The 288,358-nt window shown below is 43.0% G+C and overlaps 2 protein-coding genes and 1 long non-coding RNA gene across 9 annotated transcripts in view; 1 reads left to right on the top strand and 2 right to left on the bottom strand.

Moving 5' to 3' along the window:
• The window catches only part of SERAC1 (serine active site containing 1), a 106,809-nt gene extending 5,762 nt beyond the window's left edge, over window positions 1–101,047 (bottom strand). The window contains exons 1-16 of one of the 3 annotated variants that reach the window (XM_056567098.1): window positions 100,485–101,046; window positions 81,906–82,000; window positions 77,341–77,377; window positions 68,207–68,343; window positions 59,892–59,984; window positions 53,657–53,788; window positions 40,052–40,173; window positions 36,159–36,287; window positions 27,833–27,946; window positions 26,909–27,071; window positions 26,386–26,536; window positions 15,689–15,827; window positions 15,257–15,357; window positions 7,131–7,228; window positions 4,800–4,982; window positions 910–1,053 (exon numbers count right to left, since the gene is read on the bottom strand). In XM_056567098.1, the coding sequence (XP_056423073.1) occupies window positions 910–1,053; window positions 4,800–4,982; window positions 7,131–7,228; window positions 15,257–15,357; window positions 15,689–15,827; window positions 26,386–26,536; window positions 26,909–27,071; window positions 27,833–27,946; window positions 36,159–36,287; window positions 40,052–40,173; window positions 53,657–53,788; window positions 59,892–59,984; window positions 68,207–68,343; window positions 77,341–77,377; window positions 81,906–81,993 (1,831 nt within the window). In that variant the 5' untranslated portion in view covers window positions 81,994–82,000; window positions 100,485–101,046. Of the gene's footprint in view, window positions 1–909; window positions 1,054–4,799; window positions 4,983–7,130; window positions 7,229–15,256; window positions 15,358–15,688; window positions 15,828–26,385; window positions 26,537–26,908; window positions 27,072–27,832; window positions 27,947–36,158; window positions 36,288–40,051; window positions 40,174–53,656; window positions 53,789–59,891; window positions 59,985–68,206; window positions 68,344–77,340; window positions 77,378–81,905; window positions 82,001–100,484 lie in introns of all 3 variants that reach the window. The other 2 variants (XM_056567099.1, XM_056567100.1) reach the window with 2 other exon arrangements.
• A 14,968-nt stretch (window positions 101,048–116,015) lies between these two features.
• On the bottom strand, window positions 116,016–269,368 carry SYNJ2 (synaptojanin 2). 4 transcript variants are annotated; one of them, XM_056567091.1, is made up of 27 exons: window positions 268,673–269,367; window positions 230,797–230,883; window positions 210,245–210,518; window positions 204,664–204,889; window positions 197,360–197,443; window positions 181,827–181,888; window positions 177,735–177,831; window positions 176,142–176,314; window positions 172,811–172,892; window positions 172,218–172,370; window positions 170,062–170,227; window positions 167,658–167,849; window positions 163,963–164,047; window positions 161,944–162,084; window positions 161,427–161,619; window positions 161,087–161,245; window positions 156,337–156,493; window positions 151,626–151,737; window positions 149,772–149,990; window positions 149,085–149,163; window positions 143,764–143,932; window positions 134,016–134,183; window positions 132,607–132,738; window positions 129,986–130,050; window positions 128,676–128,784; window positions 119,038–119,234; window positions 116,016–117,772 (listed from the first exon to the last, which is right to left on the bottom strand). In XM_056567091.1, exons 1-27 carry the CDS (start codon window positions 268,794–268,796, stop codon window positions 116,792–116,794), a joined length of 4,686 nt encoding a protein of 1,561 aa, XP_056423066.1. In that variant the 5' UTR covers window positions 268,797–269,367; the 3' UTR covers window positions 116,016–116,791. The 4 variants fall into 4 exon arrangements, with proteins under 4 accessions (XP_056423066.1, XP_056423067.1, XP_056423068.1 ...); XM_056567092.1 differs by lacking the exon at window positions 268,673–269,367 and having other exon boundaries at window positions 210,490–210,518; window positions 230,797–230,875; XM_056567094.1 differs by lacking the exon at window positions 116,016–117,772 and having other exon boundaries at window positions 119,045–119,236; window positions 128,677–128,784; window positions 268,673–269,368.
• On the top strand, window positions 144,353–151,501 carry LOC130362500 (uncharacterized). 2 transcript variants are annotated; one of them, XR_008891448.1, is made up of 3 exons: window positions 144,353–144,716; window positions 149,780–149,988; window positions 150,830–151,501. It is a non-coding gene; the product is annotated as an uncharacterized LOC130362500 (long non-coding RNA). The 2 variants fall into 2 exon arrangements; XR_008891447.1 differs by having other exon boundaries at window positions 149,857–149,988; window positions 150,830–151,494.
• Window positions 269,369–288,358: the final 18,990 nt, after the last annotated feature.

Below are 288,358 nucleotides of genomic sequence, written 5' to 3'. Positions count from 1 at the left end.
CAAGAGGGATCTTCGGCTGTGATAGCCAAAGCGCTGCAGCTGCAATGTTTTTGATCCCCCGCTATGGGGACCGTGCGCCCACGGGGGGATCTGGATGAGACGCCAGCCGCTGCGCGGTCCCCATACCGGGGAATGAATGTCATGTCAGCCGCAGCGCTGAGATTCCCCCCGCGGGCGCACGGTCCCCATAGCAGGGAATCAATAACAGCCGCAGCATGAATAACATTGCAGGCGCAGTGCTTTGGCTATCACAGCAGGAGACATCCACTTGATGTGGCAGCTGAACTCACACTAAAGGTAACAGTGTTTGAGACAGCATATTTGTGGTCATGTGATATGCGCCCCCCCCCCAGGAACCAATGATAGGGGGCGGGTGTGCGCGTGTCAGCCAATGGAGCTGTCTTAGTCCAGCACTGGAAAGCACTGAGTCATGTAACACAATCCACGGCAAAACACATTCCACGGCAAAACCAAAACACAGACGCTACACGAGTGTTAGGTTAGAGACCCACTCTGACTAGTTGACCTTGACGTGGCGAGTGGGCTTGTACTTTTTGATCAAAATGTATACTAACAACCTGTTAGTTTTTGAAATTATGCTGAGAAGCACATAGATCAATATACAAATTGTGGATGTGCGGCTATGTTTCTGTTTCTTTATTTTTGTTTTACTTATGTGTGGTTACTTTATGGTACAGTGAACCGGCTTGGCAAATGTTTGGTTTTAGTGGCAGCAGCTTGTAAAGATACATCATACATACTGGTGGAATTATAACTGATTTTAAAATGAATAATTGGAATAATTAGAAATATATTGTAGTTGCATCACTTTATTCCAGCAAAATCTCCTACACAATGATTAAAATAATATAGTTCCTTTCAATGCAACAGCAGTGCAAATGTACTTACCTGCTGATTCTGCTGGCACCACATGTAATCTCAACATGCTGCCTACTCGTGTTGGCAATGTTTCTGCAAAGCTGACAACTTTGATGTCCTTGTTTTTGGCAAATTCTAAGAACTCTTCATTTAGCTCTTTCAGTGCAGGAGAATCTTTGACAAAATGTATTAGTTAATATACTGTACATCTGTAAGAATATTCTAAAATCTGAAGAATTTGAAGCAAAAACTAGAAAAGCAAAAAATAAAAGTTGCTTACAAATACAAGATAAAATAAATATGATTTACAGTATTGCATATGTTCTTGCTATCTGCGACTGGTAATTTTATGTTATCCACTATGCATAAATATATACAGTGAGTCAATTGCAAAATCTTTTTATATAATGTAGATAATAACATTATGGCCCTCATTTACAAAGACTGGAGTGTCGGTTAGGTTTTTTTGTACTCATCTTTTTTTTCCTTGTGATTTACTAATCTGTTGCCCAATTTCCCTTTCTTTCTGTCGCAGTTTTTTTTTTTGTCGCACAAAATGTATTCTGTGCGACAGAAAAAAGTCTCTGCAAATTCTGACTACATTAGTGCTTGTACTACTACCACCATCATGGAACAGGGTCTGTTCCATGTTGGGGGTAGTAGTACAGGGGCTGAGGGACTGATCGCACCGGGTCTCACGTCTGAGACCCGATCCGATCAAAAGTTATTAAGCAGGGGAGCGGGCGGCATGTTCCGATAACCTGCAATGTACTGTAAACTTTCATTTTTAAATTCCCCACCAGAAGCCCTGAATGGCCGGGACCGAGAAGCCAATCAGGGCTCCTGGCATGGTTTTAATATAGAAGCGCTGTGGTGGGCAAAGATGTATAGAATCACTGGGGGGGTTATATATCTGGCCCCTCCAGCGTTTCTATATATATTACCCCCTGCTGCACTATATCAAACTTAGTGGCCGCTGCGCTTGAATAAATGTTCTGCCCCCCCCAGTGATATTATATATCTATACTGACCCCCGCTGCACATATTTATATATACACTGCCCCCCCCCCCAAGCTGCGCATATTAATCTTCATCTTCTCCCTCCCCTGGCTGCCAATGAATGAAAACTCTATTAGCGGGGGAGCGTTGGGTTGTTGCCTGTGCCTGTTCTTTGCACCAACAATTTTACTTTGTAATATCATTAATAATTTCACTACAAAATCTACAGTGAAACCAGAAAACATTTGTGGGTCAAAATAAAATAAAAAAGCCATTTTGTAATATTTATCGGCTTCCATTTCTATGCAGTGCAGTTTTCGAAAATTGCACCTTATATTTATTCTGTAGGTCCATACGGTGGCAAGGATACCCAATTTATATAGGTTTGGTTTATTTTGCTACAATAAAAAAAAATTATAACTACATGCACCAAAATTAATACCTTGCAAAATGTCCTCTTCTGACCCCCTATAACTTTTTTATTTTTCCATATAAGGGGCGGTATGAGGGTTCATTTTTTTGCGCCGTGATCTTAATTTTTATCGGTACCATTTTTGTTTTGATCTGACTTTGTGATCACTTTTTATTCATTTTTTTATGGTATAAAAAGTCACCATAAATACGCTATTTTGGACTTTGGAATTCTTTTACGTGTTCGCCATTGACCGTGGGGTTTAATTAACGATATTTTTTTTATAGTTCGGACATTTACGCATGCGGCGATACCACATATAGGTTTATTTTTATTTACACAGGTTTTTTTCTTTAAATAGGAAAAGGAAAGTGACTCAAGCTTTTATTAGGGAAGGGGTTAAATCACATTTATTAACACTTTATTTCCCCATAGGGGACTATAACATTGCACACACTGATTTCCTACACTGATCACTGCCATGCAATAGCTCGACTGCTCCTGCCTGGATCTCAGGCACGGAGCAGTTATTCGGCGATCTGGCAGCGAGGAGGCAGGTAGGGATCCTCCTTGCATCCTGCAAGCTGTTCGGGATGCCGCAATTTCACCGCGATGGTCCCCAACAGTACCACTGAGCTAACCGGCAATGTTTACTTTCGTTTAGACGTGGCGATCAAGTTTGATCACCGCGTCTAAAGGGTTAAGGCTGGACATCAGCCTGATCAGCCTGATTTCCTATAGCAACCGGGACCCACCGGGTATGATGCGTCATACCTCGGGAGCCGTAGATGGACATTAATGAACGTCCATTTGCGGCAAGGGGTTAAAGGTGTTCTCCGCCCCTAGACATCTTATCCCCTATCCAAAGGATAGGAGATAAGATGTCTGATCACAGCCGCGTCTGATCGCGGCAGCCATGACGTCACGATCCTCCGGCCCTTGCATCGTGAGCCATCAGGCACTGAGCGAACTTTGCTCCATGCAGCTGATGACAGGGAGGCTGCAGGAGAGATCGCGGGGGTCCCCAGTGGCAGAACCCCCACAATCAGACATCTTCCTTTGGATAGGGGATAAGATGTCTAGGGGTGGAGTACCCCTATAAAGGACTCTTTCACTGCCAAAACCTCCCCTAAATTGAAGTATTTAGTAAATAGATATTCATTCAAAATGTGTTATCTTTATCTTTTTACTGATTTATTTTCCCCTACTGTAAGCCTGCAAATGGGGCATGCTGATGCATAGAGATGACTAACTGGCTCACAAATATAATGGAGAGGACTACTTAGACTCCTATATTTGCTGGCTTACAGTGGGGAAATGCTAGTGGGTATAAATATAAAAATTACAGATTTGGTATCAGCATCACTAATCTATTTACTGATGACTTTAGTCTAAGTGGGATTGAAGGTGACAGAGTCACTTTACGAAATTAAACTAGATGCCAGAGATCATTACTCACCTGTTAAACCCCCCACTGCTGCCAGTCTTTGCTTATTTTTCTGGTGTTATGTTCACACCAGAAGCCAGTTGAAGCAAATTATGGTCACATGTCATGCAATCCCCCACCCTGCTGTTCTGATCAAAACCATGTTCCATCTGTGCACACTTCCTGATGCCCATCTTAAATAGAAAAGGCAAAAAAAGGCGCTCCTTGTGGAGTAACGTAGTTGGTATGGGCAAAGCAAAAGGAAGATTCAGTACCGCTTACCAGAGGAGGTTGTGCAACAACATACACAACAATGGTAAAGGTGTGTAGTTGGATAAGAACCGTCTGCAGCCTTTCTGGACATGTGTAGAATATATTCAAAGAAAAGCTTCGTTATAACTAGGATTTGTGGTGCTGAGGGGAGCAAGGAGTCACAGAGCCAGGATACAATCCATCCGGTTTAATTCCAATAATGCAATGCGTTTCGCTGCGCATGCGCAGCTTCATCATGCGCAGCGAAACGAGTTGCATTATTGGAATTAAATTGGATGGATTGTATCCTGGCTCTGTGACTCCTTGCTCCGCTCAGCGCCACAAATCCTGGTTATTACGAAGTTTTTCTTTGAATATATGATGCCCATCTTGACATACAGGAAATGCCCACTCAGCCAATTACTGGTTTGAGGGGTGAACAGCCATTGATTGGCTGAGCAAGTACTTCATGCGTGGCGACTAAGAAGTAGTGAAAACTGCAGTGGTAAAGACTTTGGCAGGTAACATGCTTTTTTTGTTTAACCCCACTTACACCCCAAAACACCTATTAGCCAGACAATTCCTTTAAGAGAGTTCTAGTCTTAGAGTAAAGAAGCCTTTACTCTAAGACTAACATAAAAAAAAAGAATGAATATGACAGGTGACCAATAGAAAAAAATCTAGCCTTTAGCACGGGGGTATTATCTGGTCATAAAACAACAACTGGTAATAATGATCACTATTTGGCCATCAGATTTGTTATATTAGATATTCATTTTTCCAAGGGCTTAGAGATTTCTTATACAGTATGCTCAGTAACTGGTGTCTCACCTTTGCTAAGCTCCTTCACTTCTACAGATGGAAAAAGTAGCAGTCTTGCATTGATTGAATATTCAGCCAGTTGAGAACCATGGTGGGGAACACTGTAAAAGGCAATCCCTCTTGTGTTCTTTACCAAATCTTGCATTTCTTTATTCCTTGAGGCATTAACCAACATCTTTTTTACTAATAGTCCTATAGGAAAATGGTTAAATTGATGAGGGATCCTTTCGAATAAATAAGCTAAGCGAGAAAGTGTCCATAAAGTTAAATGACAGGAAGCCAATAACTTTTCATGCTGCCTATGCACATTATAGTCTTCCCACTATACTTGTCATGTGCAGTTTTTTACCATTCACATAACAAGTAAGTGACCCCACTACCCTACATTTAAAGCTGTGTTCAGTCAATTAGTTTACATTGAACTCTGTAGTATAAAATCTGCAGCTTCAAATCATCAAATATATTGTACGTGTGAATACACCCTAAAGGGGTTTTCAGGGACTGTTTTATATTGAAAACATATCCTCAAGAATTGATATCTGGTCAGTGTAGCATAAACATCTGGGACCCCGAGAATCAGCTGTTTGCCAGGGCCATAGCACCTGTAACACACAGTTTATGGAGCCAGAAGCAGACAGCGATGTACATTGTGTAGCGGGGTAACTGCAGCTCAGCTACCATTGAAGTATTCAGAGCTGAGCTGCAATATATAAGAAATATCTACGAAAAGAGATGTTGGGTGGGTACGTCTTGAGTGCTAACATGGATGTCAGGTGAGTATGGGGGGGGGGGGGTTTATATGCACTAGTCCCCTCCCAGAAATACAATTAATTAATTTAATTAATTTACACTCATCAATGTTATCAAATGTTATCAAACTTTTAAACAAAGGACAGTTGCTGCATACATGCAATTTTTAATGCAATATATGCTTAAATTCACTGTAATGCAAAATTACATGAGGGCTGTTGCCAATATCAATGAACAAAGCAAACACTGATGTTAGTTCTTTAATGCTGAGAAACAAAATATAAAGTACATGATGTGGATATGCGGCCATGTCTGTTTTTCTATATTTGAGGTAAGTTTTTTTTTTTTTTGACCTTGGCCAGCACTTCCCTCCCCCCCCCCCCCCACCTGAGCCCAGATGAATTTTATTAGCAGGAGACTGCATAAGGGTCTACTCCCAACAGTTTCCAAGCACTCTGGCAGGGAGCACATGGGGAGTAAGCTTTGTCATCTGTTCACACTGGTTTGGTGCCGTAGGGTGGCTATTGTTGCTGTGGCGTGGACCCAGAGCCAGGGGCTGTGTTGGGCGGCAGTAGTGGAACTGTTTGACCACTGTGTCTATGTGTATTGGTGTCACTGTGGTGGTGGTCGCGTCCACCGCTACGCCATTTTAGGTTAGGGACCCACTCAGGTAGTCTTGACATGGTTTGTGGGGTTGCACATATTGATCAAAACATACAGAGTTATTGTAAAACTAATTAGTTTTATAATAACTCTGAGAAGCAAAAGATCATTGTGCAGGATGTGGATGTGCAGCCATGTCTGTTTTCTATATTTAGGTAATTTTATTGATCGCGCGCTGCATGCTTTCTAAAAAGAGATTTTTGTATGACCATCCTGAAAACAATGTTTTAATTCACAGAAGGAATTTGCCTCTGCATACTAGGTACAGAACTGTAGATCCCGGCAGATAGGTGCTAAAGGGATAAATGTACAGGGCTTCCAGACCTATATGTCAATTAGTCACAGCAGGGTGGGAGAGGGAGGGAGGAGGGGTGCTGTTGCATCTCAGCACCACCAGTTTGACTCAAATGAGTAAAACAGGTATGGTTAAAGGGGTACTCCACCCCTAGACATCTTATGCCCTTATGCAAAGCATAGGGGATAAGATGATCGCGGGGGTCCCGCGCGTTCTCAGTAGTGCACACCACCATCATCACAGCACAGAGGAAAATCTCTGTGCGTGGTGATGGGGCGATACTGGGTCTGGAACACCATGACGTCACGGCTCCGGTCCCTCGTCCCGCCCCCTCAATACAAGTCTATGGGAGTGAGCGTGGCGGCCATCACACCCCCTTCCCATAGACTTACATTAAGGGGGCGGGGCTCCAGCCCCTCCTAATGTCACGATTCTCTGGCCCCTGTATCACCCCTTCATCACGCACAGAGATCAGACATCTTGGATAGGGGATGGGTGTCTAGGGGCGGAGTACCCCTTTAAATCATCCCCATAGCACCTATCTGCTGAGGTCCGCTACTTCATACCTGGAACAGAGCTGAGAGATTTCCTTTAAAAGAAGTTACGTCATAAAGTTATACGCAGGTACCTACCTCCCATGCTATGTGATACCCATATAATAGGCCGTTCTCCAACACCAGCCAACTTTAGTTTATTGAGGAGTTCAGAACTTCTGTAAGCCATGGATTTCCTGTGACAGAAATAAACACTTGCTCTGCCATCAAATTGGTTTTCATGCTAATAAGTGTCACCACTGTATAATGAAAAGCTATTGTGCTAACATACTTTTTTCTAGATCTCTGTTGGTGAGTTAAAACATTGTTCATTACAAGCTGAAAACCCATACAGCAGGGGTTGCAGGGGATGAAGACGTCACTCATGTGATGAAACATTAGGGGGGGTTCTGTGAGATGTTTTTAATACAGCACCATACCCTGTGTTTTCTGCATGAACTTAGTATATCCCATATGTATGCAGTACGCTCTTGCAGCGACCATGACTTAACAGACAGTGGCATAGTGGATGTGCTGGGTGTTTAACCCTTTGTTTTTGGCTCCATTTAAATTTCACAATACAAGTTTTGTTTTATTTCATTTCAATGAGGGTTGTAAAGTGGATAATTTACTCTGTCTTTGACAAGGTTGTGTATTACATCAACTAGTGTTATATCTACCCCTCCTAATGAGGTGGACTATATTGTATAGGGACACAGAGGGGCCTACTACTATTGGGGGAGTGGGCAGAGGGGGCTAATAACTATATGGGGACACAGAAATAGTAGTAGGCCAAATAGACAGGAACATATCAGTGCACAGGGTTTGTTTGTACAAAGGGTCTGTACAGAAGCTGCATACACAAAATAAAGGAAAATTTTTAATCAAGCCTATTTGCAAAGTTGCTTAAAGAGGACCTGCTTTTATATTATCATCTGATAGCTTAGAATGCCCTCAGTCTAAAGGTGATAATACTTTATTAATATGTCGCAGACCCCCATCATGCCCCCTCCCATAGACATGAATTGAGAGGGCGTGGCGTGATGTTACGAACACAGCTGCCCGAAGCCAGGCCGGAGATCGCAGGAGGTCCCAGCGGCCGGACCTTCGCAATCAGACATCAAACATCTTATCATTTGGATAGGTGATGTCTAGAGATGTAGTACCCCTTTAAAATGTTACCCTCCCCTCTCCTGGATGTGTCGAGGATATGATGTATTGCAGCCTCCAGGGACCACCTCCCTAGAGCCTGCAGGACATAGATAGGATCAGGGAGGGGTGAGTATTAAGACTATGGCCTCACATTGCACAAACACAGACTAACACTCACCCCACTCCTAGCAGTGACATGCCCTCCCTTGCCCTGCAGTATCTAGTCATCACCGAGGAGCAGGCCACCCAGTTTTTTAACATGTATTCTGCTACTCTACAGTAAGCAGCGTTCAGCATAGCGAGTGTGGGGTAGGGGTGGGGGTGGGGGGGGGCTTTTGTTGTTAAGCAACGATCTATATTGATGCGTAGTGTCTGATCCCAAAAGAGTTAAGTTGCAATACACAGAATTACCACTTAAGTTCTTCCTGGCTAACTGGGCAGGAGGTGTATAGTCTATTCTTTGCTCAGACCAAGCTGGGCCAGCAGCTGCCATGGGCTTACTACTAGAGCAGATGTGCCAAATCTGGCACACCTTGTGGTCTTAAGGTGGAAACAGAGCAGGGAATTTTTGACATGGGTCCAGGCTCCTGTATGATACAGCAGTTTGCTATGAATCACTGTTTACTGTATGAACTGCAGAGGTAAGTGGTGTTGGTTTGAGTTAGCTGAGGTAAATCCACTGCGTGAAATCTGCAGTGAACTTGGTACATCTGAAAGTACCCTCATATGGGTTTATTTTAACAAATATGTTGGATAAACCAAAATATTCTATTTAGAAGTCCATCACTGATTTTTTTACTCCATGAACTGGGCAACTATCGCATCCTGAAAATGGTCACTAATGAAGGGGCATGTGACCAAATACACAAAACAACCCAAAAACATAGCACACATGCTGGTTTCCCATACAGAGGTTTTTTCAGTGAATGTTACTAATCTTTGTTGTCTGGTCACAATTAACCATCTCTTATAGCAACATTAGGTGGAAAAACATGTCAGATGTTTAAAATACATGGAGTTCAGCAGCTACCATTCTGTTACAGCAAAAGAAGATTCTGTCATGTAGAATAGTACACCTGTCATCTAAAACAGAACCCAGGCTCAATAAACTGAACAGTTAAAATTTTAAAGTGTACCTGTCGTTAACAAAACTTTTGATAATGTAGATAATACTACTATATGTATATTTGTAATATACATTGATTAAAAAATGTGTATATTTTTGTGTGAAAAATGCTGTCCCTGCAGCTATTGCCTGTGTGTCTCTATGAGGAGTCCAAATACAGGAAGTGAGGGCAGGACAAGCAGGGCTCTGTGCAGGCTCCTGGCTTGTCAATAGTTCTGATGTGTGAGCCAGGGGCATGTCATAGAGCCTCACTGCACAGAGCCCTACTTGTCATGTCCTCACTTCCTGTATTTGGTCTCCTCACAGAGACACACATGCAATAGCTGTAGGGACAAAAATATACACATTTTTAACCAATGTATATTACAAATATACATATATTGGTATTATCTACATTATATAAAAAGTTTTTGTTAACGACAGGTACACTTTAACATTATCATTTTGACTTTTGGGTGAGAAATTATTTTAAAAAACAACAAAAATACACATTAATTAATAGATGTATTCTGAATTGTTCATTTGTTAAATGGTGTGTGAACAAAATCTTCTTAGCACACAGTACCAAATGCTACAGCTAAGTTTTGTTTTACAGTATTTTACATCAGTGCAGAGGCACACTGGGGAGCTGTGATAACCCGCCAGGCTTGCTGTGACACTCGATAGAAACAAAAATCTTTACAACCTAGCAGACATGCTGCACCTTAAATATGAATCCAGCGCTTTGAAAACAACTTCAGGCTTTATTGGAAACATCAACACAGAAAAAAGCATGCAGGCATCTTGGAGCTAGATTCACACCAGACGCATTTCTGGCGCATGCGTGCCATTGGTCAGTGATGTCACCGCTCACACATCTTGCCTCCTTAAAACGCTTCATATGCAGAACCCAGGCCACTATAATGAGGAGTAAAACAACAATCCTAAATTTCAGGTGGCAGATGTGGAGCAAGCGTTACAAATACATACATATGAGGGAAATGAATAGATCAGCTCACCAGCTAGATGTCCCGTCCACAGCGCGGCAGGTGCTTGGCAACACCAACATCCAAGACAAAGAGAGTATGCCAGCGTGGAAATGATCAAATTCCCATTTATTGAGAACAGAATCAGCAACACAGGTAGGTGAACAGGATGATGATGCGTTTCAGACATGTAACGCCCTTAGTCATATAACAACTTTAGTGAATATCTCTATCTTATATGTGGGGGAAATGGTCAGGAAGAGGTGGAGCACACCTGTACCGGAACATTTAACCCCTAACATACCGCAACATAGAAAGTGTCAATGCATATATAAAAAAGAGATAGACATATCATAACATCATAGATGGGATGGTTGGGTAAATAACTTAAGTATCCAATGCAGAATTAAATATTATACAACATACCAACCATAAACTCAAAAATGTATGAAAAGTAATAATGAAGATAGGAACAAATGGACATCAGGATAATAGACAAATGTCAGCAAGAGAATGGAAAAAAAGAGCATGAAAAACGAGATTTCTCATGACCAACATATATCATGCATTGAGACTCGGAACCCCACTTTTTATCCTGTTATGTCACATACTCCTACCGAATTGCTTGCATTGTCTAGACAAACATGTCATTTACATAACAATCTATCTAAATCAGAACGCAATGCTTTACAGGAACTGTGAGATATGGGGGACTTAACCATCAGACAGGCTGATAAGGGGAGGGCGGTTGTCTTGCTAGACAAGGGCCTGTACCTCATGCTCAATTTATCACTTTTGTCAGATACTGATACATACAGACCCCTGTCTGCTAATCCAACTGCTATTTACCATTCAGTACTTAGCGATTTAGTCCAACATGGTATTCAACACCCAGAAGGAGGCCGATTTTATACTGGTATCCCATCCCACCATGGCCATATTTCATTCGTACCCAAAGTACATAAATGCATTCTCCCCCCCCCCCCCCCCCCCCCAATGCAACCTATTGTCCCTGGTATAGGGTCCCTAACCCCTTAAGGACCCGAGGTTTTTCCGTTTTTGCATTTTCATTTTTTTCCTCCTTAACTTTAAAAAATCATAACTCTTTAAATTTTGCACCTAAAAATCTTTGTAATGACATCAGTCATTTTACCCAAACATCTACAACGAAATGGAAAAAAAAAAATAATTGTGTGACAAAATTGAAGATAAAACGCTATTTTGTAACTTTTAGGGGCTTCTGTTTCTACACAGAATATGTCTGCATGGGTGGATGGCTTACTCCAATCCCTCATTTCCACCACCCCTTGATACATCCAGGATACTAAACACTTGTTACATTTTGTTGATAACATCAAGTGGTGTGATGGTTATTCCTGGGTAACAGCTGATGTCATGATTTCCCATGATAAGGCTCTGGTTGCCCTTGAATGGTTTCTCTACACATACTCATCTTATCCCCATGATCTGCAGGACTACATCATCAAGGTTATAGATTATCTTCTTTCTTACAATTATTTTATGTTTGATGGAATGTATTACCTGCAGATCACGGGGCAGCTATGTGGGCGAAATTCTCCCCATCACTAGCAAATATTTATATGAGCTGGTGGGAGATGAGATTTCTATTTTCAGACAATAAGCCGTTCAAACAGTAAATTTTATATTATGGTCGATATATAGATGACCTGCTGTTTGTCTGCTTTGCAGACGAACAGCAGGTGTCATCTTTGTCATCATATCTAAACTCGAATTCAGACAACTTGCGTTTTACGGTCAAATATCACGCTTCTTCTGTTGCCTTTCTTGATTTAACTCTTAGAGGTGATCCTAATACTAACAAAATCATATCTACTACTTATAGAAAGGAGACCTCAGTTAATTTCACTATCCATGCTGGTTCTTGTCATTCATTTCATGTTATAAAAAATTGGCCTATTGGCAAAGCTATTCGTGCTCGTCGTAATTGTTCAGATTTCAGTGATTTTTCAAGAGAAATGGATGACATAAACAGCAGATTTACCACTTGAGGATATCCAGCGTGGACCCTTAAACAGGCTTCAGACATTGCTAGCAGTAAAGACAGGAATCAATTGATTTCACCTTCCAAGATCACCAAGACCTTCCAGACGGGACAGATCCGTTAATAATCGTAAAAAATGGTAATATTCTGCACTCTGTATAGTACAAATTTTGGACAAATTAGTAAAATTGCTCATAAGTTTATGCCATTGTAACTTACTGATCCGGCCTTTATGGCTCCCATGTCTGGAGGTTACAGATGCATTGCCAGACGTGCCCCTACCCTGGGACAATTATTATCTCCCAGTTTGGCTTCTATTTCTAGCAAATCAACATCTACCAGAATGTAAATGGGAAATAGTTTTATTTCTTATGCCACTGGAACCACATATAGCATAAAACAATATATCAATTGCAATACTTCGTATGTGGTGTGTAGAGTGCAGACTACAATACGTAGGATGCACAACTACTCCTCTCAAAGTCAGGGTTAGGAAGCATTTATCTGATATTCCCCATTTCAATACACGTCACATTTCAGCCCACTGCGCCCAGCAACATGCAGGGAGCACTTCTACTCTGCAATTTCAAGGCATAGAACGGGCCACATTTTCATAGAGGGGTGGTGACCTCAAACAGAAATTATTGTCGCGAGAAGTCTTTTGGATCATGACCCTTGTTACCCAGATCCCCAGGGTTCTGAATAAAAGACAGGATGTTTTACTTCATTATTAGTTATACACATTATCAACTATTTTTCATTAATCCTTCTCCACCCCCCTCCTCTTTTTTTTTTCCTTTCTCTTGCTGACATTTGTCTATTATCCTGATGTCCATTTGTTCCTCTTTTCATTATTACTTTTCATAATTTTTTGAGTTTATGGTTGGTATGTTCTATAATATTTTATTCTGCATTGGATACTTATGTTATTTACCCAACCATCTCCTCTATGATGTTATTATATGTCTATCTCTTTTTTATATATGCATTGACACTTTCTATGTTGTGGTATGTTAGGGGTTAAATGTTCCGGTACAGGTGTTCTCCACCTCTTCCTGACCATTTCCCCCCACATATAAGACAGAGATGTTCACTAAAGTTGTTATATGACTAAGAGTGTTACACGCCTGAAACGCGTCATCATCCTGTTCACCTACCTGTGTTGCTGATTTTATTCTCAATAAATGGGACTTTGATCATTTCTACGCTGGCATACTCTCTTTAAATACATACATATAAAACAAAAATATTTTATAATTTGTACATGTAATTATTTTTAACACTTGCTCCACATCTGCCACCTGAAATTTTGGAGCATTGTTTCACTCCTCATTATACATCACCTGTGTATGAAGCGTTTTAAGGAGGCAAGATGTGTGAGCGGTGACCTCGCTGACAAATGGCGTGCATGCTTTTATTTGTGTTGATGTTTCAATAAAGCCTGAAGTTGTTTTCCAAGAGCTGGATTCATCCTTCTTGCATTTCCATGTGGTGCGCTGGCTGAGCGCAGAATCCGAGCGCAGGTGATTTGGGGTGGAGGTGAGCTGGTGTGCCTCAGTATATTATGCACCTTAAGTATGGCCAGCAGAGAAGCCATTGTACTGATTTAACTGATCAGTAGATGTAGTACTGCTGGGAACTGTAAATCCTGGGGGAAGAGGAGATGTGAGCCCTAAAAGTAAATACTGCTTGGGGAGGATAAGATGTGAGGCCAGTAATGTAAATACTGTATTACTGCTGGTGGAGGATGAGATGGGATTACTGCTGAGGGGAGGGGGGCAACACTTGGAAGCCCTGAATGTCATCACTGCTGAAGGGAAATAGCTGGGAACCCTAAAAGTGAATACTGAAAGTGGAGGGGTGAGATATGAGCAAGGAAAGTGACTAGTGTTGGTGTATGAGATGTGAGCTCTAAATGTGATTAATGCTAGGGGTATGAGATTACTGCTAAGGGGGGAATAGGTTGTGAGCTACAGCCTTGCATTGGGATTGGGATCTCGCTGGACCAAGTAGAAATGGCAAAAGGGGGTGATAAAATTGCACGGTGGTACTATCTCTAAGATCTCTAACAAAATGTTTGCAGGAACAGGCAGGATTGGACACATGTTGCGGGAGGGAACACACACCTTGTGGGAGTGGGCGGTATTGGTCAGAAATCCAGCAGGAGCAGGATCTTAAAAAACAGTTCAGCGCAGGGCTGGAAAACATTTTAAATCAACTGATGCCAGAAAGTTAAACAGATTTGTAAATTACTTCTATTTAAAAATCTTTTTTACTTATCAGCTGCTGTATGCTGCAGAGGAAGTTCTTTTATTTTTGAATTTCCTTTCTGTCTGACCACAGTGCTCTCTGCTGACACCTCTGTCCATTTCAGGAACTGTCCAGAGCAGAATAGGTTTTCTCTGGGATTTGCTCCTACTCTAGACAGTTCCTAAAATGGACAGAGGTGTCAGCAGGGAGCACTGTGGTCAGACATAAAGGAAATCCCAAAAGAAAAGAACTTCCTGTGGAGCATACAGCATCTGATAAGTCCTGGAATGATTAAGATTTTTAAATAGAAGTAATTTACAATTACAAATCTGCTTAACTTTCTGGCACCAGTTGAATTAAAAAAATGTTTTCCAGCGGAGTACTCCTTTAAATATGATTAATGATGAAGGGATGTGCATAGTTTAGTATTCAAATTTCTTTAAATGATACATTAACTAAATTGTTCCCTTAGTTCATGTATTCATGTTCGCTTTTCTAATGATAGATGGCAGATATGCCCTGAATTTCTAAATGTGATCTAGACTAACATTCGAGTAGCTGCAAGAAAGGTGAGTACTACTAATGTTGATTTCCATAGAAACTAGGTATAGGACACAACATCTTAAGGTGAATTTAGGAACACACAAAGAAATAGCTTTTAATTAAGATAATTGGATTTATGAGAATATCAGGGTGAATCCACAATTACCTGTGATTGTCTGCAGGGCATTTTACTTTCCAGTCACTTAAATGAGTATCGTATTCCACAGAAATAATTCTTAAAGCAGGAAAGTCTTCTGCCAGCCAGTCCTAAATAATAAGAAAGACATAAAATGGGTATTCTGGAATTCTCAGGCAGTAATCGGCTGAGCGGGAAGGTCATGCTCTGAAGTTCTTGTTTTGGAAGCAGGAAGAAGACAGGGGAACAGAGGGAGCCAAACAGGAGCTGTGGGAAACAAGCATGGAACCGGGGGAAGGTAGGTAAAACTTACCAAAATATCCCCTATAAGAATGAGTATGCATCAAGGCAAATATTTTACCTTTGAAGCAGCTTTTTGACTATGGCAATCATTTTAATCACTTCTGTGTATATAAATTTTGTCCCTATGAATTTTGTAAATCTAGGTAGTGATGAAACTACCTTTGGCCAACATTCTGTATAGTCATCTTCTTGAGGAGCAGTTTCATCCAATGGTTGATCACGGTCTTGCTGGCGCCACGTTTTAAAGGCTGCTCCCAACAGACCATGGACAAAAAGAACATCGGCTTTTATGACCTGGCTAAAGTTGGATTAAAAAAAAAAAGAAACACAGATATTCTTAAGATAAATTACCTCATAAAAAGACACACAATGACCTGAATACAAATGAGGGTACGTGTATAAAAATTGGCTGATAATAAATACCTAGAAATGTTATGGTTTTCATTAGGATACTATGTTATCTCTAGGGTTTGCACTTCAATTATTCATACCTTTAACAGTTTCAAAAAGAATAAAGTTAAGGGATATTATATATTGCTCTTGATAGGAATACCAATTGGGAACAAATGCTGCCGCAGATGTCACCTTGAAATGCTATGTGCTTCTTAGCAATTACTGTTGCTGAATGTTTAGAAGTGAGCATGGACTGTGAATGTAATCTGACTGTGTAATCAGAATAGGCCCGGGTGATTACAATGATAACATGCCACTCAGGCTTTTCATCAGACTCATACAAATAAATGTTAATGTTACCTCCCGCACACGACCTTTTAAATAGGCACAGTCAAAATCAAAAACTTTTTATATGTTGTACATCTTGGCAAAACATTTGCCTTTCTAATATACTTGATAAAATCTCTACTTTTTATAGAAATCATGGCCAGGGCCAGATTAAGGCTGCCTGGAAGACTGAGCATTTCATTATGATGCCCCCCCCCAACAGTTCCCCCACATTAGGTGCAGTATAGTCCCCCGCATTAGGTTGTAGTTCCCCCACATTAGGTGCAGTATAAGTCCCCGCACATTAGGGATGCAGTACAGTTCCCGCACATTAGGGGTGCAGTACAGTTCTCCCACATTAGGGGTGCAGTACAGTTCCCCCACATTAGGGGTGCAGTATAGTTCCCCCACATTAGGGGTGCAGTATAAGTCCCCGCACATTAGGGATGCAGTACAGTTCCCCCACATTAGGGATGCAGTACAGTTCCCCCACATTAGGGGTGCAGTACAGTTCCCCCACATTAGGGATGCAGTACAGTTCCCCCACATTAGGGGTGCAGTACAGTTCCCCCACATTAGGTGCAGTACAGTTCCCCCACATTAGGTGCAGTACAGTTCCCCAACATTAGGTGTAGTACAGTTCCCCCCATTAGGTGCAGTATAGTTCCCCACATTAGGTGCAGTATAGTTCCCCACATTAGGTGCAGTACAGTTCCCCCCCATTAGGTGCAGTACAGTTCCCCCCCATTAGGTGCAGTACAGTTCCCCACATTAGGTGCAGTATAGTTCCCCCCCCCATTAGGTGCAGTATAGTTCCCCACATTACGTGCAATATAGTTCCCCACATTAGGTGCAGTATAGTTCCCCCACATTAGGTGCAGTATAGTTCCCCCACATTAGGTGCAGTACAGTTCACCATATTAGGTGCAGTATAGTTCCCCACATTAGGTGCAGTACAGTTCCCCCACATTAGGTTGGCAGTATACTTCCCCACATTAGGTTGACAGTATAGTTCCCCAATATTAGGTGCAGTAAAGTTCACCCCACATTAGGTGCAGCATAGTTCCCCATTAGGTGCAGTATAGTTCCCCACATTAGGTCCCCCACAGACATACAGCCTTCAGCCATATACAGTGTATGGCTGGAGGCTGTATGCCTGTTTACTGCCCCAGTGTTCCGACCACCACTCCTCCAGAGAGGAACGGTGGTCGGAACACTGAAGATGACGTGCTGGTGAGTGGTGACTTACCATGCGCGCATCCTCCTCACTGCTCTGCTCTTCTATGGGCGCACGCACGGGATGTCAGTGACGTCCCTGCGTGTGCTACCTCCTGGCGGCCCCTGCATTTTTTAAGTTAAGGCAGGGCTGCAGAGAGATAACAAGGACATCTTTGTGTCCTGAAAAGATTTTTTGGGACACAGGGATGTCCCGGATGTGACGGGGGCCCCCTGCGGGCACGGGGCCCGGAGCAGGCGCTCCATGAGCGCCAATGATGATCTGGCCCTGATCATGGCTTATAAAAAAGACCATTAGGGCTCCCTACACCATGCAGAACATGGTCCTTTTCGGCTGCAGCATTATCTTTATACCAGCTGAAGCACAAGCTTAGACAAAGTCTAGGAAGTGAAGGTGTGACTAGCATTCCTCTGTGTTCACTCCTGTCTTGTCTATCAGACTCAGACTTCTGTTTGAAAACAGAGAGGAAGAGGTTACAGAGCTGCCTGCCATGATTGGATGAAGAAACCCAGCACCGCAGATTCAGTGAAAAAGTGAATGCATGGTGAGTAAGGGCAAGCTCAGTGCTTGTCTCAGACATGCCCCTTCCTGAGCAATGGATGTAAGAATGAGGGAACGGCAGAACTGTGGTATTTGTGAGCTAAATACAAAAGCTAGGTGCCTCCCCTCCTTCAGTACAAGCAGAAAAATAACCCAACGTGAACAGGGATGGAAAAAAAAAAAAAAAAAAAATAATAAGTCAAAATCAAATGTTGCCTTAAATTCTAACCTTTGGGTTCCCTAGTATCCAATAGGAACATCCAAAAGGATTCCCTGTTCAAAAGAAGTCTCCTAATATCTCCTCCTCTAATAGGTTTCCTAATTTTCTCTATGCCCATAATACGTAAAGTATCCACACTCCCTGCATGTACATCCCTAATGTGCTTTGACAATGCAGAGATGTTGAAGGATCTCGGATTCTTTGCATCCGATATAGGTCTTCGGATTCTAGTTTTAACACTGTTGGATGTGCAGCCTACGTATTAGCAACGGAAGGTTTCACAGGATGCCATATACACCACATTACAGGTGTTACAATTTATGTAGTCCCTGAAAACCTTGCCGTTGCCATATGAACTGAACTCCTTGGTTATGAGCATATGTTTCAGGAAGTTATATTTCTGTTTTCGGATGCAAAAACTGCACGGATGAAGAAGAACTCACCACAGCAGAAAAAGTGAATGCATGGTGAGTAATGGCAAGCTCAGTGCTTGTCTCAGACTATACTATCATTGAATGTTTAATGTAGGTAGGAAGCTTGTCAGTACGTGTGTATAGGCACAAAAGAAGACCCCCAAGGCACTACTTAATCAGCCTCTGATAGTGTTGGAATGGTGACTGGTGTTATGTACCTAATCAAAGACATGGCCAAAGAGGCAGGATATGTGGTACCTGCTGAGATTGTGTCCCAGCCTCCATTCAAGGCAACATTAACTTTTAAGGCAGTGACCTGCTTCGGTCACAGACAAAGCTGACCTGCATGGCCTCCACCAAACTGCGCATGAGAGTGCCCAGGTAATCTGTCAGTATTTTTGTTGCAATTTTGATGTCTTGGTCTATCAATGAAATGGGTCTTTGTGGTGCTTAAGCAGCAGTTTTATGTATGCTAGTTTGGATTGAGATGGAATCTTGCCTGTGTGGAGAACATGGTTGTAATATTTTGGCAGGGTCGGAGTAATCTGGTCAAGTCGAGCTTCTAAGAATTCTCTGGAATTCCCATTGTGTCCCGGGACCTTATTATTTTTAAATTGTTTGATGGCAAATTAAAATTTAGCTCTGCATAGTCAGCATTTAAAAATTTCTGCTGATCTGGAATGAGGGCGGGGAGCATTTAAATGAGGCAGGTAGTTGTGACCCAAACCAGGAAAGATGGTGACGGAACTGTATAAGGTTAAAAAAGTATGGAGGATCCTGAGATCCCATTTGGTTTGTTTGTATGTTCCCCTTCTATCCCCAAGGACCACAATGTGTTAGAGCATGTAAATAGTTGGAGAACTCCTTTGAGTCAGGATGTGTGAGCGTCCAGGTGTCCTGTAAGCCCAACAATTCGAGACATGGCTGCAATACTCTGTCTCTAGCCCTTGGCAGACCCCTGGTAGCTGCCCCTCCTTTTTTATCCTCCACTATAAACACAGTAGTGTTCATATCCCCTTTAACTTTGTAAAGGATTAAATAGCCCTTTCAGAGGAGTAAAGAAGGCTTTCTAATCACCATTTAGAGCATAATTTTTGAAAATGCTATAGTCCAAGTTCTCATAAAAACACTACAAGGTGTACCCATCTACCTAAGGAGAAAGGGGGGGGGGGGATGATGAGAGAAAATTATGGAGGTAAGAATGCACATCAAGGGAAAAGGATCCAAAAGAAAAACGAGGGAGAATAGAAGAGAAAAAAAGGTAAATCAGTGAACCTCAAGGGCATCACTGAAGAACAAAAAGTGAGCTATGTGAGCCTTCCTACACATACAACTGATCCCCATTTAAGTGGCAACTTACCCAGGGACAACTCCCATATGGACTCATAAAAATTTAAGCTATGGTAAATACTTCATATCTGATGGGGAAAGTAAGTGGGTGGCCCAGGCTACCTCAGAGATGGTGACTTATAACATAAATGTCTCAGTAGGAAAATAACTTTTTTGCACCCAGCAACCTGATACCCCAGTTGTAGAAAACTGTCCAAAGGCAGAACTAACATGTCAACCAAATAGCTAGATCAAGATTGTATTGGGGTCTTTTTGGCATTATTGTCCATTTATAACAACTTGTGTGGAGTACAGATGGCCTCAGAGTTCCAAGATATCAAATGGATGCAGTAATGCACATCCCATGTCTTGGAGAAGCCAAACAATAGCCCTTGATTTCCTATGGTTTGTTTCACTGATAAAAGTATAAAAATCACACCAGATATCTGAAAGCAGATAAAAAGGAGAGAAGTTCACTTAGTCTTTGCATTTCTGTGTGTGCCACACTAAGCATGGACAACAGAAAGAGGAGAAATATCAACAATCTCAAGGTTACAAGTCCATCTCCAGAGATCTAGATTTGCCTTTGTCTACAGTGCGCAGACATAAAAAAGCAAGACTACATTTTGCCAAAATGAACTTGAGTAAGCCAAAATCTTTCTGGGAAAACGTCTTGTGGACAGATGAGACCAAGATAGAGCTTTTTGGTAAAGCACTTAGTTCTATTGTTTACCGAAAATGGAATGAGGCCTACAAAGAAAAGAACACAGTACCTACAGTGAAATATGGTGGAGGTTCAATGATGATTTGGGGTTGTTTTGCTGCCTCTGGCACTGGGTGCCTTGCATGTGTGCAAGGCATCATGAAATCTGAGGATTACCAATGGATTTTTGGTCTGTACAGCCCTGTGTCAGAAAGCTGGGTTTGCGTCCGAGATCTCTGGTCTTCCAGCAGGACAATGACCCCAAACATACGTCAAAAAGCACCCAGAAATAGATGGCAACAAAGCACTGGAGAGTTCTGAAGTGGCCAGCAATGAGTCCAGATCTAAATCCCATTGAACATCTGTGGAGAGATCATAAAATTGCTGTTGGAAAAAGGCTCCCTTCCAATAAGAGAGACCTGGAGCAGTTTGCAAAGAAGAGTGGTCCAACATTCCGGCTGAGAGGTGTAAGAAGCTTATTGATTGTTATAGGAAGTGACTGATTTCATTTTTTTTCCCCAAAGGGTATGCAACCAAATATGAAGTTAAGGGTGCCAATAATTTTTTCCAGCCCTTTTTTGGAGTTTGGTGTGACATTATGTCCAATTTGCTTTTTTTTCTCCTTTTTTGGTTTAGGTCCAATACACACAAAGGGAATAAACATGTGTATAGCAAAACATATGTTACTGCAATACTTTTCTGTGAGAAATACTAAATTTTCTTGAATAATTTCAGGGGTGCCAGCATTTACGGCCTTGACTGTATGTATCGCTGGGAAGAGGCTTTTGCTACTATAATTTCTCTCCCTAAGTGGTGAATAATTTGGGAGTGTGCATCTAAGGCATCTATTTGTACAGCCTATAAGTAGACTCAATTTAAAATGATAATGGGGTGGTACCATACCCCGGAGTTGCTAAATAAATTGAACTCTACTATCCTCCCCCCTCCCAATGCTGGCATTGTGGGGTGGGTTTAGGCTCTGTGTTTCACATTTTCTGGTCATGTCCACTTATATTGGACTATTGGAAATTGGTGCAGCCTTTGCTTTTAGATGTCTTGGATGTACTTATTCCCCTAGATCCTTTGACCTATCTTCTGCATTTATCTTGCAGGACCTTGTCCAAGGAGCCATTTAAGCTTTTATGCACATTGTCCTTGCTGCTAAGACACCCTCATTGCTAAATTCTTGAAGAGGCCTCTCAATCTGTCAGAGACAGACTTGGTCGCTGCTATACGAGAGATTCGTTCTCTTGAACAGCTTACGGCCTCCGTGAATAACTCTATTCCCGTTCCTTTCAGTTTGGGAACCACAGGACCGCTTCTCCGATCGACAACCTCCATGATCCTGTTCTGTCTATACCTTCTTTCTCTCCTCCTTTTCTCCCCCTTTGTCCTTCATCTTCTCTTGTCCTGTTTTGTTTATGTGTAATGTTTGTGGTTCTTTTGTATGTCGCCCTTTGGGCATTTATGTTTACCCTTGGTTGGTTGCTTGCTGTTCCCCTCATGACCTGCTTATGTGGATTGCTGTCCTGGTACAGTTCATCTCTATTCCTTACAAGAGGAGATTGTATTTAGCTGTTTATACTTCTGATGTTTCTATGAAGCCTTTGTTATTGTATTATAGGTGTGTCTTCTGGTGCTTTCTGGGCCTTTCCGGTCCCTTGTTCTGCTATTTTACCCTTTTATTTTGTATTACAAAATGCATTCAATAAAAATTTACAGTAAAAAAAAAAAAAAAAAAAAAAAAGAAATAACATGAGTTGTTACGGATGCAGCAATACCAATTATGTGTACTATTTTTATTTTTGTACATAATTATTTATACTGAGGGAAAGAGTTTGTATGTGCTTTTTAAATGATTGAAAACATTTTATTAAACTGGTTTAAACTTTTTTTTTTGTCCCTCCAGCGAACTTGAACATACAATCAACTTAACTGGTATAATTAACCGCTATACTACTGGTTTAGACATTACACAATTTATGTAACTCCCACTGACTTCAATGTGAGGTGCGCAAACAGCGTAGCCCTGAGAACTACTTTGTAACTCCCAAGTTACTTAAACAGTTCCTTGAGCTAAGCTGTTTGTGCAATTCCCATTAACGTCAATAGGAGATATACACAAATTGCTTAATTTACCCACTTTCGCCATTTTTGGCTTTCTTATAACCTACAGATTGTTTGCAAACCAGCCAGAATGAGTCTAGAAGCCATAAGGGGAGATGGAAATACCCTTTTGAACGTCCAGGAATGGAGTTATCAATGTCTTTTTGTAGGTGAGGTCTCTAGAACTAAACACAGTATTCCAGATATGGCCTCATACAGTATATTAACCCCTTGGGGATTCAGGGTTTTTCCACTTTCGTTTAGTCCTCCTTACGTTTTAAAAATCATAACCCTTTCAATTTCACAACTACAGACTCACATGATGGCTTATTTTTTGTGCCACCAATTCTACTTTGTAATGACATTAGTCATTTTACCCAAAAATCTACAGCGAAACAAAAAAAAAAATCATTGTGCGATGAAATTGAAGAAAAACTCAATTTTGTAACTTTTGGGGACTTCTGTTTCTACGCAGGGAATTTTTCAGTAAAAATCACACCTTATTTATTCTGTAGGTCCATAGGATTAAAATGATACCCTACTTATATAAGTTTGATTTTATATTACTTGTGAAAAAAATCATAACTACATGCAGGAGAATTTATACATTTAAAATTGTCATCTTCTGACCCCTATAACTTTTTTATTTTTCTGCGTACGGCCTGGTATGAGGGCTCATTTTTTTGCACAGTAATCTGAAGTTTTTATTGGTACCATTTTTGTTTTGATCAGACCTTTTGATGGCTTTTAAAAAAAAAAATTTATGGTATAAAAAAAGGGGAAAAAATACGCTATTTTGGACTTTGGAATTTTTTTTTTACGCGTAGGCCATTGAATGTGCGGTTTAATTAACGATATATTTTTATTGTTCGGACATTTACACACGCGGCGATACCACATATATTTATATTAAATTAATTAAATTTTTTTTGCAATGTTATGTATAGTACATTGATTGCCAGCACTGTTCAATGCTATGCCACCTATCGGCGGTCGATTGCTCAAGCCTAGATCTCATGCTTGGAGCAATCAATCGCCGATTGGACACGCCAAAGGCAGGAAAGCGACCCTCCTGCTGCGTCCTAGCTGATCGGGACACAGCAGTTTCACTGCAGTGGTCCCGATCAGCCCAACTGAGCTGCCGCGAATGCTTTTTTATTTTTTACATTTTAGACGCGGCGTTAGCTGCCGGGACCGACCAGATATGGCGTTATATCAGGAGAGCGGGCGCAGGACGTCCAGGTACACCCTGCGTCCCCAAGAGGTTAAGATCACAATCTCCCTCTTCCTACTGGTTATACTTCTAACTGTGCAGCCAAGCATTTGACTTGCCTTCCCTACTACCTTGTCATACTACTGAATCATTTTTTCGGTTTCTTCTAATGACTTATGGGGCGATTTATCAAAACCCTCCAGAGGTAAAGTTGCTGAGTTGCCCATAGCAACCAGATTGTTTCTTTCATTTTTGAAAAGGCCTCTGAAAAATCCCCCTTAAGGTGTACCTGTCATTATAACAAAAAAAAAATCCCCCTTAAGGTGTACTTGTCATTACAACAAAAAAATCCCCCTTAAGGTGTACCTGTCATTATCACAAAAAAAAAAAAAAAATTCTGATATGTCCTAGGGACAAGCGTGACAGGTTTATGAGCACTAAGTGTGCACTTCTTCTGGATCATTCCACTTATTAGTTGGGGGTCTGAACAATCGGACATCAGCTGTTAAAAACATTTATATGTCTCTATGACATATTAAAAGTTTTCTATTATGACAGTGTCCAGAACTGTTGATACAATACAAAGACGATTCCTTCTCCCCATGAGGATTATTTTACATTTGCAATCACTAGAGAAGGGGTTAAATGATCTTTATTAACTTTTTTTTTCACTTTTTTTTGCAATGTTATAGCCCCCATGGGAGACTATAACATGCAGTACATTGATCTCTCATACTGTTCAATGCTATGCCATACCATAGCATTGATCAGTGTTTCTGCTGCTTGAATGCTCATGCCTGGATCTCAGGCACTGAGCAGTCATTCGGTGATCAGACACAGAGGAGGAAGGTATGGCATCTCCTCGTGTCCTCCATCTGTTCGTTGCTAAGTGCCGGGCCCGACCCGCTATGATGCGGGAAAGGACCTGGGTCGGGAAGGGGTTAAAACAAGTCAAAATGAGGCTCAGTAGTGTGTGTGGCCTCTACGTGCCCGTATGACCTCATAACAATGGCTGGGCATGCTCCTGATGAGGTGGCGGATGGTCTCCTGAGGGATGTCCTCCTAGACCTGTACTAAAGCATCCGCCAACTCCTGGACAGTGGTGTTGGTGGATGAAGCCAGACATGATGTCCCAGATGTGCTCAATCGGATTCAGGTCTGGGGAATGGACGGGCCAGTCCATAGCATCATTGCCTTCCTCTTGCAGGAACTGTTGACACACTCCAGCCACATGGGGTCTAGCATTATGTTACATTAGGAGGAACCCAGGGTCAACCGCACCAGTATATGGTCTCACAAGGGGTCTGAGGATCTCATCTCGATACCTAATGGCAGTCAGGGTACCTCTGGCAAGCACATGAAGGGCTGTGCGGCCTCCCCAAAGAAATGCCAACCCACACCATTACTGACCCATCACCGATGGAGTCTGTTTCTGTCCGTTTGAGTGGACACATGCATATTTGTGGCCTGCTGGAGGTCATTTTGCAGGTCTCTGGCAGTGCTCCTCCTTGCACAAAGGCAGAGTTAAGGGTCCTGCTGCTGGGTTGTTGCCCTCCTTCGGCCTTCTCCATGTTTCCTCATGTACTGGCCTGTCTCCTGGTGTGGGTTGTAGACTCGGTCTCATGCTACCACAAGAGTGAAAGCACCGCCAGCATTTAAAAGTGACCAAAACATCAGTCACAGAAAGAAACAAAAAAGAAAGGGATTCGTGCCCCTAGTGTAATATGTCAATGAAAAAAATGCAGGTGATAGGTGAAGTTTCACTCACCAAGTCGGGTTGTGCTAAGAGCACAACATCTCAGAGGGTGTCAAATGTGATGGTAGCTTGGATCTGCAGCCATGGCTTATCCGGTGTCCAGCAATAGAAATGGTGCGGACACACAATTATTGTTATCAGATTTATTCGCACTATAGCAATGCGTTTCTGGTCCGTAAAGGACCCTTCGTCAGGCAAGGTGCATCAGCCAGGAAGCATAGGAACTGAGAAGTGGTCTGTCATCACCACCTGCAGAACCACTCCTTTATTTGGGGTGTCTTGCGAATTGCCTATCATTTCCACCTGTTGTCTGTTCCATTTGCACAACAGCATGTGAAATTGATTGTCAATCAGTGTTGCTTCCTGAGTGAACAGTGTAATTTCACAGAAGTGTGATTGACTTGGAGTTACATTGTGTTGTTTAAGTGTTCCCTTTATTTTTTTGAGCAGTGTATGTCTGCCTACAACAGTTTGTCACCACGAGGTACAGGAGACAGATCCACAGCAACTTTGTCACCCCTCAGGCTATTTGAGAATTTGTCTTTGTGACAATTGCACCTCCAAATTTTTAAGGGAATCTAATAGACTAACTATATCAAACTAGCATATTCCGTCTTACCTAGTTCTGTGATGTGGGTGAAGCACATAAACTCCATCAGGGTATTTTTCACTAACTGTATCCCGGTCCAGATTAGCCAATACTCTGGCAGCATGCGACTTCTGAATGACATATGGAGATTTCATTGCTTCTGCTAGCAAAGAAATCCAGCCTTGAGAAACAAAGAAATATGACATAAAGGGTTTTGTTTCCACAGGTGGGACTCTGTAGATCCTGTAGATATGCCATAAATGTTTGAGATGGTAATTCTGCTTTAAGCTCTGCCACTCCCTCTCTCCGCTCCCTTGGAGCTGTGCTGCAGTACCCTGCATAGCAAGACAACTAAGTCTGGCAGTATTTTAAAAACAGTGCTATGTGTTTATTAGGTGCTCAACAATTTGTAACAATACAAGGGACCTCTTGTGGGAGCAAATGTATTTTCGTTAAACCAGAGATTCATAGGATAAACCAATATTGTAACAAAAATTACCTGACACCATTATAAAATATACACCTAATTTCCAGGAACGCCAGCTGTCATTACCTGAATCAACAATGCTTGAGTGCAGATGCTCATGTAAAGCCAGGTTTCCAATTACACGCATTATACTCCGTTGCATTTTCTGAGAATCCTTGCGGAGCAGATATATTCTCTGCAGCAGCTGCAGCCCTCCATTTGACACTATACTGTCAACATGGGTAGATATCTATATCAAAAATAGGCAAATTATGAGCAAAGTAAGTCAGATGGGAAGGTTTAAGAAGGCAGTATATAATTCCTTGTGCTTCGAAGCTGCAGTTACACAAAATAGAATATAATTCTGCACATCTTATAGTTTTAGTTTTTCAGTAATTGTAAAAACTTTGCAAGTTCGGGAGAATTATCAAAAGTTAATTTAGGATTTCAACATGGTTCATTTTGCATTGAGCTCTCACACAGGGGGAGATTTCTCAAAACCTGCCCTGAGAAAAAGTTGCTGAGTTGCCCATAGCAACCAATCAGATCGCTTTTATTTTTCAGAGGCCTTTTCAAAAATGAAAGAAGCGATCTGATTCAGCAACTTTTTTTCTGGACAGATTTTGATGAATCTCCCCTATAGTATTTTTTTCATTTTAAGCCAAAATCAGGAGTGGGTCAAAAACACAGAAAAAGATGCAAATCTTTCCATTATAGTTTTCTCTGTGTTACTTCCACTCCTGGTATTGGCTAAAAATACCGACCACAATACTGTATGTGAACCTAGCTTTACTCTTATTACTAATTAGGTACAACTCTCTTCCTTATGCCAACTTCTGCCTGGCAAAGCCACATGCCCAGCGCCTGTATGGCAACACACAGAGCACCTGCAGTTCCGAAATACTCTACAATGTAATTTTGTAAGAACAATAATAAAAGAAAAAAAAATGCTCAACCAGTACAATTTTACTGTGAACTTAGAGAAAGAAGAAAAAAATATGTGTACATTACCCTAGAGTGTTTCAGTAAAGCCTGTAAGCTGTATACTTCAAGTTTTTCTGATGGAACAGAACTGAGACTTTCAGCATATGGTAGCCCGTTCCCACCAAAGCACCACAATCCTCTCTGAAATAGGAATAATGGTTTACATTCAAAGCTGGTATTGGACCAGAACACAAAGATGGAGCCTCATGTGACATATCTGTGCTCTTCCAATAACTTTATGCTATGTTGTCAAATATCCTCTTTTTTTGTTTTGTTACTGCTTCAAATGTGATATTAACTGGCCTGTAGTAGCTAGCTTCTTCATTACTACCCTTCTTGTGGATAGGTACAACATTGGCAACTCATTAATGGTTTGGTTATGTTTGGCAGGTTCACAGAGAATGAATAGAGTGGTGGCTGAGCACGAGGGGCTGTCACTCACATCAAGGAATAGGTGGCCTCTATTTTCATACAGGTCGACCAGCAGTCAAAACCTAGGTGATGACTTAATATTGGGATAACCCCATTAATAATCTGTTTTTCCTTTTCTGTGTTGCAAAATGTATACACTTCTGTCAGCTACACTTGCACTCTCCTTAAAGGAGTAGTCCGGTGCACACTTTTTTCATTTTATCCCGTCCGGGCTGCAAAATAAAAGAAAATACACTTTATCTTACCTGCCAACGAGCCCCAGGAGCTCCGGTACAGGTGTTCGGTCCCCGGGCTGTATTCTTCTTACTTCCTGTTGCCCGGCACGTCACACGGAGCTTCAGCCTATCATTGGCTGCAGCGATGTCCCGCCTCGGCCAGTGATAGGCTGAATCTCCGTGTGACGTGCCGGGCTAACAGGAAGTAAGAAGAATACAGCCTGGGGACCGAACACCTGTACCGGAGCTCCGGGAGCTCGTTGGCAGGTAAGATAAAGTGTGTTTTCTTTAATTTTGCAGCCCGGACGGGATAAAATGAAAAAAGTGTGCCCCGGAGTACTCCTTTAATACCTCTAATACTGCAGATATATCAGTAAATTACAAATGTAAAAGCTGAAATGCCAAATGCAAGATTAATAAATAAAGCTAAAAAACAGAGGATAATCTTAATTATATTTAGAACAAAGGTTAGAATATTTTAGAGGTCCGTACAATTTAATAATAATACTGTATTGAGGAAAGAGATATAGTTAAACCAGTGGATTTAGTTAATTTGTTATTGGCCCCAGGCTGCCTACAAAAATAATAAACACCTTCTGGGGCTCCCTGAAAGCTCCGGGATCAGGGTACCCCATCTCCGGTCAGCCTCAGTTGAAAGTCTGCTTCATTTCAACAACCACTACAATAGCAGTGATTGGCAAGCCGTACTGTCAGTTCCCCCGGCTGTAGACCCTATGCTCTAAATGTGAACAGAGTCCAGCTTATCTCCACAGATTCCTGTGCACGGATCCACACTCAGGCTCATGGTGTCCAATCATGAAATAAAGAAAAACGGTGATCAAGCACTTTGGAAAAATATGCGGCTTTATTGTTATCCTCACAAATAAGAGTACATTCACGTCACATCACTGATTCAAATCTTGACATGTTTCCAGTGCATGCACTCTTTGTCAAAAGATACCGAGACCAGCATGAAATGCTCTTAAATGCTCAAACTTTCAGGTGCATCTGATTAAAACTAGCCATTCAATATAGAATGCCGAAAATACAGAGCAAGTTCCAATGAACTGATCAAAGCAAGCCTACAGTTAATGTGTGGTGCAGCCACGGTGGTTCAAATGTGAACAAATAGCACAAATACCACAAAGTCTAAGTGTCCGACAGAAAAAGGAAAAAGAAAATGCTTAATGAAAACAGGACCTGGATGTCTCATTGTGTAACATATCAAGACAAAGTGTAACAATTACAGAAATGGTAAATGACTAAATGAGATATACCGTACATCAAAATGATAAAAAAAAAGCAAAAAATGAAATTAAAAGAATAATAGCAGAGCAACAAATGTACCAGACTTCCAAAGTGAGACAAATCAACTCACTACTAGGTTGCAAATGCGAGGATATAAGAAAAAAGATTTACAGCAGGCATACACATCAGTAACCAAGAAAGATCGTAACAAGCTTTTAACTAAAAAATCTGAGACCAAATCATGCAGAAAAAAGAAAGATGTTTCTCAAGCCCCAATTCTAAGCATAAGGTATACACTACAATTTAACATGATCAAACAAATAATCAAATGTAACTTACATCTATTGACGGATGATGAATGAATGTCCTCCATTTTGCAAGGATGTAGAATAGTTCCAAAGAGAGATCAAACTCGAAATGACTTGTTGTCACCTTTTATAATCACATCCAATGCCACTAAAAAAATCTACTTGGCTTAAAAACGCACTTGCAAATTTGCCAAACCTTGCAAGGATTTTACCAAAACCTACACCATCAGGGATTATTTGAATTTTAACACTACAAATTGTATTTATGTCACTGAATGCAGAGAATGTTGCAAAAATATGTGGGATGCACCACTAGAAAACTTAAGACAAGCTTTTTCGAGCATGTTAATGACATTATTATACCAACATCAGAAATCGACTTTACTTTGGATTCTAGAATGTTGAACGAGATAAATCTGCGCAAAGAGTTTCTCTTTCATTATTAGTTATTGCATCGCAACTAGGCTATTTTATCAAGTTTTTACATAGGCAGATTTTCTACATTTTGCTGTTTTGTTGCTCTGCTATTATTCTTTTGCTTTTTTTTTTTTTTTAAATCATTTTGATGTATACCTCATTTAGTCATTCATTCACCATTTCTGTGATTGATACACCTTGTCTTAATGTCCATACAGGTTATTTTTTTGCTCTTGATACGTTATACAATGAGACCTCCAGGTCCTATTTTCATTAAAGGGGTATTCCGGGCAAAAGTATTTTATCCCCTACGGTGAGACCCCCACGATCTCCCTGCAGCACCCGCATTCTATGCGGGTGCTGAATCTCCAGTTTCGGAAACCTCCAGGTTTCCGATACTGGGGACGAGACGTCACGCCACGCCCCAGACATGAATGGAGTTGGTGTGGCGTGATGTCACGTCCCCAGTCCTGGAAACCCGGAGGTTTCCGAAACTAGAGACGCGGTCCCCTGCAGGGAGATCGCGGGGGGTCTCAGCAGCGGGCCCCCTGCGATCAGACATCTTATCCCCTATCCTTTGCATAGGGGATAAAATGTTTTTGCCCGGAATACCCCTTTAAGTATTTTCTTTTTGCTTTTTCTGTCGGGCACTTAGACATTGTGGTATTTGTGGTACCGCAGGGATACGTTCACATTCGAACCACTGTGGCCGTACCCCAGATTAACTGCAGGCTTGCGTTTATCAGTTCATTGTTTTTACTTGCTCTGTATTTTCGGCATTCTACATTGAAAGGTTAGTTTAAATTAGATGCACCTGAAAGTTTGAGCATTTAAGAGCATTGCATGCGCTCAAAACATGTCAAGATTGGAATCAGTGATGTGAAGTGAATGTACTTTTATTTGTGAGGATAACAATAAAGCCGAATATTTTTCCAAACTGCTGGATCAGCGTTCTTCTTTGTTTCAAGACCCTATGCCCTGCAGGACAGGGGAAAGCAGAGTCATCCACCGTGGACTGGACGCCCCGATACCGGAGCTATGAGGAGCGGCGGAAGGTGAGTTAAACAGAGCATATTCCAAGTGAACCTTTTAAAACATTACTTTTATTGTATTTACTCTTAAAATATTGCACACTTGGTAATAAATCACTAAAATATTACAACGGCCAGTACCATGTATACACAGTCTATATATTCTGCCACAAGACTGTATCACTTCACACTTTGACTCACTGAAATGTGATTCTTCATACTCAATGTTCAGATTGAATGTGCCACATATTCCGTAATTAATTGTATGTATATTCGCCTGCTAACGGTACAGTATGCAGTCTCCCAATACCATGGGTATTTTTTCCTGGTGCATATATAACAGCAATTGCAAAGTGTCCCAATGACGCACCTACTTGGTAAGTTTGGTTGCTGCCAGTGACGCTTTTCCAAAGGTACATATATTATCAATGATTGCACTGTGTCCCATTCATTGCACCAGATTATCTGCAGACATTATTGCAGAAAATCCCCGGTATTGCACAAGTCCAATAGTAAGCATGTGGTCACTCAATTCCATTCATACATTATTTCTAAACATGATAGTCTTTAAAAAGTAGAGGAGGTCAGCTCTCAGGACACCCAACACGGCTGCAGACTCCAGCATAGGCAATAGAACAGAAATAGGTAGCCAGTGGTACGATGAAAAAACTGTTTATTCGGATCCCATAAAACCGCATGCAAGCGGGACTCAGCCAGGCAACCAACAACCAATAATCAGCGTGGACGCGTTTCGGGTATACACCCTTTGTCTCAGCACAGTGCTTGGTTTTATGGGATCCGAATAAACAGTTTTTTCATCGTACCACTGGCTACCTATTTCTGTTCTATAGGATAGTCTTTAAGTTTCATTTCAAAGTTGTATTGCTTCATCTGTGCAGTGAGCTATATCCTCGTTACTCCCCCCAGTGCAGAGTGTGAGTATGCGGTTATTGTAGTTACAAGAGTATTGTTCACTTAGCTGCATCTTGAGGTCAATATAGATGGCTCTGTGAGTTAAAGTGTTTATTATTTTAGTAGCCAGCCTGAGGATGATGACAAATTAACTAAATCCACTGGATTACCCCTTTAAAAATATAGCCCCAGATTTATTAAACTGTGTGAGAGAAAAAATAGAGAGTGATTTTCCCACAGCAACCAATCACAGCTCAGCTAATGAGCTCTGGTAAAGTGAAAGCTGAGCTGTGATTGGTTGGTGTGGGAAAACACTCTGAGGGAGTTATCAAACATGTCCAGAGGGGAAGTTGCTGAGTTGCCCATAGCAACCAATCAGATTGCTTGTTTCATTTTTCAGAGGCCTTTTCTAAAATGAAAGAAGGAAGCTGATTGGTTGCTATGGGCAACTCAGCAACTTTTCCTCTGGACAGGTTTATTAAATCTCCCCCTCTATTTTTTCTCTCACACAGTTTGATAAATCTAGACCATAGTCTTCCCCATGGACATGTATGAGACGAGTGGAGTAGCAATGAAATAATAAAGACCATTTCAAGTAATAAAAAGAATATTTTTATAAAGATTTCAAAAGCCATTGATTCAAGCATATCTTTTAAGCATATAAACAATCAACAAGCAAACATTCACTTCGTGCCATACTGGGAAATTGTTTTTCCAATGGGTTTGGTGCTCAAGTTTCCTGCTTTCAGTGAAGCAATTCAGCTCCCAAACATTTATGAAGATTTACAAAAAATATTTTATTTAATAACCAGGTATTGGAATACAATAGATTAATCTTCTAAAGAAGTTAATAATTGTAGAGCAATGGGGTTTCCTTAAAGGGGTACTCCCATGGAAAACTTTTTTTTTTTAAACAACTGGTGCTAGAAACAGATTTATAAATTACTTCTATTAAAAAAATCTTAATCCTTCCAGTACTTTTTAGGGGCTGTATACTACAGAGGAAATGCTTTTCTTTTTGGATTTCTCTTCTGTCATGACCACAGTGCTCTCTGCTGACCTCTGCTGTCCATTTTAGGAACTGTCCAGAGCAGGAGAAAATCCCCATAGCAAACATATGCTGCTCTGGACAGTTCCTAAAATGGACAGGAGAGGTCAGAAGAGAGCACTGTGGCCGTGACAGAAGAGAAATCCAAAACGAAAAGCATTTCTTCTGTAGTATACAGCCCCTAAAAAGTACTGGAAGGATTAAGATTTTTTTAATAGAAGTAATTTACAAATCTGTTTAACTTTCTGGCACCAGCTGATTTAAAAAAAATAAATAAATAAATAAAGTTTTCCACGGGAGTACCCCTTTAAAAGACCATTACAACAAAATTGTAGAACACTGTTCTATTATATAAGCCTAAATGGTGTCATCCTCACATGACAAGCTTTACCCACTTGTTTTGCAGTTTGAACGATTGCCTGGGGGGGTAATGTGTCTCCTAAAAGGCATACACAAAAACATATTTCCCTACATATTGAAGTGTCATGGAAAATATATTGCATCTGCAGTTACCACTACAAAAAAATAAAATAAAACATTTGAAGCTTGACAAAAGCAGATTGGTCTGAAGGGTTTAAGAAAAAAAACACAGGATTTTGACTAAACAAATGTGATTATGTTTACAGGGGTATTCTGGGTCTTTCTTTTTATGTAAATAAGTATGTGATGCCAAGTTATAACTGTGTAACATACTTTTATTATCTTTCTGTACCGCATTGTCCTCTTTTTATGTTGTGTTTCTGCTCCCGTAAGTTCTGTTTTAGTTGCTATCTAAATTAGTATTGTTTTGTGTCTTTCCTGGTTTCCTATGCAGGAGACTTGGCTGCTTCTTGTCTCACCTTGTCTCGTCTTCTGAGTTCACATGACATCGGGGGACGGATTCAGGGCTGTCGCAGTGGCACGTACAGATACGCCACACAGGAGGAAAGCTGAAACGACAGGCTTGTCAGGTGAGAAAAGAAGCAGCCAAGCTCCCTGTGAGTTATAATGCAATGTAAAAAAAAAAAAGGCCTAAAAGTACACTAATCTAGAAAGCCGCAGACTACAGAATTTCCATTGGGCAGACACACAACAAGAAAAGGGGAATATGCGGCACAGAAAGGTAGTAAAATGATAGTACACAGTCCTAGAACTTGGCATCACAGGCTCATACCTACATAAAAGTATAAACCCAGAATATCCCTTTAACTATTCACATACTGACATTACCAGAGTGGTATGGTTTATTGTCTAGCAGCATATCCTCATCAAACTTAAACTTATAAAATTATTATCAGGACATATTAACCTTAAGAATATACTTTTCTGATTTGTAATTGTACTCTTTGACTGTCTTGCTTCTTATCTCCAAATCCATTTTTGTAATGTTTTCCTGAGCGCTTATAACACACTGTGGCTGAGGTAGGACATATGCGCCTTTAAAGCATTGCTCTCATACTTACAAACTTCTGACAAGTTATCCAGAGATGTCAAAAGTTTAGATCACACTGGGTTTCAGTTCTGATACCCACAGTGATCGTAAGATATCAGTGTGATTGGGCAGCCACCTGGGAAGTGATGCGTGCTGCCACTTGCTTCATCTGGCTTTAACACACGATTGCAGCAGATCTCAGGACTGATGTAAACTAAACTTTTGACATGTCTGGACAACATATCAGGATTTTGCAAAAATTATAGTAACACTTTTAGGGTGCATTCCCATCTGGCGTATACGCAGCGTATTTCACGCTGCGCAAAATTTGCGGCAGCAGTGGGAAATATGTTGCCTATTCTTCGCTCACTATACACACAGGGCTTTCCGGCGGCAGCCCTATGTGTGTAGTGAGTTTTAGAGGCGGGGCCGTGTGCCGGTGTGACTGTGATGCGTGGCTCCACCTCCAAAACTCACTGCACACATAGGGCTGCCGCCGGTAAGCCGTGTGTATAGTGAGCAAGGAATATGGAGCGTATTTCCTGCTGCTGCCGCAAATTTTGCGCAGCGGGAAATACGCTGCGTATACGCCAAGTGGGAACGCACCCTAAACGGGTTATCCAACTAAATATAACATTTGGATAGTTTGCTTTGACCCACAGCTTTTGGTGTGAGATTATCTAGTCCCCTGTTCGCCGCTCTGCTTCCCTACTTACAATGCAGACTTATCTTGGCAGTGACGGCATGTTCCACCTATCACTGCTCCAGAAACAATTGACTGAGTGGGCCATCACTGCCAAGACAAGCCGGGAGTAGGAAACAGAGCGACCTGTGGGGAACCAGATAATATCACATCGGGAGGTACGGGGGACTGAGATAATTGCCAGACCCCTAGAAATCAGACACTTATCCCCTACCCTGTAGATAGGGGATAAGACTTAATGTAATGGAATATCCCTTTAAGAAATAAGGACATATTTGTCAGTTATTTTATCCTAGGTTTTGTAGTCATGTGTTTACACATCTAGCAAAATGGTTTGTCTTACTTATAGATAGGTTACCAAAAGACACACTTACGATAGACCAAACATATACATGCAGGGGGACTGTGTTCCCAATACTCCTCGACAGCAATTCCCAAGTAATATGAAAAATAGCACTGGATTAGCATATTATGACCAAACTAATCAGAAAATCATAGTGGCAAGTAGTGGCATAGTGGCAAGGCCAACATTGTTCTTTACTGGCTTTTTAATGGCTTAGTGGCCAGTTTTAAATGTGCAAGGTTTAAGGAAAAGAAAAAAGATAAACACGTAGATGTCCTCACTTACCCTTTGGGCTACTAGAGACTGACTGCTCTCTCTCAATGCCAATGACGTAAAATACTTTATGCACTGGTCAAATTCTGTCTGTGGAAGAGAGGACAGCAACTGGCGTATCTCATCCTCCATTGAATGGTTCTGCAACCCAAATAATAAAATAGGCTGATGCAGAATAAAAGAATATAGAATCAAGAACCTAAGGGTACATTAGTTTTATATGGGTAAAAGGAATCTGACAGCTGCAAATCCTGTTCAATACTGCGGACAGTCTTAGTTAGCAGTTCGGACAAAAAGAAACATTCATATATCTGTCTGTGCTTTTATGTAAAAGAGGCTAAACCAAGCCCCAGAAGTTCTGAGGCGTGTTTTATAACATTTTGTTATTGCGTGAACTTCAGTAGAATAAAAAAATCCCCTATCATTCTGCACTTAATACCTCATAATGAAAAGTTAAAACAATCTCTGTTAAATTACTGAAAAGGGAAAACAAAATTATTGCACTCACATGAGTATTCAGATTTGCAAAATTTGTAAAATTTTTTACATTCTTATTATGGGGTATTGACTGCAGACTGATGGGAAAAAAATATAATGTACGGTATATATTTAATTTTTTTTATTTTAGCACAAGGCCACAACATAACAAAATATGGAAAAAGTGACAGGGTTTTAAAGCTTTCAATTATTTAAATCTCAACACAAGGAAAAAAATGTAACAAAAATAATTTTTAAACAAAGGCCTTTTATTTAAAGGGTTACTCTGGCATAGAACTTTCTAAACATAGTCCCCAAACTGCTGGCATCATACTGTCTTTCGGCTAATCACTGGCAGCCACAATATCCTGCCTCTGCGGGTGATTAGCTGAGCTGCGGTGTGCAGTATTAAGCCCCTGCACCAGAAAAAGACCAGCGTTGGAGCTCAATACTTCACACTTCCATTCAGCCTATCACTGGTCCGGATGGGACATCACAGTGGCCAGTGATTAGCTGAGCTGCAATGTGACGCGTCAACCACTGACAACCATAAAGAGGACCACAGCGGAGGATGGGAGTTGGGTTATCATATATCATCATTGCACACAATTAACAGAAATGATACATGAAAAGACTGTCCTTTTTTGTCTTTTAAAACATTAATAATTAAATACATACAAGAGCAAAAACTGTCTAGATTTCACAAGGTTCCTAAATATAGGATTTAAAGGAGTTGTCCTACAATTAAAAGGAGATTTTTATACTTACCGAAAAACCTCTTTCTCAAAGGATCCATTGGGGGACACAGACCATGGGTATATGCTGCTGCCTCTAGGAGGCTTGACATTATGGCAACAGAAAAGTCGGGTCCTCCCAGCAGGATATACCCACCTCCAGGCAACTGAGCTAATCAGTTTTAGTCCCAGAGCAATAGGAGAGAAAGAAAAATAAGAGAAAGACCACGAACTGTCCGAGAAACCAGAAGAAAAAGTAACTGAACACACCCTCGGACAGACAACTGAAATAGGAACACCTGAAAAAGGGTGGGAGCTGTGTCCCCCAATGGATCCTTCGAGAAAGAGATTTTATGGTAAGTATAAAAATCTCCTTTTCTCTATCGGCTCCACTGGGGGACACAGACCATGGGACATACCAAAGCCGTCCCTTGGGTGGGCAAGGAAATCAGTCAGGTGGACGGCTGGACCACCGCCGCCTGCAACACCTTACAGCCCAGACTAGCATCAGCTGATGCAAAGTAGAACTGAAGTGAATCTGGTAGAACCTTGCGAAAGTGTGCAAAGACGACCAAGTGGCCACTTTACAGATCTGCGAGGCCGAAGCCTTGTTGCGGAGGGCCCAGGATGCCCCGATAGAACAGGTGGAATGAGCCAAAACCCTGAAGGGTAGGATCTTCTCCTTGCAGCGGTAAGCTTCTGAAATAGCAGATCGGATCCACCGAGAAATGGTGGCCTCAGAAGCAGGTTGTCTCTTACAATCACCGTCCGTAAGAACAAAAAAAGGAGTCAGGCATCCCTGAAACTTTTTGTCAGGGTTCCTCCAGGCGGACTCCAGCAAGGAGTCAAATTCAGCGTGAGAGCTGAAAATCTTGGGTGCCGGTCAGGCACGATGAAAGGAAACTTCTGGAGCTACGTCCAAAATTCCTGGGTCTTCTAGGTGAAAGGTGTCCCTTATGGCCGAAACCAATGAGTCCACCGTGTCAGACACATCTGTGTGGTCCTCTGAGTCAGAGGCCGAATCAGAAGCCTCATCTACAAGTTCTCCAGGTGAGTGAGAACGAGTGGAGGCAGCCCTGGAAGAGGGATATACTGACCTGGGGAGCCAGAGTGGCGACCAGGGGAGCATCCTCTGAGGGGAGCGCCTGTGTCTGCTAGAAGATTCAGCAGATGAGTCGGATGATACACCCCTATTATGCTTCGAGAGCGGTTAATATAGGGAGAGGGAGAGTGGGTCTCTCTGAAGTGTTGGCATATGGAGGACCTTTCCAAGGCAGTCACCACAGAACGGGAGACCTGAGCCAAGTCGGAAATAGACTGGGAGAGGGAGGATATCCAGACTGGAGGTGTAGCAGAGCCTACAGGGTCTGGAGGAGCATCCTGAGTAGAAACACCAGGGGAGTCAGGGGGTGCAGTGGTGCAGGCGGAACAAGTGGGTTCAGCAGAACCAGACATTTTTGTATTACAGTCCTTGCAGGTATAATAGGTGACCAGGGTCCCAGTTAACTGCTTAGAGGGAGGAACAGGTCTGGGCTCGGACATAGTAAAATGAAACAGTCTCACCTGGAGTCTGTGTCCTCAGCAACGTAGCTACTGTGAGGAGAACTTCAGTGCAGTTAAGAGAGAGAGAGAGAGAGAGGGGAGGAGGGGCTGAGAATGTATGGCCAATGAACAGAGGGGCTGTGAAGAAACAAAAGCGCCTCGGATTGGGCCAGAGAAACTTCTCTGAGCGCACACAGTGCTTATTGGAGAAGGATTCGCACGCTAGGAACAATCCTAGCTGGCCGCGGGTGGGCGGAGCTAAAGTCTGTGCAGAGCCCGCGGCCACATGGGGATAATGTCGCCTGCTCCCAGCGCTGAGCGCATATTCTCATACCTGCTGTATCTTGCTTTGTTCATTAGGCTGTTGTCTACACACTATATACTTGTGGCTATGTTTTTCTCATATCTGTTTACTTCTTTGCATTCCTGCTGTTTTTTAGTTTGCCCCTGCACTTTAGTCAGTGGAGGGACTGGCTCCAAGTTGTAGAGCCACTACTTAGGGCGGCTATGCACGTAAGCAGGGAAAGAGTTGCTGGGATTAAACACAGGGTGCACTATTCCTATGTGATGTGAACGTAAAAGTCCCTCAGCAGTCTTCCTGTCCAGGAATGGTATGTAGAAACATGGAAAGAGCACTTCTAAAGAATATTACAGGATTACACTGGCGCTGAACAGCCCTTTACGACAGGATGCAGATAAACTTTTTTGTTAACAGTGCAATGCGTTTCGGCCACTGTTTTGTGCAGGGGTCGACACGCCTTGTTCCCGGGGAGAGCAGGGGTCGTGTGCAGAAGACCGCGGGGATAACATCAGTCGGACACTCACAATCTAAAATGTATCCGGTATCCTTTAAATAGGGAATACGTTTTTCTACATGATAAGTCTCTTTTAATGGCCACTTTGTTAGGCATGTCCCTGAAGACGCAGTCATTGAGCAGAGAAACACATTGCATGTGGATTATTGAGAAGTTTGTCTGCATCCTATGGTGAAGGTCCATTCAGCACCTGGGTAATCCTGCTATTTCTTTAGAAATGCTCTTTACCTGTTTCTTTTTATTTTCATAGCACCCTCAGCTTTATATAGCATTTTACTTCCCAGAAAATCCATATGCATTTGTTCATTCTCACTTATAAATTTGTTTGGTCACTCACATGATCAACTTTTGGCAGTGCTGGAGGTGGAAGGAAGAATCGCATATCAACATCTTTAGTCCTAGCTAACCCAACTGTTGTTCGTCTGTCACATGCTTGTGCCACTGTCCGATACTGGTAATCTGCAAAAATACAAAGTTTGGTGCTTGTTTGAGAAGAATATAGCCACAATGATCCCCTTTGGGAGCCAGGGATCACTATATAATCTGAATTACAAAAACCCAGGGCACAAAGCCCGGGGCACAAGATCCCTTTAGGGACAACCCCCTTAAAATTTAACTTTTATTAGATATATAAATTATAAAATCTTCAATATACACCACGTGACATTAGTTAAAACTTCAGTGTCACAGATCTGTTGTAAACATTACTGGGGATAAACCCCTAGTCATTAGTATCTGCAGTCTCCCCTATCCCTGGATAACTGTGACACACATTAAACCACCGAATCTGCCCCCCTCTACTAGTTTCGGTTCTTCAGCACCGTCCTCAGGAGGATATGTGGGAAAACATCCCTCCACGTGGACCTCACGTCCTTATATAAGATAGGTGTCAGGTTGCCATCAACCTGCGCCTATCTCCTACCGATCACCCCCTCTCTTATAGTCAAATCAATGTCCTGCTTTTATTTTACCTGTCAGAGAAACGGAAATGAGGATGACTCTATCTTCATGCACCGCACTTCCGTCTGCTGGCCGGTCACAAGACTGGACCGTAGCCTCGTCTTCGCTCGCGCATGCGCGCAAACTTATACTCAGTCGGTATGGAAAATCATTTGCTCACACATGCGCGCATACTTTAGTTTTAAACAGTATATTAGAACTCATTGTGCGCTTGTGCATATACCTGTGTTACTTCTACTTGTCACTATGTTGTACAATTACAATAAAACATCCTTTTATCAGAGACCTGGTATCTTTTGATATTAGTTATAAGTACGGAATATCATCACATTTTAGATGTTTATAATATTTGGGCGAATCTAAGGAGCAAAAAATGTTTATCATATATTATCATATTTGTATTTTGTTTTACTGGACATACTAATCATGTCCCATGTCCTTACAGTTTTTACTGTTATTAAAGGGGTATTCCAGTAAAAACTTTTTTTTATATATCAACTGGCTCCAGAAAGTTAAACAGATTTGTAAACTACTTCCAATAAAAAATCTTAATCCTTTCAATAAATATCAGCTGCTGAAGTTGAGTTGTTGTTTTCTGTCTGGCAACAGTGCTCTCTGCTGACATCTCTGCTTGTCTCGGGAACTGCACAGAGTAGGTTTGCTATGGGGATTTGCTTCTAAACTGGGTTCCCGAGACAGGTGTCATCAGAGAGTACTTAGACAGAAATAACTCAACTTCAGCAGCTCATAACTACTGAAAGGATTAAGATTTTTTAATAGAAGTAATTTACAAATCTGTTTAAAGGGGTATTCCAGGCAAAACATTTTTTATATATATATATCAACTGCCTCCAGAAAGTTAAACAGATTTGTAAATTACTTCTATTAAAAAATCTTAATCCTTCCAATAGTTATTAGCTTCTAAAGTTTTCTGTCTAACTGCTCTATGATGATGTCACGTCCCGGGAGCTGTGCATGATGGGAAAATTTCCCTATAGGAACTGCACAGCTCCCGGGACGTGAGTCATCATAGAGCAGTTAGACAGAAAACAACAACTCAACTTCAGAAGCTAATAACTATTGGAAAGATTACGATTTTTTAATAGAAGTAATTTACAAATCTGTTTAACTTTCCGGAGCCAGTTGATATATAAAAAAAAGTTTTTGCCTGGAATACCCCTTTAACTTCCTGGAGCCAGTTGATATATAAAAAAAAGTTTTTTCCTGGATAACCCCTTTAATATATCTTAATTATGACTTACTGATCAGAGTATTGCTGTTATTTTATTGTTTTTATAAATATTCCAATTGCATCCAATGTTCTTAGTCATAGTATTTATTCATGTGTGCCCAATTAATTACAAATTACATTTCAAAGTATTTTATTAAAGGATTTAACAGGAATTAATTACAAATTAATCGTGGGTATTCAGGCGTCTCTTTTTTAACATAAACAGTACCTAAGGTCTGTAAAATAATTTGTTACAACAAAATATGACAAAATGATGAAATATCATCATTATGAATGATCTTACTTAAGATAGAGGTCAGGCTTATAAGCAGAACTTGATTGGGGATCCTTCTTACTATCAGGTGGAAATGGAGAGGATGGTATACTTTTTATTCTTATATAAGGAGGCATCTGTTGGAGAGAATATTACAGTCACATAACAGGAACTATATAAGATAATAATAACATATATTAATTCTCGTTACGCTTATTCTAGAAAGGCAGCATTAGAGAAACCCTCATTCAGGCCCAAGGGTGTCATACTTTTAAGTCGGTGAATCCCCCTTGCCTCCTCTTGTAACAGTTTCCTGTCTATGTCTCCCCGTCTCGGACCTAGACATAATTGACATACTCCTATGAATTTAATCTCAGCCAGATTGTTATTATGTTGCAATTGCATGTGCCGAGCTAAAGGAGTGTCCTTATTGGTTCGGACACAACTCAAATGTTGGGAGACCCGTCTTTTTAGCTAGTGTCGTTTTTGCCCACATACATCCTCGGACACGTGCACTGTGCTATGTATATCATGTTTTTACTACTGCAGTTATTAAACTGCCTAATTTCATATGTCCGAGAATCTATGGGGTTAATAAAATTTTTAGTTTACGTCATGAAAGAGAAAAAGGAGCAGTGTCCACACTGAAAAGACCCAATTGTTCTATTTTTTAGCCAGGTGTCTCTCATTTCTTGTACCGCCAAATGGCTTCGCACTAACTGGTCACGTAAGTTAGGTCCCCTCCTGAAAGTAATGCTAGGGCCATTACCAACAAAGGGCCCTAAGATCTCTGTCCCTACAGACGAGATGCCAATGCTTATGTAAAATTCAAATAATCTGATTGTTGTTACCATCAAAATTCCCTATGCAACGTATACGGTCTGGGTTATCCCTAATATTGGATTCTGAGAGCATGGCACTTCTCTCTGTAGTTTGAGCAAGCTGATAGGCTTTTTTGAGGTGTTTTCTCGGGTACCCTCTTTGCCTAAATCTCTGATATAACTTCTGACTCTCTTCTTCAAATGTATTTTCTTTGGAGCAGTTGCGTCGTGCACGCAGATACTGCCCGTTAGGTATGCTGTACTTAAGCTTGTCTGGATGCCAACTGTTCCAATGTAATAATGTATTAGCGGAGGTAGGTTTACGGTATATTTTGGTTTGAATTTTGAGATCTGGATCCATATAGATGTGAAGATCCAAGAAATTAATGAATGATCCCCCTACCTCACTGGTGAATACAATCCCTATTTCATTGCAGTTTAACTGATGAACAAAATCCAGAAAAAGTGAAGTATCTCCGTCCTCTTTGTCTACTGTGGCATGTATTTTGAGGTACGTGGATGGCTTAGATGAGGATAGTGGCTTATATATTGGTATCAGTAGAGTTTTATATCAAGCCCGCAAGCTGATTGCTCAGCATTGGTTGAGAGCCTCTCCACCCACGGTCTCAGAACTCATAACTAAACGAAACCACATTATTCGGCTGGAAAAGGGAGTGTATCTTAAATGTAAAACAATTGCCGTCCATCTATCTACGGAGGACTCCTATGGAGGTGTTGTTGAAGGAATCGCGATAGTAAGTCTGTTTGTTTTCCTTTTCCACTATTCTTCCTGTGCTGCCCCTGCCTTGCGTATCCTGTGCTCCTGTGTTTATTTTATCCTATTTATTTTATTCCTATTTTTTATGGAGGTGGCGTTCTTTTTTAAAGGGTAGATCCCACCATCCCTTTTTTTTCCCTCTCTGTCCCTGCCTATTTCCCATCTATTCCTAACCTCCTCCCTGCCTAAATTTTTTTTTTACTATATAAAAAATGCAGTTTTGTCTGCCTGGTAGTGTGCTCACTACCAGGCAGACTTCCCCAGAAGGCGTGACGGCACTGATGCCTGCTGGGGCTGACTTCCGCCCTTAGTTCATCTACACAGGGTGCCTCCAGCTGTTTCACCACTACAACTCCCAGCTTGCCCTGACATCTATTGGCTGTCAGGGCATGCTGGGAGTTGTAGTGGGGAAAAACTGGAGGCACCCTGTGTTTTGTTTTGCTGTTTGTTTGTAAACTACAAAATGTTCATTAAAAACTTTCTGATTTAAAAAAAAAAAGTATCTCCGTCCCAAAGAATAAGGACATCATCGATATAGTGCCCCCAGAAAGTGATGTGATTGGTGTAGAAAAGAAAAGCCTCAGAAAAAACAATAGTGTCCTCCAACCACCCTAAAAACAAATTAGCATAATTTGGTGCACAAGAAGACCCCATAGCCGTACCCTGTGTTTGGTGATAGAAAGTGCCATTAATTAAAAAATAATTGTGAGTTAGGATGAATTTTAATAATTCAATCACAAAAGTATAGTGTTCCGTGAAAAAAGTGCTTTTAGTGTTCAAAAAATGTGAAATCGCGGTCAGACCAAAGTCATGTTGTATATTGCTGTATAGACTTTCCACATCTAGACTGGCAAGAATTGTTGGTTCGGTCACTACAATGTCTTGTAGCTTTAACACTGTGTCTTCTGTGTCCTTCAAATATGAGGGTAAAGTGACCACAAAGGGAGCCAGTACCTTATCCACATAGACACTCGCTCCCTCTGTAAGACAGTTATTGCCTGAGACAATTGGTCGACCACGAATAGGTGTAGTGATTTTGTGTCTTGTCGGTAAAGCATAAAAAGTTTCAATAGTGGGATATGTGTTATAAAGAAATATGAGTTCATCATTGGAAATAAGTAATTGCTCCTTAGCCCTACTCAAAAGTGTTTTGTATTGGTTTAGGTATTCACCAGTGGGGTCGGATCGTAATGGTTCATATTTGGTTCCGTCTGAAAGAAGATCCATTACCATGGAGACATAGTTGGGCCGGTCCATAACCACCACATTGCCCCCTTTATCGGAGGGCTTGATGATTATGGACCGGTCCAATTTCAATGTCTCCAAGGCTTGCTGTTCGGCTGTTGTTAAATTGGAATATATGAAATGACTTTGTGACCAAATTTTTTCAATATCCGCTGTTGTCACCATCACAAAAGATTTGATATTTGCGAACTGTGAGAAGAGTTGAGTCCTCATGGATCTATGTTTCAGATTGGTGTAGGGTGCTTCAAACCTGGCAGCCACTCCTTCATTTTCGAGTAATAACTCGTGGAGTGTATGCCAGTTCTTGTCATCACGTCGCAGTTGTGCTCTAGAATCAGTCTCATTTTGTATGTGCCACTTTCTCATGGCCAATTTACGTGCAAAGAGATTTACATCTTTTATCCAATTAAAACAATCAAACTTTGGAACCGGAGTAAAATTCACCCTAACTCACAATTATTTTTTATTTAATGGCACTTCTATCACCAAATACAGGGTATGGCTATGGGGTCTTCTTGTGCACCAAATTATGCTAATTAGTTTTTAGGGTGGTGGGAGGACACTTGTTTTTTCTGAGGCTTTTCTTTTTTACACCAATCACATCACTTTCTGGGGGCGCTATATCGATGATGTCCTTATTCTTTGGGATGGAGATACTTAACTTTTTCTGGATTTTGTTCATCAGTTAAACTGCAACGAAATAGGGATTGTATTCACCAGTGAGGTAGGGGGATCATTCATTAATTTCTTGGATCTTCACATCTATATAGATCCAGATCTCAAAATTCAAACCAAAATTTACCGTAAACCTACCTCCACTAATACATTATTACATTGGAACAGTTGGCATCCAGACAAGATTAAGTCCAGCATACCTAACGGGCAGTATCTGCGTGCACGACGCAACTGCTCCAAAGAAAATACAATTGAAGAGGAGAGTCAGAAGTTATATCGGAGATTTAGGCAAAGAGGGTACCCGAGAAAACACCTCAAAAAAGCCTATCAGTGTGCTCGAACTACAGAGAGAAGTGCCATGCTTTCAGAATCCAATATAAGGGATAACCCAGACCATATACGTTGCATAGGGAATTTTGATGATTACACCCATCAGATTATTGGAATTTTACATAAGCATCGGCACCTCCTCTGTAGGGACAGAGATCTAGGGCCCCTTGTTGGTAAGGGCCCTAGCATTACTTTTAGGAGTGGACCTAAGTTACGTGATCAGTTAGTGCAAAGCCATTAGGAGGTACAAGAAACGAGAGAAACCTGGCTAAAAAATAGAAAAATTGGGTCTTTTCAGTGTAGACACTGCTCCTTTTGCTCTTTCATGACATAAACAAAAAATTTTATTAACCCCATAGATTCTCGGACATATGAAATTAGGCAGTTTATTAACCACAGTAGTAAAAACGTGATATACATAGCACAGTGCCCGTGTCCAAGGATCTATGACGGCAAAACGACACAAGAGCTAAAAAGACGGGTCTCCCAACATGTGAGTTGTATCCGGACCAGTAAGGACACTCCTGTAGCTCGGCACATGCAATTGCAACATAACAACAATCTGGCTGAGATTAAATTCATAGGAGTATGTCAATTACTAATAGGTCCGAGACGGGGAGGCATAGACAGGAAACGGTTACAAGAGGAGGCAAGGTGGATTCACCGACTTAAAAGTATGACACCATTAGGCCTGAATGAGGGTTTCTCTAATGCTGCCTTTCTAGAATAAGCGTAACGAGAATTAATATATGTTATTATTATCTTATATATTTCCTGTTATGTGACTGTAATATTCTCTCCAACAGATGCCTCCTTATATAAGAATAAAAAGTATACCATCCTCTACATTTTCACCTGATAGTAAGAAGGATCCCCAATCAAGTCCTACTTATAAGCCTGACCTCTATCTTAAGTAAGATCATTCATAATGATGATATTTTGTCATTTTGTCATATTTTGTTGTAACAAATTATTTTACAGACCTTAGGTACTGTTTATGTTAAAAAAGAGACACATGAATACCCACATATGAATAAATACTTTGACTAAGAACATTGGATGCAATTGGTTTATAAAAACAATAAAATAACAGCAATACTCTGATCAGTAAGTCATAATTAAGATATAAGATATATTAATAACAGTAAAAACTATAAGGACATGGGACATGATTAGTATGTCCAGCAAAAAAAAATACAAATATGATAATATATGACAAACATTTTTTGCTCCTTAGATTTGTCCAAATATTATAAACATCTAAAATGTGATGGTATTCCGTACTTATAACTAACATCAAAAGATACCGGGTCTCTGATAAAAGGATGTTTTATTGTAATTGTACAACATAGTGACAAGTAGAAGTAACTCAGGTATATGCGCAAGCGCAGAATGAGTGCTAATATACTGTTTAAAACTAAAGTCTGCGTGCATGCACGAGTGGTTATGCACATAAGCGCAGAATGATTTTCCATACCAACTGAGTATAAGTTTGTGCGTATGCGCGAGCGAAGACGAGGCTACGGTCCGGTCATATATCCACCAACAAAACAGAACCAGACTGTGTTAAATATATAAATACGATTTATTAACATATATGCAAAAAAATGACATACATTTAAAATGGGAAACAATAAAATACAGCACTAGAGTCACAACTGCAGAAGATGGGAGACGGTATCTTAATAGTACAAAACATGTGGGACTGGTTGACAAGGGTAATTAAAGAATAAATAATCTTTACATTTCAAGAAGTGAAACCAATATACCACAAAAGTAATAATATAACCTGTGAAAAAACATGGAAAAGCTAACAAATGTTAGGCAAACCACACAAAAGGTCCTCCTGCCATGCAGACACACACCTGCCAGCTCCTACCCCAACATACGTTTCGCCTGTGCTTCGTCAGGGGGCGTGACTCACGTGACCGGCCAGCAGACGGAAGTGCGGTGCATGAAGATAGAGTCAGCAAACAGGTAATAGACTGACAGGTAAAAGAGAGATCCTCATTGGCCGTTTCTCGGACAGGTAAAATAAAAGCAGGACATTGATTGGGCTATAAGAGAGGAGGGGGTGATGGGTAGGAGGTAGGCGCAGGTTGATGATAATCTGACACCTATATTATATAAGGACATGAGGTCAACGTGGAGGGATGTTTGCCCACATATCCTCCTGAGGATGGTGCTGAAGCACCGAAACTAGTAGAGGGGGGCAGATTCGGTGGTTTTAATGTGTGTCACAGATATTAAGGGATAGGGGAGACTGCAGTTCCCCACATACTAATGACTAGGGGTTTATCCCCAGTAATGTTTACAACAGATCTGTGACACTAAAGTTTTAACTAATGTCATGTGGTGTATATTGAAGATTTTATAATTTATATATCTAATAAAAGTTAAATTTTAACCCCTTAAGGACGCAGCGTTTTTCAGTTTCCGTTTTTTCCTCCTTACCTTTTAAAAATCATAATCTTTTCAATTTTCCACCTAAAAATCCATATTGTGGTTTATTTTTTGCATCATAAATTCTACTTTGCAGTGACATTAGTCATTTTACCCAAAAATCCATGGCGAAATGGGAAAAAAAAAATCATTGTGCGACAAAATCGAAGAAAAAATGCCCTTTTGGGGGCTTCCGTTTCTACGCAGTGCGTATTTCGGTAAAAATGACACCTTATCATTATTCTGTAGGTCCATATGGTTAAAATGATACCCTACTTATATAGGTTTAATTTTGTCATACTTCTGGAAAAAATCATAACTACATGCAGGAAAATGTATATGTTTAAAAATGTCCTCTTCTGACCCCTATAACATTTTTATTTTTCCATGTACAAGGCGATATGAGGGCTCATTTTTTGCCCTGTGATCTGAAGTTTTTATCGGTACCATTTTTGTTTTGATCTCACTTTTTGATCAATTTTTATAAATTTTTTAATGGTATAAAAAGTGACCAAAAATACGCTTTTTTGGACTTTTGAATTTTTTTACGTGTACGTCATTGACCGTGCGGTTTAGTTACCAATATATTTTTATAGTTCGGACATTTATGCATGCGGCGATACCACATATGTTTATTTTTATGTACACTGTTATTTTGTTAATGGGAAAAGGGGGTGATTCAAACTTTTATTAGGAAAGGGGTTAAATGATCTTTATTAACACTTTTTTTTGCAATGTTATAGCCCCCATAGGGGCCTATAACATTACATACACTGATCTTTCACACAGATCACTGGCGTGTATTAACACGCCTGTGATCAGTGTTATCGGCGCTTGACTGCTCCTGCCTGGATCTTGGGCACATAGCAGTCATTCGTCGATCGGACACCGAGGAGGCAGGTAAGGTCCCTCCCGGTGTCCTGTAAGCTGTTCGGGACACCGAGAATTCACCGCGGTGGTCCCGAACAGCCCGACTGAGCCGGGATAGTTTCACGGGGCGGTCGGCTTTGATTGCCGCATCTGAAGGGTTAAGACAGGCCATCACCGCGATCGGTGATGTCCTGTATTAGCCGCCGGGACGGACCCGATATGACTGCGTGACCCCGCGGCATATCGCGGGAGCCGGCGGAGGACGTAAATATACATCCTTCGTCGTTAAGGGGGTTGTCCCTAAAGGGATCCTGTACCCCGGGCTTTGTGCCCTGGGTTTTTGTAATTCTGTTTGAGAAGAATATGTTACTAGTCAAAAACCCAGCCTTATGCACGGGGAGAAAAAACACGGGGAGAAAAAACACGGGGAGAAAAAACAATAAATGTAAAAAAAAGGTCCGGCATACAAAAGTATCTTTAATGATTTCTTAAACTCTGCTAAACACGTTGCGACTCCACCTGAGCCTTTCTTGAAAGCGGTTGAGAAAGGCTCAGGTGTAGTTGCAATGCACTAAGCCATTAAAAATACTGGTGGCGCTGAATAAAGCACTGAACCATTGAAGATTATGGACTTTCTTTTACATTCACCAAAACTTGCAAATAAAACTGTAGATGTTGCCAGTCTACTAGACAAAAATATGGTAGAAATCTACACTAGAATTCTCTAAAGTACATGCTGAAGGCTCTTATAGGGGTACTCCAGTGGAAAACATTTTTTTTTTAATCAACTGGTTCCAGAAAGTTAAACCGATTTGTAAATTACTTCTATTAACATTTTTTTTTATCCTTTCAGTCCTTTTCAGTTGCTGTATGCTCCAGAGGAAGTTGTCTAGTTCTTTTCCCTCTGACCACAATGCCCTCTGCTGACACCTCTGTTTGTGTCAGGAACTGTCCAGAGTAGGAAGAAATCCCCATAGCAAACCTTTCCTGCTCTAGACAGTTCCTGACATGGACAGAGGTGTCAGCAGAGAGCACTGTGGTCAGACAGAAAAGAACAACTCAACTTCCTCTGTAGCATACAGCAGCTGATAAGTACTGGAAGGATTTTTTAACAGAAGTTATTTACAAATCTGATTAACTTTCAGTAACCAGTAGATTAAAAAAAAAAATTTCCACCGGAGTACCCCTTACACAAGAAGGTTGAATGTACGTTGAAAATGATGCATTTCCCACATTCCTTTTTGTATTTAATTGATTGATAAAGAGTGTTCTTTGCACAAATTCTCTTATTTTAGGGAAGCAGAATGCACATTATAGGAATATGCCACAGAAACCAATGCTTATTGCTGGTTTAATGTCAGAAGAGACCCTGTTCTGGGGATGCACATTTTGGAATGTATATGGTACAGTAAACTAATGTATATAAAACTCTCCCACATTATTTGGTATGTGTATCACAAATCCAATAATTACATAGATTTGCAACTGTATCCAATAACAACAAACAGAACTGTGAATACAGCTCTGGTATATAATAAAGGATGTTATCCAGGTAGTAAGACATTTTATCCTACTACGAATGAGTTTATGACAATTTCAGTGACAATTTCCATGTAACAAACTAGAATGATAATCTTATTCTATGAACAACCATTTTTTACCAAAGATAAATGTGTACATTTACACAAGGAGATTATACTGATGCTATACTGATGTAGGTTTAACCCCTTAATGACTCAGCCCATTTTGGCCTTAAGGACTCAGACAATTAAATTTTTACGTTTTCATTTTTTCCTCCTCGCCTTCTAAAAATCATAACTCTTTTATATTTCCATCCACAGACTAGTATGAGGGCTTGTTTTTTGCGCGACCAGTTGTCCTTTGTAATGACATCACTCATTATATCATAAAATGTATGGCGCAACCAAAAAACACTATTTTTGTGGGGAAATTAAAACGTAAAACGCAATTTTGCTAATTTTGGAAGGTTTTGTTTTCACGCCGTACAATTTCTGGTAAAAATGACGTGTGTTCTTTATTCTGAGGGTCAATATGATTAAAATGATACCTATGATTATATACTTTTATATTATTGTTGCGCTTAAAAAAAATCACAAACTTTTTAACCAAATTAGTACGTTTATAATCCCTTTATTTTGATGACCTATAACTTTTTTATTTTTCCGTATAAGCGGCGGTATGGGGGCTCATTTTTTGCGCCATGATCTGTACTTTTTTTTGATACCACATTTGCATATAAAAAACTTTTAATACATTTTTTATAATTTTTTTTTTAATAAAATGTATTAAAAAAGTAGGAATTTTGGACTTTTTAAATTTTTTTTCGTTCACGCCGTTCACCGTACGGGATCATTAACATTTTATTTTAATAGTTCGGACATTTACGCACGCGGCGATACCAAATATGTCTATAAAAAAAGTTTTTTACGCTTTTTGGGGGTAAAATAGGAAAAAACGGACGTTTTACTTTTTTATTGGGGGAGGGGATTTTTCACTTTTTTTTTACTTTTACTTTTACATTTTTTTACATTTTTTTTTACACTTGAATAGTCCCCATAGGGGACTATTCATAGCAATACCATGATTGCTAATACTGATCTGTTCTATGTATAGGACATAGAACAGATCAGTGTTATCGGTCATCTCCTGCTCTGGTCTGCTCGATCACAGACCAGAGCAGGAGACGCCGGGAGCCGCACGGAGGAAGGTGAGGGGACCTCCGTGCGGCGTTATGAATGATCGGATCCCCGCAGCAGCGCTGCGGGCGATCCGATCGTTCATTTTAATCGCGAACTGCCGCAGATGCCGGGATCTGTATTGATCCCGGCACCTGAGGGGTTAATGGCGGACGCCCGCGAGATCGCGGGCGTCGGCCATTGCCGGCGGGTCCCTGGCTGCGATCAGCAGCCGGGATCAGCCGCGCATGACACGGGCATCGCTCCGATGCCCGCGGTTATGCTTAGGACGTAAATGTACGTCCTGGTGCGTTAAGTACCACCTCACCAGGACGTACATTTACGTCCTGCGTCCTTAAGGGGTTAAATAAGCTTTGGCACTCATTGTTTAAATTTCCGTATCACATCTAATCTACTTCTCTACATTAGCAGCATTTAGTTAAAGAAGCACACTTATTTTTTGGGGGGAGGGTAGGTGACCCATATCATACACACTCACCATCACTAATCTCAAAGTATTATTTGTTTCATTAAGTTGCATCTATGCTTTTTATTACCCTAATTTAATCATGTGATCACCAGTATGACCAACCCAGTTGCATGCCTTAATGTGTCAAAAGGAAGTCAGTCCGTGGTCAGCTGACTTCCTGTGATCTACAGGATGACATCATCAACTATTAAATTGCTAATGCTAGCTTGCAACTCGATTAGAATATTTATTAGATATACACCTCTCCTGCTGAGTTCACACACAGTGAGTTTTTGCTGTGATTTTCAAAATCATGTACAAAATGTGCTTATTTACTGCAAGTGTGCAAATCATGGTAAATTGTGTGACTTTTACAGCAACTCTGGAAAAACACAGCAGAAACAGCCATCAGTAAATATAAAATAAATATATATTATCATATACAGTAAAGGCAGCAAAAATTCGATCTGCAAACACAGCCTAAGGGTACAATCAAACATACCTATTTTCTGCTGCAGATTTGCTGTAGCAGATTTTTTTTTTCAAACATCTTTTTATTAGAGATTACAAATTTTCTACCTCCAGACGTGCTGTAGCAGATTTTGCTAACATGTGAATGTAGCCTAAAGACTCAAAATCTTTTTAATAAAGCACATCACTTACAGATAAAATGTATTTTGCCTCGTATATTTCTCTAAAAAACTCACTTTGAAAAAAAAAAAAAAAAAAAAAACGCATCAAAACTGCATGTAGTGGGAACTGTCCTCAACCCACTTCTGAGTCTTATTCCTTTAGTAGATGGATTGCAAACCAACATGGAGTCTATCCCATTGCTGTAACAATAGCTAAACAGGTAACAATGCATACACATACATAACATACATACACCTCTAATAATATTATATGCTGCAATAAATAGAGTGCTTCTTAGTGCAGCCATTTTGACAACGTGGCCTTTGAATCAATACAGATTAAATACCGGTAAATAATTTTCAATACAGATTCAGTGCTGTCCTGTAGACTGTTTTCGTACTATAAACTGGTATTACCTATATGTGTCAACAAGCTACAAGCAGTTTACGCTCATCATTCTATAGTGGTTTATTGTAAATATGACTTAGCTTGTACTTATATAGAAAATAAGTCAGTACCATGCCAATAATGGATTCCCGCCATGTTCTGGACAGCTTCCAATCGGATTCTTCTATCTTCAGACTGTGTGCCCTTCAAGAGAAGCCATAGAGATAGCTCGTGGTCCTCCATGTTTAATTTGCTGTATTTATCTATAAATAAATACATATTATATATCTATAATAAATGTAAAGTATATTTATTAAAAATATCAAAAGTGATGTTTTGAACAAATAATTTTAATAAATACACATTCTAAAAACTCTAGTATACGAACTAACAGGCAGGACAATGATGCAGCCTGGAGAGATGAGGAACTAATGTATACCAGGTATATAGGACCAACCTCTATTCTAATTCAACACTACTCTAGAGCACCAGGAAGACTGACATAAAACCCCCTTTTCTGTCCTAGACCACCAAGGATTTTAACATTGACCCTTTCTCTGCCCTAGACCCCAATGGATAATTAACCTATTCACTGTCTGAGACTGAGTGAATCAGTTATTCAAACATTATCCTTTTTTTCATTGCCCTGGATCACTAGATATACCAAGCCCATTTTCACCTTAAAGGGGTACTCCCGTGGAAAACTTTTTTTTTAAATCAAATTGTGCCAGAAAGTTAAACAGATTTGTAAATCACTTCTATTAAAAAAATCTTAATCCCTCCAGTACTTTTTAGGGGCTGTATACTAAAGAGAAATCCAAAAAAGAAATGCATTTCCTCTGATGTAATGACCACAGTGCTCTCTGCTGACCTCTGCTTTCCATTTTAGGAACTGCCAAGAGCAGGAGAAAACACCCATAGAAAAAATATGCTGCTCTGGACAGTTCCTAAAATGGACAGCAGAGGTCAGCAGAGAGCACTGTGGTCATTACATAAAAAGAAATGCATTTCTTTTTTGGATTTCTCTTTAGTATACAGCCCCTAAAAAAAACTATTTGGTAGTATACAACAATATTTATTTTCTGCTGTTTAGGATCATTTGGTTTAGCAGGAACTAGCACCAAGGGCTTAGAGGGAACACAGCATATCACTCCTCAAGACCTGTGTCTGGTATTACAACAGAGACCCATTCAAGTTGGGTTCCTGGGGAACTAAACCCATAGCCCATCCTTTCCCTCTCACCAACCTATTTATTTGTCTAAATATCATTCATTAGCTTTATAGAACAATTTCCCTCTTTCAGCTGTCACTTACATGCAAGTCATAATCTGATCCTGCTTGTCTTTTTGCAAACCCTTCAATTCAAGCCCCCACCCTCCTGGAAGAAAAACACCACCCTCCCTCTCCATGTGTGAGGATTTTTCCTGCAGAGAAGTCTTCTCAGCACTTAATGCTGCTCTTTTCCTGCAGTAGATCTTATCACTGACTGCTGCCATTAAGAGCATAGCATGATTTATTGCTGGGGGGAAGGATAGTTTGAAATAAAAGACAGTGTGTGCTGCTGACAACTACACAGCATGCACACAGATAGTAAGAGCAATTGGCTGGCAGCCATGACACAGGGCCGATGGAAAAAAGAAATCCTGGCACCAGCGGTTTTGATGCAAGTAAAAGGATTTATTTGTAATACAGCATGTATTATACACCTAACAAGACGCGTTTTGGCTAATGCAGCCTTTCTCAATCTCATACGATTGAGAAAAGCTGCATTAGCCAAAACGCGTCTTGTTACGTGTATTTTACATGCTGTATTACAAATAAATCCTTTTACTTGCATCAAAGCCGCTGGTGCTGGGATTTCTTCTTTTTTCATTGGATTTATATGATCCATGAGCACGGCGCACAATACCCTGGTGCCGTCCTTTCCTATGTAGATTATACAGAGCCGCACTAACTGCTGGGAGTTGTAGTCTGGGCTGCAGGCAAGGAAAATAATTATTTAGGAGACAACAGGGGCTGGTAAAATCACATTGATAACTACAGGGGACACAGAACAGGTATTGTGGTGGCTTTGGGGTATTTTTATTTTTATTAACTTCCCTGGAGCAAACCTTTAAGAATATGTATCTTTCTGAGGAAAGAAATAGGGACTGCTTCCCTTTATTTTTGCTCCCAAAGGTTGGACGTGGTCTCTTCCCTGACCTGGGGGATGAGGAATGGATGGAAGCGCTCTAGTCTCCCTTCTCTGTCTCTCTGGCCATTATCAATCGGCTCATTCTGCTTTACATGTTCCATCAATGCTATTTGACTCCGGTACGCTTGGCTAAAAACGGGAAGATATCCAACGGCGGGCTTTCACAGGTGCAGAGCTCCCCGATCTGATTTCCTCCACATGATGTGGTCCTGCCTTGCAATTCAGGCATTTTGGCAACTTGTTGTACAATTTTTAGGTACCCTGTTGGGTCGCCCGGTACTGCCAAACTCCCGAGGGTTGCCTTTTTCGTATATTCATTGATGGGCAGTGGTCACACCATAAAACTATCATGCTTAGGGAATCCTTATTCCTCACTCGCAAGGCTATTGTGTGGCGATGGATAGATTCTAGGGTTCCCATGCTTACCACTTGGAAGACCCTGGTTAACACGTCTGTTGCATATGAAAACCTGGTATACAAGCACCGTAAATGTCCAGCTAAATTTCACAAAGTCTGGGGAATCTGGTGTGGGTTGTCTAGTACTAATTACTTCGCTTATCGATTTTTGTCTCTCCGCGATTCTTTAATTCCTGTAGGCTCTTAGATCTTTTCGACATGGTGGCTGCGTGCGGTCCAGGCCTCTCGCTCACATCCTCTGCTATGCCCCCTCTGTCCTATTCTCTATGTATGCTCAGTTCTCTCCTTTCTTAGACTACTCCTGCTTTCTGTTACGCCGAGCTCTCCGGGTCCCTGCTCCTCCCCGAAGCGCTCGCGGCGTTCCTCTCTCTGCAGCGCCCCGGTCAGACCCGCTGACCGGGAGCGCTGCACTGACATTGCCGACAGGGATGCGATTCGCATAGCGGGACGTGCCCGTTCGCGAATCGCATCCCAAGTCACTTACCTGTCCCGGCCCCCGGCTGTCATGTCCTGGCGCACGCGGCTCCGCTCCTTAGGGCGCGCGCGCCAGCTCTCTAAGATTTAAAGGGCCAGTGCACCAATGATTGGTGCCTGGCCCAAATAGCCTAATTAGTTTCCACCTGCTCCCTGGCTATATTACCTCACTTCCCCTGCACTTCCTTGCCGGATCTTGTTGCCTTGTGCCAGTGAAAGCGTTTAGTGTTGTCCAAAGCCTGTGTTCCAGATCTTCTGCTATCCACATTGACTACGAACCTTGCCGCCTCCCCCGACCTTCTGCTACGTCTGACCTTGCCTCTGCCTAGTCCTTCTGTCCCACGCCTTCTCAGCAGTCAGCGAGGTTGAGCCGTTGCCGGTGGATACGACCTGGTTGCTACCGCCGCAGCAAGACCATCCCGCTTTGCGGTGGGCTCTGGTGAATACCAGTAGCATCTTAGAACCGATCCACCGACATGGTCCACGCCAATCCCTCGCTGACACAGAGGATCCACATCCAGCTAGCCGAATCGTGACACTTTCCTTACTTCAGTCACCTCATTCATTGAGCATGGAACTTTATGTTTTTCTTTTGTTAAATTTGTCTTTTTTGTATTGATAACGGTTGTTATCGACAGTTCTTACTATTGTGGCTGGTTTCTTTGTCTTTGTTATTTGTACTGTGTTGATGTGATGCAAGTCCTGTAATGTGCTTCTTTATCAATTCTGGCCTGACGTGCCATTCGGGTTGGTGTACTTTCTTTTTTTGTTTTTGTGCATTACTGGTATACAAAGCTGTTTTCATTATACTTGTGTATTCACATCAAAATAAACTCAGTCTAAAAATATATACTGTGTATATACATAAAAAAGGAAAGCAGCACTCCAGGTGTAGATATGTACGGGTGCCTCCCATTGTTGATCTGGGTCAGAGATCCAAACTGGATATAGGAAGTAGAAACAGTGGCACTCCAGATAGGTGAAGAAAGTGGTGTCTTTATTCACTCCAACGAGCGACGTTTCGGCCGGCTCACCCAGCCATTATCAAGCAACAAAATGGTGGAAAAGGAGGGTATTTAAAGGTCACGCAGGACCACCCACAAGTTAACATGATTGACATGTAAACAAACATGAGGCATATAATGAAAGCGGCGATCATGGTGATTTCCAAATTATGCAGTGAACACAAATATCAGGTGCAGCAGTGTGCTGCGCATTACATGTGTAAGAAGTACAGTGTCTTTGGTGTATATACAAAAGAAAAGTGAAAAAGTTCATATAAATCAGTGGGCGGAGGCCTCCGTCACTCACCCGGCAGCCGGTGTAGGTAGGAGGAGAAGATGGAGGGCGCTTCCGGCACGCAGCGAGGCTCAGCCCAGCGTGCGTAAGTGACGTATGAAAACAACACCGCGTGGCTAATCACGCGCACTGTTACCTAGAGACGGGCGTCGTCCTATTAAGCGCATGCGCCATCTTGCATGAGGGATACAGGTCTCCGAGTGGAGCAAAAACATCAAGAGAAGGATCTCAAATTTACCTTACTTGACCATGTACCCCTTCCTAAACGTGGGGGCAATCGCATCACCAAACTCAAGCGCAAAGAGCTTTGGTGGATCTACGAGCTCAACACATTGAAACCTTAAGGGTTAAATGTTGAATTTACAGTCACACATGACATATGCAACGCATAGCCATCCTGCCTCCTTGTCCCCCTCCCTTCCGTGTAGGCTGTGATAATTTGTAAATTTGTATATATGTATTATAACTCTTTAATTGTATATATCTCTCTCTTTTTCCGCAGAAGTGGACCTGTGGCCCTTTACTCACCCTGCGATATTCCATCTGGCAGACCTGGCACCTTCTTCTTAACGCTCATCCTTTCAATACACCAACAGCACGTAAACCTGAGACCGTCCTCCAATCACTCCATACATCCAGACAAGACTCCAAGCCAGGTGATGACACCTCTCCAGTGACAGGTGGCACATTGGTATCCCGGTACGGCTGCCTATGGTGGCTGCCCTGGGACAACCTCGGTAGGCATTCCCGCGGCACTCTGTGATTGCCCCTGTGCCAATTCACCTACCAGGAGATCGCTGAGACACACCGGAGACCTGTTTCCCTCATGCAAGATGGCGCAAGTTGTTCCCTGAACGAGCGTACGCATGCACGAATAGGACGCCGCCTGTCTCTAGGTAACAGTGGGCGTGATTAGCCACGCGGTGTTGTTTTCATATGTCACTTCCGCACGCTGGACTGTGCCTCGCTGCGTGCCGGAAGCCCCCTCCTTCTCCTCCTACCTACGCCGGCTGCCGGGTGAGTGACGGAGGCCTCTGCCCACTGATGTATATGAACTTTTTCACTTTTCTTTTGTATATACACCATATACACTGTACTTCTTACACATGCACATGTAATGCGCAGCACACTGCTGCACCTGATATTTGTGTTCACTGCATAATTTGGAAATCACCATGATCGCCGCTTTCATTATATGCCTCATGCTTTGTTTACATGTCAATCATGTCAATTTGTGCATGGTCCTGCTTGACCTTTAAATACCCTCCTTTTCCACCATTTTATTGCTTGATAATGTCTGGGTGAGCCGGCCGAAACGTCGCTCGTTGGAGTGAATAAAGACACCACTTTCTTCACCTAACTGGAGTGCCACTGTTTCTACTTCCTATATATATATATATATATATATATATATATATATATATATATATATATATATATATATATATATACAGCAACAGGAGAATCCTTTGGTTGTATATTTTTTTTTAGGGGTTTTCCATGATTAAAAACATAGATGCTTTCCTCTAGAAACAGTGCCATTCTTGTGCTCATTTTTTTCTGTGCTATTGAAGCCTGAGTCCATTAAAGAGAATGGAGTCAAGTTTGTAATATTAGACACAACCTGAGAACAGATGTGCCACCACTGTTTTTTGAAAAAAGGCAGCTATATTGACAACAAAAACGAAGGCTTCTTTTTGGGTGCTTGTGGATTGACGCTACCTCATTGAACTAAGGTATCAGTGGCCTTTCACAGGTCACATTCGAGATCTACCAAATGTACCGTATATCATTTGTCTACCCAGGACCTAGACGTTATATTATTTTTGTATTTTTTTGTGTCATACCTTTGTATAAACAGTCAACATCTTTATTTTTTATAACTGAGGTCTTCAAAACAGAGCACAATATCCCAAATATTCTCTAGAACAAAGATGGAATGAAGACATGCCCACACTTATTTACTTACTACTTTACTTTACCTCTCTCATGTTGTTTCCTGAACAGTCTGGTAGAAATTTCCAGAGCTTTTATCGCTGTTTTGTGAAGCTCTTTCCTCAATTTGTTTGTAATGCCTAAAACATAATATGCAAAATAGTGTCTGTTAGATAAGTGAATAATGTGTGAAAATGAGAAAACTTATTATGTTATAGACCAGTACATACAAGATGACCAAATGTATGTGGACGCCTGACTATCACCTACATGAGCTTGTTGGATATTCCATGACAAATCCATGGGTATTTATATGGAGCTGGGTCACCTTTAGCAGATTTAACAGCGTCCACTCTTCTGGGAAGGCTTTCCACAAGATGTTGGGGTCTTACTGTGGGGATCTGTGCCCATTCAGTGAGCATTAGAGGTCAGACACTGATTGACACTGGTACATATCAGGGATCTGTACAGCTCACTTAAGTTCATCCATACTAAACTTGTCAAAACATACCTTTATAGACTTAAAGCGCAACTGGCATGAAATCTGGGCGCAATAACCTGCACACAGCCTTTGCACTGTGTGCATGAGGTGTGTATAGCAATGTTTTTACCTAATATTTGCAGGCTTTCATGACCCCAAAAAATGCTTTTGATCAAAGCCACTGACTGTTGGATTGGTGTGGCGTGAGGTATGCGATGCCCCGCTGCCGCCACGCCCACCCCCTGTACTGTATGTCAGCTCTGAGACCGATGTGCGATTGACACACAGGTCCCAGAACATGCGCCCTTCACATCACTTTTTTGGCTGGTTATTATACTCGTGCCCATTATCTTCTTTCTCCTCTCTGGTGGAGACACGCGCGCAAGCAGGACAGTTCCTGATACTAGGGGTAGAGTGTAAGCAAGATTTTTGCCCCAAGCGCTGCGCAGGCAAACTGAGGAGGAAGACGACGGCAGGAGCGAGTGCTCGCTGGGGGAAGAGCACGTTAGATGAGCTGAAGGGCGCATGCGCTGGGACCTGTGTGTCAATCACACAGCGGTTCGAGCGCTGACATACAGGGAGTGGGCGTGGCAGCGGCGGGGCATTGCGTACCTCGCGTCACGGCTATCCGTCAGTGGCTTCGATCAAAAGCATTTTTTGGGGGTCATGAAAGCCTGCAAATATTAGGTAAAAACATTGCTATACACACCTCCTGCTACAAAGGCTGTGTGCAGGTTATTGCACCCAGATTTCATGACAGTTGCGCTTTAAATATGCATACATGTATAGGTTATTGCAACAAACTTGGAAGCAACCGTTGTCTAAAATGTCCTAATATACTCCAGTACTGTGCACAGGCGGCACTCTGCTTACCCTGCACACCGAGATAATGCCATGACGCACAGTGTGCAGGGTAAGCAAAGCGCTATCTACCGGCTGGCACTAAAAACCTAGCTGCATGCACTACCTACCTATCTGTACTATCTACCTACCTACTTGAGGGTACAATTTACCTACCTATTGGGGGTCATTACTTACCATCCAGGGGGGATTACTTAATGTCTACCATTGGGATTCCCTATTCTGTCTACAAGGGGCATGTACCTAAATAGGAAAGAGGGAAATTAGCTATATACCTACTTACTGGGAGATATCCTACATATCTAATGGGGGCATATTACACTGTATGCACTCCCACTCTCCCAAATTCACAGGCCAGGGAGAGATGCACAATATGACAGTTGTCAGGGGGGTGCATACACACCTTTGTATGTGTATACAAAAATCCTTGCACTGGCTTGTCTGTGGGTGTTTGGGCAGAGCAGAGATGTAGGGACACAGCCCTTTCATCCTAGCAATCTGTGGGAGTCTTAGATCCCAGACCCTCACCAATACAAACTTCTGACATGTCACCAGGGCCGGATCTTCATTGGCGCTCATGGAGCGCCTAGTCCGGGCCCCGTGCCTGCAAGGGGCCCCTGTCACATTAGGGACATCCCTGTGTCCCTAAATGATTTTTCAGGACACAGGGATGTCCTGATTTTTCAGGACACAGTTACCTCTCTGCGGCCCCGCGTTAACTTTAAAAACGCAGGGGCCGCCAGGAGGTAGCACACGCAGGGACGTCACTGACGTTCTGTGCGTGCGCCCATAGTAACAGAGCAGAGCAGAGGACGCGTGTGCATGGTAAGTAACCAGCGGCACGTCATCTTCAGTGTTCCGACCACCCCACCTCCGGTTCCAGGACCTACTGCTATGGCCTATAGGCCATAACAGTAGATCTTGACCCCGGAGTGGTGGTCGAAATACTGAAGTGGGCCAGTACACAGGCATACAGCCTCCAGCCATACACTTTATATGGCTGAAGGCTGTATGTCTGTGGGGAAACTCTACTGCACCTAATGTGGGGAAACTCTACTGCACCTAATGTGGGGAAACTCTACTGCACCTAATGTGGAAAAACTCTACTGCACCTAATGTGGAAAAACTCTACTGCACCTAATGTGGGGAACTATACTGCACCTAATGTGGGGGACTATACTGCACCTAATGTGGGGAAACTCTACTGCCAACCTAATGTGGGGAAACTCTACTGCCAACCTAATGTGGGGGAACTCTACTGCCAACCTAATGTGGGGGAACTCTACTGCCCCAAATGTGGGGGAACTCTACTGCCCCAAATGTGGGGGAACTCTACTGCCCCTAATGTGGGGGAACTCTACTGCCCCTAATGTGGGGCGAACTCTACTGCCCCTAATGTGGGGCGAACTCTACTGCCCCTAATGTGGGGCGAACTCTACTGCCCCTAATGTGGGGCGAACTCTACTGCCCCTAATGTGGGGCGAACTCTACTGCCCCTAATGTGGGGCGAACTCTACTGCCCCTAATGTGGGGCGAACTCTACTGCCCCTAATGTGGGGCGAACTCTACTGCCCCTAATGTGGGGCGAACTCTACTGCCCCTAATGTGGGGCGAACTCTACTGCCCCTAATGTGGGGCGAACTCTACTGCCCCTAATGTGGGGCGAACTCTACTGCCCCTAATGTGGGGCGAACTCTACTGCCCCTAATGTGGGGCGAACTCTACTGCCCCTAATGTGGGGCGAACTCTACTGCCCCTAATGTGGGGCGAACTCTACTGCCCCTAATGTGGGGCGAACTCTACTGCCCCTAATGTGGGGCGAACTCTACTGCCCCTAATGTGGGGCGAACTCTACTGCCCCTAATGTGGGGCGAACTCTACTGCCCCTAATGTGGGGCGAACTCTACTGCCCCTAATGTGGGGCGAACTCTACTGCCCCTAATGTGGGGCGAACTCTACTGCCCCTAATGTGGGGCGAACTCTACTGCCCCTAATGTGGGGCGAACTCTACTGCCCCTAATGTGGGGCGAACTCTACTGCCCCTAATGTGGGGCGAACTCTACTGCCCCTAATGTGGGGCGAACTCTACTGCCCCTAATGTGGGGCGAACTCTACTGCCCCTAATGTGGGGCGAACTCTACTGCCCCTAATGTGGGGCGAACTCTACTGCCCCTAATGTGGGGCGAACTCTACTGCCCCTAATGTGGGGCGAACTCTACTGCCCCTAATGTGGGGGCGAACTCTACTGCCCCTAATGTGGGGCGAACTCTACTGCCCCTAATGTGGGGCGAACTCTACTGCCCCTAATGTGGGGCGAACTCTACTGCCCCTAATGTGGGGCGAACTCTACTGCCCCTAATGTGGGGCGAACTCTACTGCCCCTAATGTGGGGCGAACTCTACTGCCCCTAATGTGGGGCGAACTCTACTGCCCCTAATGTGGGGCGAACTCTACTGCCCCTAATGTGGGGCGAACTCTACTGCCCCTAATGTGGGGCGAACTCTACTGCCCCTAATGTGGGGCGAACTCTACTGCCCCTAATGTGGGGCGAACTCTACTGCCCCTAATGTGGGGCGAACTCTACTGCCCCTAATGTGGGGCGAACTCTACTGCCCCTAATGTGGGGCGAACTCTACTGCCCCTAATGTGGGGCGAACTCTACTGCCCCTAATGTGGGGCGAACTCTACTGCCCCTAATGTGGGGCGAACTCTACTGCCCCTAATGTGGGGCGAACTCTACTGCCCCTAATGTGGGGCGAACTCTACTGCCCCTAATGTGGGGCGAACTCTACTGCCCCTAATGTGGGGCGAACTCTACTGCCCCTAATGTGGGGCGAACTCTACTGCCCCTAATGTGGGGCGAACTCTACTGCCCCTAATGTGGGGCGAACTCTACTGCCCCTAATGTGGGGCGAACTCTACTGCCCCTAATGTGGGGCGAACTCTACTGCCCCTAATGTGGGGCGAACTCTACTGCCCCTAATGTGGGGCGAACTCTACTGCCCCTAATGTGGGGCGAACTCTACTGCCCCTAATGTGGGGCGAACTCTACTGCCCCTAATGTGGGGCGAACTCTACTGCCCCTAATGTGGGGCGAACTCTACTGCCCCTAATGTGGGGCGAACTCTACTGCCCCTAATGTGGGGCGAACTCTACTGCCCCTAATGTGGGGAGAACTCTACTGCCCCTAATGTGGGGAGAACTCTACTGCCCCTAATGTGGGGAGAACTCTACTGCCCCTAATGTGGGGAGAACTCTACTGCCCCTAATGTGGGGAGAACTCTACTGCCCCTAATGTGGGGAGAACTCTACTGCCCCTAATGTGGGGAGAACTCTACTGCCCCTAATGTGGGGAGAACTCTACTGCCCCTAATGTGGGGAAACTCTACTGCCCCTAATGTGGGGAAACTCTACTGCCCCTAATGTGGGGAAACTCTACTGCCCCTAATGTGGGGAAACTCTACTGCCCCTAATGTGGGGAAACTCTACTGCCCCTAATGTGGGGAAACTCTACTGCCCCTAATGTGGGGAAACTCTACTGCCCCTAATGTGGGGAAACTCTACTGCCCCTAATGTGGGGAAACTCTACTGCCCCTAATGTGGGGAAACTCTACTGCCCCTAATGTGGGGAAACTCTACTGCCCCTAATGTGGGGAAACTCTACTGCCCCTAATGTGGGGAAACTCTACTGCCCCTAATGTGGGGAAACTCTACTGCCCCTAATGTGGGGAAACTCTACTGCCCCTAATGTGGGGAAACTCTACTGCCCCTAATGTGGGGAAACTCTACTGCCCCTAATGTGGGGAAACTCTACTGCCCCTAATGTGGGGAAACTCTACTGCCCCTAATGTGGGGAAACTCTACTGCCCCTAATGTGGGGAAACTCTACTGCCCCTAATGTGGGGAAACTCTACTGCCCCTAATGTGGGGAAACTCTACTGCCCCTAATGTGGGGAAACTCTACTGCCCCTAATGTGGGGAAACTCTACTGCCCCTAATGTGGGGAAACTCTACTGCCCCTAATGTGGGGAAACTCTACTGCCCCTAATGTGGGGAAACTCTACTGCCCCTAATGTGGGGAAACTCTACTGCCCCTAATGTGGGGAAACTCTACTGCCCCTAATGTGGGGAAACTCTACTGCCCCTAATGTGGGGAAACTCTACTGCCCCTAATGTGGGGAAACTATACTGCCCCTAATGTGGGGAAACTATACTGCCCCTAATGTGGGGAAACTATACTGCACCTAATGTGGGGGGACTATACTGCACCTAATGTGGGGGGACTATACTGCACCTAATGTGGGGGGACTATACTGCACCTAATGTGGGGGGACTATACTGCACCTAATGTGGGGGGACTATACTGCACCTAATGTGGGGGGACTATACTGCACCTAATGTGGGGGGACTATACTGCCCCTAATGTGGGGGGACTATACTGCCCCTAATGTGGGGGGACTATACTGCCCCTAATGTGGGGGGACTATACTGCCCCTAATGTGGGGGGACTATACTGCCCCTAATGTGGGGAAACTCTACTGCCCCTAATGTGGGGAAACTCTACTGCCCCTAATGTGGGGAAACTCTACTGCTCCTAATGTGGGGGAAACTATACTGCACCTAATGTGGGGAAACTATACTGCACCTAATGTGGGGAAACTATACTGCACCTAATGTTAGGAAACTATACTGCACCTAATGTGGTGGAACTATACTGCCAACCTAATGTGGGGGAACTATACTGCCAACCTAATGTGGGGGACTATACTGCCAACCTAATGTGGGGGACTATACTGCCAACCTAATGTGGGGGACTATACTGCCAACCTAATGTGGGGGACTATACTGCCAACCTAATGTGGGGGACTATACTGCCAACCTAATGTGGGGGACTATACTGCCAACCTAATGTGGGGAACTATACTGCCAACCTAATGTGGGGAACTATACTGCCAACCTAATGTGGGGAACTATACTGCCAACCTAATGTGGGGAACTATACTGCCAACCTAATGTGGGGAACAATACTGACAACCTAATGTGGGGAACTATACTGACAACCTAATGTGGGGGAGCTTTACTGCACCTAATGTGGGGGAGCTATACTGCACCTAATGTGGGGGAGCTATACCGCCAACCTAATGTGGGGGAACTGTACTGCACCTAATGTGGGGGAACTGTACTGCACCTAATGTGGGGAAACTGTACTGCACCTAATGTGGGGGAACTGCACTGCACCTAATGTGGGGGAACTGTACTTCACACGTAATGTGGGGGAACTGTACTGCAAACCTAATGTGGGGGAACTGTACGGCACACCTAATGTGTGGGGACTTGTACTGCCAACCTAATGTGTGGGGACTTGTACTGCCAACCTAATGTGCGGGGACTTGTACTGCCAACCTAATGTGCGGGGACTTGTACTGCCAACCTAATGTGCGGGGACTTGTACTGCCAACCTAATGTGCGGGGACTTGTACTGCCAACCTAATGTGCGGGGACTTGTACTGCCAACCTAATGTGCGGGGACTTGTACTGCCAACCTAATGTGCGGGGACTTGTACTGCCAACCTAATGTGCAGGGACTTGTACTGCACCTAATCTGGGGGAACTACAACCTAATGTGGGGAAACTATACTGCACCTAATGTGGGGGAACTGTCGGGGGGGGGGGGGGGGACCATCATAATGAAGTGCCCAGTCTTCCAGGCAGCCTTAATCTGGCCCTGCATGTCACTATGAATTGCCAGAGGCTTGTTACAATGTTAGGTACAAATGTGTGACCTAAAAACGTTCATAAATAATATATATATATTTCTAATTGGTTAGATAGGTTCAGATTTTTTTCTTTTTTGTTCCTATAGGCAGTTTGACAAATGTGACAATGGGGGTTTCAAGTACAGAAAATCTGCAACAATACTCAAAATCTTATCAGCTGCACAAAATCTGCAGCATATACACTCCTTGTGTACATTTAGCCTTACTTATATCATTAACATGTAGTATGTTCTTGTTTCAGAGCATACACTATTTGTTTCTTTAACTCCTGTACTCCAGAGAAAAGCTATCTCCTCCCTGTAGTCTGGGCTGCGGTAGGCATCTAATCTCTACAGCTTTAACTATAATGAGATCACTTGTAGGCTGGGTAGTAAATACTATCATGTACATGCTTAAAGAAGTGTAATAGCAGTCACTTTAAAGGAGAAATGCAGCACAAAACTTTTACCTCCGCTTGTGCCCGGGCTGCAAATACTATAAAACAAACTTTAACTTACCTTCCTAAATTCCCCTGTTTCGCCATCCTGGTCCTCCAGCTCTGCTCAGCTCCCTGCTTCTTAGGCTCGGAACATCACACTGAGTTCAGCGTATCGCCTGCCGCAGCGATGTCCCGCCTGGGCCAGTGATAGGCTGACTGCGCTGTCATGTAAGGAGCCCGGGCAGCAGGGTGAAAGTGGGGCCCGAGCTCCTTACATGACAGTGCGCTCAGCCTATCACTGGAATAGGAGGGACATCGCTGCGGACGGCTATACGCTGACTGCAGTGTGACGTTCTAAGCCCAAGAAGCAAGGAGCCGAGAAGCGCCGGAGGACCGGGACACCGATATTGGTGCAACAGGGAAATGTAGGAAGGGGAGTTTTTTAAAGTTTTTGCTGCCCAGGCACAGGTAAAAGTTTTGCGCCACATTTCTCCTTTAAACAGTAAAACCCCTCCAAAAGACCACCCCTTAGACATTTTATGTGACATATTATTAATCCATCAAAGAATATAATTAGCCACCATTTTCTTTCGGAAGACCACCCCAATTAAAGACCACTTTCAGGTTATCTTCTTAAAGTGGTTTATAAACAAGGCAAGGAGGTAAGACTAAACGGATAAAGAAATAAACACACTCGGCACAAACTAAACAGTGGAAAATTTCTTATACTAGAATCAATATGCAAGGTCAAAGATCAATAGAGCGGTAAATGGGTAACACAATATGGGGTCCTCAGAATAACTATTTAGTGAAAACATTTCTTACCTTGGAAATCATTTTGATCTGTTGAAGGAGTATGCACATAGATATAAGACTTGAGCTTCTCTTGTTGGACTGCTTGTGTATCAAGCGTAATGGCTTTTCGGAGAGAATGGATTTCATATGTGATAAACACACAACCTCTGGTTGCAAAAAGACATTATGGGAAATCATTGAAAATAAAAATATCATCTGCAGTGTATTCCCTACTAAAATAATTGATAATATGTAATGTTAAGAGCCTCAATTATTACATATGACTGAACTCTATTTAGCTGCAGACAAAAGAAGAATGTTTTTCTGAGCTAGCCATTTGTTCACATTACATGAATAACATTTTCTAAATAACCTTCCAAAAATAACAATTACAAAACCATATAAGGCTAGTTGTGTAGTATTCGAGGCAACTATGCTATTTACTGGCCTTCGGATGAATGGCCATTTCTACATGTAACCCGTTTTCTATTCAAGATTTTTTTTTTTTTATAACTATGTGTCTGTCTGCTCATCCCCCACCAACATTTTGTTCTTTTGGGATCCTATTGCTCCAGGTGCCCAGACTCATCCCCCCCCCCTCCTTCCCCTCTGCCCTGGTTTTGACTGCTTACTCTAGGTTTGCCTTCTGAACTTGCAAAATTGTGAACCCATGGACTTGTGGATTGTCTATTTGGCATGCTTGTGTTTTCCACTGTTATAGCTGAACCTTTCTCTACCCCTTCCCTTCCTTACCCCTCTTTCCCTAAATGCATTATTATGTTATTTGAAAAATGTTTAGTAAAAAAAAAAAGGTGTGTGTGTCAGCTATTCTGAGATGTAGTTAGCAGTATTTTCTGATATTTTCCCTTGATGGCATTCCATTAAATGATTTCATATACATGCCATTATTCAGTCGCTTCCACTTGATTGAGTCTTGGCTTTTGTCTAAATAAAGCTGAAGGCTGGATGTGCAGTGTGACCAATCACATTAGGCCGAGGATGCCATGTGACATACTCAGGACATCTACAGTGTAACTTACTAGATGAAAACCAGTCACATTATGCAGAATATACAAAGAGTAGACATAATATTAAAATAACTGACAGGTTAATAGAATAATATTGATTAATTCTTGATAATAGAACTTGTCAAATGATTGGATATATAAGACACCAAGTAAACAGTCAGTCCTTGAAGTTGATGTGTTGAAAGCAGGAAAAAATTGGCAAATGTAATGACCTAAACGACTCCGACAAGTGCCAAATTGTGATGGTTAGAAGACGGCCACAGCATCTCCAAAATGGGATGTGGGATGTTTCCAATATGTCGTGGTCAATAAGCACTCAAAGTGGTAAAATAAAGGAAATCATGTGACCCAGTAATAGGGTCATAGGCACCCAAGCCAAAGTAGTTGTGCATCAATTACAGTATTAGGGCAAGCGATCCGGAATGCACTAAGGGTAGTGCAGACCAATGAAGGTAGTGCAAGGTTCTGCTAAGAAACCCTGCATCCTGTCATTCACATGGAGGCTTCTTTGATATGTAACAACTGAATAAACATTGTTACAGACATGATATACCGGTATCTGACCTCTGGGACCACCATCAGTCATGAGAATGAAGGTCCTTTTTCCACAAAATTTGAGAGAGTACAGAGATCAGCTATCTTCAAAAATCCCCTTGGCGACTGAATGGAGCATTGGCCATGAGGTGCTGATTTTTGGAAAAACTCCTTAAATAAAATGTGTTTTATATAGTCTAAAATAATGGCATTAAAAATATATTGTGAGTCCTTATTTTTCTATTCAAAAAAAATAAAAGTTATGGGATATACAGCTAAAAAAAAAAAAAAGTGTTGCACAAACATTTGAAGACGTTAAGCACTGAGACCCCAACCGCTCTAACTTTTGACATGTCTATGCGACACTTCAAACATTTAATAAAATGATAGAAACACTTTAAAGCGTACCTGTCAGATCCCACAAAAAAAAAAATGATTATATTACTCAGTACCTAATTTTTATGCCTCTATCACCTATATTTATTATAAAAATCCCTCTTTTCATTAGCTCACAGTGTTAGAAATCCTTTCAGGGAAGGTGGCCGTGTCCCTCCCTTGTGTTGATAGGAGGTGAGTTATGTGTCTGCTCATGCAGCCTTGTCCAAGAGTCATCTCTTAGGCTCCTTTCACACTATGAATTTCTCCGTTTACAAACGTCCGTCACATGTTCCGTCACTACAGCTGCAAAACCCGGCCTTTACAAAACCCCTGACGGCCGTGACTAAATTGCATTTCAGCCTATGGGGTTTTGTAACTGCCCGTTTGCACCCGTATATGCCCGTAATTCATTACTGGCGTTATACAGTGACGGGACATCGTGGCGGAAAAATTACTGTAATTGCAGTAATTTTTCCGCCACGATGTTCCGTCACTGTATAACGCCCGTAATGAATTACGGGCATATACGGGTGCAAACGGGCAATTACAAAACCTCATAGGCTGCAATGCAATTTAGTCACGGCCGTCAGGGGTTTTGTAACGGCCGGGTTTTGCAGCTGTAGTGACGGAACATGTGACGGAAGTTTGTAAACGGAGAAATTCATAGTGTGAAAGGAGCCTTAACCACAGACAAGCCTGATGCTGCTGCAGGACTGATCAGTGTGCCAGTAGGTATGGGGACCCCTAGTGGTGCGATTTCCAGGAGCGTTTTTCTGTATTAAATATTTTAAAAAATGTAATCAACTTTATTACAAAAAATCTTTGAAGGGGTTATCCAGGATAAGAAAAACAGAGCAAATTTCTGTCAGAAACAGCTCCACGTCTGTCTCAAGGTTATGTGTGGTATTACAATTTGGCTCCATTCACTTCAATGGAACTGAGCTGCAGAACCACACCCAACCTGGAGGCAGGCAAGGAGAGACTTTTGAAAGAAATAAGCTCTGTCTTTGTATTCCTGGATAACCCTTTTAACCCTTTAAGGACATAGGGCATATGGGTATGCCCTTGGATCCTGGTACTTAATGATGGATGCAGGGCGAACCTGTACGCCCTGGTCCTGTTACCGGGGTTTGAAATGTGTTCACGAGCTGCACATGCTTCAAACTCCGGTGGGTCCCGACTGCAATCAGCAGCCAGGACCCAGGGTTAATGTCGGACATTGAACGGGAGGATGCCCGGAATTAACCCTTTAGACACCACAATCAAAGTTAACTGCAGTGTCTAAAATGCTGGGTTAATGTGCTCAGCGGAGCTGATCAGGACCATCACGGTGAAACAGTAATGTCCTGATGGACTGAGAGGACGGCGGGAGGACCCTTACCTGCCTCCTTGCCATCCGTTCAGTGTTTTAAAGGTCCCCGCCAGCAATAACACTGATCAATGCTAAGCCAAAGCTCAACATTGAACAGTGATGCAATCCAAAGATAGCATGGTATAGCCCCCTATGGTGCCTTAAATAAAAAAAGGAAAAAGTGTAAAAATAAAAAGTTCATAAATGTGAATAAGCTTCCTCCCCTAATAAAAGTTTGAATCACTCTCCATTTACCATTTTTTAAATAAAATAATGTAATTAATAATAAACATAATCATATGTGGTACCGCCACGTGCGTAAATGTCTAAACTATAAAAATATAAGGTAAGTTAAACTGCACGTTCCATGGCATACACGTAAAAAAATTCCTAAGTCCAAAATTGTGCATTTTTGGTCACTTCATATACCATAAAAAATGTATTAAAAAGCTATCAAAAAGTCCCATCAAAACAAAAATGGTACCATTAAAAACTACGGCGCAAAAAAATTAGCCCTCATTTAGCCCTGTATGCGGAAAAGTAAAAAAGTTATAGGGGTCAGAATATTACAATTTTAAACATACAAATTTTGGTGCATGTAGTTAGGATTTTTTTTAAGTAGGAAAATAAAATAAAATCTACATCAATTGGTTATCTTTGTAAGCATATGGACCTAAAGAATAAAAGATAAGGTGTCATTTTTACTGAAAAGTGCACTGCGTAAAAACGGAAGCCCCAAAAGTGACAACATTTAGTTTTTTAAATTTCACCCCACAAATAAGTTTTTTTTGTTTGGCTGCAGATGTTATAAAATAAGTGATCTCATTACAAAGTACAATTGGGGAAAATGGGCTGAGTCCTTAAGGGGTTAATTATTTATCAGTAACAACTTCTAAAAATGTTTTTGGATCTGACAGTGCCCATTTAAAGAGTACCTGTCATGATTTTGTTACATTTTATAATCCTCCCAGTTCACTGCCCCCATTATGATAAACTACTCCCTGGCTTTATTTTTTAGTTTTCTACCTTGATATTGCTCTGTTTTTCTCAGCTTCTAAGAAAACAAAATGGATAGCGGCACTAGCAACATATATCTTCACTCTCCTATTAGGACCCCCGTCACGGCTGAGAGAGTCTCTGTTCTGACCCGCGGTGGTGCTAGGACAGAGAATCAGGCATCAGTATACAATGTTGAAACAAAAATAAAACATAGCCCGCACTCACCGCACAGTACGGGTCTCACGGCCTCGGACTCTGGACCTCCTCGGTAACGTTACCGAGGAGGTCAGGAGTCTGAGCCTGTGAGACCCGTACTGTGCAGTGAGTGCGGGCTATGTTTTATTTTTGTTTCAGCTCTGTTTTTTCTACTCAGTCTCAGTCAGATTCACAGACTGGAAAAGGGCATTCCTCAGCAGGTGTGACATCATCTGAAGCCATACAGGGGGGAACTTCCCTCCTCACTCTACTACACACAGCCCAGAGCAGTTCAGTATGAGATGAGCTATGATTGGCTAAAGCTGCACCCCCCCCAGCACTCCAGACAGCATTTCCTGATTTTGGACTTCTGCTAGGCCAGCAGGAGTCCAAAGTATGTGTGAGAGATAAGGGGAAATGTGCTCTGGACAAGTATGGAGACACCTAGTGGCAGCTTTTTAAAACAAAAATAAAACAATGAAAACTTAATATTTTTTTTTATACAAAGTATATTAGAAAGATTTTTTATTTACCATAAGGAGTGCAATAGCAAAAATCTGTTTTAATGACAGTGCCCATTTAAGGGTTTAAAGTAGGGTGCAAAAAATAGACAGTGAAAAAAAAAACAATAATAGACTTGATATTATGTAACATTCAAGTAGAAGTGAAATGACGGATCACTTACCGGTTCTAGCAAGTCAGGCAGGATTTTCTTTATTTCAGGTACTGCATAGTGGTACACCAATGCGGGGCGGGTGTGTGTGTGTGTGGGGGGGATTCTCGGGTGAGACGCAGGGGGGATGAGGCAACGCCGTTTCATTCCAGCAAGGAACTTCTTCCGGTCTCACCCGAGAATCCCTCCCTACCCACCCGCTTTTGTGTATCATTATGCAGTACCTGAAATAAAGAAAATCCTGCTTGACATGCTAGAACTGGTGAGTGATCTATCCTTTCACTTCTACTTGAATATTACCTTGCTACCATAAATACTTAGTCGGGATGTAGAGAACCCCGGGAGTGTTACAGGGGAATAAAGACCTGAATACTCCTTCTCTAGAACAGACATGGTCAGCAAATTGCCTCTATACAGCGTGCAGTGCCTGGTGTATTTCTACTGCTATTTATTTAAGACTTGATATTATACTTACTGTTGAAAACCTTTGCACATTTTCTAACCTTCCTAGGTGGAATATTTTAACCCCTTCATGACCCAGCCCATTTTCACCTTCAGGACCTGGGCATTTTTTGAAAATCTGACCACTGTCACTTTAAACATTAATAACTCTGGAATGCTTTTACTTATCATTCTGATTCCGAGATTGTTTTTTTCGTGACATATTCTACTTTATGTTATTGGTAAAATTTCACTGATATTTGCATCCTTTCTTGGTAAAAAATCTAAAAATTTCATGAAAATTTTGAAAATTTACCATTTTTCTAACTTTGAAAGTCTCTTCTTGAAAGGAAAATGGATATTCCAAATAAATTACATATTGATTCACATATACAATATGTCTACTTTGTGTTTGCATAAAACAATTGACAAGTTTTTACTTTTGAAAGACACCAGAGGGCTTTAAAGTTCCGCAGCAATTTTCCAATTTTTCTCAAGATTTTCAAAATCGTAATTTTTCAGGGACCAGTTCACGTTGGAAGTGGATTTTAAGGGTCTTCATATTAGAAATACCCCATAAATGACCCCATTATAAAAACTGCACCCCCAAAGTATTCAAAATGACATTCAGTAAGTGTTTTAACCCTTTAGGTGTTTCACAGGAATAGCAGCAAAGTGAAGGAGAAAATTCTAAATCTTCATTTTTTACACTCGCATTTTCTTGTAGACCCAATTTTTTTATTTTTACAAGGGGTAAAAGGAGAGAAATCACCCTAAAATTTGTAACCCAATTTCTCTCGAGTAAGGAAATACCTCATATGTGTATGTAAATTGTTCGGCGGGCGCAGTAGAGGGCTCAGAAGGGAAGGAGCGACAATGGGATTTTGGAGAGTGAGTTTTTCTGAAAGGGTTTTTGGGGGGCATGTCCCATTTAGGAAGCCCCTATGGTGCCAGAACAGTGGACCCCCCCACATGTGACCCCATTTTGGAAACTATACCCCTCATGGAATTTAATAAGGGGTGCAGTGAGCATTTACACCCCACTGGCGTTTGACAGATATTTGAAACGGTGGATTGTGCAAATCAAAAATTTTATTTTTCATTTTCACAGACCACTGTTCCAAAAATCTGTCATACACCAGTGGGGTGTAAATGCTCACTGCACCCCTTGTTACATTCCGCGAGGGGTGTAGTTTCCAAAATGGGGTCACATATGGATATTTATTGTTTTGCGTTTGTCAGAACTGCTGTAACAATCAGCCACCCCTGTGCAAATCGCCTCAAATGTACATGGCGCACTCTCCCTTCTGGGCCTTGTTGTGCGCCCTCAGAGCACTTTGCACCCACATATGGGGTATCGCCGTACTCGGGAGAAATTGCGTTACAAATTTAGAGGGTCTTTTTTCCGTTTTACCTCTTGTGAAAATGAAAAGTATAGGGCAACACCAGCATGTCAGTGTAAAAAATTTATTTTTTTACACTAACATGCTGGTGTAGACCCCAACTTCACCTTTTCATAAGGGGTTAAAGAAGAAAAAGCCCCCCAAAATTTGTAAGGCAATTTCTCCCGAGTACGGCGATACCCCATATGTGTCCCAAAACTGTTGCCCTGAAATACGACAGGGCTCCAAAGTGAGAGAGCGCCATGCGCATTTGAGGCCTGAATTAGGGATTTGCATAGGGGTGGACATAGGGGTATTCTACGCCAATGATTTTAAACAGGGTGCCTCCAGCTGTTGCAAAACTCCCAGCATGCCTGGACAGTCAATGGCTGTACCAGACGTTTTTCATTTTTTTGGGGGGAGGGGGGGCTGTGTAGGGGTATGTGTATTTGTAGTGTTTTTTATTTTAGGTTAGTGTCAGTGTAGTGTAGTGTTTTTAGGGTACAGTCACATGGGCAGAGGTTCACAGCAAGTTTGCCACTGGAAGTTTGAGCTGCAGCGCAAAATTTGCGCCATCTCAAACTTGCAGCACTCACTGTGAACCTCCGCCCATGTGAGTGTATCCTGTACATTCACCTTGGGGGGAGGGGGCAAACATCCAGCTGTTGCAAACTCCGAGCATGCCCTTTGGCTGTCCGTGCATGCTGGGAGTTGTAGTTTTGCAACAGCTGGAGGAACGCTGGTTTGGAAACACTAAGTTAAGTAATAAACTTTCAAGTGTTTTGCAACCAAACTTAGTGTTTCCAAACCAGTGTGCCTCCAGCTGTTGCAAAACTACAACTCCCAGCATGCATGGTCTGTCAGTGCATGCTGGGAGTTATAGTTTTGCAACAATTGCAACAGCTGGAGGCACTGAGTTAGGAAACGGACAATGTTTCCCAACTAGTGTGCCTCCAGTTGTTGCAAAACTACAACTCCCAGCATGCCCAGACTGCCCAGGCATGCTGGAAGTTGTAGTTCGGCAATATCTGAAGGATCAGATGTTGCCGAACTACAACTTCCAGCATGCTTGGGCAGTCTGGGCATGCTGGGAGTTGTAGTTTTGCAACATCTGGAGGTCCACAGTTTGGAGACCACTGTATAATGGTCTCCAATCTGTGCTCTTCCAGATGTTAGAGAACTACAACTCCCAGCATGCCTGGACAGACTGAGCATGCTGGGAGTTGTAGTTTTGCAACATCTGGAAGAGCACAGATTGGAGACCATTATACAGTGGTCTCCAAACTGAGGACCTCCAGATGTTGCAAAACTACAACTCCCAGCATGCCCAGAAAGCCAAAGGCTGTCTGGGCATGCTGGGAGTTGCAGTTTTGAAACTCCCAGAGGCAGCAGTGAGATCGCTTTACTGCGATCTCACTGCTGCCAATGAAGATGCCGCACTGCTGCCGGAAACTCACCTCCGGGACGCAGCGCCGCCGGGACCGCATGGAGGACGCCGGGACCGCTCGGGACACCGCTCGGACGGGTAAGTGACGCCGGGGGAGGGGTCAGGGACACTTAGCAGAGCGGTGTGTGTCCCGATCCCCGTGATCGGGACTCACACACCGCGCTGCTAAGTATTCTGATAGCGAAACGCTGCTATCAGCTAGTCAGATTTGACCAGCTGATAGCAGCGATCGCTGGTGGGGGGTGGGGGATGAAACCTCCCGTGATCGCACGGTAAGATGGCTGGCTATCAGTGATAGCCACCATCTTACCGGGCGCTGCGGGATGCCGCAAGTAGCGGCAGTAATGTTCATGACGTACCTGTATGTCATGGGTCGGGAACACCTTGCCACCCATGACGTACAGGTATGTCATAGGTCGGGAAGGGGTTAAATGGGTACTCCGGTGGAATTTTTTTTTTTTTTTTAAATCAACTGGTGCCAGAAAGTTAAACGGATTTGTAAATTACTTCTATTTAAAAATCTAAATGCTTCCAGTACTTAGCTGCTATATTCTCCACAGAAAGTTATTTTCTTTTTGAATTTCCTTTCTGCCTGACCACAGTGCTTTCTACTGACACCTTTGTCCATTTTAGGAACTGTTCAGAGCAGGAGAGGTTTTCTATGGGGATTTGCTCCTACCTGTACAACAATTTAATTTGGTTTGCATTTATTTACTAAAATAGATAATTTACTTACCCTAAAAACAGTGCTCTTGCAATCCTTGCAATGCCTCCTAAGTGAAAACAAGGATAAACAGCATAAATTGTTTGAATAATCATATATTAATAGGGAACATGGAGTTCTCCCTCCCCCCCCCCCCAAAAAAAAAAAATCAGCAAATTCAGTTTTAAAGGGTAGCTCCCACTATCATGTTTTTTTTCTGCCCCTGCCTAATGTCCTTCTATCCCTAACAACCTCCCTGCCTTTATTTCTTTTTTTTTACTATTTTAAAAATGGCATTTAGTTTGCCTGGTAGTGTGCTCACTACCAGGCAGACTTCCCCGGCAGGCACCACGTCACTGATGCCTGCTGGGGGCCAACTTCCGCCCTTAGTTCTCCTAACAGGGTGTCTCCAGCTGTTTCACCACTACAACTCCCAGCATGCCCTGACATCTACTGGCTGTCAGGGCATGCTGGGAGTTGTAGTGGGGAAACAACTGGAGGCACACCGTGATGGCCGCACATCCCGCTCCCCGCCGCGCAGCCCGCAACCCCCCTCACCCCCGCCCCATCACGCCGCTCACCTCCCTCCCCCCCCCCTTAGTTCACCTACTCAGTGTCCCTCCAGCTGTTTCCCCACTACAACTCCCAGCTTGCCCTGACATCTATTGGCTGTCAGGGCATGCTGGGAGTTGTAGTGGGGAAACAACTGGAGGCACACCGTGATGGCCCATCCCGCACCCGCCGCGCAGCCCGCAACCCCCGTGGCCCCGCTGCACCGCAAAACCCACTACCCCCCATCCTCTCCCCCCGCAAAAACATTCAGTAACAGACACAACATAGATAATCTTACCTGTCGCCGGGGCCTGCCAGGGAGCCTGCGCGCGTCCTCTTCATTCAAAGTGCTCGCTCCCGCCTGTCTGATTGACAGGCGGGAGCAAGCACCACAGTGAATGAATTCCGACTCGTTGCCAGGCTTCAACGAGTCGAAATTCATTAGTGACGTCACTGCCCAATGCATTCGGCCACTAGGAGGGCGACCCCTAGTGGCTGAATTTAAAAGTGATTTTAAACTATTTTAAAATCACTTTTTTAAATTAAAGTATATTAGAGATATGTTGTAGTATTTAAGTACTACAACATATCAATTTTTTGATTTCATGACAGTGCCCATTTAAGTGATGCAGGAAGATTCTGTCATTATCTCTGAATAGTCTGTTTGATGATATATTGTTGTTATAGTGGCACTTATTTGACAATGTCTGCAGCTCATATCCTAAACATATGCTGACAGATTTCCTTTAAAAGGGTTCTCCAGTCGAAAGCAATTTTTTTCTAATAAACTGGTGGCAGAAAGTTAAACAGATTTGTAAATTACTTCTATTAAAAAAAATCTTAATCCTTCTAGTACTTATCAGTTGCTGTATGCTCCACAGAAAGTTGACTAGTTTTTTTTCAGTGTGACCACAGTGCTCTCTGCTGACACCTCCCTACTGTCAGGAACTGTCCGGAGCAGGAGAGGTTTGCTATGGGGATTTACTTCTACTCTGGGCAGTTCCCAACACGACAGAGGTGTCAGCAGAGAGCACCGTGGTCAGACAGAAAACAACAACTCAATTTCTTCTGGAGCATACAGCAGCTGATAAGTACTGGAAGGATTAAGATTTTTTTTTATAGAAATAATTTACAAATCTGTTTAACTTTCTGGAGCCAGCTGATATAAAAAAAATTGTTTTCCACCCGAGTACCCCTTTAACTACTCTTTTCCAGGACCTTGCTGAGAATTTGTAATCCTTTAAACCCACAAAATAGTTTAGCAGTCATATAATATAGTAGAAAATAAATCCTCAAACACAAAAACATGCAAACATATTGACTTAATTCCATAGTAGTGTGGTCCACCATAGTGCAGCTAGATGAACCACGGAACTGTTTTCTTAGCAAACAATAAAAGCCAAATGTATAGAAACAAAATCATAATGAGTACAGAATAGTGACCCCCTAAAAGAGGCTTCCAAATAGGCAACATCATAAAGACGTTTATAGGTTCTCCCTGAGCTTGCCTGTTTCTCTCCCACCACACAAAAATGTAATTGGGCTTACTGAATAATAAAATTGGCTTAAGCGGAGTTGTTGAGTTTTTAACATGCATTTTTCTTTGGGTTGGAAATATTCCTGGTCTCTCAATGTGATTTAATCACTTAAATACATGTTAAAAATGTAATAAAAATGCACAGTGTAAACCCAACCTTCCAGTGAGATGAAATAAGTTCCACAAAAAAACATAGACTAGTGTGAGTGATTACATACAGCACTGCTGAATGTTAGTGCTATTGGATATAATAAATACAAAAAGTAGATAAATGGTGCACTTACCACATTGCTAAATCCATAATATTCAAACCATTAAAAGTGAAGAAGGTCTACTAAAAGAGCTAGATGCAATTCAGATCTTGAGGATCTTGTTGAATTGCACCTAGCACTTTGTAGGACCAGCTTCATTTCTAGTGGATTAAATAAAACTTCCTTTCTACTTTTTTGGATTTATTAAATGGACTTATGGTTTATTAGCAGAGCGCCACTTCAGCTTCATATTTAAGCAGATAAGAGATTAAAATGAACTGTTGTCAGCATTGACTGCAACTCAATCATTAAAGAAAAGAAAAATAGTTTAGGCACTGCCTGTGCCAGTAACATTTAGATTATGGAGATAAAGTGCACAAACACAACCGCGTGTAACGGACCTGGCAGTGCTAAACGCTGAAATAGCAACAGTCCAAATATTACAATGTAGAAATAAAAGCGTTGCACTCACTGGAATGGTCCTGATAAAGTCTTCTTTATTGTAGAAACATTAAAAACTATACATCTCAAGCATTATGAAAGCAAACAGGGAGAGCTGAAGAGCAGGTGCAGGAGGTGGAGGTAGAGGCGACATTCCGTTTTACATCCTTACGATGCTTCTTCCGGCCTCACTACCTGGCCCTGTTCTAGACACACTTAAATACAGGTGGTAAGAGAGGAAAAATAAAACACATACAAAGACCTGTGTTAATAAATCAATGAAGGCATTTATTAAAGAAATGAGCTAAGATAATTTCTCTCATTGAGCCCTAAGGGACCTAGTGTGTTCAGCCTAATTATTCATCTAGCTTCTTGTTGAAGCAACAGGGTTTCACGATCACTGTTCATGCCAGCAGAATGAATCCGATCAAAGCCTACAAATTGTACTTCAGCGCCATTGCTGTCATGAACATCTTGCATATGCATAATACATTTCATTGCACAAATACCTGTCTTTAAAGAGTATAAGTGTTTGCGGATTCTTTTGAACAGTGCACTTTTTGTTTTCCTTCATTGTATAGTCTGCATGTGCATATCAGACAATATACTAGGTGGGTGCTTTTGCACGTACTAAATTGCTTTACTGAAACATTAAATCAGACTATGTTGAAAAAACGCTTGGCCATGTTGTATTTACAGAAAGAGCAGTTCCAGCATGGGAAGTTCCCTATAGGGACAATTCTCTCTAACCAGTCAGTAGTTTGTAAATCTTTATTAAGTTTTTTGGTTTTTAAAATATCAATAATAGTTTTGGTAAGCAAAGGTTTATTCTTGTCAGTTTCTTTAAAGGGGTACTCCAATGCCTCAGTGTTCGCCACGCCCCCTCCCATAGACTTGCATTGAGGGGGCATGGCGTGACATCACGAGGGGCATAGTCGTGATGTCACGACCCCAGCAGTTCAATGTTCTGAACGCTGGGGCGTGGAGTACCCCTTTAAGTTCACCTTCAATAATAAACACGTTTTTGTAAATAGCTTGACTGATCTTTGAATTCATAGGGGTGTCTATAAAATAAACTTTTTCTCAGTATTTTTAAAATTTGACCTAGTTTTATTACATATTAACAGGGCGGTGCTGTGGTTCATGACAGCAATCCCCGCTGCACTACAATTTGTAGGCAGAATTCTGCTTGTGTGAACAGTGAACCATGTTGCTTCAGCTAGAAGCTAGGTGGATATATAGGCACTAGGTCCCCTAAGGCTAAATGAAAGAAATCTTAGCTCATTTCTTTAATAAATGCATTTCTGTCTTTGTACATTACTTATGTTTTTATTTTAATAGCAATGTATTCATTGTTTTATAATTACACAGGTCTTTGTATGTGTTTTCTTCCACTCTATTTATTTATATTATTATTATTATTCTTATCAGCTGTATATAAGTATGTCTAGAATGGGGCCACGTAGTAAGGCCAGAAGAAGCATCGTTAAGATGTGAAACGGAACGTCGCCTCTACCTCCACCCCCTGCACCTGCTTTTCAGCTCTCCCTGTTTGCTTTCAAACCGCTTATGAGGTATCGTTTTAAATATTTTTACAATAAAGAAGACTTTATCAGGACCATTCCGGTGAGTCCAATGTTATCAGTGCTACACTTTAGCATTGACTTCTACTCCTAGCCTTGTGGTGCTGGCTCTGCTCAAATATGAACTGTTGTCGGTATTGACTACTTTCACCTAACCATGTGGTGCTGGCTGGGTTCTCTACTTCTGAAGTCTCTTACTACTGAATATGATAATAAAGATTATATTGAACTTACTGATATTTTTCCAGTTGTCTTGTGTTGATGCAGTTCCAGAAGTAGTTATTTTTCTACAACAGATAAGACAATACGCTGCTACTGACATATTTTACCTGCAAAGAATTAAAACAAAACAAAAATTACAACCATAAATCAAAACAAGTCAAAGCATTACAACAAATCACATTAAAAAGGTAATCAGATCTATATGAAGTGTTCTCTTTACTGTAAATACAATGTAACAGCATCAAGGTTTCTCTGTGTTGAAGGGGTAAACTAGCAAAAGGCTGTATGCTGGTTAGTCATATTAAACTAAGACTGGTTCCCCCAGCAATATAAAAAATTCCCCTATGAACATACACTGCTCAAAAAAATTAAGGGAACACTAAGATAACACATCATAGATCTAATTGAATGAACTAATCGTATGAAATACTTTCGTCTTTACATAGTTGAGTGTGCTGACAACAAAATCACACAAAAATTATCAATGGAAATCAAATATATCAACCCATATATCAACGCCGTCATCTGTACTTTTTATCGAAACCACATTTGCATATATGAAACTTTTAGATAATTTTTTACAAACATTTTTTTTTATAAAATGTGACAAAAAAAGTTTTTGGACTGTTTTTTATCTTTTACGTTTACACCATTCACTGTACGGGATCATTAACATTATATTCTGACAGTTCGGACATTTACGCACGTGGCGACACCAAATATATTTATTTAAAAAAATTATGCGTTTTGGGTGTAAAATGGGAAAAATTTTCACTTTTATTGGGGGAGGGGATTTTTTTTTTAACTTTTAATTTTTTTACTTTTTATAATTTTTATAATAGGTGACTATAGCAATCCTTTCATTGCTATTACTGTTCAGTGCTATGTATAGGACATGGCACTGATCAGTATTATCGGTCATCTTCTGCTCTGGTCTGCTCGATCTTAGACCAGAGCAGAAGACCCCGGGAGACGGCCGGTGCCAGGTGAGGGGACCTTTGGCCGCCATGCTGGATGATCGGATCACAGCGCTCCATTTAAAGTACCACACTGCCACAGATGCCGTGATCTGTATTGATCACGGCATCTGAGGGGTTAATGGCGGACACACGCGCGATCGCGGTTGTCGGCCATTACCGGTGGGCCGGAAGCTGCCGTGTATGAAGCGAGGACGTAAATGTACGTCTTAGTGCGTGAAGTACAGCCAAACCAGAACGTACATTTATGTCCATGGTCGTTAAGGGGTTAAAACAAGTCAAAATGAGGCTCAGTAGTGTGTGTGTGTGCCCCCTTATGACCTCCCTACAACGCCTCGGCATGCTCCTGATGAGGTGGCGGATGGTCTCCTGAGGGATGTCCAGACCTGGACTAAAGCATCTGCTAACTCCTGCACAGTCTATGGTGCAACGTGGCGTTGGTGGATGGAGCGAGACATGATGTCCCAGATGTGCTCAATCGGATTCAGGTCTGGGGAACGGGTGGGTCAGTCCATAGCATCAATGCCTTCCTCTTGCAGGAACTGCTGACACACTCCAGCCACATGAGGTCTTGCATTAGGAGAAACCCAGGGCCAACCGCACCAGCATATGGTCTCACAAGGGCTCTGAGGATCTCATCTCGGTACCTAATGGCAGTCAGGCTACCTCTGGCAAGCACATGGAGGGCTGTGCGGCCCCCTAAAGAAATGCCACCACACACATTACTGACCCACTGCCAAACCGGTCATGCGGGAGGATGTCGCAGGCAGCAGAACGTTCTCCATGGCGTCTCCAGACTCTCATCTGTGAAGAGCAAAGGGCACCAGTGGTGAATTTGCCAATCTTGGTGCTCTCTGGCAAATGCCAAATGTCCCGCACGGTTTTGGGCTGTAAGCACAACCCCCACCTGTGGATGTCGGGCCCTCATACCACCCTCATGGAGTCTGTTTCTGACCGTTTGAGTAGACACATGCACATTTGTGGCCTGCTGAAGGTCATTTTGCATGGCTCCGGCAGTGCTCCTCATTGCACAAAGGCGGGGGTAGGGGTCCTGCTGCTGGGTTGTTGCCCTCCTACGGCTTCCTCCATGTCTCCTGGTAGTGCCTCCATGCTCTGCACACTATGCTGACAGACACAGCAAACCTTCTTGCCACAGCTTGCATTGATGAGCCATCTTGGATGAGCAGCACTACCTAAGCCACTTGTGTGGGTTGTAGACTCCATTTCATGCTACCACTAGAGTGAAAGCACCGCCAGCATTCAAAAGTGACCAAAACATCAGCCAGGAAGCATAGGAACTGAGAAGTATTCTGTGGTCACGACCTGCAGAACCACTCCTTTATTGGGGGTGTCTTGCTAATTGCCTATAATTTCCACCTGCTGTCTGTTCCATTTGCACAACAGCATGTGAAATTGATTGTCAATCAGTGTTGCTTCCTGATTGGACAGTGTGATTTCACAGAAGTGTGATTGACTTGGAGTTACATTGTGTTGTTTAAGTTTTCCCTTTATTTTTTTGCGCAGTGTACATAAGGCTGGTTTTCCATATAGAGTTTTTTTGTAGAATCTTGTCCTATAGGTTATCTATGTTTTTTTTTGTGTGTGTCTCTGCCAATACACACTGCGGCCAGATATTAAACAGTATTATCTTGGCAAAATAAATATTATATAATGCAATGGGCAGAAGAACTGCCTGACCTGAAATATAAAGCACATCCCAATCTCCAAAGAGGGTTGCCCGCTCCTCATGATCTACTGAAACCACCTCTGTCCACTAAAGCTTGACCCTAATACACTTATTAATGTGATCATATAGTTCTATGTTTACTAATTAAATGATGTTCTTTATTATACAATGCTTATAATTATAACTATAAAATTTGACATCTTCAAAACACTTCACATGGTTTCTTTTACTGTACAGATCGGGAACCAGCTGTGTTTTTTTTTTTTTTTTTTTTTACAGTCAAATAGAAATTGCACTCAAACCACAGTTGTAGTGTTCTTGATAAATCACTTTACTTTAGCCGTATATCTTCATACAAAGATTTCAAATTATGGTAACGTTCAAAGTTGAACGCCGCATCTAGAGTGAAAGTAACTGTTTGCCGGTTAGCTCAGGGGGCTGTTCGGGATCGCCGCGGCGAAATCGCGGCATCCCGAACGGCTGTGACACAGCAGGAGGGTCCCCTACCTGCCTCCTGGTGTCCGATCGCCGAATGACTGCTCAGTGCCCGAGATCCAGGCATGAGCAGTCAAGCGGCAGAATCATCGATCAATGGTTTCCTATGAGAAACCACTGATCAATGTAAAAGTTCAGTGTGTGCAGTGTTATAGCCCCCTAATGGGAGCTATAACATTGCAAAAAAAAAGTGAAAAAAAAAAGTGAATAAAGATCATTTAACCCCTTCCCTAATAAAAGTTCGAATAACCCCCCTTTTCCCATTTAAAAAAAAAAAAAAAACCCAGTGTAAATAAAAATGAACATATGTGGTATCGCCGCATGCGGAAATGTCCGAATTATAAAAATATATCGTTAATTAAACCGCACGGTCAATGGCGTACGGGCAAAAAAATTCAAAATTCCAAAATAGTGTCTTTCTGGTCACTTTTTATATCATGAAAAAAATGAATAAAAAGCCCTCAATAAGTTCTATGAATACAAAAATGGAACGGCTAAAAACATCAGTGCCTTCATACCGCCCCATACGCGGAAAAATTAAAAAGTTATAGGGGTCAGAAGATGACAATTTTAAACGTATACATTTTCCTGCATGTTATTCAGTCAAACCTATATAAGTAGGGTATCATTTTAAACATATGGACCTACAGAATAAAGATAAAGTGTCATTTTTACCGAAAAATGTACTGTGTAGAAACGGAAGCCCCCCTTTGTTTCGCCGTCGATTTTTGGGTTAAATGACTGATTACAAAGTAGAATTGATGGCGCAAAATATAAGCCATCATATGAATTTTTAGGTGCAAAATTTAAAGAGTTATGATTTTTTAAAGGTAAGGAGGAAAAACCCCGGGTCCTTAAGGGGTTAAAGCAAATTTGTTACATATTGCAAATGAGCTGTACTATTCAATAGATTGTAATAGAAGTATACATGCCTGTAACTATGTAACTAGTGACCAGAGCGTTTTTTGCACATCTGACCACTGTCACTTCAAGCATTAATAACTCTGGGATGCTTTTACCTTTCATTCTGATTCCGAGATAGTTTTTTCGTGACATATTCTACTTTATGTTAGTGGTAAAATGTTGTCGATACTTGCATCATCATGAAAAAATTGAAAATTTTGCATTTTTCTAACTTTGAAGCTCTTTATATATTGATTCACATATACAATATGTCTACTTTAGGTTTGCATCATAAAGTTGACATGTTTTTACTTTTGGAAGACATCAGAGGGCTTCAAAGTTCAGCAGCAATTTTCCAATTTTTCACCAAATTTTCAAAATTGGAATTTTTCATGGACCAGTTCAGTTTTGAAATGGATTTGAAGGGCCTTTATATTAGAAATACCACATAAATGACCCCATTATAAAAACTGCACCCCTCAAAGTATTCAAAATGATATTCAGTAAGTTTGTTAACCCTTTAGGTGTTTCACAGGAATAGCAGCAAAGTGAAGTAGAAAATTCAAAATCTTCATTTTTTACACACGCATGTTCTTGTAGGCCCAGTTTTTGAATTTTTACAAGGGGTTAAAGGAGAAAAATCCTCTCATAATTTGTAACCCAATTTCTCTCGAGTAAGGAAATACCTCATATGTGTATGTCAAGTAGAGGGCTCAGAAGGGAAGGAGGCATACCATTTTGGAAACTACACCCCTCAAGGCATGTAACAAGGGGTCCAGTGAGCCTTAACACCCCAATGGTGTTTGACGACTTTTTGTTAAAGTTGGATGTGTAAATGGAAAATCATTTTCACTAAAATGCTGTTTTTTCCCAAATTTTACATTTTTACAAGGGGTAATAGGAGAAATTACCTCCAAAATTTGTAACCCCATTTCTTCTGAGTATGGAAATACCCCATGTGTGGACGTCAAGTGCTCTGCTGGCGCACTATAATGCTCAGAAGAGGATGAGCGCCATTGAGTTTTTGGAAATGGTCAGTCAGGGGAATGAAAGTCGGGGGCCATGTGCATTTACAAAGCCAGCACAGTGGACCCCCCACATGTGAACCCATTTTGGAAACTACACCCCTCACAGAATTTAATAAGGGGTGCAGTGAACATTTACACCCCACTGGCATTTGACAGATCTTTGGAACAGTGGGCTGAGCAAATGAAAAATTAAATTTTTCATTTTCACGGACCACTGTTTCAAAAATCTCTCAGACACCTGTGGGGCGTAAATGCTCACTGTACCCCTTATTACATTCCGTGACGGGTGTAGTTTCCAAAATGGGGTCACATGTGGGGGGGGGGGGGGGGGCATTGTTCTGGCAATATATATAATATCTGGCTTTGTAAACAATTCAATTCCGGACAAATTTTCTCTTCAAAAGCCCAATGGCGCTCCTTCTCTTCATTGTAGTGCACTTGAAGAGCACTTTACATCCACATATGGGGTATGTTCTTACTCAGAAGAAGTGGGGTTACAAATTTTGGGGGGCTTTTTTCCTATTTTCCCTTGTGAAAATTAAAAATTTAGGGTAACACCAGCATTTTAGTGAAAAATTTTTTTTTCTCATTTTCCCATCCAACTTTAACGAAAATGTGTCAAACGCCTGTGGGGTGTTAAGGCTCACTATACCCCTTGTTACCTTCTGTGTGGGGTGCAGTTTCCAAAATGGGGTCACAGGTGGGTATTTATTTTTTTGCGTTTATGTTAGAACCGCTGTAAAATCAGCCACCCCTGTGCAAATCACCAATTTAGGCCTGAATGTACATAGTGCGCTCTCACTCCTAAGCCTTGTTGTGCGTCCGCAGAGCATTTTACGCCCACATATGGGTTATTTCCGTACTCAGGAGAAATTGCGTTACAAATTTTGGGGGTCTTTTTTTCCTTTTACTGCTTGTGAAAATAAAAAGTATGGGGCAACACTAGCATGTTAGTGAAACATTTTTTATTTTTTTATACTAACAGGCTGGCGGGTGTTTACGGGAGCTAGGAGTTTGCTGCAGCTCAAACTTGAAGCAGAAAACTCACTGTAAACTTGCCCGTGTGAATGTACGCTGTACATTCATATGGGGGGGGGGGGGGTACAAACCTCCAGTTGTTGCAAAACTACAACTCCCAGCATGTACTGACAGACCGTGCATGCTGGGAGTTGTAATTTTTCCACAGTGCCACAGCTGGAGGCACACTGGTTGGAAAACCTTCAGTTAGGTTTTGTTACCTAACTCAGTATTTTCCAACCAGTGTGCCTCCAGCTGTTGCAAAACTACAACTCTCAGCATTTACTGATTGCGAAGGGCATGCTGGGAGATGTAGTAGTAACTACAACTCCCAGCATGCAGAGACAGCTGTTTATTGCTTGGGCATGCTGGGATTTGCAGTTTTGCAACATCTGGAGGGCTACAGTTTAGAGACCAATTCACAGTGATCTCCAAACTGTGGCCCTCCTGATGTTGCAAACTACAAATCCCAGTATGCCCAGACAGCAAACTGATGTGAGGGCATAATAAAATAATCACTTCAATCCCAGGAATATTTGCCATTACAGAGCACACAATTCTCAAAGATGGCACCCACCCCAAATCACAGACAGGAGTCAAACAATCAAAGTCATTGTAGTCCATGAGCTCTGATCATCAATTCCCACAAACAGGAGAATGGTGCCCTCTTAACAGCCATCAACTCTATTCAGCACCACTCAGATTCCAGTCACTGGAAAAACCATTGACATAATATTCTAAGCAGAGGACAATCAATGACATTGTCATACAATGCTGTGTTCATGGAAAAGGGTTTTAAAGGCAAAATACTTATAGACTTATGAATTTAATTACTGACCCATCACTAGGTTTCTTTTTAAAGGGAACCTGTCATCAGACTTGACCATATATAACGTTAGGCAATGCATTAAATATGGTAATGTCTTCTTCCTCACCATGAAGTAAGAAAGTTTTCTCCACTGGCACCATAAGTAATTTTCAGGGCGAGTAGCTATACTTACCTAGTCCCGCTGCTCCGGATGTAATCATACCTCTTAGTGGGATTGACAGCTCGGACACAGCCCGTGTCATTGTTCTGCTCCGTCTGCTTAGGAAGTGGAGCGATACCGAGGGCTGTCAATCACGATGAGGGGATGTGATTGCAGTCGGAGCACCTGGACTAGGAGAGTATAGCCTCCAGACCAGGGGACTACTTTTGGGGCTGGCGGGGAACACTTTCTAACTTCATATCCTCACCATCCCTGCTGGCAGGAACGTCCCCCAGGGATGTGAGGAAGAAGACTTTACCATACATAACGGGTTGCTACACTTTATATATAGTAAAACCTACTAACAGATACCCTTGGTAAAATGAAGGAGCATAAGAGAAAATGTGCTTTGGATAAATACATTATTAACAGTACTCTCAATCACATATCTTTAAGCTAGGTAGAGGAGAATAGTGCTACCAGCCAAAGAAAAAACTGACAAAAGGAAATGACAGTAGACCACAATTGAGTATATCTAGGATGCAGGAGAACTGGAGAGTCAAGGAATCACTGTGCAGATATCAAGTGTGCAGCAACTACATTATGGTATCTGGTCAACACTGCCCAGAATCTCTAAAAGCAGTGTTCCACAAACAGGGAGCCTCCAGCTGTTGCTAAACTACAACTCCCAGCATTCCCAGACAACCAAAGGCTGTCCGGGCATACTGGGAGTTGTAGTTTTGTAACAGCTGTGTTTGGTAAACACTGTTATAACGGATGCATTTAGCATATTGCCAGCTCTACGTCATGAACAATACAGACTGTCTTGTAGGAAAATTTAAAAAGGTGGCTATTAATAATGAGACACCTAACCATACACACGAAGGATTAAAACAAATGATCAGTTTTATGTGTTATGTATTTTTTATTGGCATTTTACAGGAAATAAACAAAATATTAACATAACAGAACTCTATGCTGAAGACTTTGTAACTTAAGGAGACGTCAAACACTGTAAACTAAGGTTTCTAAAAACTAAAGCCATGTGAATCCACAAAAGCACTGGTCTATTGTATTTTACAGTCCATAGATTTTACTTCTGTGTGATAGGAAAAGAATTCTGGTCCATCAGCTCTCCAACCTTCTCCTGGAGGACAGCAACCAGTTCAGCTAGGATAAATACATGGGTGTCATCCAAGTCCTGGATGATAAACTTGGTTCCTAAAGCGTTAGTTTCATCCAAGTAAAGAAGGAACTGTTTCATAGCTGGGTCACTGCAAACAAACAAACATCAGAGGGTATATCGGTCATTAAAGCAGCAGAATTTTTTTTTTTTATCTCAAGGGAATCTGTCAGCTCTATGTCATGCCTAGAGCTCAAATGGCAAGGGAGCGATGCAGAGCTACAACATGCACGACTCCTCCCTTCCTGCCTTGACTGAATTACATACATGGCTTAGAGCTGGAAGCCAAGCCCTGTACAACAATCAGTAAAGAGAAGAGGAGTGTCTCCTGCTGCCCTACAATACTTCCTTGACACTTGATCTCTGAGCATGATATATTCTATTATATCTTTTCATGTGACAACACTGAAGAAATGATGCTCCGCTACAATGTAAAGTAGTGAGTGCAGAGCCTGTATAACAATTTTTAATGTGACTTCCTCCTCAAAATAACTCAGCACACAGCCATTAATGTCTAAACTAGGGATCGACCGATTATCGGCACGGCCGATATTATCGGCCGATATTCACATTTTCCCCCGTTATAGATATCGGCTTCTTACCTGCAGATAATGCGCAAAACAAGGCGTGCGCACAAATCGCGGGACTTCAGTCCCAGCCCTGAACTTCAGGCCGGGACTGAAGTCCCGCGATTCGTGCGCACGCCTTGTTTTGCCATGCGGAGCAATTGCCTGACAGCTGACAGCATGGTGGAGCAGGAGCTGTCAGCTGTCCCGCTCCTCCATTCCCTCACCTTTCTCACGCTGCTTCATTCTTGCAGTAGGAGGGAGAGCCGCGGGGACGCCATCCACGGCAGGCCAGCGTTATGACATCACATCATCGCGCCGGCGCCCGGAGATCACGTCCCTGCAGCTCTCACTCACAGTACAAGAACGTAGCAGCATGTGAGGGGAGCACTGCTCGGGCGCTGTATGGATGGACAGGCAAATTATAAGTGAGGGGGGCAAATATAAGTGAGGGGCACATATCAGGGGGGTATTATATGTGAGGAACACAGGACAGGGGGGATATGTGGGGGCACATGACAGCCCCCCTGTCATGTGCCCATATAATGCCCCCCTGATTTATACCCTCGGTCCTGTACCCTCACATATAATCCCCCTGAGGGGGCAGGACATGGGGCATTATATGTGAGGGGCACTGGACAGGGGGAAATATATGTGAGGGGCACAGGACAGGGGGTATTATAAGTCAGGGGGGCATTATATGATTATATGGGCACATGACAGGGGTGGGCTGTCATGTGCCCCCACATATAATCCCCCCGTCATGTGCCCCTCATACATAATACCCCCTGTCCTGTGACCCCCACAGATAATGCCCCATGTCCTGTGTTCCTCACATACAATGCCTCCATCATGTGCCCCCACATATAATGGCCCCTGACATGTGCCCCTCATATATAATGCCCCATGTCCTGTGCCCCTCATATATAATGCCCCATGTCCTGTGCCCCTCACATATAATGCCCCCTGTTCTGCACCCTCAGGGGGCATTATATGTGAGCTGCACAGGACATGGGGCATTATATATGAGGGGCACAGGACAGGGGGTATTATAAGTCAGGGGGGCTTTATACAGGCAGGGGGAGAGAAGCAAGTGGCAGCGACGGTCTCTGGCACCACAAAAGCCGCTACAGTTCATTGATTTAAAGCGCCCGCTTTAAATCAATGATCTGCAGCGGCTTCGGGGGGAGAGAAATAGCCGATAATTTATACCGGAATATCAGTATAAATTATCGGCTACCGGCCTTAACCTCCACAGATTATCGGTATCGGCCCTAAAAAAAAAATCGATATCGGTCGATCCCTAGTCTAAACTATGGCAAAAAAAAAGTGAGTACACCCCTAAGTGGAAAAGTCCAAATCGGGCTCAAGGTGTCAATATTTGGTGTGGCCACCATTATTTTCCAGCACTGCCTTACACCTCTTGGGCATGGAGTTCACCAGAACTTCAGAGGTTTCCAAAGATATCCTCTTCCGCTACTCCATGATTACATCACAGAGCTGGTGGATGTTAGAGACATTGCGCTCCTCCACCTTTTGTTTGAGGATGCCCCACAGATGCTCAGTAGGGTTTAGGTCTAGACACATGCTTGGCCAGGTCATTACTTTTACACTCAGCTTCTTTAGCAAGGCAGTGGTCATCCTGGAGGTGTGTTTGGGGACATTATGTTGAAATAGTGCTCTGCGGCCCAGTCTCTGAAGGGAGGAGATCATGGTCTGCTGTAGTATAACAACCTCTGGATGTGACATTGAGCATGTGCACTGAACCTCTTTGGTTTGCCATGGCGAGGCCTGTTCTTAGTGTAACCAGTCCTGTGAAACCACTGTTTGGTCTGCCAATCGTGCTGCAGCTCAGTTTCAGGGTCTTGGCAATCTTCTTTTAACCTAGGCCATCTTTATGGAGAGCAATATTTCCCCCCCTCCCCCACCCCCAAGTTCCTTGCCATGAGGTGGCATGTAGAACTTTCAGTGATCAATATTAAAGAGTGTGAGAGCTATAACACCAGATTGAAGACACCTGCTCTCCATTCACACCTGAGACCTTGTAACACTAACGAGTCACATTACACAGGGAAGGGAAAATGGCTAATTGAGCCCAATTTGAACATATCCACTTAGGGGTGCACTCATATTTGTTGCCAAGGTTTAGACACTAATGGCTGTGTGTTCAGATATTTTAAGGGGAAAACATTAAAAACTGTTAGGGTGTTCACACGTGTGTATTTTATGCTGCAGATTTGCTATAGCAGATTTTGCCAACCATTAAAGTTAATAGGCAGCAAAAACGTCAGCAGCAGATCTGCAGTAAAAATATGCACACAAAGATATAATAAAATATTTACAAAAATGTGAGGTGTGGACTTACTAATGTGAGATACTGTAGAAAACACAAAAAAAACTGTGAGGCCACGCCCCCTCCTAAATGAAAAGTATATTAAAAAAATGTTTTTTTGTTGGATCTGATGGGTATGCTTTAATGCACTGTTCCAAATTATTATGCACAAAACACATTATAGTTTGTAAAGAACTGAAAATTGTCATTTGTTGTGTTTGCAGCATATTTACTGAAATCAAAAGCTATTTCAACCAAACTTTTAACAACATTTTAACTTTTTAACAGGTCACGTTACATTTTAACATAGGACCCCATATTTGATAGCAGCTTCACAGGTCTTGAATCCATTGAACTTGTGAGTTTTTGGACAGTTTCTGCTTGAATTTGTTCGCAAACTGTCAGCATTGCCTCCCCAAGCTGCTGTTTGGATGTAAACTGCCTACCACCCTCATAGACCTTTTGCTTGAGGATGCTTCAAAGGTTCTCAATAGGATTGAGGCCAGGGGAGGATGGAGGCCAAACCATGACTTTCTCTCCATTTATCCCCATAGCAGCCATTGATGCAGAGGTATTCTTTGCAGCATGAGATGGTGCATTGTTGTGCCTGAAGATGATTTTATTATGGAAAGCATAGTACCAGGGAAGAAAGTGGTCAGTCAGAAACTTCACATACTTTGCAGAGGTCATCTTAACACCTTCAGGGACCCTAAAGGGGCCAACCAGCTCTCTTTTCATGATTCCGGCCCAAAACATGACTCCACCACAACCTTGCTGACGTCGCAGCTTTGTTGGAACAGGGTGACCGTCCACCAACCATCCACTACTCCATCCATCTGGGCCATCCAGGGTTGCACGGCACTCATCAGTGAACAGGACTGTTTGAAAATTAGTCTTCATGTATTTTTCTGCCCAATGGAGCCCTTTCTGCTTGTGAGCATTGGTAATTGGTGGCTGAATAGAAGGTTTATGCACAGTTGCAAGACTCTGGAGGACTCTACACCTTGATGTCCGTGGGACTCCAGAGGCACCAACAGCTTCAAATATCTGTTTGCTGCTATGTAATGGTATTTTAGCAGCTGCTCTCTTGATCCAATGCATGGATCTGGCAGAAATCTTCCTCAATTTGCGTTTATCTGCACAAACCAGTCTGTGCTCTGAATCAGCCACAAATCACTTAATAGTGGGATGATCACGCTTAAGTTTCCATCAAATATTTAATGTTTTCATACCTAGTCCAAGGCATTGAATTATTCCACTCTTTTCGGCAGCAGAGAAATCCTTTTTCTTCCCCATATTGCTTGAAAATGGTGCTCTTTTTAATTATGTGGAACATCTTTAGTAGTTTTTCCTTAAATTGGGCTCACCTGGCAATCTAATTATCACAGATGTCAGAAATTGTTTTCAGTGATGAAAAGAGCCCTGAGACACAATGCTATCCATGAGTTAAACTGAAAAACAAAATATTTAATCTTTCTGACACTTAAATAGAATTTGCATAATAATTTGGAACAGGGTGTAAATGCTGCCATTTATTTTTTTTAAAAACTGTCAAAAATAAGCAAATAAGTGAAATCACTTTTTGTAACACACGTGCAGTTACAAGATAATATTACTAGTTACGATACATTTGGAAAGTCTTCAGTCTCTAATTTTTTTTTCACATATTTTTATGTTGTGGCCTTGTGGTATATCAAATTTTTCATTTTCCCCAATCAATCTGCATTTAATACCCCATAGGAAAGCATACCCCATAAGAAAACATAATTTTAGAAATTTGTGCAAGTTTATTAAAAAGAAAAACATTTAGCATGGACATAAGTATTCAGACCCTTTGCTATGACACTTGAAATTCAGCTACGGGGGCCTTACATTTCTCTTGATCATCTCTTAGATGGTCTATATAAGGTCTCACAGATATATCTTCATATAAAAAAACAAGTAAAACCAAGTGATAAAAGTTGACTGTGGAGCTCAAAGACAGGATTGTGTGGAGGCATAGATCTGGAGAAGGGTACAAAAAAAATTCTACTCTACTGAAAGTTCCCAAGAGCACATTGGCCCCCAAAATTCCTAAATGAAACTGTTTGGAATTACCAGGACTCTTCCTAGAGCTGGCTGTCCCACCAAACTGAGCAATCATAGGGGAAAGGGCCTTGTTCACTAAGAACATAATGGTCTCTTATGGCTGAACTCCAAAGATTCGGAGTGCAGATAAGTGAAGTTTCTAAAAGCTCAACTATCACTGCAGTACTCCACCAATCTGGGATTTATGGCAGAGTGGCCAGAAAGATGCCCCTCCTCAGTAAAATACACATGAAAGGCTAACTGGTTTATCAGACTTTAGAAACAAGGTTCTCTGGTCTGATAAAAACAAGATTAAAGTTCTTGGCCTGAATTCTGAGCATCATTTCTGGAGGGATCCAGGCACTGCTCATCACATGCCCAAAACCATCCTCTACAGGTAAGTCTCTGGAGAGACCTGAAAATGACTGCTCACAGACAGTCCCCATCTCAGCAGACAGAGTTTGAGAGAATCTGCATAGAGGAATGGCAGAAAATCCCCAAATCCAGGTGTGCAAACCTTGTGGCATCATATCCAAGAATAAGACTGGAGGCTGTAATCACTGCCAAAGGTGCCTCAACTATGTACTAAGTTTAGGGCCTGAATACTTAGGTCAATACAATATGTTATTTTTATTAATTAGCAAATGTTTTTAACATTCTAGTTTCACTTTCCAGATGCATTGTATTTGTTTCTACTGATCCCATGTATGTCTGGCAGCTGATTCTTGTTACTCCCCTATTCGTAGAACAGGAAGAACATTGACGTGTACTTACCATTCTACAAGGACTCCCTTAAGAACATTCACCATTTTGACAGGCGAACACTGCCAGGCTAGTCAAGTCTTTGTGATACAACTTCTTTTATAGAACTGTTCTGTTATTAAGATATGACTGACAATGAGTTGGAGATCTAAAATAAAAAGTAATTCTCATCTTAGGAAACCATGTATTAGTTTTGGTACCTTGAAAGAAAAAAGCATTTGCATAGAGGTCGTTCATAAACTTAGACTCTGTATTTTTCCTTTTAACATGCGCAAAAAGGTATAAAAAGGTGCCCACCGTAGCTTGGCGCTTGACAAACCACCCAATTCCTGGTGTAAAAGGAGTGGTACAGTATCTAATCCCTCGTTCTTGGTGGCAGAATGTAGCTTTGATAGTATAAAAGGCACTGTTTTCCATCATCAGCAATCCAGAGAAGACACAAACAAGTTTCCAGGCCCTTCGGGGTCCCAGCAGCAGAAGACACTTGTGTAAAATACATTTTCTGGTATTTACGGACTTCCTTGTGTTTAACGTAATGTACTTTTGGCACCACTGCTTGGGTTAACACAGATTGAGGTGGGAATGCCTGTGCATCTGCACTAGACTAGCGAGGATACAGAGGTAAGTATTTTTTTTATGTTTTGTTACGTTATATATAACATTTGCAGCGCAGACTTTAGTTGTAGTGATGATGTTATATTGAGAACAACTGTTTTATTGGACTAGGAAGCATACTTCCATGACAAAACTAAAGCAAGCTTCTGTAAGAGGTGCAGTCTTTCATTGTGAAACACCCAAATTTGGGATTTTACTTTTCAGAAAGAGAAACCCATTAGAAAATGTTCCTTTGGATGGAAGTGATGCTTGTCAAAACATGTCCTTACTTTCTAATGTGATGTCTTTATATTTATCACACTATAATGCACGTATATCCCCCTGATACTGAAAGGTACGGCATTACTTAAAATATATTATATATACACACACACAAGGAAACACAACTCTGAGCCCCCATACACATTAACTAAGAGGTGTCAGTGTTATCCACCAATCAGGAACTCCAAATGAGATGTGGAAAAGATCTATTTCAGCGCTAACCACTCGTCTCGGATCAAACACACATTTTGTGTGATAAATATGGAAAATATGTTCTTTATTGGACCAGTTACAGACGCGTTTCGAACACACCGTATAAGTTCAAATTGAGGAGGATACTGTATGTCTCGTAACTCATCTGTGACTGGCCCAATAAAGAACATATTTTCCATGTTTACCACACAGAATGTGTTTAATCCGAGGCGATACAGATCCTGGTCTTTTTCCACATCTCCTTTGAAGTTCCTATTGTATTTGGTTGAGGTTTTTCTTGCATGCCAATTCTAGGACAAGCTGTTATAAGTTGTTGTGTCATTCACACAATGCCATAAGGTGAGCAATAGACCCTTTATCTTTACCCCAGCACATACCTGATTAGGACTGTATTACCCTATGGGAAGCTCTACTATTTTTTTTCCTTTTCCTAGCTATTGCAGCCACCAATCAGGTCAATTCTTACATTTTAAAACCTAAATTAGAAATAGAAAGGCCGGACGCTGACTGGTTGTTAACTACAAAACTGACACTTCCTGTGCACCTTCATGATCTGCATCTGACTCCTACAAATCCAGCATGGGTATATGAAGGTAATCTCCGCAATTGAACTTCTTTCTTTCCTCAGACTGTCACGTGGACCTACATGCAGATTAGCTCTAGAAGGGACCATTTACACGACGTATTTTCCGAGTAGAATTCTGCTCTGGAAAATCTGATGTATTGAATGGGATTCTGCAGCACCAGTACATTAAATTTCCGCAGCAGGAATTCCAGAACCCAGATTCCACTGAAAGAATAAACACGTTAGGGGAGATTCAGCAAGAACTGTGCGAGGAAGAGTGTTGCAGTTTCATTTTTACCCCATTAAGAACTCCGCCCATTTTGGCCTTAAAGGGGTACTCCACCCCTAGACATCTTATCCCCTATCCAAAGGATAGGGAATAAGATGTCTGATCACAGGGGTCCTGCTTCTGGGGACCCCTGTGATCTCATACCCCGCTGTCTCCACTGCACAGAGTAAACTCGCTCTGTGCTTAATGATGGGCGATACAGGGGCCGGAGCATCGTGACGTCACATGCCACCCCTCAATACAAGTCTATGGGAGTAGACTTGCATTAAGGAGGCAGGGCCGTAACGTCACGAGGGGGCGGGGCCGTGACATCACAATGCTCCGGCCCCTGTATCGCCCTTCATTACGCCCAGAGCGAGTTTGCTCTGTGCAGTGATGACAGCGGGGTACCGCAACCGAGATCACGGGGGTCCTTAGCAGTGGGACCCCTGTGATCAGACATCTTATTCCTTATTTCGATAGGGGATAAGATGTCTAGGGGTGGAGTAGCCCCTTAAGGCCTTCTCATAAATCATAACTCATTTTCATCCACAGACAAGTATGAGGGCTTGTTGTTATGGTGCAACCCAAAAAATACTATGTGTGGTGAAATTGCAAAGAAAAACGCAACTTTGAAAATTTTTGGAAGGTTTGGTTTTCATGCTGTACAATTTACATAAAAAATTACATGTTTTCTTTTTTCTGTTTGTCAATACGGTTAAAATGATACCCATGATTACATACTTTTCTATTATTGTACCGCTTTAAAAAAAAATCTCAAACTTTTTAACCAAATTAGTACATTTAAAATTCCTCTATTTTGAGGGCTGTTGCTGCTTGGTTGGTATTTGGCTGAAAATAAAAATAGGGTGAACCCTATTCATGTTTTCTTTTTTTTTTTATATTTAATTATTTATTTTAAAAAAATGAAAAAAAAAAAAAAAAGCATAAAGGTTCCCCCAATTTTTATTCTCACAAATACCAACCAAGCAGCATCAGCCTGACATTACCAGGGTAGGTGAGGACCATTGTTACTGGCCCTCCCCAGCCTAAATAACACCAGCCTTTTACCGCCTAGGCTCAGGAGCGCCATTTTTGACTAGGGATCGACTGATTATCGGTTTGGCCGATATTATCAGCCGATATTCACAATTTGACATTATCGGTATCGGCAATTACCTTTATATATAAAGAAAATAATTTCCTCTGTAGTATTCAGCAGCTAATAAGTACTGGAAGGATTGAGATTTTTTAATAGAAGTAATTTACAAATCTGTTTAACTTTCTGGCACCAGTTAAAAAAAAGTTTACCACCGGAGTACCCCTTTAACGACAAAGGACGTATATTTACGTCCTCCGCCGGCTCACGCTATATTCCCTGCGTCATATCGGGTCGGTCCTGACGGCCATCAACGGCCGGGACCCACGGTTAATACAGGACATCACCGATCGCGGTGATGCCCTGTATTAACCTTTCAGACGTGGCGATCAAAGCTGACCGCCGCGTCTGAAGCGAAAGTGAAAGTATCCCGGCTACTCAGTCAGGCTGTTTGGGACCGCTGCGGTGAAATCGCGGCGTCCCGTACAGCTTGCAGGACACTGGGAGGGACCTTACCTGCCTCCTCGGTGTCCGATCGGCAAATGACTGCTCCGTGCCTGAGATCCAGGTAGGGGCAGTCAAGCGCCGATAACACTGATCACAGGTGTATTAATACACGCCAGTGATCAGCATAGGAGATCAGTGTGTGCAGTGTTATAGGTCCCTATGGGACCTATAACATTGCAAAAAAAAAAAGGTAAAAAAAAAAAAGTGTTAATAAAGATCATTTAACCCCTTCCCTAATAAAAGTTTGAATCACCCCCCTTTTCCCATTAAAAAAAAAAAAAACTGTGTAAATAAAAACAAACCTATATAAGTAGGGTATCATTTTACTGTATGGACCTACAGAATAATGATAAGGTGTCATTTTTACCGAAAAATGCACTGCGTAGAAACTGAAGCCCCCAAAAGTTACAAAATGGGTTTTTTTCTTCAATTTTGTCGCACAATTATTTTTTTTTCCGTTTCGCCGTAGATTTTTAGGTAAAATGACTGATGTCATTGCAAAGTAGAATTGCTGTTGAGCAAAAAATAAGCCATAATATGTATTTTTAGGTGCAAAATTGAAAGAGTTGTGATTTTTTAAATGTAAGGAGGAAAAAACGAAAATGCAAAAACCCTGAGTCTTTAAGGGGTTAATGTCAAAGTGGTCCTTAAGTGGTTAGAAGTTTTTCTTGTAAGTCATGGACGGGCAGCAGGCATAGCAGGGACACTTACTGTATCCTCTCACCAGCCTCCTGAACTAATGCTCTGATCATACAGATCTGCAACAACTCACAGAAGAAACAGCCAGTGATACAGATGATAGATGGTGTCCAGCACCAGGACACATCTGCAGCCTCCCCTCAGACCTCGTTACCAGACTTCACTAACTTTGTGTCAATGTTCTCCTGAATAGTTCCAGGAGTCAGAGGCTCAGGACGCCTGAATCAAACACAACATAATGTAAAAAAAAAAGTTGTCTTTAATCCACAAAACTACAACTCCCAGCAGACTGCTGCTACCACATTTACCACTGCCGTGAACTACATAGGATTAAACGAACATCACGCGCAGTCTCAGACTAATATAGAAGACGTCTTACCTCCCGGACAGGAAGCACGACCGCCCTATATACAAGGAACACAGACACCGCTCACGTGACTCTCCCACCACACCGGAAGTGCCGCTCAGAGAAGGACAGCTAAGAAAAGACTTCCTTCTTCCGGCCCCGCCCCTCCCGAGCGCAGCCAATAAGTGAGCCACCTTTACATGATTGACGTCACGAAACGGCTGTGAAACTCTCTGTACTTGATTTCTACATTAGAGTGATTTGTCCACAGTGCAGTGATCGGAGGACGGGTCAGGATAATAAAGGAGGTGGTGACCAGATCCGAAATATACTATATACCGAAAAAGGAGATCTGTTGGAAAGTGCGCCGCCTAGTGGGCGAAGGTGCAGTGAATTGGTTGGTCTCCCGTTGGCGCCCTCTTCTGGTGTGACAGTGTACAGCATGCTTTCCTCCCGCTCTGGTAGAGCTCTATGTATTCGCCAAAATGCAATGTTCACACGCAGTGGTCTTTTTCTCAAATAACTACGATTAAATTATGCAAGGTGTGCATTACCTTTACATTACACTCAATAACTGGGAAAACCCCTTTTTTTTAAATTTTTTTAAAGACACTCTTTGTATCGGAAAACAGCAGGGGGTTAAACAATTGGGGAGATTTATTAAAACCTGTGTAGAGGAACTCCACAAAATGAAGGAAGTCTGGTTGCTATAGGCAACTGCACCACTTTTTCTTTGCACTGGTTTTGATGAATCTGCCACCATGTTCTAGTTACCACAGAATTCAGCGAACAGCTCTCCATTTTCACTTATTTCTATGACACCATTGCACCCCATAATGCCTTCAAGCTCGGCCGCCTCGATGGATTTGGATATCACCCATTCAGCTCTCTATAGAAACTCTTTGAATTGTAAGGGCCTATTCACACGGCGGAATGCTGCCTGATATGAAAGCCCAATACACTTCTATGGGATTCCGTACTCCCCTTGACACTTCGGAAATCCCGCTTGTGGGATTTCCGAAGTGTCCAGGGGAGTGTGGAATCCCATAGAAGTGTATTGGGCTTTCATTTCAGGCGACATTCCGCCGTGTGAATAGGCCCTCAGTCAGCGGTAGAGATAAACGAACTTACAGTAAATTCGATTCGTCACGAACTTCTCGGCTCAGCAGTTGATGACTTTTCCTGCATAAATTAGTTCAGCCTTCAGGTGCTCCGGTGGGCTGGAAAAGGTGGATACAGTCCTAGGATACTCTTTCCTAGGAATGTATCCACCTTTTCCAGCCCACCGAAGCACCTGAAGGCTGAACTAATTTACGCAGGATAAGTCATCAACTGCCGAGCCGAGAAGTTCGTGACGAATCGAATTTACTGTATGTTCGCTCATCTCTAGTCAGCGGCATTTGTCGACACATAACATAGGATCATAGTAAGGTGCCTTACCAGTGTTCTAAATCTGGCTACAATTGTTCTCTCACTGACCGCTTCATATCTGGTGAGTGCAACATAAATAGGAATCCAACCCGCCGCTCCTTACCCCACTTTTACTCCCCTTTACCTTTCTTGGTTCTCTCACACTTTATTATTTTACTCTTAAGGCTCAAATCACACTACACATTTTCTGAGCACAGTTCTACTTGGAAATTCTGATGCAGCAGACTCCCTTTGTTCATACTGTAGAAATTCTGTGGTTGAAATTCTGTGGCAGAATTTTACCACAGACTGCATTGCTATCAATAAGGACAGCACATATTCTGGCAGTCCCAGCACTGCTGGCACATGGTGCCCATGGAGGGGGGCATTTACTAAGGGGTTTAGTCATTTTTTTCTGACTATTTTTGGCGCAAAATTGTCGCAATTGCGCCTACCCTATAAATTGTGCGACTTTCCCTAGCAAGAGCTAGAAAGTCAAAAAAAAAATTCCCGCTTAATTTACGCAAGTTTTCAGTTTTTACTTGCAGTGGTCAGGAATTTATTAACTGAGACAGTCGCAGTTGCGCAATAAACTATCGCAACGGCCATAAAAATTGACTAAATTTACTCCAGCTCCAACATGGAGCAGGAAAAGATGCTGCCGCCCAGGCCCCGACATACTTTCTCCCCGCTACCCTCACTGCGCTACCGGGACACTGCAGTGATTTATATCCCCCCCCTCTCACCTGCCAGCGCCACACAACTTCCATCTGTCTGCTGTTGCAAGACTACAAGTCCCAGCATGGCCTTACAGTGAGGACACGCTGGGAGTTGTAGTCTTGTAGCAGCGGGAGCTGAGCGGCGCGGGCGGGAGACAAGGGGAGGGGGGGTAGCTAGGAGGCCGTATGAGGAGCCCGGGTGGGAGACAAGGGGGGTAGCGGGGAGACCGTATGAGGAGCCCGGGCGGCTGCACTGTAATGTCAGCCCGGGCTCCTGCCCTGAGAGCCATAGGCTTTGGCTGTCAGGGCATGCTGGGTGTTGTAGTTTTGCAACAGCTGGAGGGCCACAGTTTGCAGACCACTGGTGTGTGGTCTGTAAACTGTAGTCCTCCAGCTGTTGCAAAACTAAACAGCTGAAGGGGACCGGCGAAGAAGTTCACTTACCCTTCCGAGGCTCCAGCGACGATCGCTGACGGAGATCGTCGCGCGGCAGTGTCGTGCAGCGCTGGATCCTACGGAAGCCGGTAAGTTGCGCAAGCTTCCCAACCAGGGTGCCTCCAAATGTTGCAAGACTACAACTCCCAGCATGCCTGGACACCCTTTGGCTGTCCGGGCATGCTGGGAGTTGTAGTTTTGCAACAGCTGGAGGCACCCTTGCTGGGAAACACTGGCCTAAAACAGTGTTTCCCAACCAGGGTGCCTCCAGATGTTGCAAGACTACAACTCCCAGCATGCCTGGACAGCCATTGGCTGTCCGGGCATGCTGGGAGTTGTAGTTTTGCAACAGCTGGAGGCACCCTTGTTGGGAAACACTGGCCTAAAACAGTGTTTCCCAACCAGGGTGCCTCCAGATGTTGCAAGACTACAACTCCCAGCATGCCTGGACAGCCATTGGCTGTCCGGGCATGCTGGGAGTTGTAGTTTTGCAACAGCTGGAGGCACCCTTGTTGGGAAACACTGGCCTAAAACAGTGTTTCCCAACCAGGGTGCCTCCAGATGTTGCAAGACTACAACTCCCAGCATGCCTGGACAGCCATTGGCTGTCCAGGCATGCTGGGAGTTGTAGTTTTGCAACAGCTGGAGGGCCACAGTTTGCAGACCCCTGGTTTGTGGTCTGTAAACTGTAGTCCTCCAGCTGTTGCAAAACTAAACAGCTGAAGGGGACCGGCGAAGAGGTTCACTTACCCTTCCGAGGCTCCAGCGACGATCGCTGTCGGAGATCGTCGCGCGGCAGTGTCGTGCAGCGCTGGATCCTACGGAAGCCGATAAGTTGCGCAGGCTTCCCAACCAGGGTGCCTCCAGTTGTTGCAAGACTACAACTCCCAGCATGCCTGGACAGCCTTTGACTGTCCAGGCATGCTGGGGCTTGTAGTTTTGCAACATCTGGAGGCACCCTGGTTGGGAAACACTGTTTTAGGCCAGTGTTTCCCAGCCAGGTTGCCTCCAGATGTTGCAAAACTACAACTCCCAGCATGCCTAGACAGCCTTTGACTGTCCAGGCATGCTGGGACTTGTAGTTTTGCAACATCTGGAGGCACCCTGGTTGGGAAACACTGTTTTAGGCCAGTGTTTCCCAGCCAGGTTGCCTCCAGATGTTGCAAAACTACAACTCCCAGCATGCCTAGACAGCCTTTGACTGTCCAGGCATGCTGGGACTTGTAGTTTTGCAACATCTGGAGGCACCTTGGTTGGGAAACACTGTTTTATTCCAGTGTTTCCCAGCCAGGTTGCCTCCAGATGTTGCAAAACTACAACTCCCAGCATGCCTAGACAGCCTTTGACTGTCCAGGCATGCTGGGGCTTGTAGTTTTGCAACATCTGGAGGCACCCTGGTTGGGAAACACTGTTTTAGGCCAGTGTTTCCCAGCCAGGTTGCCTCCAGATGTTGCAAAACTACAACTCCCAGCATGCCTAGACAGCCTTTGACTGTCCAGGCATGCTGGGACTTGTAGTTTTGCAACATCTGGAGGCACCCTGGTTGGGAAACACTGTTTTAGGCCAGTGTTTCCCAGCCAGGTTGCCTCCAGATGTTGCAAAACTACAACTCCCAGCATGCCTAGACAGCCTTTGACTGTCCAGGCATGCTGGGGCTTGTAGTTTTGCAACATCTGGAGGCACCCTGGTTGGGAAACACTGGCCTAAAACAGTGTTTCCCAACCAGGGTGCCTCCAGATGTTGGGAAACACTGGCCTAAAACAGTCACCCTGGTTGGGAAACACTGTTTTAGGCCAGTGTTTCCCAACCAGGGTGCCTCCAGATGTTGCAAGACTACAACTCCCAGCATGCCTAGACAGCCTTTGACTGTCCAGGCATGCTGGGACTTGTAGTTTTGCAACATCTGGAGGCACCTTGGTTGGGAAACACTGTTTTAGGCCAGTGTTTCCCAGCCAGGTTGCCTCCAGATGTTGCAAAACTACAACTCCCAGCATGCCTAGACAGCCTTTGACTGTCCAGGCATGCTGGGACTTGTAGTTTTGCAACATCTGGAGGCACCCTGGTTGGGAAACACTGTTTTAGGCCAGTGTTTCCCAGCCAGGTTGCCTCCAGATGTTGCAAAACTACAACTCCCAGCATGCCTAGACAGCCTTTGACTGTCCAGGCATGCTGGGGCTTGTAGTTTTGCAACATCTGGAGGCACCCTGGTTGGGAAACACTGGCCTAAAACAGTGTTTCCCAACCAGGGTGCCTCCAGATGTTGGGAAACACTGGCCTAAAACAGTCACCCTGGTTGGGAAACACTGTTTTAGGCCAGTGTTTCCCAACCAGGGTGCCTCCAGATGTTGCAAAACTACAAGTCCCAGGTTGGGAAACACTGTGCCCGGCCTCCGCCCCACCTTACTGTAAGGGCATGCTGGGAGTTGTAGTCCTGCAGCTGGGGGCAGGGGACAAGCTTGTCACATTTATTATCACCTGCTCACACATCTCCTGCACCACACAACTACAACTCCCAGCATGTCCTTACTGTAAGGGCATGCTGGCAGTTGTAGTCGTGCGGGGCGGGAGATGTGTGAGCAGGTGATAATAAATGTACTAACCCATTTTTTTGTTTCCTTCTCATTTCAGATCCGTTTATCCTGTGGACTCCTTCGGATTCGGTGGACTACTTCGATGACCAGCGTTTTTCTTTGTTTGATTTTAATAAAATGGTTAACGAGGGCTTGTGGGGGAGTGTTTTTTGTAATAAAAATTTTTTAAAACCTGTTGTGTTTTTTTCTTACTTTACTAGACAGGCTTAGTAGTGGAAGCTGTCTTATAGACAGAGTCCATTACTAACCTGGGCTTAGCGCTAGCCACAAAAACAGCTAGTGCTAACCCCCTATTATTACCCCGGTACCCAACGCCACAGGGGTGCCGGGAAGAGCCGGTACCAACAGGCCTGGAGCGTCAAAAATGGCGCTCCTGGGCCTAGGCGGTAACAGGCTGGCGTTATTTAGGCTGGGGAGGGCCAGTAACAATGGTCCTCGCCCACCCTGGGAACGTCAGGCTGTTACTGTTTGGTTGGTATTTGGCTGAGAATGAAAATAGGGGGGACCCTATGCTTTTTTTTTTTTTAAATAAATAATTAAATATATTAAAAAAACGCATAGGGTCCCCCTATTTTTATTCTCAACCAAATACCAACCAAACAGTAACAGCCTGACGTTACCAGGGAGGGCGAGGACCATTGTTACTGGCCCTCCCCAACCTAAATAACGCCAGCCTGTTACCGCCTAGGCCCAGGAGCGCCATTTTTGACGCTCCGGGCCTGTTGGTACCGGCTCTTCCCGGCACCCCTGTGGTGTTGGGTACCGGGGTAATAATTGGGGGTTAGCGCTAGCTGTTTTTGTGGCTAACGCTAAGCCCGGCTTAGTAATGGACTCAGTCTATAAGACAGCTTCCACTACTAAGCCTGTCTAGTAAAGTAAAATAAAAATAAAACACAACAGGTTTTAAAAAAAATTTATTACAAAAAACACTCCCCCACAAGCCCTCGTTAACCATTTTATTAACATCAAGCAAAGAAAAACGCTGGTCATCGAAGTAGTCCACCGAATCCGAAGGAGTCCACAGGATACACAGATCTGTAGAAGAAGTAACCAAAAAAAAAAAAAAGTGTAAGTACATTTAGGGAGAAAAAAACTGTGTTAAAAAAATGTAATAAACACACACACACACACACACACACTAAACGCCGTTTACCACTTCTGAGCCATGACTACAATTTACAGTGATCCCTCAACTTACAATGGCCTCAACATACAATAGTTTCAACATACAATGGTCTTTTCTGGACCATCGTAAGTTGAAACCAGACTCAACATACAATGCTACAGACAGTCCAGATCTGTAAAACGTGTCAATGGCTGGAAGAACCAACCAATCAAAATGGGCATTCACTGGTAAAACCCCTGTATTACTGAAGTGTATGCACTGACTGGTATTACATGTTCTGTACACTTTACCTGTATCAGGGTTAGCTGCTCTTTTGGACACCAGGTGAGGGCAACTCCATTACTTGTTTTGGACATTGCCTGTACTGTACAGGACCCCTGAAGAAGCTCCTGTCCTCTACATAGACCAGTGTTTGCCAAGCAGGGTGGCCCCATTTTTTGCAAAACTACAACTCCCAGCATGCCCGGACAGCCTTTGGCTGTCCAGGCATGCTGGGAGTTATAGTTTTGCAACAGCTGGAGGCTCCCTGCTTGGGAAACACTGACATAGACAGTGATTTACAGCTCCCAGCAGATCTTTATTACTTTTATATGTAAGGATTTGCTTTATCTATATCAGTTATCTACTTATTTTTCTTTGTCACTTTTTCCTATTTTTGGATGACATTTTGGTGCCTTTAGAACCAATTACCCTGTTTCCATAGAGTTATGGTCTCAACATACAATGGTTTCAACTTACAATGGTTTTCCTGGAACCAATTAATATTGTAACTTGAGGGACCACTGTAGTTATTGAATTATTTAGATGTGGTGAAAAAGCTAAAAAAAAAACTCAAAAACAAAAGATCCAGAAGGAAACCAGCAGCCAAACCTATTCAGACAGCAGGAAAAAGGAACAGACTAATTTTTCTACTACATGAAGTAAATTTCCCACTTTTGCCTATGTGTGCCAAATTTATTAATGCCGTGCAGCAATTTAGTAAATTTGTCGCACATAGTCAAAAATGAAGTAGAAAAAAACAGGGTAAAAACCAGACTACATAGTAAAAGATTAGTAAATGCCCCCCGGAATTTCCACCAGAAATTTCTCTGGGTGAAGCTTCTTTAGTGTAATCAGGCCCTGGCTCTTTTTTTTCTGCTGCACATCTTGTCGTTTCCAAATGCTTGATAAAATATCATTTTCACCATTAATCCGTTACTACTGAAGTGATAGGAACTTTTTTGCAACTATCAGCCCAACAATACTGTACTTTTTCCCTTTAGTTTTTTGCTCTTTCTGCTGGTTTTACCATGATCCTACTTTACTTATATAACTGTTTTATGTTCTTGTTGCACTTTAATTTTCTATTTTTTCCTTGATAAAATATTTAATATGAAAAAAAAGTGTTGCCCAAAGAACATGGTGGTGCAGCTCGCTTACCTCTAACAAGATGTGCTAAGAGACGCTCTGTACTGAGCATAGCAGAGCTTCTCAGCATGGCCAACATGATGGTGTAGCTGCAAGAAGACTTCTCAGAAGCAACTGGGTCACAGATTAAAGGGGTACTCTGGTGTTTAGACATCTTATCCCCTATCCAAAGGATAGGGGATAAGATGCCTGATCGCGGGAGTCCCGCCGCTGGGGACCCCCGTGATCTTGCACGCGGCACCCCGTTTGTAATCAGTCCCCAGAACGTGTTCGCTCCGGGTCTGATTACCGGCGACCACACGGCCGGCGGCGTGTGACGTCACGCTCCGCCCCTCAATGCAAGCCTACGGGAGGGGGCGTGATAGCTGTTACACCCCCTCCCATAGGCTTGCATTGAGGGGCAGAGCGTGATGTCACATGGGGGCGGAGGCATAACAGGCTTCGGGGACTGATTACAAACGGGGTGCTGCATGCAAGATCCCGGGGGTCCCCAGCGGCGGGACTCCCGCGATCAGGCATCTTATCCCCTATCCTTTGGATAGGGGATAAGATGTCTAAGCACCGGAGAACCCCTTTAAGGGTGCTATATATGATGCGACGTCATGTGCGTGACCCGGCCACGCAGGTGGCTGAGCTGATGTGACTTTCCAAAAAGCTCCAGCTTTATCTCATCTGTCCAAAGGACATTCTCCCAGAAGCTTTCGGACAGAGGACACAAAATTGGAGCTTTTTGAAAAGTCAAATGAACTCTAATGTTAACAACCCTGAACTGAATCCTATTTTGTGGAAGGAGCTGAAACATGCAGTCTGGAGAAGACACCTTCACAACTGAGACAGCTGGAGCAGTATCTTATGAGGAGCAGGCCAAGATACTTGGAGACAAGCGCAGAAATCTCATTGGCCGGCATTTATCATAGTAGGTGTAAGGGTATGTTCACACTACGGAATTCCCGTGGAATTCCGTGGTGTGAACTTAACAGTATGAATGGGTCTTCGCGAGACCCGTTCACACTGCGGAATTTCAGCGGCGGACAATTCCGCCGCTGAAATTGTTCCGCACAAAGAAAGAACATGTTCCTTCTTTGTGCGGAATTCCGCGAGCACTGCATAGCCGTCAATGGTGACGGCGCAGTGCCACGCAGTCGTACCGCTGCAGCCGGCTACCAGTCTGAATCCAGCGAGCGGAGATTCCGTTCACACGCTGTAGTGTGAACATACCCTAAGTGAAGCATTTTTCTACACCTTTTTTTTTTGTGTGCTGATAATGTGTAGGAGCATCAAATGTATTAAATGGTCGCAGAGCATTTCATAAATTTTGTGCAGGTAAACATTTTCTGAAATTTTTCTCTTCACATACACCAAAAAGCTAAGCTAAGTCTGGCCTGGTGTAGTTTTAGAGACTTTTCAATGGTTTTGCGCCTTTTTTGTGCATATCATGTGTTTTTCCAAAATCAGTGGATTGCAACTCAAAATCAGCAGAAATGTGTAAACCAAAAGGTGCAAATAAACCCTGCTTGCACCTTTTTTGCGCCGTTTGTAAACACGAAAAACAGTATAAAGACAATGATAAATGTCGGCCATTGAGCGTAACAGAAATCCCTTGTTTTCAGTGACTGCCTCAAAAGGTTGGCCACTGAGACTTGTCTGGGCAGTGGAGGCTAAGGACATGGTGGATGATGAGGAGGCGGAGTCGCACACTATCACGGGACCATTGGGCTGAGAGCATGGAGGAGGAAGCGGCGTAACCTGTCCAAGTTGGGGTTGTGCAGGAACCGCATTTACCCAGTGAGCCATAAAGGACATGTATAGTCCCTGACTGTAGTTACAGCTCCAGACGTCAGCGCTGCGGTGCACTTTGGTGCACACCGACAGGTTCAGGGACTGGACCACCTTCTCTTCCACAAAATTGTGCAGGGCTGGTACTGCCTTCTTCGCAAGAAATGATGGCTTGGCACTCTCCACCTCGGCTGGGCTCAAGCAGTCAGTTCTCTGAAAGGTGCAGAGTCCACCACTGGAAAAGGGAGGGACTGTAGCACCAGCAACTTAGACAGGAGCACATTGGGCTTCTGCACCATTGGATGAGTGGGCGCATACTGTTGTCCCTTGGACATGGCTTCGCCGATTGATTGTTGACGGAATGGCTGACTAAAAGTGGGAGGAACAGGTGCGACAGAAGGAGGGTATGACACACAGCTCCCTTCGGCTGAGGTGGTGGAGCCTTGGCTGGCTAAAAGAGGGAGCGGAGTGCCACTGGGTGATGCAGCAGGCTGGACCACTACATCGGAGCCACGGTTCTCCCAGGCCGCTTTATGGTGGCGAAGCATCTGTTGATGCAGGGCCGTGGTGCCAACATTGGGACCCTGGCCACACTTCACCTTCTGCCAACATATCTTGCATGTGGATATGTGAACCTTCTCCGGATGCCTGATGAATAACTGCCACACCGCCGAGTAGCTGATTTTCCCACCAACAGTCCTCACTAATTGACTGCTACCGCCGCCGTCTACAGGAACCCCTGTTCCACTACCTCCCGGGAAGGTAGGCTGCTGCGAAGCAGGTGGTCTCCCCTGGGCACGTTTGGCTCCAGAATTTCCACTTCTGCCACCACGCTGACTGCCAACCATGCTTCCGCCTTGCTGCCTCAAGGGCAACCTGCAACTCTCTTCTACTGATTATGATGAAGCCCCTTCTGCACCCGGCTCCCAATTGCGATCGGCTTCATCATCATCAACAGGTGTGTGCCAACCCTGACTGCCAACCATGCTGCCAACCTGATGATAATGAACAAGTGTCTGCACGTCACTCCTCAGGTTCCTCAACAGTGTCTGCTTCAGGACCTTGAACCCTGGCAACACCGCCTCCCACGTCACTCTCCTCATCACTACTTGCCCTCCTAGCGGAGGAAGCGGTGGATGTCTCCTCCACTTCTTGGCTGGGCAGTAGCTGCTGACTGTCCTCTATTAGATCGTCCTCAGTGAATAGTGGAGCTGAACCCACAACATAAGATAATTCTGTAGGGGAGGGAAAAGCATAAGACAGAGGCAATGGGAGGACAGGGACTGCTCCTGGGCCATGGCAACTGAGGGTTGTGTCTGAGGAACCCACCGACTTGACTGGGCGTGTCAGATGTCACTTGTGATGAAGTGGATGACCGTGTTAACCAATAGACGACGGCAGATGGGTTGCTGGTCGAGACACGACCGCTAGCTGATAACGGGAGCTCAGGCCTCTTGCTGCGACTCCTGCTGCCACTCGCCCCTAGTCTGCTGCGACCTCTGCCTGAAGGATTTAGGCCTCTGCCACTCCTCTGTGCATGTCCTGGCACTTCTCTGCCTGACATACTTAGTGCGTATATGAGAATATTACAATACGCTTAACTATGCTTAAAACAGTTTTTGTCTAAAAAAAACAGCAGCACTTTTGGCTGGCCTTTCACAGTATCTAGGCCCTTGACAGATTAACAGGAACAAAATAGTACACTACTTAGATGTACGTATGCGGTATGCACTTATGAGGGCAGAAAAATGCGCTACAGTACCCCTAAAAAACAAAACTTATCTTTGTAAAAACACCAGCAGTACACAACAGAAAAAAAGCTGTGTACTAAACTCAAAATTGCACTCTGTTACAGATTATTAGGAATGGACTGCTGTGTATTATACCCTTGACAGACTAGTATAACCAGCAGATGATTTTTGGTGGAACAAAGACACTGAATTGCGCTGAAATATTATTCCTGCCTCCACTGCTAAGGTTTATGAAGTTGAAGCAGCTTGTTGAAATGTATGAGCTATCTGCCCCTCTCTGTAATACTATGCCGAAGAAAGTGACTGGGAGGTTAATGCCTGCAGCAAAAAATCCTTTTCAGTGAAAAAACACTCCTTCCACAAGAACACTGATGTTACTAAGAGGATGTTTAACGCTGCTGGACTGCGCCTTTCTCTGCTGTAACACACACAGGCTCTGCATCCTATGATCCTTCTGCAGTGTATTATAATGAAGTGACTGACCGCAAGATGGCTGCCGATTATATAGGGCTATGACATCACAGGGGTCACTGACTGCTGATAGGCTGCATCCTGCATGTGATTCAGGGTTCCTTGCCCCATGTACTGACATGTGGATCCGCCATTTTAGATGCCCTGGAGCCTGCACCGCAGTAAATGGAGTTTATTGAAGCTATTTGTGCCATAGAATTGTGGCGATATTCGCATTAGTTGCAAATCAAATATTTCCTGAAAATCGTAATGAATTCGGGTTCGTCAGCTTCGATTCGTTCATCTCTATATGTCAGGGAACATTGTGGGTTTTAACAGAAGGGTACAAACAATTTTGTCCATGTATGTACTTGGCCCACTGCAGAAAAACTTCCCTGCCCTAAATGAATGGAGCACACTGAGGATGAGTGGTCCCCATTACACTCATACTATGGTACTTCTGAAAACTGTGGAGCACTGCAACATTAACATTTATAAGGCTCATATAGAATGAATAGAGGCCAAGCACGTGTGGTCTGCTCCAGTCAGGGGCACAATAATGCCATTCTTGGGATTGGCAGGTTTCCCTGTGGTCTGATCCCCAATAATCCACAGGATAGGAGAGAACTTTTGAAATAAGAATCTTTTATTATCCTCTATCAATGCTTCTCAACTGTGAAGCAAATCCAGTCATTGAAGCACAGCTAAGCAGCCATATATTCAATTGATTTGCATGCTTACCAAAAATTCAATTGCCAAAATTAGAACATTTATGCCCCACTCCTTGGACCTCCAGTGAACAGCACAAAGTGCCCATTTGTTGGCAGTGTTTGTATAAACCCCACCCCCTTTCCAAGCAAATCACATTGCTGTCCAGCCAGATTTGTGACATTGTGCTAAAGTGTGCATTTGACATTCAGGTCTCTCTCCATCAGTAACATTTCTCATGACTGGTTCACAGGCCTCATTTACCTGACCGATATTTTGGCTAGGTTGATGCACCTGCTCTCTGCACAGTCCTAATTGTGGGTATGGTATTTTGTTGCCTGTTGTTTCCCAATAATATAATAATTCTGGTCAATGCTGCTATATAGATATAAGGAAAACTATTATGGCAATTTATAATTAATGTAGCACCTTATGGGATTATTTACATGTGACATGCTGTCAGCCTGATATCCGTAACGTCATAATTTTGAAAAAATTGTCACTTTCCACTGAGACCTACAATCCTTGTGTCAACAGCATTTCAAGAAAGGAAAGGAGGAGATAAAAATATATATAATTTTATTTAGTAATTTACTTTTACACAAGGTAAAAATATTGTAACAGCACTTGCTTTGAAAATCTGGATGTCTAAGAATAATATATATTACATATATGTTACACATACAGTATAGCAGAAATTGGTATAACAGAAAAGCAGAAGTGGTGTACAAAGCATTAGGCAAACAGTCTTTATCCATATAGCATGTCTGTGCTTTACAATATAGTTAGAGCAAATCTGTCAGCTCTATATCCTGTTCTGAGCTGCAGACATTGGCAGATAAGAGAAGGAAATAAAACAAATCACGACTGATGTACAGGTATCAGTGCTGGAATCAAAGCAGAGATGCTGCAGCTCTGTCTGGCCTCTACAACTTTTAGGCTTAGAAGTAAAACATGACTTCATAACTTTGCAAAGAGCAATCATCTAAGAGACAATTATTTGTTTTATCTCCCTTATTAGCTATCCGACAATGACTGCAGCTGTGAGCAATCTTATAGAGCTGACAGATTCTTCTTAAATGATTCTACACAAAAATTTTGAATCCTGCCTTCCTAGAACATCACTTAAAGGAATAGTCAATACTATTTAAATTGAGGTGGCTAACCAATTATATCGTCATGGAATGTGCTTTTTCAGTACATTGTACATTGATGGCATTTGATAACCTTATCTTTATAAATATATTGTTGTGCTAGTCTATTGCCTGTATTGTCAATGTAAACCTTTTCATAATAAAATTCTGATCCAACAGTGGTGCCCTTCTCATCATCATCACCACCACACATGAGAATTACTGTAGGTCTTAAAGAGCTACATTATTACAAAACTATTTCATGGTTCTGATGCATGAAAAACGTATAATATTTTAAAAAACTTACACAAGAAATGTTGCGCCTACATGGGAATTCAGTTTAAAACCTGTACCAGGCAATTTACTCACAAAAGCATTTGTAAGCTGTACAAATAAAAAACAATTTTCATGCACAAAAATGTAATCTTTAGGCAAAAGGAGAGTACATAAAAATAATCAAATGGTGTTAAAGAGATTTTCTTAATCTTGTAAAGTTCTGGATTAGGATATGCCATTATTATATGATCAGTAGGGGGGTCAGAATAAAAGGGATGCAACAATGATATAGGGCTGCATCCTAAGAACTGTTTTACCCCTGCTTAGCCATTTCACAGCCACTTACTGGGCAGGGAACTGCAGCACACCATTCAAGTAAGGTTTTACCAGGTGGCCAGAATTGCCCTGTGCTTGTCTTGGAAGTATATGTTCCTAAACGAGAGGGTGGGTACCAAATCGATGCACACTACGTCCAAAAGCTATACAATTTCACAGCAACATTGTGCAGCTACTGGGCATCACCTACAGGCATGGATTTGCGTGCAACATGCAATCATGATTTTGTACCTGCACCCCTTTAGTCTCAGAAGGTATACTTCCGAGTAAGCAGGGCAGCAAAAGAAAGTAAAACCTTTTAAGGGGTTATCCACATTACTGCCCTTAGATTTTAAGGCAGCAAAAATCCTTTTTTAAAACAGCAGTGAGCCTGTTTTAACGGAAACTACTGTAACTGAGAAATGCTTCCTGCTGCCTTAAAAAAAAAAATCTAATGAGCACTAATATAAGCTCCCCCTCTTCACATCAATGGTGTGGTCCTCATCAGTCAGGAGATTTGGGGGGGGGGGGGGGGCAGCAGACTGCTTTCACAGCCTGTGACTTGATGTCACAGCTACAAGCCATACATCTCAGAAGATAATTGAAGATCTGTACAGTATGGCTAATGACAGTATATTAGTAAGTTGTTTTACTATACTATAGACAGGTTATCCATTAAAGGAGTTGCCCAGCAAAAGCTCAATGAGCTGCCCAGCTCAATAAGCGCCCCACGCCACCCTTGTCTGCCGTGTCAGAGGTACAGCCCGAGATGGGAACAGTCTAACCAGAATTGAAGCGGTGAGTGCAGGACGTCTGTCTGTGTCTTTGGTCGATATCATACCATAATATTACTGTTAAAAATTAATGCAATGCAGCCATACCTTTAGCTGTGCTTTTCCATACTTTGGCATAAAAATATGCTTTTCAGGCTGATAGTCAGCAACAGTCTGATATCCTATCCTTTCTATGTCAGCGATGGGACCGCTGTCTTAGACACACAGATCCTCAGCGCATGCAGCCCTTATGCCCCAGACTTGCACGCTGCCCAGCGTGACTTCACAGAGTGAGCGCTTGCTCCTGCCGCCTGATGTCTTCGTGCACCTGTGCTTTTACTGAAGGCAGAGAATGTGCTCGCTCCCTGCCTCTAGCACTGCAGACACGTAAGGAGGTGTCAGACAGCCGGAGCAAGTGCTCACTCTGTGAAGTCACGCTGGGCAGTGCACAAGTCCGGGACATAAGGGCCACATGCGCTGAGAATCTGTGTGGCTAAGACACAGCGGTCCCATCGCTAATGTAGAAAGGATAGGTGTGGCAGCAGCGGGGCATTGCAAACCCCAGCCACGCCCATCTGACTGTTGCTGACCAACAGTCAGATAGGCATAAAAATAAGATTATCGGGCTTATAAAGTATGGAAAAGCGCAGCTAAAGGTATAACTGCATTGTATTTGTTTTTAACAGTAACATCATGGTAGAAGTCTTGGGGGGGGGGGGGGAATAATTTGGTGACAGTTGCGCTTTAATGGCGGAAGTCAAACTGCAAGAATTAAGACTTTAACATTAATAGGAACATGAAAATTACCTAAACTTCTTTAAAACAAGTTTAACAGAAAAAAATTATTTTAAACAATAGATCTGATAACACATTCCCATTAAATATCTGTTTATTCTGGGCAACCCTATTAAGTGGTTGACAACCATCCCTGAATCCACAGTAGGACAGCCCGCTTGACTACTTTGCCCAGAATAAGCAGATGCTGACACATAAACAACAGTATACCCATCGGCACAGCCATCTAAAATGCTGACTACAGATTGAACTGCACTTTTAACATGACAAAGTTCCTATTAGTATAGTTTTCCATTCCATTATATGGTATAGGAACTTCCACTGTGACAGTGAGTGCAAAGAAAGACATTTTAATATGTTTCTTTAGAGGTCCCTCGAAATCTAGAACAATTGTGCATGTGTGTGTATAAAAGTTTTCATGGTACCTTTCACATTTAAAACTACAAATGCATCTGCCATTTTAGATAAGGTAAGGCTGCCTGCAGCATCCTTCAATGAGATCACAGGATGAAAAGGTTATTGTCCTTAGGAAAATGTCTCTCTACAGAGATAAAACTAATTCAAATGTCTTCAGTACTAATAAACCACAATTTTACATAGATTTATTATTTGAGAATGTTCTAAAGAGCTCTGCTCTTACGTTTCTTAGTCCTTTAAAATTCGAAATATTTGCAGTCACCATGGAGATTCACTATTTCCTTTGGGGATTGTATTATTACTTTTTTCCTCATCTTGTAACATAAACTCACTACCGGTAAACTGCTCTGTTGAAGTACCAGGACTTGTGGACTGAAATGTCACATTGTCATCAAAACCAGTTCCTTCAGAAGACCAGCTTCTTTGAGGCTCTAGTAGTGAAGCAAAATTGTTTTGGTGATTACTTTCGTCCTTTGTGCTTGTCGTATCAAAAAAACCAAAATCTATATTTATTAAAGCTCCTTCGGTTGAACTGTTGTTGTTGTTTTTATTTGCCACTACATCATTTTGAGACAAACTATTCATACTTTGTAACACCTGAAGGTGGAAAGCTGCTGGAGCAGACTTCTTTCTTCGAGGGGGAACTGCTGGAGTTAAAGAATTGCTGTTGGGTATCTCCCCAGATGTAACATTAGTCTGAGCAGTAGAAGCATTCTCATCACTCTTCTTGATTTCCTGAGACTTTACCATCTGAGGGGGTAGTATTGTTCTTGGTTTTGGTACTGGTCGTATTTTTGGAATGTCGCTATTATCTGTAGCATTTGAGTCTGCCTCCTTTTGAGGTGTCACAGAAACAGTCAAGGAAGTTGAAGATGTAGTCATTCCTGGCTGTGTTTCACAAGGCCCAATATTTTCATCTGAATTGGTTATGGATTCAGGTCTTTCGATAAATAGAAGTGAAGATGTAGATTCCACTTTATTTAATGGGAGGTGGTTGGAATCTTTTTTTGTTGACTCATCCACAGGATCTAATATTATAAGGTCATCACTCCACAAATTGGGTTTAACTGTTGGATTGGTAATGGAATCAACTACATTTACAGAAGGTTCAGGTTTTGGAGGAACCTTAGGTGGAGGTCTCAATGGTAATAAACTATCTGAGATTCCATCATGATACAAGTGTTTAGGGGATACTGCACCAGGTTGTTGAGTAAGTTCTGTTTTCGGCTCTTGATTAACCTATTAAAAGGCAAAATAAAGCTTTATTACACAGAGACTACCAAAGGTCATAGTCACTATTAACAGCTTTGTTTAACAGCAACATGGTAAATAAAAAAAAAAAAAAATTCCCTGTGTGCTCATACCCTAATCTTCAAGCTTTGCTGTGTTTTCTGTTCTGGTATCTTAACAGTGAACACCCAATGTTTCATTTGTGTGGACAGGAAGTAATACATCTCTACATTATCAATAAATACATAAGAAATGCATCCTAAAAACTGTCTAGCAGACATACAAGCCATGTTGTACAGACAACTTTAAGGGGTCCATTCCACATGCTGTGGATCTGTTGGTGATATTTTGCAAAATATTTAAAACTCATTGATTTTTTTTTTTTTTTGGTGCAGAAACACCGCACATTTTGTGTAATTAATCTGTAGTGACTGAACATTCCTGAAATGTGCATAGTTTCTGCACCAAAAGAAATCAATGTATTTAAAATCCATTGCAAAAAATCCACAACGTGTTAATGTATTCTTCGACATAAAAACTCGTGATAGGTTGAGTCTACGCCCTACTATAAAATGAGAACCACAGGAAACAGAAGACAGTGCGTCTTAAAATGTTACTTGATATTATTATTGATATTTTGTTACTGATATTTTAGATTCATGATCCCACTTCTAAGGATCACACCCTAATGTAAATAGCATTCCAATGTATTTTTTGCCGAGTATATCTGTGTACACTGGTAGCTCTGGTGACTAACTTAGGGCTCGTTTACACTACCATTTCTCTAATTACAAAGCACATCCAGGAGGCTGAAAGCTCGTAGTGCTCTTAATCTTGATATGACTGACAATGGCAGTATAAGGCCAGAGAGTGATCTAAGCATTAACATAAAATAGCATTAATAAGTAAATCACCAGAGCTACCACTATATGTTGAACATGTAATGTTTACATGTTGTGTGCAACACAAAGGTGGATTCTTAAGCACCAGTTGTAGGCCAGCTGTGAATGACACAAAGCGCTCTCAGTCAGTCCTATAAAGTTGAATGGAGCAGCAGCACGCATGTCCAACAGCCACTTCATTCTAACTGGTGCCACAAAACCTCCAATCTCATGATCGTGGGGATCCGAGTGGTTGGACAACTCTAATGAGGCACTTAAATCCGGCTCTAAATGTAACCCAAAAATTTTTTCCATTTACTGACAGAAAACAAAGCGTAAAAAATAAGAAAATTTAAATACAACTGAAAAACCTATTTAAGTATAACAACTTACTTCAGTATTGACAGTAGTTCTTTGATGGGGAACTGGTCTCAAGCTAGGCACCCTAGGAGGTGGTCTATGTGGGACTAGCACGGTCTCTGCATCTAGTGCGTGACCATGCGACACCTTGATGGATACAGATCTGGGTTCTGATTTTGGAAAACTCTCATTGCGATGGAGTCCAGTTTTTATATCTTCTTCTTGTTTTTCTAAAAAGCATAATAAGCAGAATTTTCTATTATGACATCTCTCACTGGATACACATTATCTGAGCATGAACCAAATACCCACAAAGTACTGCTTAGATTGTTGTTTCATGGCATCCTCTTTAAGGACAACTTCAGTTATTTATACAAACCGAGTTATTCTAGGTCCTCAAGGGTCACAAAGTTGACTTTGCTACAAATTGTGTTTCAAATCCTCTGCAAAATCCACTACTGTTGCGTTGAAAAGTAACCGGGGACAGCCAAGGGCCCTGCGCACCGGGGACAGCCAAGGGCCCTGCGCACCGGGGACAGCCAAGGGCCCTGCGCACCGGGGACAGCCAAGGGCCCTGCGCACCGGGGACAGCCAAGGGCCCTGCGCACCGGGGACAGCCAAGGGCCCTGCGCACCGGGGACAGCCAAGGGCCCTGCGCACCGGGGACAGCCAAGGGCCCTGCGCACCGGGGACAGCCAAGGGCCCTGCGCACCGGGGACAGCCAAGGGCCCTGCGCACCGGGGACAGCCAAGGGCCCTGCGCACCGGGGACAGCCAAGGGCCCTGCGCACCGGGGACAGCCAAGGGCCCTGCGCACCGGGGACAGCCAAGGGCCCTGCGCACCGGGGACAGCCAAGGGCCCTGCGCACCGGGGACAGCCAAGGGCCCTGCGCACCGGGGACAGCCAAGGGCCCTGCGCACCGGGGACAGCCAAGGGCCCTGCGCACCGGGGACAGCCAAGGGCCCTGCGCACCGGGGACAGCCAAGGGCCCTGCGCACCGGGGACAGCCAAGGGCCCTGCGCACCGGGGACAGCCAAGGGCCCTGCGCACCGGGGACAGCCAAGGGCCCTGCGCACCGGGGACAGCCAAGGGCCCTGCGCACCGGGGACAGCCAAGGGCCCTGCGCACCGGGGACAGCCAAGGGCCCTGCGCACCGGGGACAGCCAAGGGCCCTGCGCACCGGGGACAGCCAAGGGCTCTGTGACCCCCCCCCCCCCTGCTCACACAGCAGGATGATTGACAAGCCAGGAACCTGCACAGAGCCCTGCCCTCACTTCCTGTATTTGGACTCCTCATAGAGACACACAAGCAAAAGCTGCAGTGACAGATTTTTTCACCAAAAGAGACAGGTTTTTTTTTTTCCAACTGTAAATTTTTATAGAAACATTTTACATTACAAAATATGGAGAAGAACACAATGGTTAAAACAGGGTCCAAAGGGCCTAAGCTCAAATAAAAGTTATGCTGTACAAAAGCATAATCAAATGGTCTCAGAATAAACAGCTACAAGACCTGCATTCACAGTGTAGCTATTATCATCATAAATGCTCAAAAAGCCCTTCTGGGCAACAAAAAACGTAAGAAACATCATATACAACAAGAAACAAGGGGGAAAGGGGGGAGAGGAGAAAAAAATAGGAAAAGAAGGGGAAAAAGACGGGAGAAAAACAGAAGAGAAGTAAAGCAGGAACAAGAGAAAAGTCAAGGAGGTAGGCGGTCAGAGAAACAGTCCCACGGTTACAAGACAGAGAGAAACTAGGGTACAGAGTTATTGAGAGAGGCAGTAAGAGACTCAAGAGACCAAATCTCAGGAATGCGTGCAACTAGTTCGTCCTCAGAGGGAGGGAGAGTCCTCTTCCAACACTTAGCTATAAGGGTCATAGTAGCCAATAGAATATGAAAAAAATTGTTTACAGGGTCTCTTAGCGCCCTGTAGGAAAGATGGCGAAGATACGTCAAAGGATCCAAGGGGACCATCACACCCAGAACAGTATGAATCAAACGCTGCACCATGCGACATAAATCCAGCATACGCGGGCAAGTCCAGAAAATATGAAAAACAGAGCCCAAACCCAGCATTGAGGAGGTATGGTTGGATTAAGCTTATTCAGCAGTTCTGGTGTATGGTACCATCCCATGATCCTCTTAAATGGAGTCTCCTTATACGCTATGCAAATGGAAGCCTTAGAAGCCCTTTCCCAGATAAGCTTCCACTGAGGAAGAGTCAAAGTAGCATTCAAGACCTCCTCCCAACGGGACGGGGCAACACCATCGGGGGGGGGGGGGGGGCATTAAGTATAGAGTTAATGCCAGATAATAGCCCTTTAACCTGAGGGCCCTGACGGCACAGGTCGCTCAAACCCAGTAGGAAGAGAAACAGTTGTGGACCCCAAGGTAGAGGACATGAAGTGACTAAGCTGTAGATAATTGAGCCGTTCGGAGGAGGGAAGGCCATTACGGGATACAAGTTGATCAAAGGACAGAAGAGTACGAGAGAGGGGATCGACAACATTAGCCCAACATAACAGGCCCCTGGAGCCCCACTCCGTCACCATGCCAAAAGTCAGACCCAATGAAAAATCAGGGTGGTAGACAGAAGAGAGAAGAGCCCGAATTTCCTAGAGCAGTACCCCAGATATAGCGAGAGAATGACATAGGAGCCAAAAGGGGGCCTAGAGAAACTAAAGGGGGGGGGGGGGGGGGTTGGATAGACAGGAGAAAACCACAATTTCTCCGATTCCATTCATCTACTGTAAGCATGATAGGCAGACCATGCAGCCAGATGACGCAGGTGGGTTGCCCAATAGTACTCATCAGGGACTGCCAGGCCCCCCCACAGAGTGACTAGCCATCATAACAGTCATCACAAGATGAAGTTTGGCATCCCAGATAAAGCAGAAAATGGCCGATTGGAAATAACGAAGAACAGCAAGAGGAACATGGACAGAAAGGGTCTCAAAAAAAATAGAGCAATTTGGGAAGAATAGTCATTTTCACTGCCACAATGCGCCCAAAAAAAGAGAGATCTATTGAGACCTCCACTTCTCCAAGGCCCTCAACTCTCGAAAGATGGGAAGAAAATTTGTAGAGTAGAGTGAAGTATAGCGTGAGTAAGAAAAATCTCTAAGCTGCCTCCCCGCCTCTCCCATAGAACTACATAGTTAGTTACATAGTTAGTATGGTTGAAAAAAGAAATACGTCCATCAAGTCCAACCAGGAGGAGGCGTGCGGGCTGCGACGTTACGCTGCGGCCGGCATGCCTCCTGCACGGTAGAGCCGTGGCCCCATGCAGGAGATCGCTGGGGGTGGGGGTTCCCAGAGGTTGGCCCCCTTGCGATCAAACACTTATCCTCTATCCTGCGGATAGGGGATAAGTTGTTTTCGGCCACAGATGGCATTTAACCTTACACCCAGACACCACGCTATATGAGTTGAGGACCCTATACAAATAATAGAGAAAGAGCAAAGGAAGGTTGAGAGTGAGAGAGTAAAGGAAGGGTGAGAGAGTAAAGGAAGGGTGAGAGTGAGAACGTTGTCATCTGCAAAGAGGCAAATCTTAAACTCCCTATAATGCAAGGCAACCCCAGAGATGTCCGATGTCCCCCTGGATCATAACAGCAAGCAGTTCAATACACAAAGCAAAAATCGGGGGTGGGGGGGGTACAACAGACATCCCTGTCTAGTTCCGTTATAAATTGGGAAAGCCGGGGAAGAGGTGTATGGGAGTTTGAGGGAAGCAGTAGGAGAGGAGTAAAGGCCCTGAAGAGCAGTGAGAAAGTTACCAGAGATCGGGCCGGGGTCTACAGCGAGCTTCTTGCTACAAGTTTGAGATGCAGCAAGTTTTCCGCTGCAGCTCAAACTCCCAGCGGGAAGCTCGCTGTAGACCCCGGCCGTGTGAGTGTACCCTAAAAACACCACACTATACTACATTACACAAAATAAAAGGTAAAACGCTACATACACATACCCCTACACAGCCCCCCCCCCAAATAAAAAATCTCTCGTATGGCACTTTTCAAAACGGAGCTTCCAGCTGTTGCAAGACAACTCCCAGTATTGCCGGACAGCGATTGACTTTCCAGGCATGCTGGAAGTTTTGCAACAGCTGGAGGCACCCTGTTTGGGAAACACTGCCATAGGGTATTTTTGGTATCGGAGGCAAGTGTCATTCCTGCATTCGGTTCAGTCCTTATGCAAATCCCTTATTTAGTCCTCAAATGCGAATGGCGCTCTCTCACTTCAGAGCCCTGTCGTATTTCAAGGCAACAGTTTAGGGCCACATATGGGGTATTTTCGTACTCAGGAGAAATTGCCTAACAAATTTTGGGGGGCTTTTTCTCCTATTACCCCTTGTAAAAATGTAAAATTTTGGGGAAAACCAGCATTTTAGTGAAAAAAAAAAATCATTTACACATCCGACTTTAACGAAAAGTCGTCAAAAACCTGTGGGGTCTTAAGGCTCACTGTACCCCTTGTTACCTTCCTTGAGGGGTGTAGTTTCCATAATAGTATGCCATGTGGATTTTTTTTTTTTGCTGTTCTGGCACCATAGGGGCTTCCTAAATGTGACATGCCCCCAAAAACCATTTCAGAAAAATTCACTCTCCAAAATCCCATTGTCGCTCCTTCCCTTCTGAGCCCTCTACTGCGCCGATCGAACATTTTACATACACATATGGGGTATTTCCTTACTCGAGAGAAATTGCGTTACAAATTTTGGGGGGGGATTTCTCTCATTTTACCCCTTATAAAAATACAAAAACTGGGTCAACAAGAACATGCGAGTGTAAAAAAATGCAGATTTTGAATTTTCTCCTTCACTTTCCTACTATTCCTGTGAAACACCTAAAGGGTTAACACACTTACTGAATGTCATTTTGAATACGTTAAGGGGTGCAGTTTTTATAATGGGGTCATTTGTGTGGTATTTCTAATAAGAAGGCACTTCAAATCGACTTCAAACCTGAACTGGTCCCTGAAAAATTTAGATTTAGAAAGTTTTGTGAAAAATTAGAAAATTGCTGCTGAACTTTGAAGCCCTCTGATGTCTTCCAAAAGTAAAAACAGGTCAACTTTATGATGCAAATATAAAGTAGACATATTGTATATGTGAATCAGTATATAATTTATTTGGTATGTCTATGTTCCTTACAAGCAGAGAGTTTCAAAGTTCGAAAATTGCTAAATTTTCTAATTTTTTATGAAATTTTGGAATTTTTCACGAAGAAATGATGCAAGTATGGTCAAAATTTTACTGCTATGTTAAAGTAGAATATGTCACGAAAAAACAATCTCAGAATCAAATTCATAAGTAAAAGCATCCCTGAGTTATTAATGCTTAAAGTGACAGTGGTCAGATGTGCAAAAAAACGCTCTGGTCCTTAAGGTGAAAATGGGCTTGGTCCTTAAGGGGTTAAAAACACTCTGTGTAAAATGAAGTCCCCAGGTTTTATTATTAAGAGAAGATAAAAATTCATCAAATAAAATGGTGGAACCGTTCCAGATAAAAAATATATCATTAATAAAACGCTTAAAATAAACACAGTGTTGGAATAAATGATGAGAATAAATAGAAGCTTCCTCAAACAGGCCTACAAACAAATTCGCGAAGCTAGGTGCCACTCGCGAGCCCATAGCGGTGCCTGTATGCTGTGCATAAATATGTTTTTGAAATTCAAAGTAGTTATGTGTTAAAATATAGCGGAGCCCTTTTAGGATAAAATCACGATGTGATGGGGAGGTCTGGGTCACCATTTAAATAGTGGGCTACTGCATTTATCCCCAGGTCATGGTCAATAACAGTATAGAGGGAGGTGATATCCATCGTGACCAGAGTGCATTCATTTTTCGATTCCACTTTTAAAATTGAGGAGATAAAATCGGTGGTATCCTTTAGGTGTGATTTTAGCTTAAAAACGTATTTATGCAACAGTAAATCTAAGTAATGAGACAAATTGGAAGATACAGAACCAATACCAGACACTATGGGTCGACCTGGTGGATTATCGGTAGAAGGTAGAAGGTAGAAGGTGAGCATGGCAGGTTCCTGTATGAGGATAAAGTCTTTCTTGGATTTATTTAAAACACCTGTTTGGAAACCTTCATTAACCAAGTTCTTAAGTTCCTCCGTGTATGATTTGGTTGGGTCCGAGGAGAGTGTTTTGTAAAATTTCGGATCATTAAGTGGTCTGTTGGCTTCCTTGATGTAGTCCACTGTGTTTAGAATGACTCCTCCTCCTCTATCTGCTGGGCGGATGACAATGTCGTGGTTGTCAGATAGTTTAAGGGTTTGTTGTTCAATACGTGATAGGTTGTTCGAATGCAGGGTGTTATTCTTGGTCAGTTTTTCCTAGGTCACTGGCGACCATACTTAGAAAAGTGTCAAGGTAGCTCTCTCTAGATTGGAGTGGGTAAAATTTGGACTTAGGTTTTAGTTCAGTATGGATTGGGGCTGGCTCTGTGGAGTTGTTGATAGTGGTGGGGTTAGACTCGACCCCGGGTTCCCCTTTAATGTTAAAAAAAGTTTCATAGTTTTCTAACAAAACTATTGAGATCAATAAATAAGTCGAAGCTACTAGATTTTCCAGTGGGGCAAAAAGATAAGCCTCTTTTGAGGATTTTGTTCTCAATGTCATTTAAGATATATGTGGAAATATTGAATATTTTGACAGTCTATATATTTGTGGGTCCCTGTGTGGTTTGTTTTTCTTCTTTCTCTGGTCTATCCATGCTTCTCTTCCGACCTCCCCTGCATCCCCGTCTCTGAGGTTTTTTCTTTTTCCCCCTGGGGGGGGGGGCTATATCCACTTGTTCGATCGTAGTTGGTGTTTGCAATGGCGGCGGTGGTATCTTTATCTTGCGGGGGAGGTCTAAAAAAAACGTGTGATTGTGTTGGTTGTATGGTAAAGATAAGTCCATGTCTGGAATGGTCTTGGTAGGCACTTGCTGGGGGTATGTGGGAAGATGATCAAGGGGAGTAAAAAATGCTAGTCGGTGGTTGCTGGTATCTGGTGGAGTAGTGATGTGGACAGTGAGGAGGGAATCCTCAAGGAGGGATTCAGACTCGGATCCCGAGAAACAACCAGATGGAAGATGGTTAGAGGGTTCCTGTGTGGAGGGATGTGTGGAGCATGAGTTAATGAAATCGATGAGTTCTTGCGGGGGGAGGGGAGGAGGAGCCAGACTGGGTGTGGTTTCTGCAAAGAGATGTTGGATCGTTGAGACAGTTTTATTGGAGGGTTTGAAGGTTTTGACGTTGTTATGCTGGCGGTGGGGGGGAAATCTATTGCGGGAGTGTTTGGTATCAATTGGTGTGATGGTTTTCAGACAGTATTTGATGTTGTTATGTTGGTAGTCGTCCCTATCTCTTTTGAGTTTGGCGAGTTTCTTTTGCAGAATTTCTTGTTCTAATTTACTCGTCTTCTCATTGTGGGACGACTGCCACTCAGTATATTCGGGTAAGTGTTGGAACTTGGATAACGAAAAAATGCAGTGATCAAGTTTGTCCGATATAAGCTCTACAACTGAGTCCCTTTTTTCAGATAATAGTTGTAATAACGTGGTAGAGCAGATATTCAAAGCATTTTCCCATTTACTAGAGAAGGTGGTGTCCTCTTTGAAGGATGCAATGCGTCTTCCTCTAAGGCCCCTGGGAACAATTTTCTCAGTCAAATAAACCTTGAGAAAGGCATTGTCGAGTTGGTGGTGTGTTTCTTCTGCTGTCAGTTTTTCTAGTTCAAAGAACAATTTTTTCATTTGTTCGAGATCATTAGGAGGCACAGTACCTGGGGAATCAGAGGAATGCATCATTGTTCCTGTGGGGTGTGTGGAAGACACAAAGGTGTTGAACATCATGGATCTTTTATTCAATCTTGTATTCTTGAGGTCCATTGTGGCGAATGAGGGTAGGGTAGTCACGGTCGCCTCGGTCATGAGCAGAAAGACTCTTCTGGCACGTTACTGCGAACGGCCTGTGATGAAGATTCTGTGGAGAAAAGAAAAAAGACCGACGGACAGCGCCTCGTGTATTACCCAGGGGTACAGAGAGTGGTGAGTGGGGGGGCAACCCCGCGGAGCTTTTAGGTGGCTGCTCACCTGATGGTAGTAGTGATTGCGCATGTAACCCACATGTGAAGCAACAGTGGACTGCAATCGGGCAATATAAGCTCTTGTACAATCATGCGCCCCCTCCAGCTCCTAAACTCTCTCTGATACAGTCCTGGCGATGCGCTGAGATTTCAGTCCGGCAGGTATCTAACTTCAGATATCAAGGAACAAAAGTCCTCCTCCATGGGTATTTGTGAAAGAAGTTGGCTCCAATCATGGGGTGCAGGAGACACTGCAGGGACTCCAGAGCAGGCCAAATCATCCTCCGCAAGGGCATCTTAGGGTAACCTGGATCCCATAGGGAAAGGAGAAGAGGTGGACCCAACAGAGGGTACAGGGCCCTTCTGATGTAAGGAGAGAGGGGGCCCCTGTATTGTGTCGACCCGAGGACATCAAACTTTGAGACTTGGGAGAGCATTTAGAGGGATGGTAAACGGACCCCCAAATAAACCAGATAAAGATGGCCAGTCCACAGGTATGCTGAGGGGATGTGGGCGACAAACCGGGGGGTCAGGGTAGAGTGAGGCAAGAGGAACAGGAGGGATGGAGTAGGTAGAGGCCGGGGAGCTTCCCACTATGGCAGCACAGGATGGTGGAAAGCAATCAGGTGGAGAGACACCCATTAACCCCTGAGCAGAAGGCAGCCGCAGGACTCGCCACAGCCGTGGCCAAAGCAGATGAGCCAGATACCTGAAGGCAGCCTGAAGCCGGTGAGGGAGCCCATTGTGAGCTACCAGGGAGCAATGCAGCGGAGACCTCAGGCGGGGAGTGCGGAGGGGAAGATAGCGGCCGCTCAACAGGGAGAGAGCAGAGGACGTGGCACCCAGAGCTTGAGGAGAGGCAGCGGATAGCAGAGGAGCCGTCCATTCTCAAGCCGGAGGAGGTAGGGAGTCTTCAGAGTGCAGGACCTTGTCTGGAGGAGGCGCACCAGCCGAGTGGGACCTGAGGCTGGAAGCAGGGCCTGTAACGGTGGGCGGGTGGCCCACAGTCTGGGAGGCCTGGAAGTAGCATGCAATACCTCCAGGAGGAGTAGAAGACAGCCTAGGAGTGGGGGGTTGTTTTGGCAGACGGCGACAGGTTCTCCCTATCAGATGGTCATGGGTCACAGTAAATTACAATTCATTTAGGGCCTCAGGGAGCGGGAGCCCACAGATCAGACGGGCATCTCCTTCAGCGCAAGCCACCACCCCCCCCCCCCAAATATAAAGATTTTATAATCAATGTATATTACAGATATACATATACTAGTATTATCTATATCATAGCAAATGTTTTTGTTAATGACAGGTACACTTTTGAGGTCATTTAGCTGTCTGCTACTGTATTGTTTTGAGGACTTTACCTGTAAAAATCCACACTTTCTGCCACTTATGAATTTACCCTTACGAAGATGAAGAAAGAAGAGCTTAGCCTAGCGCTTCTTCCACCTTGTTCTAGCGATCAGCAGAGGTCTATTTAGCCAGACATATCAAATTTTTTTTTTTAAAGTATTAAAATGACAGTGTAAGTAGCTCCATACTTCCTGTATGTTACATCACACACAAGTTACTAAATCCATTCTTCACCTTTTTTGGACTCCATGAGCCATTTAATGGTTTCTTCTGCTTCTTGTGCAGTCGTAGTTTTAATCTGTTTTACATTGTAAGGTTTGCTAATTCCAGATTTGTCCTTTGGCTACGAAGAAAATGTAAAACATTTAGTTTTCAGAATTTCTAGACAGAATGTAACTGAATGTTTTTATTAATACAAAAAAGGTAGTTTCCTTAGTTGCCCCAGTTAGACTTTTTGGAGGGTAGCAACTACATCTGCCCTCTGCAGTGATGGACAGTAACAAAAAATAAATAAAAATGAAAAAAAAGAGAAATACAACTTTTTCTATACTCCTACATTAAGAATACCAAGTAATACAAATTTTGAAGTTAAAGGGGTACACCGCTCCCCAGCGTCCGGAAGTTTATTGTTCTGAATGCTGTGTGCGGGCTTCCGTGTTCAGGGCCGCCCCTCGTGACGTCACGCCCACCCCCCTCAACGAAAGTCTATGGGAAGGGGTGATGGTGACGGCCGTCGTGCCCCCTTCCCATAGACTTTCGTTGAGGGGGCGGGCGTGACGTCACGAGAGGCGGCCCTGAACACTGAAGCCCGCACACAGCGTTCGGAACAATAAACTTCTGGACGCTGGGGAGCGGAACTCCGGAAGCAGGGGGAACCCCTTTAAAGCTTTACATTAATTTTGTCACCTGCTTTATGAAGCACAAACTGTGGGCAGCATGAAACAGGTGCAAGGAGCGTGATCCTGACACACTAATGATTTACTCTAAAATGCTCTGGGTCTTCAGAGAAGTCATACTACGAAAGGACCTAGGTAACAAGTCGTTGGGGCGGGTTCCAGCAACTGCTCTCCACCCAGTTATTGGGGAGTGATGCCTCTTTCACTATACACAGACAGGGAAATACCCCTCACTTAGGGCTGGCTGAGACTTCTTATCTGGGTCCGAGCAGCATTTCTAAACTATCAAATGCTTTAGCTTTTCAGAGAAATCAGAGTAAATATTAATGTGTCAGGATCACGCTCCCTACACCTGTTTCATTGTACTCTTTTCTTTAACACAGGTGAGAGGTTTCCTTCAAAGTTAATGTCCATCGTTTAAGACAATTTTGCACACAACCATAGACATACATGATAAAAATCTGACCAGCAACTAATCTGAGAAGCTCACTGTGTACAGATTTATACAGCACCTATTGAACCTTCTAATAGATCATTATTATGAAAAATATTCTGTACAACATGTTGGACCTATGAAAATAAATGAATAGCTTATCTAAAACACCATTTTTAGTAATAAATTAATAACCCAGACAGATAAAGACTCACAGGATTTTGCGGTGCACCAGGGAGAAGCTTAACTGACGGCTGTACTGATGTTGGAATGCTGTTTTCTGAAAAACAAAAATAAAATTCAACAAGGTTACCTCATAAAATCTATTTTTCTATTACATTAAATTTAATCTGCTGGAAACTTGGAAGAGAGACCTTTTTGTAATGGAGATTTATCAAAAACTGTGCAGAGGAAAACTTGCCCAGTTGCCCATGGCAACCAATCAGCTTGCTGCTTTCAGTTTTATGAAGGCCTGTGAAAAATGAAAGAAGAAATCTGATTGGTTGCTATGGGCAACTGGGCAAGTTTTCTTCTGCACAGGTTTTGAAAAATCTCCCCCTCTGTCGATCCTTACAGGTTGCAAGTTTCTAACACAAAAGAAAACATATGGAGCAGAGAACACTTGTCTGTCCCCCTCTGCTGTTGGGTGGGCTAAGGGGAACAAATGTTCACCCCATACTCACATAGTAAATGGGGAGAGTGGAGGTAACCACTGCCAGTCACCTCTGGCAATGGCTTACTTAAAAACAAAATGGTCGGAGAGTTGAAATCTACTAGACCAGTGGTCTTCAATCTGTGGAACTCCAGATGTTGCAAAACTACAACTCCCAGCATGCTGGGAGTTGTAGTTTTGCAACATCTGGAGGTCCACAGGTTGAAGACCACTGTACAAGACTCTTCCCCCTTTTCTATCATCATCTGACAGAGTTGAGAACCCTCCATATGAATCAGGGAGTCAGTCTCCCCAAAGTTGGAGGGGTCAGCTGAGTTTTCACTATAGTGTATGGGAGCATTTAGACAATGTTCTTATCAAGTTTTCCTGTACTTTCTAAACCTTTTTTTTTTATAGAGATCCAATGACGAATTGATAGGTTTTTGAGCTTGTCATAGATAAGTGTTGGTTTCGGTTCGGAGCAGTTTTTTTTCAGACAGAACAGCTGAGACAAATTTTTCTGTGTTGTTAAAAAAACTGGATCTTGTAGAACCATCCTGCTTGACATCAAACTGTTTAATCAAAAGCTTGCAACTGACCAAGGCTAGATTCACAAAATAAAACTAACAAAAAATGGTTCATTTTTATTGGTTTTATCAGTTTTAAAGAGATGTGTAAAGAAAAAAAATGGACAGCTGATCTTAAGTTTCCTATTTAAGGGTACAAACAGGAGGATTTGGTTGCGAACTCACAGTGTGTTTCCTGCTGCACGTTTGAATGGGGGTGGGTCTCCGCAGGCTGTTCGCAGAAAATTTTCAGCAGCGGAATTTCCGATGAGGAAAATCTGCTGCAAACCCTATTGACTTCAATGGGGTCTGCGCCGGAATTTCCGCAGCAATAACTCTGCTGCTGAAAATTTGCTTGGGAGAGCCCGTCCCCATAGGAAAAACTTGCCGTGGAAAAACTCAATGCGAGTTCACAAGTAAATCCGCCCGTTTTTTTTTTTCCCCATGACATGACAGCTGTAAGGGGTATATTTTCCCTCACTTAATTTTACACTCACATCCACTCAGGTTGCAAAAGATTAAACATTTTTCCCAACACACACTACTCTCCAGCAGTCTAAGAAAACTATGGATTATTTAAGGCATTCAAATTTATTTAAGTTTTAATATTAAATGGGCACTGTCATCAACATTTTTTTTATATGTTGTAGTACATATGTACTACAACATATCTCTAATATATTTTCATAATTTTTTTTATTTTTTATTAAAACCTTTTAATTTACGTTTGAAAACCGTCCACTAGGGGTCTCCCTCCTAGTGGCCGGCTGCAGGCTGGCGTGACGACACGCCTGAATTCGGACCGATGCCGGCCGGGCAATCGGTCCGAAATCATTCAGCCTGCGCTTGCTCCCTGCCTGTCAATCAGACAGACGGGAGCGAGTGCATTGGCTCCCTGGCCACTCCTCCCGCACATCGCCGCTGCTGCTGCCAATGGCCCTGACTTATTGTTTTCAACACAGGGTGCCTCCAGCTGTTTCACTACTAAAACTCCAAGCATGCCCTGACAGCCAACAGGTGTCAGGGCAAGCTGGGAGTTGTAGTGGTGAAACAGCTGGAGGCATCCTGTGTAGATGAACTAAGGGCAGAAGTTTGCCCCCTCAGCAGGCATCAGTGAGGTTGTGCCTGCTGGGGAAGTCTGCCTGGTAGTGAGCACACTACCAGGCAGACAAAAAAGCATTTTTAATATAGTAAAAAAAAAAAATTAAAAGCAGGGAGGGGGTTATGGATAGATGGGCAATAGGCAGGGACAGGGGAGAAAAAAAAAAAGGACTTGGATCTGCCCCCAAATTTGAACAAATTTTTATTCTCCAAGTCTTTTTACACTAGTCCTTGGCTAGGATTCTGTAGCCGACTACTTGTTCATTAGGTGGGGATTGTGAATAAAAAGTGAAGTTATAAGGGGGAACAAGGAGGAATATTAAAACAGTCCTTTTTTTTTTGCCCTTACTCCACAAATGAATCATGTTCTGGTCGGTCACACAGATACATGTTACTATCTTTATTACACAAGTAATTTCAGTATGTGTAATATTCGTGGCTTCATCTCTATTTCATGATTCAGATCATACAATCATACATTTATGAAATTTATTTGTGCTATATAAAGGTCTCTTACTTGGAGGTGGTGGTCTCTGTGGTGGACGTGATCGGGGCCTGTTGGGAACAGATAGTGATCTGCTAGGGGAGCGTGAGCGCACCTCCCCAACATCCTGTAGCTCTCTTTTTAAAGCCAACAAATCTGCATCATCTAAGAAAAAAAAATTGCAATAAGATTATGCATGGTTTTCTTTTGCCCATTTACACGGGAGGTCATTAAAAACAGTTTACACGTAAATTACATGTTTAGGAGAAAGATAAGAACACAGTGAGAGGCAGGAATATTTTCGCTCTATTGTATTTTTTTTTTATATGTTGACGCTAAATGTTTCGCTCACCATTAGTGTAAAAACACTGCTTCTATATGGCTTTTTGGCCATGATGTTCATAACACACAAGTTATAACTGAGATGTGTGCAGGGCATTCTGACAAGTCTCTTGATAATATCATATGCAAAATAAAGGTGGGGTCTGCAACTTAGACAGTTTAATGCCAATTATGAACAGAAGAGGCATACATGACAATTTGACTATAAGTGCAAGGTATATGAATATCATAGTCCTCTTCCCAGGACCCCCTGTGTTCCAGAACCAAGAGCCAGTGACAGGCTAACTTTGTAATAGTAGGCATCTTAGAGCTGCTTTTACACAATAAACAACTGTGATGAGGTTGGGATTCAGTTTAAAATTCTCTAGTTTTTTTACACAAGTGGTAAGTATCTGGATGCCATTGTCATTTGTGTAATCCAGGAAAAAAAAAAAAAAAACAATCAACAGGAATTAAAAGTACTGACCCCACTCATACCTTCAAGACATTAAAGGGGTATTCCGGGCAAAAACATCTTCTCCCCTATCGAAAAGGATAGGGGATAACATGTCTGATGGCGGGGACATGCAGCTGGGACCCCCACGATCTCCGTGCAGCAGGCCGCATTCTATGCGTAGCTGCGTCTGAAGTTTCGGAAATTGCCGGGCTTCCGAGACGGGGACATGACGTCACGCCACACCCCCTCCATTCATGTCCATGGGAGGGGGCGTTGCGGCCGTTACGCCCCCTCCCATAGAAATGAATGGAGGGGGCGTGACGTCACGTCCCTGTCTCGGAAGCCCGGCGGTTTCCGAAACTTCAGACGCAGCTACGCATAGAATGCGGGCTGTTGCAGGGAGATCGCAGGGGTCCAAGCGGCGGGCCCCCGCGATCAGACATCTTATCCCCTATCCTTTCGATAGGGGATAAGATGTTTTTGCCCGGAATACCCCTTTAAAGACAACCCACAGGTAGGTCATTGAATTTAGTGTATAATTTGTGTTTTGTGAAGGGCATGGATTTTACATATAAACTTGTGTCTTTCATAGACCGTTTGCATTTCCTTCTTGCAATTATACTTTTTGGCAACAAAGCGTTAAAATAAATGGCAGCCTGTATACCTTTAAATGAATGTGGTTTCTTTGGACTAGCACTAGAGGCTTTACTTGATCCAGGTGCTTGTGCTGTACACAGCTGTCCATTCCCATGGGACACATCATCAGTTGCTGATCTGTCAGTCACTAGGTGGCGAGGCAGCACGTAATCAGAGTCATCGTCCAGTAAGTCACCTTAAGCCAGAATCAAGAATCGTGAGGAGTTGCAAAAAGGATATACAGTACATACTGGGGGGAATTTATCATTGGTTTTACCCTGGTTTTGTGGTGTACATTTGTCTCAGATGCTGCTTTAAGACTTTTCATTGCGACATTTGCTTTAGAAGGTTTTAATTTTTTTTTTTAAAAGAACATACCAAGTCGTGATTTCAGTTGATATCATGCAGTGGTCAGGAATATATCATGTGTGACTTTTCAGTTTGTCGCATCTTTTATCGCAACTGCGCTTAACCAAATCTACACCAGCCATGACTCTGCTTACAAAACTGACTGCAAATGGCATTATTAAAAAGTCGCACATTTTGTCGCATGGGATTAAAAGTCGCAGAGGAATCACCATACAAAGTGCAGTACTGAAGAAATGTGATCAGAACCAGATTTATCACATGCCCTGCACCATGTAATAAATATGGTGAAGGTGCACAGTTTCCAACACATGAATTAATGTTTTTTTTTATTTTTTTTTAAAAGACGTTCCCCTACATCACTCTTGATGAATTCCCTCCACTGTAAACAACAGAAACACACTAAATGGGCTGTGATTCATGAAACTAAGCACAATAACTTGGCATAGATTAGTAGCCTAAGTGGTATTCCACAATAGTACCTTACTGCACTGTATAAAGGCTTGATGTATGCTTTGAAATATGAACAATCTTTTCTTTTAAGATGGGAATTTGAAAAACGCCCTTAATGTAATAATAGCTTAAGCAAGCATATTCAGTAGGCAGAGCAAAGAGTGCTCTAGGGCCATTGGCTGGGAACACGTCAGCAATGCTGGCTACACGAACACTTAATAAACTAAAACTAAATACCGTAAATAAACTAAACTAAATAATGGCTAGTAAGGTAAATTTTACTCTCAGATCTGTTGTATATAATAATGAAATGCATTGGTTGAAAAAAGTATTTAACATATCACCATTTTTCTCACTAAATGTATTTTTTATTGGTGCTAGTGACTTTTTTTGCCAGATGTTGGTAACAACCCGAGTAATCCATACAAAGAAACAAAAATAAATAAATAAATAAATAAAGCTCAGAAATTAAGTTTTGTGTAATAATGTGAAATGACAAAGGGAAAAAAGTATTGAACACATCAAGAAAGGGAGAGGAGAAAAGGCATGGATAGCCAAGGCAACAGCTGTATCTATCAGTAATTAAAAAGCAATCCAGACCCTTGTCAGCGCAAATTAGTATCAGCTGGGTCAGTACCAACTGATTGCCTACAAAAAAAGGTTCTCATTGCTAAGGTGTCACACAAGACATCTCAAGATGGATAAAAGCTAAGCGCTTTCTTTGTAAACATCCCTGCCGGCCGCCACGTCCCCTCCATTTACGTCTATGGGAGGAGGCATGATGGCTATGTACTAGCCGTCACCCCCCCCCCTCCCATAGACATGAATGGAGGGGACGTGGAAGCTGCAAGCTTCCATGTTCTGGATGCCACCGCTGCCGGCCCGGAGATCGCGGGGAATCCCAGGGTCAGGACCCCCGCGATCTAACATCTTATCCCCTATCCTTTGGATACGGGATAAGATGTTTACAGTGGAGTACCCCTTTAAGACCTTTGCAACCTAATTATGGCAAAACAGAACGATTGTTTTGGTTACAGACAAATTTCTATGTTTCTGAATGTTCCAGGGAGCACTGTTGGGGCCATAATACAGATGTGAAAAGACAATTTCATCAACAATTTGCCTCAACCAGATTTCTGACAGAGTGAAAACAATAATCAAAAAAGAGTTGTCTAAGAACCACTTGTGGAGAGCTTCAAAAAGACTATGGCCCAGATTTATCAAAGTTTGTAGAGCTTATTTTCCTGTATGTTTGGCACAACTCCGCTTATTTGCAACTTTTTTTGTTTACATCCCATCACTCATCTTGACATCTTGCTCACGTAGACGTTTTTCACTTTTCTGTGCACCCTGATTTATCAATGTGTCACAGATCTAGGCGCATCGGATTAAAAAACTCCAGGAATTTACACCAGCTTGAACCTTGCTTATGTTTCTGCTTTTCTGACTACCTGATCACAGTTCACACCGATTTACATCCCCACCTTGTCTCCCACCCGCCCGCGCCGCACATCTCCCACCTGTCTGCTACCTGTTATAAAACTACAACTCCCAGCATGCCCTTACAGTGAGGGCATGCTTGGAGTTGTAGTCTTGTAGCAGGTAGCGTGCGGGAGATGTGCGGCACAGGTGGGTAGGAGACAAGGGGGGGGGGGGGGTGTAAATCAGTGCCCCCGTCATTAAGTGAGGGTAGCGGGGATAGAATGAGATGGAGGCCGGCGGCTGCAGAGTGATGTCAGCCCGGGCTTCTTTAACATACCTCGGCGCCGTGGAGCTTTTGGAGTCCCTAATGTAATTTCACATTCCCCGTTGGGTCCCGTGATTGTCTGGGACCGAGCAGCCAACCACGGGACCTGGCGGGAAATTTGATCTTACAGTAGGGACTAAAACTCTGCGGCTCCATTATATGTTCAAAAGAGCCCCGGGCTGGCATCACTCTGCAGCCGCCCGGGACTCCTGCAGATGGGCTGGGAGATGTGCAGGAGCCATGCCTGCCATCTCTCTGTGCTGCGGTACACATTGAGGGATGGCAGGGATGGCTCCTGCACACCTCCCAGCCCGGCTGCGGGAGTCCCGGGTGGCTGCAGTGTTCGGTCAGCCGAGCTCCCTTTGCTGCGGCGCCGCAGAGTTTACTGTCATTTCAAATTTCTCGAGAAATATGAAATTAGACAGTGATTTTCTGATCACCACCGGCCAGGGAGCGGAGCACATTACCGCCTGCTTCCCTGGCTTGCACAACTACAACTCCCAGCGTTTACTTACAGTAAGGACTTGCTGGGAGTTGTAGTTGTGGGGCGCGTGACAAGCTTGTCACCTGCCCCCTGCCGCACAACTACAACTCCCAGCAAGTCCTTACTGTAAGGGGGGGGGGGGGGGGGGGTAGGTGTCAAGCTTGTCACTCGCCCGCACATCTCCCACACCACATGACTACAACTCCCAGCATGTCCTTACTGTAAGGGCATGCTGGGAGTTGTAGTAGTGTGGCACAGGAGATGCATGGGCGGGTGACAAATATATTAACCTGTTCAGGACCCATGAGGTAACGTTATGTCATAGCGGGTCGGGCCTGGCCTCTAACAACGGCCGGGACCTGTGGCTAATAGCGCGCGGCATTGATCGCGGTGCCGCGTGCTATTAACCCTTTAGACGCGGCGTTCAAAGTTGAACGCCGCGTCTAAAGTGAAAGTGAAAGCATGCCGGTTAGCTCAGGGAGCTGTTCGGGATAGCCGTGGCGAAATCGCGGCATCCCGAACAGCTTACAAGACAGTGGGAGGGCCCCTATCTGCCTCCTCGCTGTCCGATCGCCGAATGACTGCTCAGTGCCTGAGATCCAGGCATGAGCAGTCAAGCAGCAGAATCATCGATCACTGGTTTCCTATGAGAAACCAGTGATCAATGATAAAGATCAGTGTGTGCAGTGTTATAGGTCCCTATGGGAGCTATAACACTGCAAAAAAAAAGTGAAAAAAAGTGAAGATCATTTAACACCTCCCCTATTTTTTTTCAAGAATAATTTTTATTGGGTTTCATAATGCACAGACAGCCGGGAACACCCGGTGAGGGTCAAACAAAGAAAAATAAAAAAACATAAACGAACAAACAGCATGATGCAGTAACATCTCTAGTGTCCATCCTGTGGTAAGATATAGCCATAGAAAGTGCAAAGTCCACAACCTGCGAAAAGGCAAATAATACGCAAGGCATATTGTACCCAGTAGGGCGCTAATGGAAGCTGAGTGCCAATGGGTCTAGGTCGATGTTGTAGAACTCGACAGGAATCAGGGAGGGTAATAGAGAGGTCCGGGAGAGGGGGTAGAAACTGGATCGGGACGGTAGTAGGGGGGGGCGGAAGGGTAGGGGCGGGAGGTAGGGGAGGAAGGGTTAGAGGAAAGGAGGGGGAAGGTTCGTTAGAGGAGAAGGGTCAAGGAGCGTGGAAATATCGGGAGGATATCCAAAAGGACCATTTAGTTTCAAACTGCTGGTAGGAGGAATTACCGAGTGAGATTATTTTTTCATAGGAGCATGTGAGATTGATGGTGGCTATAACATCTAATATTGTAGGGACTTTCGTAGACTTCCAATCTCGTACTAATACAGTCTTAGCTATGGCACACATAATGCAAAGGAGACCCCTGATTCTGGAACACCTCCCCTATTAAAAGTTTGAATCACCCCCCTTTTCCCATAAAAAAAAACAAAAAAAAAACTGTGTAAATAAAAACAAACATATATGGTATCGCCGTGTGCGGAAATGTCCGAATTATAAAAATATATTGTTAATTAAACCGCACGGTCAATGGCGTACGCGCAAAAAAAATTCCATAGTCCAAAATAGTCCTATCAATGCAAAAATGGTACCGCTAAAAACTTCAGATCACGGCACAAAAAATGAGCCCTCATACCGCCCCATACGCGGAAAAATAAAAAAGTTATAGGGGTCAGAAGATGACAATTTTAAACGTATTAATTTTCCTGCATGTAGTTATGATTTTTTCCAGAAGTACGTCAAAATCAAACCTATATAAATAGGGTATCGTTTTAATCGTATGGACCTACAGAATAAAGATAAGGTGTCATTTTTACCGAAAAATGTACTACGTAGAAATGGAAGCCCCCAAAAGTTACAAAATGGCGTTTTTTTTTTCAATTTTGTCTCACAATTATTTTTTTTTCCGTTTCGCTGTAGATTTTTGGGCAAAATGACTGACGTCATTACAAAGTAGAATTGGTGGCACAAAAAATACGCCATTATATGGATTTTTAGGTGCAAAATTGAAAGAGTTATGATTTTTTAAAGGCAAGGAGGAAAAAAACGAAAATGCAAAAACTGAAAAACTTAAGGGGTTAACCTATATTTCTTTTTTTTTCTCTCATTTCAGATCCATGTATCCTGTGGACTACTTCAGATTCGGTGAACTGCATCGATGAGCAGCGTTTTTTTTCTTTCTGTTTAAAGTTAATAAAATGGTTAACGCGGGCTTTTTTTGGAATACATTTTTTTTATTTATTTACTTGACAGGCTTAGTAGTGGAAGCTGTTTTTGCTTAGCGTTAGCCACAAAAACAGCTAGTGCTAACTCCCGATTATTACCCCGGTACCCACCACCACAAGGGTGCCGGGAAGAGCCTTTACAAACAGGCCCGGAGCGTCAAAAATGGCGCTCCTGGGCCTAGGCGTTCCAGGCTGGCGTTATTTAGGCTGGGGAGGGCCAGTAACAATGGTCCTCACCCACCCTGGTAACGTCAGGCTGTTGCTGCTTGGTTGGTATTTGGCTGACAATAAAAATAGGGGGAACCCTATGCGTTTTTTTTTTTTTATATTTAATTATTTATGCAAAAAAAAAAAAACCCATAAGGTTCCCCTTATTTTTATTTTCAGCCAAATACCAACCAAGCAGCCTAAATAACGCCAGCCTGTTACAGCCTAGGCCCAGGAGCGCCATTTTTGACTCCCCGGGCCTGTTGGTACCAGCTCTTCTCGCCACCCCTGTGGCGGTGGGTACCGGGGTAATAACCCTGTGGCTAACTTTAAGCCCAGCTTAGTAGTGGAAGCCATCTTCTAGAAGGAGTCCATTCATAAGCCTGTTAAGTAAATAAAATGTTATTCAAAAAAAAAAAAAATAATAATAAATCCCCCAAAAACTCTCGTAAACCATTTTTTTAACATAAAAAAACCCAAAAAACTGGTCACCGTAGTCCTCCAAATCTAAAGTAATCCACAGGATACACAGATCTGAAATGAGAAGTAAAAAAAAAAAAAATTAGTTAGTACATTTAGGGGAAAAAAGTGGTAAAAAAAAATTAATAAACACACACACACACACACACACATAATATATATATACACATACATACACACTTTTTTCAAAGCTGCAAATTGGTCTTCTGCAGTCATTTATTGGTTTTTGCTTATGTGTGCTAAAAAAATGGTATTCAAAAGGGATTTATTGGCGATAGTATGATAAATATGCCATACATAAGCAAAACCAAAGCAAAAAAAAAAAATGCCTACAGAACTTGCTTACCAAAACAACAATGATAAATGTCTCACTATAAGTAATTAACTCTACCTCCATGGCCTGTATGCATGCTCACCACTCAAGACTCCATTACTAAAGACAAAGCATGTTTAACCCCCTTAAAGGGGTACTCCACCCCAAGACATCTTATCCCCTATCCAAAGGATAGGGGATAAGATATCAGATCGCCGCGGTCCCGCTGCTGGGGATCCCCGGGATCCCCGCTGCGGCACCCCGCTATCATTACAGCGTAATGACGGGCGATACAGGGGACGGAGCAGCGTGACGTCATGGCTCCGCCCCTCGTGACATCACGGCCCGTCCTCTTAATGCAAGTCTATGGGAGGGGGCGTGACGACCGTAACGCCCCCTCCCATAGACTTGTATTGAAAGGGGCGGACCATGACGTCACGAGGGGCGGAGCCGTGACGTAATGATGCTCCGGCCCCTGTATTGCCCGTCATTACGTGCAGAGCAAACTCGCTCTGTGCTGTAATGATAGCGCAGTGCCACAGCGGGGATGCCGGGGCTCCCCAGCAGCGGGACTGTGGCGATCTGACAACTTATCCCCTATCCTTAGGGGCGGAGTACCCATTTAAGGACGCAGGGTTTTTCCGTTTTTGGATTTTCATTTTTTTCCTCATCACCTTCTAAAAATCATAACGCTTTAAATTTTGTACCTACAGACCCATATAAGGGCTTATTTTTTGCGCTACCAATTGCACTTTATAATGACATCAATCATTTCACCAAAAAATTTACGGCGAAACCAAAAAAATATATATTTGTGGGACAAAATAAAAAAAAAAAAAACACGCCATTTTGTAACTTAAGGGGGCTTCTGATTCTATGCAGTCCAATTTATATAGGTTTTATTTTATTTTACTACTTTAAAAAAAATTATAACTACATGCACCAAAATTAGTGTGTAAAATGGTCATCCTCTGACAATTTTTTTCTTTTTCCGTATACGGGGATATATGAGGGCTAATTTTTTGCGCCGTGATCTGGAGTTTTTATCGGTACCATTTTTTGTTTTGATGGGACTTTTTGATTGCTTTTTATACATTTATTTAGGGTAAACAAAGTGACCAACAATACGCAATTTTGGACTTTGGAATTTTTTTTGTGTGTACGCCATTGTCCGTACTTTATATTTTTATAGTTCAGACATTTACGCATGCGGCAATACCACGTTTATTTTTATTATAGTTACATATTTCTTAGATGGAATTTGGGAAAAGGGGGGAGATTCAAATTTGATAAGGAAGGGGTTAATGGGTGTTTTTTTTTTTACTTTTTTTTATTAGATTTTTTTACACTTTTAGTCCCCTTAGTGGACTTTTAGGAGGGATTAGCTTCCTCATACAGATCAATGTGGTTCCATAGAACCACATCAATCTGTGCGCTCTGCGATCGATTGATAAAGCCTGGTCCTGCCAGGCTTTACCATTCACAGCGCAGCAGGCAGCACAGCGCAGCAGGCTACCTCAGTAGTGGATAACCCCCCCACTGGACCACCAGGGATGGTTTAAATGTCCCTTTAGACGCAGCTGTCAACTTTGACAGTGGCAATCTAAAGGGTTAATAGCCGGCTGTGGAAATCGCCACATGTCGGCTATTAACGCTGGCCCCCAGCTACAGGAATCACTTCTGTGAAATCACACTATCCACTATCAGGAAGCAACACTGATTGACAATCAATTTCACATGCTGTTGTGCAAATGGAACAGACCACAGGTGGAAATTATAGGCAATTAGCAAGACACCCCCAACAAAGGAGTGGTTCTGCAGGTGGTGACCACAGACCACTTCTCAGTTTCTATGCTTCCTGGCTGATGTATTAGTCACTTTTGAATGCTGGCGGTGCTTTCACTCTAGTGGTAGCATGAGATTGAGTCAAATGTGGCTCAGGTAGTTCAGCTCATCCAGGATGGCACATCAATGCGAGCTGTGGCAAGAAGGTTTGCTGTGTCTGTCAGCATAGTGTCCAGAACATGGAGGCGCTATCAGGAGACAGGCCAGTACATCAGGAGATGTGGAGAAGGCCCTGAGAGGGCAACAACCCAGCAGCAGGACCGCTACCTCCGACTTTGTGCCAGGAGGAGCACTGCCAGAGCCCTGCAAAATGCCCTCCAGCAGGCCATAAATGTGCATGTGTCCACTCAAACCATCAGAAACAGACTTCATGAGGGTGGTATGAGGGCCTGATGTCCACAGGTGGGGGTTGTGCTTACAGCCCAACACCGTGCAGGACGTTTGGCATTTGCCAGAGAACATCAGGATTGGCAAATTCGCCACAGGTTCCCATTGAGAAAATGTGACAGACGTGACAGAGTCTGGAGACGCCATGGAAAACGTTCTGCTGCCTGCAACATCCTACAGCATGACTGGTTTGGCGGTAGGTCAGTAATGTGTGGGGTGGCATTTCTTTTGGGGGCCGCACAGCCCTCCATGTGCTTGACAGAGGTAGCCTGACTGCCATTAGGTACCAAGATGAGATTCTCAGACCCCTTGTGAGACCATATGCTGGTGCGGTTGGCCCTGGGTTCCTTTTAATGCAAGACAATGCTAAACCTCATGTGTGACTCCATATCCAGACCTCCATGGGTTGATAAATTTGATTTCCATTGATAATTTTTGTGTGATTTTGTCGTCAGCACATTCAACTATGTAAAGACAAAAGGCATTTCAGACGCTTAGTTCATTCATTCAGATCTAGGATGTGTTATCGTAGTGTTTCGTTTATTTTTTTGAGCAGTGTCGTTTTAAAGAAAGAAAATGAAGCTGCTAGAATGACCCAGCCAACCACCTGACAAAGCATTAAATAAATACCAGTAAGCTTGTTCAATACGTTTGCCCTGTGTCATTTCACATTATCACACATCATTTCTGATCTTATTTGTTTTGGTTTCTTTGTATACATGGATTACTTGGGTTGTTACCAACATTTGGTAAACATTTTACGTCATTAGCACCTCTAAAAATAAATTTAGTAAGAAGAATGGTGAGGTGTTCAATACTTATTCCCTCCCCCCCCCCCCCTCTGTATATGAAAGGGGTTGTCCAATATCAGGATGCCCAGTCTCTGCCCGATCTCTGCTAACTGTGCTTTACAGAGCCGGCCGACGCTATAGACATAACATCACAGCACCACTGAATCAATCACCTGCCGCAGTGTTGTCCCGCCTCGGCTAGTGATTGGCCAGTGCCACTGTCACTTCACCCAGCTGTAATGGCTATGCTCTGCAGCTTGGTGAAAGAGTCACTGGCTGCAGATGATGCTCCCCCATAGTGGAGCTACAAAAAAAAACTGAGAAAGTGTTTGTTATTTTATTTGGCAGCCTGGGGACAATAAGAAAATCAATTTTATCGAAAGATCCCTTAAAAAAGTTCAGAAACATAATTTATAGGTTAAATATTAATGTATCTCACAGACCTTCTGACTCGTAGTCAAGACTGGAGAAATCAAAATTTTCTTCTAAAAGAGAGGAGTTGGCATTCGGTGATAAGAGTACCATACTATCCCTATTTCTTGCAATTTCTTCCTGTAGATCCTTCAGCCAGTTTTTTGTCTTTGGTTTTATTCTTACTGTTTTTCCATTTACCTGTCAAAGAAAACTGAATGTCATTTCTGCAATCAGTGATAAATGTTGATGATAGACATTTTTGCCCAGATTACATATCATATGGAGCACTAAACTGAAAACATATATTGGCCTATATATAATTTAAATTGCATTTACCAAATATATAATCAAAAAAACATTTGTTTTACGTACATTAAGAGATCGTTAAGAGATCCTCTCAACATAGATCATCAGTGGGATATACAATGGGATATGCAATGGGATATGCTATTCACCATCTGCTTTATGCAAAATACTGATGTATACCAGCTTGACAGGGACCATGTTTTTTCAGACTTATCAGCATGCTGTCACTTAAACTGCAGTGCAAGGGTTAACTGTTTTCAACTGTAAGAGCTAGTGTATAGCCACATGTCTCCTGCAGCCAATCAGGAAAGTCATCCTTGTTGCCATTCTATCCCTCTTGGATAGGGAAGAAAATTCGATTTGTCAGCTAGTCACATGTTTTCTGCAGCCAATCAGAGAAATCATCCTTGTTGGTACCCTACCACTCTGGGATAGGGAAGAAATCCTATCAGATAAATGAGAGTCTAGCTTTGGCCAGTAAAGATGCAACAACTCCTGTATCGCTCTCCTTTTACCTCACTGAGGAGTTTATTTCTACACCCGGTCCTCATACGTTAAACAGGGATAGGCCCCAAATAACACCAATGCTGATCCAGAGCAAGCTGCAGTACTCTCTGTCGGATCCTGCTGCCAAGACAGTAACACAACTCAAGAGGCATTTAAGGGACAAATACAGGTAGTATAGCTGACCAGCCCTTTAGCTTTTGGATGAAGGTATAGGTTATCCTTGGGGCTGTACTTATTCCTGCAATTGACTAGTGTCTGGAGTCCCTCTGTCGGATGCTCTGCAGTCAGTTGAGTCTTAACTATACCTAAGAAAATGTAGGTAAGGGAAGGGGACTTTTCGTGTTACCATGGACTGCCCACAACCGCTGGCATTTAGAAAAAGACTTGGCTGACTTCTCTTTGTGTCTCTCAGATTTTATCCTATCTACCCCTAGGAAATGTTTCATTTGCGCTATAATTTATTGGAGTCATACTCGCAACAGTTTCTGCCAAACTATACTGTGGGTGGAGGTAATGAAATACTGGGCTTTGCTGGTCACAGGGGAGATCAAGTTACCAGGTCCTAGATATATACAAAAATCATCCCAATAGAAAATAACCCCTGAACAAGTGAAGAGGCTATGCCAGTGGCCAACGTTAATTGACGACACAAGGCCAAACCTGCTCCCAGCCTTCTAATATTTTAGTGCACATGTCAGTATCCCCAGTAATGATTTCCCACTAGCGACAACATTTTGTGCACATCAATTTTAAGGTACATGGACCATATTGCTCTATAGAGTAGGAACAGGGACACTGAGTCCCGGTTCCCATAAAATCATCAAAATCAAGAGTTTTTGGCTTCCATGCTAAAATCCATAAGACGACTATAGTACAAGGAACGCAATTGGAAAAAGGATATTTAACATTTCCTCTCTATCACTGTATTTATGTACCTCCCTACTGCACCGCTGTTTTGGAACACTACCACCCCAGAAAAATTCTTGTGCAAAAAAAAATAAAAATCCTCCACTTAACCACCCCGAGCCAAGGAACCCAGTACCGTACCAACCCAGAACCTCTGCATGCAAAAGAACTCCCCCCTGCATCAAATGGGTTTCTTGAAGATCAACATCAGTTCAACTGTTCTTCAGACAACCCTGTACCATACAGCACGTGTGGAGGAGTGTAGTCCCTTTAAATAGCCTCATGTTGAGTAACGGAAGAAAAAATTTGTTGAAACCAAACCGAGTTTGAAGAGCAATGTGCAGAGCAAGCTGAATGCCCTGCTCTACTGCTGCAGCAAAGTCCTCGAAGAGGAGCACCTCATATCCCCGGATGCGGAGTGCTTGGTTATGACCCCTAAAGGCCTTCAGAAGTGCCACCTTATCATTGAAGTCGAGCACTCTTAGATCTATAGCATGCTCAGAACCCACTCTATGCACCCGCTCCATACAACATCAGTATTCCAGGCCCAGACCCATAGGAAGGTCTCTTTCACATATGCATAACAGTTCAGCAGGTTTAATAGACTCTTGCACGCCTACCAGGCATAAATTGTTGCGGCAGGTTCAATTTTCTACATTGTTCAGCTTGTCTCGCAGTGTACAGATTTTCTGCTGGTGGTGGGCCAGCTTGAACTGAAGGTCATCACTAGCCACCTGCAGTGCAGATACAATGCACTCAACATCATCCTTGCATCCTGAAGTAAGAAAGGTCATTTTGCAACTGAGCCAAGGAGGTTTGAATGGCCACCCATGTGTAATCTTGTGGGTAGCTTCCTTGGCTAGCTGAGAGGAGTCAAACAGGGTAGGAGGAGACTAAGCCACCAGGTCTCCAAAATGCTCCAGCTAAAAAAAAAAGTGAGTAGAAGCTCCTGCGTATCAGTTGCTATGACTGCTGCGCTGAGAAGAGAGGCTCATGGGTGCCATCCTGACGGGGAGAAGCAGCAAAATACCTCCAGAGTCTGTGTGGATTTCTGGTCGCTATAGAGTGGGTAGCCGTTCATAAGGTAAAGCCCTGAGGTTTGGAGGGGAGCAGGACCACTTAGGCAGCAGAAAATGGCAGGACAGAATCCATTTAGAACTGTAGCTGGCGGTGGACCAAAAGCTCTGCCTGAGACCTCCTCACATGTTAGTGCCGGAACAGTAAGTCATAGGACTTAGTTTTATATTAGAGAGGGGGTTTAAAATATCAGGAAGTATTACTACACTGATCGAGTAGTGGATGCATGGAATAGCCTTCCTGCAGAAGTGGTAGCTGCAAATACAGTGGAGGAGTTTAAGCATGAATGGGATAGGCATGAGGCTATCCTTCATATAAGATAGGGCAAGGACTTTTGATAGTAATCAGAATATTGGGCAGACCAGAAAGGCTGAATGGTCCTTTTCTGCTGACACAGATTAATCGTTCCACTGGTCCAGAAATAGGGAACTCAATCTTTAAAGGGAACCAATCATTAGATCTTACCATATATAACGAGTGGCAACACACTGTATATGGTAAAATCTTCATCCTCACATGCTCTGGAGACATTCCTGCTCACAGAAATGGTGAGCATATGAAGTTTAAAAAGTCTCTGCCACAGGCTTCCCTGGGCAGGAAGCGATACTTACCTAGTCTCGGTCTTCTCGCCTCAGCGACGATTGGCAGCCCAGGTACGGCTCACGTCATCGCTCTGCTCCATCTGCTCAAGGAGCAGAGAGGGTGACGAGGACTGTCATTCACAGAGAAGGGACATGATTACAGCCTAGAAGACAGGACTAGGTAATTATAGCTCCCCGCCCAGACGACCATTTAGAGGCTGGTGAGTGAGACTTTCAAACTTCATATCCTCACCATCCCTGTGGCCAGGAATGTCTCCCAGGGATGGCGAGTAGGAAGATTTTACCATACATAACGTGGTGCCTATATATGGTAAAATTTCATGATTGGTTCTCTTTAAATTGGCTCTAGAAATCCAATGAGAAATCATATTGGCGACCAAACTGTTTATTTTTGTGTCCTATGCTAACTTTTTCTAATGATTTTTAAGAAATGGAATACATACTTCTATATACATACTTCTACAAGGAATAATGATCCTTATAAAAGAATTAATGCAGAGCCCAGGGCTTAATCCTCAAAAATATTACTCCTATAAACCCTCATCACACTTACAGTAGCTCTTCATGCAATACTGCACAGTATGTCTTCACACACAGAAAATTCATAATACATGGATTTTGCTAAAGCATTTGATACTGTCCCTCATAGACGTCTGACAGGTAAGTTAAGGTCTTTGGGTTTGGAAATTTTAGTTTGTAACTGGATTGAACACTGGCTCATGGATCGTACCCAGAGAGTGGTGGTCAATGATTCGTACTCTGATTGGTCCCCGGTAATTAGTGGTGTACCCCAAGGTTCAGTACTGGGCCCGCTGTTGTTTAATTTATTTATCAATGATATAGAGGATGGTATTAACAGCTCTGTTTCTATCTTTGCAGATGACACCAAGCTTTGTAGCACGGTACAGTCTATAGAGGATGTGCATAAGTTACAAGATGACTTGGATAGACTAAGTGTCTGGGCATCCACTTGGCAAATGAGGTTCAATGTGGATAAATGTAAAGTTATGCATCTGGGTACTAATAACCTGCATGCGTCGTATGTCTTAGGGGGGATTAAACTGGCAGAGTCACTGGTAGAGAAGGATCTGGGTGTACTTGTAGATCACAGACTACAGAATAGCATGCAATGTCAGGCTGCTGCTTCCAAAGCCGGCAGGATATTGTCATGTATCAAAAGAGGCATGGACTCAAGGGAAAGGGACATAATACTCCCCCTTTATAAAGCATTGGTACGGCCTCACCTGGAATATGCTGTTCAGTTTTGGTCGCCTGTTCATAAAAGGGACACTGTGGAGCTGGAAAGGGTGCAGAGACGCGCGACTAAACTAATATGGGGCATGGAACATCTTAGCTATGAGGAGCAATTAAAGGAGTTACAATTGTTTAGTCTTGAGAAGAGACGTTTAAGGGGGGATATGATAAACGTATATAAGTATATAAATGGCCCATACAAAAAATATGGAGAAAAACTGTTCCAGGTTAAATCCCCCCAAAGGATGAGGGGGCACTCCCTCCGTCTGGAGAAGAAAAAGTTTAGTCTCAAGGGGCGACACACCTTCTTTACCATGAGAACAGTGAACTTATGGAACAGTCTACCTCAGGAACTGGTCACAGCAGGAAAAATTAACAGCTTTAAAACAGGATTAGATACATTCCTGGAACAAAATAACATTAATGCTTATGAAGAAATATAAAATCCCATCCCTTCCCCAATATCGCGCCACACCCCTACCCTTCAATTCCCTGGTTGAACTTGATGGACGTATGTATTTTTTCGACCGTACTAACTATGTAACTATGTAACATTACAATTTACATTGACGTATTTAGTGCATTCTGCAAATCTTGAAGACATAATTACATTCCAGCAGCTTCCACCTTATGTAGTTACTGCCATAAGTCTGGATGTTATCTATTAAGTACAGTACATTATCTTAAAGGCTATTTACCTTCAAGCCATCCAGATCAAGAACTCTTAATGCTGCCCTGCTGTCTGCAAATGTCACCATCATTTGCCCTTCAATTAACCTAGGAACAGAAAAGTAGAATTTGTAATATTCACACACAGAGATTATGTTGGTAACATACTCAAGATGCCTTTCTTTGCTTGTTGTTTGCACAACAAATTGTTGTAATATACTGTTTTCTTGTTTTTCATTTTGACTCTGGAAATGGTTCTACATTTTAGTTCAATATGAAACGACTTATGTAAATCAATGACTACTTTGACACTGCAGTCAAAGAAAATGGCCATCTTACCAGGTACCATATATGATAGGTTGAAGCTCTGTGCTCCAATCATTGCGCAATGAAAATACCATAATAGTGGTTCCTAAATACAGAACTTTTGATAAAGATTTGCAAAATGTAGAAAGAACTGGTAGCTGGTTAATCTGCAGTCATGTATAGCAGACAAATGTCTGCTATACATGACTAGGTTTATGTGGGTGTGTTGTTCTTGTCATTCTGGATGATCCTGCTTTTGTCACCAAGTAGTTAAGTATTCAGCAATAACTACCGTACATACTTTCAATTTTCTGCTTTCTACTTTTCACTCCATTAAGTGATTTTAGCTGTCAAACTAGATTGCCTCCCACTCAAACAATAATTGTTTTTTTTTTTCTTTCTACGCTCACCGTACAAGGACAACAGTGCCGTGATTCTGAAATCGTTCAACAAGCTCTGAACTTAGATCTTCAGGAAACTCTGCTTTCTCCTCAGGTGTCGGGGAGTCTATGTGGACTTCAACTGTGGCATCCAAAGGACCCTGGGAAGAGGATATTTCCTGGAATACTTTCTCTCTGGCTGCCACATCCACCTCCTGAACTTCCACCTCCACAATGGCTAGAACAGGTCTGTGAAGACAAAGATTTTTAAGTTACAGTCAATGGGAAGATTTATCAAACTTTATGCAAAGGAATAGTGGAGCCTATAGCAACCTATTAGATTTAAATATATGAAAGCTGGAATCTGATTGGTTGCTATGGGCAAGTGCTCCACTGTTTCTTTGCAGAAGGTTTGACACATATGTATCACCCAATATGTAGAGATTTAATTTAACAGTTATCATAAACCAGAAAACATAAGGAATATACATAAAGGCCCATGTTACTAGCCTGGCCTCACACCATTTGTCCGGTGTAAGGGGATTGGATTCTCATGTCCTCAAATAATGCCTACATGTCATACATTTGAATAGGAAGTATGTGCCTTAAAAATACTGGGGCAATAAGTGTGTTTTACTTTGGGTATTACAGCTTGTAACACGGTTGGTTCCACTGCACAGACTGCACTGCTGTCCCCATATATGGCAACGCATTTCTGAGCACATCTGATGAAAGATCCGCTCAGAAATGCATTGCCATCTATGGGGACAGCAATGCAGTCAGTGAGGTTCTATTGCCGCCCGCAGAATCTGGTCCACAGTGTGAACCAGGCCTTTGGCCTAAAAACTGCAGTGTTGGGTTGGGGAGACCAGCTTAATAAGGGTTTGGGCTGGATTGGGGTATGTTTAAACTACAGAATCTCTGCTAGGATTTCCGATCAGGTATTTTGTGCCGAGATTCCATCAGAGCATCCTCCACCGAAATCCTTTGGTGCTAGGACCAATGCGGACCTGCGCCATCACCATTGACAGAAATGCAGTCTGCGGGAAATTACGCGGAAATAATGCCTATGTTGATTATTTTTGCAGATCCATTTTAGTGGCAGAGTTCGCTATCGCAGTTTGAATGGGTCAGCGGAAGGCCCTTTTACACCAATGCTATGCTTCATACAGCGGAATGCCCCACAATTACAGTGACATTTCAGGCACAGAAATTCCGTAGTGGACATACTCTGAAACTGATGACAGGCTGCCTTTGAGCACAAATCTATTTTTCCTCTTATACAACAAATGATTATTGCATTAAATGGTTAATCCAAGATCCTTCTGACCTTTTATATAAATATTAATGTGCTGTATGGTAGAAAGAAAACTTCTGCCGTACCTTCCAGTATCATCATTCATTCAAATTAGTGAATACTTTGTCTACCGTTCCTGAAGCCTCTAATGCTGATGATTAAGGAGATGAGACTTGTAATGATTCACTACTGAGTCACTGCATGTTTCACGCTACACATTACACAACTGCAGGAAGATAAAATGAGGCCAATCTTTCATGGACTAAGTTACACAGCAGGCTCTTATGACATTTTAACACGGCCATGCTGCTTTACGTATTTAAGATAAAAAGCTGAATCTAAAGCTACAGACTGATTATAATGATCACATCCTGTGCCCCTATAGCAAATACAGAAAAAGATTCCATTCAGGATCCAAGTCATGAAAGTACAGAAGAAATATGCACCAGTATAAATAGATGCCCAAGACTTCATTTTTACACACAAACATCACATTTTAGAATATACTAAACTGTCATATGGTAACATTACGAGCAATATTGTATTAACTAATCGCATGTAGCACATGAAGTTACTATGAAGAATACCTGTGATCAGATGATGGAATCTCTGCTCTCCCATAATACATCAGAGCACCAGGACTCCATGTGTGTTTTACTTTAGAATCCACGTCATTATCTAGCAGGTTAATGTCTCCAGCTACATGAAGTGGTTAAAAAAAAAAAAAGTCATGAAATAGGTTAGAATGTGACATATAGACAGAAATTATATTATCTTTCACAATTTGTTCGTAAAACTCTGTTTAGTCCAAGGCAAAATGAGGAATTTGCTTGTTTGAAACTCATTTATTTTTTGTAGTAAAATTCTGTGAACAGTTTCCAATGGGAAAAAAAAAAAAAAAAAAAAAAACAACAACTTAACAATATTCTGTAGAATAAATCAGTATACATTAAAAAGTGCACCACTTTTCACATGGTGTGCACCAAACTCTGCCCCAAAAATTCTGAGCTATGTGAACGAAAATGCATGGTTTTCATGATGTGCACATCAATAAAATGATTGCCATAAAAAGCAGTAAAATGTTTTTTCACCGATTAAAACATATCAGTTATATGGTGGAAGGGAAATTCACCAACAATTCTTTTTTTGTTGATTTCCTCCATTAAAGTGTGTACAGTTTTAAAAATATTGACTAAAGTTTAACTGCCAAAAATTTTTTTCAGAAACACATTCCCTTACCTAAGAAATATACTGGGCTACCTGGCTGTCTGAATAGAGCCTACATTTCCCATGATACCTATATTCTTTCTGAGAAAGTGGGGATGTAGTCTCATTACTGCACTTGCCAAGTCCTATCTAAGTTAAAGGGGTTATCCAGGAAAAAACTTTTTTTTTATATATCAACTGGCTCCAGAAAGTTCAACATATTTGTAAATTACTTCTATTAAAAAAATCTTAATCCTTTCAGTATTTATGAGCTGCTGAAGTAGAGTTGTTCTTTTCTGTCCAAGTGCTCTCTGATGACACGTGTCTCGGGAACCGCCCAGTTTAGAAGCAAATCCCCATAGAAAACCTATTCTACTCTGTGCAGTTCCCGAGACAAGCAGAGATGTCAGCAGAGAGCACTGTTGCCAGACAGAAAACAACTCAACTTCAGCAGCTGATAATTATTGAAAGGATTAAGATTTTTTTTAATAGAAGTAATTTACAAAATCTGCTTAACTTTCTGGAGCCAATTGATATAAGAAAAAAAAAGTTTTCTCCTGGAATACCCCTTTAAGCAAGTTATAGTGGACATACGATGTATGACACACCCAATGTCCTTGTGAGGGAATTCTCCTTATCAGCTCTTACACACAAGCAGTGTCAGGCTGTGCCTCACAGGAAAATCTATACACAGAAGGGAAAGGCAGCAGGTAAGTCATGGGAGTTTTACAGCTCTATATGGATGAACATACTATATTGCTGTACTCCTGCTCCCTTAGATAGAGCAGAAAGGATGTCTTCAGCAGCACTCTGGGGGAGATTTATCAAAACCTGTCCAGAGGAAAAGTTGCTGAGTTGCCTATAGCAACCAATCAGATCACTTTCCTTTTTAACAAGGCCTTTGCAAAATGAAAGAAGCGATCTGATTCATTGCCATGGGCAACTCAGCAACTTTTCCTCTGGACAGGCTTTGATAAATCTCCCCATCTGTGCCTAGAAGGAGATAAAGATAAACAAGGAGGGAGGAGCTAGGAGGGAAGAAGAGAGGTCTGAGCTACCAAGAGGGATCTGATAGGTCAGAGTTTCCCCAAGCCCAGCCCTGAAGTTCCCCCAACAGCTCATGTTTTCAGGATCTCCTTAGTATTTCACATGTGATATAATTATGGTCAGTACATCAGGCATCAATACAAGTGTTCTCTGTATGGGATATCCATAAATAAGGACGTTTTGGGGGTACTTGAGGACTGCGCTTGGGAAACACTCTGATAAGGTTGTTATTCTGTAGTTCACTGGAAGCCAGCAGCACAGGAAAGACTAACATTCTATTTACCCCGTGGGGTAATTTATTGGAGGTCAGTCTGATAGCTGAGCTGGGACGAACCAGATTACACTACTAGAATGCTGCTGGCGAATTAGTGTTATATGGGCAAAAAATAAAGGAAAACCAGAGTACTTTTTTAAAAGGAACACCCAAAGTAAAATACATTAAAAAAGAGCTTGATCAGAACTGAAGCAAAGCACAAGCTGGAAAAAATTTCCACAGCAAGCAATTCGATTCAAACTTTCCTCTTTTTAAATGATATGTTCGGTCTCATGCACATCTAAAAAATATGACAATGCTGTCAGTATAAGCACAAATACCAGGAAAAAAAAGTATTAAAGCACATACAGTGATGTGTCCACTTGGAAATCATAGGCTTTAATAGCTCATACTTAGTCTATTTGTGATTTATTCAATGCAGTAACTATTTTACATTTGGGATAGAGTAGCATAGGCTACCACCTCCCACAAAAAAAGCATACTGGTGTGGAGCAGACCAAACTAAGGCTTCAATACTACAAATGTAGTCAATTTGTGACTATTGCTACACTGCAGGTACACTACGGTATGGGATATGCTTCAAAACCTTTTCACTGATTTCCTAACATATACCCACAGCATAGTCACATTTTTAGAAGTGCATTATAGGAAAATGCTCAAATTGCCCTCTGCACCATTTTTGTAAATCACTCACACTGTGCTCATACTTCTTTTTCAACACAACTATGCTTAAAGAGGTTTTTTGGCAACTAACATTTTCAACTGAACATTGAATATTTGTAAATAAAGTTATTTTACTACCTTTCTGTTTTTTTCATGTATTCCTTCTGCTTATGATACTGCTCTTTTGGCTTCAACCCAACATCCTGTCTAGTGTACATCCTGTAACAGACTTTCAGTTCCTGCTGTACACTCTAGCTGGAAAGTCAGCCAACTCTCTCTCTCTCTTTCTCTCACTCACTATGTGGGAGGCTCCTGGAAGTGTAACAGGCTGTGATATAGTCAATAATGTGTAGTGGGAGGGAGACAGAGTTGGTTCACTTCCTAGTTAGTGTGTACAGCAGGAACAGGAAAAAAGTCTATTACACTATGTACACTAGACAGGAACTGGGGCAACAAAGACATCAGAGAAGACAGTTTGAAGCAGAAGAAAGGCATGAAAGGCCACAGAATGGTAGTAAAATAATTGAGTGGCAAACAGGAAAGCATTCCTGACTTTCTGACTGTGGAACCACATGATCCCACTAATAAGTCAGCAGCTCTGAAAAGCCGGTACAGATGTGGTGCTTTCAATGATGTACTAGTACATCTTCACTAAATTTTGATGCATGACAAAAAATCCTAACATAGCTCAAGATCAGACTAAACTGTTATTTTTTCACTAGGTTTTACTATGTGTGGTGACCTTGTGTAATGCTGACAGTTGGCAACCATCAAGAAAACACTAGCCCTCATCATCACCGAATCTCTGTCCATGCTACACTCTCTGACAGTCCTACTGTGTCCAATAGGAAGCAATAAGGCTGTTCCTTACTTTATACCCTATTAAACCTGCTGTAAATGTTAAATTTAGCACAAGCCTTTCAGTTACTCTCTGTATTAACACAAAATGAAATCTGATTGAGCACAACCCTTTTAAACTCCAGTTGATACTTAAAGGGGTACTCCGGTGCTTACACATCTTATCCCCTATCCAAAGGATAGGGGATAAGATGCCTGATCGCGGGAGTCCCGCAGCTGGGGACGCCCGTGATCATGCACGCGGCACCTCGTTTGTAATCAGTCCCCGGAGAGTGTTCGCTCCGGGTCTGATTACGGTCGACCGCAGGGCCGGCGGCGTGTGACGTCACGCCTCCGCCCCTCAATGCAAGTCTACGGGAGGGGGCGTGATAGCTATCGACGGGTCGACCATAATCAGACCCGGAGCGAACACGCTCCGGGGACTGATTACAAACTGGTTGCCGCTTGCATGATCACGGGCGTCCCCAGCTGCAGGACTCCCGGGATCAGGCATCTTATCCCCTAGGGGATAAGATGTGTAAGCACCGGCGTACCCCTTTAAAGGACATCTATGGTGTAAAATAACTTATCCCCTATGCGAAGGATAGGGGATAAGTTATAGATCGCTGGGGGTCCGAGCGCTGGGGCCCCCCCGCGATCTTCGGTACGGGGCCGCGGCAATATACAGGAAAGGGGGCGTTCCGTCCCTGGCATGACGCGGCGGCCGACACGCCCCCTCCATGAATCCCATAGAGATACATGGAGGGGGAGTGTCTGCCACGGCTCTCTCCTGGGGACGAAACTTCACTTCCTGCAGACTGCTGTGGCCCCGTCCAGGAGATCCCCGGGGGCCCTAGTGCTCGGACCCCCCGCGATCTATAACTTATCCCCTATCCTTTGGATAGGGGATAAGTTATTTTGTGCTGGAGTACTCCTTTAAAGGAGTACTCTGGGATATGAAAACTTTTCCCCTATCCTACACGGCCCCGGCAGTAAGTGGCAAGGGTGCATGTCCGACTACTGCACGACGCGGCAATACATCTCAATACATCTCCTGCTCTGCCATAGAGATGTATTGGGGGGCGTGTTTTGGCAAAAAGGCAGGGGTCCAGTACAGGACATTGCGAAACTTAGCCCCTATCCTTAGTGAGTACTCCTTTAATTTATTGACAGTCCCCCTTAGAATTACAAAACAAAAAAAGAAACTGAGTTTCAACATTTTAGCTAATATACTTGATACAATTACCTTCATGGACATAAGTAATATATACCTGATTTTTCAAATGGTAACTTCTTTCGCCACCATAATACTCTATCTGTCCAAGCTGGAGTTCTGCACTTTTCACTTGTGTCATAAGCTTCTGACCCAATGTCATACTTGTAAGTTGGTCCAAAGTGGATTGTACCTTCAAAGAAGTCCTTGAATATCTAAAACAATAACAATCCAAATTTGATTAAGAAGGTGGTACACATGGAGGAGGTATAAAAAAACAATTACAGATCCGCAAGCTTGTTTTTAATGCTCTGTTTATATTTATTAGTACTTCTAGTATGATTTAACACAACAAAAAAATCCATAATGTATACAATATGTGTGAGCATACTCTAGTTGTGCAGTTATACAAGAAAATTAACACATTTGGTGATTTAGTGTGCATAACACCATTGGATCTTATTGTCACCAGGATCTCTCAGTGCTGCAGCTTTGGGCCTGTGACACAATGTAAAAAATTTCACTGTGAAACATGTTGGATATAGATTTCACATTTTTAACCTGTTTGGTAAAAAGCATACTGAAATATCTTTATGATTATTTTTTAAGTTTGTTCAGGTTAAATATTTTCCGCAAAGCTGAAATGTTTAATGAATCAATTAAAAGCCACTACACACATACAATTCTATCTCCACACAATATGAATATGCCTAGATCTGCTATGGAAGTGTATGCTACACTTTGTGATACATCATGACTACAAAAATACACTAGCTGTAAATCTCACATCCATTACTAGATAATAGTGCATGGAATCTGAATTATTTCAGGCCTTTTAACCCACCTGAAAGATTTCATATTTCTTATTCAAACCAGATACATCTGAGTAATGACAAAATACAAAAATGAATGTCAACTCAGAACAGATTATGTGGTAATTACTTACATAAGCAGCATTGTGTTAGAATTACTTTAACACTGTCATTACTCATATAGAACAGATTTGAATAAGTATAGTACACCCCTACATCAAGGATCCTACACCATACTCTGTGTCGTGCAACCAAAGAATTGGTGGGATATTTCTGTATCAGAGAAATAGTGCTTAGATAATAACGCAGCTCACACATAACATGTTTATTTTCCTTATGAAGCCTAACAGTACAATATTTTGTACGGATGTCGGACATCTTTTCATAACCCCATCACCCAACATACCAGTGTGGTCTTTCAAAGACTCTTAAATGTTCTAGGGCAGGTATAGTCAACCCTCGCCACTGCAGATGTTTTGGAATACATTTCCCATGATGCTTTTGCAGCATTTAGGCTGTAAGGGCATCATGGGAGATGTAGTCCAAAACATCTGCAGTTCCGAAGGTTGCCTATGCCTGTTCTAGGGTGTATCAGATAACAGATCCTGAAGGGAAACAGACAGGCTGTTCACGCACACTAAATCTAATACAGTGGTACCTCAACATACGATGGTAATCCGTTCCAAATGAACCATCGTTTGTTTAATCCATCGTATGTTGAGGGATCCGTGCAATGTAAAGTATAGGAAGCTGTACTCACCTGTCCCCACCGCTCTGGACCAGTCACCGCTGCCGTGGATGTCACCCTCCACCGCTGTCGCCGCGTCCCCGTGGTGTCCCCGATGCTCCGGACGTCTCTGCTTTCCCGGGATCCTCGTTCTCCACTGCCGTCATCACATCGCTACGCACGCGCGCCGCTTCTATTGTATGATGGGACTGCATGCGCGTGACGTGATGATGACGACTGAGAGCGCTGGTGACGGAGGGGATCGTGAAGAGGACGCTCCGGAGCCCCGAGGACAGGTAGGAGACCATCACCGGAGCACACGGGGCATCGTAAACTGCTATCCAGCGGCAGCTGGAGCAGTCAGCGCTGCCGGATAGCCGTTTATGCAATGGCCCCGACATACAAAAGCATTGTATGTTGATGCTGCCTTCAACATGCGATGGCCTCTGAGAGGCCATCGCATGTTGAAATTATCGTATGTCAGGGCCATCGTAGGTCGGGGGGTCATTGTATACTGGGTTATAGTGCAGGTGAACCGCATTACAACAAGGGGTCACTTACATAAAGTGATGCAGTGGATTAAAGGTTCTGCCTCCTGTTATCACTCACTGCTACAGTGTTGCTGTGCATAATAGAGATAAGGAGTTGGCTTGCAGAGCTCCCCTGCCTCCTCAAAAAACAGCACTATACTGGCCCATCTGATGAATATTCTAATATCTTCACTCACGTCCTAATGACGTTAGAGCCTATTCAGGAGTGATGCCTGCACTCTGATACAACAGCAGAGCGCTCCCGTGCCTGCAGGCTCTCACGTAACTAGGTTCGGAGAGAGAAGAAAATAAAATATTCATCAGATAGGCGGGCATAGCACTGTTTATAGAGGAGGCAGGGGTGCTTGGCAAGCCGGCTCCCTACCTCTATTTCACACAGCAGTGTTGTAGCAATGAGGACAGAACTTTTAATCTACTGCACTAAATGATGTTAGTGACCGCATGTTGTAATGCTGTTCACCCACACTATTAGGAATGTATTGGAGTTCGTGCACGTGAACAGGCTGTCAGTTTCCCTTTAAGTTCTAAATGGGACTGGCAGGTATGTATGTCAACGTGTATTAGGGAAAGTTACACTCTAAACCAGTGGCAGTAGAAAACATTGTCCATCATGTACAGGGTATTACTTTTCTAAACTGTAGTCTGTCCAAAGTAATATATGCTTATATTTAAGGACCCATATACTTTAGCCTAAATGTTGTAAAGTAATATATACTTATATTTAAATGGGAACTGTCAGATACAAAAACTTTTGATATGTTGTAAAGCATGTATAACCAATAGGTTTTGAAATTGCTTTCATTAGAACATTTTCAGTATTTCATACTGAAAAAGCCAGTCAAACAACTGAGTGGGGTGGGGGTGTAAATGCTCACTGCACCCCTTATTAAATTCTGTGAGGGGTATAGTTTCCAAAATGGGATCACATGTGGGGGGGGGGGGGGGGGGGGGAGATCCACTGTTCTGGCACCATGGGGGGGCTTTGAAAACGCACATGGCCCCCGACTTCCATTCCAAACAAATTCTCTCTACCATAAGCTCAATGGCGCTTCTCCTCTTCTGAGCATTGTAGGGCGCCAGCAGAGCACTTGAGGTCCACACATGGGGTATTTCCATAATGGGGTTACAAATTTTGGGGGTAATTTTCTCCTATTACCACTTGTAAAAATGTAAAATTTGGGGAAAACCCAGCATTTTAGTGAAATATTCTCTTTTTTCATTTCACTTCCACATCCAACTTTAACAAAAAGTCGTCAAACACCTGTGGGTGGTTCAGGCTCACTGTACCCCTTTTTACTTTCTTTGACAGGTGTAGTTTCCAAAATAGTATGCAGTGTTGTTGTTTTTTTGCTGTTGTGGCACCATAGGGGCTTCCTGAATGCAACATGCCCCCCCAAAAACCATTTCAGCAAAATTTGCTTTCCAAAAGCAAAATGTGACTCTTCTTCTGAGCATTGTAGTTCGCCCGCAGAGCATTTTACATCATAACATGGGGTATTTCCATATTCAGAAGAGATAGGGTTACAAATTTTGGTGGGCATTTTCTCCCATTACCCTTTATAAAAATGGTAAATTTGGGGGGAAAAATGTACTTTAGTGAAATTTTTTTATTTTTTTATTTACACATCCGACTTTAACAAAAAGTCGTCAAACACCTGTGGGGTGTTAAGGCTCACTGAACAACTTGTTTCGTGCCTTGAGGGGTTTAGTTTCCAAAATGGTATGCCCTGTGGTTTTTTTTCTGCTGTTCTGGCACTATAGGGGCTTCCTAAATGTGACATGCCCCCCAAAAACAATTTCAGAAAAACTCACTCTCCAAAATCCCATTGTCGCTCCTTTCCTTCTGAGTGCTCTACTGCGCCCGCCGAACACTTAACATACACATATGAGGCATTTCCTTACTCGAGAGAAATTGGGTTACAAATTTTGAGGGGATTTTTCTCCTTTTACCCCTTGTAAAAATTCAAAAACTGGGTCTACAAGAACATGCGAGTGTAAAAAAATGAAGATTTAGAATTTTCTCTATTCTATTCTCTTCATTTTGCGGCTATTCCTGTGAAACACCTAAAGTGTTAACACACTTACTGAATGTCATTTTGAATACTTTGAGGGGTGCAGTTTTTATAATGGGGTCATTTGTGGGGTATTTCTAATAAGAAAGCCCTTCAAATCTACTTCAAACCTGAACTGGTCGATGAAAAATTCTAATTTTGAAAATTTTGTGAAAAATTGGAAAATTGCTGCTGAACTTTGAAGCCCTCTAATGTCTTCCAAAAGTAAAAACATGTCAACTTTATGATGCAAACATAAAGTAGACATATTGTATTTGTGAATCAAAATATAATTTATTTGGAATGTCTATTTTCCTTACAAGCAGAGAGCTTCAAAGTTAGAAAAATGCAAAATGTAAAAATTTTTCATCAAATTTTGGAATTTTTCACCAAGAAATGATACAAGTATAGACAAAATTTTGCCACTAACATAAAGTAGACTATGAAAGGTAAAAGCATCCCAGAGTTATTAATGCTTAAAGTGAAAGTGGTCAGATGTGCAAAACAACGCTCTGGGCCTACAGTGAAAATTGGCCTGGTCCTTAAGGGGTTAAATGGGTTTATTTAACTTTGTTGTTTGTCTGTGTGTTTACTTCTGATATATGACATGACAAGATCTGACAAGATGTACACAGAACCTAACCTATGCCATTTAGATCAAACATACTTTTCCATTGGACTTTTGAAGCTGAAGTTGGTCAAACTCAAGTAGTTTCTTCCAGTCCTGACGCTTGATAAAGTAGAACACTTCTTCATATGTGAGGTCCAGCCGGTAATTAAAGTCTCCACACCAGAACACGTAATCATGTGAAAAGACATTTCTGCCCTGTGTAAACAAAGGAATGAAAATTCTAAAAAAAAAAAAAAAAAATATTCTACTACAAATGTGAAGCATCTACAGTTATTTTTATTTTCAAGTATTTAATTTTAAAAGAAATAAAACTGATTTTGTTAGAGAATGCTGGGAAAGGTTTCACTTATGATCAGAATATACTGAGAGCACTTACCAAGGGAAAACTTAATTTCTGGGTGATCTCTTTGTAATCCTCATTTCTTTCTTTTACCTGGGATTGTCCAGCAGTAAAGTGACTACATATAAAGCAAAAACTAGTACTGTAGAACTGGAAACGCACAGCCACTGCTCCTTTGTTCCCGGTTTTGCCTCCCATACCAGTCTTTACAGTATCCACTGCCAGTTCTCTGTCACAAGAAATAATAATTTATATAGCTTCAACATATTCTTCATCACTGCACACAGTGTCAATGTTCACCTCTTGTCCCCAAGGGGGTTCACAATCAACCTATCAGTATGTTTTTGGAGTCTGTGGAAACTATAATTCACAGAGAACTCACAAACATGGGGAGACACATGAACTCTATGCAAATTTTCTTGGTCAGATTACAATTCAAGGCCCCAATGCTGGCAATAAAACATATTAGTTAGATAATAAATAGCATCATGATAACCCTCAGTGTTTGACACTGTATACAACAAAGAACATACATGTTATGTGAATACACTACCTGATGAAAGGCATGTGGTATGGCCGAACAAAAATAAAAAGGCAGACTCCAACAAGTTGCGCAGAGGTCAACATTATGTACCGATAAGATCTGGAGATGGCCTTCTGTATCTGCTCAGACCATACTTTTCTATTTTTAGTGCTGCAAATAAATTGAGCAATATTTAGATTTTTATGACATTCTAAATAGATCAGTGCTTTATACAAAACATTACGCTTATACAGATCAACACAGACCACAACATTAAGACTTTAACTGCTCATACTGCCAAAAAATGCCAAAGAAAAACATTCCCTTCTCAATAAAATCAAAATACAGATGGCTTTTATATCAATACATCCAGAAGAATTGAAACTTCCCAAAGGCCAAACTTGTGGCCAAATGTCAGTATTTTGTCATGTTAAGGCAACTGTGAATGGTTTTGAACTGAGAGAACCTCCTGTCCAGGGAGAGAAAAAAAATTCTCTCTTTTTCCATAAGCAGTTCTTTTTATTAGGTTTGTTGAGTATTTCATCTCCATCCTACTCGTGTCAGAGGGGAGGAGTGGGCGAGTTGCAATACCAGACCACGGATTAGAGTGCTGCTATTTTGGAGGTGAGGGGGAAGGTGGCTCCAGGAATGTAGGAATGCAAAATGAAAGAAGATGCCCAGCACGGTGTCTCAGGAAAAACAATTTCACTTTATTGTGGGATCACATGAAACACAGGTTTCAGGTAAAAGGTGACTCGTTTCGGCTAGTTGGTCTAGCCTTAGTCAAAGGAATGTGGGAAGTACACTTGGACAGGTATAGAGGGGGAGTTCAAAGACAGGAATGTGGGAAGTAGGTTAGGAAGGAGACCCATGCAACATGGCTGGTGAGGCTGGGTAACTTTATGGGTAGGGTCACACTTAGTGTATACGCTGCGTGCCTTAGGAGGTGGGCCCACAAGTCCAAGTCACGTCAGAGCGCTGGCCCCGCCTCCCAACCCAAATGCACACAGGGCTGTGGTGGAGAAGCCCCGTATGTCTGCCTGTAGCAAAATATGCTGCTGAATTTCCACTGGATTTTCTGAAGCAGAGTATACGCTATGTGTTACCCTATCTTAGAGAGTTTGACAATAACTTTTGGGGATGAAGTTAACAAAAAGGGTGACCAGAGATTGAGGAGGGGATAAGTGGTCAGGCTAGGAAGGGCTTAGGGCTTATATGGCAAGGGAGAGGTCAGATTGGTCATGTGGCAAGAGGAGTTTCCCACCCTCCTATTTGTGCTTTATACAGTTTTGTATATGGCAACATTGTGACAAAAGTGGTGCTGGTTTTTCAGCTACAGGAAGCCTATCACAGGCTTAATGAGTGGGGATAGGGGGGTAAAACTAGTATTCGGTAGTTCTTAATTTAGATAGGCTTGGGTATTATGAAAAGTTGGTACACACTTATGTTACTTTCACACTGCTGTTGCACCCCTTACTTAAATGGCTGCTAGGATCTTTTTTTTTCTCTTTTCAGCCATTAACGGCAGTTATCGGGATGAGGCACAATGGGCAATAACGGGCCCCGTTGAATCCCATTTATTATAATTGAATCCTTCGGGCAGTTATTTTGTAGCGGGAGAAAAAGATGACGCTTGCAGTAATTTTTCTCCCCACTATTCCCCCTGGCTCCCGCGACATCCGTCACACTGCAGTGTCCTAACGGCAGTGTGAAAGAAGCTTTAAATGTGTTATTCAAGCAAAGGTGGAAAAAGTTGGCTGTAAGGCCTAGTGCCTACATAGTGCTGAATCTGAGCAGGTGTCTGCTGGCTTCACAGTGAGGTGTTGCTACTTATTTTCCTCTTCAATTGTATAATTTTTTGTTCAGTAAAGTATGGTTGATTCCACAGACTTGCCATATCAGATTTTTGAATATTTCAATGAGGTTGTCTCAGGAGACATTTTTTATCTCTTGTTCATGACTTGAACAGTTATATTGATACAATAGTAATGAAATTCCCAAATCATTTTCACAGCATTCTCTTTCTGGAGATTCATAACTATGGCTAACCTTGCACTAACAATATTTCCTGCATTCAGTTCAACCATTTCCTCAAATCCTACAGCAAATATGTCTGGAGGGCCACATTCGTCATCTGTAAGACAAAACAATAAAATATTCCTTTCAAATAATTACTTGCTTAGTATAAGAAAGTTGCAAAAAAAAAATGAAACAACACGCCCAAGGTGGTATAGAAAACCCCACTCACACATAAGGGCAATTATTTGCATAGATGTATAGGCATGTACTATTTTTTTTAGCAAATATGATTAAAAACAATAAAATATGCAGAAAAATAGACATGAAACACAAAGCCATTTTTGCATTGGAATTTTTTCACATGCAGATTGTAAAATGTTTTATTGTTAATCTATTACATAATAAGCCTAATTTATCCAATGTTATTAATACTATACCAAAGAACAGAGACTAGAAGGTCTAGGAAACTCATAACTTTCTATAAAAATAGAGCATAAACACAAAACGGCAAAGGAAAGCAACATTATAGGATGTTCCAGTCTAATTTGTATGTGAATCTGTTTTGCTATTTTGTAAATTAAATTATATGGAACCTGTCACATTAAGCTCCCAGTCTGATCTACCAGTGTCATGTTATAGAACTGGAGGGGCAGAGCAGAATTATATATAGCTTTTGGAAAAAAAACAGATTTAGTATAATACACTGCTCAAAAAATTAAAGGGAACCCTTAAACAACAAAATGTAACTCCAAGTCAATCACACTTCTGTGAAATCACACTGTCCACTCAGGAAGCAACACTGATTGACAATCAATTTCACTTGCTGTTGTACAAATGGAACAGACAACAGGTGGAAATTATAGGCAATTAGCAAGACACCCCCAATAAAGGAGTGGTTCTGCATGTGGTGACCACAGAATACTTCACAGTTCCTATGCTTCCTGGCTGATGTTTCGGTCACTTTTGAATGCTGGCAGTGCTTTTACTCTAGTGGTAGCATGAGACGTGCAGCTCATCCAAGATGGCACATCAATGCGAGCTGTGGCAGGTAGGTTTGCTGTGTCTGTCAAGATAGTGTCCAGAGCATGGAGGCGCTACCAGGAGACAGGCAGTACATCAGAAGACGTGGAGGAGGCAGTAGACCGCAACAACCCAGCAGCAGGACCGCTTCCTCCGTGCCAGGAGAAGCACTGCCACAGCCCTGCAAAATGACCTCCAGCAGACCACAAATGTGCATGTGTCCACTCAAACTATCAGAAACTGACTCCATGAGGGTGCTATGGGGGTCCGACATCCACAGATGCATTTGGCATTTGCCAGAAAACACCAAGATTGGCAATTTCGCCACTGGCGCCCTGTGCTCTTCACAGATGAAAGCAGGTTCACACTGAATACGTGACAGAGCCTGGAGAGGCCATGGAGAACGTTCTGCTGCCTGCAACATCCTCCAGCATGACCGGTTTGGCGGTAGGTCAGTAATGGTTTGGGGTGGAATTTCTTTGGGGGCCGCACAGACCTCCATGTGCTTGCCAGAGGTAGCCTGACTGCCATTAGGTACCGAGATGAGATCCTCAGACCCCTTGTGAGACCAAATGCTGGTGCAGTTTGGCCCTGGGTTCCTCCTAATGCAAGACAATGCTAAACCTCATGTGGCTGGAGTGTGTCAGCAGTTCCTGCAAGAGGAAGGCATTGATGCTATAGACTGGCCCGCCCTTTTTCCAGACCTGAATCCGATTGAGCACATTTGGGACATCATGTCTCGCTCCATCCACCAACGTCACGTTGCCCCATGAACTGTCCAGGAGTTGGCGGATGCCACCTCATCAGGAGCATGCCCTGGCATTGTAGGGAGGTCATATTGAGGCCACCCACACACTACTGAACCTCATTTTGACTTGTTTTAAGCGCATTACAGCAAAGTTGGATCAGCCTGTAGTGTGGTTTTCCACTTTGAATTTGAATGTGACTATATTCAGACCTCCTAAATTTGATTTCACTTGAATGTGCTGACAACAAAATCACACAAAAATGATCAACTATGTAAAGACAAAAGTATTTCATACAATTAGTTCATTCATTCAGTTCTAGGATGTGTTATCTTAGTGTTCCCTTTATTCTTTTTGAGCAGTGTATGTAACTTATTGATTGAATTCCTTGTTCTCTATGCATAGAAGTCTAGTGAGCAGTCCTCATCAGTGACTCTCTGTATACATGTTCTAAAAGGAATGGATGCAAATTATTTAAGGGGTATTCCAGGCAAAACCTTTTTTTTATATATATCAACTGGCTCCGGAAAGTTAAACAGATTTGTAAATTACTTCTATTAAAAAATCTTAATCCTTCCAATAGTTATTAGCTTCTGAAGTTTTCTGTCTAACTGCTCAATGATGTCACGTCCCGGGAGCTGTGCATGATGGGAGAATATCCCCATAGGAACTGCACAGCTCCCGGGACGTGAGTCATCAGAGAGCAGTTAGACAGAAAACAACAACTCAACTTCAGAAGCTAATAACTATTGGAAAGATTAAGATTTTTTAATAGAAGAAATTTTCAAATCTGTTTAACTTTCCAGAGCTAGTTGATATATATAAAAAAAAAAAAGTTTTGGCCTGGAATACCCCTTTAAGTAAGAATGCCCACTTGACTCAAACATAAAACGATCAAGTATCCTAATCAATGTAATATAAGTTTTGATCGGTTGGAGACTGAGCGTTCCAGACCTTACCAATTGGTAGAACGATCCATGAGAAGCACACCACTGTGCGCTTATCTCTCTGGCTTCCTGCAATCTATGTCCAGTTGCACTAGCTGGCTTACATAAACTTGGAATGGACACTAAGGGTACAATTGGTCATGCAAAGCACAATCCCTACTATGGGTCTTTAAAAGTGTTAGGGTTCTTAGAAAACAAAGAGAAAAAAAATGAAAATGATAAAATGAAGTTGTTTGTGTCCGTAAGGGGTTAAGCTTTTTGAAATAGACTTTGGCATCTTGAATAACTAGATTACTGTATGGCATACCATCACTCCTTGAGATCAGCAATGCAATTCAGCAACACGCAGCACTTAAAGGGGTACTCCGATGGAAAAAAAAGGTTTTCAAATCAGCTGGTGACAAAAAGTTAAACAGATTTGTAAACTAGCTGCTGCTGCATACTACAGATATACTACAGATAAATTTGTGAAGTTCTTTCCAATATGACCCCAGTGCTCTCTGCTGACACCTCTGTCTGTGTCAGGAACTGTCCAGAGCAGGAGAGGTTTTCTATGGGGATTTGCTTCTAATCTGGACAGTTCCTGACACGGGCAGAGGTGTCAGCAGAGAACACTGTGGTCAGACTGAAAAGAACTTCACAATTTTCTCTGTAGCATTCAGCAGCTGATAAGTAATGGAAGGCTTCAGATTTTGAAATAGAAGTAATTTACAATTTTTTTTTACTTTCTGGCACCAGTTGATTTGAAAACATTTGTTTTCCCACTCGTTTGCACTGGACTTCCCCTTTAACACAGCCACTTTTCCTTTCAGTTTGAAATTGGCTGTGCTGTGGTAATTTCCCCTAGCAGTGTATTGTTCAGACAAATGTACCATATGTTGTGCGCCATTTCATTAATTTGATGCACATCAGCACTTTCACAACCAAAAATTATTGACTGTAAAACACGTCCAGCACAGACAGTCATGATAAATTCCCCCTAAATCTCTAAGAGCATGGCAGCTTCACTTACCCTGAAAATCAGGAAGTCCAGATAGTTTAGGAGCATCAAGTAGCCAGTCTGTGAGCTCACTCGTGCTAAGGACATTGCTTCGGAACTGCTTTCCTCCATTTACATTCCAGGTTCCCACAGCAACACGAGTCTTTTTAAAATTTGTAAACTCAAACTGACGTTCTAACATGGACTTTAAAGCACTTGGATTAACTAGAACAGAAACAGTTTAGTGTATTTTTAAGTTAAACAAAATGTTTATTAAGGTCTCCATAAATAATGAAAATTGTGCTGTGTACTGTTAATCATTAGTATTTTATTTTTAGTAAATATTTAAATACTGGCATTACTTAAACATGTCCTGATCAAAATTATATGACTATGTTTCAAAGTATTGCTAAGGCTAAGTTTCCACTTGTTTTTTTTCTGGCAGTTTTTGGATATCTACCACTGCAGTTTTTGAGCCAAAGCCAGAAATGTATTCAAAAGGAATAGGACATATAAAGGAAGAACTTACACTTCTCCTCTATTATGGATCCACCTCCGACTTTGGCTCAAAAACTGCAGTGGCAGATATCCAAAAACTGCCAGAAAAAAAAAAACAAGTGGAAACTTAGCCTTAACGCTATGAATTACTTTTTATGAACTGTGTTTACCTCTAAGAAACATTGGGATACAAACTGTCTGGCCCCTTAGATGCCAGCCATCGAGTAGGCTACACCATAAGGTATGTATGTCCCTAAAGAGGATCTGCAGTCTCTCCGGACAGGTCTATTTTAGTAAATACTTGTACTCACAATAAAATAACAATTCAGGAACATGTTTTCTTATAGCCCATTCTGTTATAATTTCTACTAGATTTTTACTAGAAATGTATAAATAAATGGCCTGTGAGGGTGGATAGCTGCAGAGCTTGGTACCGTCAGCTTGGATTGGAAGGTCTTAGATAGTGTAGAAAAATAGGCAAGTCAGAAGGAGCCAAAAGGCCCAAAATTTATCTTTGCTTTACAAAATAACAATGAACAAGCACTAAACGTCTCCTAACATTTAGCACTTCCTATTGTCTCTCCTGTTATATTTAGAGCACTATGAGTGCTAAATTAAAAAATAATCGCACACAGCGCAAATATACACCGTTTAGTATATTTATATGTGCGTACTTCACTGGGCCACAATACAATATACCTCCCACTAACAAGAGCAACATCATTTCAAGAAACAAAGCAGAACCTTTATACTAATCTTGTAAAACTATGGAACTCTTAAGAGCGAAAAAGAAAATAATGCCTACTGCTTTAACCCGTTAACGACTTCTGAGGTAGCCGGAGGGCTTACTTCTCCTCCTGTGGCTGCTGGACCAGGCTTTATTAATCGAGCACAGAGCACACAGATCAATGTAGTTCTATGGAACTACATTGATGTGTAGGAGGAATCTAATCCTCCTAAAAGTCCTTCAAGTGTAAAAAGAAAGTTGAATAAAAGCAAAAAAATTAAAATAAAACATCCATTAAACCCTTCCATATTAAAAGTTTAAATCACCTGCTTTTCACAAATTCCATATAAAAAATATGTAAACATAATAAAAATAAACATATGTGATATCACCACATGCGGAAATGTCCAAACTTTAATCAAACCGCACAGACAGTGGTGTAAAAATAGTAAAGACCAACATTGTGCATTCTTGGTCACTTTGTACACCCTATAAAAAGAAAAAAAATTTTTTTTTTTTTTTAAACCGATCAAAAAGTCCCATGAAAACAGAAATGGTACCCAATAAAAACTACAGATCATGGCGTGAAAAATTAGCCCTCACACATCCCTGTAAACAGAAGAGCAAAAAATTATATGGGTCAGAAACATACTAATTCTAGCGCATTAGATTATAATATTTTTTAACAGGAATAAAACTAAATCAAACCTATATAAGTTTGATATAATTTTAGTCGTATGGATCTACAGAAAAAGTACTCTGCGTAGAATCGGAAGACCCCAAAAGTTACAAACTGCACTTTTTTTTTCTAATTTAACCCCACAAATATAATTTTTTCTGGTTTCGCTGCAGATTTTGTGATGAAATTATTGCTGTCATTACAAAATAAGATTGGTGGTGCAAAAAAAAAAAATTTGGAAATTGGAAAATTGAAAGAGTTATGATTTTTAGAAGCTGAGGAGGAAAAAAACGAAGGTTCAAAAATGGAAAAATCTGTGGTTGTTAAGGGGTTAAAGCAAACTGGACGGAATAGTTTTCATCCCATAAATTTATAAGTAATCTATATAACCGATTCAGAAAAAGAATTTATTCTTATATAAAGTCACTACAGTAACATCACTTAGAAATGTATTTCTGCTGCACTTCATCAGATTTGGAAGAACAGCTAGAAAGATCTGAATGAAAGAATGGAAATCATTAGATCTATATTACCTAGCAGAGCAGAGCTGTCCATTAACATCCGCCCTTTGTCTGCATACTCATCACTGTAAAAATCTCCCAAGAGTAGCAGATCAATAGCCTCTTGCTTTGCACCATCAAAGAAATTTGTCTGTATTGTCCGAGAAACTGTACGAGCTCCATCTTTAAGTTTTCCAACCTTTGATAAAAAGATATACTATTACACAGTATAAAATTACACTAATAGTAAGTCAAAACAACATTACTTGATATGTTTTTTTAAACTGGTAATCTTTTAAAGGTATTCAGGCCCTATCAGACAGCCTGACGTTTGTCAAATGTGAAGATGTGCAGTCGACAAGCGATCATTTTTAATGTTTCAACATAACTTGATCAGTGACTGAACAAAATGATGGCTGGCACTATTAAACAGGTCAGTCTGTTCAGGTGATAATCGCCCTGTGCAATAAGGTCTTAATATTTAATACCATGCGGATTTGGGATAAATTGCTTAGCACTGGACATCATTTTTAATAGTGGTGATGGTTGTGTGATTAAATACCCCCTTTTATGTAGAAACCAAAGTAAAACCTGACAGGTCTCCTTACAATGGACACCAAGTCATCCAGAGATGTAATACATGGATTCAATTCAATAATGATTCCGCAGAGGAACAGTTTCTTGGACTTCGATGGAAATAAAAACTGACTTTAGAGGTCCTAGGAGTTGGACACTCAAAAACCTACATTGAGCAGAAAGTGCTATTGTTACATGTAGATCAATGACCAGATGTGGGTGCTGTATAAGTGGCAGGGGTCAATGGGGAAAAGAGCTTATGACAGTTTAGGTAACAGCTAAAATTTAAGCTGGATAATATTTAAGAGTGTTTGCTGAAAACATGGTTACCGTATATACTCGAGTATAAGCCGAGTTTTTCTGCACGATTTTCGTGCTGAAAACGCCCCCCTCGGCTTATACTCGAGTGAACTCTCCACCTGTCAAGCCCTTCATCAGTGGTCTTCAACCTGCGGACCTCCAGAAGTTGCAAAACTACAACTCCCAGCAAGCCATCAGCTGTCCGGGCATGCTGGGTGTTGTAGTTTTGAAACCTCTGGAGGTCCGCAGGTTGAAGACCACTGCGGCCTTCGTCATCATCCAGCCCCCCCTTTTGTTTTGTACTCACCTCCCCTCGGCGGGAAGTTAGGGTGAGCTGGTCCGGGCCATCTATGCTGCAGGGACCGTCCGGTGGGGATGGTTCATCGTTGCGGGCTGTTCATGTGCAACGTCCCTGTGCGTCGTCGTCAAGGCAACGTCACTACTCCGGGGCTGGGGTGCGGAGAAGAGGCCCCCCCGGTGAAAACGTACAGCCCGCAACGACTAACCATCCCCACCCGACGGTCCCTGCAGCATAGATGGCCTGGACCAGCTCACCCTAACTTCCCACCGAAGGGAGGAGAGTACAAAATAAAAGGGGGGGGGGGGGGGGCTGGATGATGACGAAGGCCACAGTGGTCTTCAACCTGCGGACCTCCAGAGGTTTCGAAACTACAATTCCCAGGCATGTTGGGAGTTGTAGTTTTGCAACATCTGGAGGTCCCCAGGTTGAAGACCACTGATTAAGGGATTGACAGGCGGTGATGATGAGGAGGGAGGGTCTGGATGATGACGGGGGTCTGGATGATTACATGGGGGGGGGGGGATTATATATTTCCTACCTTAGGCTTATAGTAGAGTCAATTACTTTCCTGGGTTTTTGGGGTAAAATTAGGGGCCTCGGCTAAATATTCGGGTCGGCTTATACTCGAGTATATACGGTATACCCTGCCTTCCAAAGCTACTGATATGCAGCAAAACTATGTAATAATGTGAAACAGATGTAGTTTAAAAACATGACTGGCGGGCGATTGGCTATTATGTTTCTGTGGATGAGAATCTATGTACTGGTGCAGGGACTTCTGTTTCTTGCTGGAGTCCCTGCTCCTGTATGTACTGAGAAGTGATGTGTAATACCACACAACATTTGCTGGGCTGGGTGCACGAGTGAGCAGCAATGCAATACAGTATTGTGAGAGAGTGAGCATGTGTAAAGAGAGAGAGAGATGTATACATTTTTCTCGAGCTAGATGAAGTAGATTTAATTCTGTATCTGCATGATTTGATGGCTTTTTGACGTATCTGAATATACATACATTAGTTTTACCCTCCAGAGCTCTACTGCCTGTATATATCATGCTGAGGTTGTGACCATTAACAGACCACATGGATTTATAAGACTCATCAAAGCGCTCAACAACAGACTTCATATCAACCAGTCCTAGACTTTCAAGCTGGGTCCGTAGAACCTAAATGTGAAAAAGGAAAAATGAGAAGACTAGTATTTTTTACACTGTGCCAAAGCAAGTACATGTTTACAGATAAAATATAAGTCATAGACTCGAATGCCCTATCAATCTGTTATATTATTCAAAAAAAAAGGAAAAACAGAAATAATCCAATACTAAAATCAAAGAGCAGAGAATAAAATGTACTGTTGCAAAGTCCTATATTAAGCTCTGTACTTATTTCACAAAACCAATTAAAATAAGAATTCCACAAATTCCAGACCCTTGCCCTACTAAACAGACATTCATTAGGAGAACAACTGGTCGAATGTAAAACAAACCAAAAACTGCACAAAGTCTCTTAATATATTATCAAGTCTAAAGAACTATTATTCTTTCCAGATAGAAAACAATTATTAAAAGTTTCAATCACAGAGGCCCAATGTATGACAGAAACTTACCTCAAGTGCGATGTAGGCTTGTACACCATTTGTGCGGTGTAAGCAGTCTAGACAATTGATACGAAATGTCCCTTTCTGTAAACTTTTTATAGAAAAAAGAAAAACACTTTTTAGATATTTCTTTAATCTATTTGGTAAAGTATAATGCTAAATTAGTGTTATTAGTTTAGAAGATTAAAAAAAAAAACAAAATAAAACAGCTGAGCTTTACCTACTAAATTTATAAAATGTATAAATATATAGGGTCAATGCAGAGACTTCTTTTTAAATCCTTCTATTTAAAAATCTGAACCCTTCTATTGCTTATCAGCTGCTGTATACTACAGAGGAAGTTGTGTAGTTCTTTCCAGTCTGACCACAGTGCTCTCTGCTGACACCTCTGTCCATGTCAGGAACTGTCCAGAGCAGGAGAGGTTTTCTATGGGGATTTTCTTCTACTCTCGACAGTTCCTGACACTTAGAGGTGTCACCAAAGAGCACGGTGGTCAGAATGGAAAGAACTACACAACTTTCTCTGTAGTATTCAGCAGCTAATAAGAATTGAAAGGCTAAAGATTTTTTAATAGAAGTAATTTACAAATCTGTAACTTTCTGGTACCAGTTTAACTTTTCACTAGAGTATCTCTTTAAGAAGTAGTGATACAATGAAACTCCCTGCCAGAGGAAGTGGTTATGGTGAACTCAATACAACTGGTGAACTTAAAAAGGGGGGTCTGGATGCATTTCTTGAATGTACAAATCTTACAAGTTATAGCTGCTAGATTCTAATGAATTGTCACTGATCTAAGGATTTAAAATTGGAGGCAGAAAGGATTTTTTCCCCTAAAAATTAAGAACATTTGTTGCCTTCCTTTGAATCACCACTGCATGGTTGTAGGATCAACTGGATGAAGATTTGTCTTATTTCAGCATTAACACATTTTTAGAATAGGCATAGGTTTTGTTTTTTTGATTTTTTTTATTGTTGCCTTATAACTCTGTAGCACTTTAAGTGAATCATCAATAAAAACCAGGCACCACCTCATTTCAGTGTACGTCAGGAGGCTTTCACTACATGTGTTCTTATCAAATGACCATTACCATGCTTGTTGTCACTGTCCATATGCACCTTGAGGCAGCTAGGCCCCCTGTTAAAGCAGGTACAATCCATACATTGAGTATGGAGGCATTGTGGTGAGTGCTTCAATCCTGTCTTGTGATTAGATTAACCACATTTGTCACTCAGTACCCCCCCCAGTAGAGATATGAGGGACACTAACAGCTCAGTGATATGTACAGGGCATCAGTCAGTCACATCTGTTGCTTCTCTTGCAGAGCTTCCAACTGGCATTTTTCAGCAGGATAATGCTCACCCAAACATAGTTAGGGAGTTACTGGAAGGTCACTGCCAAAGTACAACACTGCCTTGGCCTGCTCAGTCACCAGATTTATCACCAATCAACCAAGAATGTATGGAACCAGCTGGAACACCAGCGTTGGCAACCCATAAGTTTACAGGATCTACAGGTCCAGCTGCAATATCTGTGGCTAATGTACCACAGGATGCCATATGGAACTTGTATTCAAGCTAGATATGGCCATCAGGGTACTAGTCCTTTCAGTTGTACAGTTTTCCCCAATAAACTTATCCTTTCGCTCTAATATTGTTATCACATATATTATCAGGACAAGTTTCATTCTAATCCCACAACTGCTTCTTGGTGTATTGTATTATTTTTGTGTGAATGAGTATATAACAGCAATGCAGCACTTTGGTGGAGAATGTGAAATAGCTTTCTATTTGCATTGTGGTTTCTCTGCAAGGTGGTGCAGTTAATGCTCCTGTAGTTCCTGGCAACAAAGAACAATGCGGTGAAACTGCAGTTTAAGCTTAAAATGAGATTTGTAAACTTTTTCATCAGGCATCTCAGCGATTTTTTTTTAGCTCAGGCCTCAGAGGTCAGTATATAAAACTTTAACTTCTGCAGAAGATGCAGACACAGTCCTCATCAATCTATGTAATAAGAAAGGGAAAAGCCTTTATTGTCAAGCACTGCTATAGTTCATACCCTAGGACACTGAATATTATAAGATGCTGCTGGCTTTTCCATTAGATTGTAGTTTTTGCAGTGAAAGTTACAGTAATTTGATTCGTCACGAACTTCTCGGCTCGGCAGTTGATGACTTTTCCTGCATAAATTAGTTCAGCTTTCAGGTGCTCCGGTGGGCTGGAAAAGGTGGATACAGTCCTAGGAGACTCTCGTTTATTTTTAATCTCGTTATTAAATGGTTAATCCCATTATACTTTATGCAGCCACATAACCAAAACATACATAACATTCCAGTCTATATTACTTGCTTCTAGACAAAACAAAGATTCTCAAGACAACAAAAGTAGAAAAATAAAAACATTTCATTGCTATTTATTCAGTTGTCTGAAATCTCATGAAGTTAAAGATTAAAAGTTAAAATACATTAGGAGAAAGAGAGAGAGGAAAAAAAAAAGCGTAGTCTAGGCCTTTTAGAGATATGGAATCGTCTAGCAAATATTTATTTAAAAGTAGTACGCTGGCTGACACAGCTACAGACAGAAATTCGCTGAGCTGCACTGTAAAGCATAAAAATCCTGGCACCAGGAAGTGGTTAACACCAGGGATCAAGCAGCGATACTGGAGGCATCCGGGAATGCCAGGGTTAGAAGAATGCCCATTGTGAATTAAAAAACATACTTACCTCCAGCGCTCCCACAATGTTGGCTGAGCAGCAGTGTGACACTCTGGGCCCCGACGTCACTCAGTCATACATTTTTCACATAAGGAGATTCGCAGCCTGGGAATGGAGTGGGACACTGAAGGCACCGTGGGAGTGCTGGAGATTTTTTTTTTATATATTAAACAATGAACATTCTCTGGCTGATAGGCCGGCACATCTGCCAATACGCTGTAATGCAGGGCAGCCACAGTCTTATCTGTGTTGTGAACAGTCTCGAAAGCAGTTGGCTTCGTTCACTGTATCGTGGCCGTGCAAGGTTACTGGAGCTTGGCTTCCATTACAGTAAGCAGGAACTGAGCTGCAGTAACCAGGCATGAGACCACTATATAGAGAAACAGAGCCAATTGATTCCAACCCCATTCACAACACAGATCTAGGCACGGCAGAACTGCCATACAGCTGATCACTAGGGGTGCCAGGTGTCTACTCACTGCCAATCAGATATTTATTGCATATCCTCAGGGTAGGCCATTAGTTTTGCTAAGAAAATCCTTTACTTATTATTTTATTTTTATTTTTTAACCAAATTATTGATACAAAAAGGTGCATAGAAACCTTTCTAAATTTAAGTCATAGTTACCGGGTTGTTAGATTCTCTCTCTTGGTAAAGACATCAAATTCTTCTATGTTCAGCTTTAACTGAGGCTTTAGTAAGTGCTCAAGCTTTTCTATTTTCCCTCCTTTGACAAGCTGGTGATAATCAAAGTTTATCATGGGCACATCCTCTGCATGCAAAGATGCCCACAGTAGTTTCTACAAAAGAAACATAGTATTTACACATTTTGGTAACCCATGCACAGATTTGATGTCAACTGCAAATCTGCCTTAAGTTTTGGCTTTTCGACTATTTGTTTATACCTGAAAAGCAAATCTGTCAGCTGTATTTGTTGCTAAGAGCTGCAGACACCATTGGATAGTTGTTAGGGTATTAAAGCAAACTGTACCTTTCCTGGAGCTGATGGTGGTTGGCAAACTTCTTTTTTTTCCATTCAGGCGAGGCATGCCTCTTCTCTTGCCCTCATCCTCCACCCCCTCCTTGATTGAAGTAAAGAGACCTGTCTATCAGTCAAGAAGAGGCTGTGAGGTGAGAGAAAGCGAGAAGACATGCCAGGCTGTGGCACTTAAGTGCTCAGCCCCGCCTCCTTGACCCTTGGATGAGAAATAAATAGGCAATTTTATGAGTTTGGGAAAAGCATTAACTCCAGGAAAAGGTTACAGATTTTTACACTTTAACATCTATCTGTGTGTGCAGCTCTTGGCAGTAAATAGAGACCACAGATTCCCTTTAAAAAAAGTTTATATACTTTGTAATTTATAGCATCACAACCTTTGGCAGGTGCACATGCCATTGGCACCATCTGCACCAAAGGGCGTGTTTGTTGGGCAGAGTAGGCGTGGATTGTATGGTGAATCGTATAGCACCGGATTTATCAAACTTTTATAAAGTTTCACAAAGTTATGCAAATCCCACACCACCCTTGACCACTTGTATGGAACTGTGCAATGTTTACGATACAAATGTTTACATACAAGTAAACAACCATGTTGACAAATAGAATCTGAAACTTTTTGTTTTAACTGCGACTTTATCCATCATTGATTATTGCACAGATGTTTGAAATTGCACATTTTCTACAGAAAATAGCAAAAAATGTTATTTGAAAAATAGCAGTAATATTGCAGAGTAATAAGCGATGGTGGTACGACTAATTAGCCTAAATGAGTGTTAAAAAGAGGCTTTGTCTGCAACTTCATTGCATGAATTTAGTCACATGTTCTCACTGGTTGGAGCCATTGGTGCTGTATTGGTTTCCAAACATGTGCTTGGGGCTTTAACACCACCTCCAGTTTCCAAAGTCACTTTCCATAAAATAGGCAAATAATCTCGTTAATTTTGCTAGTTTTTTTTGCCAAAAACTAACTCTCCTTGTAAAGTGTACCATGCATGCCAGATGCGCAATTGTGAGTGCCAAATGGCAACGTAATGTCGTTACAATTAAGTGGAACTTTTTTTTTTAGGCGTATCACTCCTAGTAAACTCTGGCCAGTTGATAGACACTGAAAATTGCACAAAATAATTGCACAATGTTGTCCCCTTTTATTTTAATCAGGTTTTGTTTACATCAAACTAGAAAATTATAAACTACTAAAATATATTAAGATTACTTCCTACCTTAAAGGCACGACTTATAATCTCTTCCCCTCCTTTGCTTCTCAGAAGATTAACAATGACTTGCTTGCCATATTGCTCCTTCAACAACATCATATGTCTATGTAAAAAAAAAAAAAACACCACTTCTGAGGATGTCCAGTTCATTTTAGCATCTGCTCACTTTTTGATGCCACCATGCTGGTATGGAGGTATTGTTATACGCGGCTGGTGAAGAGCGTGTGCGCTCTCTTTTGTTTAAATCAGACATTTTTATTGAACTTTTTGCAGTATACAAACAAACAACAAATCAAAACCATATACCCATCCCCCCACCCACACAAAACACGCACATGTTGACCTCAACGCACATTTTGGAATCTTTTTCAAGAGGTCATGTTGAAAAAGTTAATAGGGACCTCAGTTTGGGGCAATATAGGTTCTATCCCTAGTTAATACTTAAAACACATGGACAGCAAGGATTTGTGCTTAACAGCATTTTACTCACTGTGACTTGATATATGAAACCTTGACCTGACAGCCATTTACACTTTCTCCTCTGTGCACTTTGCTGTATTATGTTGTCATTTAGCATGATATATGCATGTTATAATCATGTTATAAATCTACAATAAGCAATAATTTTTATATGAAGCATTGTTTGAATTCTAAGTTCTCTGGTATAATATAATATATATGAGAGACTTCTTCTGAATACATTGTGATAGGATCTCTATTAATGTAGTGCCACAAGCACAATTAAATGCATTACTGTTAATTGGTACACGTTACGATGGAACTGTAAATATATATATATATATATATATATATATATATATATATATATATATATACATACATATAAATATATACATATAAAATCACAAGTACTTTGCTGGTACACTGCAGGCTTTGATGACATTTCTGTGAGGAAAATCTGCAGCAAACCAATCTAGCGTGCATTAACCCCTGCGAGTCTGTTTTATATAACAGACTGAGAAAATGAGGCTTAGCATCTCTATGTATTTGGTGCGCATGCTTCCTGTTTTGCAGGACAGGCTGAGAGCAAAAGTTCAGAGAGAATGTAAATCCTTTCCATGCACAACCAACACTTGAATGACTGTCATTTTACATGGATTAATAAGGTCATGTGCTCCAGGAAGGATAATACAGCTATATTTATCTTGTTGTAGCTTTGGAAACAGCAGCATTATCAGGCAGAGAGAGAGAGTCAATAATAAAATCTTATGTACACAGATTTTTTCCTGTAGTTGCTAGGTTGAGCCTTTATGAATATGACTTTAAAGGGTCCAAGGGCATTTTTTAAGCCATTTAGATACAAAAAGGGAAAAAATAAAATAAAAAACCCTATTTCAAACCATTTATTGAGTCAGTTGTATTCTGTATCTTTTAGTTTTACTTATAACTTCTGTCTTTTTCAACGTACAGTGGTGTTTATAAGTTTTTAAACCATTTAGAATATGTGCATAAATGTGACCTGAAACTACTACAAAGTCTGTCCTAAAAGTAGATAAAGACAACCAAAAAATAATAAATGACATAGTAAAATATTTCTTGAAGAAAATGATCCAATATTACATACAGAGAAGTGGCGAGTTCTTTCAGTATCTGGTATGGCCTTGAACAGCAATAACTGCATCTAAAGGTTTCCGGTGATTCTTAATCAGTCCTGAACATTGTCTTGTAGGATTTTTGGCTCATTCTTCTGGACAACAACTTCAACTCTAATGTTGGTTTTTTTTTCTCCCATGAGCTGCTTGCTTCAGGTCCTTTTGCTATTCCAAAACTTAACCATATAATGACCTGTGTGCTTAGCGTCTAGGTCTTGCTGCATGACCCATATTCTCTTTCCTGATTAACCATTCTTCTTCTTCTGAGGTCCTCAGGAATCTCCTTGTCCGAGCCATGATACACTTCCACTTGTGAAGATCAGACTTTGATAGATCCCTGTTTTTTTTTTTACCCTGGGGGGAAAATTTATCAAAACTTGTGCAGAGGAATCAGTTGCCCAAAGCAACCAATCAGATCGATTCTTTCATTTTTTAGAAGCAATCCAATTGGTTGCTATAGGCAACTTTTTGTCTGCACAAGTTTTGCTAAAACTACCTCCCTAATCTAATTTCTAATCTAAGTATGTAAAAATCAGAAAGGTTCACATACTTTTGCCACTCACAAGATATGTCAATTCGGATGCCCAAGTGTAATAATTCTGATTCCTTTGCATGATTTGGTTCCCTATTGTATTTGGCACTTGTGTATGTTTAGGTCAAATTTATGCTGAAATATAGAGTATTCTGATGGGTTTGCAAACCTTCAAGCCACTACTGTACACGTAGTACACTAAACACACATACTGCAAGTAACCAGATTTACAATGAGTAGTGAATTCATCAGGGCCAACCTAGTTTTATACCGTTTAATCACTTCCAGGCCAGAACTCTAAAAGTCTCTCAAAATGTATTTGTCACAAAGTAATTTGTGTGGGTTCACAGAGACTAAGTGGGAGAATTCATTTCTTTGCAAATAAAATTTTAGAAGTAGCTGACCAACTGTGCTTATAGTATACATTTAGAGGTGGTGCAGGCGAGAGGCTTCCTTTACCTGCACCATCTCCCCCAACGTGTTGGGCTGCATTCACATCTCGTTTTTGCAATACGGTTCCCGTATCAGGTTTTTTTGTAAAGAAATGTATGTCTCAAAACCGGACCGAACCATATACAACCGTATATACCTATATATGTTCAGTTTTAAACCGTATACGGTTTTCGGATGTTCGGTTGCATACGGTTTAATACGTTTTTTGGGGGGGAAAAGGATACGGTTTTATGTTTGTCCTTAATTTACTAAAGTTCTTCTTGTTCTATTTGTGGGAAGAACTTTCGGCGTGCACTGCGCATGTGCAAACCGTATGGAACCGTACGCACATACGGTTCTGTACGGTTCCCATTGACCACCATTTTGAAAAAAAAGTATACGGATTGTATCCGGTTTTTCACCCAGACATAAAACCATAGTAGACTACGGTTTTGTGTGCGGGACAAAAAAAAAATGGATAAAACCGTTAATGATGCAGACGTACGCAACCGGATGCTACGTTTGGCATACGGTTTTCAATGACTTGTCTATACATACGGTTCTATACGTTTTTTACACTGAAACCGGATACGGGAACCGTATTGCAAAAACGAGATTTGAATGCAGCCTTAGTCAAGGTGTTTGTAGTTTCTTTTTACAGCAACAATAAAACAAAACCAGTTGAAAAGATCCAATGGTGAGTACCATGCTTATTTCCTTCTACAAACTATACTGTTAGTGACAAAAGAGTTTACAGTCCCCCAAGGTAAATCCTTATATTGTGAAGGCCAAATGTAATTGTTCTTGATGGCCTAGGAATATAGGAGGAGATTTATCAAAACTTGTGCAAAGAAAAAATATTGACTAGTAGCAACCAGACTGCTTCTTTAGTTTTTGTTTTTTTTAATGTCTCTGAAGCAATCTGATTGTTGCTATGGGCCTCTGGTCAACTTTTTCTATGCACAGGTTTTGATAAATCATTGCCATGGTCTCACTTAAAAAGAGGCATGGCTAAGAAAAAACAAGATGACAAGAAACATGTAAAAGAAGAAAAGAAAACTGTATCCCGAGGGCTCGTTCACACGAGCGTATTTCCTTTCAAACTTGCAGCGAGTTTCCCGCTGTGAGTTTGGAAAGGGGCGGGCCCTCTGTCTGGTGTCCACAGGAAATTTTCAGCATCAAAATCTCCACTGTGGAAAAACTGCTGCAGACTCCATTGAAGCCAATAGGGTTTGCGGCAGATTTTCAACTGTTTAAATCTGCAGACAGCACGTGGAGAGCCCACCCCCACTCAAGCTCAAAGCGGGAAATAGGCTGCGAGTTTTAAAGCCAATTCGCTTGTGTAAGCGCACCCTTAGACAGCTATTCCCCCGAACATGATTACATTTTGGGATGCTGACAGATGTTTATGAAGTATTATGGAATGTAACGAAGGTTGCAGCTCTTAAAAAAATAACAAATAAAAAAAGAAGAAATTATTTGTGTTTGTAAGCATATCATTGGTGTCTAAAAATGCTCTACCTGTCAAAAGCTGGGGCATTGGCCTCTATTCCTCTGGTAATCTTAAGATGATGAGAGCCAACCTGAAAATATAGGGGAAAAAATTAAGTTTGTACATGTCAACCATAAGATACAAACAAACATACTGTGGACATTACATTTGTATTTATATAAATACTTTAAAGATACACTGTAACAGAATGCTATATTTTATAGCAAAATGATTTAACCGTTCAAAATATTTGGATAAGTGGCTCACCTTACACAGAGTGTGCCATGTAAACCTATTTACACCAAGTACAAAAAAATCTGGAAAATAGCTGAAGCTCTAGGCTATAAAGCTATAGGTTTGTCAGTACCTGTATAATAGTCTAATATCTTACTATTTGTTGTTAAAAAAAAAAAATACAGTATATTTGATAAAGCATACAGATGAAAACCCTTATAGGTTGCAACATTGATATATACATTACTAACAATTCTTATATCATAAAGGGTTTGTCTTCCAAATATCTCTATTGTCCAGAGCAGGAGAAAATCCCCATAGCAAACCTATGCTGCTCTGGACAGTTCCTGACATGGGCATCAGGTGTCATCAGAGAGCACTGTGAAAGAGACAAAAAAGAAATTCAAAAAGAAAAGAATTTCCTCTGTAGCATACAAGTGCTTAAAAGTACTGGAAGGGTAAATATTTTTTAATAGTAATTTACAAATCTGTTTAACTTTCTGGCACCAGTTGTTTTAAAAAAATAAAATAAAAAAAAGGTTTCCACTGGAGTACCCCTTTAACTTTTGCAATGTCACTCAAAGGTTATAGTCGCTCACAGTCTATGCTGGCAGGTATAGGAAACTCCATTCCTATGGTCCATTCTTCAGAGCCAGAAGGACACTGAAAAGCAAAGGCCAATGCAATTTACAGTTACTGTTCGCTTGTCTTCTTCATATTGCAATACTACAGATCAACCGGGTTTGAATTGCGATCAGCAGATATTGCAGACTTTAAAGATGCATTAAGGAATTATAATTTTTTTGCTTGTGTTATAGTGCAGCATAGGATATTCTAAGAGCATAATGTGGTGGTTTCTGTGTATGCATTTTGCTTACCTCTTTTTGTTATAAGGAGAAAATCATTTTATCTAAAATCACAACTGAGGTGTTTTATGAAGATTTGAAGGTGTAAGGCTATGTTCACATGTTTAATTTACACTGCATTTTTCACGTTTTGTTTTACTGCATTTTAGCAGATTTTTTTTAAATCTTGATAAAATTACAAATGTAAAAATGTTTTGGCACAATTATGGTACAATAGAAACACATAGAAACATAGAATGCGTCAGCAGATAAGAACCATTTGGCCCATCTAGTCTGCCCAATAATCTGAATACTATGAATAGTCCCTGGCCCTATCTTATATGAAGGATAGCCTTATTCTTATCCCATGCATGTTTAAGCTCCTTCACTGTATTTGCAGTGACCACTTCTGCAGGAAGGCTATTCCATGCATCCACTACTCTCAGTAAAGTAATACTTCCTGATATTACTTTTAAACCTTTGCCCCTCTAATTTAAAACTATGTTCTCTTGTGGTAGTTTTTCTTCTTTTAAATATGCTCTCCTCCTTTACCATGTTGACTCCCTTTATGTATTTAAAAGTCTCTATCATATTCCCTCTGTCTCTTCTTTCTTCCAAGCTATACATGTTAAGGTCCTTTAACCTTTCCTGGTAAGTTTTATCCTGCAATCCATGTACTAGTTTAGTAGCTCTTCTTTGAACTCTCTCTAGATTATCTATATCCTTCTGGAGATGCGGCCTCCAGTACTGCGCCTCCAATTGAGGTCTCACCAGTATTCTGTACAGTGGCATGAGCACTTCTCACTTCTCTCTACTGCTTATCCCTCTCCCTATACATCCAAGCATTCTGCTAGAGTTTCCTGCTGCTCTATTACATTGTCTTCCTACCTTTAAGTCTTCTGAAATAATTACTCCTAAATCCCTCTCCTCAGATACTGAGGTCAGGGCTGTGTCAAATAATCTATATTCTGCCTGAGGGTTTTTACACCCCAGGTGCATTATCTTGCACTTGTGGTCATGGCTCGAAGAGCCTAGAGTGGGACCTGTACAAACTGTATAATACTGACCGTACTTACCGACCTGGAAACAGGAGACCATCCAGAAGACCTAAGAGGGAAAAACTAGCGGATGAGGTGTGCCCAATTACCGCGACCGTGGGTATGCCTGATAGAGGGCATACCCAAGTGAGAATTATGAGAATGAGGGAGGGCTGGGTGGGTGACACCAATGTAACACACGCCCCCAGATGTGGGAGAGGGGTGGTTATATACCCCACGCCACTCCCACAAATAAAGCCAATTAGGCTTAGCACTTGTGGTCATGGCTCGAACAGCCTAGAGTGGGACCTGTACAAACTGTATAATACTGACCGTACTTACCGACCTGGAAACAGGAGACCATCCAGAGGACCTAAGAGGGAAAAACTAGCGGATGAGGTGTGCCCAATTACCGCGACCGTGGGTATGCCTGATAGAGGGCAAAGAGTCGGAGGTAGGGTACAACTAAGTTTTACTTGAATTTACAGAGCCAACACTTTAAACACCCCCGCCATCTCGGTGGATGGGTCAGGGACGTAGCACTTGAAGTAGCCAGAATTCCAGCGCCCCAACTTCTTGATGACGTGTGCAGGGGCATTGTGTTTAGACGCTGCAGAGGCTGCTCCGATCCTAAATGAGTGACCTGAAATACAACTAGGCTCGTGTCCCAGGATTCTGACAAGGGACCGCACGTGTTTGGTGAACTGTGAAGAGGAGAGTGCTGACCCATTGACCGGCAGAAGAGGGCTGTCCACTGGCCGTCCAGGGAACGTGGAAAGGAGTTGTGTGAGTGCCAGGACCGGACACCATTGGTGAAAAGTAGGAAAATAGCGTATGGTGGCTCCCCATCTACAGGTTTTGGTGGAAGACAGAGTGAGTGCAAACCCTGCCCCGTGCGGTGATAGTTGGCTCAGGAGAGGACCCTGTGACCTTCGACCGCAGCGTGTCAACTCCCCCGGCCTCAAGAATCCGTAGAAGGCAAAGTAGATCGCGGCTTTGATGACAGTGCTGAGTCTGGGACCAAACGGGTGAGTGTCCAGAAGTGAGGACATGGATCGGAAAAGGTCGCCAGTGACTGGTGCACGGGAGGGTGGCTTGGGTTGTGACAGGACAAGGATGCCCTTGAGTGCCGCCTTAATAGGGTTAGTGGACAGTAGAGAAAGTGCGTCGGGATGTGAGAGGGATCTATGGTGTTGTAACCCTGCTAAGTGAAGCTTGATGGTGTTGTAGGAGAGGTGAAGAGAAGAGTGGCAGAAACCAACAAAAGCAAGAGAGGAACGCACCGAAATTGTGGCAGGGAGACCTTGTTTGTGCATGAACGCAGAAAAAGAGGCTAGAGCTGCGTCATACGCCCGTGTGGTGCTGGGTGCAAGGGACTGTCTGATTAAAGAATTTGCCACCGTGATGAAGTCTGTTAGTCCATCTGAAGATACTGTGTTGAGGGAACTGGGACCCCGACGATGTCAGGTTCTGGGTGTACCTGAAAAAACAGCTTCATGTTACCTCGTGACAGAGCGTCTGCTGCTGTGTTTTTGGCACCCTCAATGTGCTCAACACAAAAGTGAAAATTATGCTGAAGAGCGATCAAGACAAACTTCCTGACAAAACGCATAATATGCGGGGACCTAGAACGCCCTTTCCTTAAGATGTCTACTGTGGCCATGTTGTCACATCTGAAGAGGACAGTGGAGTTGACCCACCCCATACGGCAGCGGCTGCCACTATTGGATAGATCTCGAATAAGGCCGAAGTTTCGTGAAAATTTGGGATAAGCAGTATGTCCTGTGGCCAAGGACTGGCCAGCCAATGTGCACCATGGAGAGCGGCGAAACCGACGGCTGAGGCGTCAGAAACCACGGAGGAGGATCTTTCCGTGGCTGAGGGGACAAAGAACGAGATCCCGTTCCAGTTACTCAGGAAGTGACCCCACATGACCAGGTCTGACATTGCCTCGCTGTCGATTCGAATGACATGCCTCTGCCCGGAAACTGAAGGAAGTAAGTCCAGGAGTCTGGATATGAATGACCTACCTTGCGGTATGATCCGCATCGCAAAGGCCATCATGCCTAGGAGGCTTTGGAGCTCCACCCTGGATACTGTGTGGCATTTTGTAATTTTCTGGATAACCTCACGGATCCTAGCCAGTTTCTCCTGGGGAAGCCTGGCTTGCATCTCCTCTGTGTCTAAGATGATACCTAGAAAGGTGAGCTGAGTGGACGGGGTGCGATTGGGACCCCAACTTCCTTGAACAGCCTCAACAGTGACCTGAGATTGGAGGGACTGTGACCAGGGTGTTCCAGCAACAGGAAGTCGTCCAGATAGTGAATGGTGTAGTGACAGTTGGAGACATGTTGTAAGGCCCAGTGTAAGGCCGTGGCTAGTTGATCAAAAAGCCAGGGGCTACTTTTGGCTCCAAAGGTGAGTTTAGTGGCAAAGTAATACTTGCCTGCCCCTTTTTACCCCATGCCACTGCCACAGGTCTTGCTTGATGGGGAGAAGTTTGAAGGCGTCGGTAATATCAGCTTTGGAGAGCCACGTGCCCCTGCCCAGCTGTAGTATGGCCTGTATGGCTTGATCGATAGTGGAATATTTCATACTGAACTGATCGGAAGGGATCAGTGCATTGATGCTTGGGATGTTAGAAGAGTAAGGCGCGGAGAGGTCATAGATTAACCTTCTTTTATTGGAAAACTTCCCAGTGGCTAGCCCCAACGGGCTAACCCTCCAGCAAGAAAAAGGGGGTACATCAAAGGGGCCGATCATGAAGCCTTTCAGAAGTTCGGTTTGTATTAGTTCTGACACCACGGTGGGTTCGGCGAGCGCTGACTGTAGGTTAAGGTATTCATGCGTGCTTTGAGGCAACGCGACCAACCCTGTGTGAAAACCTTCACGAAACCCCCCCAACTAGCCATCTGACCCAGCAGGGATCAGGGTGGCTGGCTAGAATGCGGGCCAGGGCGTCAACCCGCACCACGCCTAGTTACCCCTTTGAGAACAGATGGAGCTAGGGTGGGCCCGGAAACAGAGAAAACACACATGGAGAAGCTTGCAGTTGCTGTAGGTGCACGCAGAGAGGTTGAAATTGTTACATATCTGAGTCTTGCCCAGAAACCTGACCGGCCTACCTAGCCTGTCTAGCGCAGGAGAGTTCCTCTGACTGGGGCCTATGGAGATATTCTGGCTCCTGTTGGTGCTTGTTTCCGCCTGGTCTTTGCTCAGGGGGCACCAATTAGTGGTGTCTGTGGTGACCCCGCACCAGCTGCAGGAGGGGGCTTTTAGACCTGCGAAATGCTCGCAGTAAAGTTCAGTGTCAACGGCTCCCCAGTTGGTCGTGTAGTTGAATTGCTCGAAAGAAGCAGCTGCTTTAGCCGCAAAAGATTTATGGTACTCGTAGAAGGTGGACCCTCCGTTTTTGTACGCCATTTGTGCGATCGTGTGGAGGTACAAATAGAGTTCCTCCCTGCGACTGGGACTAACTGAGCAAATGACGTCTCTATATAGCCCAAAGGCTATGACAAACTCGTTAATTGTTAGTTTCCTGTTAAGCCTGGCATCTTTGCTTTTGAAGGTGACAGCGAGATCGCCACAGGCAACGGTTTTGGTGTCATTGATGTCCGTGGTGGCTATCAGCAGAAGAGCCAAGTTGACATTCTTACCCTCCAGAATGTCTTTTTTAATTGCTGCCGGGATAAAGTGGGCGGGTGTAATATTCGGGGGAGGCTGATGCATACCTGAAGGCGGAGCCTGAGAGGTAGAAGCAACAGGAACAGCGGGGCCTGGGGCTGTGTCCGTGACCCTGGCGCGTTCCATGTCCTCTAGTCTATCCTGGAGCCCGGACACTGACGTGAGCACCTGGCTCATCATGGTGTGGAGCTGTGAAAGTGAAGCACTGAACACTAGGTCCGATGCTGCTGCCTGCCTCGCCGGGGGGGGCCTGGTCTGTGCCCAGCAGGTTGAACAGCTCCCCTTTCTTGGCTGAGGCCGGAAAGGGGGTGCCCCTCCTCCTGAGCTCCTGCATCAGTTTGGGGACTGTCCAGGTACGGTAGGAGGACACGCTGCCCCGGTCCGAAGCTCTTGCTGGGGTCTCAGGGACAGAGAGGGTGTCCTCAATGTCAGATGGTTGCGACATGTCGCGTCGGAACCTGTCCGGGCCAGTAACGGGTGCCGGTAGACAAAGTTAGATGCTAGTGAGAAACCGGGATGGTGCCTGAACAACCCTAGCTGATGTCTTATAACACTGACCTGCTGTATCCTGAGTTGTGGGAATAAAGGGAGCCTGAATAGGCACGACCCGGCTCACGGCTGAGGGGATACACAGAGACAGACAACAAATAAGTGAAAAAATGGGTGGCAGCTGAGTGCCTGACATGATGAGTGCCTGACGTGGTGGGCTAAAATGAGTTTTCCCCTTTTTTTTGGGGGGGTGTGTCAGTTAACGGATGACCCAGTGTTCGTGTGTGTCGAGTTGCGTTGCGCTGAAGCAAGTCAGGAACAACGGGCTACACCAAGGCCCCCACTGACGCGAACGGCCCAGGCTGTACGGGGGGGGGGGGGTCGGCCGCCCGAGGCCCTGGGCCGCGTCAGTGGCGAGTCCGGCGCGTGGAATGTGTTGGCCAGAATGATTGAATGCCGTGCGGAAGTGAGAACTGATGGCTATGTGAGAAGAAGTGAAATCAGTATATGCGTTTTTTGTTTTTTTTCCTTATACCTTGAGCTGAAAGCTGAAAGGCGAAGCCACTTGTGGGGCTTAGGAACAACAATGGAACCTGAAGGTTAAGACAAATACTAGAGTCATTAATGTTGAGGGACAGCATGTGCCTGGCCGTAGGGCATGGGATAGATAACCAACCCTCCCCCTGGTTCCCCCCTTCTTATTGCCCCCTCTTTTTTTTTTTTTTTGAGAAGGGAGAGGGGGGTGGGGGGCAGGTGTGAGATTGTGGCCGAACCTGGGTGATGCCGATGCCCACGCCCCGACAGCCCAGATACCGGACGCCTCCCCCCCCCCCCCCCCCCCCCCGCAGCACCCGAACCATGCACAAGCACGCCGGGAGCCAGCAAAAAAGGGGGGAGAGCGCCCGGACCCGGCTGTGGGACAGCACCCTGTGAACGTCCTGGCCAGCCCCCATGACAGGGATGGTGTGACTCCGGGGAGTGGCTCCGCCCCCCGCGACGGCGGAGCCCCGCCCCTGCAGCCTGGTCGCTGCAGAGCTGGGCGCAGGAACGGAGCCCCCGGGCCCGGAGAGCAGGCGCCCCCCCTCTCCTGTGGTGACGCGGCGCCGGGTGATGACGCGGGACGCCGGGACGTGAAGCCCCGCACCCCGGCCGCCTCGCGGTGCCGGCTGGAGCGGGGAGCGGGCATGCGCCCTCTCGCCCCCTGGATTCGAGAGGAGGAGTAACCCCGGAGCGACGCCGATGGCCGGGGCGAATGGAGACCGCTCCCCCCGCAGCCCCGCGCCGCGATCTGGAGCGTGGGACGGGATCCCCGAGCCCGGCAGCAGGCGCAACTCCACTCCCTCGGGACCGGGAACCGGGCGGGCCAGGTGAGCGGCGGGGGAACACGGAAATGGGGAAACAACAGAAGCAAAGAAAAAACAGGGTACCAAAAACCTAGGGGAGCGCGAGGAGGCAAGCGACCCAGCTGGGGGCGAGCCTGCTCCGGCACTACGAACCCGGGCTGAACGACATAGAGCCACACTGGCACTTACCTAACCAAACTCTGCGAGGACGGGGGATAGAAACGCTACACACTACCAACGACACTCCGGGGGGGGGGGGGGACGTTGACGTATGCACTAACACGGTAGACTACTAGAGAACTACCGCCAACGTAACACACGCCCCCAGATGTGGGAAAGGGGTGGTTATGTACCCCACGCCACTCCCACAAATAAAGCCAATTAGGCTTAGCACTTATCCACATTAAATTTCAGTTGCCAGAGTTCTGACCATTCTTCTAGTTTGCCTAAATCCTTTTCCATTTGGCGGATCCCTCCAGGAACATCAACCCTGTTACATATCTTTGTGTCATCAGCAAAAAGACATACCTTACCATCGAGACCTTCTGTAATATCGCTAATGAAGATATTAAACAATATTGGTCCCAGTACAGATCCCTGAGGTATCCCACTGGTGACAAGACCTTGCTCTGAATAATCTCCATTGACTACAACCCTCTGTTGTCTGTTACTCAGCCACTGTCTAATCCACTCAACAATACTGGAGTCCAAGCTCAATGAATGTAGTTTATTGATAAGTCTTCTATGTGGGACAGTGTCAAAAGCCTCACTAAAAACTAGATATGAGATGTCTACTGCCCCTCCGCCATTTATTACTTTAGTCACCCAGTCAAAAAAATCAATAAGATTTGTTTGACATGATCTCCCTGAAGTAAACCCATGTTTTTCATCTTGCAATCCATGGGATTTTAGATGTTCCACAAGCCTATACTTTAGTAGGGTTTCCATTAATTTCCCCACTATTGAGGTCAGACTTACTGGCCTATAGTTGCTTGATTCCTCCTTACTACCTTTCTTGTGAATGGGCACAACATTTGCTAATTTTCAATCTTCCGGGACGGCTCCTGTTACCATTGATTGGTTAAATAAATCTGCTAACAGTTTTGCTAGCTCACCACTAAACTCTTAATAATTTTGGGTGTATCCCATCAGGCCCCTGTGATTTATTTGTCTTCACTTTAGAAAGCAAACGTAGAACCTCTTCCTCTGTAAAGACACATGCATCAAACGATTCCTTAGTTTTTCTCTCTAATGGAGGTCCTTTTCCTTCTGTAAAAACTGAACAGAAGTATTCATTAAGTCAGTCGGCTAGCCCCTTATTCTCTTCTACATACCTTCCTTCCTTTGTTTTTAATTTAGTTATTCCTTGTTCAGTTATTCTCCATTTTGCCATCATTTGGGGATAATCACAGCAAAAACAGAAAAAAGCAGCAATGTGTGAACACAGCCTCGGGGGAGATGTATAACTATATATATATATATATATATATATATATATATATCAATATAAACAAACATCGATAGCTAGCATTGAGAAAATTCAACAATATGATATCACTTTTGGTAATCTGGCCTCCGGTAATCTGGAAATGAGCTCGAGTCCCATAAGTAGTAAAGCTTCCAAAATGATGGAAATAGAAAATATATATTACCAATATAGTTACCAGCCTGCAATAAGTCCGGACAGCATGTCACCTTGAGTTAAAGTGTGAAGTCCGCACATTTAAGATGGTAACAGACGCTGGCATGCGTCTTTGCGGCGGTCTGCCTGCCACAGACCAGCTGAAATGGTAGCCGCTTTCGGAATTGTTCGCTGTAGATGGTAACAAGCGATGTAGCAGGTGCGGACCTCTAGGTAACTCGATAGTAAGTGACGTCACAGGCGCTGGGCAACGCTGCCTGGAAGCTGGTCTCAGGAACAATATGCTGGTTTGCAGAGCTGGATCGGAAATCTCCGGTGTAAAGTCAGGTATCGGTGATGTGAAAATAATATCTATACACCTAGATGCGTTTCAGGGCTCTCATATGCTTGAACACGGCCCTTTTCTCAGTAAGCTTGTATCGAGGAAATACTCATAAGCGACATACTTTACTATGCACAGAACAAGGACATGTAAACTGGTATCTGGAAAGCAATCCATGTTGATAAATGCATTTCTGAGGACTAGTCTTATATATTCTCCTGGTAATGTATGGAAATGCACGAATGGAAAATGGTTTGGCAAGGTGAACTATTTATTATTCAATAAATAGTAGTGCAAACTACCTAGGTTAACAGGCAGAAGCCTAGAGTTTTCTGTTCAGCCTAAATCAATTGAATTTCACACGTGCTTGGGAAAGGTGGAGACCAGATCAATCCCTGCTATTTATCACACAACTTGCACCTTTCATTTGTACTTTATAAGATACAAAACAATTATAGACTTCGCTAAGAATCTAACTGGTACAGTAGTTCCCTGCTTCTGATTCCTTTAGATAAAAGTGCGACTTCACAAATATCATACATGAGATTACAAAACAGATATAGTGTAAATAGATAATGTGTCATTTATTTTTGGATATCCTTTGATTAGAGATTGAATTTAGCGAGTGGCCATTGAGTGGTAAAAACAGGCTTTACAGATCTATACTTTTTAAATCACATTTTTTGCGTATTATTGCAAGCTGCCCCCCTATGCTCCTTATGTTGCTATTTAGGAGGCTGTTAGGTAAGTCATTGTATAACGGTGGCACTTAACATTACTAGTCATCCTGGTGAATTATTTTTTTTAGTTCTGATGGCTTCCTAGCACCAATATTTTACAGCAATATCAATATTATAGTCATGATTTAACACATCTATCCACAATAATACACAGAATATTGTACTGGTATGTTGATGTCCTACAGAAATCAACCCCGTTGTATTTTTGACTACATTATATAACAATACATGATACAAATCATAAAAAAGAAAAGTAATATTTTAGCACAAATTTGTGCATCAGATAGAATCGGAATGCCATACTTGTTTCATGGCCGTTTGCAACCTTCCAACTACAAGAACTGATGAAATAATGTGGAGCATTGGATGATACATTTTTGGTTTCTGGGGATTTCATCACCTTGGGATAATTCTATCATTTACTATTCATTTGCCTAAGCTCTCATATTAGAACACTTACACAGCCCTATCAGAACTGTGCACACATACTATGCTGGTAAACCAATATTAGTACACTGGGTGTCATTAAAATTGCATTCTATGTTTTATAACACGAATAAGACAAAAAATATAAGAAGAAAGCCCAGTCAATGTATCTTAACCCCTTAAGGATGCAGGGTTTTTCAGTTTTTGCACTTTCGTTTTTTCCTCCTTACCTTTTAAAAATCATAACCCTTTAAATTTCCCACCTAAAAATCCATATTATGGCTTATTTTTTGCGTCACCAATTCTACTTTGCAGGTACATTAGTCATTTTACCCAAAAATTCATGGCGAAACAGAAAAAAAAAATCATTGTGCGACAAAATCGAAGAAAAAACGCCATTTTGTAAATTTTGGGGGCTTCCGTTTCTACGCAGTGCACATTTCGGTAAAAATGACACCTTATTATTCTATAGGTCTATACGGTTCAAAGGATACCCTACTTATATAGGTTTCATTTTGTCGTACTTCTGGAAAAAATAACTACATGCAGGAAAATTTATACGTTTAAAAATGTCCTCTTCTGACCCCTAAACTTTTTTATTTTTCCACGTACAGGGCGGTATGAGTGCTCATTTTTTGCGCCGTGATCTGAAGTTTTTATCGGTACCATTTTTGTTTTGATCGGACTTTTATATCACTTTTTATTCATTTTTTAATGGTATAAAAAGTGACCAAAATATGCTTTCTTGGACCTTGGATTTTTTTTACGTGTACGCCATTGACCGTGCTGTTTAGTTAACTATATATTTTTATAGTTTGGACATTTACGCACGCGGCGATACCACATATGTTTATTTTTATTTACACTGTTATTTTTTTTTATGGGAAAAGGGGGTGATTCAAACTTTTATTAGGGAAGGAGTTAAATTACCTTTATTAACACTTTTTTGTACTTTTTTTTGCAGTTTTATAGGTCCCATAGGGACCTATAACACTGCACACACTGATCTCTCATGCTGATCACTGGTGTGTATTAACACGCCTGTTATCAGTGTTATTGGCGCTTGACTGTTCCTGCCTGGAGCTCAGGCACAGAGCAGTCATTCGTCGATCGGACACAGAGGAGGCAGGTAAGGGCCCTCCCGGTGTCCGGTTAGCTGTTCGGGACGCCGCGATTTCACCACGGCGGTCCCGAACAGCCCGACTGAGCAGCTGGGTCACTTTCCCTTCAGACGCGGCGGTCAGCTTTGATCGCCGTGTCTGAAGGGTCAATACAGGGCATCACCGCGATCGTTGATAGCCGCCGGGACCGGCCCGATATGCCGCGGCGACACCGCATGACCCCGCGGCATATCGCGGGAGTCGGCAGAGGACGTAAATATACGTCCTTTGTCGTTAAGGGGTTAAATCTGGTACCATTGTTATGGATAATAGATGTAAAACGAAGATCATTCTTCTAAAATGAAGGTTACATCCTGTATTACACCCTGTGTGACATCCCTTTTGGCACAGAGAGAATATGATGCTATGCTTACGTAAAGTAGTCTGCTGACCAATTAGAATGCTTACACAATGGGCTACGCCCTACTGAAGGTTATATCTTGTGTGTACGCTATACAATAAATCAGAGAACTGCTTTGACCCAAAGAGAGAGTCAGCATCTGTTTTCTCCGTGCACGTATTTATACAATTTGGAGCAGGACATCAACCTAGAGTGGTCACTTAGAACGCATCCAAAACAGTTGGCGCCCAATGCGGGGCTCGAGGTCATCATCTCTGACCGAGCATCCCCGCACACCGGAGGACAGGATAACCTTTTAAGGGACACTGGGACGTCAGCCAGTAAATCAGGGCAAGAAAATCAGTAATCTTACCTCTGATAGTGTCCCGTTGTTAAGGTTAGTCTAATGTCTGGTGTAGGAGGCATGGCCAGCAGAGTGCATCTGCGAGGGGAGAGAGTAAGAACCCAGTCTGTGAGCAGATTGATGTTCTGTGAATTTTGTCAGTAAATCTTACTCCAGTGTGATTTGAAACTTCTGTGATGTGAGGCGCTTCTCATATTCTTGTATTAATGTCAGCCCGGTGTCTGATTCAAGGACAGATGGGGAAGAAGGCAAGCAGTAGAGATAGCCAAAGGTGTTTGTCTCACTGCCAAAATCCCAGTTGCTATACACATAGGGAGCTGAGAGAGAAGTCTCCAGTAGGTAATATGGCCATCTCGTAGGTCGTAAGGCCTTCTCGGATATCCAGGAACCGGACACTCCACACCAGCTTCAAAACTTTCTTGGGCCTTGTCTCCTACTGTCGCCCATGGATACAGGATGCCTCTCTCCTCATGCAACCACTGTATAACTGCATTCCCAGGCATCCTTGAACACCCTTCTTATTCACTGCAGCTGCTGTCCGCTCCTTTCACTCACTCAAGGCTTCCATTTCTTCTGCACCAGCACTGGGCATCCCCAATTATGCCCTTCCATTCCAGCTCTATGTTACGGAACGACAAGGCACCGCCACATGAGTCCTCACCCAAGCTCACGAGGCAGGAATCGGCCCTTGGGTACTGCTTCAAATGTTTGGACCCTGTGGCCCGAGCAGCCTCCTCTTGTGTTAGAGCTGTGCATGCAGCCAGTTTTCTCCTGGACGTCACCTAGGACATAGTGCTTGGATACCCTCTTAAAGTTCTGGCTCCTCATGACATCTCAGCCATTCTCCAACAGACTCAAACACGGCACCTCACTGCTGCCCATCACCTACGGCTCCAGTGCAGCCTACTGCTACCGGACAACATCAACATTCAACGCGGTCACATCCGTAAATGGGCACTGTCAGATACAAAAACTTTTGATATGTTGTAAAGCATGTAAAGCATGAAAAACCAAATAGGTTTTTCAATTGCTTTCATTAGAAATTTTTTAGTATTTCATACTGAAAAGGCCAGTCAAACAACTGCCCCCCCCCCCCTGCCTTCTTGGATACATACATGTCCTGCTGTATCCATGCTTCATCACCTATGTCATGGACACACTTCCTTCATTGACAGCTGTGAGCGTAGGGCTCACAGCTGGAGGAATAATCCTCTCACTGTCAGCTTGTGTGCCGCTACTGTCAGTGAGGACAAGCTGGGAGTTGTTGTTTTGCTAATGCTAGGGGAAATGTGAGCAGACAGCATACTGAGGGAGGGGGCGGAGACCTGCACAGTGAGGCCACGCCCCCTCCTATTGAGAGGAATTCAGACTAGTGAACTAAATTTAAAGTGTAATATATGTAATAAAAAAAAAAAAAGTGCTAGACATAAAAAATTGATGTACATGATAAGGATTAGGTAGTGAGTGATTTATGAAGAAAAAAATAAAAATAAATTTGGGATCTGATAGGTACGCATTAAGACTAAGTTTCCATTTTTTTTTCTGGAAGTTTTTGGAAAACTGCCACTGCAGTTTTTGAGCCAAAGCCAGAAGTGTATTCAAAAGGAATAGAACATATAAAGGAAGGACTTTTATATGATCTATTCCTTTTGAATACACTTCTGGCTTTGGCTCAAAAACTGCAGTGGCAGATATCCAAAAACTGCCACAAAAAAAAAAAAAAAAAAAAAAAACAAGTGGAAACGTAGCCTTACCCAGCTACACTTCTTCCTCTCCCAAGGGGGGGGGGGGGGGTATGAGCAGGAGGATGGAGAAAACAAAATTAACCTCACAGCAGAAGAAGTACTTTAAGAACAAGACATCTGGGCTACCACAGAAACCTTTTATGGTGGGGAACCACATGACTGCCTCACATTGTTCTGTATTTAAACATATACTCTTTTCTTGGAATTTCAATCAAACGAGTGAAACTTTAATCATAATGGAATAAAAAGTTAAAAACTTATACTTTTTACTTAAAAAACGGATGCAACCGGACATAATTTATTTTTCAACCCGTATATGGTTTTCAACCGTAAATGGATGAAATTTGTACACACGTTTTGATACAGTTTAGTCTGGTTTTGAGGAATCCATTTTTCATTCCAAAACCTGATACGGGAACTGTATTGCAAAAACATGGTGTGAACCCACCCTCAGAGATGCTTTTAGTCAAGTGCTTCTGGATTGTTCTAGAGATCAGGAGAAGCACAGAGACTCTGAACAAAGAACATCACATTAACACTTTAATTTCCAAGAAAATTTCTTCTTAAGGGGTTAAAGGGGTACTCCGGTGAAAAACTTTTTTTTTTTTTTTTTTTTTAAATCAACTGGTGCCAGAAAGTTAAACAGATTTGTAAATTACTTCAATTAAAAAATCTTAATCCTTCCTGTATCCTTCCTGTATTTTTACGCCTTGTAAAAATGAAACAATGGTGCTACTAGAACATGTTTGAGATTTTGAGTTTTCTTCTCCACATTGCTGCTATTCCTGTAAAACACCTAAAGGGTTAAACTTTCTGAATGCCCTTTTGAATACTTTGGAGGAGTGCAGTTTCTATAATGGGGTAAATTATGGGCGATTTCTTACAGAAAGGCACCTCAAATCCACTTCAAAACTGAATTGGTCCCTGATTTCAGATTTTTAAATTTTTTTAATTTTAAATTTAGAAAAATGCTGCTATATTTATGAAGCCAACATACAAGTAGACAGATTGTATATGTGAATAAATATATTATTTATTTGGCATGTCCGTATTCCTTAAAAGTAGAATATGTCACGAAAAAACTCGGAATTGAGAATGATAAGTAAAGGCATCTCAGAGTTATTAAATGCATAAAATGACTTAGATTTGCAAAAAATGGCTGTGTCCTTAAGGGGTTAAATGGCACTTTACCTGCAGCCCTGGTTGTTCCCAGAATAATGGGACAGATCCTCTGATTTGAACAAAGGAGGAAACATCATCATCCACATAGATCGTCTGTAAAAAAATAAAAACACATAGGATTCATTTTATTCATATCATAATATATATTAGTATTTTAATTAAAATGCCAGAAACTTATTTGCTTTCTCCCGTTTTCCTAATCTCCATTATACTAACCGTCAAAAGAGACAAGTAAAAGAAACAAAAAAATCCTACAGACCTACAAAAAGCAACATCTATTACCTGGACAGGTTGTCTTCCTGAAAAGGACTTTGCAAACATAAAAGATTACGTGTAAAAGGCTGGTATTCATTATGGAATCTGAACAGACAGGCAAAAGAGAATGTTTACTCTGCAGTTTAATAGTATTTCAAATTGCATAGCTATATTTACCAACCACAGTGGTACAAAGATTTTTCACCCGAATATGATGAACAGCAGTTCCACAGATGTAAGCAAGAGAATTCAAATTTAGAAATACTGTGCTATTGCGCTATTGCGGGGTCTTTTTTCTTACTAAGGGTGTATTCACTCATACGGTATTCTGACCATATTTGATGCACAGAATTTTTAGCTGCAGATTTCTATGTAAACTAAATTAATGATCACAGCTTCATATCTGCAGCTTCAAATGCTGCCATTAAATATGCACAAGATATTGTACGTGTGAATAGACCCTTACTATACAAAAATGAACAAAACATTTCGATAGGTCTATTACATGTGCACAAGTCCTTAGTAACAAAAACCTAAGATTAACATGACTGAATAGTTAATGATAAGCATTTAAAGGGGGTACTCCGTTGGTCAACGTGTTTTTCTGTTTTTGACTTACCTTATTTGTTTTGTTTAATTTCTATTCTTGTTGTTTAGCCTACTCTATTGTCGTTCTTTGTTGTCTTTTTTCCCCCCACTTTGTTTTCCTATCTTTGCTTCTATTTCTTGTTTCTTGCTGTGCTGAAAACTACAAATCCCAGCATGCCACATGCCTTGCTGGTTTGGGGCGGCTCCTTTTTTTTGTTTGTTTGTTCCCCCCTCCCCCTTCACATATAGGGGGAGATTTATCAAAACCTGTGCAGAGGAAAACTTGCCCAGTTGCCCATAGCAACTAATCAGCTTGCTTCTTTCATTTTTATGAAGGCCTGTGAAAAATGAAAGAAGCGATCTGATTGGTTGCTATGGGCAACTGGGCAAGTTTTCCTCTGCACAGGTTTTGATAAATCTCCCCCATAGAGATCATTCCCAGTATGAGATTTATTCCCCTGCAGTCCATACATCCCCAGGCCGTGCTCCTTCTCATCCTCCCCTTCAGATAACACTTATATTCTCTGTGAGGTCCTTCTCCTGTGCAGACCTGCGTCCTTAGAATACAGAGCAGGGGGGAGGGGAAGAGCTGTGTACTCAGCTGGATGAGATGAGGGGGCGTGGCTTATTTCTCATGCAGACAGAGAAAAAAAATAATAATCTGTGACATCTTGTCCACAACAGACTCAGAACTGTGGACAACAGTAAAAGAAAACCCTCTGAACTACACAACTTCCTGCCCAACAAACAGGTAAGAAAAACACACACATGCTGCCAAAACATATAACACATGTATATTGCAAAAAAACTAAACTTACAAAGAAGATGCCATATAGTCAAAAAAAAGTAACCACCGGAGTACCCCTTTAAGGTATGTTCACACAGGCGGGCTAAGAGCATGTTTCCTGCTGCAGGTATAAGTAGCGGGTGAACAGCCAATTTTCCACAGAGGAAAATCCGCCCTGTAATACCCGCAGTGGGAAACACGCTTATAACCCGGTCGTGTGAATGTACCCCTATATGCAAGGCCAGCTTAAAGTAGTACTCGAAAAATTCTTCCAATAAGTGTCAGATCGCAGGACCCCCGCAATCTGTCCAGGGATGTGGAAATCCTATCGCCCGACGCCCGGGACAAGTAGTTTTGGGTGCCGGGCAGGTGAATCGTTTATAGGTTTAGCTCTGTATTGGGCAAGCAGGGACAGTCAGACTTCCCCCTTATTTTTCTTTAATGCCGGTGTGAGGTGCCGGAGCCGATGCAAGTCTGCACCTCACACCGGCGCTCAGGGTGTATGGAGGGGGCAGTGGCGGCCCCCAGCTGATTTCAGTAGCCGGGGACCGCTGCTCAGAGCCCCCCCTGCTGGTGTGTGGGGATCTCACCTCACAGCTGAGCCCGAGCAGAGCCCGAGGTCACACGTCTGCAGGAGATTATTAAGCCACGCCCTCTCATCCCCCCTCCCGGATGATGGAGAGCGCAGCTCTGAATAACACAGGAAGATGGGGAGAATGAGGACGTACACAGCTCCTCCCTCCCCCACACACAGCCTCTCCCTTCCCCCTGCTCTGTTTACACAGGACCTAATTTATCTCTAGGAGGTTTCAAGTATTCACGGGAGAAAATACAGAGCGGGGAGAGGACGTGTGAGAGGAGACTGCAGTGCACGGGCTGGGGATTTCACCTCACACCGGCTCAGGTGAGGAGGCCGAGCATGCAGGCGGCGGGAAGGGTGGTTTTATATGTATGTAATGTATAATTAGAGGTGGTGTATCAGCGGAGGGTGTATGTATGAGGTGTGCATATGTATGGTGTATATGTATGGTGTGTGCATATGTATGGTGTATGTGTCATGTGCAACTTCCAGCATTTTCTGACACATAATTAGAGTAAATAAAATGCACAACACAAACTGGAGAAGCAGAACCCCCCCCAGTAACACAGCGGTGTTCAGTGGTTTCCAATCAAAAGTCTCCATATACAAGTCCCTATGAAGACTGAAAAATAGTGATTAAAATATTTTAAGAAGTGTGTATATATGTGAATAAGCCCCTTTTCTAATAAAAGTTCCGATAAAAACTACAGGTCACACAAGATTACCCTTATCTCTGTATATGGAAAAATTGGAGTTATAGGGGTCAGATGGGGGGGGGGGGCTTGCCTCGGGAGTGAAAGGAGCTAGCTACAGCTCTCCCTCTGCTAATAGTCTGGCATGCTGCGATCGCCATGGCCGCTATTAAACCATTAGATCACCGCTTTCTAAGTTGACAGCAGTGTCTAAAGGAATCTTATATCCATCCCTGGTGGTCTAGTGGGGGGGGGATCATACTATTTTGGTTGGAATTATTTCATCTACCAGGACAAGTGGATTTTCTTGAGGGACAAGTAGATTGTGTTCCGCTTTACTCCCTTGGACAAGTGGTTTTTTTAAATGAGGCGTGTTGAGGATTTGTTGGCTATTATTTTTTGACTGCTGACACCATAAACCCCCCCCCCCCAAAGAAATCAACTGGTTTGCAAATTGCATTTTAGTATTTCCTGTAGCCAAAAAGGTCACTAGAAAATGTCAGTTAAATGTTCCAAACACCAGAAAAAAATAGAAAGTCTAAAAGTTTCAGACTCATTGTATCTGGGTTTCTCAAAAGGAGTATCAAAACACAGTCAGCACACACAGCCTCTGGGGATATTTGGTAGTGAAACTTAACAGATCTCTACCAAAAAAATGTGCTTGCCAAACATAGTAAAAGGAGTACTCCGGCATAAATTTACTTCTCCCCAATCTATAGGATAGGGGATAACTAGCTGATTGGACCTCAGTCGGACCCCCGCAATCTCCAGGACGGGACCCCAGCACTCTGTGAGGAGCGCGTGTCGTCTACCGTTAGAAGGCAGGGGCTTCATCCATTTCTATTGGAGCACCGATGATGCCTGAGAGCTGGTGGTTGTGGGGGGTCCCAGTGGTCGGACCCCCCACCGATCAGCTACTTATCCCCTATCCCCCATACTGTAGATAGAGGATAGGTTTAAATATGAATGTCAGCAAAAAGGACGGAAAGAGATGGTGTCTTGCGTATCAATGCATCACATTTTTAATACTGTGTGTTACAAACAACAAGTCCGCTATTAATCCATTCTCTCTCATAACGCTGATGTTTGTATTGTCCACAGTCTTAGGCTCTCCTATTTGTAAAAGAAATACTAACAATGCCTCTGTATTTGCCAACAGATGGATTTACATAAGACAAATTAAAATTGTACTAAACGGTTCAGCAAACAGTCAGTCGTACAGGGAAGGAACATATATTTGATTCCCTGCAGATTTTGTACATTTGCCCACTGACCGGATCACAGCATTCATTTTGTATGGCCTGCAGATGATTTTACTCTGTGTAAATTCACGTAGGTAGCCCAAATGCACTGCAATTTACTGTTCTAGGGATTATAAGACCTTCCCCCAGAGGAGGGGATTTAGATTATTGGATTTTACGTAAAGAAACTTACTGGATCTATCATTTCAGATCCCTGTTTCCCTTGGGCCTCAATGAAGGACTTTATTTTACTTGTTTTATAGATCCATGTTAACTAACGTATTTTTCAATAAATCCGGTCCCTCTTAGCCTCGTATGTTCAAATATTTTTGTCATTCTATAATCACTGTTCATCACAGAAGCCCTGCTATTTTCTGTATTGGAATGATAAAACGCTGCATAGACATTATCATGTTAGTAACCACAGTTTATCCAGTGAAGGGATCCCCATGGTTACTCCCCTTTTTTCCTTGTCCTCCCAACAATCTAATCTCCCTCCACGCCTGATAGGGGGGGGGTCACCCTTTAAGGGCATGTGCTCTGCATTTTAGATAGGTAGGGTGAACCGATAGGGGCTAAATAGGGTTGAATTAACCCTTAACTCCCCCCCCCTCCCGGCTCTCATTAATGCACATACATTTACCTCCGGACAGAATGTCATCTCCTCCCTCTTTATATCTTCCATCCCATCCCTAATCATACATTACATCAGCTAATCCATCACTTTTATTTATATCCCTAGAATCAACTTTAAATCTCCTCCCGTTTAATTTTACATTTCTCACTCTTTATAAGTGCTACTAATTATATTTTGGTATCATTATGTTACTTATCTCCCCTTAGTATTGGCCTTTCCTCACTTGCATATAATCGTAATATATCCCTGAGTATACTAGTATTAGATCCCTGAGTTATCACACTGCGCAAGCGTATACACTTGTAGATACGGGTGCAGTACTTTACCCTATGCGCGTGTGCCGAGAGGTTCAAGGTGCGCATGCGCCAACTGTGCCTGGTCCGCACGAAGCATCCATCTGACTGCCGGGCGCATGCACTGGTCCCTCCATGTCCTCATGCACCGACAAGATCGTGGTGCGCATGCACCGACTTGTGTGTGGTCCACACACCATACTCATCTGATTGATGGGCACATGTGCGGGTCCCCCATGACCCAGGTGTATGAATGGCCCAAAGCAAGTGTACAGGGAGAGTCCTGCTAGAGCCGCACCTCCTGTGGGCGGCACCTAAAGTGGGAATTTGGCACCTTTTCATGTTATTTATACATGGTATGGTGTTGGTATGGCTGCTGCCATACTAGGGAGGAGGAGAGACTGCCATCAGAGATCTCTCTGCTTGTATTAGGGCTGCACGATATGGGGAAAATGTGGGATTGCGATTTTGGGACTAAATATTGCGATTTCAATATGCGATGCAATATAATAAACAAAAAATTGTGAAATCCCCCCATTTCATGTCCAGTCGCCTTCATTTGACATCTGCCTACCCATTTTATGCCCACCACCTATTTCACATCTCCCCCTTGTCACATTCTCCCCCCCATCACATTCTCCTCCCCCGTCACATCCCCCTTGTCACATTCTTGTACTCCAGCAATACACTGGGTTTTCCCGGCGGATTTCAAATCTTCCGCGGGACCCGGGAAACATAATGTATTGCTGCAGTACAAGCCCTTTCCCCATCAGCCAATCACTGGCTTGACACGTGACACCACTGCGGCCAGTGATTGGCTGAAAAGGTAAAGGTCCTACTGCCTGTACTAAGAAGAGAGGAAACTCCGGAGCGCACAGAGACGAATCTGCAGGGACCGGGACTAGGTGTGCAAAAGGTTTTTTATTTTTCTCCCTGCGCCCTTAGCTGTTTTTTTTTTTATAGCAGGGTACCTCCAACTGTTGTTAAACTACTACTCCCAGCATGCCCGGACAGCCTTTGCCGGTCCGGGCATGCTAAGAGTTGTACTTTTGCAACAACTGGAGGCCCCTTGGTTGGGGAACACTGACTTTTAGTATTTAAATTAGTTTTTACCTGCTCTGGTCGGCCCCTGCCATGGGAGCCGGCCCAAGCAGATAATCTCATGTTTTCCTGGGAGGCCGTATCGCTAGATCGCAAAAAGCTAAAATCACGATTCGATTGCTTTTGCGATATATCGTGCAGCCCTATCTTGTATTATCGCATATCTAGGCATCTGAGTGAGTGTTCCTTATCGGACCGATCTATTTCAGTTTGTGCATATGTTCGTATCCAGTATAATGCTTTATTGTATATGTAGCCTGCATTGTTTCCTTTTTTCCCCTGATGAACCACTCTCATCATTTGGTGTGTCGAAGTAGGGGGGAAACGCATTGGGAATTGTTGCATATGGTGAATTTCAACATAATGCTATGATTATAACATCTGTTGCAGGAAATCAGTACTACTTGTGGCAGACAGTACTGGTAATAACACATAGGGGGTTGGTCCCCTTAGTCACGCACCGAGCCGCAAATTTGGAGACTTGTTTTTGTATTTTTGCATCAGTTTTTTGTTGATTTGGAGGACATTTATTGTATTCAAAATTAAATGTTAAGTTTTAATTGAGCATATATTTACAATTTCAAGGAAAAATATATTTGATTCCCTGCAGATTTTGAACATTTGCCCACTGACAGGATCACAGCATTAATTTTGTATGGCCTGTAAACTATTTTATAATTCTCCATATGGCCCTTGCCAGAAAAATGCATTTCCCGCTCTGTCCTAGAGAGATAAAAACGTTTGGGTCAATCTTTTTTTCTGAATTCCATTGTTCCTTCAGGTTGTGGAAAAATAAACTAAACTACAGTGGTGTACGGTGGGAATACCAACAGGAAAAATAGATTTCCTTTAATTATACAAACCAAATAATGCAGGTCATAAAACCAATATACATTAAAGGGCTACTAAACTGAGAATGCAATGTCTATTTTTGACAATTATTTAACAGACCTACAACAAATGTTTTATTTTAAGTATACACACTTTGGATTACAATATTATGTAGAATAAATTGAGAAACATCTTGTCCTATGGAACAATAACGTTTAGTCATGGAAAGTACAGTACACAAGATTAATATTGTTTTGCACTTTTTTTTGTTAAAGGACATGTGTAAATAAATAACAATGTTACAATACCTGTTCTGTTTCAACAAAGTTAGAAACGTGGCCATCGTCATCTACTCCACGGATGTGGAACCTGGCACCTGCCCGCACACAGCTGATACGTGAGATAAGGCAAGCCTTGGCTTTCCGATGGGAGGCATAGACAGTACGGATTTCTACCCCTCCACAGATGACCTTCAACAGCCAATCTGAACAGTTGACTTGATAGTGTTTCAAAGGCATGTGCAACAGTCTGTTCCTGTAAATAAATAATGTATAAATAGAGAACATAATGACCTAAAAAGAAAGACATTGCAAGACAAAAAAGTAAAAAATACTTCAGTATTGAAGAGTGCACAGCATTGTTTTTGCCTGCAATAGTGTTGCGGCTTCATTTTTACGCTAGGCCATCAATAGCTGACTGGTTGAGTGCCAATAAGCGGCACAGCTGTTAATCTGAACAGCCATGTTGCCCAGAGTTATAAAACATACTGGGCCAATAGCCTTGGCGCTCAGCACCTGAGACCAGCTGCAATTTATAGTTAAAGCCAGGGAAGTTTGTGGTAGCGTGCTGCTCACTCCCGGCTGTCAATCAATTTTGACCTTTTCACTGTCAAAGTCTGTGTAGAGAAAAAGTCGGCTCTGCCCGACAGGGAGTGTAATGTAATGCCCCACACTTTTGACATGTCAAAAGTTTTTTATTTTAAATGATAGTAACCTTTAAAAGATAAAAAAAATTAAATAAAAATCACAGCTGCACAGTTCCAGTTTAGAACCTTTCAGCTCTCCTGACCTGTTTATTTCAGTAAATAGTTGTATCTTCTTTTTACTCTGCATTGTGCTACCATTTATCTTGGGGTGGGCTTTACCATTTACCTTGTCAAAGAGCCATGCCCCTACAGTACATTCTGGTACTGTTTGCCCTGAATGAAGAAAACCAGCTTACAGGGACAACGCCCCCACATGTGTAATCTCACAAATTATGAGTGGCACAATGGAAAATTGTTTATTTAAAAAAAAAAAAAAAGTGGTGTTCATGAAGAGTACAGGTATTTACTAAGAATTAACATGTCAGGACAGGATACATGTGTGTGTTGAGTCTTTTGCTGTTTTTGATTACTTTTTGTGCTGTCTCTTGGCCAAAGAAAGTGCTTATGTCCTTGTACTACCAGCCCAGGGAACTGCTGCCAATAACTGGTCACAGCAGTTACGTACAAGAGGAAGTGCTTACTGGTTGCAGCTCCTTATGCTGAGTGTATGGAGAAGAAATAGAGGCATTTTTTGCCAGGGTGGGTATGATTTTTTCTTCAGCTATTGCCTGCCCCGGTCAGTTATTTTAAAGTAGCGAAGGAAAATTCCTTAAAGGGAAACTCATCAGTTTAGCTGCACTAACATGTTGGTGCAGGTGTGTATTGCAGGTGACACTGATGATAATGATACTTACCTGTTCCCCAATCCATAGTCCTTTTGGCCCATTATCCTGTTGGAGGAAGGCTTGGTGTGTGGGTGGACCTTCAGGAGCACATTGACATCACCACTGATTCTTCTTCTCCAGGTCTGGCTGTGAGCATGCTTCAGGAAACAGGAGCATTGAAGTCAGCATGCTCCTGAAGCTCCGCCCGAACGAGGAAGATAACAGGTCAACGGGACTATGGACCAGGGACAGGTAAGTATCATTATCAGTGTCACCTGAACTGCACACCTGTACCAACAGGTTAGTGAGTGTAAAACTGATGAGTTTCCCCTTTAAGGGTACTCTCGCACATGCATAATTTGCTGCAGATCTCTCTCAATGAAGTCTGCTGCCAATTGAAGGCAACGGACAGTGAAATTAGGCTGTAGAAAATCTGCAGCAAAATATGCACGTGTGAACGTACCCAACGCAATATGTACATCTCAACTAGAGTTTTTTTTCCGAAAAAAAAATAAAAAAACCTTGCTGAAAATCTAATGTTTCAACAAATTAATATGTTCCTTTTAACCTGCCAAAGTCATGCTACCACTCAGCAACAAGTGAAACCAAATAGGAAATGGAGATCCATGATCAGTCATTAATGAGTAACACCCTGCTATCCTGTTACTTACTATATACCTATTCAGACATCTAGCTGGCTGCTTCCTTCCTTGGTTTCCTTTTATACTGGTTCTGGTATTGTATGCGGCCTCAACATTCAATATTTATTGGCACTTTCTAAAGCAGAATTGGAAAGCTTTCTGATATGTAGGTGTCCTGCCTACGCCAAGGTAATCAATTAGAAGCCATGCATCACAAAACACATTCATTTATGTACAATAATGTGGAGCAATGAAACATGGTAAAAGCATAAAGTATGAACAACATCCCACACTCCGTTATAGCAGTCTACAACATATAATCATCTTGTACCTACTGCTTTCTATATGTTATTGAATATTCCCCTACGCTACATGGATTACTTACAGCAAAACCTCCTACAATTAACCCTATATCAGTCACAATAAAATTGAAAAGCTACGCTCCCCAGGAAAAAACAAAACAAAAAAAAAAAAAAAACACCCTTTCCTAAAATTTCACTTTTTTACTGTTGATTTAGAATTTAGAATTTATGAATGGGCACTAAATGGGTTCGAGCACAAAAGCAGGATGAATCTAGCCATAGTTGTCAGAATGAAAACTGCAAGATTTTAGGATTTTATAAAATAAGACTGTAAAACCGAAATATCAGCAAAAATCTTACAAATGTTAAAAGGTTTAACATAAAAATTTTACTTAAGTAACATTTTTATGTTATTTTTTACGTATTCTCTTGACATGCATTCTACTAGCATTAATTAAAATAAAAAAAATATCCTTACCAGCTCATTCACCCACTACTGCCACTCTGATCAGTGTATTCTGCTTTTATATAAACATGCAGGAAATGCCTGTGCAGCCAGTCATTGCACATAAATGTAACCCGCTTTAGTGTAGGATCAAAGTAAGTGCATAAGCAGCCCATTTTACACATTGAGAGATACACAGCACAATCTCCAATCAGCACGCACAAAGGGCTACCCACAGCAGCCATGTGTGTGCAGTGAGGTTTGGAGGCGGAGCCCTGAATTGACTGACGCACGGGCCTGCCTCCAAACCACAGGGATTATGCGTAGTCTTTCCGCTGTGCAGCGTAAAATGCAATGTGTGTGAACCTACCCTTAAACATCGATTTGTAGGGAAGAAAAAAATGGAGACCCTGATACCGTCGCCTGGTGTATTACCCTTGGAGACGGCAGCAATAGTGATCCTGAATTAAACAGGAACCATATAGATGGCAGCTCACCTTGAAGTGGATAAAACAAGCATATCACCCCAATGATAATGGGGTACCGCAAAAGTTGAGTCGCTGCTGAGCCTTCTGGGTAGCAGGAGTAGTAGTGGTACTATCCTGGATGAGTTGCAGAGAAGAGAGAAGAATACCCTTAGTAGATGGCGCTGTGGCTCTTTCAGACAAATGGAGTAGGACCAAAGCTTAGTTTAAGGTCCACAGCGGAACCAAATTTATTTGGTAAAATAAATAATAAAATAATAAAACATGCAATGACGCGTTTCAGGAGGAGCCCTCCCTTCCTCAGATCAGGATGCTATAAAGTAGTCATGATAACACTTATATACATAAAAAAATCCGCCAAATTACAGGTAGGGGGTGGGGCTTGTGACATCATCAATTTCCAATAACATTGCAGGGAAAGGAAAAAACATACAATATAACCTGTACATAAAATATGCATGCATTAGGAGTTTATAAAGTGCTTAAATGCAACAGAAATACTGTACATAGTCCTCCATAGCTCTCTGTTCCGAGCGCAGGAGCGGAAGTGCACACCTGCCAGATTTTACTAGCAGGCGGCAGCTTCCTGGAGCGCATGTTTTATTATTTTATTATTTATTTTACCAAATAAATTTGGTTCCGCTGTGGACCTTAAACTAAGCTTTGGTCCTACTCCATTTGTCTGAAAGAGCCGCAGCGCCATCTACCAAGGGTATTCTTCTCTCTTCTCTTAAACATCGATTGGCTACGAGAAGGCAGAAAACAATGATCTGTGTGCACTGTCGAGATGGCATTATTAATCTGATTGTTAAGGCCATTTTTTTAGTCCATAGAAATGTTAATTCTATGGTAAGAACTAGTAAAATTATCTACAGGGGTTCTACAAACAGGGGAAATACCCACAGGAAGGTATTTATCTGTATACACAGCTGTATGATATTTCTGCTCTTATTTTTGCGCCGCAATCTCAGGTTTTATCAGTACGAGATAACATTATACAGTAACCCCCCGACCTACGATGGCCCCGACATATGATAAAATCGACATACGATGGCCTCTCAGAGGCCATCGCATGTCGATGTCAGCATCGACATACGATGCTTTTATATGTCGGGGCCATAGCACTAACTGCTATCTGGCAGCGCAAAATGCTTAAGCTGCTGTCGGATAGCAGTTTAAGCATCCCTGGCAGGTTTGCTTACCTATTCCCGCTGCTCCGGGTCCACTTCGCGATCCTCCGGTGTCTTGCGCATCTTCTCCAGGGTCCGGGCCTTGCTTTCCGGCGTCGTTATTACGTCACTACGCATGCCGCACCGGCGCAGCAGCGTAATAACGTCACCAGAAAGCGAGGCCCGGACCCTGCAGAAGATGCGGAAGAAGCCGGAGGATTGCGAAGAAGACACCGGAGCAGCGGGACAGCATCGGGAGCCCCTGGGACAGCATCGGGAGCCCCTGGGACAGCATCGGGAGCGGTGAGGACCTGGTCCGGAGCGACGGGGACAGGTGAGTACAGCTTCCTATACTTTACATTGCACGGATCCCTCAACATACGATGGATTCGACAAATGATGGGTCGTTTGGAACGAATTACCATCGTATGTTGAGGGACCACTGTATTTAACTATATTATATATATATTTATTTTTTTAAATCAACTGGTGCCAGAAAGTTAAACAGATTTGTAAAATACTTCTATTAAAATATATTTACCCTTCCAGTACTTTTAAGCAGCTGTATGCTACAGAGGAAATTCTTTTCTTTTTGAATTTCTTTTTTGTCTTGTCCACAGTGCTCTCTGCTGACACCTGATTCCCGTATCAGGAACTGTCCAGAGCAGTATAGGTTTCCTATGGGGATTTTTTTTCTTCCTGCTCTGGACAGTTCCTGATACGGGCATCAGGGGTCAGCAGAGAGCACTGTGGACAAAACTAAAAAGAAATTCAAAAAGAAAAGAATTTTCTCTGTAGCATACAGCTGCTTAAAAGTACTGGAAGGGTAAATATTTTTTTTTAACAGAAATAATTTACAAATCTTAAAAATGTTTTCCACCGGAGTACCCCCTTAAATAGTTTGGACATTTCTTAATCTTTTACCATTATCATATGTAAAGTGCGCTGAAGATGAAGTTATTTTAATATTTCCCATTATTTTAGTAGCACATGTTGTACACTATATATTCTAACCCATAAAGGACACACAGCGTATATGTATGCCACGGTACTTTGGGCACAGTGACATACATGTACATGGTGGTGTTTCCAGATCACTGCATCTCCCGATGCGGTGATCCGGCAAAGATGGCTGCACACACATATAGTTATACTAACCAGAAGAACCAGTTCCCAGGTTCATAACATCTTTTTTCATCCTGATCTTGGGCCCGAACTGTGAGGTCAAAATGTGATCCTGGATTTGGCCAAGAGAAATAAAACATCCCTGAATTCAGCATCTTCCTGAGAACTGTGACTCGTTCCTCCTCTTTGGTCTCTTCTTGTAGTGGACAGAATTCAGTTGATGTAATTTTGTAAACTTCAGCATTTAAAATTCGTCCCACAGAGGTGCAATTGCTTACCAAGACAAGAAAGTGCAGCCGAGAATTCCCTAAGAGACAAATTTGAAAAAGTAAAACACAAGTTATAGGTATTAGTTACTGATCTAATGTAACTACAGTGTGGTGTAACATTTCATTTGGGTTTCATTACCCGTGATCTGTTGGGACTGAGGGAACCATATGACTTTACATGACCTGTCAGTATGGACACTTGCATATAAACTCGATTCCAGCTTCATAAAAATAGGACATAGAAGACGAGAACTTTAATTGTTCTGCCAATAAGGAGTTGGGTATCCTGAGGTGAGCTAAAATCATTACAACATGTGCTAAAGAAAGCACTCACATATCAGCAAACAAACGGTATAGAACAATAAAAAAGGGGACCTAACCATACCAGACCTCCATGGTATGGTTATACATTGATGAGAAGATTATTATGTGCCGTGGATTTGCCGTGGTTACATTATTTACATTAAATAGTAATTAAATAATTGTAATGGTTCCTAAGGCTAAAAAGTTTATATATATATTTTTCGACATCACCTGCACAAACAGTTTCAAATGCAACAATTAACTTGAAAAACCTGTTTAACTCAGGAAGGTAAAAATAGTATTACGTTTGCCAAGAAGTGCTGTTTTCTGCCGGAATGCAGATTGTATAGAGATCTACTAGATCAACAAAGTCATCTCATTCTTGATAGCTAGAGTAGAAATGGACTTGTATTAGAAGAGTTCTGAGCTACAAACTTGATGTCAGATGCATTTTGTGACACCAATTCACTGACTACAGGCAATATAATGGATATGACAGCTTCTGCTGTGCACAATTATTTTATGTTCGTGTAGTAGCTATACAGTGGTCCCTCAGGTTACAATATTAATTGGTTCCAGGAAGACCATTGTATGTTGAGACCATAAGTATTTGGTAACCTGGTAATTGGTTCTGAAACCCCCAAAATGTGATCCAAAAATAGGAAAAAGGAATAAAGAAAAAAATGCAGATAACTAATACACATAAACAAGTTCTTACATATACAAGTAAGAAAGAGCTGCAGGAAGCTGTAAATCACTGTCTTGTAGAGGACAGGAGCTTCTTCAGGATCCTGTACAGTACACCCAATGTCCTAAAAAATAATAATGGAGCCGCCCTTAGCTGGTGTTCAGAGGAGCAGCTTACCCTGGCACAGGTAAAAAGGTAGTACAGAACATTTAGTCACTACCTGTACTTTCAGAAATAAAGGGGTTTTGCCAGTGAAATGCCCATTCTGATTGGTCAGTTCTTCCAGCCATTGACACGTTTTGCATTTCTGGACTCTCCATAGCATTGTATGTGGAATGTGATTCCAAGTTACAATAGTTTAGAAAAAAACATTGTTGAAAATATTGTAATCTGAGGCCATTGTAAGTTGAGGGATCACTGTATTTCACTGCTATCATAATGCAAAATCATAGAATGTTGCAGAATTACCTTTTTTGATTGGACTAATATTATACTAAATACTGTTAGTCTTCTAAAATAAAAGCTATTACAAGATTCTACAAAGTTATATGATTTTTCATCCCCATCACTGGACTAATATGGCTATACCAAACTACTGCTATCCTTGGCAATACACTATACAGCAACAAATATGGCTGAATAAATAAGTTTTGTTTTATTTCGTTTTTAGTGGCAAGCTAGCAAGAGCATTTGACTATACAACAAAAATAAAACATTCCTATAAGTCAATGAGTGGTGTCTAAACTTCAGGTCAATAAGGTCCAAATATCAGGTCCCTGGCACGCAAGAATAAAGGGGAGGGGGGTGTCCTGGTGGAGGAGATCAGCAGGATCAAGACAAAAATACCTGTTGCTACTGTGCAAACCACAAGTTTGATTGCGGCATCTAAAGTGTTAATGCCAGACATCGACAAAGTCAGCATTTGCCATGGGTGCCTGTTGCTGCAACCGGGACCCCCTTCATATGGAGGGACCAGGGCATACATGTACATCCTGCGTCCTTAAGAGGTTGATATCAAAGTCACTCTGGGAAGATCTCAAACATGCAGTTTTTGCAAAACAACCAAAGACTTTGCATGATATGGAGACATTTTGCCAAAACTAAGAGGGCATCATAGACAAAAATTACAAAAGACTGCAAGCTGTACTTGATGCTTACGGGGGCAATACACAGTATTCGAACTAACGGGTCATTTAATTCTTTTTATTGCTTGCCATGTTTTAAGATTGTGTCATTCTGTTATAACCCACAGTTAAAGGGGTTATCCACCATAATGTGATTTTAGTACATACCTGGCAGACAGTAATAAACATGATTAGGAAGGATCTGCGCTTGTCTTGGGGCTAAATGGCTATGTTGTGAGATTACCATAACACTGTTGCTATTTTTTGTTAACTGGTATTTCCTGTTTGACTTTTTTTTTGCCTACAAATGCCATAATTCAATTTTCCTCCCTCCCACACATCATCCACCCCACCCGTTGAAACATAAATGAGCTGCATCCATTTAAAAGACCTGTAGTTTTCAAATCAGGGTGCCGACAGCTGTTGCATTAGTTGCAGATAGATCTCTCTCCCACCAAGCGATCCCTCCACCCATTGAAGCAGACAGGCTCCCTGTCATCAGCTGACTAGTGAGTCAGGTCTCGGCCGCAGTGCAACCTGCGAAAAATCTGAGACAACAGTCATTTTGTATGCTGTTAAAAATAAATAGTGGGGTGAAAATCACAGAAAAAATTGTGAGAAAACCATCACACACAGGTACAGACACTATATTATGAACTACACTAACTTTACAGCCCCTGTAGCATAGTCAAATAAATACTCCTTTCAATATGAATCCCATAAGAAATATAAGGAAATGTATTTTGCATGTTCAATCAGGTTCTGACATATTCATGTTCTGACATGTCTGAGAGGGTTCTGACATGTCTGAGAGGGTTCTGACATGTCCTCTTCTTGCTGGGACTCCATCGTGGACTGTACTGGACAAGTTATTACATTATAAAGACCAAGGAAGGCACCAGAGCTTGCTGTTAAAGGCAATAAAATTGCATTCTTAAGGCGCATGCGTGCGGCTCACCGGAAGGGATGCACCTGATGCGAGCTCTGTGCTTACTGGAGTTACCAGCCTTCTTTAGTGCCATTATTCGACTCTAACCTAGCAGTAACCTCTCTACTTTTGTGGGGGAACATGTCCCACTCCTAATTGAGGAGAAACCAGAGACTATCAGCGAGAGAAACCAGCACCTCTCGCAATCTATACCCGATATCTTCCGAGTGAGCTCCAGAACCAAGATGGTGGCTTCCTGCTCAAGCTCACCAGTGCCGCCTTCTGATGTAGAAGACAACCGAGCGCCAGGAGCTCTCTCCCCAGCAGCCATCTTCCGCAATATTAAGGACTTATTCCAGATTGAGCTGGCCTAGGCAGTCTCTAATATTACTTCACAGCTGCATGATCTGGGCCAGCGCGTGGTGGACTCTGAGGCTAAAATAGATGAGCTGGCGGATGCTGTGGAGACTGACCGCCAAGATCTTGATGACCATGTTGCTCAGTTGCAAGCTCTGGAATTGAAGCTCGACTAACTCTAAAATCGCTCTCGGTGGGCAAACCTACGCATATGGGGCCTACCTGAAACGTTCACAGACCTTACTAAGACTATCACAGCTCTCTTCTATGACTTCGGTCCTCAATTGTAGCCAGAACTGCTCCATCTCGACAGGATACATAGGGCCTTGGCTAGGACGAAAAACCCTGAATTGCGGAGGTAAGGGACACCCTATTACAAGCAGCCCGGAATATCCCAGCCTTGCCAGGCTTACCTCCTACCTCACCTCTGACTTGGCGCTGACCATTCTGGCACGCCACCAGGACTTTCATTCCTGTTACATTGGCCCTCCAACGGGAAGGTGTGAAATCTGGGTGGGGGTTCCCCTTTTCCCTCACCTTCCAAGTTAATGGCTGCACCCATGTAGTGTGACAGCTATCTAATACCTGTGAAGCCCTGGTGGACCTCCTGCCTCTAGCCCAGCGATCTGGCCACCCCGCTCGGTCTTGGCTGCTGATTGATAGGTCCCGCAGGGCCCCACCATCTCCTGGACCGCAGGCTGTACCTCCTAGAACTCCTGTCGTTTTGAAATAGTTTTTACTGTTTTCTATGGATGGACTCTTGCATTTTTTCTATTGGACTTGGACTTTCTACTCCATATGAGCCTAGCTTAGGAATGCCTATGCAATATATGTCCTACCTTCCACACATAATATATGATGGACTGACGGACATTTTATTCTATTTAGTTTTCTTTTCTGTTGCTTTTTTGGTTCCTCCTCTCTACCCCCCAGCACGACCGGATGCTCTGGACTTAATTTTTTTGTTTTGTTTTGTGCCGGGTTACTGATTTTCTTTTGTGTTAGGCTGTCTCAGAGTTGGACTACTGCACTCTCACCAACTGACCTCGGGTGTCTGGAAGTATGATGGACCATGCTTTTTGGTGGTCTATCTTTCCGACTGCTATGGACTATGTTTTTTGTTTTGTTTATGTTTGGTTTGTCTATGTTTTGTATCTAATGCTGTGTACTATCTACTGCTGTCTGATTGGTGAATGTATCCTCCTGCTCCCTACCTATAGTGGGTTGGATGCCTTCCGAAATATCCAGCTGCCTGTCTGGACCTGTGTCACAAGGCTGCTCCCGTGGTCTCTCCTCGCTTCTCTGCCCAGTCGCACCATAAAACCTTGCGGGATTACTTGAGATACACGGCAGTTGCTATTTGCTTACAAAAAACGCATTTCATGAAGGCATCTCGGCCTCAGTTTTTTCATAAGCCTTATTCTAGATTTTACATGTCCACTTATTTTACAAAAAATAGGGGCTTAATTATTATGCTTCAAGATTCCTTTCCCTTTCAGGTCCAGGAGGAGCGTTCAGATACTGAGGGTAGATATGTGCTGTTACTAGGGTTATTGTACGATAAACATGCTAGTGAATACCTATACACCTACCGATTTGACTTTACCATTCTTTAAGAAAATGTGTGACCAGCTTGGCTCCCTGATCTATGATATTTTGATTTGGGCTGGCGATTTCAACATGGTTTATAATGTTAAGTTGGATCCCTCGAACACTGTTCCGTTTCGCAGGTCAGGGACTCAACAGTGCCTTCTCTCTTCTCTTTGTCAACCACTCGCTGGCTGATACCTGGCATGAATTTAATAGCACTGCTAGAGACTATTCTTACTATTCTCTGGCCCAGCGCCATTATACTAGAATAGATTGGATTCTAACAAATAATTCTTCTTTGCCTCAACTACTGTATGCCCGTCATGTTGTATCCGTTTGGTCCGATCGCTATATGGTGCTGGCGGCGTTTAACTTTATGGACCCCCTCCACTACCAGTTTCGTTGACGTCTCAATGAGTCGCTTCTCACGATGCCTCGCATTACACAACAATTATCAGATGACCTGACATCCTTCTTCACTACTAATGTTACACCCAATTCTGACCCAAAGCGGGTTTGGTTAGCACACAAATCATATCTGAGGCCGTATAGTTTCTCTAGCTGCAGGCATTATGCGTGATTGGAACCAAACGCAAGTGGCGTTAGAAGCTAAATTGCATAGGTCATCTTTTGCTCAATTTTCGGGCTTTGCAGGATACCAGGGTGCAGCTGGATGATTTAAAGTCGACTGGAGTTGAGAAGGCCATGAGGTGGACCAAGGCAACCTATTATAGGTTTGCTAATAAACCTGATTGCCTGTTAGCGATTATGTAAAAACAAGCAACTTCTTTTAATAGGGTCCACAACCTCCAGCTCTGCCCTGGTCTCCGCTCCTCCCATCCTGATAAAATTGCATCTGCCTTTCATTCTTTCTACACTGCCCTCTACTCTGAACCTGCTCGCTCTCCCTCCTTTCCTGATACACTCCTCAACTTTCTCGCCACGGTCGCCCTCCCTAACCTTTCACCTGACTCTAGAGAGACCCTGAATGTACCCACCTCATTTGAGGAAGTTTCACTTGCTTTTTCAAGTCTTAAAAACTAGGCAAATCCCCCTGGACCTGATGGTCTGATGGCAGCTTATTAAAAAAATTCAGCCCTCTTCATACCTTATCAACTGTCTTTATTTACACTATCTCCACCCCTATGTCAGCGTTATCACTCAATATAGAAAAGGCCTTTGACTTTGTTTTTCGAGACAGTATATGTTTGTGCCCATTTATATTTCTCCCCTACTGCCTTTCTGAAACTCCCTTCTACAATCACCCCTACCTATCACCATCAGTCCAGGCACCCATCAGGGGTATCCTCTCTCGTCGGCACTATTTGCCTTGGTGATGGAACCCCTGGCGGCTTTAATTAGAGGTCACCCAGACATTAAGTGTGTTTCCGTGGCATCTTCGGAGTATAAGGTGTCCTTATTTGCGGACAATCTGCTCCTGACTATAACCGAGCCTCTAGTGTCACTGCCAAACCTTTTGTCCCTTTTAGATACTTTTTCTGCCTGAGTTAATGTCACTAAATCTGAGGTCTTTCATTGCCAGGTCCCTGTTCAAATGAGGGACCTCAATTCCCATAGCTTCGGTTTTAAAGACTCCTCCTCTGGACTTTCTTATCTCGGGGTGAAAATGACCCCTTCCCTTTCATCCTTATACAGCCGTAACTACCCACCTCTCTTTACGTCAATCCGATCTGACTTGTCCAAATGGAACTTTCCCTGCCTCTCCTGGCTAGGCCGTGTTAATGAAGTCAAAATGGCGATTCTACCCAGTCTTTATTTTGCTCCCTCCTGATTCCCGTCATAAAAAAAAAAAGGGACATATTGGCCCTCCAAAAGGATGTGTTTGCTTATATTTTGTCATATAAATGACCCCGTATATCCCGCTCATTGAGGCACTATAACAAGAAATTAGGAGGTCTGTCAGTCCCCCAACTTTCTTAAATATTGCTATGCTGCTCATCTGGCCCAGCTGGCTCTTATTAACTTACCTACTGGAGCCCCTCGGTGGGCGACCTTGGAAAAACTCTTTATAAGCGCTTTATTCTTATAGTTCTTTTATGTGTTCCTCTTGTCCGGTAACTACCCTATTGCCTTCCTCGGCCCTGGTGGCCCTTTATTTGCCGTCTCTCTGGCCTCAGGTTCGCTTTAAGTTTTCACTCCAATGCCGTGTCCCAGCTTCTCCCCTTTATTTCTAATCCTCTATTTCCTCCTTGTCTGTCTGTCTAGCTTTACTTGGTAAATTCAGAATCAGACCCTTCGGCTTCATGATTTCTTGCTTCGGTGACAGCTCTACTCTATCGAGTCTTTTCAGTCTTTTCACTTAATGTTACCCAGTGAATTCTATCGAACGAGACAGATCTCTATCGAGTTCAATTGTCCAACACTCCCTCCCAAATGCCCACTTTCTTTGAAACTTACTGTCAATACTTTATGCCCACCTGACTGACGGGAGGCTGAAATTTATGGATGACTCGAAACAGGATCTTGGTACCACTATCGCTTTCACAGCGGAGGGACAGCTGAAACACATTGAGCCGAGGCAGTTGTCCTTCATGGACACTGCTCTTAAAGTATTACATAGAGCAAGGGTTCTCAAACAGGTGACGGCACAGCGCAGAAGGATGTCACCAGTCAGTGTGGCCCTCAGACTCCTGCCGAACGGGATAGACACAGGCCTGGTAAGCATGTTAAACTAAGTGTAACACCGCAGTATGGGAGGGTGTTATTGTATTTATCTCATATATTGGCACAGGGGGATCAAAGGGGGGGAATAATGGCACGAGGTGATTAAAAAGGGGGGGGGGGAGGAATAGGGGTGATGGAGGGGGAGATTAAGATGGAGGGGGGATAAAGGTCCAAAGGGGATCAGAGGGAGGGGGGGGGAATAATGGCACAAGAAGATCAATTTGGAGGGGGGAATCTTTACCCCTCCCCCCTCCCCATCTTAATCCCCTTGTGCCATTATTCTCCCCTCCCTCTGATTTCCTTTTTCCAATATCTGATTATGGCAAAAGGATCAGAGGGAGAGGGGAAATAACAGCACAAGGGGATTTAGAGGGGGGGGGGGGAATAATGGCACAAGGAGATTAAGTATCGCATTAGAAAGGTAAACACATGCCATTATGAAAGTACTTTTATGACTTATTTTGTCCACGGGTACCCCTCGTGCGTGCAAACATACGTGCGAGGGGTAGCCGCGGACATATTTCCACCCTTTGGGGGTAGTGTCGCGAAAAAGGCTGAAAATCACTGACAGTATATTTTGTGCCTGACAGATTGAATGCTATCCCACTGTTTCACCTCTTTCGTGGCTGTGGTATGCGTGGGACTATGTACCATGTATGGTGGTCGTGTCCGGCGGCGACCACTCTTTAGTCTCAAGTAGTCACTCCTCACTTCTCTTCTCTCAAGCCATATCCCCAGGACACATGCCTTCTACCTGCTGGGCCTTAAACCTAATAGAATGACCTTTCGAGTTTTCCGCCTTGTGCAAATTGATTCTTTTAGCTACCAGAATCCACATTGCTTCTCAGTGGAAGCAGCCTACTTTGAGCTATCCCAGTGTCATCAATAGAGTGAATCTTATGTTACACGAGAAAATAGCAGCTATTCGGGAGGATGCGGTGGACCGGTTTGTAGTATCGGAGCCGTGGCGGTCTTCACTTCATAGCCCTGATATGCACTATTTTACTCTATTGTCCGGGAGCACCTTTTTGTAGTTGAATGAGACAGTCCAGCCAGATTATTGTTTTATATAATTTCATTCTCATCCTGATAGACACCAAATGCTAATGCTATTATTGTGCCTTGTAATGTACACCTTATTTCATCTTTCTGTTCCGGTCATGTTGACCTTCATTTTTATGGTTTGTACCCTTATTCTCATACATCCTTTTTTTGTTTCAATAAAAGCTTCATGGTTTGATTGTTAAAACTGCATTCTTATTCTGTGAGGAGGAGAGGCAAGTTCACATGTTAAAAAGGTAGCTGAGAAATTTACAAACTAATATGCCATACTATAGCTAGCTCCAGCAATTCTAGTTGTTGTACAAAATAAAATAAAACTAACAATTTTTACATAGTTTACATAGTTAAGGTAAACACACATGCCATCACTGGTAACAACCGCTTTTTTCAGCCATGCAGCTTATATTGTATCGCAGTTGGTAAACTTTATTAGTTCCCAAGTTGATGGGTGCGTCGAGATCTAAGGTTTCCTTGATCACATCTCAGTAAGAAAAAATACAGCAAAATCATCTGCAGACAGAAGTAGGTGTGGTCGAAATGCAAAGCTTGATGTGAGTGGCATTGCCGAACTGTAGAAAAACACAAATCTATGGCTCTTTAAATTACTGTAGCATTGAATGCAAGTTTAAGGGCGCTCTGTATGAGAGCAACTCTGACAGTCAGATAAAATCAGATTTATGCTGGTTGAACAAAATTAGCCTGCACAGTATATACTGTATGTCAACCTGCAACTGCTTGTGGAGAACCCTGGACAGATTACATACTAGATGCAACCAAAAGAATAGGAACATTTGCAGCTGCAGCTGTCAAAGATGGGTTTCGGAAGCAAGTGTCTCTGCTTTAGAGGGGCTTTATTGAGTATTCAAAGGGCATGAGTTTAGAAGAATAATGTTCTGCCTGCCCCTTCCGGTCTGGAGCGGGCTTGAAGTGCTAGAACCACTTGGAAAAGACTAGGGATCGACAGATTATTGGTTTGGCCAATATTATTCACCGATATTCACGATTTTGTACGTTATCGGCAATTACCTTGCCGATAATCCGATAATGCCCCGCCCCCTGCACCGCACCGCCCAGAGACCGCCGCCGCTGCCCCATTGCCTCCCCCATCCTCGGTTTTATAATTACCTGTTCCCGGGGTCCACGCTACTTCTGGCTCCTGCGGTGTTCTGCGTTACACAGTGACAGCTCAGGGACGTACTGCACGCTGCGCAATGACGAGTGACGTCCTCAACGCAACGTCACCCTCAGTGCGCACAGTGACAGCTTAGGACGCCGCCAGAGCCAGAAGTAGCGTGGACTATGGGAACAGGCAATTATAAAACCGGGGATGGGGGATGCAATGGGGCAGCGGCGGTGGTTGGACTAAGGACCGACAGGGGGAGAAAAGCGGGCGGCGGCGGTCTCTGGGCAGAGGATAGGTAGGGCGGGGCAGCGGCGGTGGTAGGACCCCAGGAAAGGCAGTGGGAGCGAAGCGGGTGGCGGCGGCAGAGAAATAGCCGATAACTTATACCGATATTCCGGTATAAGTTATCGGCTATCGGCCTTAACCTCCACAGATTATCGGTATCGGCCCTAAAAAAATCAATATCGGTCCCTAGAAAAGACGCCAATGCATTTCCGAGCAGATTCCTAGTCTGGTGTCCAGAATTACAGCTCAGAAATTCTGTTGTGTGAATAGTGCCGTGGAATCACACTGAGAACAATGGGAGGCTGCTGCCCCATATTTTATAAGCGGAATTCTAAGCGAAAAATACATGAATGAGCCCCAAGGGTACATTCTAGTATTGGTGGCTTTAACCTCTTAAGAATTTTTATGTTTTAGTTTTTCCCTCCTCGCTTTCAAAAAATCATAACTCTTATATTTTCATCCACAGACTAGTATGAGGGCTTGTTTTTTTGCGCGACCAGTTGTCCGTTCTAATGCCATCACTCACTTTACCATAATACATATGGTGCAACCAAAAAAATACTATTTGTGTGGGGAAATTCTTTGGGTCAATATGATTAAAATGATACCCATGATAACATACTTTTCTATTACTGTTGCGCTTAAAAACTTATTTTTTTTATTTTATTTTTTTATTTTTAAGTTTTTTTTTATGTTTATATCTTATCTATACAACACTGCAGTATAAGTTGCCGCTATTTAAATAAGAATTAATAGATAAAAGCTGATGGCTTGACAATATTTATTACACACTCTTTTTCATTATGTATTAATGTTTAAAGACTATTTTTTTTAATTTTTCATTTTTCCGTATAAGCTGCGGTATGAGGGCTCATTTTTTTGCGCAGTGATCTGTACTTTTTATTGATACCATATTTGCTTATATAAAACTTAAAGCGTAACATTTTTTATATTAAAATGTTATTAAAAAAAGCAGCTAATTTGGATTTTTATTTATTTATTTATATTTTTTTTTACACGTTCAAACCGTTCACCGTAAGGTATTCCTTAACGTTTTATTTTAACCCCTTAAGGACCCGTGACGCACGCGTACGTCATGAGTCCCTGTCCTGTGATATAACGCGGGGTCACACGGCGACTCCGCATCATACCACGGCGGGCCCGGTGTCATAGTGAAGCCGGGACCCGCCGCTAATAGCGTGCGGCACCGATCGCGGCTAAAAACGAAAGTGAAAGTGCCCGGCTAGCTCAGAGTGCTGTTCGGGATCACCGCGGCATAATCGCGGCATCCCGAACAGCTGTAGCACAGGAGGAGGTCTTACCTTCTCCTGCGCTGTCCGATCACCGAATGAATGCTTCAAGCCTGAGATCCAGGCTTGAGCAATCAATCGCCGAAAACACTGATTGATCCATTCCTATGGAGATGCATCAATCAGTGTTAAAGATCAGTTAATGCAATGTTATAGCCCCCTATAGGAGCTATATTATTGCATAAGAAAAGCGTAAAAAAATCATTACCCTTTGAATTATCCCTTCCCCTAATAAAAGTTTGAATCACCTGGCATTTCCAAGAAAAAAAAATAAAAAAGTGTAAATAAAAATAAACATGTGGTATCGCCGCGTGCAGAACTGTCCGAATTATAAAAAATATACCGCTTTTTAAACCGCACGTTCAATGGCCAAAATAGCGCATTTTTGATCACTTTTTATACCACAAAAAAATGAATAAAAAGTGATCAAAAAGTCTGATCAGAACAAAAATGGTACCGCTAAAAACTTCAGATCACGGTGCAAAAAATGAGCCCTCATAGCGTCCAGAACACAGGGAAAAAAAGTTATAGGGGTCAGAAGATGACCATTTTAAACGTATAAATTTTCCTGCATGTATTCATGATGTTTTTCTGAAGTGATACAAAATCAAACCTATACAAGTAGGGTATCACTTTAACCGTATGGACCTACAGAATAAAGATAAGGTGTATTTTTTGCCGAAAAATGTACTGCGTAAAAAGGGAAGCCCCCAAAACGTACAAAATAGTGTTTTTTCATCAATTTTGTCGTACATTGATTTTTTTGCCGTTTCACTGTAGATTTTTGGGTAAAATTACTTAAGTCATTACAAAGTAGAATTAGTGACGCAAAAAATAAGCCATCATATAGAATTTTAGGTGAAAATTTTAAAGAGTGATTTTTTTTAAGATAAGGAGGAAAAATTGAAAAAGAAAAAAAAAAAAAAAACGGAAAAAGCCCGGGTCCTTAAGGGGTTACGCACGCGGCGATACCAAATATGTATATAAAAGGTTATTTTTTTTGCACACTTTTTTTGGGTGAAATAGGGAAAATATAAGTTTTTATTGGGGAGGAGGGTTTTTCACATTTTTTTTAACTTAAATTTTTACACTTTAATAGTCCCCATAGTGGACTATTTATAGCAATCATTCGATTGATAATACTGTTCAGTGCTATGCATAGGACATAGCACTGATCAGTATTATCAGTCATCTTCTGCTCTGGTCTGCTCGTACGCAGACCAGAGCAGAAGACCCATGGAAGGCAGCGGAGGCAGGTGAGGGGACCTCCGTCTGCCATTCTAGATTATCGGTTCGCCGTGGCAGCGATGTGGGCGATCCGATCATCCATTTTAGTGACCGCAATGCTGCATATGCCGTGATCTGTATTGATCACGGCATCTGAGGGGGTTAATGGCGGACATTCGCGCGATCGCGGATGTCCGCCATTACCGACGGGTCCCTAGCTGCTATCAGCAGCTGGGACCTGCTGCGCATGACCCGAGCATCGCCCCGATGCTCACGGTTATGCATAGGATGTAAATGTACGTCCTGGTGTGTTAAGTACCAGCTCACCAGGACGTACATTTACGTCCGGCGTAGTTAACCCCTTAAGGACCGGGGTTTTTTCCGTTTTTGCATTTTTATTTTTTGCTCCTTGCCTTTAAAAAAATCATAACTCTTTCAATTTTGCACCTAAAAATCCATATTATGGCTTATTTTTTGCGCCACCAATTCTACTTTGTAAGGACGTCAGTCATTGTGCCCAAAAATCTACGGTGAAACGGAAAAAAAAAATCATTGTGAGACTAAATTAAAAAAAAACGCCATTTTGTAAATTTTGGGGGCTTCCGTTTCTACGTAGTACATTATTCGGTAAAAATGACACCTTATCTTTATTCTGTAGGTCCATATGATTAAAATGATACCCTACTTGTATAGGTTTGATTTTGTCGTACTTCTGGAAAAAAAATCATAACTTCATGCAGGAAAATGTATACGTTTAAAATTGTCATTTCTGACCCCTATAACTTTTTTATTTTTACGTGTATGGGACGGTATGAGGGCTCATTTTTTGCACCGTAATCTGAAGTTTTTAACGGTACCATTTTTGCATTGATAGGACTTATTGATTGCTTTTTATTAATTTTTTCATGATATAAAAAGTGACCAAAAATGCACTATTTTGGACTTTGGAATTTTTTGGCGCGCACACCATTGACCGTGCGGTTTAATTAACGATCTATTTTTATAATTCGGACATTTCCGCACGCGGCGATACCACATATGTTTATTTTTATTTACACTGGTTTTTTTTATGGGAAAAGGGGGGTGATTCAAACTTTTAATAGGGGAGGGGTTAAATGATCTTTATTCACTTTTTTTTTGCAGTGTTATAGCTCCCATAGGGACCTATAACACTGCACACACTGATCTTTATCATTGATCACCGATTTCTCATAGGAAACCAGTGATCGATGATTCTGCCGCATGACTGCTCATGCCTGGATCTCAGGCACTGAGCAGTCATTCGGCGATCGGACAGCGAGGAGGCAGGTAGGGGCCCTCCCGCTGTCCTGTAAGCTGTTCGGGATGCCGCGATTTCGCCGCGGCTATCCCGAACAGACCACTGAGCTAGCCGGCATGCTTTCGTTTTCACTTTAGACGCGGCGTTCAACTTTGAACGCCGCGTCTAAAGGGTTAATAGCGCGCGGCACAGCGATCAATGCCGCGCGCTATTAGCCACGGGTCCCGGCCATTGTTAGATGCCGGGCCCGACCCGCTATGTCCTTAAGGGGTTAAAGGGGTACTCCGGTGGAATTTTAATTTTAATTTTTTTTTATTAAATGAACTGGTGCCAGAAAGTTAGACAGATTTGTAAATTTCTATTTAAAAAAATCTTAATCCTTTCAGTACTTTTTAGCAGCTGTTTGCTGCAGAGTAAAATCTTAATTTTTTTTATTTATTTTTTGTGATGTCCACAGAGCTCTCTGCTGACACCTGATGTCCATATCAGGAACTGTCCAGAGCTGGAAAAAATCCCCATAGCAAACCTATGATGCTCTGGACAGCTCCTGACACTGACAGAGGTGTCAGCAGAGAGCACTGAGGACAACACAAAAAGAGAAATTCAAAAAGTAAAGAATGTCCACTGTAGCATACAGCCGCTAAAAAGTACAAAAAGGACTAAGATTTTTTAATAGAAGTAATTTACAAATCTGTTTAACTTTCTGGCACCAGTTCATTCAAACAAAAAAAAAAAAAAAAAAAAAAAAGGAAAACATTTTTTTTTTTTTTTTTTTTTTTTAGGGAATACTGGGGTATTATTCCAAAAATGTTATGCCCTCTATGAAACATATGAGGATACTTTGGATTACCTATTAATTGAACTAAATAAGAATAGACACTGGTTGATCCTATATCCTATGAAATTTCTCAAACTTGTCACTGTGGATTTTAATGTAAAAGAAATAGGAGAGACTAGAATATAGGTAGGATATTACAAATAAATCCCCAAAACTCCTGCAGGTTGTCTCATGTTTTTAATTTATTGCACATGAAATATAAATCATTGCAAAAAAAAAAAAAAAATGGTTTAGGAGACTTATCCCTCTATAACAGCTAAAATACATAGGGCTTAAAGGGGTTCTCCAGTGCTAAGACATCTTATCCCCTATCCAAAGGATAGGGGATAAGATGCCTGATTGCGGGAGTCCCGCCGCTGGGGACCCCCGTGATCTTGCACGCGGCACCCAGTTTGTAATCAGTCCCCGGAGCGTGTTCGCTCCGGGTCTGATTACTGTCGATCACGTGGCCGGCGGCGTGTGACGTCACGCCTCCGCTCCTGTCTGACCTCACGCTCCGCCCCTCCAATGCAAGCATACGGGAGGGGGCGTGATAGCTGTCACGCCCCCTCCCATAGATTTGCATTGAGGGGCGAAAAAAAGTGCATTTTTGGTCACTTTTTATATCATGAAAAAATTAATAAAAAGCAATCAATAAGTCCTATCAATGCAAAAATGGTACCGTTAAAAACTTCAATATGCAAAAATTCCTTACCTTTAAAGTCAATAGGAAAAAAAACTACAAGGTCATAAAGGGCCCTCATTTTGGCCCCATGCTGCCATACAAAAATAAAAGATAAAAAAATTCAAAAAAAAGCAGTAACTATAGGCATATATAGAATTGAAGGGGTTATCCACCATAAGGTGATTTAGTATGTACCTGGCAGACAGTAATGGACATGCTTAGGAAGGATCTGTGCATGTCTTGGTGAGATTACCATAACGCTGTGGCTATCTTTTTGTGAACTATTTCCTGTTGGATTTTGTTCTCAAACTACAAGTCCCATAGTATGAGGTCACTTTCCTTCCACCGACACATAAGCCACCCCACCCAGTGAAACACAAATGAGTTGCATTCCATTCAAAAGACCAGTGTTCTCTAACCAGGGTGCCTACAGCTGTTGCAAAACGATCTCTCTCCCACTCAGCGGTCATTTCACCCATTGAAGAAGGACATGCTCCTTCTGATCACCTGACTAGTCATGTCACGTCTTGATGCACTGCAACCTGGGAAATCCTAAGACTTTTGTAATGTTGCAGGCTATTAAAAATAAATATTGGGGCGAAAAATCAAAGAAGAATTGTGAGACCCCCCCCCCCCCCCCCATCACACACAGGTGCAGACACTATATTATTATGAACTACACTAACTTTACAGCTCCTGTAGTATAGTCATGTAAAAAAAAAAAATCCTGGAATATCCTTTAAAATAATGAAATGGAATTGGCAACAATTGTCATCTTGCAAATGACTTGTGTACTTCGGAAATAGATCACCAGAGCCAAGACAAAGAGTGAAACCTCCTCCTCCACCTTTTCTAAACAAGTACTGTAGAACATAAATTATGTTGAACAACTTATGAGTTTTTTGTGATCCTAAACTAACTGGATCTGCCCAATAATGAGGCTTCCATGAACGTGGAGACCTAAACATTACATCTATATGCACATTTGACAAACTGTTAGCTTGATACATTTAGCAAACAAAAATTCTTCAGTTATTTTTCATCTTCTACACACGCTCAGGTCAATGGTTGAGGGTGCATTCACACCACGTTTTCTATGTAAAAACCGTATGGAACCATATTGGAAAACGTATGCATTGACTCTCCATTGAAAACCGTATGCCAAAAGACGCATCGGGTTGTATCCGTTTTGCATCCTGTACGGTTTTGTCAGGTTTTTTCCTGTACCCAAAACCGTAGTCTACCACGGTTTTAGGTCCGGTTGAAAAACTGTATTAAACCGTATACGTTTTTTTTTTTTTTTTTTTTTAACATGGGAGTCAATGGGAACCGTACAGAACTGTATGTGCATACGCTTCCATCCGGTTTTCACCATATGGTTTTTGACTTTGCACAGTTTTTTTTCTTTTAATTTCAATCAAACAAGTAAAACTTTATTCAAAATGGAGTGAAAAGTTAAAAACGTTTTTTTCTTAAAAATCGGATGCAACCGGATGTCAGTTTTCAAACCATATACGGTTTTTAACTGTATAAGGGTTAAAATTTGTACACCCGTTTTGATACAGTTTAGTAAGGTTTTGAGGAATCTGTTTTTCCTTAAAAACCTGATACAGGGAACTGTCCTGCAAAAACGTGGTGTGAATGCACCCTAACTGAAGTGCTCTCAGCTTGGCAATATAGTTCGTATAAAACTGGTGGTGTTTGAGCTCTAATGAACTAAGCTGGCATGAGACAATGCTCCATACCATGCCATGAAAACTCAACGGATAGACGCGAAAAAAAAAAAGAAAAAAGAAAAAATGAATAGCACTGCGCACAATAACCTGATGATTACAAAAATTGGAAAAACCAAATTGGTTTCAGATTGGTAAAGGAGTCCAATAGGGATGCATTTTCCCCCATCTCTCAAATCTGTATGCAGAGAAGATCATCAGAGAAGCCAGCCATTATCGGAGAAAGAATTATCAGTAGCCTTCCCTACACTAATGACACCACGCTATTGGCAGAAACTAAGGGCTATCTAGAACATCTGCATCTGGGAGTGGAGATTGCTTAATTTTTTTCTTGAATTGTTACTACACAATGGCCCTGATTTACTAAGAGTGGAGTGTAGTTTTCTTTGTGGGTTTTATTTCCCTACAATCTTATTTCCACGGAATTTAATAAGGTTTCCCTACATTTTGCACTTTTCCGTACATTTTGATTCTTTCTACACATGATCTGATCTGTGGAGGGTTTCTCAGCTGAAATCCACCAAATTTTCTGTGGAAACCTTAGTAAATATGTTGAGTTTTTGTGAAAATGTCGGGAACACGCCCCTTTTAGGTTTTTCTCAGAATCTGATGCACAACCCAACAAACTATGTCGGGTTTACAATAGTAAATGAGGGCCAATGAGCCACCTTACATAATAATAATCCTGTAGCCCAGAAAACCTCTTTAAAAAGGAACACCGTGTCAAGATGGGTTTATATAAAAAATTTTAAGAAGACCAAGACCATTCCTAAGATCATCCACTTCAGTATTAATGGAGAAGAATTAGACATCATAAACAACTACAGCCTCCTAGAACCAGTGATAAACAATGTGAGGTAGAGGAGAACTTTAGAAATCTGCTGATCAAGTGCTCCAGTGAAAGCAGACGTGGAGAATCCTTATGTGCTGACATGTGTTCTTATATACCAAGATTAGATTTAAGCTATGGTGGCCACATATGGGTGGAAAAGTTGGTTGGAGAAAACAAAAGCTGTGGTTCTGGAGAAGATTATTGAGGATAACTTTGACTTCTAAAAGAACAAACCAGATAAAAGATTAAAAGGGGTTCTCCGGTGCTTCGACATCTTATCCCCTATCCAAAGGATAGAGGATAAGATGCTTGATCGCGGGAGTCCCGCCGCTGGGGACCCCCGGGATCATGCACGCAGCACCCCGTTTGTAATCAGTCCCCAGAGCGAGTTCGCTCTGGGACTGATTACAGGCGACCACCGGGCCGGCGGCGTGTGAAATCACGCCTCCGCCCCCGTGTGACGTCACGCCTCCGCCCCTCAATGCAAGCCTACGGGAGGGGGCGTGATAGCTGTCACGCCCCCTTCCGTAGGCTTGCATTGAGGGGCGGAGCGTGAGGTCACACGGGGGTGGAGGCGTGAAGTCTCACGCCGCCGGCCCGGTGGTCGCCTGTAATCAGGGCCGGAGCAAACACGCTCCGGGGACTGATTACAAACGGGGTGCCGCGTGCATGATCCCGGGGGTCCCTAGCGGCGGGACTCCCACGATCAGGCATCTTATCCCCTATCCTTTGGATAGGGGAAAAGATGTGTAAGCACCGGAGAACCCCTTTAAACTGAATATGTCCTTGGAGACTCAAATGATAAAGCATTGACATATTTTGGGCATATCACAAAAAGAGAAAGATAGAGAAAGTCATCATGCTAGGAAAGACAGATGTTGCAAGAAAGAAAGATCTGACAACATAACCGCTGGAGATATGAACCTATCAATGCACAGTCATCCGGCCTCAAACAGAACACACTGAGAAGCTATCCAACAGTAGACAAAAACTTGATGTCACAGAAAATGTTTCACATTGGCTACTATGTACTTGACTTTGATATATATTCAATGCATCATTAAGTATCTCTGATTTTTGATCATTTATTCAAAATAAATAAATGGTCTTCTATAAGTAAAACACATAGGATTAAGTAATTATCAATCATATATTCTGAAATTAGGATGAAAGGCCTCATACAGCAACCGCAGAGGTTTAACTGCAAAGTGGCCATGCTGACATTTTTAAACATAGCCAAACTATGGTTGCTACATATGGCCAAAGTCAGTCAGCATGGATAGCCTGTACCACCTGGCTGGTATCAAGTAATAGCCTCCGTTACAATGAACACTATGGAGTCTTCATTATGTTTCTCCATATTTGAGAAATCTTAATTAACAGCAATAAGCATATGATAACCTTTAGTGCACTGCTTTACCCGACCCTGTAACTACTTTTCTATATCAATATTTATAGACCTCCCCTGCAGTGACATAGTGCAATCCTACTCTGAAACCTCACGCTTGTGTAGTAACATCTTTGGCACACTGTAATAACTTACAGTGTTGCTGTGCAAGCTAGGAGGTTTTCGAGTGGGACTGCACTATGTCACTGTAGAGAAGACATTGATCAATGGTTTCCTATGAGAAACCATTGGTCAGTGTAAAAGATCAGTGTTTGCAGTGTTATAGACCCCTATGGGAGCTAGAACACTGCGCAAAAAATAAAAAAATAAAAAAGTGGAAAAACAAGTTAATAAAGATCATTTAACCCCTTCCCTAATAAGTTTGAATCACTCCCCCCCCCCCCTTACCCTTTAGAATAAAGAGAAGGTGTAATTTTTACCATAAAATGTACTGTGTAGAAACAGAAGCCCCCAAAAGAAACAAAATTGCATTTTTTCTTTTGTCGCACAATTACTTTTTTTCCGTTTCATCGTAGATTTTTGGGTAAAATGACTGATGTCATTACAAAGTAGAATTGGTGGCACAAAAAATAAGCCATCATTTGGATTTTTAGGTGCAAAATTGAAAGTTATGATTTTTTTTTAAAGTTAAAGAGGAAAAAATGAAAGTGCAAAAACAGAAAAAGCCCTGGTCCTTAAGGGGTTAAGATTTCTCAAAAATGGTGCAACTGAGCCACATAATCAAGGTACCATAATGATCAGTGTAACAAGAGCTATTACTCAATACCAGAGGGTTGGTATGGGCTAACCTCCTAAAATGTTCCCTATAATTACCTATCTGCATGGACATCAGTGTCTTAGAAAAGAATTCATAACATTTAGTTAAAATAAAACAAGTTACCTGATTTCAGCTGAAGCACCCCCAGACATCCATATGCCTCCTGCAGTCTCTCATATTGCCCTTTAATTGCTTCCTTTTCATCAGGTGCTAAAAGAAATAAAAGGAGAATTTTACAACTGAGGGTAGAATAGAAATATATCCTTCTGTTCTGAGAGTCTAGTCTGCCATGACACGATGCTTGAAAAGAAGTTAATACTTACATTAATCACGCTAGTAAAGCGCACTCGATGACCGAGTGCCAGGGTATCATACATACCCAAGTCTATGCTGGGATAGGCAGGGTAAAGGGTTACATGTGGAAATGAGCAACCCCATTCTTCAGGTGGAAATTTTCAAGCGGATTTTCCATTCACAAATTCCACTTCACAAATTCCGAAGTGTGAATTTGTGAACGGAAACTACACTACACTATATACATTTTAGTAAGCGGAATTTCTGCCTGCAATTTCAAAGTGGAGTTGCAGGTGGAAATTCCGTAGTGTGAATTTAGCCTTACAGTGGGAGCTCCTCTTGCTTCAGTCTGTCAGCAGACTTTAGAATATTTTTAGTTTTTAAATAAAAAGGTTTTAATTCATAGATTTAGGTAGGGCTGGGCGGTATGACCAAATATGTGTATCACGATATTTTTGTAACTTTTGGCGGTTCCACGGTATATAAGAGTATTTTTCACCCCCCCCAATCATGTGACCTGCCAGCACTGTTCTGCTCCCCCCCAATTAATGATCAGCCCAGCAGGGTAGTACAGATGTCAAGCACTGCCCTCCTCCTCTTTGTTGGGGGCCGCCGGCGATGGAACTCACTGTACCCCAGTGGTCTCCAACCTGTGGACCTCCAGCTGTTGCAGAACTACAACTCCCAGCATGCCCGGACAGCCAACTGCTGTTCGGGCATGCTGGGAGTTGTAGTTTTGCAACAGCTGGAGGTCCGCAGGTTTGAGACCACTGCTGTACGCTGTATACCTATGCCCGGGCTGCAAAAGAAAGAAAATAAACTTTAAACTTACCTACGTCGGCCTTTCGCTGGGGACGGGAACATCGGACAGCAGTCAGCCTATCACCGGCCGGAGCCGTCAGCCTATCACCAGTCGGAGCTCTGGTCGGCTTCTTACATGACAGTGCGCTCAGCCTATCACTGGCCAGGGCGGGACATCGCTCCGGCCGGTGATAGGCTGACGGATGTCCGACGTTCCAGTCCCCAGCGTAAGACCGAGGTAGGCAGTTTATTTTCTTTATCTTTTGCAGCCCGGGCATAGGGATACAGAATACAGCAGTGGTCTCAAACCTGCAGACCTCCAGCTGTTGCAAAACTAGGAACTCCCAGCATGCCGGGAGTTGTAGCTTTGCAACAGCTGGAGGTCCGCAGGTTGGAGACCACTGGCGTACAGCGAGTTCCATCGCCAGCGGCCCCCAACAAAGAGCAGTGCTTGAAGGTGACATATGTGAGTAGTACCCCGCTGGGCTGATCATGAATTGAGGGGGGGGGGAGGAGAACAGCGCTCGCGGGTCACATATGATTAGTTCCCCTGATGTGGGGACAGCACTGCACTGGGCTGATAATTCATTCATTCCCAAGGGGGAGGGGCCAAATTCATATCGTGCAGCCCAAAAATTTCGGCATTCAGTATGAACCAGTATACTGCCCAGCCCTAGATTTACGTTTAGTTCCTATACTGAGCAAGGCAAAAAGCTATCAGTCAATGGCAGGTCTGGCCCCTCATAAAGTCCACAGATCCGGGATAAAACAATGAGACGACTACTGGGCTTGGCTTGTGCTGCAGAAAAAAAATACAATAAGTGACAGTACTGGGAGTAGGGTCTCTGCCACTACTTTATGCCATCCTCAGGGCAGTATACAGTTGTGGACAGATACAATGTATCGCTGTCTTCAACCTAATTGGGATAAAATCTGTTCCAAGGCAGCAGCTTCTCTTCCATAGGAACAAAGGATCTGGTATGTTGAAATCCAACAAGCTTGGTCCACCTTGTTACATGAAGGTCCCCTGACTCTTCCCATATAGCAATAATGTAGGGAGGGTCTGGAGGGTCCATTCACATTAGATCCCAACATTTACTGTAGACCTCACATGTAAGCAACTGATAAGCAGCTGTAAGCAGGCATATGCTGAACAATTAAAAAGACAAGCATGCCTTTAACCATACTATGTCTATTGACAGCTGTTAGATCAGCTACTAGATGTATACATCACTTGTCTCTAAAAAGTTAGCAATACTTGCCCTTCTAAAAGGTTTGCATAAGATTATGCAGCAATGCTTTTAGCTTTCTTTTAATTGTATATTCTTCCACTGTAACAGGGTTATGCAGCACAAAAGCCTACCAAACAGGATATGAAGTCATTGTAAAACCAGCCGAACATGCATTGCCTAATATTCAGCATACTGGAGATTAACCAAGAGTCAGAGACTTAAAGTAATAAACATTTAAGCAAACAAGTAATCCAAGGAATATTGTTAACAGAGTTGCTGTAACAGTTGCCTCATTTTTATTGTTCATACCATAGTAAAAATAGTTCAAACTACTATATATAAAAATGAATGACACAGACGTAGCACAGAAGGATCATATAAAAGCTTTATATAAACATAAACATACACACGCAGACTACATGTACAGAGCCCCATGTAAAGCCTATAGACACATACTCCGCTATGCCCAAAAAGAAATTCAGCTCTAAATCAGAGGTCCATAATTAGAATATACTAGCGGAGTAGCCGGTTTTTCCTTCCTAATCCTTGTTGAGGAGGAAAAACAACAAAAAGGAGGAAGCTTTTGACCTCCTATCCCGTCCTCCTATCCTGTCCTCAGGTGGGACTGATTAGTGAAGATATTATAAGCTGAAAATAGAAGGGGACATGGCTTTGTGGGACTGGGTGGGATTTGCAAGCCAGACCGATGCACTAAAAGGGTAGATAAAAAAAAGGGGTAGGGCTTAACCCCTTTTGGACCAGGCCATTTTACACCTTAGGACCAGAGCGTTTTTTGCACATCTGACCACTGTCACTTTAAATATTAATAACTCTGGAATGCTTTTAGTTATCATTCTGATTCCGAGATAGTTTTTTCGTGACATATTCTACCTTAACATAGTGGTAAACTTTTGTGGTAACTTGCATGCTTTCTTGGTGAAAAGTCCCCAAATTTGATGAAAATTTTGAAAGTTTAGCATTTTTCTAACTTTGAAGCTCTCTGCTTGTAAGGAAAATGGATATTCCCCCCAAAAAAAATTTTGATTCACATATACAATATGTCTACTTTATGTTTGCATCATAAAATTGATGAGTTTTTACTTTTGGAAGACACCAGAGGGCTTCAAAGTTCAGCAGCAATTTTCCAATTTTTCACAAAATTTTCAAACTCACTATTTCTCAGGGACCAGTTCAGGTTTGAAGTGGATTTGAAGGGTCTTCATATTAGAAATACCCCATAAATGACCCCATTATAAAAACTGCACCCCCCAAAGTATTCAAAATGACAGTCAGCATTTTAACTCTTTTAGGCGTTTCACAGGAATAGCAGCAAAGTGAAGGAGAAAATTCACAATCTTCATTTTTTACACTTGCATGTTCTTGTAGACCCATTTTTTTTATTTTTACAAGGGGTAAAAGGAGAAAATGTATACTTATATTTGTAGCCCAATTTCTCTTGAGTAAGCACATACCTCATATGTCTATGTAAATTGTTCGGCGCAGTAGAGGGCGAAGGAGCGACAAGGGGATTTTGGAAAGTAAGTTTTTCTGAAATGGTTTTTGGGGGGCATGTCGCATTTAGGAAGCCCCTATGGTGCCAGAACAGCAAAAAAAAAAAAAAAAACACATGGCAAACCATTTTGGAAACTAGACCCTCGGGGAACGTAACAAGGAATTAAGTGAGCCTTAATACTCCACAAGTGTTTCACGACTTTTGCATATGTAAAAAGAGAAAAAAAATTGCACTAAAATGTGTGTTTTCCCCCCCAAATTTCACATTTTTTGCAAGGGTTAATAGCAGAAAAGACCCCCCAAAATTTGTAACCCCATCTCTTCTGAGTATGGAGGTACCCCATAAGTTGACCCGAAGGGCACTACGGGCGAACTACAATGCTCAGTAGAGAAGGAGTCATAGTTGGCTTTTTGAGAGCAAAATTTGCTAGGGGGGCATGTCGCATTTAGGAAGCCCCTATGGTGCCAGGACAGCAAAAAAAAAAACACATGGCATACCATATAAGTAACATGTGTGCAAAGTTTCATGCTAATATCTTTAGCCGTTTGGACGTGATGCTGGAACATACATACACACACACTGGGGGATATTTATCAAAGGATTTAGACTGGTTTTTCCTGTCTAAATTTGTCGCACAGAAAGTCGCTGTCTAAATATGTGCAACTTTTTAGGTTACTATAAAAGACAGTTTGATCTATCTCCTCATTTAATTTTAACTTCAAATGGTGTCCAAAGATCCTAGTTGTGGACAATCTCCTGCCTTTGCCACCTCCACAAATTAAACCATGCCCTGTCAATGCTGAAGTTTTTAATTCTTTGATTTATATCCTATTAGCTGATTACTTATTTTTATCTATATTATATATGCTTGATTCTTCCATATGTAGTAATTTTCATGCTCACACACGTCATAATCCAAAAATCACCAAAACAATACATCAATGCAGAACAGACAATGGTGATCTATTGCACACGCAACAATATACTGATCACCTGCACCGAACACAACACACAGCAGGTGCTGCCAAAATATGGCTCTTGTCTAGTTGTCTTTGTTAACCTCATGCTCCTGGAATGCCAGCAAGTCAGAAAGAACAGCAACTGAATTAACAAGACGATTTATCCTATAAATTACTAGCTAGAAAACCCTACAGCAAATCAATACAAGAACACGTCATCACATAGTTACAGTACAATGGTAAGGAAAGTGACAGGGTTACTTTAGGAAATATTTATACACAAAATAACCTGGAAATGTGTAATGTGTCTCTAGAGTTTGGCAATCCGTCCTGAATATGGGAGAAAGTTGTGTGTAGGGCTGGGCAGTATACTGGTTCGTACCGAATACCGAAATTTTTGTGCTGCACGATATGAATTTTAACCCATACCGCAATACCGGTTTGGCCCATCCCCCTCAGGAATGAATGAATCAGTCCAGTGCTGCGCTGTCCCCACATCGGGGAACTAATCCTATGTGACCTGCGAGCGCTGTTCTGCCCCCCCCCCAATTAATTATTAGCCCAGCGCTGTCCCCATCAGGGTACTACTCACATGTCACCCACAAGTTCTGCCCTCCTCATCCTGTTTGTTGCGGCCGCCGGTCCGCAGGTTGGAGACCACTGCTCTATACTGTACGCTATGCCCGGGCTGCAAAAAACAAACAAAATAAACTTTAACTCACCTCCCGTTAGTCCGGTACCGGCCTTACGCTCTTCCTGGGGACAGGAACGTCAGACAGCCGTCGGCCTATCACCGGCCGCAGCGATGTTCCGCCTCGCCGCTGATAGGCTGAGCCCACTGTCATGTAAGAAGCCGGCTTCTTACATGACAGTGGGCTCAGCCTATCACCGGCTGAGGCGGAACATCACTATGGCCGGTGATAGGCTGACGGCTTTCCGACATTCCCTTCCCCAGCGTAAGGCCGACATAGGAACATGGGTTAAAGCTTATTTTGTTTACATAGGGCATAGGGATACCGCACAGTATAGAGTGCCAGCGCCGGCGGCCACAACAAACAGGACGAGGAGGACAGCGCTTGCGGGTGATATGAGTATTTACCCCGATGGGGACAGCACTGGGCTGATAATTAATATGAGGGGGCTAGGAAATACTGTTATATACCGTGGAACCGCCAAAAGTTTAAAATATACCGTGATACACACATTTGGTCATACCGCCCAGCCTTAGTTGTGTGCTACAAAGTAGAGGTTAAAATGTAATATTTGGGTGAAGGAGCACAAGCCGTCTAGCCATTGGTTTAATTGGGATCATGCGCCAGGACAATCTGCCTATGAAAATACAAGCAGGCATACAAAAAGGGGACACAAAGCAAAATTTAGCGACATAAAAACCTAATAATAAATGAAGATAATTTAACTAATTTGTCCATTCCAGTCTTATTAAGTGAATTGAAAACCTCCCAATAAATATCTAGTATAACTAATAAAAAGTCTATGAACGCCTCCAGTGCTCCCACAGTGCCTCCGGTGTTCTGCTCCGGTCCCCTGCAGCGTGACTGTCGTCCACAGAAGCACCCGGGCCCAGTGTGTCATACTGCAGCTCTGCCGAACACTGGCTGCAGGGATGTCCCCCCTCCGGTGTTCTGCTCCGGTCCCCTGAAGCGTGACTGTCGTCCACAGAAGCACCCGGGCCCAGTGTGTCATACTGCAGCTCTGCCGAACACTGGCTGCAGGGATGTCCCCCCTCCGGTGTTCTGCTCCGGTCCCCTGCAGCGTGACTGTTGTCCACAGAAGCACCCGGGCCCAGCGTGTCATACTGCAGCTCTGCCGAACACTGGCTGCAGGGATGTCCCCCCTCTGGTGTTCATCCCGTTTAATACATAACAGTTTTATGGTATGGCTTGTTAGTGATGTTGTGATACCAAGTATGTACAGGGTATATTTTTCCAATAATAAAGGCCTTTATAAAATATATTTTTTTTTTTTAACTACACTTTTACTAAATAAAAATCTTCATACATAATAGCAGAAATCTACATTAGCTTGTAGCTTCCACAGATGCACCAGACTTAAGAGCAACAACAAAAAACGTGGTCTCAAATGGCTGGAGGTGCTCAACCCCAAATGCAGTTGTGCATTTATAATAGGGGAGCAGATCCTGCCCTTGTAGTCCGTTGCTAGGGGCGATCCCCAGCATAAAAATGAATACAATGGAGGATGCCTGCAGCGGACTACAAGTGCCACAATAGAATCCTACACCAGATAGACGGTGTAGATGTGAAACAATTAGAATTGTACAATACAATACAGACTTAAGAGGCCAGTACTTCCTTATAAGGCATCTCTTGGTCCAGTGCACTTTTGACATGTCCTAGAGATATGTAAAAACTTTTCATTGGTCCGGGTGGGAATGTTCAACTGATCGCTAAAACTAGCAGGGAGAGAATTTTATTTACAAAAAAAAAAATAAAAAAATTTGACAGTCCCCATTTAAGACTGGTGGTTAAAACATTACTCTTAATTCCCCCCTCACCAACAGGTCATAGAGCCTGACAGACATTAAAATGCACGATTTATACATCTTCAGTTTTAAAGTCTCCATATTACCGTACTTATGTCACATTATTATTCTGCAATGCTCTCTTATTATACTGTGCAACATTATGTAATGTTTTTATATGTTCATCTAAGTGGACAATAAAATGTTTCTGCAAATGAATAAGCTTCATGTTATACAGGGTTATGCCTGTACACACAGAGACAGACTTGCAGGACTGTGTTACCACTGCTCCTTGTATGTCCGGCCGGTTCTGGATTAGGTTCATACAGTCGGGTCCATAAATATTGGGACATCAACATAATTCAAAAATATTTGGCTCTTTACACCACAATGGATTTGAAATGAAACTAAACTTTTATTAAATCTTTTCGTATTACAAACAAACCAGACCAGGGGGCCTGGCAAAATGTAAACAGCAAAAACAAACACTCAATCGAGCATAACAACCCAAACAATGGGTGGACAAATACCATCTATCAGAAACAGATCATTGTATGAAATAAAGTCCAAAACCTGTGGAGATAATAAGTGAAGCAAGAATCTTAAGAAAACATCACATAGTGTCAACGGAGTCTGTATCAAAACACTAGTCTCTTGCATCTTGGTGTGGGGAGTGTTATGGGAGGATACCCACTGTGCGGGACACCAAAGGAGGGACTCAGCAATAGGAGGCGGGGTGTTGAAAGAGATGGGTCAATGGTCCATCCAGGGTGAAGTAGACTAAGGTTATGGAAGGTGGCTATACTGGGAGGAGAGCCAAAAGGGACCAAATCTATGGTAGGATGAGTTCCCTAGCGAAATAATTTTCTCATAGGAACATGTTAGATTAAGGGATGCTATGACATCTTTCACAGATGGTACATTAGGAGTTTTCCACTCCCTCGTCACCACAATTTTTACTGGGGCACACATGATACACAGGAGACCTCTATATCTATGAGGGAACCGGTCGATGCCCATGAGAAGTAGAATTTGTTGAGGAGACCAATCGGAAATGAAACTAACTTATTAACTTATAAATTATATATTTTCAATTATGTGAAGCTTGCTTTTTACCAAATACTGTATACTAAATTATGAGAGAAATGAATACCAAATATGAAGCATACAGTCAGGTCCATAAATATTGGGAGATCGACAATTCTAAATTTTTTGGCTCTGTACACCACAATGGATTTGAAACGAAATGATAAAGATGTGCTTTAACTGCAGACTGTCAGCTTTAATTTGAGAGTATTTACATCAAAATCAGGTGAATGGTGTAGGAATTACTACAGTTTGCATATATTCCTCCCACTTGTTATGCTAGGTTCACATTGCGGAATCTCCAGGCAGTAAATTTCCGCCCGGAGATTCCAAGGGCGCTAGGACCGTGCGAATGCTGCAGTCTCCAATAGACCTAGCCTTAAGGGGCCAAAAGTAATGGGACAATTGGCTTCTCAGCTTTTACATGTCCAGGCGTGTGTTATTCCCTCATTATCCCAATTACAATGAGCAGATAAAAGATCAAGAGATCATTTCAAGTGTGCTATTTGCATTTGGAATTTGTTACTGTAAACTCTCAAGATGAGATCCAAAGAGTTGTCAATATCAGTGAAGCAAGCCATCATTTGGCTGAAAAAAAAAAAATACATCAGAGAGCGAGCCAAAATATTAGGCATGGCCAAAACAACTGTTTGGAACATTATTAAAAAAGAAGGAATGCACCATTGAGCTCAGCAACACCAAAAGACCCGGAAGACCAAGGAAAACAACTGTGGAGAATGACCGAAGAATTCTTTCCCTGGTGAAGAAAACCCCTTTCACAACAGTTGGCCAGATGAAGAACACTCTCCAGGAGGTAGGTGTATGTCTGTCAAAGTCAACAATGAAGAGACGACTTAAAGGGGTTCTCCGGTGTTTAGACATCTTATCCCCTATCCAAAGGATAGGGGATAAGATGCCTGATCACGGGAGTCCCGCCGCTGGGGACGCCCATGATCTTGCACGCGGCACCCCATTTGTAATCAGTCCCCGGAGCGTGTACGCTCCGGGTCTGATTACGGGCAACCACTGGGCCAGCAGCGTGTGACGTCACGCTCCGCCCCTCAATGCAAGCCTACGGGAGGGGGAGTGATAGCCGTCATGCCCCCTCCCGTAGGCTTGAATTGAGAGGCGGAGACTGACGTCACACGGGGGGCGGAGGCATGATGTCCCTAGCGGCTGGACTCCTGCGATCAGGCATCTTATCCCCTATCCTTTAACCAGAGTGAATACAGAGGGTTCACCACAAGATGTAAACCATTGGTGAGCCTCAAAAATAGGAAGGCCAGATTTGAGTTTTCCAAACGACATCTAAAAAAGCCTTCACAGTTCTTGAACAACATCCTATGGACAGATGAGACCAAGATCAACTTGTACCAGAGTGATGAGAAGAGTATGGAGAAGGAAAGGAACTGTTCATGATTCTAAGCATACCACCTCATCAGTGAAGTCAGTCACCTGACCTGAAACCGATTGAGCATGCATTTCACTTGCAGAAGACAAAACTGAAGAGAAAATGCCCCCAAGAACAAGCAGGAACTGAAGACAGTGGCAGTAGAGGCCTGGAAGAGCATCACCAGGGATGAAACCCAGCGTACGGTGATGTCTATACGTTCTAGACTTCAGGCTGTAATTGACTGCAAAGGATTTGCAACCAAGTATTAAAAAGTGAAAGTATGATTATTATTCTATCCCATTACTTTTGGTCCCTTAACAAGTGGGAGGCACATATGCAAACTGTTGTAATTTCTACACCGTTCACCTGATTTCGATGTAAATACCCTCAAATTAAAGCTGACAGTCTGCAGTTAAAGCACATCTTTTTCGTTTCATTTCAAATCCATTGTGGTGGTGTATAGAGCCAAACATTTTACAATTGTGTCGATGTCCCAATATTTATGGACTTGACTGTATGCTTCACATTTGGTCTTCATTTCTCTCATAATTTAGTATACCGTATTTGGTAAAAAGCAAGCTTCACATAATTGAAAATATATAATTTTCAAAAATTAAGATAAGACACATAAAAGCAGTTGTACATTGATGTATTTTCTGTTTCATTTTCCCCGTATGGGGATTATTAGTCATTTCAATAATTGTCATTGACCGAAAGCGTCAAAGAAAACAAATTTCCAGCTCCAACAAATAAAAGCTGCCAGACCCACTTTAGCCTACAAGGGTTCAGAAGAAAAAGAATTCAATTATTCTTTGTTCACCTGTCACATGAGAGATTAAACAGCTGCTGGAAATCTCTTTACCTCCCATATAACAGGACTAGACTTCTCTGCTTCTCCCGGTAAACGAAGGCTGTGAAAACCTACTCCAAGCCATCTTTGAGCTTCCTGAATAGATATGTATTTGAATTATTGTAATACAAGGTCTACAGTTCACATCTGCGTTGGAGCTCCGTTTGCAGTATCCGTCAAAATAGCAGGACTTGCATGGAAAAAGAAATATTAAAATAGTGTTTTTTTTTTTCCTCCACTCAAATCCTGGAAAAAATTAACTGACATCAGACAAAACACGAAGGGGCCCTTTAAAAGTCAAAGAGATCAATTAGGACACTGTGGTGCCCATTGTTTTATTTATTGTTTATGTGTGGTCTGCCATGAAGCTCCGGAGTTCAGAAACACTGGTGAACTTAGCCATACCTGTACTTTCAGGGAACTTCTCAGAATAAGGCTGGGTCCACACTACGTTTTGTCCCATACGGGAGCGCATACGGCAGGAGGGAGCTAAAACCTCGCGCTCCCGTATGTGACCGTATGCGCTCCCGTATGCCATTCACTTCAATGAGCTGACCGGAGTGAAACGTTCGGTCCGGTCGGCTCATTTTTGCGCCGTATGCGCTTTTACAACCGGACCTAAAACCGTGGTTGACCACGGTTTTAGGTCCGGTTGTAAAAGCGCATACGGCGCAAAAATGAGCCGACCGGACCGAACGTTTCACTCCGGTCGGCTCATTGAAGTGAATGACATACGGGAGCGCATACGGTCACATACGGGAGCGCGAGGTTTTAGCTCCCTCCTGCCGTATGCGCTCCCGTATGGGACAAAACGTAGTGTGGACCCAGCCTAAGCTTAGCAGTATCTCTGCCAATAACATGACACGGAATTTTTCACCAGTTAGTATCTTTTTTCTTTCAATTTTCTCTGAGCACATCACTAACTGCATATCCTTGCCTCTTCCCTCTACACAGACTTGTATAGGCAGCTTGTAAACTGATCCCTCAGTGAGCAGAGAGTGCTCAGCTGCAGCAGATGATTGTCTGAACAGGCCATCACTTGCGCTCATCCATGAAGGTTGGGTCTGAAGCACGCTGAGAACAGGTAAGTGGACAGGGCCCCAAACAAGAGATTGTGGGGGTCTCAATTTTTAAACCCCCTGTGATCAGGCACATAACCTTTATTCTATTCCCCAGACTACATTTAAGGATTTCTAAAAGATTATGAAAAAAACTCAGTTAAAAAAAATATATATAATAAAATAAAAGGGTGGGTTTGAAAGGAAAAAAAGAAAAAAAAAAAAAGGCCCAAAAAGGATAAGGTGCAGTAAAACTTCGCTTTTATTTGCTAAAAGCTTTTTTCACATTTTTTTTTTTTTTACTTTTTATGTCCCCACTGGGACCATTTTTGCAATCTTTAGATTGCTGATACTGATCAGTGATATACATAGGAATACCACTAATCAATGTTACCCGCAATCTACTCCTCTGGTCTGTTGGAAAGCAGACCAGAGAAAAAGATGCCGGGAGGACGGACAGAGGCAGGTGAGGGGACCTCTGTCCGCCATCTTGGATGATCAGATCCCCACGTTCAGTATTGATCATGGCAAATGAGGGGGTTAATGGCGGACATCAGCGTGATCACTGATGGCCGCCATTACAGACGGGTCAATGGCTGCTTATAGCAGCCATAACCAGCTGTGCACGATGTGAGCACCGTTCTGGTGCTCGCGTCATGTATAGGAGGTAAATGTACGTCTTGATGCATTAAAGGGGTACTCTGCCCCTAGACATCTTATCCCCTATCCAGAAGGTGGGGGATAAGATGTCTGATCGCGGGGGTCTCCTGCAGCACCCACTTGTCATCAGCTGCATGCCTGATAACTCACGCGACAAGGGCCAGAGTATTGTGACATCACAGCTCTGCCTAGGGCTGGGCGGTATGACCAAATATGTGTATCACGGTATTTTTTTTAAACTTACGGCGGTTCCACGGTATATAACGGTATTTTCACCCCTTCCCCAATCATGTGACCCGCCAGCACTGTTCTGACACCCCCCCCCCCCCGCCCCAATCATGTGACCCGCGCGCGGTGTCATACCTTAGGGTATGTTCACACGTACAGGATCTGCTGCATATTTTCTGCAACTGACTTTGCTACCAATTGAAGTCAATGGTTGCAAAATATGGTGCAAGATATGCAGCAGATGCTGTATGTGTGAATGTACCCTTAAAAGGAAAGCTGTCAGCTTGCTCCTCCAGCACTAACCAGCGGTACTGGCTGCGTGAGATGCTGATCAGTTTGATGCCTACTGTGCCCGGATCCGCCCGTCCGATATCTTCGTTTTTCCCTATATGCTGATTAAGTACTAACTGGCACAGGCGGCGTTAATTGGCTGCAGTGCCGCCCAGCTCATCAATATTCCTCCCCTCCCTTCACCTCTCCCCGCTCTGTAATGAAGAGGGAGAGGCGGAGAGAGGGGAGGAATATTGATGAGCTGGGCAGCGCTGCAGCCGGCGTCCGCCGACGTCAGAGTGCCAGTTACCCCGCCTGTGCCAGATAGCACTTAATTAGCAGCCAGTACTGCTGGTTAGTGCAGTGGGAACAAGATGACAGTTTTCCTTTAATGTTTATAACAATACACCGCATAGGTGTGACCTAGATCTCATAAATATCAAAAGTTTTGATTAGTCGAATGATCTGTAAGAAGTGGAAACTTTGTTACGTTTTGTCAACAGGCTGTCACACAAGTGAGACGGTCTTGTAATGTCCCAGTACAGAACATGGTTCTGTACTACCCTTAGGCCCTGCCAGGTTGAGTCCCTCAGTGACCTGGGGGCTCTCTTGCAGTGTCTCCCCTGCTGTTACTGTACTGTTATCTATTTTAATTTTATGGATAGTCAGTGTCCCAATGTATCGTTAGTATAAAAGGACCTTTGGAGGACTCCAGCAGTTGTCTAAAGGACATGTGAAATGTCACATGTTAGGTTTATGTTGTCACATGTTACCTAGAGGGCACCAGCTTAACCTATGACCTGCAGCTTGACCAATGGGCTTTGGCTCAGCCCCCCCCCCGCCTCTATATAATGGGGGGGGGGGGGGGGACAATTCTCTCAGACTCTTCTTTACTGAGGCCAGCAAACACCAGAGATCTCAGTGTTAGTGAGCAGCACCTGGAAGGCCGCAAACCTACAGTCATTCCAGTAAGTCAAAAGTCTATGTCTGCTGTTACTACCCATAGTCAAGTTCAGTCTAAAGTCAAGCCTCAAGATAATTATTAAGTCTAATTGGTCCCAGCAAGCTGCGAGGTCTTTCTGTGTTCCTGGCCACCTCTCTGGGAATCTGGCCTAGCTGTGAAGATAATACCATCTATCTGAACTCAGTAAAGCCTCCGTTAAACCATAACTGGTTGTGGACTCTCCTTTCACTACCTTGCCATTGGAATAGCGGAAATACCATTAGTGTGGTTCCAGTAGCCAAAAACCACTCTGGTGTCACGAACACTAGGGGTTAACAACACCTTGTCCCAGGGGTTAATACCATCTTGCCCCTCCACCTACACACTGTGGTCCCGCCATACACCGTGGGTCACCAGTCTTCTAATATAAACTCTATAGAACAGGATTATTCACAGACACAGAAAGGTGAGAGAAGCGCAACCTGCACACTTTAGACCCCACTCGTTTTAGTGATTCATCGAGATCTCAACACTTGACCAATGAAAACTTTTTTTGTAATGGCAGGTACACTTAAAGAGGGTGCCAAGGGAAGATCCCGATTTCAAATGTGACCTCACTATATTTTGAATGATGCTGTAATAACGTTCCTTGCAACAGAAGTGCTGGTGACCTGTATCGCTCACAGACTGGATGGACTAGGACCTGGTACAAAAAGATTAATACATGGAGCAGGCTTTATGAAGAATTGGTTTTCTTCTTCTTTTAAACAGGTGCTATAAAACAGATTTCCATTTTTCTCTTTTTTTTCTGCAACTAAAAAAACAATTCAAAGACAAATCTGGTTACCCTTAACCTTTAACTTTCCTTACATGTGTGTAACACATGATGTCTCCTCCTTTTCAGATTACTTCCAGCAGGGATTTTCCATTTGTAAAATACACTTTTATATGAAGACTGCAAAGTAAATAGAAGTGCACTAAGGAATATAGTACGCCATTAGCAAACATTAGATATAGCATTACACACCAAGGCTGGCTGGCATAATAAACTCAATACAATAGGACATCCTGATGGTTTTGTGGTATCAGTAGTCAGCAACTCAGTCAGCAAACCCAGCAACATAGAAAAGATGTCTAAACCAATTTAGAATGTATTTATCCATCATGACTTCTCACAGAATGTTGAACATATTGGGGGAGATTTATCAAACCTGTCCAGAGGATAAGTTGCAGAGTTGCCCATCTGGACAGGTTTTGATAAATCTCCCCCATAGTGCATGGGGCTTTCTCCCCTCCTCCGCACCACCACTTGCTTCTCGGCAGACATCAATACCTCAGCTGATACCAACAATCAGCTCCACATTTCACTTGCTTATCAGCAAGCACCTTCCCTGCTCAGCCCTGGCTATTTAACCTGCAACAGGTCAGTCTGCCACAACCCCCTGCATGGTCTCTGATCTCCGGGCACTCCACACCCATCCCCTTTGGTGATTTTAACCCCTTAAGGACTGAGCGATTTCATGTTTTTGCATTTTCGTTTTTTCCTCCTTGCCTTTAAAAAATCATAACCCTTTCAATTTTACACCTAAAAATCTGTATTATGGCTTATTTTTTTTGCGCCACCAATTCTACTTTACAGTCATTTTACCGAAAAATCCACGGCGAAACGGCAGAAAAAAATTCATTGTGCCATTTTGTAAATTTTGGGGGCTTCCGTTTCTACGCAGTACTTTTTTCGGTAAAAGTGACATCTTATCTTTATTTTGTAGGTCCATACGGTTAAAATGATATCCTACTTGTATAGGTTTGATTGAGTATTACTTCAGAAAAAAATCAAATACATGCAGGAAAATTTTAACGTTTAAAATTGTCATTTTATGAGCCCTATAACTTTATTTTTCTGCGCTCAGGGGGCTATGAGGGCTCATTTTTTGCGCCGTGATCTGAAGTTTTTAGCAGTACCATTTTTGTTCTGATCAGACATTTTGATCACTTTTTATTCACTTTTCATTCACTGACTGCTGCCTTGCCGTTGCACGGCAACAATCAGTGAAATCGGTGATTGATTGCTCCAGCCTGTAACTCAGGCTGGGAGTAATCAATCGGAGCCCGGACGCCGCCGGAGAAGGTAAGAGACCACCTTCTCTCTCCGGGTAGCTGATCGGAGCCTCGCGATTTTATCGCGATGACCCCGATCAGCCCGACTGAGCAGCCGGGAAGCATTTAGTTTCACTTTCGATGCGGCGCTCAGCTTTGAGCGCCGCATCGGAAGGATTAATAGCGCGTGGCTGAACGATCGCGGCTGCGCACTATTAGCCGCGGGTCCCGGCTGTGAATAGCCGCCGGGACCCCGCGTTATAGACAGGGCCCGGACTTAGGACGTACTCATACGTCCTAAGTCCTTAAGGGGTTAAAGGGGTACTCCGGCGCTAAACATCTTATACCCCATCAAAAGGATAGGGGATAAGATGTTAGATCGAAGGGATCCCACCGCTGGGGACCCCCGTGATCTCTCCTGCAGCACCCCCGTTTTTCAGCTGCACAGGGCACGGATCGCTCTGTGGCTGATGACTGGCGTTGTGACGTCATGCCCCACTCCCCCTCTATGCAAGTCTATTGGAGGGGGCGTGACAGCCACCACGCACCCTCCCATAGGCTTGCATTGAGGGGCAGGGATACTCAGTCCACTGCACCAATCCTCGCTCTGTGCAGCTGAAAAATGGGGGTGCTGCAGGAGATATCGCAGGGGTCCCCTGCGGCGGAATCGAACATCTTATCTCTTATCCTTTTGATAGGGGATAAGATTAGAGATGAGCGAACTTACAGTAAATTCGATTCGTCACGAACTTCTCAGCTCGGCAGTTGATGCCTTTTCCTGCATAAATTAGTTCAGCTTTCCGGTGCTCCCGTGGGCTGGAAAAGGTGGATACAGTCCTAGGAGACTCTTTCCTAGGACTGTATCCACCTTTTCCAGTCCACCGGAGCACTGGAAAGCTGAACTAATTTATACAGGAAAAGTCAGCAACCGCCGAGCTGAGAAGTTCGTGATGAATCGAATTTACTGTAAGTTCGCTCATCTCTAGATAAGATGTTTAGCGTCGGAGTACCCCTTTAAGCAGGGAGTAACTGGATTTTACAGGTCCAGAATTTGTAGGCTTATTGCTAGCTCAATAAAGGCATATCTACACAGTGTAGTGTCCATTAGGGCTGCAACTAATGATTATTTTCAAAATCGATTAGTTGACCGATTATTGTTAAGATTAATTGACTAATCTGATACAAATTATCTTCTCCACTATGGCTATTTCTAAGTTAGATTAGAGGGAGTTAATGAGGGGATCGGACTGAAGGTCTTATGTGCGGTTTAGGTTTGTGGGGTGGGCTAAATGCTGAGCTTTGCGGAGGCTAAAAAGGAGAAGCTTTTTAATATATTTATATAAAAGGGTTATTTATACTCCCCTGTGTCTAGATAAGGGCAGCTCATTCACTGGTTGTCCATCCTATGTGCCCCTACCAGCTTATTTAGTAAAAAGGGGACAAGCACACAGGGGGAGATTTATCAAAACCTGTGGAGAGGAAAAAGGTGACCAGTTGCCCATAGCAACCAGATCGCTTCTTTCATTTTTCACAGGCCTTCTTAAGAATGAAAAAGCGATCTGATTGGTTGCTATGGGCAACTGATCAACTTTGCCTCTGAACAGATTTTGATAAATCTCCCCCACAATCTTGCACTTCCTGCATCTTCTCTCCTTAACTATAGCACAGAGTTTGTAGCAGATAGATGTCTGGCACTGCCTAATTATACAGCTGAGCCCCTCATTCTCTATCAAACAGTAACCAGGATGTATCAATTACATTTCTTTCATTTCCCTTAAAAATATCCCCTAATATTTCTTCTATATGTAATAAGGGGTTTCCTTTCTCCAACTGTTTTCAGAACAGGATGGCAAATACCAATGATGTTATTACAGGGGGTATTTTGAAATAAAAAATAAAACCTTTTTGGTTGTTTGGCATTATCAGCATGGTAATTGCCGATACCGATAATGCCCAAAATCGTGATTAATCGGTCGATCCCTATTAAACAGATTTGTAAATTACTTCTATTAAAAAATCTAATACTTATTAGCTGCTGAATACTACAGAGGAAATTCTTTTCTTTTTGGAACACAGTGCTCTCTGTTGACATCACGAGCACAGTGCTCTCTGCTGACATCTCTGTCCGTTTTAAGAACTGTCCAGAGTAGGAGAAAATCCCCATAGAAAATATATGCTGCTCTGGACAGTTCCTAAAATGGACAGAGATGTCAGCACTGTGGTCATGATGTCAGCAGAGAGCTCTGTGTTCCAAAAGGAAACGAATTTCCATTGTAGTATTCAGCAGCTAATAAGTAAAAGGATTAAGATTTTTTTTTAATAGAATTTACAAAATCTGTTTAACTTTCTGTCACCAGTTGATTAAAAAAAAAAAAAAAAAAGTTTTTCACCAGAGTACCCCTTAAGGATGAAGCCCATTTTGGCCTTAATGGGGTACTCTGCCCCAGACATCTTATCCCCTATCCAAAGGTTAGGGGATAAGATGTCTGATCGCAGGGATCACACCGCTGGGGACCTCCGCAATCTCTGCAGCGCCACCCCGCCGTCACTACAGAACACCCTGGCACTGTGTGTGATGACTGGGTGAGGCAGGGGACGGAACATCGTGAAGTCAAGGCTCTGCCCCCTGTGATGTCACGTCCCGCCCACTCAATACAAGTCTATGGGAGGTGGTGTGGCAATAGTCATAGACTCTCCCATAGACTTGTATTAAGGGGCGGGGCAGGGCGTGACATCACATGGGGCGGCGGCATAAAGTCACGATGCAATGAAACAGATAAAGGTAACATCTGATTGATATTCTAAGCACATTTAAACATACTTTTGTTACTTTATATGGCTCAAACAGATAAATTGTGCATGCGGTGATACTAAGTGTTTATTTTTAGGTTTACATATTTTTTACATGGGAAAAGGTGGTGATTTAAACTTAATATGCAAACTGTTAATTTAAGTGTTTTTTTTTTTTTTTTTTTTTTTCTTTTTTTAAATCAGTCCCCTTAGGGGACGTTAAGAAGGGATCAAATTTCTCAGACAGATCAATGCAGTTCTATTAAATTGTATTAATCTGTGTGCTCGATTGATAGACTCTGATGAAGGCACTGGCGCAACCTGGCCATTAGCGGAAGCCACTAGCTACTGAAATTATCTGGGGGTCGCCGGGTACGGAATGGGCTTGAGTCAGGAGCCTGCTCCATACACCCTTAGTGGCAGCCCAGAGGTGTGAAATAAAAAAATAAAAAAATTTATAAAAAAGCTACTTGTCCAAGGGACTAAAATGAAGCACAATCTACGTGTCCCTCATGACAATCCACTTGTCCTGGTACATAAAATAATTTCAACCAAAAAATAGTATGTAAATAAGGGCTTAATGCCTGAAGAAATCACCTGCGCGGCGACCGGAACTGCATGTACCGGCTGTTGGGCGATAGGATTTTCACACACCTGGGCACCAGGATTAACCGATTGGGGACCAAGGGCGTACCTATATGCCCTGGTCCCGCTCCCCTGCTATGATGCAGGGTCACGGGCTATTAGCTGCCAGGACCCGTGTCTAATGCCTAACATCACCGATCACGGTGATGCCTGGCATTAAAGGGGTACTCCGCCCCTAGCATCTTATCCCCTATCCTTTGGATGTCAGATCGTCAGGGTCCCCGCTGCTGGCGACCCCTGGATCTCCGTTGCAGCACCCCACTATCATTACTGCACAGAGCAAACTATCTGTACGTAATGACGGGAAATACAGGGGCCGGAGCATAGTTACATCACGGCTCCGCCCCCTCATGACGTCACGCCCCGCCCCCTCAATACAAGTTTATGGGAGGGGGCGTGGCGGCCATCACGCCCCCTCCCATGATGTCACGAGGGGTCGGAGCGGTGACGTAACGATGCTCCGGCCCCTGTATCGCCGGTCATTCCGCACAGAGCGAGTGTGCTCTGTGCAGTAATGATAGCGGGGTGCCGCAGCGGACATCCAGGGGGTCCCCAGCAGCGGGACCCCAGCGATCTGACATCTTATCCCCTATCCTTTGGATAGGGGATAAAATGTCTAGGGGCGGAGTACCCTATGGCATAACATTGAACAGTGTATGTAATCAGAAGATTGCATGTAATTATCCCCTATGGGGACTAAAAAATTGTGTAAAAAAATATATGTTTTTTTATCAATGTGATTTAACACCTTCCCTAATAAAAGTTTGAATCAACCCCGTTTTCCCATTTATAAAAAAAAATTAAATTAGATATAGAGATAGATATATATATATATATATATATATATATATATATATATATATATATATATATATATATATCTATCATATAAACAAAAATAAACAAACATGTGGTATGCTGCATGCGTAAATATCCGAACTATAAATATATAACATTCAGTAAACCACATGGTCAATGGCATACATGTAAAAAAAAAAATTCCAATGTCATTTTGTACACCCTAAAAAAATAAAAAATAAAAACTAATCAAAAGTGATAAAAAAAGTCCCAACAAAACAAAAATGGTACCGATAAAAACTTTAGATCACGGCACAAAAAATTAGCCAAATCCCCATATGCGGAAAAATAAAGTTATGGGGGTCAGAAGATGACAATTTTAAGCATAATAATTTTGGTGAAGGTAGTAAAATAAAACCTATATAAGGGTGGGTTCACACTACGTTTTGTCCCATACGGGAGCGCATACGGCAGGAGGGAGCTAAAAGCTCGCGCTCCCGTATGTAACCGTATGCGCTCCCGTATGCCATTCACTTCAATGAGCCGACCGGAGTGAAACGTTCGGTCCGGTCGGCTCATTTTTGCGCCGTATGCGCTTTTACAACCGGACCTAAAACCGTGGTTGACCACGGTTTTAGGTCCGGTTGTAAAAGCGCATACGGCGCAAAAATGAGCCGACCGGACCGAACGTTTCACTCCGGTCGGCTCATTGAAGTGAATGGCATACGGGAGCGCATACGGTTACATACGGGAGCGCGAGCTTTTAGCTCCCTCCTGCCGTATGCGCTCCCGTATGGGACAAAACGTAGTGTGAACCCAGCCTAAATTAGGTATCCTTGCGACCGTATGGACCTACAGAATGAAGATAAGGTGTCATTTTTACCGAAAAGTGCACCGCATAGAATTTGGAAGTCCAAATTTTTCCCCCACAAATTTTTTTCTGGTTTCGCAGTAGATTTTGTGGTGAAATGATTGATGTCATTACAAAGTAAAATTGGTGGCGCAAACAAAAGTGCAAAAAACAAAAGGGCAAAATTAAAAATGACCCGGTCCTTAACCCCTTAAGGACCCAGGACGTACTAGAACGTCCTGGCACCCTGGGCTTTAAGGACCCAGGACGTACTAGTACGTCCTGGTGTTTCTCCGGTCTCTGCCGCGCCCCGGGCAGAGATCGGAAGCGGATGCCTGCTGAAATGCTTCAGCAGGCATCCAGGGCAAACGCCGAGGGGGGCCATGTAGGCCCCCCATGTTGGCAATCGCCGCAAATCGCAAGGGAAATCGCCCTTGCGATCTGCGGCGATACCGGGCTGATCGGGTCTCTGGGACCCGACCGCCCGGTAATTTCGCATGATCCCGGCTGTCACAGACATCCAGGACCATGCTAATGTATAGGAGCGAGGTGGCAAACCTGCCACCTCCTCCTATACCCTGCGATCTGTCGGTTAACTAACCGACCAATCGCAGGAGGGGGGGCGGTTACTTCCTCCCGTCCTGCCCGGCCCCTGAAAGTCCGGAGAGGACGGGAGGAAGACCGGAGGACGCGGCAGGGGACGGGGGAGTGCTGGGGACCGGCCCCGGTACTTACCTCGTCCCTGAAGACCCGGATCCCGGCGAGGAAGATGGCGGCGGCGGCGACAGGTGAGTAGATCTTCAGCCGCGGTCGGGCCCTTTACAGCAATGCATGTCGCCGTAAAGCGACATGCATTGCTGTAATGGGACCCTGTAAACTACAACTCCCAGCATGCCCAGACAGCCCTTGGCGTCTGGGCATGCTGGGAGTTGCAGTTTTGCAACATCTGGAGGTCCACAGTTTGGAGACCACTGTGCCCTTCCAGATGTTGCAAAACTACACATCCTCAGCATGCCCTTACTGTCCAGGCATGCTGGGAGTTGTAGTTCTGTAACATCTGGCCCTTCAGATGTTGCAGAACTACAACTCCCAGCATGCCTGGACAGTTTTGGCATACTGGGAGTTGTAGTTTTGCAACATCTGGAGGGCTGCAGCTTGGACACCACTACACAGTGGTCCCCAAACTGTTCTCCTCCAGCTGTTACGTAACCACTACTCCCAATATGCCCTTCGGCTGCCTGGGCATGCTGGGAGTTGTGGTTTTGCAACAACTGGAGGCACACTGGTTGGGAAACATTGTCTGTTTCCTAACTCAGTGTTTCCCAACCCGTGTGCCTCCAGCTGTTGCAAAACTATAACTGCCAGCATGCACTGATAGACTGTGCATGCTGGGAGTTGTAGTTTTGCACCAGCTGGAGGTCCCCCCCCCCCCCTGTGAATGTACAGGGTACATTCACATGGGCAGGGGCTTACAGTGAGTATCAGGCTGCAAGTTTGCGATGCAGCAAATTTTGCGCGGCAGCTCAAACTCGTAGCGGGAAACTCGCTGTAACCCCCCGCCCGCGTGACTGTCCCCTAAAAACACTACACTACACTAACACAAAATAAAATAAAAAGTAAAAAACACTACATATACACATACCCCTACACAGCCCCCCTCCCCTCCCCAATAAAAATGAAAAACGTCTGGTACGCCACTGTTTCCAAAATGGAGCCTCCAGCTGTTGCAAAACAACAACTCCCAGTATTGCCGGACAGCCGTTGACTGTCCAAGCATGCTGGGAGTTTTGCAACAGCTGGAGGCACCCTGTTTGGGAATCACTGGCGTAGAATACCCCTATGTCCACCCCTATGCAAATCCCTAATTCAGGCCTCAAATGCGCATGGCGCTCTCACTTCGGAGCCCTGTCGTATTTCAAGGAAACAGTTTAGGGTCACATATGGGGTATCGCCGTACTCGGGAGAAATTGCCTAACAAATTTTGGGGGGCTTTTTCTCCTTTCACCCCTTATGAAAAGGGGAAGTTGGGGTCTACACCAGCATGTTGGTGTAAAAAAAAAAATTTTTTTACACTAACATGCTGGTGTTGCCCTATACTTTTCATTTTGACAAGAGGTAAAGGGGAAAAAAGCCCCCCAAAATTTGTAATGCAGTTTCTCCTGACTACGGAGATACCACATATGTGGGCGCAAAGTGCTCTGGGGGCGCACAACAAGGCTCAGAAGGGAGAGTGCGCCATGTACATTTGAGGTGATTTGCACAGGGGTGGCTGATTGTTACAGCGGTTTTGACAAACGCAAAAAAGAAAAAAAAAACACATGTGACCCCATTTCGGAAACTACACCCCTCACGGAATGTAATGAGGGGTGCAGTGAGAATTTACACCCCACAGGTGTCTGACGGATCTTTGGAACAATGGGCTGTGCAAATAAAAAATTTTGTACAGCCCACTGTTCCAAAGATCTGACAGACACCAGTGGGGGGTAAATGCTCACTGTACCCCTTGTTACATTCCTCAAGGGGTCTAGTTTCCAAAATGGTATGCCATGTGGGGGTTATTTTGCTGTCCTGGCACCATAGGGGCTTCCTAAATGCGACATGCCCCCGAGCAAAATTTGCTCTCAAAAAGCCAAATATGACTCCTTCTCTTCTGAGCATTGTAGTTCGCCCGTAATGCACTTCATGCCAACTTATGGGGTACCTCCATACTCAGAAGAGATGGGGTTACAAATTTTGGGGGCTATTTTCTGCTATTAACCCTTGCAAAAATGTGAAATTTGGGGGGAAACACACATTTTAGTGAAAATTTATTTTTATTTTTTTACATATGCAAAAGTCGTGAAACACCTGTGGGGTATTAAGGCTCACTTAATTCCTTGTTACGTTCCTCATGGGGTCTAGTTTCCAAAATGGTATGGCATGTGTTTTTTTTTTTGCTGTTCTGGCACCATAGGGGCTTCCTAAATGCAACATGCCCCCCAAAAACCATTTCAGAAAAACGTACTCTCCAAAATCCCCTTGTCGCTCCTTCGCTTCTGAGCCCTCTACTGCGCCCGCCGAACACTTTTCATGGACATATGAGGTATGTGCTTACTCAAGAGAAATTGGGCTACAAATACAAGTATAAATTTTCTCCTTTTACCCCTTGTAAAAATTCAAAAATTGGGTCTACAAGAAAATGCAAGTGTAAAAAATGAAGATTGTGAATTTTCTCCTTCACTTTGCTGCTATTCCTGTGAAACACCTAAAGGGTTAAAACGCTGACTGAATGTCATTTTGAATACTTTGGGGGGTGCGGTTTTTATAATGGGGTCATTTGTGGGGTATTTCTAATATGAAGACCCTTCAAATCCACTTCAAACCTGAACTGGTCCCTGAAAAATAGTGAGTTTAAAAATTTTGTGAAAAATTGGAAAATTGCTGCTGAACTTTGAAGCCCTCTGGTGTCTTCCAAAAATAAAAACACGTCAATTTTATGATGCAAACATAAAGTAGACATATTGTATATGTGAATAAAATAAAATAAATATTTGGAATATCCATTTTCCTTACAAGCAGAGAGCTTCAAAGTTAGAAAAATGCTAAATTTTCAAATTTTTCATCAAATTTTGGGATTTTTCACCAAGAAAGGATGCAAGTTACCACAAAATTTTACCACTATGTTAAAGTAGAATATGTCACGAAAAAACAATCTCGGAATCAGATTGATAAGTAAAAGCATTCCAGAGTTATTAATGTTTAAAGTGACAGTGGTCAGATGTTCAAAAAATGGCCGGGTCCTAAGGTGTAAAATGGCTGGGTCCTTAAGGGGTTAAGGGGTTAATAAGAACCGCCATGGGTCACAAAGGGGTCAAGGGGCCAGCACTTTCTAACAAATCTGCAAGAAAAGAAAAAAAAAACACAGCAGCAACAGTTAACTTAAATTACTACAAACTCCCCCAAATGTCTTTACAAAGTTACATAATCTTTCTTAATAACTTCAATATGTAAGCTGCAAAATGGTTTCATATTACAGCTGGTTTTTACTCTGAAGTTAACAGAGAGTTCCCAGAAGTTGAGAAACCCCTAAATAGCTATACATGTGATGAAAACATACGATCCTACCCCTTCAATGAGCACTGTCAGATCCTAAAAGTTTTTATATGTTGTTACTGATGAAAATGAAAGATCTTTTGCAATATGGTTGTTTAAATCTTTTTAGAATAGCTCGTAAAGAAAACTACTCCTGAAAACCCCACCACTAGGGGTCCCCATACCTACTGAAACACTAATCCTTCCTGCAGCTGCATCAGGCTTGTCCATGAGTCAAGGACAAGGCTTCATGTCATGGGTGTTGGGCGATAGTGTTGTCCCTGAGAGGATTTCTAACACTGTGAGCTAATGAAAAGAGGGATTTTTATAATAAATATAGGTGAGAGGTAAAAATTACATGTACATGGTCAGGATTAGGTACTGAGTAACATATCTATTTATTATTTTTTTATTTTTTGTGGGATCTAACAGGTGCGCTTTCAGCTTGCCCATGTATGTACACAATGTCAATGCTGGAGAGACATACACAGGTGAAAGCAACCAACCAGGTCACGTATAGAATGTATGGCAAGAAACCTACAGCACTGCTGGATAATAAAAGGACCATCATGTGACTGGCCTCAGAATCAGAAGATTGGAGAACCTAATTGTGGAAGACTAGTACTGTGATTCGAATAACAAAACATATAGCTGCAATGCATTCAAAAAGTTGAGCTAAAATTTAAAAAAATGAAAATGTTTTATTCAATTTGCCCATGCATCCTTTCTTCATATATATGTCATCTCCAAGTAACTTTAGCTAAAAAGCCACCCACACCATGATTTTTCCACCTCTTAACGTCACTGTTGGTATGATGTTTTTAGGGTGATGTGCAGTGCCATTTCTCCTCCAAACATGTTGTGTATTATGGCATCCAAACAGTTAAATCTTGCTCCCAACTGGCCACACAATGAAGGGAATTTATTAAAATAGGTTGTTGTCAGCCTGTTTGTTTAGCATGTCTTCAGGTTGGCATTTTGTCTGTTGTGCGCCAAAGTTATTTTGTTTCGAGGCCTATGGTAACTTTGGCTATAATAGCTTTCTGGAGTCAGCACAGGCTTGCGATACTTGGAGGCCAGCTGTAGCAGCAAAATGCTTATCCACGAGATAGGGGTTAAGTGTCTGATCACGGGAGGTCCGACTGCTGAGACCCCCGCGATCTACTGAACAGGCCTTGGCTCTCCGAGAGGAGTGCGTGCTGGGCACAGCATGCGCTCCATTCATTCTCTATGGGAACGCCGAAGAGACCCGAATGCTGTACTCCTCTGCGGCGCTCCCATAGAAAGGAATGGAGCACGTGCTGTCTCGCTCAGAGAGATGAGGCGCATTCAGAAGATTGCGGGTGGTCCCAGAGGTCGGACTCTCACGATAAGACACTCATCCCCTATCTTGGGGATAGGGGATAAGTTACTTTTTGATGCCCAGCATGCTTTTTATTCAGAAATAGAGTCTTGTATCTTGAGTCTGGTGGTAAGCTTGCATACAGGCAATGGCAGCAGGAGTCTAAAAATGTCATGTCAATAGCACGTCTGGAAATATATTGAGTGAGGAATAGTGACGTGTTCAATACTTATTTCACCTGCTGTATAAAGCCAACAGAGCCTGCCAACACCAGTTCCTGTGAAAGTTCCTAAGAAGTTTCCAAAGTTTTACAGCTCTAACCGCATAGCATTATTTTTATAACTTGAGATAATCGCTCTTCTCCCACAGACAAAAAGTCCCAAACAATGAAGTGGAAAATGTCCGGTTACAAAGAGCATTTCTCACTCTGGAGGACCTGTCCTACCCCTGAATTACGCAGACAACCCATCGATTTTAACTATGTAATGCCAGATTTCTCTTGTAGTGGCACCGCAGAAAAATAAAACACATTAAAGTTGCAGGTAGAAACATAAAATAAACTACAGAAACATCTGGCCCATCTAGTGTGTCCAATATTCTGAATACTATCAATAGTCCCTGGCCCTATGTTAACATGTAATCTATGGAGATCACTGGAGGGTTCCAACAGGAGGACACAGTGTGACCAGCTCATTGTGAAAAGACCCTTCTAACATGAAGAAATTGTTCAAAAGTAGAGACGCCCCTTTAAAATATATGCCACTACAGTATCAGCCATGGGGCAAATAACACCATCACAGGGCTTGCAAAAACCATACCTCAATTGATCAAAGCTGTCTTAAAAGGGTACTCCTGTGGAAAAAAAAATTTAAAATCAACTGGTGCAGAAAGTTAACAGAAAACAGATTTATAAATCACTTCTATAAAAAAAATCTTAATCCTTCCAGTACTTTTTAGGGGCTGTATACTTAAGAGAAATCCAAAAAAGAAAAGCATTTCCTCTGATGTCATGACCACAGTGCTCTCTGTTGACCTCTGCTGTCCAGAGCAGCATATGTTTGCTATGGGGATTTTTTAATGCTCTGGACAATTCCTAAAATGGACAGCAGAGGTCAGCAGAGAGCACTGTGGACATGACATCAGAGGAAATGAATTTCTTTTTTTTTTAGATTTCTCTTTAGTATACAGCCCCTAAAAAGTACTGGAAGGATTAAGATTTTTTAATAGAAGTGATTTAAAGGGTACCTCTCATCAAAATAACGTTTGATATATTATAGATTAATGTATGCAGAATAACTTTACCATTGCATGTTATTAAAAAATATGCTTCTTTCTATTTAATTTTCCACTTTGAAGAAATGACCACTAGGGGTCTCCCTACCAGTCCTGGCAGCAAGCATTTCAGACTCATGCTGGAGTCCTAAACACTACGAGCTGCCAGTCTGCTTTGTTCACAAAGGAGAACACTCAGAGCTGCCAGCCTGCTTTGTTCACAGCCCGTTTGGCTGTGAACAAAGCAGGCTGGCAGCTCTGAGTGTTTAGGACTCCAGCATGAGTCAGAAATGCTTGCTGACGGGACTGATCGGGAAAAATACAATAGAAAGAAGCATATTTTTCATTAACATGCTATTGGAAAGTTATTCAACATTCATTAATCTAAAATATATCAAATGTTTATTTAATGAGAGGTACCCTTTAAAAATCTGTTTAACTTTCTTGCACCAGTTCATAAAAAATAAAAATAAATTTTTTCCACGGGAGTACCCCTTTAACAGCATAGAGGAAGTCTACACAATATCAGGTAGGGCTACACGATATATAGCAATTCACAATCGAATGGCGATAATTGCTGATTGCGGGCCGTGCATGGGAGCGACAATAAAGTGAAACACAGAAGCCTGTGATGTGGCATGCTCAGCTCCATTGTGTGTCTCCTCCCACCACAACCGTGCGGCGGGTGTATGAAGAGAGTTCAGGAGCTGAACTCTTCTTACTGGCTAATGACGGACATTACGGATCCGGGTGATGTCCGGCATTAACCTTTTAGACGCCGCAATCAAAGTTGATCGCGGGGTCTAAAATGCCAAAACAATCTCTGGTAGCTCAGTGGAGCTGATAGGGACACCCCTAGCAAAACCCGCAGGGTCTTGATCAGCTGAGAGGACGAGCGGAGGTTCCCTACCTATGGCATAACATTGATCAGTGTCTGCAAGAATTACAAGTAGTAGTGTACTCCCCGTAAGGCAGTTTTTTCAAACACTGTGCCCCAGCAAGCTCAGACAGTCTGGATTTGGGCATGCTGGGAGCTATAGTGTTGCAACAGCTGGAGGCACACTATTTGGAAAACACTGCCCTTTGGGGACTAAAAAAAAAAAATTGTAAATGTTAAAAGCAAAAGTAATAAATAATAGGCCCCTCTCCATAATAAGTTTAAATCACCCCACTTTTCCTATTTTTAAATAAACTGATGTAAACAAAAATAAATTAACATATTTGGTGTTGTCGTGTGCGTAAATACCCGAACTCTGAAAATATAATGGTTATGAAACCACACAGATTGATGTGAATGTAAAAACATACCAAAACACCAGGATTGCTAATTTTTGGTCACTTTATATACCAGGGGGGGGGGAAAAACATATAAAGTGATCAAAAAGTCCCATCAAAACAGAAATGGTCCTGACAAAAACTACAGATCATGGCGCAAAAATTTAGCCCTCATACAGAAAAATAAGAAGGTAATAGGGGTCAGAGGAGGACAATTTTAGGCACTCAATTGATTTACAAAAATATCAAATTTTTAGGTAGTATATTAAAACAGAATAAAGAATCTGAATTTTTACAGAGAAGTGCACTGTGTAGAATCAAACACTCCCCTAATGCTCCTTCCCATACAGCAATGCAACAACACCAGAGAGCAGACTAGGCCAGGCACATGACATGGAGGAGGAATTAAGCTAATTTCTCCCCGTTTCATATCCAATCCCCTCCATTTTATATGTTAAAGTCATTGTACAGAAAATTAAATGTGGGGAAGGGGGTTAGATTTATGAAATAAGGAGATTGAATATGAACTGGGGGAAATTTTACCATTTATTTACTATATCGCAATCGCAAATCGAAATTGCAACATTTTTAAAAATGACACCTTCTCTTTATTCTGTAGGTCCATACGATTAAAATGACCAGTGCCGCGCGCTATTAGCCACAGGTCCCGGCCGTAGCTAGGTGCCGGGCCCGACCCGTTATGACGGGGGGCCACGCCGTGGCCCTGCGTTATAGAAAAGGAAAGGACCCAGGACGTACCGGTACGTCCTGGGTCGGGAAGGGGTTAAAGGGGTACTCTGGTAGAATTTTATTTTATTTTTTTCAAATTAACTGGTGACAAAGTTAAACAGATTTGTAAATTACTTCTATTAAAAAATATTAATCATTCTTGAACTTAGCTGCTGTATGCTCAAGAGGAAATTGAGTTGTTGTTTTCTGTCTGACCACAGTGCTCTCTGATGACATCTCTGTCTATGTCAGGAACTGTCCAGAGTAGGAGCAAATCCTCTTAGCAAACCTCTCCTACTCTGGACAGTTCCTGACATAGACAGAGATGTCATCAGAGAGCACTGTGGTCAGACAGAAAACAACAACAACTCAACTTCCTCTGGAGCACACAGCAGCTGATAAGTACTGGAAGGATTAAGATTTTTTCAATAGGTAATAAATAATAAGTAATTTACAAATCTGTTAACTTTCTGGAACCAGTTGATTTGAAAAAAATAAAAAAAAAAAGTTATGTTTTCCACCGGAGTACCCCTTTAACCTGTTGTGGACCAAGGGCATAGAGGTACACCCTTGCGTCGCGGTACTTGAGGACCAAGGGCGTACCTGTCCTGGTCCCATTACCAGGGTTTTGAAGAGTGCTTACGAATGAAGCACGCTTCAAACCTGGTGGGTCCCGACTGCTATCAGCAGCCAGGAACCAGGGTTAATGCTGGGCACCGCCAATCGTGCCAATGCCCAGCATAAACCCTTTAGACGCTGCAATCAAAGTTGACGAAAGTAAAGTATCCCGGCAGCTCAGTGGAGCTGATCGGGACCATCGCAGTTTGAATCCCCCCTTCCCTTTTTCCACTTTTTAAATAAAATAAAAATAATCATACGTGGTACCCACGTGTGTGTAAATGTCCTAACTATTAAAATATAAGGGTAACTTAACCACACAGTCGAAGTACACGTTAAAAAAAAAATGTGCAAAATTGTGCATTTTTGGTCACTTCATATACCAAAAAATTAATAAAAAGCTATCAAAAAGTCCCATCAAAACAAAAATGGTACCGATAAAAAACTACAGACCACATATTGTCCCTTACAGGGATCAGAAAATCACATTGTTAAACATACAAATTTTGGTGCATGTAGTTATAATTTATTTTAAGTAGCAAAATAAAATAAAACCTACATAAATTGTGTATCCTTGTAACTGTGTGGACCAAAATAAAGATAAGGTGTAATGTTTACAAAAAATTGCACCACCTAGATATGGAAGCCCCGAAAAGTTACAAAATGGCCTTTTTTTAAGCCCATAACTATTTTTTTGTTTTGCCGCAGATTATGTTATAAAATAAGTAATACATTACAAAGTACAATTGGTGATAGAGCTGGGCAGTATGACCAAAAATGTGTATCACAGTATTTTTTGTGACTTATGGCAGTTCCACGGTATATAACGGTGTTTCTCCCCCCCCCCCCAATCATGTGACCCACGAGCACTGTTCTGCTTCTCCCCCCCAATTAATTATCAGCCCAGCGCTGCGCTGTCCCCATCGGGGAACTAATTACGTTACCCGCAAGTGCTGCCCTCCTCGTCCGCCTGTTCATTGCGGGCCAGAGAGCCGTCAGCCGCTGCGATGTTCCTGGCTTCTTACATGACAGTGCGCTCAACCTATCAACGGCCGAGGCGGAACATCGCGGCGGCCGGAGGTTAGGCCAACGACTCTCCGACGTTCCCGCCCCCAGGAAGCAGGTGAGGCCGGTACCAAAGGTGAGTTAAAGTTTATTTTGTTTATCTTTTGCAGCCCGGGTATAGGGATACAGTGTACAGTACTGAGTTCCAGCGCCGGCTGCCCACAACGAACAGGAGGACGAGGAGGGCAACGATTGCGGGTGACTCGATTAGTTCCCCGATGGGGATAGTGCAGCGCTGGGCTGATAATTGGGGGGGGGGGGGCAGAACAATGCTCGCGGGTCACATATGATTAGTTCCCCCACATCAGCGCAGCGCAGAGTTGATAATTCATTAATTCCCGAGGGGGGAGGGGCCCAACCAGTATTGCGGTATGGGAAAATTCATATCGTGCAGGACAAAAGTTTCGGTATTGGTGATGCAAAAAATAAACAAGCCCTTATATGGGTCTGTAGGTGCAAAATTGAAAGTATTAGGCTAGGTTCACTGCAATGTGTTCCGCGAGTATTTCCACCTGAAGAATGAGCAATGCCATTCTTCAGGAGGAAATTTTCAAGCGGATTTTCCGTTCACAAATTCCCCAGTGTGAATTTGTGAACGGAAATCCATTCACTATGAAATTGCAGGCAGAAATTCCGCTTACTAAATTGTAAAGTGGAATTGCAGGTGGAAATTCTGTAGTGTGAACCTAGCCTTATGGTTTTTAGAAGGGGAGGAGGAAAAAGTGAAAGTGCAAGAACGAAAATTGTCCTGATCATTAAGGGGTTAATATTAAGGCTGTGTGTGTGTGTGTGTGTGTGTGTGTGTGTGTGTGTGTGTGTGTATGTGTGTGTGGGGGGGGGGGGGGGAGAAGAGATAGGCTTTGTTGTCCACTAAGGGGACCTTTATATGAAGGAACTCATTGCCCATGTATAAGAGCCAGTGATCTGCCAAGGACTGAGCCAGCATCTGCACGATCCAACGGAAATTGGGGGATAGATGTAACAAAATATAAAATATAACTTTTAATCCTAAATTGCTATAAAAACATGTAACCCCCTTACACAGAATTATCGCTAAATGCTAATATGCGTAAATACAATGAAATGGGCAAAATATAAGTACACGTGGACACGTAATAAGTCAGTACCCTGGAGCCCAGTTTTTTTAAATCTGGCACGACTGAGTGTGAAGTGATGGGCATTTACGTTACTCCATGTACATTTGTCTTAGACACTTTGAGGGAGATTTATCAAAATCTGTGCAGAGGAAAAGTTGACCAGTTGCCCATAGCAACCAGATTACTTTAAGCTTAACCCCTTAAGGACATATCGTTTTTCTGTTTTTTGCACTTTTGTTTTTTTCCTCCTTACCTTTTAAAAATCATAACCCTTTCAATTTTGCACCTAAAAATCCATATGATAGTTTATTTCTTGCGCCACCAATCCTACTGTGTAATGACATCAGTAATTTTACCCAAAAACCTATGGCGAAACGGAAAAAAAAAAAATAATTGTGTGTAGGGATCGACCAATATTGATTTTTTAGAGCTGATCCAATAACCTGTGAACTTTCAGGCAGAAAGCCGATAACTTATACCGATATTCCATGCATTTAAATTTTTGACCATTTTAAAGCAGGACTCTGTACACCGAGGACAAGCAGGGCTCTGTACACCGAGGACAAGCAGGGCTCTGTACACCGAGGATAAGCAGGGCTCTGTACACCCCCACGGTGACGTGACCTCACGTCTAAGCGCAGCGGCATCACGCCGGAGTTCAAAGCGCCTCTCCCAGGCAGCCACTGCGGTTACAGGGCAGACGTGGCTGTGTGGGAGATGAATAAAGCAGCCAGCAGGACCGTTCTCTGGGCCCAGGTGTCCCGGGCAAGACGCATTATCGGCAAAGTTAGATGCCAATACCGATAACTAACAAAATCATGAATATTGGCCGATAATATCGGCTAATGCGATAATCGGTCGATCCCTAATCGTATGACAAAATGGAAGAAAAAAAAAACGCCATTTTTGAAAATTTTGGGGCTTCTGACATGACATTATCTTTATTCTGTAGGTCCATACGATTAAAATGATACCCTACTTATATAGGTTTAATTTTTTATTACTTCGGAAAAAAATCATAACTACATGCAGGAAAATGTATACGTTTAAAATTGTAATCTTCTGACCCCTATAACTTTTTTTTTATTATTCCATGTACCGGGCGGTATGAGTAAAAATATGTATCATGGTATTTTTGTAAATTATGGCCGTTCCATGGTATTTAACGGTATTTACACCCCACCATCATGTGATCAATGGGCACTGCTTCTCTCCTACGCCCCCCACGTTTATCATCCCAATCCTCCGCGGGGGACTTATCATATGTGACCCGCGAGCAATGCTTCTCTTCCCCCCCGATAATTAATAGCCGCTGTGCTGTACTGTACTATCCTGTGCCCGGGCTGCAAAAGTAAACAAAATCAACTTTAACTCACCTTCCTACATTCCCCCATTACCAGCATCACAGTCCAGCAATGCGAGCCTCATACTGCTTCCTAGGGATTGGAACGTCACAGAGCCGCCAGCCTATTACCGGCCGCAGCGATGTCCCACCTCGGCCAGTGATCGGCTGAGCGCACTGTCATGTAAGAAGCCGTCCGGATCCTTACATGACAGTGCACTCAGCCTATCACTGGCCGAGGCGGGACATCACTGCGGCCGGTGATAGGCTGACGGCTCTGTGACGGTCCAATTCCTAGGAAGCAGCAAAAGCAGCGGAGGGACCGTAGGAAGGTGAGTTTAAGTTTATTTCTGAATCCCGGGCACAGGATAGCACAGTACATCGGCTGATAATTATTTGGTGGGGGGGAACAGCGCGGTTGATAATTCATTAATTCGAGAGGGGCCCAACCGGTATTGCGTTATAGGAAAAATTGATATCATGCAGGAAAAAAAAATGTCGGTATTCGGTATGAACCCGTATACCGCCCAGCACTAGTATGAGGGCTCATTTTTTGCGCCATGTTCTGAAGTTTTTATCGGTACCATTTTAGTTTTGATCAGACTTTTTGATCGCTTTTTATGCATTTTTTTATGTTATAAAAAGTGACCAAAAATACGCTATTTTGGAATTTGGAGTTTTTTGGTGCACACGCCATTGACTGTGCAGTTTACTTAAAGATATATTATTATAGTTTGGACATTTACGCACAGGGCGATACCACATGTTTATTTACACGTTTTTTTTTATGGGAAAAGGGGGTTGATTCAAACTTTTTTTTTTTTTTTTGCAGTGTTATAGCCCCCTATGGGAGCTATAACACTGCACACACTGATCTTTTACACAGATCACTACAAAGCCATACCTTTGCATTGATCAGTGTTATCGGCGTTGATTGATCAAGCCTGGATTACAGTCTTGGAGCAATCAGTTGCTGTTTGGACATGCAGGAGGCAAGTAAGGCACCCTCCTGCTGCGCCCTAGCTGATCGGGATATCGCAATTTTATCGCAATGTCCTGATCAGCCCAACTGAGCTGCCGGGATGCTTTTATTTTCACTTTTAGACGTGGCGATCAACTTTGATCGCCGTGTCTAAACAGTTAATGCCGGACATCTGCTGGAACGGCGATGTCCAGTATTAGCCTCGGGTCCTGGCTGCTGATAGCAGCTGGGACCGTGCGTGTATGACGTGAGCTCAGCTCCTTCATAACCCTCCTGTGCCATAGCGCCGGGTATACCCAGCATTCTGCGGCAAGGGGTTAAAACAAGTCTCTGAAAAATTAAAGAAGCGATCTGATTGGCTGCTATGGGCAACTGGTCAACTTTTCCTCTGCTCAGATTTTGATAAAAAAACAAAAAACTTTAACTCCTAAAATTCTTAAGAAGGAGAGAAAAATCCTTAAAACTGATCATATTTGGTATCATAGACCAGACAATTGTGTGTAGGACTATACAGTTTTCCTAGCTGTCAATGAATATCCATCTATTGCCAGTTTTAGATTGTTTAGGACTCTAGACCGTGATCTCTGGGAGGACAGTGAGAGGTGGCATTCTCTGTACATTGCTGCAGAATATGTTGGCACTCTAAGAATGAATAATAAAACAGTTCTATATTATCTACAAAACAGAATAAGATTATGTTCAAGTCTAAAACTACGCTACACTTTATTCATGGATGTCTGGACCCTTCAGTTCAAATACAGTCGCTTCAGGAGGTCCTTAATGTCACAATTCTACCCTACACTTCATGTATATGTCCGCAACCTGTCAAAATAGGAGGCCAGTCAGCACAACCTTGTAGTGAACTGGGCTCCATAGTTTATTATGTAGGGCTCAGTGTGGTGTGTTATGCGTCAGTGTGTCCCACCTCAGTGATTGGCTGCCAAGTCCATCTCAATAGTAGTAGTGGGACAAGATGACAGACCAGGAGCTGTGAGGGACCCAGGTAAAGGGAGTATGTTTTTTTTTTTTTTTTATCCCCCCCCCCCTTTTTATATTCATGCTGCTCCCAAACAAACATACAATTTATGTATTAGACGAGATTAAAGGGGTAAGACATTTTATAACATGCCTAATCGCGGGAGTCCCGCCACTGGGCAGAGTGTGACGTCACACGGGGACGGAGCAGTGACATCACAATACTCCGGCGCCGTGATCGGCAGTCATCAGACCCGGAGCGAACATGCTCTGGGGGCTGATGGTAATAGGGTGCTGCTTGAAAGATCACGGGGGTCCCCAGTGGCAGGACACCCGCAATCAGGCATCTTATCTCCTATCCTTTGGATAGGGGATAAGATGTTCTAGCGCCGGAGTACCCCTTTAAGGTCACCCCCTTCACATTTTTTTTTTTTTTTTACAGAACATAGTGTATGTATTATATATATATATATATATATATATATATATATATTATATATAGGGGGGGGGGAACCGATTGTAGACCTGATCTCATTCATTTGAATGGGACAGTTCACATTCATCCGGCACCTGAAGATGGATGCCAGGTGGAGTAACACGCCGCCTGGGCCAGGACAGGGGAATGTATCTTGCTGCATTTCCTTTTCTGGCTTGCACAATAAAGAACAGCGCACTTTTTTCATCAGTTGTAGCAAGTTTAGGCTGTGCCGGATGCAGAAAATGTGTGATCCCAGCCTTCGTGTGACTGAAAAAGTAAGGCTGCATTCACACTACGTTTTTGCAATACAGTTCCCGTATAAGTTTTCTATGTGAAAACCGTATGGAACCGTATTGAAAACCGTATGCATTGACTCTCCATTGAAAACCGTATGCCAAAAGATGCATCAGGTTGTGTCCGTTTTGCATCCTGTACGGTTTTGTCAGTTTTTTTTCCCGTACCCAAAACCACAGCCTACCACGATTTTTGGTCTGGGTGTAAAACTGTATTAAACCGTATGCGTTTTTTTTTTTTTTTTTTTTTTTTTTTTTTTTTTTTTTTTAACATGGGAGTCAATGGGAATGTTCATACGGTTCCATCCGGTTTTCACCTTACGGTTTTTGACTTTGCACAGTTTTTTTTCTTGGAATTTCAATCAAACAAGTGAAACTTTATTCATAATGGAGTGAAAAGTTAAAAACGTATACTTTTTTCCTTAAAAAACTGATGCAACGGGACATCATTTTTAAACTGTATACGGTTTTTAACTGCATACGGGTTAAAATTTGTACACACTTTTTGATACATTTTAGTCAGGTTTTAAGGAATCCGTTTTTCTTCAAAAACCTGATACGGACACTGAATTACAAAAACGTGGTGTGCATGCACCCTTACTAAAGCGAATGGGTTTTGGTGCCAGTCCAGCTGTGATACCGGAGCTCCCGGTTTAGAAATTTCCAAGCAGGACAGTGTGAATACAGCCTAAGGCTGGGTTCACACTACGTTTTGTCACATACGGGAGCGCATACTGCAGGGGGGAGCTAAAAGCTCGCGCTCCCGTATGTGACCGTATGCGCTCCCGTATGTCATTCATTTCAATGAGCCGACCGGAGTGAAACGTTCGGTCGGCTCATTTTTGCGCCGTATGCGCTTTTACAACCGGACCTAAAACTGTGGTCAACCACGGTTTTAGGTCCGGTTGTAAAAGCGCATACGGCGCAAAAATGAGCCGACCGGACCGAACGTTTCACTCCGGTCGGCTCATTGAAATGAATGGCATACGGGAGCGCATACGGTCACATACGGGAGCGCGAGGTTTTAGCTCCCCCCTGCCGTATGCGCTCCCGTATGGGACAAAACGTAGTGTGAACCCAGCCTAACACAGGTGATTTGGGGTCCTACAAAATGGCCTGACACTTGCCAATGCAGATTAGGCAAAATGGTGATGTGAACAAGTATTTAGACTCATTGGGGGAATTTATCAAAACCTGTGCAGAGGAAGAGTGGTGCAGTTGCCCATAGCAACCAATCAGATTGCTTCTTTCATTTTCCACAGGCCTCTAAAGAGGCCTGTGGAAAATGAAAGAAGCAATCTGATTGGTTGCTATGGCCAACTACACCACTGTTCCTCTGCACAGGTTTTGATAAATCTCCCCAATTGAAGTCAGTTACTGACACATGCCAGGAACATAGTGCAGGTGTACATGTGAGCATAGCCTATGACTGGCACACCTGGCACTGCCCCAGGAGCTGCACCCAAACTGTTGCTCCCCAGCCCCGCACTTACTCAGAGTGGCGATCGTCCCGGACTCGAAGAGTAGACAGTCCTCCCTCTGGCGGGACTCCAGCAGGACGCTGTAACACGCCGGCTCCGGCTTCACATGGATCTTCAGCCCCTTACTCAGAGCCATGGCGGGGGTCACCAGAGCACATCTCCCGGGGTCACATACAGGACTCAAGCCCGGAGCGTCCTGCACATCCCGGGCAGATATGGAAGGCTGGGATCAGCTGATCACTGCCATACACAACAGTCCGGATTACGTGCGCCCCGCCTGACAGCCTCACATCCCACATGGGTCACACGGCGCCGCTCATCCCCACTGACACCTCCCGCAGCGATGAAGCGGCGCTTCCCTGTAAACACGTCGCTCTCCTGCGCCCTTCTTACACTTCATCTCTTCCCCATTCCAGACATGTCAGCAGGGGGATCACTTCTCCTCAGTTTGGAGGGAGTTTACTTTTTTACTCCTTTCTGTCCTGACTCCTCCTTGCAGATTGGGGTCGGGAGCGGCGCTTTGGCTCCCTCTGCTGGATAATATGCAGAATGGAAGGAGGTGGCAAATGCCGGTGCCCACAATCCTAAGTAGGTCACCAACTCAACACATCCAAAGGAGCTACAGTGTTACAATATTATTTGGTTTCAGAACAAACATTGTATGTTAAAACCATTGTATGTTGATGTGGTGAACCAGGAGAGTTGGGGTGTCTGGGGTGTTGCGGTGATGTAAGTGTAGGGTCTGGTGGTATTAACCCTTAGATGTCGTGATGCCAGGGTACGGTTTCCTTAGTGTTAATGGTCCTACCGCCAACCATCCTAGAAACGGTAGGGAAAATAACGGAATGTCCACAGCAGACTTTATGAATAAACTGAAGAACTTTACTTGAAGATCTTATGTTACAATCATTATACATAGTCTCTTAAGAGGTAACCGGAATGCAGGTTCCTCGCAGGCTTTGCTGGGACTTTGGAGCAATGAGCTTTGATGCAGGCCACTGTGCTGTAGAAGTCACACAGGATTTGGTAGATTGACCTTGGTAACTCACGGTTTAGTGGCTGCAGGATTCTTAGGCTTTGGGCCTAGATGAATTGAGATTTCTGCTGAGATGTTTGTGCTTCTCTGATAATCCAGAACTAAGAGAGAGAACTTAGTGGCTACAGCCCTTTATATAATAAGGGGCTGGACAAAGCTCATTGGTCAGCAAAGCTGTAAGTCCTGAACCCAGTGAAGTTTGGGTACATCACATGACCCTGGAAGGTAATAGTACATTACAACTGTACATCACATGACCCAGGAAAGGTCCTATACATATATATTTTCTATACATTTATATTATCTTTATATACTAAACAATATACAATTTATATGAGGCGACCAGGGGTAAGCCCTGCAGGAGAGCCCTATGGGAATGAAGCGAGTCTGGCTGAGGGGACTTTAGACAGGGACAGGACCAGGTCCTGTACCGGGACACCACATTGAAATTATAACTTTATGGTAAACTGATAATCGCTTCCAAAGTCTCCAAAATGTCATCCAAAAATAAGAAAAAATGAAGGTTTAAGAAAAATGACAAGAAGGGGAATTCATTAATTGTTGTTATTTTAGTCATGAAAAGTAGCCTTGCGCCAAATTTATCAAAAGACACACGCCACTTGATGAATTTGGCACACAGGAACATTACCTAAGGGTAACGTGCGCAGATTTGATGTGCAGGATTTTCTACTACATATTTCAATGTAAACTAAATGTCTGAGCACAGCTTCTAATCTACAGTTACAAAACCTGCGCAGGATCCTGTACATATGAATGTACCCTAAGAGTCCTCCTACATTTCCCGCCTGTTCTGTCCAGTCTAAGAGGCAGAGTGAGTAAGAGCTCCCTAATGTTCTGCCCTATATGTTATGTGTATTTTCCCTTTGTAAACCCATTAATGCCTCTGGATGCCTTTAACCCCTCCCCAATTGACATGCCGTTTCCAAATGTCGGACAGCGGAGTCTTGTTTGCGGCGTCTCAAAGTGCTTTCACTTAGTGTCCCCTGTGATGAGGGTGTGAAGATGGCAGATGGAATTACCCTATGGGCAGATAGCATTAACCCCTTGTGTTTGTGACGCCAGGGCGTGGTTTATCCTCTACACCAACCGAAGGTATACCGCTAATGACTCCGATGCCAAGTTACGGAACAACGGCAGCTTTACTGAGTCAGACAGGTGTAACAGTCTCTACAGCTTGGCTAGGCCCAAGGAGGTGACCAGTGACTTCAGAGACCACAGGGTTTGCTGGGACTTATAGTGGACTTGGACATTTTGATGCAGGGCCCCACTGACTTGACACAGATGGACTTGGACTGACTTGACTATGACAGACTTCAACCCGTTTGTAGCTTACCAGGTTTTGACTTGCACCTGTGGGGTAGTAGACTTGTGGATTTGTGGCTGCGTGGTAGACTTTAGGACTCTTTAGGACACCAGACTTTACCTCACTGCAACTCAGCATGAAAGAGACTGAACTAGCTCCTCCCAGGGTTTATATGTGGGAGACTCTGGAGGGGTCCTATAGGTCATCCTGAAGTCACCTGGTCACTGACACCTTCCTTGGTTACAATCACATGACAACAGTACTTAAAAGGTGTATGACAAATTATGTACATTACAATATATAACATGGGTGTTTAATACTAGACAGGGAATATAGGTACAGGGGGGCCCAGGGGTCATAGAATGGAGTCTGCCTGACAGGGCAGCAAGGATACAGGGGTGCAACTCCTGTACTGGGCCACTGCAAACTCCCCCTCTTAACAACAACCATCCTCAGTTCCCAGTCCTGGAGGACAGAGGGCATGAAGTGGCCACTGAGGCCTAGTGATAGCAACAACAGTTCCTGGGGCATTTCACAAATGTCCTTCTCAGGGCTGGTGAACAAACAACTGGGGAAGAGTCCATGTGGCATTGCTCTTAATGTCCATACATGCTCCTTTTTGATAAGGGTATGAATAACTGGGATTAAGATGTAAACATGTGAGATTTTTAGGACTTTCAACTGCATACTGGAGAATAAACTCGGATCGGGCTGCCGGAGGCTTTCTACCCGAATGCCTTTGCTGCTGGGCCCTTCGGCTATAGCTACTTCTCCCCAGAACATTATACAAGTAAGTATACATTTTCAGACAAAACATGACAATATTACCTATACACAGTAGCTCTGTCACTGTACATGTTATCTAGACTTCCAGGAGAACTCCCTGGCCACAAGAGTACCCTGTACACAATGGACAGGAAAATGGTTAGACATTAGACATTACTAACTATATATGGACTGACTATTTTCACTGGTTAGCTACAGTCCTGACTTATTATATGAAATTTGTCTATTTATATACATAAAATGCTATGTACTTCATTGACTAACTGTACATGAAATTAGTTAGAAGTAATTATTCCATACTGACTGAATATTACTGTATTTTATACTGATAACTTTTATACAAGGTACTACTACTCTCTGTACCTGGCTGGTAACTGTCCCTGTGTGGACTTTTGAATCCGCGCAACATCACCTCTGGGGAGCTGGGAACTGATGGAACTTCTGGAACTTAGGTCGGCTCTTCTTCAGCGAACTCAGGAGCTGGAATTTGTTCAGGACTTGCTGGACTCAGGGCCGCTGGCATTGGCACTGGAGAAGTTGGAGCCATTGTTGGCACTTTAGAGACTGGTATATACTCTGGAGCGAAACAGAGATAAAGTAGGGACTGGCGTGCTAACTAACGCTGGTTGGATTAGTCCCGGGTTGGTGTCAAACAGAAGAATGCTGGCTGATTTGGAGAGAACATGGAAAAATCCATGGATGGGTGGATCCCTTCTCCCGGAAAATACTTTCCTTGCAGGTCTGACATTTGGATGAGGCAGTGCTGGGAGCACTAGTAAATGTTCTTAAAGACAGATCATGATACGATTTCGGTGGACGACTTGTAGCTCATACCCAGGCTTCTGAACTTCGTACACATCAGACTCGGGATAGAGTATAGCCGTCACCGTATAGGGTTCTGTCTCCCAGATGGAATCTAATTTGTTAGTCCTCGGGAACTTCCTTAGCCTGACTTTATCACCCACCTGAAGTGGGTTGCTGGAGGCATGGCAGTTGTAGTCTTCTTGTTGTCTTTGTCGGGCCTCGTCCATTTTCTTACTGAAAATCTCTTTGGCCTCTTGAATCCTTCTCTGATGATCAGAAAGCCACTCAAGGGACGCTTGTGGAGAATTGTTGATCGGTGCCTGAAAACCAAACGTCTGGTCTTTCGGCAGTTACCCGTGTCGTCCCATCATCAAATAGAAGGGGGTGTACCCAGTGGAGCAGTGTACTATATTGTAAACCTCCAGTAAGTCGGGCAATAGCCTGGGCCATTCTTCTTGTCTTGACACAGAGGCTGCTCGCAGCATATGGATAAAGACTTGGTTGATGCGCTCCCAGAGCCCATTCCCCTAAGGGTGATAGGCAGTGATTCAGAGTTTCTTACAGTCATTGAATTGACATAGTTCTTGGAAGAGTTGGGCCTCAAAGGCCGTTCCACAGGAAGTTAGGACAGACTCAAGATTTCACAGCCAAAATGGCCCCGATGTTCTACTCTAAATGGGTGCAAACCCTTGGATGGGTTTGCACCCATTTAGAGTAGAACATCGGGGCCATTTTGGCTGTGAAATCTTTGACAGGTACCACGACAACCCACTTGGAGTAATGATCCACCATGGTGAGAGCATAGGTATACCCGGACTGGTAGGAGACAATTTCACATGGTCTAGCACGACCAACTGGTTGGGTCAGTCACTCTGGAGGGAATGGAGGGGTGCTCATGCGTCCTTGCACACATTCTTGGTGATGTTACAGACAGAACATTCTCTGCACCATTTCTCAATGTCGCTCCACATTCCAATCCAATAGTATCTTCGCCTGACAGTGGCTTCGGTCTTGTGGACTCCAAAGTGTTCCGACTTGTCATGATATGCGTTGAGGACCATCGCCACATCTCTTCGGGGAACCAGAATCTGATTAAGTCAATCCCCAGAGACCGGATCCAAAGAATTTCGGTACAACAGTCCTTTGTGCACAAACAGTTGCTTTCTCTGTCGAACCAAACATTTCAACTCGTAGTCACACTGGGCCCGGCGTAGACGCGTTGGTACTTTTTTTTGCCAGAAGGTAGTGCAACAGATTCCCCATAACATGACGTTCATCTTGTAGAGTCTTCCAGGTGTACAGGTCTACTTTAACCTTATAGGACCTGGACTCAACGTCCATGAGGGCGTTGATAAAATGGGGGCTTCTCCACGTCTTCGACAGGTTGTTCTTCGCCGGGGTCATCCGAGACAGTACATTGGTATTGACGTTTGACTTGCCGCTTTTGTACTTGATGGTGAAGCTGTAATTAGCTAATCGTGAAGCCCATCGCTGTTCAATGGCACCCAACTTGGCAGTGTTCAGTTGGGCCAACAGGTTATTATCTGTGTAGATATTAAATGGCGTCGCAGCCAAATAATTTTTGAACTTTTCTGTCATGGCTCACACCAGGGCGAGAAGTTCCAATTTGAATGAGCTGTAATTGGCATAATTCATCTCTGCTCCTCACAGGTTACAACTGGCGTAGGCAATCACTCGCTCTTGTACATCTTGAATTTGGGACAGGACAGTTTCCAGACCTTCAAAACTGGCGTCAGTATATAGCCGGAACGGCTGACTGTAATCTGGATACACCAATATGGGTGTTTCTGTCAGCAGACGTTTAAGAGCTCGGAATGCTGTCTCTTGCTCTTCGGCCCATTACAATATGTAGTCTTCCATTGTAATTCTCCTTTGTCCTACCCCGTAGGAGAGCTGTGAGAGGTTCTGCAATTTGGGCGGAGTGTGGGATGAAGCGGCGGTAGTAGCCGTCAAATCCCAGGAAGCTCCTGACATCTTTCACCGTGCTCGATGTAGGCCAGTTCTTGACAGCATCCACCAGGATTTGGCTGGACTCCTTCTGTGCTGAAAACATGACCCAGGTAATGGACTTGAGGTTTGAGCAAGTGACACTTTGATGATTTGATCTTCAACCTATGCTTGATCAAGACTTGAAAGATGTCTGACAGATGACTGAGGTGTTCCTGATAAGACTTGGAGTACACAATGACATTGTCCAACACTTTGGAAATTCAAATGACCCAGGCACCTATCCATCAGATGCTGGAACGTAGCAGAGGCATTGCATAGCCCAAACAGAATACTTTTAAACTCAAACAACCCCATGGGTGTCACAAAGGCGGTACTCCACGGCCATCGGCACTTGCCAGTATCCACTGGTTAAATCCAGAGTGGAGAAGTAAGCAGCAGACCCGAGGACCGTAAGCGACTCCTCGATCCTTGGCAAAGGATAAGCGTCCTTATGTGTGACATTGTTCAGTTTCCTGGAGTCAACACAGAAGCGGATGGTTCCGTCTTTCTTCTTGACCAGGACAAGTGGTGCCGCCCAGGGACTTTGGTATTCTTGTATCACGCCCGCTTCTTTCATGTCAGCCAGCATCTTCTTGACTGAGTCTGATACATGCCTGGCACGAACGTCTTCCCTAAGTCTATGGGGTGTTTGCTGAAAGCTTCATGATACCTTTTGGCAATTGATGACTCCATTAACCTGTTTCCTTGGGGGTAGTGTCGTCCCCAACCTGGAGCTGTGCCCACCAGGGCTCGGGAGGGTTAGCACTGGATCCATCGCTGACTCTGCAGATTTCACCTTGCTTGTTGTCAAACTTCTGCTCCGTCTATAGAACTCTCAAGTAGTGCTGCACAGCCCGCTGGTCTGAAGGGGACATATGGGGAAGAGAGGCATACAAGGCATCTAGTATCTCAGTGAAAAAATGTTTCCAATATAAATTCAGCAGACCCCTTATCTGTCACATTACTTACAATCACTCCCTGCCCGGTAAGTACATGTTCTCCCAATTAAATAGTTGGCTCCCAGTATCCATGTCTGGGGACTGGTTGCTCATTACCTGCAACTTAACATCATCAGGCTCACACAATAAACTTGCATCCCAATGTATGTAGAAAACACGTTTAGATATGGTAGACACTTGTGACCCTGTATCTATTAACCATAAAAGGTACACCTTCCACAATAACTTTTACAAAGGGGCAGGAGGTGACATAAAGTGAGAGTCCTGATTTAGGTCATTTGGGGTTGGACCTGATGACTGTGCTCGACCTCAGGGTGAATCTGTTTAAATCCCAGCGTTGCATTTTCCAATGGTTGGGCTTGTTACAATAGGTGCAGAAAGGTCACTGCATCCCCGAATATCTATTGGGTGGAGGATTACGGTAATTGGGATTTCGGGGAGCCAGAGCAGGGGTAGGTTTCCCAGGCAAGGGGGGTTCACGGTCAGGTGGAGCAGGCCGGGTGGCAAGTTCCTTAACAGCCTTGGTCAATTGCTCAATGCCCTGCCTAACGCTCTGTAGATCTAAGGCTGCGGTGACTGTCAAAGGGAGTTGCACTGAAATTGGGAACAGGGGACTGTGATGGTATAGTCCTGGCTACCGTCCCTAGTGGATATTGAACAGGTGTAAGGGGAGTACAAACTTCCTCTAACTCACGATCACTTGGATAGCCAGTCTTTTAAAAGCAGGAAATGACATGTGGGGGTTTTGGACTGCTAGATTCTCAGTTGGGCTTTGTCCCACTTGTTATGGGCTCCATCAATAAATCTATCCATTAACCCCTTAAGGACAAGGCCATTTTACACCTTAGGACCAGAGCGTTTTTTGCACATCTGACCACTGTCACTTTAAACATTAATAACTCTGGAATGCTTTTAGTTATCAATCTGATTCCGAGACTGTTTTTTCGTGACATATTCTACTTTAACATAGTGGTAAAATTTTGTGGTAACTTGCATCCTTTCTTGGTGAAAAATCCCAGAATTTTATGAAAAATTTGAAAATTTAGCATTTTTCTAATTTTGAAGCTTTCTGCTTGTAAGGAAAATGGATATTCAAAATTATTTTTTTTAATTCACATTTCCAATATGTCTACTTTATGTTTGCATCATAAAATTGACATGTTTTTACTTTTGGAAAACACCAGAGGGCTTCAAAGTTCAGCAGCACTTTTCCAATTTTTCACAAAATTTTGAACCTCGCTTTTTTTCAGAGACCAGTTCAGGTTTGAAGTGGATTTGAAGGGTCTTCCCATTAGAAATACCCCACAAATGACCCCATTATAAAAACTACACCCCCCAAAGTATTCAAAATGACAATCAGTAAGTGTTTTAACCCTTTAGGTGTTTCACAGGAATAGCAGCGAAGAAAATTCACTGTCACGATGCCGGCTGGCAGGTAGTGGATCCTCTGTGCCAGAGAGGGATTGGCGTGGACCGTGCTAGAGGATCGGTTCTAAGTCACTACTGGTTTTCACCAGAGCCCGCCGCAAAGCGGGATGGTCTTGCTGCGGCGGTAGTGACCAGGTCGTATCCCCTAGCAACGGCTCAACCTCTCTGGCTGCTGAAGATAGGCGCGGTACAAGGGAGTAGACAGAAGCAAGGTCGGACGTAGCAGAAGGTCGGGGCAGGCAGCAAGGATCGTAGTCAGGGGCAACGGCAGAAGGTCTGGAATCACAGGCAAGGAACACACAAGGAACGCTTTCACTGGCACTAGGGCAACAAGATCCGGCGAGGGAGTGAAGGGGAAGTGAGGTGATATAGGGAAGTGCACAGGTGTAAACACTAATTGGAACCACTGCACCAATCAGCGGTGCAGTGGCCCTTTAAATCGCAAAGACCCGGCGCGCGCGCGCCCTAGGGAGCGGGGCCGCGCGCGCCGGGACAGAACTGACGGGGAGCGAGTAAGGTACGGGAGCCGGGGTGCGCATCGCGAGCGGGCGCTACCCGCATCGCGAATCGCATCCCGGCCGGAGGTAGTAACGCAGCGCCCCGGGTCCGTGGAACCGACCGGGGCGCTGCAGTGAGGGAAGTGTAGCGAGCGCTCCGGGGAGGAGCGGGGACCCGGAGCGCTCGGCGTAACAGTACCCCCCCCCTTGGGTCTCCCCCTCTTCTTGGGGCCTGAGAACCTGAGGATCAGACTTTTGTCCAGGATATTGTCCTCAGGTTCCCAGGACCTCTCTTCTGGACCACAACCCTCCCAATCCACTAAAAAAAAAGTTCTTCCCCTGACCTTTTTAGAGGCCAAAATCTCTTTGACAGAGAAGATGTCCGAGGAGCCGGAAACAGGAGTGGGAGGAACAGATTTAGGAGAAAAACGGTTGAGGATGAGAGGTTTAAGAAGAGAGACGTGAAAGGCATTAGGGATACGAAGAGAAGGAGGAAGAAGAAGTTTGTAAGAGACAGGATTAATTTGACACAAAACTTTAAAAGGACCAAGATAGCGTGGTCCCAACTTATAGCTCGGGACACGGAAACGGACATATTTAGCGGAGAGCCATACCTTGTCTCCAGGGGAAAAAATGGGAGGAGCTCTTCTTTTCTTATCTGCGAATCTCTTCATGCGAGAAGAAGCCTGTAAGAGAGAATTTTGGGTCTCTTTCCATATGGTGGAAAGATCACGAGAAATTTCATCCACAGCGGGCAGACCAGAGGGCAAGGGGGTAGGGAGGGGGGGAAGAGGGTGACGGCCGTACACCACGAAAAACGGAGATTTGGAGGAAGATTCAGAGATTCTGAAATTATACGAGAATTCGGCCCAAGGTAGAAGATCTGCCCAGTCATCCTGGCGGGAGGAAACAAAATGTCGTAAATAGTCACCCAAGATCTGGTTAATTCTCTCTACTTGTCCATTGGATTGAGGATGGTATGCAGAAGAAAAATTTAATTTAATCTTGAGTTGTTTACAGAGAGCCCTCCAGAATTTAGACACAAATTGGACGCCTCTATCCGAGACGATCTGTGTAGGCAACCCGTGAAGACGAAAAATGTGTACAAAAAATTGTTTAGCCAACTGAGGCGCTGAAGGAAGACCAGGAAGAGGGATGAAATGTGCCATTTTGGAGAATCGATCAACGACCACCCAAATAACAGTGTTGCCATGGGATGGGGGTAAGTCAGTAATAAAATCCATACCAATCAGAGACCAAGGTTGTTCGGGGACAGGTAGAGGATGAAGAAAACCAGCGGGCTTCTGGCGAGGAGTCTTATCCCGGGCACAGATAGTGCAGGCTCGCACAAAGTCCACCACATCAGTCTCTAGAGTCGGCCACCAATAGAAGCGAGAGATGAGTTGCACAGATTTCTTGATGCCCGCATGACCTGCGAGATGGGAGGAGTGACCCCATTTGAGGATCCCAAGGCGTTGGCGTGGAGAAACAAAGGTCTTTCCTGGAGGAGTTTGCCTGATGGAGGCTGGAGAAGTGGAAATCAGGCAGTCAGGAGGAATGATGTGTTGAGGAGAGAGTTCAATTTCAGAGGCATCTGAGGAACGAGAGAGAGCATCGGCCCTAATGTTTTTATCAGCAGGCCGAAAGTGAATTTCAAAATTAAATCGGGCAAAGAACAGAGACCACCTGGCCTGACGAGGATTCAGCCGTTGGGCAGACTGGAGGTAGGAGAGGTTCTTGTGATCGGTGTAAATAATAACTGGAAATCTTGATCCCTCCAGCAGATGCCTCCATTCCTCAAGTGCTAATTTAATGGCTAGAAGCTCTCGATCCCCGATGGAGTAGTTCCTCTCCGCCGGAGAGAAGGTCCTGGAAAAAAAACCACAAGTAACAGCATGCCCGGAAGAGTTTTTTTGTAGAAGGACAGCTCCAGCTCCCACTGAGGAGGCATCAACCTCCAATAGGAAGGGTTTAGATGGGTCAGGTCTGGAGAGCACGGGAGCCGAAGAAAAGGCAGACTTGAGTCGTTTAAAGGCGTCTTCCGCTTGAGGAGGCCAAGACTTGGGATCGGCATTTTTTTTTGTTAAAGCCACAATAGGAGCCACAATGGTAGAAAAATGTGGAATAAATTGCCTGTAATAATTGGCGAACCCCAAAAAACGTTGGATGGCACGGAGTCCGGAGGGGCGTGGCCAATCTAAGACGGCAGAGAGTTTATCTGGGTCCATTTGTAGTCCCTGGCCAGAGACCAAGTATCCTAGAAAAGGAAGAGATTGGCATTCAAACAGACATTTCTCTATTTTGGCATAGAGTTGATTATCACGAAGTCTCTGAAGAACCATACGGACATGCTGGCGGTGTTCTTCAAGATTGGCAGAAAAAATCAGGATATCGTCCAGATATACAACAACACAGGAGTATAGTAGATCACGAAAAATTTCATTAACAAAGTCTTGGAAGACGGCAGGGGCGTTGCATAGACCAAAGGGCATGACCAGATACTCAAAGTGTCCATCTCTGGTGTTAAATGCCGTTTTCCATTCATCCCCCTCTCTGATGCGGATGAGATTATAAGCACCTCTTAAGTCCAGTTTGGTAAAAATATGGGCACCTTGGAGACGATCAAAGAGTTCAGAGATGAGGGGTAGGGGGTAGCGGTTCTTAACCGTGATTTTATTAAGACCGCGGTAGTCAATGCAAGGACGTAGAGAGCCATCTTTTTTGGACACAAAGAAAAATCCGGCTCCGGCAGGAGAGGAGGATTTACGGATAAAGCCCTTTTTTAAATTTTCTTGGACGTATTCAGACATGGCAAGAGTCTCTGGGACGGACAGAGGATAGATTCTGCCCCGGGGTGGAGTAGTGCCCGGGAGGAGGTCAATGGGACAATCATAAGGCCTGTGAGGAGGTAGAGTCTCAGCTTGTTTTTTGCAAAAAACGTCCGCAAAGTCCATATAGGCCTTAGGGAGACCGGTTACATGAGGAAGCACAGGGACACGGCAAGGTTTACTGGGAACCGGTTTTAAGCAGTCCTTGGAACAAGAGGGCCCCCAACTCTTGATCTCCCCAGTGGACCAATCCAGGATTGGGGAATGGAGTTGAAGCCAGGGAAGTCCAAGAAGGATTTCAGAAGTGCAATTGGGGAGGACCAACAGTTCAATCCTCTCGTGATGAGATCCGATGCACATTAGAAGGGGCTCCGTGCGGAAACGTATAGTACAGTCCAATCTTTCATTGTTTACACAATTGATGTAGAGGGGTCTGGCGAGACTGGTCACCGGGATGTTGAACCTGTTGACGAGAGAGGCTAAGATGAAATTTCCTGCAGATCCAGAGTCCAGGAAGGCCACAGCAGAGAAGGAGAAGGCAGAGGCAGACATCCGCACAGGCACAGTAAGACGTGGAGAAGCAGAGTAGACATCAAGGACTGTCTCACCTTTGTGCGGAGTCAGCGGACGTCTTTCCAGGCGGGGAGGACGGATAGGACAATCCTTCAGGAAGTGTTCGGTACTAGCACAGTACAGGCAGAGATTCTCCATGCGGCGTCGTGTCCTCTCTTGGGGTGTCAGGCGAGACCGGTCGACCTGCATAGCCTCCACGGCGGGAGGCACAGGAACAGATTGCAGGGGACCAGAGGAGAGAGGAGCCGGGGAGAAGAAACGCCTCGTGCGAACAGAGTCCATATCCTGGCGGAGCTCCTGACGCCGTTCGGAAAAACGCATGTCAATGCGAGTGGCAAGATGGATGAGTTCATGTAGGTTAGCAGGGATTTCTCGTGCGGCCAGAACATCTTTAATGTTGCTGGATAGGCCTTTTTTAAAGGTCGCGCAGAGTGCCTCATTATTCCAGGATAATTCTGAAGCAAGGGTACGGAACTGTACGGCATACTCGCCAACGGAAGAATTACCCTGGACCAGGTTCAACAGGGCAGTCTCAGCAGAAGAGGCTCGGGCAGGTTCCTCAAAGACACTTCGAATTTCCGAGAAGAAGGAGTGTACAGAGGCAGTGACGGGGTCATTGCGGTCCCAGAGCGGTGTGGCCCAAGCCAGGGCTTTTCCAGACAGCAGGCTGACTACGAAAGCCACCTTAGACCTTTCAGTGGGGAACTGGTCCGACATCATCTCCAAGTGTAATGAACATTGGGAAAGAAAGCCACGGCAAAACTTAGAGTCCCCATCAAATTTATCCGGCAAGGATAGTCGTATTCCAGAAGCGGCCACTCGCTGCGGAGGAGGTACAGGAGCTGGCGGAGGAGATGATTGCTGGAGCTGTGGTAGTAACTGTTGTAGCATAACAGTCAGTTGAGACAGCTGTTGGCCTTGTTGCGCAATCTGTTGTGACTGCTGGGCGACCACCGTGGTGAGGTCAGCGACAACTGGCAGAGGAACTTCAGCGGGATCCATGGCCGGATCTACTGTCACGATGCCGGCTGGCAGGTAGTGGATCCTCTGTGCCAGAGAGGGATTGGCGTGGACCGTGCTAGAGGATCGGTTCTAAGTCACTACTGGTTTTCACCAGAGCCCGCCGCAAAGCGGGATGGTCTTGCTGCGGCGGTAGTGACCAGGTCGTATCCCCTAGCAACGGCTCAACCTCTCTGGCTGCTGAAGATAGGCGCGGTACAAGGGAGTAGACAGAAGCAAGGTCGGACGTAGCAGAAGGTCGGGGCAGGCAGCAAGGATCGTAGTCAGGGGCAACGGCAGAAGGTCTGGAATCACAGGCAAGGAACACACAAGGAACGCTTTCACTGGCACTAGGGCAACAAGATCCGGCGAGGGAGTGAAGGGGAAGTGAGGTGATATAGGGAAGTGCACAGGTGTAAACACTAATTGGAACCACTGCACCAATCAGCGGTGCAGTGGCCCTTTAAATCGCAAAGACCCGGCGCGCGCGCGCCCTAGGGAGCGGGGCCGCGCGCGCCGGGACAGAACTGACGGGGAGCGAGTAAGGTACGGGAGCCGGGGTGCGCATCGCGAGCGGGCGCTACCCGCATCGCGAATCGCATCCCGGCCGGAGGTAGTAACGCAGCGCCCCGGGTCCGTGGAACCGACCGGGGCGCTGCAGTGAGGGAAGTGTAGCGAGCGCTCCGGGGAGGAGCGGGGACCCGGAGCGCTCGGCGTAACATTCACAATCTTTATTTTTTACACTCGCATGTTCTTGTAAACCCAATTTTTGAATTTTTACAAGGGGTAAAAGGAGAAAATGTATACTTATATTTGTAGCCCAATTTCTCTCGAGTAAGCACATACCTCATATGTCTATGTAAAGTGTTGGGCGGGCGCAGTAGAGGGCACAGAAGCGAAGGAGCGACAAGGGGATTTTGGAGAGTACGTTTTTCAGAAATGGTTTTTGGGGGGCATGCATTTAGGAAGCCCCTATGGTGCCAGAACAGCAAAAATAACCCACATGGCATACCATTTTGGAAACTAGACCCCTTGGGGAATGTAACAAGGAATAAAGTGAGCCTTAATACCCCACAGGTGTTTCACGACTTTTGCCTATGTAAAAAAAAAATATTTTTTTTCACTAAAATGTGTGTTTCCCCCCAAATTTCACATTTTTTCAAGGGTTAATGGCAGAAAATACCCCCAAAAATTTGTAACCCCATCTCTTCTGAGTATGGAGGCACCCCATAAGTTGGCATGAAGTGCATTACGGGCGAACTACAATGCTCAGAAGAGAAGGAGTGATATTTGACTTTTTGAGAGCAAATTTTGCTCGGGGGGCATGTCGCATTTAGGAAGCCCCTATGGTGCCAGAACAGCAAAAAAAACACATGGCATACCATTTTGGAAACTAGACCCCTTGAGGAACGTAACAAGGGATAAAGTGAGCCTTAATACCCCACACGGGTTTCACGACTTTTGCATATGTAAAAAAAAATATATATTTTTTTCACTAAAATGTGTGTTTCCCCCCAAATTTCACATTTTTGCAAGGGTTAATAGCAGAAAATACCCTCCAAAATTTGTAACCCCATCTCTTCTGCGTATGGAGGTACCCCATAAGTGGACCTGAAGTGCACTACGGGCGAACTACAATGCTCAGAAGAGGAGGAGCACCATTGAGCTTTTGGAAAGATAATTCGTTTGGAATGGTAGTCAGGAGCCATGTGCATTTACAAAGCCCCCCGTGGTGCCAGAACAGTGGACCCCCCACATGTGACCCCAGTTTGGAAACTACACCCCTCACAGAATTTAATAAGTGGTGCAGTGAGCATTTACACCCCACTGGCGTTTGACAGATCTTTGGAACAGTGGGCTGTGCAAATGTGGGGCGTAAATGCTCACTGTACCCCTTATTACATTACATGAGGGGTGTAGTTTCCAAAATGGGGTAACACATGGGGGGGGTCCATTGTTCTGGTACCATGGGGGCTTTGTAAACACAAGTGGCCTACAATTCCGGACAAATTTTCTCTTCAAAATCCCAATGGCGCTCCTTCTCTTCTGAGCATTGTAGTGCACCCATAGAGCACTTTACATCCACATATGGGGTATGCTCTTACTCAGAAGAAATTGGGTTACAAATTTTGGGGGGCTTTTTTTTATTTTCCCTTGTGAAAATAAAAAATTTAGGGTGACACCAGCATTTTAGTGAATATAAATTTTTTTTTTCATTTTCCCATCCAACTTTAATGAAAATTTGTCAAACACCTGTGGGGTGTTCAGGCTCACTATACCCCTTGTTACGTTCCGTGAGGGGTGTCGTTTCCAAAATGGGGTCACATGTGGGTATTTCTTTTTTGGGGTTTATGTCAGAACCGCTGTAAAATCAGCCACCCCTGTGCAAATCACCAATTTAGGCCTCAAATGTACATGGTGCGCTCTTTTTGTGCGTCCGCAGAACATTTTACGCCCACATATGGGGTATTTCCGTACTCAGGAGAAATTGCGTTACAAATTTTGGGGGTCTTTTTTTCCTTTTACCTCCCGTGAAAATAAAAAGTAAAGGTCAACACCAGCATGTTAGTGTAAAAAAAAAATTTTTTTTACACTAACAGGCTGGTGTAGACCCCAACTTTTCTTTTTCATAAGGGGTAAAAGGAAAAAAAAGCCCCCAAAATTAGTAGTGCAATTTCTCCCGATTTCGGAGATACCCCATATGTGGCACTAAACTGTTTCCTTGAAATACGACAGGGCTCTGAAGTGAGACAGCGCCATGCGCATTTGAGGACTAAATTAGGGATTGCACAGGGGTGGACATAGGGGTATTCTACGCCAGTTATTCCAAAACAGGGTGCCTCCAGCTGTTGCTAAACTCCCAGCATGCCTGGACAGTTAGTGGCTGTCCGGAAATGCTGGGAGTTGTTGTTTTGCAACAGCTGGAGGCTCTGTTTTGGAAACACTGCCGTACAATACGTTTTTTTTTTTTATTAGGGGGACAGTGTAAGGGGGTGTAAATGTAGTGTTTTACTCTTTATTATGTGTTAGTGTAGTGTAGTGTAGTGTAGGGTTTTTAGGGTACGTTCACACTGGCGGGTTTACAGTGAATTTACCGCTAGGAGTTTGCGCTGCGGTGAAAAATTTGCCGCAGCTCATACTTGAAGCAGAAAACTTACTGTAAACCCGCCAGTGTGAATGTACCCTGTACGTTCACATGGGGGGGGCAAACCTCCAGCTGTTTCAAAACTACAACTCCCAGCATGTACTGACAGACCGTGCATGCTGGGAGTTGTACTTTTGCAACAGCTGGAGGCACACTGGTTGGAAAACCTTCAGTTAGGTTCTGTTATCTAACTCAGTATTTTCCAACCAATGTGCCTCCAGCTGTTGCATAACTTCAACTCCCAGCATGTACTCATCGCCGAAAGGCATGCTGGGAGATGTAGTTATGCAACAGCTGGAGGGATCGCAACTACAACTCCCAGCATGCAGAGACAGCTGTTTAGGCATGCTGGGAGTTGCAGTTTTGCAACATCTGGAGAGCTATAGTTTAGATACCACTGCACAGTGGTCTCCAAACTGTGGACCTCCAGATGTTGCAAAACTACAACTCCCAGCATGCCCAGACAGCAAACTGCTGTCTGGGCATGCTGGGAGTTGTAGTTTTGCAAGATCTGGAGGTGCACAGTATAGAGATCACTTTGCAGTGGTCTCAAACTGTAGACCTCCAGCTGTTGCAAAACTGCAACTCCCAGCAAGCCTAAACAGCTCTCTGGGCATGCTGGGAGTTGTAGTTTTGCAACATCTGGAGGGTTACAGTTTAGAGACCACTATAGTGGTCTCAGACTGTAGCCCTCCAGATGTTGCCAAGTAACTCACCAGCTTCCGTTGGATCCAGGAAGCTGCGTCGCGGTCCTCTTCTTACGCCGATCGTCGCCCGCTGCCGCCGCTGATCGTCGCCCGCTGCCGTTGCCGATGGGTAAGTGGATCTTCTGCGCTGGTCCCTGTCGGTTTCCCCGTCCTGCCCCGCCTATTGTGGGTGGGCAGGACGGGGAAACTGAAAGTAAACCCCTCCGCCCCCGATCTGCTATTGGTGGTCGCGTCTAGACCACCAATAGCAGAGATAGGAGGGGTGGCAACCCTGCCACCTCACTCCTATCGCTACAGGGGGATCGTGGGAGTCTAGGACACCCGCGATCCCCCTTCTATTCCGTCACCATAGACCCGTAATGACCCGGAATCGGCGCAAATCGCAAGTGAATTCACACTTGCGATTTGCGCCGATCGCCGACATGGGGGGGTCTAATGACCCCCCTGGGCATTTGCGCGGGGTGCCTGCTGATAGATATCAGCAGTCACCCCGGCCCGATCCCCGGCGGGGACCGAAATTCCCACGGGCGTACAGGTACGCCCTTGGTCCTTAAGTACCAGGGAGCAAAGGCGTACCTGTACGCCCTTGGTCCTTAAGGGGTTAACACCTTGTAGCCCTGTTCGGGAGTTATACCATCTACTTTCTGGACAGTTTCTAGGGCATTCTGTAGGGCTACAGCATACACTATCAAGGTCTCAACTGGCTTTTGTAGCCTTTCATACAGCCGGAGATGTACCTCTGATGGAGAATGTGACTCAAATACCCGGTACAGTCCTTCAAAGATCTGCTTCACCGTCGCCTTTTCAGATGCTGGCCAGGTGCGGACATCCTCTAGTGCCGATCCCTGGCGTTGTCCATTGTACTGGTACCCGTTTAGAGTACTTTAGAGGGCTGAAGTAAATTAGTGTGGGTTTGCGTGTAAAGGACGGCCGCTGTGACTTTTTTGCGACTTTCAGAAAAACATTGCAGATCATGAATTGATCACCACTGCTTAAAACTAGTCTAAACCACTGGAAATGGTAGTTCATTTTCAGATTTGTTCAATAGCTATTGTCGCACAAAAGAGACTTTTGATGCGACAAATTTTAGACTATAAAAAATTTTCTAAACAGCTTCAGGATGAGCCTCAAGATGACTTATACAGATAAAGATAGTCCTTACAAATAGAAGTCAGAAGAGAAAAAAAAAAAGTCAGAAATCACTTTCTATACACCCTGTTCCAAATTATTATGCAAATAATATTTTTCTCATTTACCTAAATAATTGATGTAAATAACAGTCAGCATAATTCTCATGTTATCAACTATTAAGAGTACAATTCAAATTAAATTTTTTTTAAACATAAAAAACTTACAATGCACTGTTCCAAATTATTATGCACAGTGAGATTCAAAACACTTTGAAGGAGATTTATCATTCTTTTCAAACGTATGGCTTTTATATGACAACTTTTTTTTTACTTCTTTTGCTTACATGTGACCTATTTATCAAACAGTCGCATGACCTTGATAAATAAATAACACATGAGCAAAACCCGGGAAACCCGCTTACAAAAGCCTTTTTTAAAGCTGAAAAGTTTTTCTTATGTTAATAGCCGAAGTCCTTTATCTACCCTTTATTACCAGTAGCGTTGCTAGAGAGTGATGGTGAGGGGGGGGGGGGGGGGGGGGAGGCGCGTACTGCATCGGGTGACACCCTGACTGCCCTGTCTGGCACTTAAAGGGGTTTTGCGCTGCCCTGACTTTCGGAGCTCCGCTCACAGCGTCCGGAAGTTCATTACTCCGAACGCTGTGTGCGGGCTTCCGTGTTTGCAGCTGCCGGGCGTGACGTCACGCCCGGCCCCTCGCGACGTCTCGCCCGCCCCCTCTACCAAAGTCTATGGGAAGGGGGCGTGACAGCGAACACGGAAGCCCTCACACAGCGTTCGGAGTAATGAACTTCCGGACGCTGTGAGTGGAGCTCCGAAAATTAGGGCAGTCCCTTCAATAGCTGCACTCCAACTATCCCACAAAAACCAATCCACCCTCCTCAGAAATTAAAAAATATTAAAAACATACTATGCCGCACCATGAATATCCGTATTCTGTAGGCTTTTTTTGTTTAATTTTGAGACCGCATTTTGTGACGTTGGTGGGCGGAGTCTTGCGTCGCTGCACTGAGGCCGGAGTTTTCATCAGGAAGGAAGACAGCGCAGCACCAACAGACACATAAACAATAGTGAAGCCACAAAAAAACAAAAAACTTCTCGGTACGTTACCCACCCCAAAATGTGCATGAAGCTGTATTACTATGGATGTTTATTTATTTTTAAGGAAAAATTTTAGTGCCACATATGGGTTATTTACGTAGTCTGTAAAAATTCTTACACAATTATTTTGTGCCTTATTGTATTTTAACACAACATTAATTTTAAAATTTAGTGGGTACGCCAGCATGTATGTGTCCTAAAATTAACAAGGTGCGCAGTGTGTATTTTCAACCTTAAAATTAATAGAGTTATTAGTTATACATTAAATCTTTTCTATAATTTACATTAATGTAGTAGCTTTGTTTCATGAAGCAGAACAAGAACAGTTGTTGAAGTGGGTATAAATGTCCTTT

Source organism: Hyla sarda, chromosome 3 (assembly GCF_029499605.1).
Source record: "Hyla sarda isolate aHylSar1 chromosome 3, aHylSar1.hap1, whole genome shotgun sequence".
Taxonomy (NCBI): Eukaryota; Metazoa; Chordata; class Amphibia; order Anura; family Hylidae; genus Hyla; species Hyla sarda.
Note: the sequence above shows the minus strand (reverse complement) of the source record. Positions and strands in the feature narration are given on the sequence as shown.

Excerpts from the sequence above, each read along its gene's own strand:
- SYNJ2 (XM_056567091.1), bottom strand. The coding sequence starts at position 268,796 with ATGGCTCTGAGTAAGGGGCTGAAGATCCATGTGAAGCCGGAGCCGGCG. Across the intron at positions 204,890-210,244 it reads CCTGGGAACTGGTTCTTCTG|GAACAGACTGTTGCACATGC; the intron begins GTTAGTATAACT and ends ATTTATTTACAG. Across the intron at positions 172,893-176,141 it reads AGAGAGAATCTAACAACCCG|TTTACAGAAAGGGACATTTC; the intron begins GTAACTATGACT and ends TTCTATAAAAAG.